Raw genomic sequence first — 288358 nt, 5'->3', positions numbered from 1 at the left:
ACATAATGTTATTGCATACTTGATAGACTATGGTATAGTGTAAATATGACTTTTATATGTAACAGAAAACCAAAAAAAATCATGTGACTCTTTTTATTGCAATATTCACTTTATTGTGGTGGTCTGAAACTGAACCCACAATATCTTCTTCGCATGCCTGTACCATTTTAACGTCAACTATGTGTGAAGTTCTTTCCAAATATTATTTTATTTTACCTAACAATATCCTTGCCAGTATGCATTATTATCACAGGATTATTAAAGATTAAACAACTTTCCTTGGGTCACTCAGATCATACAGTTGAGCTAGGATCAGAACCCAGGTCTGTATATTCTAAAACCCATGTTCTCTTTCTATATCGTGTTCTTTTTAGAAAATATCTGATCCAAAAATATGCTGTTCTCCAAATACAGTAGTCCCTTGGTATCCACTGGAATCAATTCCAGGACACCCCCACCCCATGAATACCAAAATTTGTGGATGCTCAATTTCCTTATATTATGTTGGCAAGGTATTTCCTTATAACCTATGCATATCCTCCCTTATACTTTAAATCATCTCTAGATTACTTACAATACATAATACAAAGTGAATGCTATGTAAATACAATGTTTGATTGTTTGATTGTTTGATTCAACCAACCGCGGATTTTTGATCCACGGTTGGTTGAATCCGAAGATGTGGAACCCATAGACACACGGAGCTGACTGTATGTATTTGACCAGCTCATTACCCACTTTATTTAGTATTATTTTAATATGAAAAGTTAGAGTTCAAGATAATAAACATCATAAGATATAAAGGAAGATTTGTGTACTAGGAAAAGAAAAGCAAATCATTAATATAAAATATACATATAAAATATAAAAGAAAGCATAAATATATATGTATGTATATATTTGAGATAGAACTATGGAAATTAATTAATTAATAATTTAAAGATTTGGAGGTTTAACACATCCCTCTCAGAATGTGATAGATCAAGCAAATAAAGAAAATATAAAATATGTGTAGCATTATCAATAAGTTAGACTAATAAATAGAGAAACATATCCTTTTTGAAAATAAAGCATTCACAAAATTGTACTAGGAAACATGTAAATCCTGAATAAGTTATGCAGAATTGAGTTTATACAATTCATACAGGCTATTTTCTTTGACACTAATGCAACAAAATTAGAAATCGACAAGAAATGATCACCGAAATAACACAGAAACTTAGAAAAAATACTTCAACATAAATCTTAGGTGAGATTGGTTCAAGATGGTGGAGTAGAAGGACATGCTCTCACTCCCTCTTGCAAGAACACCGGAATCACAACTAACTGCTGAACAGTCATTGACAGGTAGACACTGGAACTCACCAAAAAAGATACCTCACATCCAAAGACAAAGGAGAAGCCACAATGAGACAGTAGGAGGGGCGCAATCACAATAAAATCAAATCCAATAACTGCTGGGTGGGTGACTCACAAACTGGACAACACTTACACCACAGAAGTCCACCCACTGGAGTGAAGGTTCTGAGCCCCACGTCAGGCTTCTGAACCTGGGAGTCCGGCAACGGGAGGAGGAATTCCTAGAGAATCAGACTTTGAAGGCTAGCGGGATTTGATTGCAGGACTTCAACAGGACTGGGGGAAACAGAGACTCCACTCTTGGAGGGCACATACAAAGTAGTGTGTGCATCAGGACACAGGGGAAGGAGCAGTGACCCCATACAGACTGAACCAGACCTACCTGCTAGTGTTGGAGGGTCTCCTGCAGAGGCAGGGGGTGGCTGCAGCTCACCGTGAGGACAAGGACACTGGCAGCAGAAGTTCTGGGAAGTACTCCTTGGCGTGAGCCCTCCCAGAGTCTGCCATTAACCCCACCAAAGAGCTGGGTAGGCTCCAGTGTTGGGTCGCCTCAGGCCAAACAACCAACAGGGAGGGAACCAAGCCCCACCCATCAGCAGACAAGTGGATTAAAGTTTTGCTGAGCTCTGCCCACCAGAGCAACATCCAGGTCTACCCACCACCAGTGGCTCCCATCAGGAAACTTGCACAAGCCTCTTAGATAGACTCATCCACCAGAGGGCAGACAGCAGAAGCAAGAAGAACTACAATCCTGCAGCCTGTGGAACAAAAACCACATACACAGAAAGACAGACAACATGAAAAGACAGAGGGCTATGTACCAGATGAAGGAACAAGATAAAACCCTAGAAAAACAACTAAATGAAGTGGAGATAGGCAACCTTCCAGAAAAAGAAGTCCGAATAATGATAGTGAAGATGATCCAGGACCTTGGAAAAAGAATGGAGGCAAAGATCGAGAAGATGCAAGAAATGTTTAACAAAGACCTAGAAGAATTAAAGAACAAACAAACAGAGATGAACAATACAATAACTGAAATGAAAAATACACTAGAAGGAATCAATAACAGAATAACTGAGGCAGAAGAACAGATAGGTGACCTGGAAGACAGAATGGTGGAATTCACTGCTGCAGAACAGAATAAAGAAAAAAGAATGAAAAGAAATGAAGACAGCCTAAGAGACCTCTGGGACAACATTAAATGCAACTACATTCGCATTATAGGGGTCCCAGAAGGAGAAGAGAGAGAGAAAGGACCCGAGAAAATATTTGAAGAGATTATAGACGAAAACTTCCCTAACATGGGAAAGGAAATAGCCACCCAAGTCCAGGAAGCACAGAGAGTCCCATACAGGATAAACCCAAGGAGAAACACACCGAGACACATAGTAATCAAACTGGCAAAAATTACAGACAAAGAAAAATTATTGAAAGCAGCAAGGGAAAAATGACAAATAACATACAAGGGAACTCCCATAAGGTTAACAGCCAGAAGGGAGTGGCATGATATACTTAAAGTGATGAAAGGAAAGAACCTACAACGAAGATTACTCTAACCAGCAAGGACCTCATTCAGATTCAATGGAGAAATCAAAAGCTTTACAGACAAGAAAAAGCTAAGAGAATTCAACACCACCAAACCAGCTCTACAGCAAATGCTAAAGGAACTTCTCTAAGTGGGAAACACAAGAGAAGAAAAGGGCCTACAAACACAAACCCAAAACAATTAAGAAAATGGTTAATAGGAACATACATATCTATAATTACCTTAAACGTGAATGGATTAAATGTTCCAACCAAAAGACACAGGCTTGCTGAATGGATACAAAAACAAGACCCATATATACGCTGTCTACAAGAGACCCACTCCAGACCTAGGGACACATACACACTGAAAATGAGGGGATGGAATAAGATATTCTATGCAAATGGAAATCAAAAGAAAGCTGGAGTAGCAATACTCATAACAGATAAAATAGACTTTAAAATAAAGACTGTTACAAGAGACAAGGAAGGACACTACATAATGATCAAGGGATCAATCCAAGAAGATATAACAATTATAAATATATATGCACCCAACATAGGAGCACTTCAATACATAAGGCAACTGCTAACAGCTATAAAAGAGGAAATCAACAGTAACACAATAATAGTGGGAGACTTTAAAACCTCCCTTACACCAATGGACAGATCATCCAAACAGAAAATTAATAAGGAAACACATGCATTAAATGACACAATAGAGAGATTTAATTGATATTTATAGGACATTCCATTCAAAAACAGCAGATTACACTTTCTTCTCAAGTGTGCACAGAACATTCTCCAGGGTAGATCACATCTTGGGTCACAAATGAAGCCTCAGTAAATTTAGGAAAATTGAAATCATATCAAGCATCTTTTCTGACCACAATGCTATGAGATTAGAAATCAATTACAGGGAAAAAAGCATAAAAAACACAAACATATGGAGCCTAAACAATACTTTACTAAATAACCAAGGGATCACTGGAGAAATCAAAGAGGAAATCAAAAAATACCTAGAGACAAATGACAATGAAAACACGATGATCCAAAACCTATGGGATGTGGCAAAAGCAGTTCTAAGAGGGAAGTTTATAGCTATACAAGCCTACCTGAAGAAACAAGAAAAATCTCAAATAAACAATCTAACCTTACACCTAAAGGAACTAAAGAAAGAAGAACAAACAAAACCTTAAGTTAGCGGAAGGAAAGAAATCATAAAGATCAGAGCAGAAATAAATGAAATAGAAACCAAGAAAACAATAGCAAAGATCAATAAAACTAAAAGCTGGTTCTTTGAGAAAATAAACAAAATTGATAAACCATTGGCCAGAATCACCAAGAAAAAGAGGGAGAGGACTCAAATCAATAAAACTAGAAATGAAAAAGGAAAAGTTACAACAGACACCACAGAAATACAAAACATCCTAAGAGACTACTACAGCAACTCTATGGCAATAAAATGGACAACCTGGAAGAAATGGACACATTCTTAGAAAGGTATAACCTTCCAAGATGGAACCAGGAAGAAACAGAAAATATGAACAGACCAGTCACAAGTAATGAAATTGAAACTGTGATTAAAAATCTTCCAACAAACAAAAGTCCAGGACTGGATGGCTTTACAGGTGGATTCTATCAAACATTTAGAGAAGAGCTAACACCCATCCTTCTCAAACTCTTCCAAAAAATTGTGGAGGAAGGAACATTGCCAACCTCATTCTATGAGGCCACCATCACCCTGATACCAAAACCAGACAAAGACACTACAAAAAAAGAAAATTACAAACCAATATCATTGATGAATGTAGATGCAAAAATCCTCAACAAAATACTAGCAAACAGAATCCAACAACACATTAAAAGGATCATACACCATGATCAAGTGGGATTTACCCCAGGGATGCAAGGATTCTTCAATATACGCAAACCAATCAATGTGATATACCATATTAACAAATTGAAGAATAAAAACCATATGATCATCTCTCAATAGATGCAGAAAAAGCTTTTGACAAAATTCAACACCCATTTATGATAAAAACTCTCCAGAAAGTCGGCATAGAGGGAACCTACCTCAACATAATAAAGGCCATATACAACAAACCCACAGCCAACATCATTCTTTTTTTTTTTTTTTATAAATTTATTTATTTATTTATTTTTGGCTGTGTTGGGTCTTCATTTCTGTGTGAGGGCTCTCCCCAGTTGCGGCGAGCGGGGGCCACTCTTCATCGCGGTGCGTGGGCCTATCACCGTCGCGGCCTCTCCTGTTGCGGAGCACAGGCTCCAGACGCGTAGGCTCAGTAGTTGTGGCTCACGGGCTCAAGTGGCTCCGCGGCATGTGGGATCCTCCCAGACCAGGGCTCGAACCCGTGTCCCCTGCATTGGCAGGCGGATTCCCAACCACTGCACCACCAGGGAAGCCCCCAACATCATTCTTAATGGTGAAAAACTGAAAACATTTCCTCTAAGATCAGGAACAAGACAAGGATGTCCACTCTCACCACTATTATTCAACATAGTTTTGGAAGTCCTAGCCACAGCAATCAGAGAAGAAAAAGAAATAAAAGGAATACAAATCGGAAAAGAAGAATTAAAACTATAACTGTTTGCAGATGACATGATACTATACACAGAGAATCCTAAAGATGCCACCAGAAAACTACTAGAGCTAATCAATGAATTTGGTAAAGTTGCAGGATACAAAATTAATGCACAGAAATCTCTTGCATTCCTATACACTAATGAGGAAAAATCTGAAAGAGAAATTAAGGAAACACTCCCATTTACCATTGCAACAAAAAGAATAAAATACCTAGGAATAAACCTACCTAGGGAGACAAAAGACCTGTATGAAAGAAACTATAAGACACTGATGAAAGAAATTAAAGGTGATACCAACAGATGGAGAGGTATACCATGTTCTTGGTTTGAAAGAATCAATATTGTAAAAATGACTATACTACCCAAAGCAATCTACAGATTCAATGCAATCCCTATCAAATTACCAATGGCATTTTTTACAGAACTAGAGCAAAAAATCTTAAAATTTGTATGGAGACACAAAAGACCCTGAATAGTCAAAGCAGCATTGAGGGAAAAAAATGGAGCTGGAGTAATCAGACTCCCTGACTTCAGACTATACTACAAAGCTACAGTAATCAAGACAATATGGTACTGGCACAAAAACAGAAATCTAGATCAATGGAACAAGATAGAAAGCCCAGAGATAAACCCACGCACCTATGGTCAGCTAATCTATGACAAAGGAGGCAATGATATACAATGGAGAAAAGGCAGTCTCTTCAATAAGTGGTGCTGGGAAAACTGGACAGCTACATGTAAAAGAATGAAATTGGAACACTCTCTAACACCATACACAAAAATAAACTCAAAATGGATTAGAGACCTAAATGTAAGACTGGACACTATAAAACTCTTAGAGGAAAACACAGGAAGAACACTCTTTGACATAAATCACAGCAAGATCTTTTTTGATCCACCTCCTAGAGTAATGGAAATAAAAACAGAAATAAACAAATGGGACCTAATGAAACTTCAAAGCTTTTGCACAGCAAAGGAAACCATAAACAAGACAAAAAGACAACCCTCAAAACGGGAGAGAATATTTGCAAACAAATCAACAGACAAAGGATTAATCTCCAAAATATATAAACAGCTAATGCAGCTCAATATTAAAAAAAAACAAACCCAATCCAAAAATGGGCAGAAGACCTAGATAGACATTTCTCCAAAGAAGACATACAGATGGCCAAGAAGCACATGAAAAGCTGCTCAACATCACTAATTATTAGAGATATGCAAATCAAAACTGCAATGAGGTATCACCTCACACCAGTTAGAATGGGCATCATCAGAAAATCTATAAACAGCAAATGCTGGAGAGGGTGTGGAGAAAAGGGAACCCTCTTGCCCTGTTGGTGGGAATGTAAATTGATACAGCCACTATGGAGAACAGTATAGAGGTTCCTTAAAAAACTAAAAATAGAATTACCATATGACCCAGCAATCCCACTACTGGGCATATACCCAGAGAAAACCATAATTCAAAAAGACACATGCACCCCAATGTTCATTGCAGCACTATTTACAATAGCCAGGTCATGGAAGCAACCTAAATGCCCATCGACAGACAAATGGATAAAGAAGATGTTGTAGATATATACAATGGAATATTACTCAGCCATAAAAAGGAATGAAATTGGGTCATCTGTAGGGATGTGGTTGGATCTAGATCTAGAGACTGTCATACAGAGTGAAGTAAGTCAGAAAGAGAAAAACAAATATTGTATATTAACACATATATGTGGAACCTAGAAAAATGGTACAGATGAACCAGTTTGCAGGGCAGAAATTGAGACACAGATGTAGAGAACAAATGTATGGACACCAAGGGGGAGAAGGCGGCACGGGGTGGGGGGTGGTGGTGGGATGAATTGGGAGATTGGGATTGACATGTATACACTGATGAGTAGAAAATGGATGACTAATAAGAAAAAAATTTAGAAATAAAAATAAATAAATAAATAAACTTGATCAAACATTAAAAAAAAAAGAAAGTTAAGCTTAGGAAAGTTAATTGAGGTACCTTGGGTCACACAGCTGGTTCATGCTGGAGTGGGATTTAAGCACAGGCTTGCCTAAAACCCAGGCTCAGGTTTTTAAACCATTGGAGGTAATAGCTTGCTGCCTCTAACACCATGAACCAAGGCCAACATATAAGAGAGGAGAAAGAAAAGAAGCTCCAGTGGAACAAGAGCAAAGATGAGAAGGGATAGCGTAGCGCTTCTAACAATGTAGGCGAATTACTATCTAATGGAGAAGAGACTGGAGAGATGGGAAAAAGGAAGATCTGACTTAGGTTACTGAAATAACACACTACTTAAATTGATTAAAAGAATCTGCAAACAACAACAAGAGGCAGTGGCAAAAAAAAAAAAAAAAAAAACACTTAGGTTAAAAAGGACATTTCAAGGAAAACATGAAATACAGGGAATTGAAAGAAAAGAAAGCACTGCATATCAAAATTTGTGATAAACAGAAAATGTAAACATTCAAATGTTTTCATCCTAAAATAAGCTTGAAAACAGTAAGCTCAAGCTTCAACACAAAAGCTAGGAAAAGAATAGAGGCAAACCCTCCCAAAAAGCCATTATCTCCCCCACCAAAAAACTAGAAGGAAGAACATAAAAAGGAAATAATACAAATCACTGACATAAGCAACAACAACAAAATGTTAATCAAACTAAAACTGGTTCTCACAAAGATCAGTATGATAAACATCTGATAAGACTGACCAAAAAAATCACTAAAAAGTGTTTTAAATTTAAAAATTAAATAAACCAATGCATAATAAAAATGGGAGATAACTATAAATAGAGTTTTTTTTACCATCACAAAAGAATGTTATAAATGACCATATGTTAATAAATATGAGAGCCCAGGCAAAATGGGACACATTTATGAAAAAATATAAAATGTTATAATTTGCACAAGAAGAAATTTTTAAAATTGAATAGAGCAATAAACAATCTCTACAGACATAAAATGGTTAAAAATTAATTTCCATTCCCGTGTCCAATAGAGCCAAGCCCAGTTAGTTTAAAATGTGAGTTCTATTAAACTTTTAAGAAACAGAAAATCCCTATTTTATACAAGTTGTTGTGGGGGAAAAAAAAGGAAATCTGCCTGATTTATCTTATGAAACTAGTATGAAATGTATTCCAAAACTAAATCTTTATTCCAAAACAAGATGAAAAGAAATGAAGAAGAGAAAATATAGGCCAAACTTCCTTTTTGAAATTAGGTGTAAGGATTCTAAATAGAATATTAGGTAACTAAACCTAATAGGATGTTAAAAATAATTCTAAGAATTCAAGGTTTAACATGAGAAGATTTATCAAGATATTTGGCACATTACTGGAAAAAATGAGGAAGTCATATTATTTTAATAGAGAAAAACGTTCAATAAAGCTTAGCATACATTTATAGTTTTTTTAAAAATATGAAAATAGGAATAGAAAGGAATGTTTTTAACAAGACAAAGCCAACCTACCCAAAAAAGTAGATCAAACAATATAAGTAATAAGGAAGTTTTAGAAATATTTTCATTAAAGTTAAGAATAAGATATGGATAGCCATTATTATTTACTATAAAACATAGAAACAACAGAAGTCCTCACATAATATAACCAGAAAAGGAATCGTAGTTATTTGCAGATGTGTAGCTATTAACTCTACACAGGGCTCCAAGTAAAATCAACAGACATTAGATTTCAGTAATGTTGTCAGATATAAGATCAATTTACAAAAATTTACTTTTATATCCAGGGAATTTAAAATGCTTTCTTTATAGTAAAAAGTTTTAAGTCTATTCAAGGACATAAAAGAAATCCAAGAGTAAAGAATTCAAAGTCACTCTCATACACTGCTGATGTCATTGTAAAATGGTGCAACCCCTTTTCCATTAGTTTGGCAGTTTCAAAAAGTTACACATACATCTACCATATGACCTGGCCGCTCCACTTCTAGTTATTTACCCAAGAGAAATAAAACATATGTCTATACAAAGACTTTATTTGTAAAAACCAAAAACTGAAACAACTCAGGTGTCTTTCAACAGGCGTTTGTTTTTAATCTACACAAATGAGTACTACCCAGCAATAAAAAAGGAATGAACTACTGATACACACAACAAAATGAAGGAATCCCAAAATATGCTCAGTGATTGAACACTTCAAAAAAAAAAAGAGTAGATATTGGACTTCTCTTCCATTTTTATAAAACTCTAGAAAACACAAACTAACCAATAGTGATAGAAGACAAATCAATTATCACCTGGGAGTTGGAGGGGTAGCAGGAAGCAGTGGGAGAGAGTGATTATAATGGGGCGCAAGGAAACTTGGGGGAATGATGGATGTATTTATTTTGATTGGGATGATGATTTATATAAATGACAAAATTATCAAATTGTGTACTTAAAGTATGTGCAGATATTGTAGATCAATCATATCTCAATAAAGCTGTAAAATAAGACATCATAGCTAGTTTTTTTTTCCCCCAGGGGAACGTGACAAAGTGATTCTAAAATTCATGGGAAATTTTTGAAGAAAAAGAAGAGATTCATTCAGCCAGATTATTAAAACACCTTCTGAAGTCATGGTAATAAATACAATATACTACTGGCACAGCAACAGATTAATACAAAATTAAACTCAATAAACAACTTATAAATATGTAATTCAACTTGAGGAATGATGGATGTAGCATCACAAAAAGTGGATGACTCAGTATAGATACTCTTATGAAAGCTAGATGGAGGAAAGTAAAATCGAATCTCTAGTTATTAATGGTGAGCTCCAACCAAATCAAAAAATAAATGTAAAAATTAAAAGCTATGAAGGTAATGGAAAAAACATAGAAAAATGCTTACTTTGGTAAGAAGAAGGTCTCTTAAGACAAAACCTTTGAAAACATGTCATTGGAGGAAAAATCAACGTACTTTACATCAAATTTAAAACAAAGGTAACAAATCTTTAACAGACTGAGAGAAGATACTTGTCCCTTCTAAAATTCACTAGAATTGATTTGTAATATACAAGGAACGTCTACCAGTTAATAAGAAAGCAAGAAATTATTTTAAAATGGCAGAAGAAGTCTAATCTGACTGGCTAACAAATATAAGAACCTCATATTCAATCAGAGAAATTCACATCAGAAACAACAAAATTTATTTCTTCACACCCAACAGATTTGCAAAAGTCCGAAAGTCAATACCTATTGTTGGCAAGAGTATGGGGTACCAAGAAACCTTACGTCATGGTGAAATATAAACTAGAACAGCCATTCAGTTCTCAATGAAATTATCTCTGCAAATGTCCAGTGACTCAACAATCTCATTCCTGGATATACTCCTAAGAAACTCTCACAGATTCATAAGAAGACATTTATGAGGATGTACATATCATACTGTTGTTTGTGGTAACTAGTCGGTAGGAACAACCTCCACATTCATCAGTAGGTGAATTAATAAGTAAAATGCATACTATGAAATACGATGTAGTGGCTAGGAGCACTGAATTCCATATATATACAGCAACACGGGTAGACATTAAAAACATAGCCTTGATTATGAAAAGGAGAGGAAAAATATGTAGAATAACATGATGTATTAATTAAAATGATATACTCCCAGAAAACAGCGTTATATATGTTTCAAGGATGCTTGCATATCCAAGGATATATATGCTAAAGCATCTGTCAAATAGAAAGATGGGACTAAGAGTGGATTTCATGAATGATGGGGGGAAGCTAAGATAATAAAATTAAACAAGAGAAAAGTTGCACACAGACCAATAGCAACGGTGTGCCATGAACTAAGGAGTAAGGTTAGCTCAGTTATCTCTGCATCTGAAGTACAAATAAATAAAATCATTTCTATTCTGGACTGGTGAACATCATATGAATGAGTAGAGTGACTAAAAATAATAGTCCTCACTATTTTTCTTCAGTTAATGTGTTAATTTGGGAAAGCAATATCTAGAAAATAGTCTTTTAAAAAATATTGGTGATTCAGAAAGTCATTCTTAAGAAGTCCCATGAAAGCAGGGACCATGGCTATTTTCTATGACTCTTTTTAACTGCTACTAGCGCAATGACTGGCACATAATAGGTCATCTATAAATATTTGGGAATGAATAAACAGAACAAAAAGAAATGCACCTGAAGTGCTTTATGGGATATGTAATTACAGACACTGAAAGAACTCAGTCTGTTGAACATTGGAACCTGTGATGTTTGAGTCACTTTTCTGCCCCCTGGGAGATTTAAGGAATAGGAGACAGTGTGGATCAAATTCTCTTTGAGATATCTCTTTACTAGACATGGTGGGATTAACTACACACACACACACACACACACTCACACACACACACACACACACACCCCTCTATGCCCCACTGCCCTCTTTTTTGTTTGCTTGTTATTACTGTTGCTTTGGCATTTGTTTGTTTTCTCAAAAGGAGCTTAATCCAGATCTTACTGTGAATGGTCTCATGCAAGTCCCACTTGAGTCTGGAGCATGGTCTACCCAGGATTAATGGTGAGAAGTTGTTCTCTGTGGCACTTCACTGCCTGGAGCCTGGGAAGACCCTGCCTCTGTGCTCTTTGAAACAGAGGCTCAGCCTTATCATTTATTTTGTATCCTCTTAAAGCACTTAACCCAGAGTTCTACACACAGCAGGTGCTCCGAAAACGCTCTTTAACATTTTGAAGCATGAAGAACTGCAGCTGATTTTTACTACATGAACCTGATTCGGACTGCGGAACTACTGTGTCCACTTGACAAACTGCACACTGAAGATCCAATGAGCACAGACAGAGTCCAGCCTACTTCTGGAAGATGGTGCTTGGAAGGACTGCTTTGTCAATTCAACAATGTATATGGACATAAATAAGAAAGGAATACATGCATACTTTAATGAACCAGCAAAGATAAACAGAATGGGCTAGAGAGTCCTAAATGTTTAGAGAATGAAAATCGGAGTTGGAACACCTAGGCTCAAACCAACGGTACGACTTCAAACAGTGTGACCTGGAACAGACCACATCATCTGTCACAAGTTCAGTTTCATCTTTAAAATACATGTACACACTTACACTAGTCATTCACTAGTGAATCATTCACTAGTGATTTTTTTAAAAACATAAAGCAATTTAACACAATGTATAATGTTTAATTAAATTATAGAGCGTATGACCTGATCTGAAGTAGGTCACATCATTTCTCTAAGGCTGTTTCACCTTTAAAATAAGCATATAATATATATATTCATATTCCCTCTCACTGGATTCTTAAAAGTACCATGCAATTTAATATATCTAGTACTTAATTAATGTTATAGAGTTTACAGAGCAGTTTCATATAAATTATTTCATTTTAATCCCGAAAACTTCACTGTGAGGTTCATATTATTATTCCCATTTTTCTATTATTCACTTTCCACTAGATTGTAAGTTCCTGGGAGCCTGGACTTTGTCCTGTGTATCACTGTATCCCCGGAACCTAATGTTCTACCTGAAACATTGTGGGCACTTCCATTAAACAAAAATAAGTAAAAATTAAGGCTCAGAGATATCATGACTTGCTCAACCTGGGACCCATGGGAAGAGCTTTTTTATTGACATATCATAGTACAGAATAATATTATGGTCTAAAGTCTTTACTTCCTAAAGAAAGTAAAACCATCTTATTTATTCCATCCAAAACTGATTTGGGTAATCTACAATCAAACAGCAAGTAGATAATGCTAGAGGCTCTATTAATATTCTTTAATGAAATCACTTTGGGAATTATACAAGGAAACAGTAATGTTTATTCAGAGATTTCTTTTTCCTCTTTAAAATGTATTTGGAACACATAGTTCCCAGGCTTAACAAACGAAGGATATCATTTTTAACAGTGTTTTGAAAGTTTAGAGTATTATTGAAAACAAAAACTCTGGTGTTTCCCTTAGGAGAGAATGAATAGAGAGAAAGTAACAAAATCTGAAAACAGAGGCTGAGTGGGGGAATTTCCTTAAATAAGTAACTGGGAAGCAATAGATCTCATAACAAGCAGGGGAAAATTGCTGAGGGAATTTTAATTTTAAAACTTGCAAACAGCTTATGAATAATCTAAGAGTAACCTGTTTGTAGATAAGACAAAGTTCGTACTTGTTTTGTAAGATGTCTTGAGAATAAAGGAGGAAACCAGAAAAAAGTTAGTGGTTATTGTGCAAACTGAGTAAGAGTGAACACATTATGCCTAAATACTATATCTTAAAAAAAACCTTGCTGTACACTTCCTTTGTGTTTATTTCATCTCTTACCAACTTATCTAATTTGTAAGAACATAGAAACGAGCAGTTAATTTTTCTAAAAAATAACAGGTTCATTCATATTTTTATTTCCCTTCTTAGTTGCCTTAACCAAACTGCAGCAGCTCCTTTGTCCACCTGGTGGAAATGCCTGAAATTGCAGGAATAGTTTTCAGAAATGCAAACCTCTCCAGTACATAAAGGAAACCCAGATGTCCTTTCCTGTGTTCAACAAACAATTATTAGATACTAAAAAAAAATGAGATATTAGAACATAATGATGAATGTCAGTGACAACAAAGTTTTTAAAAGCTTAAAAGTACATCATATACTTGTTAGCAAAGTTTAAATGTAACTGTGAAGTACCTAGCATATATAGCACTCAGTTATTGAATTTAAAATGCTGCAGTCTAATGAATGTTTACTCTGGTTGCACATCTATCAGCACTCTAATTAAAACCATGTGTCTTACAACAGGATTCCAGTTCCTGTGAGACAAATTCAGCCCAATATACATCTCACGAAGATCACTTGTCTAGCCCTGATTGTACTGGGCCAGTTTGAGTACCTGTTGCAACTGAAAGTTGCCAAAAAATAAAAATGAGTAAAACTAAGAGAAAAACAATTACGTGTTCTGATGAGTAACTTAATACAGGATGAGTATTATTCATTTTTCTTGGATACTGCTCAATTTTCTCACTCCTCAGGGGGAAAAGAAAAGCCTAAATTTGCTTTATTTTGCAACAAAATAATCTAAAACACTATGACCTGTGAGCTGAAATGCCTCTTTAAAACCTGTTGAAAACTATGACTTTGCTGACTAGTTCAAAACAGTTGCAAATACATAGTATATAATTTAGGGCACTGAGCAAATTAAAACTATTTTCTAGCCTGCCCAAGGCCACAGAACTTGCTGTAATAGGCTCTGGAGTCAGTTTGCAAGGGAACTAGTAGATACATGAAAGCCTTTTAAAAATACCCATTTTCTTTTGTTTATCTCTATATCACTCAGGGATGCAGAATGAGCCAAGAGCCCATACACTCTGTCTCTTGATTAGGAGGCAAACACTTGATTCAGAGATGTTTTTCTCTCTTTGGACCCAACTCTGGTCTTGAAATAGGATGTGCATGTCTAGGTGTAGACTGCCTCCTGACTAAGGTGATGAAATGACCACACTGGAAATTCATTTCTAAGCCATCTGTTTGAACAGCTCCAGATAAACCCATCCATTATCCATATTAATTCAAAGGTTTTCATTTTTTATTCAAACATTTATTTACCAGGTACCGTATACTTTGTTGGTTTTTGGGATACAAGGAAGATGAAAATTGAGCTCAAAGAACTTACTGTCTAGTGACCGAAAGCCTAAATTTTATTCTTGCTGAGCTTGTGAACAGTGCCTTCACTTCCCTCCAGGACTGCCCTCTGAAGCACACTTTTTAGTTAATAATTTGCTTGGCTTCCAAAGGGTATATAAAACTTAAACCCTTCAGTCAGTGGGAGAAGCTTGCTCAGGGGAAGGATTTCATTCATTCCATCCTATTCCCTGCCCACCTTTATAGAACTAGAACAGAGGGGAGGTGTTATAAGGGAAGCGTGTTGGCACCAGAATAGGGAATAGCATAGAGAAAACTCCATTCAACAAGTCATAAAGGGGAAGAATGGCTTTGCTGAATTTTTCTCCTCTCAGGGCAAAGTGATCCCACTTTAGGAGACAAATCTCTGGGCATACATGCTCTAGGTACCTCAGTACTCAGCAAACTTTTTAACTCTATAAACCACTTCCTTGGAGCTGAAGTAGGTCTCTGGGTAAAAATGATGGATCTTAGCCAGTGGATGAGAAAGAAGGAGAAAAATCAAGAGAAAGGAAGTAGAAAGTAATGAAGTTAAAGAGGAAATGAGAGGGAGGGGTAAAGAAAAGGAAAAAGAGCTCAAGACAAAAGACAATAGAGAGAATTCCAGTTTGGACAAAAAGAAAGAGTTTACATGTGAAAGAATGATGAACTCTTATACTAACACTGACTGCCTTGGATGCACTACTCTGACACCCACATTCAGACCACTACCCTGAGATTTATTCTTTTCATAGTGTTGGCTTGCTTTTATTGAGATAGTCTAAACATAATAGCAATTGTGATGCAAGTAGGGACTTGGAAAGCACTCGAGTTTGCCTTTTCTTCTTGCTCTTAGAACCCATAAGAAGAAGTCTGAGCTAGCCTGCTGGATGATTAGGAAAACATGATCCAATCACTACTGTTGCCTCAACCAACAAAGAGCCAAGTGTCACACATGGGCAGGAGACCGTCCTATATCTACCAGCTGACTTCAGAGGCAGGAGTGAGTTGAGCCGAGATTAGTTAAGCTACCCAGATCAGAAAAGCTGTCAAGCTGACCCACAGAAAATTTTTAAAAATCCATTTGGAAGCATTTATGTATCTTCCCTAAAGCATTCATTGCTGAGGCAATAGGAGTTGGGAAGTGTTATATGGACACAGAAGGCCAATTGTTTTCTGTTATGTCCACAGAGGAAGATCTCTCTTTCAATGGAATATGCAGGAATTTGTCACCTTGGATGAATTCCGGATCCACTCCACCCTAGTTTTTGATTCCACTAAATAAATATATTTTGAAAGGGTAACAAAAACTTTAATAGCTATTTTTAGGAATCTCCTCTCTTTTTTTTTGTGCATTTGGCTCTCAACTTCCTTTGGAACTGCCTTCTACATAATATGCTTCCTATTTGTTACTTAAATGTTCTTGTTTCTTCAAACAAAATGTAAAAGTAAAGGAGTTTGATCAGCAGGGCAAAGTTGCTCTCTGCAAAAGGGCCCAAAACACACAGTCTTGAAATCGGAACCTTCCAAGTCTTTTCCTCCACTGGCCCTGGAGTTAAACATTTTTTGGACCCAGCTGCCTCGGGAGGAATGAGGACTGAAGGAATCAGAGTTGGCAAGAAAAATGTCTCTCCTCTGATGCTTCCAGCTGCACATTCACTAAAGATGGGACATTTGAAGTAAGAGCATAATCTACCTGTCAGAAACACTTTGGTTTTGCTTAAACACCAGGCAAACCGACAACCACTTTTCCCATAACTGAGAAGAATCTCCTAACATGAGAGGCACTTGAAGATGTGTTAAAATTTTTGCAGCTATTAACACATTCCTAAGAAAAATACTGCTGGAGACACAAGAAAGCCAAGGATCACAACCTCCTCTTTCCCATGAAAATGTTCTGTCTGTTTGATTAAAGGAGGATAAACGAAGGGTCTAGGCAAGCTCACCTCACATTTTGTACTACAGTTTGGTTCGCCTTCAGACCAAGTGGCCTAGCTTAGGAAACATACAGTCTGTCTTCACGTCCCTGCATTCCTGGAGTGGAGGATCTCACAAGGAGCCACTTACCTTCAGCGGAAGAGCCCAACATTCCCTGGCAACCTCTGCCGGGGGAGGCGGGAGAGAGAAGGCAGAGCAGAGCCATAAGTGCATGTGTCCTTACACTTATCCCTGTTTCAAGGGATTCAAAGTGAGCCGCAAATTGTCCTAAGAGAACATGACCCTCTGGACCAAGAGAGCTGAGCTCTGACCCCAGCTCTGCAATAACAGTGACTTCGGACAACTCTTTTCTTGTCTCTGAGCTCCAGTGTTCTCTTCTAGTAAACAAAGGGGTTGTTCTAAAGTAGTATTTTTCAAGCTGTGAGTTGTAGCTGTTAGTGGGACATGAAATCAGTTTAGTGGATTGCAACAGGCAATTTTTAGAAAGAAAAGGATAGGATAGGATAGGATAGGATAGGATAAAAAAATTATACTGTATCACATATTGTTTCATTAGACTTTTGTTTCAGTTATTTGGTTGTGTGTGTGTATGTGTTGTTAAATATAGTTCTCACTATGTATTGTGTTCTTTAAAAAGTTTTGACTGTTTTTTGTTGTATGCTAATCTTTATAATTGCATCCTTTTTTAAAAAAAAAACATTTAAAACTTAGTATTCCATGGAGGTCCAAATCTATTGTTTGTTCTTTCTACCACCTCTGCTTCATCGTGGTCTTCCTTCTAGTGTGTTTGGTAATCCTTGCATGTGACTTTATGGCTTGATTGTATTTTGTGGAACTCCTACAGCCCTAATTTGGGGAGACATTCCTTCAGAGAAAGTTTGGTTCTGCCTCAACTGGTCATCAATGAGTACCTATGGCCTGGAACTACTTCAGCCTTTCTAAGCAGTTTTAGCTCAGAGCCAGAGATCCAGTTCAACTTCTCCTCACTGCTATTCCAGTGCTTACTATCCTCACCACAGAGTTGCTGTAGTAACACAGCCTCAGAGGTATAGGGATTCTTCCCTCCAAGCTACTTGCAGGATCTGGTATACTCCCTACTGCTCTGACACCCTGTTGTTCCAATCCCCCTATTGCTTTGGCCCAAGTCCCCACCTCTGCAGTGTTGATCTTAGTCACCCATGCTCAGCCCAGCTCATCAAGTCTTCTGGCTGCCCTGAACCAAGATCAGGGATGCTCATGCCACATGTTTCAGGGAAGGCAGAGAAAGAAGCATACAAATAAAATGCATTAAATTGGGCAAAGGGCAACTCCCTCTGCCTGAAATGGTCTCCTGCCCCAGCTCCATGCCTGACTCTCATCTACTTGGAAGCTTTCAAAACTCAGCTTAAACTTCACTTTTAGAAAGACTTTGATGACCATATTCTATTTGTTCCCCTACCTACACCAGTAGGATTTAGGACTGAATCTTTCCTTGCTCCTAGGTGGTATCCTTTCTGTTTTTGTTTGTCTGTTTGTTTCATTTTTAATTTGTTTTAAAGGAGGAAATGCTCACAAAATTATGGGCAACTATTCCTAAGATTAATAACAAATTTGAAAAACTGCTCCCATATGCAACAAAATTACCAATATCATAAAAAGAAGTAATTGGGAATGTTAACTTCTGACCAATTCATTATTTTACTAAATATACCCTTAATTTATTTCCTACCAAATTGCTTTGGATAGAATCATCACCTACTCTCCTGTGACTCTACTGGATCCCACATGTATTTTAATCATAGCATCTTCAACCTTTTATTTCTGTATTTGTTTCCTAAAATACTAAATTATACATTTCTTGGAGGTAGTCACCATTTACCTCTATTCCCAGCACATAGTAGAATGCTTAGTATTTATTTCTCACTTAATATGATTAAAGTAATGAATGAATTATGTCCAGAATGATCCCTTTCTGTCTAAATAAAGTATACTAACTCTGTAAGAAAATAGTATACATTTTGTACACTCTGCTTATGACATAACTTTGGGTGCATGTATTAATGTTAAGTAATTGCTTATGTACAAAAGGTCTTTGGACTATTGTGAAATGATGATCATGAAGTTTAGAATCGTGATCCTGTGTATAGTTCATAGATTTTACAAAAGAGAGCATCCAAGGAAGAGAAAGCTGGTTTCTCTTCACCCAGATTTGCCCTCTTGAGGATCACAATTCACTTAATTATTTATTATAAAAGTATCTATACCCTGCCAACTCTCAGAACTTGGTGAGATGAATCTAACAGTGACTGGTCAAGTTCTAAAAAGATGAAAATGAATTCTAAAGCTCAGAATTTATAGTATTTCACTTGCTTTGCTAAATCCTCCTTGAATTTATTTGTTGCAAATTTTCTTAATTGAATGCTTTTTTCGGATGGAGGGAAAAGGGAAGGCTGTCGTTTTTCCCAGAATGTACCTCAATAAATGTTTACTGAATTAATTATTATTAATCTTATTCATCTTCTTTCATATTGATTTTTTTGAGCAACTGAATGGAACAATTTAACCTATGCATTCTATTAAAAGCCATTAAAAGCTGAACCTAATAAACAGGACTCTCCAAGTATTGTCTATCACATCCTATAGTGATGGATTTGGATTTCTGATACTGCAAAGACCCTGTATTTGATTTCAACATCTTGATAAGCATGGTTCATGACTTTGTCTGGGTGTATTTCTTTAAAATATGTGTAACTCTTTCTACACTGAAATATCCAACTCATTGAGCAGAGGAAGCTTAATTTCATTATTATTGATCCCATTTTTAAAAATAAGTAAGGTGGTCAAATAAATTTTGAAGTAAAAACTGAAGCCATCTTAGATTATATACTAATGTTAGCAAACATGACAGAACCTTCAGATACAAATCCATTTGGGAAGCAACTGCCAAACATTTTTTCAATTCATTGATTTTCTATTTTGAAAACACAGTTTCCATTTTGATGTTATATAGTGGGGAGTAAAGTGATAAATGGTGACAGATCACCTTTCCTGGGGATTCTCAACTGGATTCAAGGGGAAGGGGTGGGAGATGATGAGGGAGGGGCTCATCAGATTGATCTGTGGAGCTTTTTTTCACAATATACCTGTTGGACCCCAAGAAAATCTGACTATGGGACATGTAAGAGAGATGGCTACCTGTGTGTATGTCTCTACCTCCCATGTTTGAGAGCTGCCTATGTTCAAAATCTAAGCTATCCTGGGTAATACTTATGCACACTCCATATTTTAAAGGCCCTTTGGGAGATTGGGATTGACATATGCACACTACTATATGTAAAATAGATAACTAATAAGGACCTACTGTATAGCACAGGGAACTCTACTCAGTACTCTGTAATGACCTATATGGGAAAGGAATCTAAAAAAGAGTGGATACATGTATAACTGATTCACTTTGCTGTACAGCAGAAATTAACACAACATTGTAAATCAACTATACTACAAAAAAAAAATTTAATATAAATAAAGACCCAAATGAAAATTGATATGCAAAGGAATACCCCTTTACAATGAAGATACAATGGTCTCAGACATAATAGTTTCCATACTGTATATTGTATAGTTGGTATAATGTCAACTTTTCCCCCGACCAACTCTAGTTGGTCAAAAACAGCCTAGATACAGCAGAAACTAACACAACATTGTAAAGCAACCATGCTCTAGTAAAAATTAATTTAAAAAATAGCCTAGAAAACTTGATGGTCATTTTTCATGTCTAATGGCATCCAAACTTCTCCTTTATAGAAATTCTGTTGGTTGGTACATATACTTAAGTTAGTGATGCTGTGTTTACATAATGCTGATTTTGTACAGGCACTCTTCTAACTGCTTTACATATATGAGATGATTTAACCTCACAACATCTCAGTGAAGTAGACACTACTATTATCCTCTTTTTTTTATAAATTTATTTATTTATGTATTTAGTTTTGGTTGTGTTGGGTCTTTGTTGTTGCGTGTGGGCTTTCTCTAGTTGTGGCAATCAGGGGCTACTCTTCATTGCGGTACACGGGCTTCTCATTGTGGTGGCTTCTCTTGTTATGGAGCACGGGCTCTAGGCACGTGGGCTTCAGTAGTTGTGGCACTTGGGCTCAGTAGTTGTGGCTCGTGGGCTCTAGAGCACAGGCTCAGTTGTTTTGGCACACGGGCTTAGTTGCTCTGCGGCATGTGGGATCTTCCCGGACCAGGGATGGAACCCGTGTCCTCTGCATTGGCAGGCAGATTCTCAACCACTACAACCAGGGAAGTCTCTATCTCCTTTTTTACAGATAGAGAAACTCAGAGGAGTTATGGAACCTGTGCAAGGTCTCAAAGCTAGAAAGTGTAAGGACCTGAACGTGCACTTGCAAATTTAGCACAAAGTCCCTTTCATAAGAATGTGATAAAGAAACCAAGTGATTTTTTCTGTACCTATAGAACCCAAAGAACTATCCAAGAATGTCAGATGAAAAACATGATAATTGAGGTCATTTTAAAAACAGGTAAGGAAGTCAAAGCTCAGGAGAATTTAAGTTATGTGGACTATCAACTTTCCTTGATTTTCTTTCTCTTACGGGGTCTTCCATTCTCTATTTATAAGAATAGGAAAGCTGAAAGTATCCATACAAAATTAAAAACAAAATACACATTCCCTGTTGAAAGTTGGGGTGAAATCAGGTATCTTATATCATCATTATTCTTCCCACAGAGCTATTTCAGAATGGGTCCTGAATAATTGCATGTGAATAGCATAGAGTAGTTCAGGAGCCATTAACCTAATTGTAGGTATACTTTAGGATTTTCAGAGATGAAACAATGTATCTCCATACAATTGGACAATAGCTTCCACACACCAGGTAAACCTCTGTCCCACAATAGTTTTATGCAAGAGGAAAGAGGCAGGGTGGGGATGCTTAAGAACAATTCAAATACCATCAAGATATGTTCTCTCTCTCTCTCTCTCTCTCTCTATATATATATATATACATATTTTTTTAGCCAAATATTATCATTATTATTGCTAATGTTATATTGCCTTGCCCCCTTCTTTCCTCACCCAATGTGAACATGAAATGCTTGCCATCAATAGGATTGGCTGGAAAGGAAAGGCTAAACTGATGACACAAAATCGCTCATCTTCATAAGTGTGGACCTATTCTATAGAAGCATCAATGTTGGAATATAAGAGTACAAAAATCACCTTAGAGGCAACATGTGTGACAATGCCTGGTAAACATCCTGTGATGTTGAATTTCTGTATCAGTCAATGTGTATATTCAAGATGACAAAGCTATAAAAGAAAACATGTTTATGGATCTCAGCCACAGATTGATCATGAGGGAGAGAGGAAAGGCAAACACTCTTTAGACAAGACAAAAAGTAATGAAAAAGTACTTCTAGCCTAACAATATTTTGAGGGATTTGAGGTGGGAACTGGATTTCTGATGGACAAGGATTTGGGTCAGTCAAACAATCAACAAGACGTAATCTGGTGAGGTCACTTTGTCCTTCATTCCATTGGAGGCAAAATCGTGTTGATGTATAAATGTGTCTCCTGGCTTCCAACTGTTGTTCTCACTCAGCAGTGAGGTATGAAGCCTGGGAAACCACAGATATTTGGATCTAAGAAGGTATTTTATTTCCCTTCTCCAGGGCTGTAGAGTGGAAAATACACAAGGGTACTTTATCTTAGTCCTGTGAGTTCTCATAGACCTATAGCTCTCTTCCTCTGAGCTTCAAGGTTATTAACTTGATCTGTATGTAATTTTATTATCAAGAGGGCTCCGTGATACACACATCCCGGGCCAGGAAGAAGATGAGTGAATTTCTTCCCTCGTCAAAGGCCACACACCTTATCCTTCTAGCTTTTCAGTGCCAGAAACAAACCACCGTAAAGCAAAGCAGGAACAATCTCTTTGCCTAGTTATTTACCCTCCGTAGGCTTTGTTTGAGTAAGCTTCTCACTGAAAAGGAGAAAAATGGTCCTCAGCCCTCCCAACACACACACACATGTGCACACACGCACACTTCTTCTCCTGAAATCTCCATATCATCTTAATCCCTTCAGGACCTAGTCAATCCCAGTGTCTTCTATGGGGGGGGTGGGGGGAGTGGGCGGAGGGGAGACAGAGCAGTGGATTCAGGGCTTCCCAGCATGGTTTTTATTTTCCTGAATCCATAGAGACTTCTCTCCACAACTTTTTCCCAGCTGTACTTGGAAGCAGTAACAGATCCAGAGACCATTTTAGAACCTCATTTGTATTATCCTGAAACTTAGGAATCCAGTTTCTGTTACAGGGATGTCATCAAAGTTGGTGGGCTCAAAACATGACCTACTTTTTAAAGCCCATCTGTTAGGAGCCTATAGATTTTCTTGGTTTGTTTGTTTCTGACTGTCTACAGAAAGGGCAACAAAAATGTTCTCACTTTCCAAGCCCACCCCCAAATAGCAGTCAACTAAATGAAGGAGATGAATGCCTTCCAAATATGCAGAAGGCCAAAAAAAAATCCAGAAAACAGTGATTTTCCTTAATCTGGAGGGAGAAGGGTGAGGGCAGGAAGTAGTATTCAGTTTAATTTATGCATATCTAGGCTATTTCCCATCAAAAATTCACTCCAGACCAAAGAGCAGTGTTTGAAAGTAGAGCACGAGATCTACCAGTTAGCTTGCCAAGCTTTCACCACCGTGGGGTCATGAGGTTATGGTTCCAGCTAACAGTGAAGTTTCGAACATCAGGGAGCCAAAGAAGGGAGATTTGGGGACTGTAAACTGATGTTAATGAACATAACATAACATAAACCACTAATGCCTTTGGATAGTATCTCTTCGGTGTGTCCTATCAATCGATTTTTACCCTAGGTCGATGGTTAAATGTACACATGTGTGAATACACACACACACACACACACGTGTATGTAATGAAACCTCTAAGTTCCCCAAAGTGAGCATTCCTGGATTCGAATAAAGCTACAAATAAGGAGGGTGAAGAGGAAGGAGGGAGGGAGACAGAGAAGGAGGGGGAAAGCAAGTAGGAAAAACAGGACTTTCATATATAGTGACAATTCAGCTAAATTGTTCATCTCTACCTAAAAGTCAGGTTCCAGATTCTATTAACAATCAATTTTACATCAAGGGCACCCCAACCTAGTTTTAGTTAGTGATTCAGGTGTTCACCATAATATGGTTCAGGATCCTACTTTAGAGTCTTTTGATTAAAGCCCAGCCTATTCACGTTCCTACCTCCGACCTGCAATTCTGTAGCATCTCCCCTCTCTGCAGCTGACCCTACATGCCACTTTACCCTTGCGACTCTTATGCTTAAAGCTGTCAGTGGTTCTGTCTGGCCCCCTGGGAAATGTCCACAGTTCATGGTCTGACATACAAGACCTCTGCATCTTGCTCAGATCTTCCATTTTAAACTTATTTTTAGTGTGCCTTGATTTTGATGTTCACAAAATGTCTCTTCCACCTCTGTGATTATATCTGTTTTAAGTGAGCAGAAGAATAAAAGTGGAAGGGAATAAGAAATCAAAGGTGGCACTTGCGGCACAAAGGAAAGCAAAACTTTTTCAAGTTTTTTCAAGCACGTCAATTTATATCTTATTGGCCTGAAGTCTTCACATAGTCAATAACAGCTGCAAAGGAGTCTGGCAAGGCAAATAATTCCCAAAAGAAAACTGAAGTTCTGATAGTGAGGAAGAAAGACAGAATGGTTACTGGGTAGGCAACTTGCAGTGTCTCCCAAAGAGCCCAAAGCCAATAGTGCAAAGAGGTTACAATATATTTCGGTAACGGAAATTAGACAAATACATCAATCAAGCAGGGATAAGCTCTGCATAGCAGCCTACGAAGTGACATAGGATTTTGTTATAACCAGTCAACTCTAGACAGATGGAATGTAAAGAAAATTCTTACATCCAGATATAAATATTTTTACAATCTTTTTGTTCTCTCTTCTGAATTCTGAGACCAAATCATGAATTGCTAAGAAACAGAAGGTGGTATACCCAATGAGCTAAGTTACCAGAACATTGACTACCCAACTATTCTTTCTAATTAAAAGAAACCTAGTCCAGGAATAAAAATGAATATCAAAATCACTCAGCATTGTAGCAAACAGCTTGAGCTCAGGCACATTGAGGTGATGGATATTTTTGCATTGAGCCAAGCAAAAATTGTATATTTATATAGCATCAGTCTGAAGGAAAAGAATCAGAACGACAGTAAATCAGTTTCTATATGAGAATTTGCATTAAAATGGAAAATAAATGCAAGTGTGGTATTAAAAAAAAAAAGTATCCTCCATCGCTTTCAGATAGGTCAACTCTAGATGTCAGGATGGGCAGAAGCAATTGTTTTTGTGATCTGGCCTGCAAGCTCAAGTGAGTCACATTCTCTAAGAACTCTGGTAGACGATGCTGAAATGTGACCTGGAGGAAAAAAAAATGGAGTTTTTTCATAACCACCTTGAACTATGTGTAAGCATTCCTTAAAGGAACTCTGGAGAAGTCTTTCCTGGGTGTGGCAACAGCAGGAAACCTTCCCATCTTTCTTCCATTCTGTCACCAGTATCTGCTAATTTGGGCTGGGCTTTCTTGCTGGTACTCTTATTTTGGCCTCAGCACTATCTTCTCTTTAAAATATAAGCTCCCAGATGTCAGGGTTTTTTGTTTTGTTTTCATTTCAGCAAGCTTCTAAGCCAACCCCAAAGGTAAGTGTTCAATGCCCAGATCTGAAGAAACGCAGGCACAGCCCAGGGACTCAGCTTCCAAGCTGCACTTTGCGACTGACTCACCGTGTGGGCTTCAGGCAATTCATCTCTTTCCTTCCATTCACTCATCTCTGCAGTGGGAATAATAGCAGCCGTCCTCACTTACAGCGCTGTTTCCTTTGTCATTAAATATTTATTAAGCATCCACATGCGTGACACAAAGTTGGAGCTGTACAGGCTAAACCAGACAGACTCCGTCCCTGGCTTTAAAGAGCTTTCGTGATGCAAAGCACAGGCGGAATCTGAGCACTTAAGTACAGGGCAAGAGTGTGCAGATTTGTGTGAGTGTGTGTGTGTGTGTGTGTGTGTGCACGCACGCGTGCTTGTGCACTAAAGAACAATACCTGGAGCTACATCTCATTGGCCATCTTTCTAACTCCATGTGTTTGCCTTGATTTTAGGTTATCGTTGACCATTAATATATGGAAATATATTTGAATTTCCAAAGCCCTGGAGTTCACAGGAGAGAATAACCAGATTCTGCCTCCTTTTTTATTTGCCCAAAGGGCATTCACAAAGATGTTCCCAGAAGGTATTCACATAGCAAGTTCGCAAGATGACCCTCACGGAAGAATAAGGACAGACATTCACAGCACCAACGAGATTTCTCACGTGTTGGTGTCACCTAAGTGCATATTACCACAAGGGCATTATTCCGTGTGATAGATGTCAACATGAGACTGAACTATAACAGATGTTTCTGCTAAGAAAATACTTTCTCTGGGCAGAAGTGAGCATTTAGAGGAGTGGAAACCAAGAGGGTGCAGAATGGTTGTTACTATGTTAATGTGTCTCCAGCTACGAAGCTGCAGTCCTTCCCATTAACCTTGGGTCCATCTGTCTTAGCAAGAGACAGTCAGTTACACGAGGTACGCTATCATTCTTTTTTTAAGCGAGTAGTTGGAAGCCTTCATCCGGGCCCTAGCTGCGTTTCCCCTGTTTGCTTAATCTAGGCTTCCGCTCTTCCTGAAAGATGAAAGCCTGCCATTTTAGCCTCCATGCCTCCTAATATGTGCGTTAAACCCAGCACCGCCTCATTATTTATTAATGTCAAGTTATGATACTTGAATGGAGGATGGGAGCTGAAGCCGCAATGGTGACAGATGTTCCAACAGATCAGCTTATATAATGAGAAGTTGGGCCAAATCTGAGGAAAGGGGTGTTTTTTAAAAAAACACACTGACTTCAAAGAAATGAGTTGTGGCATCTGTAACATCTAGGGCGCAGCGCCAGCGGAGGCGAGCGGGGCTGCGGCCGGGGGGAGCAGCTCGTGCGCTGATTGGAGTTTGCGGCGGGGCTGGAACAACATCTGGGCTGCAGCACGCCGGCCAGGACGTTTTAAAAGAGCTCCTGTGGTGCCTCAAACTTTGATTTTGCAGAGCTGCCAGGAAAGAAACAGGCTGCGTTCAAGAGCTCGTGTGTTTTGGCTCACACGTTTGTCCTCGGACACTGGGACGGGCAGGTCCGCTGGGGAATCAGGGACGGGCTTGGACCGTCATTCTCTGTCCACTCTGCTTGCTCTGTGGGTCTGTGCCGGGGCCCGGGCAAGTGATCCCTGCAAAGGGTATAAAATGAGAAATACCTCTTGCCAATCCATGAAAATTACACTTATTCTTTCTCAGCAAGAAACTGCTCAAGGGATGCATTTGTGCAGGAACTTGACACCTATAGCTGGTTTTGGATAGTGCGCCAGTTGGAAACGAAATAGGGTATTGTCTGCGTGTGTGTGTAGTGAGGGAATGAAGACCGTGTCCTACAGCTGGGAATTAAGAATATCCATCCATTCCCACAGCATACCTGTATCTATTCCCAGTATCACAATGTTCAAAAAAAACTTTTTCCCTGTCTCCTTTCTAGAATATCCATTTATTCAACACATATTACTGTGAAAACAACCCAGTGTGACATAAAGTACACAGAGTCCTGGACAGGGACAAGACCTGGGGCTGAATCGCAGCCTTGCAGCCCCCCTGCTCTGTGAGCCTCAATCACTGCTCAGATGCTTTGGAAACCCTGACGTTCTCTAACATAGCACAGGTGGGGGGATAGCACGGTGATGAAAAGCATCATTTCTGGAGCCAGAGTCCTTGGGTGCAAATCCTAACTGGGTACAAAACCTACAGGTTGTGTGACCTTGGGCACATTATTTGATCTCTCCTTGATACTCCGTGCACCTCTATAAGATGAGGGTGATAGTAATTGTAATAACAATAACCTATTACAGAGGTTTATTCTTATGACCAAATGTGTTAATACATATGATGCATTTAGAATTTTACTTGGCACGTAGAAAGCCTTATGTAAGTGATTGCTCCTTTAAAACACACATCTGCACGCTCGTGCATGCACACACACATACACACACACGCAAAAGAAAGGTATTATTTCAGAGCTGAAGCCATCAGATGAGAAAATCAAAACTTTCCTTTCTTGTTTCTGCATCCTTCTCTTTTCACCCCTCACTTGGCCCAATTCTATCCTGGATTTCCTGATTCCCTTGTTTTTACAACTTTGTGTGTGTCTTTTAATCAATGTAAGCTTCCTTTGCCAACTTTTTATGCATTATAAATTTTGGAAGCTTTCCATTCCCAAAACACAAGCAGGAGCAGAACCCAAAGGGCATGTTGTACGTATAAATTAGGAATGGAAAAGGAAGCACAGGAGCCTGGAGAGAAGGCAGTAGGTAGAGGAAGGGGCTGGGGCCAAGGAGACTGAAGTTTAAGACTCTCACTTGCTATTCCCTTCTACATTTAAGAACCCTTGATAAAGTGGGCTTTGGAGAGAATCAGACCTGGTATGAGTCTTGTCTTGAATATTCACTAGCTGTGTAACCTTGGTAAATTTTTTAATCTGGTTGAGTCTTAAGTTTCCTCATCTGTAAAATGAGGGTAATGATATTTCCTCCCTCCTAGCACAGTTACATAGGTTATATGATATAAAGTAGTGGAAGGGCTTAAGAGAGTATCTGAAACATAGAAAGTATACAATTAAGAGCAGCTATGACTATTGCCACTGGCTACCCCTTAGTCAGGGAGGAGTGTAGGGAAGGAATTGCCTCCACCAGGAAGAAGGAGGAGAAAGGAAACCTCCCAGGTCTCTGCCTTTCTTCCTTTCAGATACTGTTAAGCAACTGAAAAAGCCTTCTCCTCATGCTTGATAGAAAAGAAATGGGCTAAGGAGAAACCCCAGGCTGTTTGCTCAGGAAAAGAGACTTACCTTTAATAGAATCAACATGAAGACCAAATTTCAAAGAACTTAGGAAGAAAATATTGCTTTTTAAAGGCCAGTGACCTCAGTTCTTTGTGCCTGCAACAAACAAACAAGCAAAAAACCCAAACCAAATAGCCAATAGAGCGGCAGAGCAGGAAGAATTAAAGAATGACTTTAATAGGATCATAATCTTCACGAGCTATTGCATTTGTTCCATTCTCAAAAAGTGACACTCATCAGGGTTGAATGGTTCAGGTTCACATGCTTCAAGGACTTACAGAATCATCCCAGTGTGGAAGCCCATAAATGAGTCACTTTGGGAACAGCACATTTTTCTCTTCTTCCTACAAATTCAGCAACAGCAGAAAGAGATCATAGTCTCTAGAAGCTACAGTGATAATCCTCCTTATCCAACCTATTTTCACTTCAGGAGGAAAGATGGTGTTGAGACCCAGCAGATTTTTCTTGAAGTTTATGATGGGTCAGCTAAACAGACATAAAGTCCAGCTTCCTCTATGATAGCTGCCTTTTCCCCCTTATCTAATGCCAACTCTACTTTTTATTGGATTTCCATTACTTCAGTGTTCCTCATGGAGACTCAGCTCCTGTAACTGTTACAGCTGAGGGTATTTTAGTACTTTAAACATCATTAATTAACTCGCTGCATCGTGCAGGCTGGACACATTTCCATCAAAAGTTATCATCTTGTCCTCCAGCCTTGTCTTGGCATGGTGCCCTCTCAGAAAGCCTGGATTACATCTAAAACCATGTGGCAGAGAGAGAAGCCAAAGATGGGCTATCCTGGGAAGATTCAGGCTGGGAACAAACCTCTACTGTCCAAACAATAGGGAATCAGAATCAGCCACACTCAAAACAGCTCCACTGGCCAGCCCACAAATTTCCACATTTCTCTAAGCAATTTTACTTGCTTCCATACCAACTGCCCCATCGTGACCCCCTCCACTTCTATTATAGGGGCAAATAAATCCAAAATCCAGTTTCAACTATGTTTTCTTTCCAAAATACATACCACTCTAGCATACCAGGTATACCTAACACTTGTCATAGCCAATAATCATTTTCATGGAGTATAAAAGAAATTCCTCTTTTCTGCATCAATCTTCCAATGGTTGTCTTTATGAGAATCTATCCTGAGTCACAGCCATTAGCTACCCATTGGGATAAATAAGCTTGTTTCTATCCTTTTACTGATTAAGTTATGCATGGCTACTACAATGGATATGAGAAAAGAAGTAAAGGGTGTTAACGCTTAGTAAGTACCTATTATGTGTCAGTTCCATTCTGTGACTTCAAGGATCTTACATTCATACTATTAATATAAGGCTAACAAATTCACAGTAATGGCTACTGCTTTTTAAGCCATCACTTACAGTGATCCTGTGTTCTGCTTCTGTGAGTTTCTCTTTTCAGCCTTTACTTCCTAAAGAAAAGATGCCCTTTTAGCTCCAAGTCCCATTCAAGCCCTCCTGGGGATCATAATGCTCATACTTCTCATTTTTCCAATAACTTGGCTATAAGACTGCATATGTTCAAGTGTTTAATAGAATGAAATTAAATTCCCAAATCACAGAGATCTGGCTCTCACTGAAGCTTGAGGATTATGCTGTCCAATATGGTAGCCACTAAACACGTGTGACTATTGAGCACTTGAAATACTGCTCATGTAACTACAGAACTAGATTTTAAATTTTGCTCAATCTTAATTAATTTAAGCTTAAATTTAAAAACAGAAGCAATGTAAAATATTTTTCCATTAAACAAAACTTTAGTTTTGGAAGGGCTGCACTGAAAATTTAGCATCCAAATTGAGATGCACTGTTAGTGTAAAATAGATACTGGCGTTCAAAGACTTAGTCCAAAAAAACCAGAATGTAAAATGTCCCATTAATTGTTTTTACATTAATTACATTTTAAATGATAATATTTAGAATATATTGGGTTAAATAGAATGCTTAATTAAAATTAATTTCATCTGTTGATTTTTTTAATGTGGTCGTTAGAAAATTTAAATATCCACATGTGGCTCATTTTATATTTCTATTGGGTAGTGGTCTTCTGGAAAAGAATTATAAAGAGAATTGAAAGAGGAGTTTCTACACTGAAATGCAGGGGGAGAAAGATAGAGGAGGGAAAAATGAGAAACTATTAATTTAGCCCATCTAACTTTATGATAGGAAAGTAATTTTATTTGAGACAACACCACTGGCTCATAATTCCCTGTAGGGTTAATTTTCCATTCCATCTTCCTAACCAAAACCCTTCACTGGCCACTTCTGAGTGCTGAGATTGTTCTGTGTGACACTGACTAAATGCCTGGACATGACATGTCCCCTCCTCTTATCAAAGTGCTTCAAATGGTATAATAAACACACAGCTTACAGCAATGGCATGAAATGTTTCCCTACAGGGTATCTGTGTGGAGCTTGATTAGATGGAAGGATTACAGGAAAAGTTTGTGTCATAACGATTCTTTAAAGTGAAACCGTAGATCAAAGTTCACCACTGCCAAATATACAACTTGAGAACAAACTCAAGAGCTGCTATTAATCATGGTTTCTGGGGATTTGATGACACAGATTAAACTGCTGTAAAGAATACTGCTGTGCATCACGTTCTTGCAACTGTCATCAACGCTTCTGCCAAGTGTTCACAGAGCAGGAAGAAAAGCTGTTCAGCCTTTGCTGTAGGGGCCTCTCTCACTGAGATTAGTCAAAAATCGGCAGCAGGTTTAAGTTCATGACAACACCTCAAGGGTATCTGCAAAGCCTCTGCTTTCCTAGAAGGAGAGAAAAGTCTTGGACAGATTGAGAGACAAAGTGGAGGTGGAACATAGGGAGACAAGTCAATTGAGATCAGATATCACATTTAATTTCACTTCCATTGAACTTCCAGTCGGATATAAGACTTTCCATAGAGATTCTATAACATGTTTTAAGTAACTTATAGTAGATCATATTTCAAAGATCTGAGGATATATAACTTTTTTTTCACATTTTTAACATCTTCCAAACAGAAATACTTCTTCGAATTGATGGCATCTTATAATCGCTGTAGCCAGGCAGCAGCTACGATGAAATCATTGTTGCCAGCACGCCGTGTGCCCATTCAGTCATACTGGTTTTATTTTAATCACTTTCTTTGAGTTCTTTTTTTTTTAAGAATTTTTTTAAAAAATATTTATTTATTTATTTGGCTGCACCAGGTCTTTGTTGAAGCGTGTGAGATGCTTAGTTGTGGCACACCGGATCTTGCAGTTGCAGCATGCAGGCTCTTAGTTCCGGCATGTGGGATCTAGTTCCCTGTCCAGGGATCGAACCCAGGCCCCCGGCATTGGGAGCACAGAGTCTTAACCACTGGGCCACCAGGGAACTCCCTCTTTGAGTTCTTTGCACTGTTGGTACAACAAGGGCTGAGTTTAACTGCAAAATAAAATGTCTCTAAGAAGATTACATAAGGATACTGTGTTGAAACAAAAGGTTATTGCAGGCCCCCGGGCCGGTTCTGCAGGCACATCAGGCCCTGGACCCTCTCCAACTGCTCATGCCAGAGGTGCAGGAAGGACTAGGCAAAGAGCTTCAAGACCACATCGTCATGGTCAAAGTAGAAGGCCATGGACAGAGAAGAAGATACATTCTTTGTAGGAATGTCATCTCCATGATACATGAAACTTGCCTTGGAGCCTTCCAAAGGAGGTGGACAGGTCTATCTACACCTGCAATTTGGGAGTGACAGCTTATATAATGTTCATTTCAGAGAGTGCAGTGTGGCTGACAGGGTCTTACTGCTCCGGCTGGGTGTCAGGCCTGTGCCTCAGAGGTAAGAGAGCCGAGTACAGGATATTGGTCCACCAGAGACCTCCCGGCTCCACATAATATCAAACTGCAAAAGCTCTCCCAGGGAATCTCCATCTTAACGCTAAGATCCAGCTCCACTCAATGCCCAGCAAGCTACAGTGCTAGACACCCATTGCCAAACCACTAGCAAGACAGGAATACAAACCCACCCATTAGCAGAGAGGCTGCCTAAAATCATAATAAGGTCACAGACACCCCAAAACACACCACTGGACGCAGTCCTGCCAACCAGAAAGAGAAGATCCAGCCTCTTCCACCAGAACACAGGCACAAGTCGCCTCCACCAGGAAGTCTACACAACCCACTGAACCAACCTTACCCACTGGGGGCAGACACCAAAAACAACAGGAACTACGAACCTGCAGCCTGTGAAAAGGAGACCACAAACACAGTAAGTTAAGCAAAATGAGAGGCAGAGAAACATACAGCAGATGAAGGAGCAAGGTAAAAACCCACCAGGCCAAACAAATGAAGAGGAAATAGGCAGTCTACCTGAAAAAGAATTCAGAGTAATGTTAATAAAGTTGACCCAACATCTTGGAAATAAAATGGAGAAAATATAAGAAACGTTTAACAAGGACCTAGAAGGACTAAAGAGCAAACAAACAATGATGAACAACACAATAAAAGAAATTAAAAATTCTCTAGAAGGAATCAATAGCAGAATAACTGAGGCAGAAGAATGGATAAGTGACCTGGAAGATAAAATAGTGGACATAACTACTGCAGAGCAGAATAAAGAAAAAAGAATGAAAAGAATTGAGAACAGTCTCAGAGACCTCTGGGAAAACATTAAATGCACCAACATTTAAATTATAGGGGTCCAAGAAGAAGAAGAGAAAATGAAACGGACTGAGAAAATATTTGAAGAGATTATAGTTGAAAACTTCCCTAATATGGGAAAGGAAATAGCCCATCAAGTCCAGGAAGCGCAGAGAGTCCCATACAGGATTAACCCAAGGAGAAACATGCCAAGACACATATTAATCAAACTATCAAAAATTAAATACAAAGAAAAAATATTAAAAGCAGCAAGGGAAAAGCAACAAATAACATACAAGGGAATCCCCATAAGGTTAACAGCTGATCTTTCAGCAGAAACTCTGCAAGCCAGAAGGGAGTAGCAGGACATATTTAAAGTGATGAAAGGGAAAAACCTACAACCAAGATTACTCTACCAGTAAGGATCTCATTCAGATTCGATGGAGAAATTAAAACCTTTACAGACAAGCAAAAGCTAAGAGAATTCAGCACCACCAAACCAGTTTTACAACAAATGCTAAAGGAACTTCTCTAGGCAAGAAACACAAGAGAAGGAAAACACCTACAATAACAAACCCAAAACATTTAAGAAAATGGGAATAGGAACATACATATCGATAATTACCTTAAATGTAAATGGATTAAATGTTCCCACCAAAAGACACAGACTGGCTGAATGGATACAAAAACAAGACCCGTATATATGCTGTCTACAACAGACCCACTTCAGACCTAGGGACATATACAGACTGAAAGTGAGGGGATGGAAAAAGATATTCTATGCAAATGGAAATCAAAAGAAAGCTGGAGTAGCAATTCTCATATCAGACAAAATAGACTTTAAAATAAAGACTATTACAAGAGACAAAGAAGACATTATATAATGATCAAGGGATCAATCCAAGAAGAAGATATAACAATTGTAGATATTTATGCACCCAACATAGAAGCACCTCAATACATAAGGCAAATGCTGACAGCCATAAAAGGGGAAATCGACAGTAACAAAATCATAGTAGGGGACTTTAACACCTCACTTTCACCAATGGACAGATGATCCAAAATGATAATAAATAAGGAAACACAAGATTTAAATGATACATTAAACAAGGCTGACTTAACTGATATTTATAGGATATTCCATCCAAAAACAACAGAATGCACTTTCTTCTCAAGTGCTCATGGAACTCTCTCCAGGATAGATCATAACTTGGGTCACAAATCAAGCCTTGGTAAATTTAAGAAAATTGAAATCATATCAAGTATCTTTTCCGACAACAACGCTCTGAGACTAGATATCAATTACAGGAAAAAATCTGTAAAAAATACAAACACATGGAGGCTAAACAATACACTACTAAATAACCAAGAGATCACTGAAGAAATCAAAGAGGGAATCAAAAAATACCCAGAAACAAATGACAATGAAAACATGATGGCCCAAAACTTATGGGATGCAGCAAAAGCAGTTCTAAGAGGGAAGTATATACCAATACAATCCTATCTCAGGAAACAAGAGACATCTCAAATAAACAACCTAACCTTACACCTAAAGCAATTAGAGAAAGAAAAACAACCCCCCCCCAAAGTTAGCAGAAGGAAAGAAATCATAAAGATCAGATCAGAAATAAATGAAAAAGAAATGTGGGAAACAACAGCAAGATCAATAAAACTAAAAGCTGGTTCTTTGAGAAGATAAACAAAATTGATAAACCATTAGCCAGACTCATCAAGAAAAAAAGGGAGAAGACTCAAATCAATAGAATTAGAAATGAAAAAGGAGAAGTAACAACTGACACTGCAGAAATACAAAGGATCATGAGAGATTGCTACAAGGAACAATAGGCCAATAAAATGGACAACCTGGAAGAAATGGACAAATTCTGAGAAAAGCACAACCTTCTGATACTGAACCAGGAAGAAATAGAAAATATAGACAGACCAATCACAAGCACTGAAATTGAGACTGATTAAAAATCTTCCAACAAACAAAAGCCCAGGACCATACGGCTTCACAGGCGAATTCTACCATACATTTAGAGAAGAGCTAACACCTACCCTTCTCAAATTCTTCCAAAATATAGCAGAGGGAGTAACACTCCGAAACTCATTCTACAAGGCCACCATCACCCTGATACCAAAAGCAGAAAAAGATGTCACAAAGAATGAAAACTACAGGCCAATATCACTGATGAACATAGATGCAAAAATCCTCAACAAAATATTAGCAAACAGAATCGAAGAGCTCATTAAAAGGATCATACACCCTGATCAAGTGGGGTTTACCCCAGGAGTGCAAGGATTCTTCAATATACACAAATCAATCAACGAGATACACCATATTAACAAATTGAAGGAGTAAAAACATATGATCATCTCAATAGATGCAGAAAAATCTTTCAACAAAATTCAACACCGATTTATGATAAACACCCTCCAGAAAGTAGGCATAGAGGGAACTTACCTCAACATAATAAAGGCCATATATGACAAACCCACAGCCAACAATGTTCTCAATGGTGAAAAACTGAAACCATTTCCACTAAGATCAGGAACAAGACAAGATTGTCCACTCTCACCACTATTATTCAACATAGTTTTGGAAGTTTTAGCCACAGCAGTCAGAGAAGAAAAGAAATAAAAGGAATCCAAATCAGAAACAAAGAAGTAAAGCTATCACTGTTTGCAGATAACATGATACTATACATAGAGAATCCTAAAGACTCTACCAGAAAACTACTAGAGCTAATCAATGAATTTGGTAAAGTAGCAGGATACAAAATTAATGCACAGAAATCTCTTGCATTCCTATACACTAATGAGGAAAAATCTGAAAGAGAAATTAAAGAAACACTCCCATTTACCATTGCAACAAAAAGAATAAAATACTGAGGAATAAACCTACCTAAGGAGACAAAAGACCTGTATGCAGAAAACTATAAGACACTGATGAAAGAAATTAAAGATGATACAAACAGATGGAGAGATATACCATGTTCTTGGATTGGAAGAATCAGCATTGTGAAACTGACTCTACTACCCAAAGCAATCTACAGATTCAATGCAATCCCTATCAAACTACCACTGGCATTTTTCATAGAACTAGAACAAAAACTTCCACAATTTGTATGGAAACACAAAAGACCCCGAATAGTCAAAGCAATCTGGAGAAAGAGAAACGGAGCTGGAGGAATCAGGCTCCTGGACTTCAGACTCTACTACAAAGCTACAGTAATCAAGACAGTATGGTACTGACACAAAAACAGAAATATAGATCAATGGAACAGGATAGAAAGCCCAGAGATAAACCCACACACATATGGTCACCTTATTTTTGATAAAGGAGGCAAGAACATACAATGGAGAAAAGACAGCCTCTTCAATAAGTGCTGCTGGGAAAACTGGACAGCTACATGTAATAGAATGAAAGTAGAACACTCCCTAACACCATACACAAAAATAAACTCAAAATGGATTAAAGACCTAAATGTAAGGCCAGACACTATAAACCTCTTAGAGGAAAACATAGGCAGAACACTCTATGACGTAAATCACAGTAAGATCCATTTTGACCCACCTCCTAGAGAAATGGAAATAAAAACAAAGATAAACAAATGGGACCTAATGAAACTTAAAAGCTTTTGCACAGCAAAGGAAACCATAAACAAGAGAAAAAGACAGCCCTCAGGATGGGAGAAAATATTTGCAAATGAAGCAACTGACCAAAGATTAATCTCTAAAATTTACAAGCAGCTCATGCAACTCATTGTGAAAAAAACAAAAAACCCAGTCCAAAAATGGGCAGAAGACCTAAATAGACATTTCTCCAAAGAAGATACACAGATTGCCAACAAACACATGAAAGAATGCTCAACATCACTAATCATTAGAGAAATGCAAATCAAAACTACAATGAAGTATCACTTCACACAAGTCAGAATGGCCATCATCAAAAAATCTACAAACAATAAATGCTGGAGAGGGTGTGGAGAAAAGGGAACCCTCTTGCACTGTTGGTGGGAATGTAAATTGAAGCAGCCACTATGGAGAACAGTATGGAGGTTCCTTAAAAAACTAAAGATAGAACTACCATATGACCCAGCAATCCCACTACTGGGCATATACCCTGAGAAAACCATAATTCAAAAAGAGTCATGTATCACAATGTTCATTGCAGCTCTATTTACTATAGCCAGGACATGGAAGCATCCTAAGTGTCCATCGACAGATGAATGGATAAAGAAGATGTGGCACATATATACAATGGAATATTACTCAGCCATAAAAAGAAAAGAGTTGAGTTACTTGTAGTGAGGTGGATGGAGTTAGAGTCTGTCATACAGAGTGAAGTAAGTCAGAAAGAGAAAAACAAATACCATATGCTAACACATATACAGAATCTAAAAAAAAAAAAAAAAGGTTCTGAAGAACCTAGGGGCAGGACATGAATAAAGACGCAGAAGTAGAGAGTGGACTTGAGGACGTGGGGAGGGGGAAGGGTAAGCTGGGACAAAGTGAGAGGGTGGCGTGGACTTATATACACTACCACATGTAAAATAGATAACTAGTGGGAAGCAGCCGCATAGCACAGGGAGATTAGCTCGGTGCTTTGTCACCACCTACAGTGGTGGGATAAGGAGGGTGGGAGGGAGATGCAAGAGGGAGGAGATATGGGGGATATATGTGTATGTATAGCTGATTCACTTTGTTATACAGCAGTAACTAACACACCATTGTAAAGCATTTATACTCCAATAAAGATGTTAAGGAAAAAAAAGCTATTATGCTCATAAAAAACATCGAGAGAGAGAGGAAGATGGGGCATAAATTGATATTAGTGAAGTCATCATTGGAGGAATGAGGTCAAGTCCACCTTCTCTTACAAAGCAACATCTAAGTGCTTTATGGAACTCAACAAGCAGAAAAAGCCACCTTCTAGTTTGCTGGAGACATGTACAAAACAATATCCTATTGCATGCCAAACAATGCAGTGGAAGGCAGAAGAAATTGCAAAGCAACAAGAGACTGGTGTGATTGATTCATGTGTTGCCCAGGACGATGGGTAATGCCTTGTGTCAAGTTGAACTGGCATCTTTTTTTCTTCCTTAGTGGTTCAAAAAAATGACGACACATGTTAGATTCCAAAAAATTCAATGTGTAAGTAAATATATAGACAGAAAGTCATGAAGAACTGTGCCCTCAGCCTATTTTGGGCCCCAGTGATACACTGCTAAGAGACATCTTTGTCTTTGGTAAATAATAAGTTGTTCCCTGTTCTCCCTTCTAACGTAGGGAATGCTTGGGTAAATTTATATATTTACTTTTTTAAATGACTGTTTTAAAATATGAATCACTTGATTTTTTATAGGTGAGCAACGTTCAATTACAGAAATGATGAAATTTTCCTGTGCCCTCTTGCCCGTAAACAAAATTAATCTTCCCTTCTTCTTTACTTAAGGTCTAATAGGAATGACCATAGAGATTTGCAAAATAATATTGATAGGCTGTTTTAATTGCCAGGAGAATCAAATGCTTGCTAGTTAGATGACAGATAAGACTCAAACACACGCCATTTGCATTTTTGTATCAGGCTCATTTGTGTATCAGGCTTATGTTTTCAATACCGTACTCTGGCAGTTGCACAGGAAACATTCCCCATTCTTTCTCAGTAAAGCAATTTCACAAATACACTTGGCTCATGGAAATGAGGAACTTGGGAAACCAGTGCCACTCATGTTATATGTGGAGCCGCAGTATAGTGTGTCCTGTACACAAACGTGTGTGTTTTTTTAACCTTAAAACTTAAAATCAAGAATCAAACATTCCTTTCTTCAATCACATTTCTCCTAGTCTATGCTCTCATAGCACCCTGGATGCCCTCTTCATGGAGAACACTTATGCCATAGTGATTTTATATTTATTTGTTATTATTTGATTGTCTGTTTCCTCTGCTAGATCATACAGGCTATGTGCGCAAGGCAGCTGTGTCTTATTCCAATACTTAGTATTCCAATGTCTAGAATGAGACCTGATTCATAAATGATGTTAAATAAATATTTGTTAAAGATTGAAAGAATGAATGCACACATGATTGTGAGATTTATTTTCTAAAAGCTACAAGGATTATTTTTAGTCTTTCTTACCGAATTAGTACAGTGCTATGAATGTACTAGCATTATGCTTTAAAATTTTTTTACTTTAGTAAAATATACATAACATAAAATATACCATTTTAAAGAGTACACTTCTACAGAATTAAAGATATTCACATTGTTGTGTAACTAACACCACCGTCCATCTCCAGAACAATTTCATTTTCCCAAACTGAAACTCTGTATCATTAAACACTTACTCCCCCTTCCTCTCTCCCCCAGTCCATGGCAACCACCACTCTATTTTGTGTCTCTTTGAATTTAACTACCCTAGGTATTTCGTGTAAATGAAATCATACAAGATTTGCCTTTTTGTGCCTGGCTTATTTCACTTAGCATAATGCTTTCAAGGTTCATCCATGTTGTAGCATGTACCAGAATTTCATTCCTTTTAAGGCTGAATAATATTCCATTGTATGTGTAGACCACACCTTGTTTATCTGCTCACTTGTTAATGGACACTGGGATCACTTTTGGCTTTGTGTGAATAATGCTGCTGTGAACATGGCTGTACAAATATTCATTCAAGTCCCTGCTTTCAACTCTTTCGGATATATATTTTCAAGTGAGATAGCTGGATCATATGGGAATTCTATTTTTAATTTTTTAAGGAGCCACCATACCTTTTTCCACAGTGGCTGCACCATTGCCACCTGCAATGCATAAGGGTTCCAATTTCTTTGCATCCTCGCCAACCTGTTCTTTTTTTAAATGATATCCATCCTGTTGGGTATGAAGTAATATCTCATTGTGATTTTCATTTGCATTTCCTAATGATTAGTGACGTTGAGTGTCTTTTCATGTGGTTATTGGACATTTGTATATCTGCTTTGGAGAAATGCCTATTCAAGTCCTTTGCCCATTTTTAAAGTAGGTTGCTTTTTTAATTTGTTGCTGTTGTTGTCAAGTTGTAGGAGTTCTTTATATATTCCAGGTATTAATCCCTTATCAGATATATGATCTGCAAACATTTTCTCCCATGTTTTCACTCTGCTGATAGTGTCCTTTGATCCACAAACGTTTTAATTTTGATGAAGTCCAATTTATCTATTTCATCTTCTGTTGCCTCGCATTATGTTTTGTAACACAGGGATTACTGCGAAAACAAATCTGGGATCAGATGAATTTGAGTTCAAATCCTGATTTTGTTCCTTTCCAGCTGGGTGGCCCTGGCTAGGTCAGACCCTTATTTTGCTTCAGTTTGCTTAGTTATAAAATTGTACTAAATAATACTTGTTAGGATTTTAAAAATTAACACACGTAAAGGAGCTTTGGGATCACAACTCACGTTAAAAGATTTTCAGGCAATGACACCAACCATCATAATATTTAAATTTGAAGCTGCTGCGGTTTTCCCTGAGCCAATACAGCAAGATCAGTGAACTTTGGCATGAGGTCAACTTTTCCATCAAGAAACAAGTTGATACAATTCTTCTCCACTCTATCTTCACTATCTCCACATATTTGCTCCTTTTTTTAAGAGGCGTAGAAAAAATAATTTTCTCAGATGAAGGCTTCACTTCAGAAATAATTTCCCATAGCATTTTGACATTTTGTACACATATTTCCAGGGGGATCATAAGAGGAAAAGCTGACCATTTCATTTTTCCTCTTTTCAATCCCTTGAATTGAAGTAAACTTAAATTAATTACCCAATGTGGCCATTAGACTGCTGTGGCTCTAAGGTCACCTATGTAAGCAAACCCAAATCTAAGCCTGCAAATGCTTCAAGGTTCCAAAATCAAACTCCTAGGGACAGCCAATCAAACAGTCAACTAGGCTAGGCTGTAAGCGAATAGTCAAGCAGTAATTCCCTCTCTTTGCTTTGCTTTGGAGTTTATAAAAGTCTGACCCCAAGCTCCTGTCTCTGGAGTGCTCCTAACCACTTCGGTTTAGCACTGCCAGATTAGAACTGATTTTCGCTCAAATAAACTCTTAAAACACTTAATATGCCTCAGTTTATCTTTTAACAACTCTTAATTTAACCAAGACTTTCCCACTGGCTTTGAGCCAGCTCTGAATCCCTTAGCTACCCATCCAAGGTAGGGGCTGTTCCCGGGAAGCTGGTGAAAAGAGAGAGGAAAGCTGTGCTGAAGGGTTTGTTTCGGGGATTATTCCTGCCAACCAATTGCTTCCTCTGGCAGGAGTTTCAGTCATTCGGAATCAGCAAGGAGCACTTTCTTTCCCTTTTTCTCTTCCCTTCCCTCCCAGTCAGGATTTCCCCTCAGTCTTTATTTTTGCCCCAATCTCCTTCCTTCCATGCTGTCAGACGCTCTTTAGGCATCAGCAAACAGGCTGAACCCCAGTTTGCCACCTGATGGCCCAGTGATTGTGGGCAAGTCCTTAACTTTTGTGAGCTCCAGTTTCCTCACTTATAAATTGAGGATCAAAACATCTCACAGGAGTGTTGTAAAGACTAAATGGAATAATGTATGTGATTATGCAGTATGTTCTATAAAATGCTATGCAAACGCTAGTCATTTTTTAATATCTCATATGAGGAATATTTTGCATTAATTTTTCCCCATCTTCCACTAGGAGGAATTGTCTTCTTAATTCATTTAATGGGGGTAAGGCGAGAGAAAGAATCGCATTCACTAATAAACGATTATCTGGGCTTTAATCAAGGGAAGAGGATGACAGCCTTTCATCCTGTAATTCACCAGTGGGTACTGCACGGAGAGAGTAAGGAGCAGAGCAAGGAGAAAGGGGCCAGGGCGTCCAAGTCTCCTCAGTCAGGAAGAGAACCACTGATACCAGAAACTGTCTTTCCTGCTTCAGAATTAATGACCGCTCTTCCCAAAACAAGCCTTGTCAAAGAGAATTACAATGTGTAAATGCCCCCGAAAGGACTCTCTTGGCTTCTGCCTGATAGAAGGGAAATGACCTGAGGCCTGGCTCATCGCCAAATGACTGTGCAACCAGCCCAGCCATGTGGAGGACAGAGGAGAACTGCATAGGTGCTCAATAAACATGTACATCATGGATGGGTCGCCAGGCAGAGTCTTGTAGCCTACTCAGTTTTCAGTGATGGTACAGTCACCACCTACTGGTAGTAACCCTCCAGAAGTATCCTCCACACAGTGGGGTGAACTGCGTATTGAGGAAGATTTATTCTCTCCATTGCCCATTATCCACAGTTCTCTTAGGACGTGCATTGCTTTCTGTTTCACAGAGTTTTCTAGAGCTTCGCTGTTCGACGTGGTAGCCACTAGCCACGTGTGGTTTCTTTTTTTAACTTAAATTCGAAATAATTAATATTCAATAAAGTTAAAAATTCAGTCCCTGAATCCCACTAGCCTCATTTTGAAGTGCTCAGTAGCCACATGTGGCTACTGTATTGGTTGGTGCAGATAGAGAATATTGTCACTGTTGCAGAAAGCTCTTTTGGACTATTGGAGTATTCTGTTCCAGAATACTCATTCCTCACTTCCACCAGCCTTCCCTGGCCTTTATCAAATAGTGTCTCAGCTTCACGGCTTTTCTTGATCACTTCCTTGTCCCCCGTATAACCTTAGTCACACCCTCCAATGTTCCCACAGCTCTTGGTACTACCTCTATTTTAACATTTACTACATTGTGTCAGGACTCTGTGTTTAACACATGGGACCCTCTGGTGAGGTTCTGAGCACCCCCCCAAAGAGCAAATTCTTCTTGCTAATCACATCTCCAGCAACAGAATCTGGCATGTGGCAAGTGTTCCACAAACACTAAATGCAGGGATGAATTAATGATTGAACCGCATGTAAATAAGCAAACACATGTATTAGGAGGGCAGGGTGTCATTCACAGCCTTCTCCCTGGGGTTCTGACAGATGCATCACACACACAGGAAAATAGAAAAAAAACAGAAACAAAGTACAATTTTATCAATCTGGGCAGATAGCTGGTACCCCCAAAGCACAGCTATGGTAGAAGCTACTTTGTGAACACAGTGGGGCTGCCCGCTTTGTGGATGCTGCCTTCCCCTAGTCTTTGCTTATGTCACCCCCAACCTCTTAGGTAGATCTTACTACTAGAATCTGAAGAAAAACCAAGCCAAGTTCTCTCCTGTATACCAGAGAAATAGGAACAGGCAGAGAGCAAGAAGGGGCATGTGTGCCCCAATATGCAGTGCCTCGCTCATCTAAGCTGTTCACCCCGAAGATGGCACCAGCTTCTAGGTCAACAGTCATTGTTACGCGTTTCCTCACAGCAAAGAAGTTTTTCTCCAAGGTGTCTTGGGTCTCCACCAACAGAGAAAACATTTTTATCCTGACAGAGCGCCCCCTAATCCATGTGAGTTGGAGAGATCTCTAGGTTCTCTTCTGTAATTTTATTTTTTAATCTTACAAAATAGGCGCTTTTTCTAGATGAAATGATATTTATTGTAATATCAACTCACTTGCACAGATGTACAACTAATAACCTACAAGTAACTATGTTAGTAACCTCAATCCCTTTAGAGCCCCTGGGCCCATAGCTCCCAGGATACAATACATCCCTCACCTGTGAAACCTGGACTTCTCTACCCATCTCACTTCAATCAACAACACATCTGTGTCCAGCTGGGTGTCCTAGGATGTAGAAAGCCCCACTTTCCTCCTGTTATTTCTAGACTAGACTCTAGGGATGCCTGCAACATAAACAGTCAGTTCCTGAAACTATAGCTTTGCCTGCTGAAGCTCCCTAGAATGAATGATCTCCATGCTGCATATAATACATTCTCCCCTTAGGAGTATTTCCCCTTTGAATTCAGATAATATCCTAATAGCTTTTGAAGACAGTCATGATAAAATACATAGAATATAGGGAGGAGTATCTTATGTAGGTGTCAGGCACAATGCTAACAGGAAGGAAGGAACGAAGAAACGAAGGAAGAAACAAAGGAAGGAATGAAGGAAGGAATGAAGGAAGGAAAGAAGGGAGAAAGTCTTTCCTTTCCTGTCCTTTTGTGAGGAACTACTGACCTCTGTGTCTCTGCTGATAATGGCAAATTGGCAGCTCACCAAGCAAAACCTCCAGACCTACCAAATTTTAGGTTCCTTTGTAGGCCTACAAAATTTATTCAATTTTTTATTAATTTGTTCACATATTTATTCATGTATCCACTGCTTCATTAATCACTTTTTTATCTTCACTGTATGCTGTGGCAAAAACAAACGAGACACAGCTCTCTCCCTTATGGATGTCCCATTGTAGCTGGGCTGGTTGGCCTATATGAAGAGCATATATTGAGGTATTTTCTTTTAAGAGAGGTACGCATGGAGTGCTGTGGTAACATTCTAGAGGGCAAGTTTATTTCTCCTGGGGAAAGGAATATGGAAAGAATGGAAATTGGGAAAGGCTTCAATGAAGAAAGAGTAAGTAATTCCTTAAAAAATGAGAATGTAGGCTTGAAGGACATTCAGGGCTGAGGGGAAACCATGAAGAAAGACAAGGAAGCTTGAGAGTGTTTAATGTGATTGATGGAGGCTATCACTGAAATTTTCTGAATATCTTGTCTGAAGCTTGTAGTTGAGTCAACATTGTTACCTCAATGAGGTAACAAGAAGGTCAGTTGCTTCTCCACATACAACTCTCTTACTTGACCACTCAGGCCCTTCTAGCTCTAATTTTTATATTTCTGTCTCCCCATCATGCCCTCCCAAGGTAAAATTGAGTCGACAGCAGACATTTAAACATAGGCAATTGCTATTTCCTCTCTTCTCCACACACCAAGGTCATCAAATTCAGAAAAATAAAAAAATGAGCAGAAGCTACAAGGAACCTGCCATGATGTTCATTCATTCCTTAGTCCCTAAAGCCAGGGACTACTGGAACTTTGTAACATTCCTTGATAGAAATGACTTTTGAAATTGTCTTTATCATTGATTAGTAAGAGCTTCTGTTGTTTGAAAAACATACGGTTCAACTAATTTTCCCTTGAAATTCATTTAGGCAAATTAAGAAAAAGAAATCTGCAAATCTCTGCAATCCATTTCACCAAATACCTTTAAGAAAAATACGCAGGAGTTTCCCAAAACCCTAAACAAGTAAGGTTTCCCCTTCCTGTTATTAATAGGGAAATATCTTACTAAAGTTCTGTAAACAGAGCCAAACTGAAACAATTGCGTTTAAATGATGTTAGGGTTTCCAAAGAAAACCACGGAACAAACTCAGAATTAAGGCGATAATGCATCCCTGTTGTACCTTGGCATAGGAGCAAGCATTTTGCAGTGACCATCTGGAATATGTAATATCATAATAAGGGCGAGGGCACCAGTTCACAGAGAAGCCAAGAGGCAACACTTTTTTCCTGCCAACTGTGATATGTTACAGTATGAAGTTTTCTTCTCTAGGAAACCAGCATTTCAACTTTTACAGGGCATTTGAAGACACCAACATTTTTTTTCACTGCAATACCTCAAATGTCTAAAATAATGCCAATGTAGATGCTCAATAAATATTTATTGATTGAATAAATACTGAATGTGCCAGCCTTTTTCTATGGTAATAAAAACGTCATGATGCTTTGGGATCTTTTCACTTTCCTTTTAAGGCACTTAAGGATGTATAATTATTTACCCAAGGACAACATTTCAGGTATGTTGGGAGGAGGTGTAATTTATCAAGTACTATTAAATTTATACACCCGAAAAGCACGCTAAAATGCAGTTCTGTTACTACTACTTCTACTAAGAATGTGAAAAGGCAGATTTTAAAAATTCATCAATATATCTTGGCCCACATAACAAAAGTACAAGCAACAAAAGAAAGAATAGATAAATTGAGTCTCTTCAAAATTAAAAACTTTTGTGAGGCAAAGGACATGAACAATAAAGTTAAAACACAGCCCACCAAATGGGAGAAAATATTTGCAAGAAATATATCTGATGAGAGTTGTATCCAGAATATATAAAGAATTCTTACACCTCAATAATTAAATGACAACCCAATTAAAGATGGGTGACGGATCTGAACAGACATTTCTGTAAAGAAGATATACAGGAAAAGATGCTCAACATCGTCAGTCATCAGGGAAATGAAAATCAAAACCACAATGAGATATCACTCACACCCACTAGGATGGCTATACTCAAAAAGACTGATAATAACAACTGTTAGTAAGGATATGGAAAAATCAGAACCTTCACACATTGCTGGTAAAAATGTGTAATGGTGCAATGACTTGGGAAGACAGTCTGGAAGTTCTACAAAATATTACGACAGGATCCAGCAATTTCATTCCTAGGCATATACTCAACAGAAATGAAAACATATGTCCACACAAAAACATGTACGCCAGTGTTTTTACCAGCATTATTCTTAACAGCCAAAAAATGAAAACAATCCAAATGTCCATCAATGAATGGATAAATAAAACGTAGTGTATACCTACAATGGACAATTATTCAGCAAGAAAATGAAATTAAATACCAATACATGCTACAACATGAATGAACCTTGAAAGCATTATGCTACGTGAAAGAAGCCAGTCACAAATGACCACATATTGTATGATTCCATTTACGTGAGAAGCCCAAAATAGGCAAATCTATAGACAAAAAGTAGATTAGTGGTTGCCTAGGACTTTGGGTTAAAGAAAGAGTAGAGGGAAAAGGGGTGACTTAATGGGCATGGAATTTTCTGCAGGGTGATGAAAATGCTCTATAATTGATTGTGGTGATGGTTGTACAACTCTTATTACACTAAAAACCACTGAATTGTTCACTTTCAACAGGTGAATTGTATGGTTTGTGAATTATATCTCAATAAAGCTGTTATTTAGAAAAATGTCTTTGCTTATTATTAAGTTATTCTAGTGACCTGATTAATATAATTTTAAAAATTTAAAATTATCAAATATTTTAAAATTAATATAGTTTTAAAACATTATTTTAAAATTAATATAATTTTTTAAATGAACAAAGGATTGGTATGTTGATCCAGCCTTGTGTAAACTCAGTGAATTGCAGAGTAATCAACTTTTTTATATTTTTAATCTGAGTCTCAGCATGAATAAAACCCTTCAAAAAGACAAATTCAGGTTTTTTTCTCAGTGAAGATTTAAATGAATTTTGAATGGCTTGGAATGATCTCTAAATATTTTACTAGATGCCATAATTATTTCACTTATTTCCAAAGTGAAACAACTTTATGCCATGCCATTAAGAGCATCATGAAAAGGAAATTTTATTAACATCTTTTTCTGTTCACTATAAAGTAGCAAATACATAATTAAGTGCGGTTTCCTTCAAATACTAATATACAAACGTATGTCTTATATATTATAACTAAATAAAGCACAGTTCCATTTTTTTAAAATTCTAAGTAATCCAATAAATTTAAAATAATCCTGGTGGTGTAATGTTCTTTATAAAGATAGATATATATCTAAAATAGTTTTATAAAAACATACCTTTTGGAAATATATATATCCAAATATATGTACATATCTCCCAAAGATACATTTTTATAAAGCTATTTTCCTACTATCAAGCTGAATATTATTTATGCACTAAGGTCATATGAATTTGAAACTGAAAGGAATAGTACAGATTCTCATCCCAGACACTCCTTTCACATATAAAAAAACAGATCTAAAGTGGTTACGTTTTGTCCAAAATCATGATTGGGAAACCCATTGTTTGAAACTAAGTTCCCTATTCTCAAGGAAGTGATGATCTCACCATAGCAAAATCCCAAAAAAAGAAAATTCACCATTTGAAAATCTATCAGCATGTAGATGGATACTAAGTTTATAAACATCTGTTGGATGTTTCTATACTTGAAAAAATATATACATATATATATTTATTCATTTCCATCACTGATATTGTTTTCAAGTTTTAAGCTCCTAGAAGGCCGTAATCACATATGTCTACTTAACTGTTCACATGTTCAACTTCACCTGCTGTTTATCTGAGCACATATTTTAAGGAATGATGATCAATGAGATTAAAACACAATATGGTAATAATTTAATAAAATGACTTAATTACCAATGGAAGGCTTAAGAAAATCTCCATGCAGATGAGTCAATAAACTCCCCATGAGGAAACCCAGCAGAGTTACACTTTGAAATAAGGATTCTTTACAAACCTGTCTAATTAAAGACAGCACTGGCATAGCATCCACCAACTCTACCGTGACTCCTGAAAGAAACTCATGAAATTAAATAATGGCTGGTGTAATGGTTTTACACCAGGCTTGGTTAGTGATCACTTTTCTTGCACCTTCTCCTTCACATTCATATTTTCCCAGAACTTCCCTACTCCAAAAATTACTCCCTTCTCTTAATCAAACCTCCAGCTATCTCTAAAACTTCTGTTTATCTATTTCATACTAAGGTGTGAGTTGCTAATAGGTTTAAATCTAGGGAGTGAGGTCTCAAGAGGAATTCACATTTTAAAAGTGAGGTGCATTTTGCTCAAAATTCCACTAATATAAAGAGTGAGTGTGATCCTTTGCTATATCAGCAACACTGTGCCCCAACCTTCTCTGGGGGCCACCAAAGTCTCCTGACCCCCTACATTCCAGAAATCAGGGGTCAGCAAGTGGGTGCCCTGCTTGTGAAAAGCTGGTGACCTCTGGGAGGGAGCCTGTATGGAAGCAAGTGTTAATTTTCAAAATGTGACTGGTTGTGATAGCAGCAACCTCACCTCATCACAATGTCCCTTGGAATGTTTTCTGAGTAAGGGGTCTAAAAGTGATCTGTCATCACTGGTCAGTGGTACAAGCAGCTCATTCTTATATCCTTGCCCTTCCCCCCCGGACCCAAAACAAAACATCCCACTCAGCCCTCCTCTTCTCACATTTGAATTTTCATGTGTTCAACATTTGTCAGGTCTTCACCTTCAATGACATGGTCAAGGCACCAAGAAATTATATTTAACACATCAGAAATGAATACCAGGCCCATTTCCCCATGCCTTGTAATCATAAGCTACAAAATTTGTGTTTGGAGTATGCATGTGTGGGCCTATTCTTGGAACAACATTTATAGACACTTCAAATGATTCCCCTCCAAAGCCATAAAAGGGTTTAGTAACACACTTTAATATATAATTTCTTAAGCATTTTTTAATAAAATACAGATATATAATTATAATTATCAATGCCTGTATGTCATTTAATATAATGATAAAAGGCTAGTCTTTGAAGTGACATGATGATTAATATTTACAGTAAAACCTAAAGGAAACAGCATTTGTACAATATTGCCAAATCGAAAAGAAAAGATTAATTAAAAATTCTACTTGTATTGCGGTGTCATCTCAAATCACAAAGAGCAAAAAGGAAAATTCTCTTCTTATTAATGCATATAGGTACAGATCATTACTTTCTATGTTTTCTCCAGATGGAAAACTCTCTTGTTCTCCTTAAATTATACCAAGCACTGAAGCTGGGATGTACTCATAATAAGGACTTTTCCCAAATCTTTATCAAGTTATTAATACCATACATAAACATCTTATGTAGATCTACCTATTGGATATACGTCATGTGCCTTCATGCTAATTTTAAATTTAAAGATCAATACTAATTTGACAAACTGTTAGAGAACCCATGAGGAAATTTATCAGTATATATAAACAGAGTCACATTCTGTACAAATACTGTTTAAATAGTAATCTCCCTCAAGATGTAACAGCCATGTTGTTTTAAAGTAAAGAAGCAAACCAGGAGCTTTGCCCTAGCCCCATCTAACCTAGGGATGGGTTAAAGCCATTCTGTTTAGCACTGAAACACACTGCTTTCACTTGGCAAATATATGAAATGTAGTGAGTCAGTGGACACATGATTTTATCCTCAATAAACATATGGTAATGCTCTTCACCTTGCATTCTTAGCCTTTCCTATTCATCTCATTATGTGCTATCAAAGTTACTACATGCTTCGAAACCCTGTATACATTGTTTTAGGGGTTTTTAAAAAATAATGCTGTTTTCGTTTTTTTTTTTTTCAGTTTCGAGGTTAAAAATGATGCTGAGGTTAAAAGTTTTACAGCTCCTTTATCATAATTGGTATCTTCCTCCTTAGTCTTCCAAGAGGAACTTTATAGTAATGGGCTTTGGCCTTTGCACTGCAACCCCCAAAAGACAGATTGCTGGAGATAACCCCCTGAAATTCCTTACAGCGTTATTTAACACCATGAAGGCCTAGAATCTATCTGTTTTGAGAAAGACTCAGACAAAGGGACAAGGTTCAGGAGGGGGGAAGGTTTCAATTTGTAGGAGTTATGAGACATAAATAAGTAGCATAAATGCCTTTTTCCCTTACTTATAGACCATGGGTCAGGAATCGCAAAGCAAGATGGAAAAAAATCCTGAATTAAAAAAAAAAAAACACTATAAAAACCTAAGGGATAGCTAACAACATTCTTCTTCTTGATTTAAAAAGCTAGACATTTCTCATTGGAATCAAAGAATTTGAGGTGGATTTATTTTCTTTTTGCCATTCCAGTCATATCATATATTCCTCCCCTGGTGAAAACTGGAATTTAAAAATGTCTATAGGACATTCTTTAATAGTCTACTTGATACTAAATAAAATGAGCAAAACATCCAAAATACTGGAAATTTATTCTCTGCAGATGAATAAATACCTCTTACATGTCCAATAGAAAGTGAAAAAATCACAAGCCTTTCCATTTTCCTTAAGAAAGTAATTATTATGGACTATGAATTTTTATAGGACCAAAGTCACCTAATACCTGTGATAAATAAGAGCAAGTAGGAACACAAAAGCTAATCCTTCATGATTACAAATACCTCAGTACTATTACTAAGACTTCTACTGACTTAGGTTCTCACATTGTGCCCAAGAATAACAGAAATCACAAGACTCTGTGTGCTGGTTACTGCTGGTTATCAACCCTCAAGTAGGAAACTGTGTAGAGCATTTTCCTGATAAATTAAGTTATACGTCTTAGTCTGGTTAGTGTCATTGCCAAGTTTTAAGTTTGCTGTTTGGTTTTTTAAAAAGTATGAGAACTTTGGTTAAACATACTACATTTATGCCAATACTCTGTGTAACTGGGGGAAAAATAGAGGGAGGATGTGGTTTTGTAGGCTGCAAAACTCCACATGCCATATACAGTATACATATGTACCAAAGATAATTACAATCTCACCATGAGAAAGTCAAAAAAACTCAGTGAGCCTTCATTTTCTATTATATGTACATTTTACAAGCTACTGATAAGTTTCTTTTCATATTTCTTTCCAGAAAGAAAAGACAAGGAAAACGAAGAAAGAATATACATTAGCCAGATTCCAATGTAGTTTAACTTAAAGGCTTCATCAGACCATATGTGCAGACACTTGAGATGATGAGAGAGTTAAGCTTCCTAGGGTCCTAGAGTCAAAGAAACTCTGCTGACCCCCACTGCTAAGCAGGTGCACTCCTTCCACGGGGGGCAACATCTGCCGATCCGTCATGGTCCCACTCGGTGAGGACCCCAAGAAACTTCCTTGGGAAGAAACAATTTTCTCAGGACTGGCAGCCAGTTTGGGGGATGTGGAGAAGTTATATCCATACAAGGCACAGGGGCTGTGTAACCTGAACGTGTTATAGGAACCCTGGTGTGTCTGGTTAGCAGCAAAGGCGTTGCTGGGGGGTGAAGGCATGATGTACTGGAGCTGGGGGGACATCCCAGAAATCTGCATGGATAAGCTGGTCTGTGGGCAGCTGAAGGTGTCCCCATCCGTGCCGCCCATGGACATGTTCACCGAGGCGCTGCCGCTCACGCCCACGTAGGAGGGAGTCCTGGGCGGGGCGAAGGTCTCGCCCGTCTGATTGGTCAGCCTGTTGTAGGTCTCCGCTAAGGATGTGCTGTACCGGTTGAGGGTTAGGCTGGAGCGAGCGCACGCGGAGTAGTCAGCCGGGGCCAGACTACACAGCTGGCTGGTGTTGGGTCCCAGATGGAAGGCTGGAGACGAGCAAGGGGAGCCGGACAGAAGATGAGGGTGGGTGGCCGCAACGCCATTCCCAGAACCTTGGAGTAAGGTGGAGGAACCTGTATTTCCTGCAGAAGAAATTGAAATGTAAAGAGCATCTTTTCCTTTCAATTGTGTACACAGGAGCTAGACGGACTTGTTACAAGGGGCGGGTACAAAGACGAAAAGGAGATGGTCTCCGCTCTCAGGAATTGTAATTTCATTGAATTCAGACTGAAATATTTTAAACACAGATCTTCTCAATATTTTCAAGGAAACTATCTCCCCAAGGAGTGATTTTTTTTTTCCAGAAGATATTAGGACACTATCACATAGAATTTTCACATTTTCTCCCTCAATTAGCTTTCTCAAAGTTTTCTCATTTTTTAATAATAAACACTACAAATACTGACTTTCCTGGCAACTTTAGAAAATATAAATTTCATCTTACTCTGTATCTTGTTCCAAAAGTTCCATCACCTCACTTCTACCCAACTTTTACTCTTTCTTTCAGCAGAGCTTCCTCTGGAGCAATATATTTTCTTGCAAGAAAAAAGAAGGAATTCAAAGAAAAGAGCCAAATTGGTCAAAGACACATCCTGCCTCAAACAAACTTGCAACTTCCCACTGCAAGCTTGTGTGCATCAATGACTGTACCACTCAGGGCTACTGAAATAAGGCAACGGTCTAGAACTTTATTTTTTTTTTATTGGAGTATAGGTGCTTTCCAATGTTGTGTTAGTTTCTGCTGTACAACGAAGTGAATCAGCTACATGTATACATATCATTTCCAAACAGACAATGGTTTGGTGAATCACATGCTAACACAAGAGCAGAGGTCCAGCAAATAAACAGTCCTGTGAAACAGAGAGGGGGGTTAACCCTGCATCCAATCAATAACAGTGGTGGCGGCTGACTCCCCACTCTGGATTTGCTGACAGATTGATGTTTGCAACTTGATGGAACTTAGGGAGAGAAGAGAATTCCAATGGGCTGGATAGGTTGTAAAACCTTCATTGCTCTAGTGACAGTGTTTTATATAGCTTCTCAAAATAATCTAAAAGCCCAATCTGCCCAATGATAATTATCTAAAACCCAGCAATGCTAAATTCTCAACGGGGTGCTGGGCAGGATCAGGCGTAAAATGCCTGAGTGCAGGAGGGGGCTGCGAGTCCTACCTACCAAGTAGAGAAGGAAGTGTCATCCCTTTCCGTGCTGCTCCCTCTGAGGAAACACCAGCCCTGTGCTTGTAGGAAATACTCAAAGGGGAGCTCAGGGAAGGTTGCCTCAGTGTGCCTGACCTTCTCATCATAAATACAAGAGAACGCTGCCTAGAGGCAATTCTGCTGAAGGAAGAGGAAGCTGGCAAGAAAGGGTGAACCGAGACCAGCATTGGCAATTATCTGTGAAGTATGCCTAGTACCAGCACCAACTAGTCTACCTCTAATTTTAAGAAGAGATTTAGGGTAAAGTAAAGGTTATGAAATATATAAACAGACTAAAACATCCAAGACTTAACCTTTGACCACAACGGCCATTTTCCTGGCCCATCCCCATACCAGACAGAAAAGAGAGGGATCCTATAATGGGAGGATGTTGGTAATGAGGTTGCCATTACAGAGGACAAGCAATGACGTGTGCATTTTTCAGTGCCTGAGCATCTAGGCAGGACCTGGCTATATACATGACCCAGAAGACATTTTTTTTTTTTTTTTCGTTTTTTGTTTTTAAGACTTTTTTTGATGTGGACCATTTTTAAAGTCTTTATTGAATTTGTTACACTATTGCTTCTGTTTTATGTCTTGGCTTTTTGGCCGGGAGGCATGTGGGATCTTAGCTCCCAGATCACGGATCGAACCTGCATCCCCTGCATTGGAAGGTGAAGTCTTAACCACTGGACCACCAGGGAAGTCCCTGACCCAGGAGACTTTGTGATTTACCTTGCTTGGGAATTCCAGGGATATCTTCAAAGGTGAGGGTCCGTAGTGAAGGTCGCCAGAATGCATATGACTCCACAAGGGCTTCCAAACCCATTCTAAATGGAAGGGTCAGGATGGGGGTGAACACAAGAAGCCCAGTTAGGAGCGGTTGGAGTTTGCACCCATAATAAGCAGCTCAGAAAACACCACTGGTGTTGACAGTGGCCCCCCACATTTGCAGGTGAGGAGCTTGGCACAAACAGAAAAAATAATGGTTCAGAGATGAGCTACCGTTCTGTCACCAGGAGCACAAGAGGATGGAAACCACCCAGGATGTCCTGTTAACATTCTCAGAAAACTTAGCTGATCTCAGGGGATAAAAAGCTGTCCCCTTGTACTAGGAAGTTGGGGTGAAGAGAGTCCATCCTAGCTGCCGTGAGTCCAAGGCTTTGCTGTGATCTGGAGCTCATTCTCTCTCCCTGTTACACCACCCCCCTCGGATGCGGAGAGCTCTGCCACAAAACCACGCCCTGTAAAGAGGCATTTCTATCCATCATTCGGTGCCTCAGCAGCCAGCTGAGAAGAGCACTCATCCAAAGAAAACTGACTTCTCTCTCAGAGGCATGATCACCACACCCAGGGCAGCCAGGTGGGCTCTGGGGAAGAGAGGGCAGCCCTGGCTTCTCAGCCCAGCCTGCAGGATGATCACAGCAAGGTGATCTCACAGGGCGCTACAGTATACGGAGCTAGTACCAGCATCAGACATTATTTTAAAGCCCCTACATACACTTAATGAATGGACACTTAGAGAGACAGGATAACTTCATTATGGGCTACTTACATGGATATATGTATATTTTAAAACAAGGGTGACTACTCTGAATACATAATAAATGTATGTATCTCCTACCGTAAGTGATTCAGACATCACTTCCATCCATCAGATAACTAAGTCCTCCAGGTCATAGAAATGAGGCCCTTCACTCAACTAGCACATTCTCAAGGCCTCACCACTATTTCCTCAACCATCTCAGTGCTAAGCAATTTGTTAATCTAGGTAACATTGTGCTTTTCATGAAATATATAGCTCCACTGTAGGAAATGCCTGATTCCTGAGTGCCAAACAGCACACGAACATCTCTTGTGATGGTCAGATACAGTTTTATTTAATACAGATAATCTGTATTTAATGCTGATATTAAAGACAGGGTCTATCTTAATAGCTTAGACTCCACGTGCTACTTTCCCTCCATCCCCAAGTCATGAGCTATGAGCTAAGACTAGAGAAAACTCCCCTCACAGAGTCACACCCCCTATACAACATGGCGAGAGCTCTCTAAAGACCCATGGTAAGTGACCTGTGCGTGCAGATAAAACCATCTTCCCCTGCCTGCCCTGGGCTGCCCTGAGCATGAAGGACAGAGTCTGGCTTCAGATGGAATCAGTGTGCCCCAGAGAGAGGACTGTTTTGTGGTAAGGACACTGGATTAGAGATCAGGAGAACTGGGCTGTGACTACAGCCCACTAACCTTGAGTAAATGTTTGAAGCTCCCTGGACTGCAGTTTCCCACAAAGTGAGGATTGGAATACAAAGCTTTAAACCCTCCCCTAGCTCTAAAGTTGTTTACCACTAAGTCATTTTTTTTCCAAATGAGACATGCTATCTGTGGCTGACTACAAACCAGATCCAAGACCACTCGACTCAGCAATATTTTATGTACATTAAAGTATTGATTGGGGAGAAGTTTGGCAGCCTGGTCAGTCCCAAAGCCCCACATAACCTGCAGGTTTCATTTAATACTCAACTTATGAATGCTGGGTGCTGTTTAGCTGATTACTCTATTTTTAGCTTGTACTAATACTCAATTTTTATGACTTTCTAGAAACAAGCTTTTTTAAGCTAAAGAAGTTAGGACACAGTTTTGTATAAACTGCTTTGTTAAACCACATAGATGAGTTTTCGTAATTGTAGTTTTAAATATTCAGGATACCAAAGTAGTCCTGGAGTGATCTCAAGGGGAATTTACTAAGAGGTAATTCATGAGCATCTATGGGACCTAGAAATTTATTAGCTGTGGAGATGAGAATCAGTGCATTATTTGCTTTAGCAGTGTAAACTTTATGATGCTTCAAATACAAACCCACAGACCAAATTTTTAGGGAGAAGTTATTGATCCTCCCAAATATATAACCCTAAGCTTTAAAGGGATGTTCTGAAGGTGACAGAGCTACATGTGATCTGATTTGGACCTATTGATATTTTTCTTGAAGCTGCTGTTTCACACTGCAAGTTCTAGAAAGGATTTCAGATATTTTGCAGGAAACAGTTATAAAATATTTATTAGCTGAATCTGGACGTTTTTTTAAAAAAGCCTTCATTTTCTCCAGTAATGGAGACTTTTCCCATCTAGTTAAAGAAAAGATAAAAGACACCTCCTGCAGGAGTGTAGCCAAGACGGTAATTTATACAAGATGCTTTTGAACAATTTCCACATTTTATCACCTCGCTAATTTATGCTATCAAATGGCCAAGTTTATTTAGCAAAATGGTTATGTTTTTCCTGAAGTATTTAAAGAGAAGAAATTTTTGTACCTTCCTGAGTAAAACATTTTATAGGGTCAACCCTAAGGCCTAACTGAAGAATGAAACTATTCTCAGCACATAAATTCTCCTTCACGTAACAAATGTCTTGCAGGAGAGCTTTTAAGGGCTGAAGCTACTGATTCCTATAAAATAGGCTGCAGAACCATAAATAGCCAGGAAGGTATAATTTTTAATTAAATTGTTTTATAAAGTTTAAAAAAATCACAAGTCCAAGTTTCTTTCTTGTCCTGCATAATATGTTTATTTCATGTCTAGGGAAAAATAAAAACAGAATGTGTATTAAAAAGCAGTAACAACAGTGCAAGAAAACTGGGGGTATTAAAGAAATATTTTGAATTTTTTCTCATGGGCTTTTTTCTCTATTAATATATGAAAACATATCACCCCTCCCCCAAGTTCTCAGCACCAACGCACCTTCCTGGTCTTACAGATAACTTTTTTTTTTAAGGAAAATAATACATAATTTAGAAATCTTTAAAGCTGACCAAATTCTCTCTTTTCATTATAAGTGTCTTTTGCATTTATCAGTGGAAAATGTTAAAATCAGATTTTTTTAAAACCGGGAATACTGATTCATAGATATTTAGCATTCCAAAATGGGCACTGAAGAGCTTTCCTATGATAAGCAGGAGAAGTCATTTAAATGAGAAAAAAAGTGAAACTATTCATTTCACTAACAAGAAAGCTACATATAAGTTCAACATGTTTTTCCTATACTAAGATATTGTTTAAACATTTGGAGTAAAATAAAAATTTTTAATTTTAACAACCTTTAAAAAGTGTTAAAGCATAATTTATTATTTTTTGCATGTCCATTAAAAACTTTAAAAGGCTTAGACTCAGGCAATAAACAGTAGCAAGCACCATGGATGCCATGCTTATATACTCCTGAAACAGCCAAAGGGAAGAAAAAATTTCTATCAGACCTAGCATTTGACCTCATGGTACCAAACAAGAGACTTAGTGGTTTACTTTCACCAATGCCTCTGAGTTTTTTCACTGATCAAATTTTTAAAAACTAACGTCTTTTCATTGTGCTGACTTATCTAGAATTCTTCCTGAAACCTTGTAATATGTATCCTATCATCTCACTTCTACTTATAGGCTTATCCACTATGACTACTACCCAAAATACACCTTTAAAAATATGTTTAAAGTTATTGCTTCAAAAACGAACTGACAGTAATGTGCAACATGATAAATATAATGAACACTGCTGTATGTTATACAGGAAAGTTATTAAGAGAGGAAATCTTAATTAAGAATTCTCATCACAAGGAAAAAAATTGTTTTTCTATTTCTTTAATTTTGTATCTATATGAGATGATGGATTCACTAAATTCACTAAACTTATTGTCATCATTTCATGATGTGTGTCACATCATTATGCAGTACACCTTAAACTTAGGCATGCTGTATGTCAACTGCATCTCAATAAAAGTGGAAGAAAAAAAAAAAGACTGTGTACAAGCCATGTGACACCCCAATGTCAACAGCAGTGAGGTCTTTGCCAGAGCCATCCTACAGGAGAGCCTGGACTTAGTTCCTGGCTGTATAGTCTCAAGCCTAAATGCTGCCCTCCTGGAGTTTCAGTGAGTTTTAATAAATTTATTCTCTGCTTAAAAAAAAAAAAAAAGAACTGAAAGAAATGCAAGGGTCATAAATAGATAAATACTCTTCTGCTATAACGAAAACCACAAGAAGATTCCATCAAAGTATTTGGCAAGGTAGAAAAGGAGTCATCCCAGGGGCTTCCTTCAGTCACCTTACCAGTGACCACCCCAGTTACTAGATTATTCAACTTTCAGAAACTCCTCTGAAAAACAAAGTTAACCAGGAGCTAATGCAACATAACAAAAGCTAAACAAAGTTTTTCTGCACATGGAAAGAGACATCTAAAATGACAGAATAATCTCAATACAGCAGACAGTGTATAGTAGGAATACCTGCAAATCTTCCTACAGAGTGAAGCCCTGTTATTAGTCAGTCTTGTTGATCTGCCTGCGTTAAGTTAAAGGCTACTCCACTCTCATACATTTTAGCCCTCACATTGCATGGTGTTTAAATGAATCATTGCATATGAAGATGAAATCAAGTCTTTCTGCAAGCATTTGAGTTTATTCTGAGAAAAGGTCTCTGTCTACACTACCTTGCCCAGCTAATCAGCTGAAAGAACTAAAAGTCTGCACTACTGCTTGATTGTTTTCTCTCTACAATTTTAAGCGAAATTGTTCCTAAAATAAGATAATCAGGGATTTTGACCTCATGTAGACACCGCCTATCAATACCAAGTTTTCAAGAAGTATTTCTGGAGTAAAGTGATAAAAAATGTCTCAAATATTTTTTAAAAACACAGTGCTTTTAAAAACATTTAAGTCAAAGTCTTACCCTGAAAGGGCATCTGGAGAACGTTAGTCTATTATTACTATCAACAGTTATTTTAGAAAATCTTGCACCGAACTGTATTGGGATAGAATCATATCAATAAATTCAAAAACTCTTGGCACACAGACTAGGGTGGTCTGCTTTTTGATAAAAAGTAATAGAGTAGAATTCATTATTGTAGCTCTCCCACTTAGTACAAACACCATAAAACACGACACAGAAAAAATAAACAAGTGTGTGGCTGTCAGTAGAGCCAAGACAAATTTGGAAACCAAAGAACATCAGCTGTCTTGGCAGTGAGGAGTAGTCTCATATTCTAGTTGGAAATCTGAGTGAACGAGAGTCTCTGTCCTATTTTGAAGACAGATCAATACATAGTTGTGACATCACTAAGCAAATTCTAAACCAAGAGCAGATGCAGAGAGTATTTTGATTTGGGATATTAAAGCCCCTGGATCTTGAGGGGCAGGTTTCCACAAGGCCCCTTCAGAGGCAGCATGTACTGTACACCCTGAGAACTTCCGTTTTCACCCCAGCATTTCACATCAACATTAACCTTAGAAATGGGCAAAATGCCACACCCAAAATAAGTTACATCCAAGGCTCAATGATATTAGTAAATTTAAATCCTCATCAGAAGTGATTTCAAAACCATGTCAGTAAATTTAACTGTTTACTTTGTAATGGAAAATTCACAATAAAAAATCAAATATATTTATCACAGCCAGAATGTTTTTCACTAAGACTCACCTGTTACGCCCAGAGTCTCGGAAGCCTTTGGCAAAGGGATTCCTATCTATCTTCAGGCGAGTAATCTGCAGAGCAGAAAAAAAAATCACATCAAGTCTTATGATAAATGTCAAGGAAGGTTATTAAAAATGGAAATGATGGAAGAACTGTAAGTAACTCCAAAATTAACTGTCAGAGGATGTACTGTGTTCTTCTTCCCTATTTCTCAGGTATTTTATTATATTAGTAGCAAAGCTACATGAAAATTTCAGAAATCATCTAGACATTCATTTGCTATGAAAAGGACATTCCCCCGCCTCTATTCAAGCTCTGTAATAAAGCTTGCTTTGCTTTTAATATCCCTGGAGAAGGAGATTCTGAATCGTCTGTTGATAATTTGCCCTTTGTTTGACAATCTCTCTAAACTAAAGTTCTTCCCTTTATTAACTCTGTGACATGTATCTGTTTCTCTTGCAGTAGTGGTGATGGGGAACAGCTAATATCCAGCTTCTATTTAACAGCCATTTATACGCTTGAATGTTGTTAACCTTCTTCAGAAATAGGCAATATACATTCCTTTAACTTTGTCTCTCCTTGAATCATCTTTATGGCTCTCATCTCCTCTTTTATCTGTGGAGTCGTGACCTGGTCAGAGCACTACAGTGAATGTCTAACCAGAGGTAACCATGACTTGAAGGTTCTAATGGGATTCAATCTTATATATGTAGAAGAAATAAATAATGGCTTCATTTTAACTACAGTTGTAATTTGTTGACTTACAACCAGATTTTTGCCCAGGAAGACCCCAAGATTTGAGGGAAACATTTTTGCAAGTGGTCTAATTCTCTCCATTCAAAACAACTTTTTTTAGTTATACCATCCTGAAATTGACACTAATAAACAACATCCCATTTGTTTCTTACCAGATCTCCACTTTGCCCAAAGGAGTTAACAGCCTATTTTCTAAAAAGCACATCATGCTTTGTTTTCTGTGTTCCCTGGTTTAGTGGAATCTCCAAAGTTAATGAACATCCTTGTTTCTTATTGTGCCATTTTGGCCAAGGACAAATGAACACTGCTGGACGACACTAAGGCAAAGAAAGGCACCCTTGGAAAGTCGTCTGCAATCCCCCTGTATTATGCTGTGTATGCTCTCAACCATCTGCCAATCAGCCGTGCAACACCTGGGGTAGGTGTACTCCATATGCTACTGTCTCAGTTTGTGGATAAAACTACATTATAAATGAGATAATGTAAGAGTCTGCTAAGTAATTCACCATGTCTGCCACTCTGCCATTGAAAGAATTCTTTATAATTCATTATAGCTCAATTATCTGTTCATTTAAATCATGTTTAAAGAACATTTAATAACTTAAGTGCTCATTTAAAATAGTATTTTAAAAAAGAGTACAGATTTATATAATGGTGCCTTGTCTAAATACAGGTTTATCACAATTACTATTATAATGATTTTTATTACTGACATCACATCTGTTGAGTGCATACCATGTATGCTGTAATATTAGTTTTGTGCATATTATTTTATTGAATTCTCATAGCAACTTAGATGTAGTTATTATCCCAATTTTACGTTTCTCTTATACTGGGTTAAGTTTCCTATGATCATAAGGTTAACTGGCCATAGAACTGGGCTAGCACCCCAGGCTTTAGAGCCCATGCTGGTAGCCACCAAGCATGGGCTGCTTACCAATTTTCCAAAAGTTCTTCAAAATAGCAGCCAGGAAGTTTAAAAAAATGAACATGGTTTTTCATTATCAATTTTCTTTTCTTCTAATTTTTCCATCCTCTTAATTGATTTGTCAACATTTGTGAATTGGTGTTAGTCACCAACGTGTACCAAAAGCCCAGTGTAGCTCGTTTATTGTATCACAGAGGCTAGTAGAAAATACACTTTTAATACAGTTAATTGGGTGTGTTGGAGAGAGACTGATAGATAGACAGGCAGACAGAGAAAAAAGATGAACTGGGTAACAAATGCCTCTGCTCTTTTCTCCCCATGCATTATATATTTTTCCTTTAAAAAGAAACTCATTTTCTACACCTGACATATTTTAAGAATATCTTCCTAATTATCTCCAGCCCTTTTAAAGGTTAATTTCATGTTCCCTCCCAAAAGCCTGTATAGAAGTGTGACAACGTGAGTATGAGAGGACAGGACAGCCTGGGCTGTGGGACAGGTGTCGCCACACGGACGAGAACAGATGAGCCTCTCAGCCCTAAAGGAGGACGCGCAGGACAGGGTCCGAATCTCCTAAGAAGCATTAAAACAACAGAAAACACAACAGAGAGTTTATAAAGCCTAAAATTGTTAACTGAGATGTATATAAATGTAAAGAGAAGTGGAAACCTTGAATAATTCTGCTGACCATTGAAATTTTAAAAAAATCTACCACAGACCACATCAGCCTCAACTCCATCGCTACTTCTTATGAAAACTGGCCAGAATTGCATGGATCAAATAATTGCCTCAATTCAATTCTCCACCAGCTTGACACAGCCTTAAAGAAGTACATACACTTATTCATATAGAAAAGAAGTATTTCACTTCTCAAATTATTTCTAATTTTACGAAAGGATTACTCCATAATCGCTCATCTCTCAGACTATAAGCATATGCATCACCCTCTATCACAATTAAAGCATATCTTGAAAGAAATAGCCCTTTTGTATATATATACTAAAATGACTGCATAGGATAAATGCTTCTGAAATATTTCCCATAATATATGGATGGTAGCTTTAAAATAAAGTGAGCTGTCAAATCCCATGCCCTGTGACACAACTCACTTTCATATCCTACGTGTCTATTTCCTAGTCAATACACATGCTTTCTAATTTTAATTATGACATCAGGATTCAATGTCTCAAAATGGAGAGTAAACCTACACTGCCAGTCATGAGACACACTCTGGTCTAAAGAAATCCTCACTAGAGTAGCTTTACATGGGGAATAATGCATAAATAATTGTTATTACAATACATATATATTCTGGATGTCATACATGGCAAATGCTTTATGAAAATTCATAACATTTAGCTACAGTGAAAAGAAGAGCTAGCTTTCAATCTGTACATGAAATTAAACGTCTAGAAAGATCCCAATTCTGAGAACAGTACCTGCTGATTCTGATAGGCGGTGACAGTGGTGAAAACAGTTTCTGGAAAGGAGAATGCCTTCACTCCCTCCCCAGATGGAACAGGCTTGATGGGAGAAAGATCATCCCCACAGTCTTTACGGATGACATGGACTCGTGGTTGGTATTTGTGCATAGAATGAAGAATAATCTATGTCAAGGAAAGAAAAGCCAAATTTGTCAGCAACTTCTGCCTTGACTAAATATTTAACGTGCAAAACGAATCCCAGTTGGAAATAAAAATATCCAAGGCTCTGAAAGTGCCAATTTAATAACGTATATCAAAATTGGACTGAGACTGCTAGGAAGCTGTTTGCAAAGTGTGCATAAAAATACAAACGAAAAAAAGTAATCACTATTTTGGCAGAACCCTGTGTATAACCGTACGAATGTAACATCAAATTTTCTGTTTCTGAAAACACAAGAATAAATTCATAGGCCTTTTATTTATAATGAGCCTAATGGAACACAGAGCCCAAAACAATAAAACTAAGAATGAGATTGAAATGATTATTTGAATTCTACCACACCCATCCCCTAAAAATAAGTGTCTGCACACCAAGGTTTTCTTCAGAAACATTTTTCCCTTGTTGGTGACCACAACATGTCTATTCAAGGGCAAAGGGATTTTAAGGATACCCCAGGGTGTGACTTATGCGTGGCTCACAAAGTCTCTGGTTTGCCTGGAGAGCCCAGCGTCCGTGCTCCCATCATAACAAGGCTTTCAAAACCCAGATGCCTGGCGATGCAAAAGCTCTCAGACTTAGCTAGGGGAATCTGATGATATGGTTCAACTGCCTTCTGCCCAAAGACTCCACTTCTGAGAATTTATCCTAAGGAAATATTCCAAATCCAGAAAAGCGTTTCATATACAAAGATGTGCAGTGCACCATTTATAACAGTGGAAAAACTATAAACCACTGACATGAGTAGATTGGTTAGGTAAATGAAAGTCCACACAGTGGGATACAGCATTATTCAGCCATTACTAACGCTTTTAGGACATGTTTAACCACATAATGAAACGCTTCTCTTTAAATCTTAAATTAGAATAAAGGATCCAAGTTGGTTTTCAACTTACCATAACTACATAAAAGTAGACAGTAAAAAGGACCCATACAAAGATATGAAGAGTGGTCACAGTTCTGGATGATGGAATTGTGTGTGAATGTTTTCTTCTTCTTTATATGTTTTATGCTGTCAAGCTTGAGGAGGCGGGGTAAAGAAATAGCCCTAACCCTCTATGCCTACTTTCTGGAGATCAGCTCGGTGCTTTGTGACCACCTAGAGGGGTGTGATAGGGAGGGTGGGAGGGAGACGCAAGAGGGAGGGGATATGGGTATATATGTATACATTTAGCTGATTCACTTTGTTATGCAGCAGAAACTAACACAACATTGTAAAGCAATTATACTCCAATAAAGACATTAATAAATAAATAAATAAATGCAATGTGTGATTCTGGATTGGAACCCAGACAGGAAAAAACATTACTAAAAAGACATTATGGTGACAGCTGGAAAATTTTGAATATGGACTGTGTATTAAAAATAGTATATGTCAATGATTAAAAAAAAAAAGAAAGAAATAGACCTATCCAATGGGATTTTCTATTTGCTGCCAGGAATCCAAATTAAGGTATTCACTAATGAGTTTAGTTAATGAATCTATATCTTTCCTGAACTATACAATTTGAATTCAGGTTTTGAGGAGTTAGGAGTTTGGAGAAATGCTTAAACAAAGGTCTGGGGAAAACACAGTGGTTGGTTGACCTGCCTCATGTTTTTCAGGATGTGCACAGTTTAATAAGCCAAATTCAGAATCACTGGTCAGCCCAAACACAAATAGCCCTCTACCTGTAGAGTGTGTTTGCTGCCCCAAAAGGATGTCTTTACACTCTGTTATTAACCAACAGTTTTGGGGGTTTTTAAACCCTAAAATTTTCTTTCTATCAGTGGAGGAAATGCCTGGATAGCAGATCTAATGATGGTACCCACCAGACGTTCTTGATGGAACGACAGCATGAGTCTGAGGAAAGGACAAGAGGGGACAATAGCCTTCATCATCACCCAGGGACACACAATGCAAATCAGCAACCTCTGGAAAAGTCTTTTTCCAGGTTTAAAAAAGGACAGAATTTCAACTAACTCATTCATGGCTCACAAAATCAGTTTAGAGTGTTGCAACTGGAAATTTTTTAAATAAGTAAAATTAGAAAATAAAGCAGAAAAATAGAGTGTGCTGCTTGTAGTAAGGATGGGTACTGTTTTTCAAAACACTGTCTGTTTTCTGTGTGTGTGTGTGTGTGTGTGTGTGTGTGTGTGTATACTAAGTCTAACATGAAATGTATGTCTGGCTGTGAGTCAGGTAAAAAGTATGAAAAAGCAAGATTTAATTCTAATGATTCTAATGATTCGCAAATTCCAGAGCAGACGAAAAATTGGAAAAAGCCACTTTACATTAAACAAACAAAAATAAAGTGCATAGCCAAGAAGACGAGAGTGAACTGGCTTGTAGTGAAGGAAACAAAAATTCATTTGGGTTTCTCTTTACTAGTCTATGAAAAGTGGGTTCTTGTTTTATGAAGTCTTTGTTCTCTCAAGCAGATTTCTCTATATAGCTATATACACTTTAATTTCATTTATTTGTTTATATCCTTACGGAATCTCCAAAATGACTTTAGGTGGGGTATACTGGGGTAGGGGACAGAAATAGCTGAGGCATGCCTATATTTGCACATTAAAGGGTAACTGCCAATAGTAACCTGAAAATTATTCAAGAAAAATAATATACTTTCAATATGATCTATAGGAATGTAATATATCCCTGTAAATTTTAAGAGAACGCTAAACGAGCCCTAGTTATTCTCATAAAATAGCATTATTTGCTTTTTAATGAACTATCAAAGTTATAATGACAAGTGTTCAAGAATATTTTGCTTATTTAATAGAACAAGTAGAACGAGGAGAGCCACTGGCCTTATAAACAAGGAGACCACAATGATAATGCCCATTTCTGAAACTCAAGAAATTATATCTGATCTGCATGTTCCGCGCTCTCTGTTCTGTTCAGATGGAGGATGTTTTTTTCTTTGGGGCATTACCTAGTAGCACAGATAGTCATATAGACCTCTGTCCATAAACACGGGGTGCTTTCCCATGTGAAGGTTCATACAGTTTTTTCCCACATTAAAGATACTAGGTTTGAGTCAAAAGAAGCACGATGTTACGTATTTCTGATCTGATGGGCCTAAAGTGCCTGTAGTTTGACAGATACACCACCTGTCCCTTACAAAACAGCTCAATAGGGAAACACTACCTGCTGACTCTGGAAATTTTCTACATGACCTAAATGCCAGTGTTGGAACAAGTCAAGCAAAGGACCAAGAAGGAGCAGATAACAAAAACCTGGCTCCCTGCATTTTTGGTGATACCAGATGCGGACTTGCTTTCAATGGTAGGGGTCAGGGTAGTTACACAGGGTCGCAAGCTCCATAGCAAAGTGGCCTGGGTTTTGTTTCAAGTGTGACGTTGTGTATGAAGCACTCCTTACAGATATGGACTTTCAAATTCATCAGCTCATTTGAGTCACTCAGAATTCTCTGGTTCCAATATAACCCATGAGAGAACCAAGGCCCAGAGAATAGAAGTTTTTTGCTTATGAACCTTAGACCTCTAAGCCATGGCAAGTTCCTTCCATCAGGGAGATCTAGCAATCTCCCCTGTGACCTCTTGCTTCCCCATCTGATTCTCGAGCAGAAATGGGAAGAGGGTGAGGACAAACTCAGAGCTAGGGTGACTGTATCAGTGAATCCTCAGCAGCTGGAAGAACAGACCCTCCGACAAGTTTCCTGGCTGTGGACGCCTGACTGTGCTTCCTTCCAAAGTACACCAGCACTGTGGGTACAAGTCCTGCCCCGGTTTAAGGTGCACCATTACCTGTTAAATGTCTTCTAATTCTGCAGGGAAATGTTCACCTAAATGTTTCCCTCCAGACAGCAAATTCCAAGTGAAACATGCACATGATGAGAAGGAAATACCCCACCCAAGCATGCTGACCATCTGCCCCCAGGTAACACAAGGACCAGTCTTGGTTTGTATACAATCCAAGACAAAGTTGACTATGGTCTCCCCAAAGGGCAAGTAGGGATTATAAAGTCTTCACAACATACAAGATTAGCTGTGGAGAGTGAAGTAAGTCAGAAAGAGAAAAACAAATACCGTATGTTAACACATATATATGGAATCTAAAAAAAAAAAAAGGTCTGAAGAACCTAGAGGCAGGACAGGAATAAAGACGCAGACGTAGAGAATGGACTTGAGGACACGGGTAGGGGGAAGGGTAAGCTGGGACGAAGTGAGAGAGTGGCATGTACATATATACACTACCAAATGTAAAATAGATAGCTAGTGGGAAGCAGCCGCATAGCACAGGGAGATCAGCTCACTGCTTTGTGACCACCTAGAGGGGTGGGATAGGGAGGGTGGGAGGGAGACACAAGAGGGAGGAGATATGGGGATATATGTATATGTATATCTTTGTCATAAAGCAGAAACTAACACACCATTGTAAAGCAATTATACTCCAATAAAGATGTTAAAAAGACATACATGTGTAGTCCTAAAAATTATAAGATTAATTTTTCTTAACTTTAATAAAAAGTTGACATGCTAAACAGAAAAAAAAAAAAAAAAAGATTAGCTGTGGAGTGGTGGGACGTTTCTACATCTCTAGATTCTCACCGATGTTCCTCTCTAAACAATTCTTGGTGTTTGGAAAGATGAAAAATCACTTTGGGGAAAATCACAATGGCACATAATCTCATGTTTTGTGCAGCCCTAGATCCACTCACAGCCCCGTGACAATTTGTTTCCTCCAATCTCTCTGTGTTTAATAAAAGTCCCAGGTCTACATGGAGTTCTCAAGTCACCATGTTGAACACTTGTACATCTTTAGCGGAATAAAACTGGGAACTGAGAGGACAAAAAGTAGGAAACTAATTTAGAAAGCAAATTAGAAAATTACCTCGCATTTGAATCTACAGCTTGATTGGTTAGAGATTAGTGTCACTTCCTTTAGAATTAGGGGGCGGGGAGGCTCGACTGTATGAGGGCAGAGAGGTGAGAGTCCCTGAGAGGTCTCTGCATCAGGAAAGGGACTGCTGAATTAGTCCCATCACAATGGTACTGCTGTCTTCTCAGACGCTAAATCACATCAGCAATAGAATAAGAAATGACTTCCTAATCTCTAATCTAACCTTATTTAGGGTCATCAACTGAGCAAAGAAACACAACAGACACCTTCTTCACGGAGCCTTCCCAATCTCTCCTGGCTGGAACAATGTGGCAGCTGCACTGCTCTGACATCACGATCACCTGTGTGCCTGTCTTCTCTCCCCATCTAGGCTAGAAGATCACTGAAGGCAGAGACTATGGCTTCTTATCTCTTACTACATTTTACAAAGTCTTCGAAACTTTGTTTTTAAATAAAGAACAGAAAAGAGCATTTTCCCTCCTACCTTCTCCTCTAGTATCAAGCAATAGGTACATTTTTACTATTTGCAAAGGCAATTTCCTTGCTTCCAAAATGCACAGGTACATATTATTCTCTCCCTATTCCCTGCGCACACTAATTACTTTTCTTTATTAAAGTATTACATCCTGTCACAACCTTAAAAGAATTTTACTGGAAGATGACACACTTCTATAGATTTTATCTGTTTTCTGCTATGTTTTTATTTTTTTTAAGAGTGAAATGTTATAATTATTTAGGTATAAACAATTGTGACTCAAGTTGCAATCTATTCTTTTGTATTTTAAACAAATGCTGTGTGATATTTAACGTTATGTGTCAACTTGGCTAGACCATGGTACCTAGATGTTTGGCCAAACACCAGTCCGGATGTCATTGTGAAGGTACTTTTCAGTTGAGATTAACATTTAAATCAGTAGAGTAAAGCAGATACCCCCCATTATGTGGGTGGGCCTTACCCAATCAGTTGAAAGACTTAAGAGAAAAAAGGTGGAGGTCCCCTGAGGAAGAGGAAATTCTGCTTCGAGGCTCAAGCTGCAACATCATCTCTTCCCTGCGTCTTCAGCCTGCCCACCCACCCTGCAAATTTCACACCTACCAGCCGCCACAATTGTGTGAGCCAGTTCCCTAAAATAAATCCCTCCTCTATCTCTATCTCTATTTCTATCTATATCTCTATATATATCTATAATTATATCTATACAGTCTATTGGTTCTGTTTCTCTAGAGAATGCTGTTTTAAATAAAGTCTAGTGAAATTATGAAGTTAAAATCAGATAGATGGATAAATTACTAGATCAATATCTAATTTTGTAGATGTGGTAGATATTAGATATAAAGCCAGTAATTTGATCTGAAAGAATTTGAATTATAGAATGACTATATTTATTTAAAGGAGTTTGTCCCTTATATATGACAGTGTATAGTTTTTAGACCCACTTATCTCTTTAAAAGATATATTCTCAAACTATAGAACTCAGAAAAGCAGGGTATGTTTAAGCTTTGAAAACAAGTAACACTTAGTGCCATTTATTTTTTTTTTATTTTTTTATTTTTTTAAAGATTTATTTATTGATTGATTGATTGCTATGTTGGGTCTTCGTTTCTGTGCTAGGGCTCTCTCCAGTTGCGGCAAGCGGGGGCCACTCTTCATCGTGGTGCGCGGGCCTCTCACTATCGCGGCCTCTCCCGTTGCGGAGCACAGGCTCCAGACGCGCAGGCTCAGCAGTTGTGGCTCACGGGCCTAGCTGCTCCGTGGCACGCGGGATCCTCCCAGACCAGGGCTCGAACCCGTGTCCCCTGCATTAGCAGGCAGACTCTCAACCACTGCGCCACCACGGAAGCCCCCAGTGCCATTTATCTTTAAAATTTTTACTGTAAAAAAAAATTAAAGACCCCTCAATGGATGCACTGGCAAAGTTTCACAGTTGGCTCCCTCAATGAGACAGAAGAAACTAGTGTTCTTTCATTGAAATCAAATGAAAAATAACTGTTACAACCTGACTGTGTATATACAGAAAAAAAAGAAGAGAAGCAAAGTAATGCACTAAAGTACAGGGCATGAAGTTGGATTCAGAAATAAACTGTACACTGTTACTTTTCTGATTCTGGTTTAGAATATGAAAGGCAACAAATAAACAAAAGCACTGGCAGTTTGAGAGAGATGAATGAGTCTTAAAAATCCAGATGCTGCATCTGTACCACAATGAAATTTGTACTTGAATGTCTTCATTAAGGTCAATTTGCTTAAGATATTATCTAGCAACTTACAAATCACATCCTGTCATCACTGTATTACTAGCTTATGACACTTCGCATTTTTGTTTGAAAAGATTGGCCCATAAATATGCTATCTTCATGTCACCCCTTTGAGAAATGAACTAGTTGGTATTCCTTTTATGTACGATATACGCTCTTAAAAAGGCATTTCAATCCTGCTTCAGTCAAAACCCTCTCAAATAACAGAAACCTAATAGAAATGCTAGCACTGAGTGGAAATCAACAAGTATCCAGAGTTACTTATTTATTAAAATAATAAGGGTAGTCTTGCCTAGGAACAATACTGTGTAAAAATTAATAAGGTGTTAAAAATGACTATATTATTGAAATGGCTGGCTTTAGCATATATATCATTTTTCACCAGTTTTAAGACGAAAAGGAATTATTACAACGTATTTGACACCTTAGATGTCATTACAAAACAACTGGGAGCTTGCAAGTGGAACACGCAAACAGCATAAGCCTGGGCCGTCATTGAGAAGCATGAGCTTCTGCAGGAGAAAGAACTGGATGCAGGCAGGACACAATAAATCATTATCACTGTTCACTCAACTGCCAAGAATTCATATTCAGAGTATAATAATTGGCACCTCACGGGATTTCAAACAAATGTTTTGGCTAAAAATGGCTGCCTGAGGTTCTTCCATTCCAATACAAATGCAATATCTAGTTTTCCCTATTAAATGCTTCATAGAATACTCCGGCCACAGGCATAATCTCTGATACAACTATAACCTAGATTTTGCACGGACTGTGCTCAGGCTAGTCAACCAAGAGAGGAATTTCATGATCTTAGAAAAGTTCATTTCCTTCAGGCAGGCACAGTACAGATATGGCCCACGCCACCCAATGGAGGCAAATTAGGGAGGCCATGTACTCACGTGGCCTTGGTCATCCAGTTCGTTGTTGGTGAGCTTCAGCTTGTCGAAACTGATCACTTGTCTCATCCAAGTCTCCCCTGAGGCAGGCGAGTCCGGATGAATGTACACCCGGGGTGGCACAGGGGAATCAGCGTTGCCCGCCACCATCCATTTAGAGCTGTGGTAAACATACCTAGAAGGCAATGACAAGGCTCAGTTTGTGAACTGTTGCTTTCTTGGAATTTCCAACTCAGTAGACTCAGACAAAATGTGTACCCTTTAAAAAGTCTAAAATTCGACGATTTGCTCTTTACATTCAATGCATATAAAATAAGAATTCAAGCACTTTTTTAAAACTCTCTGAAGCAGTGGTAACCTACTGACCACTCAAAGTGGTATGTTAAGGATTTAGTGAAAAATATGCACACTATTCCCACCATAAATGCAAGTATTTTAATTTGGATGAATCACACTTAAACACATTAGACATTCTGTCTGTATTCTGATGTTTTCCATTTTTCATCTGGATGTTCAATTGACATGAAGAAACTATTAAGTTGTCAATCTCCCCTTTAAGGAAATCTCAGAAATACTTGAGAGTTATATCTTAAAGTGTCCCACTTTCTTTATCACTTCCCATTTTATGCTTATGTTCAAACTGATGAGATAGATGGTAGAAAGGCAAGGGGAAATTGTCAGAACTTTCAGTAAATTTATTTTCATAGGGAAAAAAGTTCCATCTATTATCATTTATAATTATTTTTTCTAACTCTATTACACTATAAACTGAGGATATTCCGTTTAATTTTAAAAGTTTGTAAAATCATAAAACATAGGCCTTTATCTCCTATATTTCTCTTTTTTTTGACTATTGTAAGAAAATTCTTTAAATTTTTTTATACCACTAATTAAAATACACATCAAACTTGAAAAATTATGATATATCTAATTAGCATTACCTTTCTAAGAGACAAAACATCTTATTCTATTTGTTTGTGTATGTCAACTATATTGACTCTGTAAAAATAATCATTTAAATAACAATGTTTCAAGTAGTATACAAGATAATAATGTTTAATCTTATATTCAGACCATCATTTATTAATGTTAATTTAAAATACACTAATTCAAAAACTAGAAACTAGTATATTGATGATTGACTTAGAAAAGGGTAGAAAATGAAATTATATACTTGGATGTTTTTCTTCCATTTGTTTTAAAATATGGCATACAATTTAAAGCAACAATTTACAAATAGTCTCAGAGGATTCTACCAGTATATTTGCAAATTTCTTATTAAAATAGCATGAAACATTTTCATAATATCTCCGGTAAGGCTCACTGTTTCAATATGGTCACACATTTCATTCTCTATTGAGTCCAATATGCCTTCTATTCTTTAATTCCTTTTCTTGGGAAAAAATACATTATCACAAAATTAATAAAAACAATTCCCCTTAATTGATATAATGCAATTTCAATAAATAAGCTCCTAAATGCATGGCCTTTTATGAATATTAATTTTACATTCTAATAAATCACAATCACCTTTCATTTCACCAAATACCATTCTTTGATAGCAGAGAATAAGCCAAAAATATTTGTTTCTACCACTGTTGAAAAAGTTGGAAAATAAAATGCAAATCTTAGAAATGCAAGAAAAGCAGCACAATGGATATAGAGCTATTGCCAAAATAAATAGAGTAATATGCTCTGTCAAAACCTTGAAAAGGTATGCATATTGAATAGTTCAAAAATCCACACCCACTAAGAGAATAAATGCTACATGTTACATATTCTTTGTGAAACATTCTCAACACAAATGCTAAAAACAATTTTTTTCTTGAGAAGCAATATAAGTGAAACCAAATTTATGTTTTATAATTTGATGTTTTATAATATGGCATCTTAATACTAATACTTGAAATTTTTCTTGCTTTATGTGGGAATAATAAGGATCAGTTAAGAAAAATAAACCATCCAAAATATATGGAAGAGATTTGGAGAAAGAAATAGAAGACAAACTTAGAAGAAAAAGGAATAATTTCTAAGCTCATTAGAAGTACATTGTCCTCCTAAGCGCAAAACCCAAATTAGAATATGGATTTTAAACCAAGTATATTTAAAGAATAAACTTCAATGTCTTCTAGCTTCTATCATGTAGTAGATAATTTTAGCAAAGCTCCCTAATGAATTATTTAATTAAAATAAGGGATACAACTTATACACAAAACACAAATAATAAAACTGTCCTTTTTATTACCTATATTTTTAGTATCCCATATGTGCCTGTACTAATTAAATCTGTACACTTTTGACACCATAAACCTGTTTCAAAAAAGCGACTCCCTAAATCTTAAAGAGTAATAAAAACCAAATCTGATTTCATTTAAAAACTTACTAAATGCTCTAGCTGTTTATTTAAAAGACAGAAACAAAGAAATTTAAAGAAGCATCTTCCGATTTTCCACTCAGAATTTCCTTTTTTAAATGTTAGCATTTTTTTTTAAACATCTTTATTGGAGTATAATTGCTTTACAATGGTGTGTTAGTTTCTGCTTTATAACAAAGTGAATCAGTTCAGCTCCTCAGGAAAATAAAAAGAATTGCCATTGACGACTATTGATTTGCTTACTTGCAGAAGGAAAAGCAAAGGTTGGTTTGATACTGAAGAAAGTATCTTTTCCAACTTTACTTGATATCTAGATAAATATATTCTCTCAAAATCCAAACACTACAAAACTTTTTAAAAATTACTGTGTTAACTACCAGCCAAAAAAACAACAGTAAGGTAACAAGTTCATTGCCAGCTTAAAGATGTCTTAATATAGTAATGAATTGAGATTTTTTTTTCTAAATTGTAAAAAATCTTCAATAATTTTCTCAAATTAAAGGGAAAAAAGCCTGTGAAGAGTTATGATTTTGTATGTAACACAATAAAGGGAATTTATTTAAATGTCCAAAAATTTGCGAAGAAAATGGAACAATTTGTTAACTATTATGTATATCTACAAACTTGACTCAACCTTTCGTCTCAAAATCCTAATCAAAATGTGAATCAACATTAAAGTCACATTTAGTTTAGCAACACTAAACTGACCCCTTATTAAAATTCCTCAACACTTAAAGACATTTCTGTATCTACTAAAAGCAAAACAAATTTTTTTTTCACATTTATTGCAAGAGAAGGCACCATCTAGACTACTGGAAGTGACAGGGTTTGGATTATGGATCTGATAATTCTACAGGCTTCTGGAAACAAATATCATAATCAGCACAGATTAAATAGGCGTATCCTGTAAAATCCCAGGGTTTTCTTATCCTCTGTACCCATCTGATCACTGTACCTGTATCTTTTGTTGTCCACTGGCACAATATCCATTGCAATGTAATATTGCTGGTGAGGATCTAATCCTGATATCTTCACTCTCATTGCTGGAAACATGCGCCTATGTATAAGGGAGGGGAGGAAAGACGGTTTGGGTTCTGTTTTTGTTTATGATTACGCTTGGAGAATGAATAAGCAAAGAAAACTCTCGAATCTGTATTTTTCACATGGAAAAACTTATAACATTCACTTTGGTAATGTAATTCAAAGAATCTGAACACAGGATGTATCAAAACTGAGTCATTTAAATGTAATTTGTTGTACCCTGTACCTGCATTCCATGTTTACTGAAATGTCAGTATAGCTAAAAGCAAAAAAGAAAAATTGTACACTGAAGAAATAATGGCACAGAAAGCACTTTATTTTTTAAACAAAAATCGGTAAGCAGATAGACTTTAATAATAAAGTGTTCCAAATGGTAGAAATAGAAAATTTGAATTTCTAAAAGTGATAAAATATATTATAATGTGAAATTTTAAAAGGGTTATAAAAAAAAGCACAAGGAGCCAATGTGCCATGCCATAACCAAACAATATGTTCTTTATTGAGACAGGACTTCCTGTCTGCAGCATGGTAAAGGTGAAGTGCAAAAGTTGCTCTAAATTTGAAAGGTATAGTAAAACTTCTTTATTGAAAGCAGAAACTAAACACAGTGTATATTTACCAAATCATTCCTTCCCCCACCATACCCTGAAAATACTTTCTTATTTAACCACACTTACTCAAAACGTTGCTAATTAAAACAAATGAAAATCCACATTTCTCTTGGCTTCCCAGAGATGCATATAAAAGGAGATGCTAAAATAAACGCATCTATCTGTTAAAAAGGGCACAGTAGCAAGGAATACAACAGCAAATTATTGTATATAAAAAAACAAATAAAGCAGTTCTCCTTTAAAAAAAAACAAAAACTTTCATCTAATGATTTATGTCTAGGACCCTTCCGGTTATTCTAATTTTTGCTAATTTAACCTTATAACACAAATTTTAGTACTGTTATTTACCAAAAATGTTTCCTATAACAATAAAGCCATTAAAGACCACTTCCAGAGAAAAGAAAGTCCATTATTCCTAACTAGGCATGAGAACAGTTTAATACGCTGGCTGTTTTAGTGTTATTTCAGTGCACCTGTAAGATAAAGAGTAAAGGTCTTTAACTCCATCCTTTATAAGACAACTGTTGCTTTGTGTTGTTGAAGACTGAATTTGGATCATTAATAAAAAGCTCTGTGAAAATGTAGAAGGTAGCATATGGATTCAATAAAATATGTTTTTGTAATTTCTAATAAGTTTGGATACTTTTATGCTATCCAGGTTTTTGCCATGTGTACTCCCTGAAAGAGTTGTGTGTTCTTTTTAAAGTTTCTTTTAAGGAAGATAGTATTCACCGATTTCACTGCACTAAATGAACTGAAAACTTTAAAACGCAAATATTTCTGTCCCTCCCTCACATTAACATGATCTGTGCAACAAATTAATTTATTTTACTAACTGACGGATGTGCAAATTTCACACTTTCAAAAAAATAGATATAACTTACAAATTTTTTTGGTATTCCTCAGCAAATTTAGGCTAATTTGTTGGATTTCATTTAGAAAAAAAAGTAACCACGTAACTGTGAATCTATAAAAAGAATGGTTTTTTAAAAATCGGGGCAATTGTTTTTGCAGGGATTAAGCATGTATTACTGGTGATTCCACTAATTTTCATCCTAATCTAATATCAAAATAGCATAACACATCACATTCTCATACTGCCAGCAAATCTTTTGATAAAGAACCAACTGGAAGTTTCGGACCTAAAAAAGCAAATGATAGTTTGCTAAAGAGTAAACTGCGTTTTCTTAAAAACGGGGCGGGGGGGATAATCTGTTCCTTAATTTCAGAAACATAACTAAAGCCTAAACAAATGCCTGAACAGATATTAAGTATGATCACGAATCTATAGCTACCCTGCGTGCAGATTATCAACAGTAACCGTTATCGCCTCCGCGGCGACAGTGATTTTCTCCTTAGCATCCAACGAGAGGACGGCCGGGCTGTGCCCCTCGCCGACTGCACTCCGGGTTAGGTAGGCAAAGCCAGTCTCAAAAATGAACCACTACCCGGGGCCTTGTCTGCAGAAACAGCTAACGAGAGACCCCACCGCTCTGGCAGGTCCTTCTTCCCAACCCACCAAGAGGTGGGGTGAGGCCAGAGCCGGGGCCGTTCGCGCCAGCGTGCCCTTTACCTGCCGGCCTTGGTGATGATCATCTCCGTGCCGATCTCGTGAAAGCGCTTCCAGAGCTCAGCTCCCTGCAGATCCACCCGCGGGGCCTGCGGCGACGGCAGCGGGGTCCCGGGCCGGGCCAGGGTGGGCACCGGGGACCCCTTCGGGGAGTCTCCTGGGGATGCCAGTGGGGAAGCGCCCTGCAGGAAGCCGTCCTCACAGCCGCCTGGGCAGCAAAGGGCAGAGAGGGGTAACCGGTGAGGGCTCGAAATGGGAAGCCTGGTGGGGAGATGAACCCCCGAGGGCGGCTGGGGAGAGGAAAAGGACCGCGAGGAAAGGGGAAGCTTTCTTGCCATCCGGCCCTTACAACAAACAGGCCCATGGGTGGGTAAATAGGCGCTCCGCCAGCCAAAGGGACGGACACTCGACGCTCAAGTAGGGCCCTCTCGGCCCCCAAGTCTCAAGTCCCGCAGAGGCGTGCGGCCAGCGTCCACCCCACCCTCCCTGCTTCCGCCCGGTCAAGGCCCCAAAATAAGTTTTGTGCCGCAGCCAGAGTCTGGGATGCATGCCCAGCGGAGGCTGAGATGGGTCCCCGAGTCCAGATCCGCGGTGCAGGCCCCGACACACCCCACGCCATGGAGAGCACGGAGCAAAAACGCCCGGCGCCCCGGCTCTTGGTCCCAAGCGCTTGGGCCTCCCTTCGCAATAGGCGTCCTAGGCGCCTTGCTCCGGGCCCGGCCGGAGGCATCCTCTAGAAAGCTCTTCAAACACCGCTCTCGCCAAACTCCCCGGCCGCCCGGAGCTTCTTAGCAAAGCAGCTAGCGGCAAGAGAAGAGCACGAAAAACAAGCCCACGATCGCCGTCGGCCTTGGCAGCGGGAATCAAGAGAGGAAGGCAAGGGAACCTCTCAGCTACCCCTCGGGAAACCACGTTTGCAAATACGCCACCCTCTTCCTGGTTTGCCCAAACCTTTTAGGCATTCGTTTCGGTTTCGGGGGGATGGGGGTATGCCGTCGCTCCCCCCACTCCCATGCTTTTAAAAGTTAGGAAAGAAAAAAGAGCACCCAGGGGCTGGAAGCCCAAGGGAGGCAGATGCGGAAAGCACAGATCTGCACCGCCGAGCGCCGCAAACTTCAGCTGCTGAGGGCGCGGCGTGAGTGGGCGGCGGCGGCAGCAGCAGCCTGAGAAACCAGGCTGAAAGCGGCATTTTACTGTCTGGAGGGTGACCCGAGTTGCGCGGCGAGAGAGTCCAGGGCAGCGCGAGCTTTGCGCCCTGACACCTAGGCTAGCGCGCTGATGGCTGAGTTGCCCCGGGCGCACAGGGACACCGCGCGCGCGCACGCCCACAACTCGCAGTAGTTCAGGTTCTCCGCGGCGGTACTGGCTCGCGGGACTGGGAGAGGACGTCTAAGGAAGAAGTTAGGCGGGAAGGGGCCGACTCACCCGCGGCTCCGCGGGAGCCGCAGCTCCGCTCCAGGTCTGCGCAGCTCCGGATGGGCCCGGGTGCCGCCCCAGCCGGCGGCGAGAGCGCAGTGCCTTCGTCTCCCTCAGAGGAGCCCTTTTCTCCGGCGCCGCCGCCGCGGCTGCAGCCTCCGTCATCTAAGGCCCCGGCCGCCTCCTCCGCGCCCAGCTTTCGCCTCTTCTTCTGAAGCTGTTGCTGCTTCTCGGCGCCGATCAGTGCCTCCACGGAGAAGGCGTGCGCCTTAAGGCTTAGCATGCTGCACGGCGAGCCCCTCCGCTTCTCGGCCATCCCCGCCGCCCGGCGCCCGCCCCTCGCTCATATACACACGCGCAGGCACACGCACACACTCGCTCTCCTTCCCCCACCAAAATCTGAACGACTCTCGGGGACTCCCGCAGGCCCAGATCTGCCCTCTTCCCCGCCCGGGCAAAAACAAATTTGGCGTTTCCTCTCTCGCGCTTGTGTTGGGATCCCAGGAACCAGCGACGCGCCCGCCAAGTTTCCTTCCCTCGGTCTCTCGCGCGCTCTCTCAGTGATGGACTCTTTCGCTCCCACCCCCTCCACCTCTTCCTGCAGCTCCAAGATCTGCCTCGACTGATGCGCCAGAGAGGACTAACATGGGTAAAAAACACTCTGCGGACACAAATTAGGGATTGTAATTGAAATTTGTTGCCTTGATCTGTCAGCACTTCCAGGCAGGAGAGCGGTGGGAAGAACTTGCTCATTAGTGTCAATAAAGGGGCGGGGGCGGAGTCCGGGGCCCTGTCAATCACCGAGACGGCCAGCCAATCAAGAGGCGCCGACTCCGCTCCGCCCGCGCCCACTTCCTTACAAGGTCGCAAAAAACCTAGAGTGGAAAGCGCCGCCGTCTGGCTTGGAAGTGCCAGCCCGGGCCCTGAACCGGGTCAGTCTCCCTGCCTCCCACAGCCAGTACATCCCGTGAGCCTCCAGCTTTCCCCACCGGGACCTGGAAAGGCTGAGGCTCCTGGCTTTAAACCGAAATGATCACCACATTAGAATATCAAGAATCTTTCAAGAAACCTTAAGTTCCAGTCCCATTCCCTTATCACTTAATATTGCTACAACTCAGAACATTTTGAGGAGTGGGGAGAATTCACAGCCACCAGGCCCGTCTTTTCTCATGGACACATTCCTGCATTTAGTAACACCCACTCTGCGCCGGGAGTGGCACTAGACTTATTTGTTTTACTCCGTGGATTTTTCTTGGGGAGGGAGGGGGAATTCAGGATACGTTTAAATCCTTTATATTTAGGAGAGCAAAATTTTACCCCATTATTGCTCAGTCCTTTATATGAACCAGTCAGAAAAAGCACGCTCTTTCTGGAGCCTCCCATTTCTTTCGAACAATGATCGCTAATTTAAACCTGGTATTTTAATTTTTATGTTTTTAATGGTAAGGACTTAGCTTTAAGACCCCTAAACACTTCGCAGAGTGAAATAAGTTTTAAGATGCAATAAAATTTCCATTGCAGTTCTAGAAAATGTCTCTGTGATTTAACATAACTTCATGTTTGCCCTGTTTTTGCCAGTTAGCTACTTCTTTTCTCAGGCTTTTAAAGAGCCAACATGTTTCTTTAAAACAATTTTTTTTAATACCTCTTTTTAGTTGAATAACACTTAACATGTCTCTGTACAGTTTGTTTTGTAGTTTCAACTCGACTTTTGCTCTGGATTAACAAAAATAATGGATGTGATGCAAATAGAGCAAGTCTCTTTGTAGAATAAAACTCATGATGGACATTACTCTTAAATCTTTGGTATAAAATACACGACAAAGGATTGAGGGTTCTTTTGGTTTGTTTTTTGTTTGTTTTCTCTCCCTCGCTCTGTTTAACCTCCACACTGTTGGCTGCCCCATTATCTCTTACTTCTCTCTTAGTTTCCAGTACAGTGATTCAGGCAGTGGCTTCGCCACTGCGATCTTTTCACCGTAGCTCCAGGGGGAACTCGCGGTTCCTCCAAGGAAACCAGAAGAGCGGGAACCAGAGCAGGCGGTGCTCAGAGGCGTCTCCGCACGCGCCGCCCGGCGGGCCCGGCAGCCTCAGGGTCAAACACGACTCCCCAACAACCTGAGCAGGAGGCCTCTTTTAAAAGATTGAGAACCAGACTCAACCAGGAGGAGGTGTTTTGCATTTGCAAAAAAAGGCTTTGCGAACGGTCTGGAGCTGTCCGGACCTCGGTGGACCTCCAGACTCCGCGGCGTCCTAGGCGGGTAGTATAGCCTTAAAAGTAAGTGCAAACCTGGTTTCTGAAGCCTGCCCGAAGACGGGCGCAAGCCCGGGAGAGCGCAGTGGCCGCCTGGAGGGCTGGGGCAGGGAGTGGGGAGGGGGATGCGGTGGAGGGAGGGCCGCAGACCTGGCAGCAGGCTGCGCACCGAGCTCCGCGCGGCCGGGGCATCTGAAGCCAGCATCCGCAGCCTGCGGGGACCGAGCGCCCCGCTCCACGCCCAGGCTTTCAGTGGCCCCAAGGAGGAGCGACCCGAGGCTCCTCTGAGCTGCCCTTGCGGACTTGGAGAGGTGGAGGCGCTGAGGCCCAAGGGTGGAGTCGCCGGCGCCCTGAGGCCTACTCCGGGGGAACGGCTCTTCTGGAGAAACCCCAGGCCGCCAGGGACGATCGCGGTTTTCCAGACGCGAAGCCTGCTTTGTAGACGGGTGCTTGTCCGTTTACAGGCCCCGCAGCTCAAACTGATTTAGAAGGGACTACACGGGCCTGCAGGGCCCCAAGGCCTCCTATATCCCTACACCGCTTCTTTCTCCTTTACCCCGGGCAGCGAGGGGCGCAGCCCTCGGGACGCGCGGACACCGGGGACTTGGGCCCCACAGACAAGCTGAAAAGCCGGGCCTCACACACATCCACTATGTCAGATAGAACGTGGCCCTTAGAAATAATCCAGATGTGCCCTGGGCGCCCGGGACAGGACCAAGGCTCTGGTCTCCTTAGTCCAAGTCCAGGCTGGCCTTTGGGAACCACAGCGATAGAGCCAAACCGCCGCTCTCCACCTTGGGCTCGCATGGAATCCGGCTCAGACTCCAGGACCCAGCGGGACCAGCTGCCCCCGACTCCACGAAGCAGAAGGTCGCAGACCTCAGCTCACCCCCGACCTTCGCTCCCGAGAGGGGAAGCCGAGCTTCTCCAGGAGCCTGAGGGAAGGAAGGCGGGTTTGGCAGGCTGGCGGAGTCGCGGCCTTCGAAGCGCTGGCGAAGCCACCACCCTAATCGGGCGTTTTCTCAAAAGCGTGGCACGCGCGTGCCAGAGTCGAGCCAGGGCCTTGCACTTTGCCAGTCAAGAGAGCAAAGGAAGCGGGGACAGGGCGCAAACTGGCGGGAGAAAAACTCGACAGGGTGCGCGCGTGCACGTGCCTGTATGTACGTGGATGCGCGTGTGTGCACCTGCGAGGGTGTAAACATGGGTGGGCCTGTGTACCGGGGAGCGTGTGCCTCTCGTCACTTTAAGAGAGAAAATGTCTGTTCCCAGTATGAGCTATGTTAAGGAAACGATTAAAACTGAATTAAACTGTCAGGCCTCTGGCAAGAATAGCACGGCTCTATTTCAAATAAAAGTCATCCAGGGAAGAACGTTATCAGAGTGGGCTTCTCTCAGGAACTTGGGCGGGGAGAGAGGGAAGGACACAAGAGCCTTGCGAATGGTACCTAGTGGAATCTGTGTCCAGCCAGTTAGCAAAACTATCGCGGGAGGGGCGTGGGCGTTGAAAAGCATAGTCAGTTCCTCTTCCTTATTTTTCTCTGTGCATTTTAAAATTGGACAGTTCTGAAAGATTTTTTTAAACGCATTCTGTCGGTTCCCGCTGTGCTTTCTCAGCCTAGAGCCTGTTTACACTATATACAGTGTAATATATATATGTTTGGAGAGAGCTTGCTATTTCCACTTACCTGACGTAGCTACTTGCATTTATAAACAGTTACTTATAAACAGTTACTTATAAACAGTTACTTATAAACAGTATTTATAAACAGTTACTTATTTTTAATTTTAAATTCTAAATTTAAAAATCCTATGCGTTAGGATTTCATTCTCTAGATAGACTTTTTTTTTTCTTTTAAACTTGACGGTGGCCATAAGAGTTTCTAACCCTTACGATTAATTTCCCACACTCAAGACATGACACAGGAGGTGAGCCCTGGCTACAAGAGAGTCTGTTCTTGGCCATTGAATGGGAGTTGCTTCAGGTGGTCCCCAAATTTCCAAACAGGCGGCATCCAGACTTCCATGCGCTAAAAAAAAAAAAAAAAAAGTGTATTATTAGCTAGAAGATTAACCTAGCGAGAAGTACAGAAATAGATGGGAGAGTGGGGGTGAGCAAGGGCCCAATCCTAGCACCAAGGTGGGTACTTATTCGGCTGCCTTAATTTGTAACAATTTGGGAAGAAGGTACAGCCTAATTGGGGGCGTGGACGTCAGAGTCGCGGAGTCACCAGGCAGCACCTTACTCGCTGGCTGGGGCTCCCTCTCTCCTCCCTTCCTTCCCTTACCGTCTTCCACTCTCTTCGTTATCTGCCCTGCTCTTCTTCTCGCCTCTCCCTCTGATCTGGGTTAATAAAAACAATAATTATAACCTGTATAAGTTTACAAAGAGTAATTTACGGGAGTAAATTCAGTCGGCCGGGGGCTGGACCGCTGCGCTCTCGAGGGCTTCCTTCCTGCCGGGTCTCCGGCTGCAGCTGCAAACCCAGGCCCCGTGGAGAAAGCGATCCAGAACCGCGATTCCTCGCGGCTCGCTTCTGTCGTGGATTTGCACACACACACACAGCACTATCCAACATGTTGGCGATTGTTTACCATTCTCCTCCTCCAACAACAAGTCTCTTAAGTATTCTCATCAGCTGAGACCGAGTCTCAATAGCAAAGAAATCGCGCAGCCCACCGAAGTGCTCTTCGGGGCTCCCGAGCGCCCAAACTCAGTTTGGGGTCCGGAGAGATTCCTTTTAGTGCTGGTTTTTCAATCAATGATCGTGTCTCGGTGAGGTTTAGGGGAGGTGCGCTGTTTGGAGAGAGCAAAAGGCGTGTACTCTAATGGTAAGCTTGTCGTCATTACTCCCTCCCTCCCTCCACTTCCAGTTCTCCAGGGAAAGGTAAAGGAAGGGAGAAGTGAGGCCTCTGACCCACCAAGTCGAGGGGCTGTGAGGACGTAATGAACCTGTAATGTATCCGGAAGAAAACTCACTGGGCTGGACGAATGAGCTTCGCCACTCATGTCCAATTTCCAGCAGTATCTGCTCTACCTCCAGACGATGCTGGAATTATTTTTCACCCTGTGCGTGAAAAACCGCCCCCTTCACTTCCTCATTCATTGACCTACACTCCTCTGACGACACTACTACAGTAACGGGGTAGTAACAGAAATGTCCAAGAAGGAAACACTTGTCTCTATCACTAATACCTGATCCAAATATAAGCTGGCTTCAAGGAGGTAATGAAATTAACACCTAGATGTAAATGGATACCCAAAGATGGGTAGATGGTCATTGCTGAATTGCAACAGGTTAATTTGGACATAAATCAAACTGAGGCAATGAATGGGGAAATTAAATAATATTCTCTAAATAGTTAATGGGCATTTTAATAGTTTATGCTTTATAAAATGTTTAAATTGATATTTAAGATATGCAGCTTCATATTCTTTGAATTAAATATTTAATGCTATATTTCCCCATAAACAAAGATTTTCTTGAGTCTGCTGGTTTAATTAAATGAATTGAAAAGGGAACTGAGTGCCTGAGGCTCCAATAACTAGGTAGGATGTTTAGCTTTTTATACAAATTATTACACCCTCTAATTGGCTGTAAATTGGGCCCTGTTGTCCTATTTCACATCTGTAGATACCCCCAGTTATTAAACAGTGAAAATTCTGTGGGCATTTATATAATCTGCTGAAAGTATGAATAAAGAATGTGGCTGAAATTTATTCATATTTTTGTACTGACAGATGAGGCATTTCAGTTTCAGCTGAATGAAAAGACTTTTAACAGATTAATTTAAGGCTAGCACTGGAACTGCACAAAAAGAAGTGAGCTATTGAAAAATAGTATTAAGAATGAACCCTGAATTTAAACACATGGGCAAAAAATTTGAGAACAAGCTTTGACTTTTCTACATTACTTTTGGTTTTGCTTTGTTTTCACTTTTAATTGTGTAAACTTTTCCATCCTTTAACGAGTGTAAGATGAACAATTAAGATAGCTGAAAAATGAAAGAGTTTAAGGTTTTCCCCATTTTGGATATAGAAATATTAAAATTTTTCTCAAATAAAATAATCTTACTGGAATACACTTCCAACCTGGGTTTTCAGGAAGAGCCAAATTAGAATTGTCAAGCAAAAGAACAGTAATAACAAGAGGATCTTTACCAAAACATTTAGAAATTTTGGAAATGTTGCTTGTAAAGAATTCTCAGCACATAAAACACTGCATTTCCAAATTCAGTCTCAAGAAGAAAGAGGGAGAGGAAAAAAGCTATCCAGGCTTTTACATCACAATAGGTGATGTAAATTTTGAATAACTAGCATTTCTAGAAGACTTGTGCTTTTTTCTGTTAACCTTTACTCTTTGGTGCAGGTTCCTTCTCAAATTACATAAAATGTACTTTAAGAAGCACTCACTACCTGCTACAGATGTCCAGGAAAAACTGAATTATGGAAGTCGGAAACATATGGCAGTTGCCTGTTGCAAAAGGAAGGTACATATGAAAGTTATAAATTTCTTTCTTTAAGTCAGCATTGTAAATGCATTTTATAGGGTTCACAGTATGTATTACACCTGTAGATTTAATTTTTGAAAAACACATTTTTAGGAGAAATTTGTGGTTTGGGATTCTAAGAGAAAGAACTCGTCTTGATGTGTTAGAAATAAAGAAAAAACAACAAATAAAAATAAATATGTGGAGAGGCAAACATTTTTCTTTTAATTTCCCAGTTGGTTACACTGAAAAGGACTTCAGACCATCTATTGGCAAAGGATTACTCACAACACAGGAGTTGCCCGTCAGCAGAGCATGCTGCATTTACTGAGTTCCAGCTCTGAAGAAGCAGAGATGTCAACCTGAGCAAAACCAGTTTGGGGTCGATATAAAAAACACCAGATTAAGAATTGGATCACACAAATGTCAAAACCACACCAATATATTTGTTTTTGAGAAAAATTTCCAACTACTTGCTGATCTTTTTCCCCATCAAAATATTAGGTTTAATTTTATTTTATTTAACGCCTTTGAAACGTTTTGTTTGAAGTCGTAATTTAATATTATATATTCGGTATGGATACCAAGCATTATCAACTACCAAGTATCTTCTCTTAAACCTTCAAAGTTATTTGAAAATAATCCCTCCAACTTTCTACCTGAAGCCCCCTTTGGTATCTTTAAATTTAATTTTAATTTGTGGATTTTAAGAGTCACAGCTCTCCTGTTCCATTTTATTTGGAGAAATGTTAGAAGCATGTTATATGAATGATCTTGGTCAAAAAGAAGTTTAAACAAATATATACTTGTTTAATACCCTAAGACTGGGGCAGGTGCCTACATTTAAGGTCGCTGTGGGTTCACGTCAAGAAAACCGTCTTCAGATTCCCCTTGTGGAAGCTAGGGAAACGCTCGTGCCTGATCTCCGCTTTGCTGTGTTAGAATGAAATTTACTTGCTGGGGTGCAGGTTGTGTGAAATAATGCAAAAATAATAGCAGATGCTCTCCACCCTGGCAGAACTTTTATTTGGTTGCGTTTTGAATTCCCCTAAGTGATCAATTGTTGAGTGGTCGCCTGAGTGGGTTTTCTCTTTTCCAGATACTGCCTTACTTAAGGCCAGTCCTGCCCAGGCTTTAGACCATTCGATCTATGTGCGGCGGTAAGATATCGAGCTTTCATTATTGGGGGCTTCCAGACAGGTTGGGGAGAAGAATGCCTGAGGCGCAGAAAAGACTATCAGATTCTTTTCTGCTTATTCACAGAAATTTGGGAACATGGAAAGTGCCGAGAAATTTCTGGTTTCCTTCTCCAAGTCTTAGGTCGTTTCCAGAGCTCCCACCCTGTCCTGCCCAGACGGTTCTCGTTAACATTTACAATTGGAGCTCTTCAAGGGGACCCCCCAAGATAGCATATATTATTTAATAACAAAAACAGCAGTAACGGTAAAAAGAAATAAAGAAATCAGTCCAGTTTCCAGGGGTACCCTAGAAACCCCAAGGCAGATCCGACTGGTAAAACATTTACGAATTCACATTCTCGATGAGGTTCCACGCCTAAAATTAAAATCTAGTCTGGGTGTCTGAAGCTCATTTTGCTTTGGTCAATACCTGCGTTTTCTTTCATTTTGTTTCCGTTCCCTCCTGGGTTTGGTGCCTTTTTTTTTTTTTTTTTTTTTTTTTCCCATTTGCAAAGACAATCTGATTTACAGTTTGACTGAGAGTTGCATTTCTGTTTCGAAGGTGAAACGTCCAAGTCAGTTAGCCAAATTATTCCCCGACGGCTCCAATATTGCGCCAGAGTCCCAGAGTCAGTTATTTTTATGTCTGACTGTATTTCAAATGTGCAGGGTGATAAATAAAACACGCCTCAAGCTGCAAACTATCTCAGTGTGATGAGGAACAATTGACAAAAATTAACTCAGCCAAAGCGTTGGGGTTCTCGCGAGCGGCTGGAGCATAAATCAGTATCCTGGCAGCTTCGGGAAGCAGCGCGCTTGAAGCCGCGCGCCCGCTGCAGCCGCAATTTTCCAGCAGCCGCTGGGCTCGCCTGGCTTGAGTGAGCGAGGCTCGGCCACGGGGATCCGAGCGGGAATCGGATTCCACCCCGAGTTCAGAGTCATCCGAGGAAGGGACATGTTAGGGGAGAAAGGCATGGCCACGCCTAAGCGACTCCGTAATTTATCACTGAGACTTCTCCAGTGGGTTGTGTGCGAGTGAAGTCAAGAGGACTAGGAAGGCAAACTCGGGGTTGGGGGCTTGAGCAGGGAGTAACAACCCCCGACTGTCTCTGGATCCCAGAGGAGCTTCTTTCATTGCTCAAGTCACTTGAAAAGGAGATTCGTCTCAGCTATTAATTAAACCTATTTTACGGAAAATCAAGGAAGGCGCCTGGAAAGCTCTCTGCGCTAGCGCTGTAACTGCTTGGAGTCCGGAGCCCGCCTGCATATTCACTCCCCAGTGCACACTCCGAGTCCTCGCCCCCTTCTCTAGAGCGAGGCGGCTGGCCGCGACACCCAGGAGACATGGGTCAGGCAGGGCGGAAGGTGTTCGGGTCGGTTGCCGCCGGCCCTCGCCACCTGTTGGAGAGACCAAGCCTAAGATCCCGCGCCCTCGGGCGGACTCGCGCTCAGCGGCCACAGGGAGTCAAGGCTGAGGAGCCGCGGGTTTCTGTTGCTAAGAGCAAAGAACAGCCCTCTCGGTGCTAAGTGCACAGTAAGTGCGAAGAATAAATACATCATCTCCCGGGGCGGCTCTCTCGGAAAGGCCTCTCAGCCCCCTGCCGTTCAGAGCCCGCTGAGGGCTATTGATTAGAGCGGGCGCCCGCGCCGCGCCGCGCCGCGCCTGCGCCTCTGCTCGCTGGCTGAGAAGGGCGCGCTGCCCCGGCCACTGCGCACCACCCGCCTGGCGCGGCGCTAGCTCCTCCGAGGGGAACTAATAATAAGGATCATCAAAACCCTCAGAGACGTCCCCAGACCCAGGAGACCGCACAACCACTCTGACGATGTCCCGAACCTCGTCCCACCCTGCCTGGGGAGCCTGAGCTGCGCCGCAGAGCCCGGACACAGCGTGCGCCGCGTGTGCGCATGTGTGCGTGCGTGAGCGTGCGTGTGCGTGCGGATTCGCCGCGGGCCGTCAGTCCCGGTGGCCGCGGGAGATGGGCAGTGTCTGGAGGAGAGGAGAGGAGGCCATTTGAATTAAGACTCTCCTTTTAAAAATGGGTTAAAGAACAAAGTGAGTGAAAACCTAAGCGCCCCCCCTCCCCCTGGAGGAAGCTCTAGTTCCGGGGCTGCGCGGGCCCCGTTTTTCCGGGGGTTAGCGCACGGGAGTTGGTCGCCCACCGCGTCCGCTGTTGAGGTCGGGCGGCCGCATCCCGGGGCACCTGGGCCTCTTCGCGGCTCCTGGACTCCACGGCGCAGGTTTTTTCTCGAGCTCGGCTCGGCAATCCCGGGCCCCTGACCTCTGCAGCCGCGCCGCCCACCGCTTCCTCCCCCGAGGGCGTAAACCCGAATCCACTCCGGCCTCGGGCCTCGGCCTGCGCCATGGCCCGCGGACCGCCCGGCTCTGACGATTCTGGGCTGGGGAGAGGCGGGCTGAGCTCCCCTCCTGACGCGATTCCGCACGCATCTGTTTCGGGACCCTGGCCGTGTCCCGGCCTTAACCTCTTCAGCGTTACAACGGGGATAATAATGCTTGCCGGCTCGCCCGCCAGGTGGTGGCTGGATAATATATTCCGGTGGAGGAGTGAGGAGGGTTGGCAGAGACTGTCAACTGTTACGCTGGGTGGCCGTTCACAGCCCTCCCAGATTGGAGGGTGGAGGGCGGGGGTAGTTCGACCCCGGCCTGCGACCTCCCGGAAGAAAGGGGCTCGTGGTTGTTTAGGTTGCGCAGAGCCCGCCACGCTTCCGGCGGGGGCACGTGGCGCTTTTGGGGACCTTCGCCTCACTGTCCCAAGCTCGGCCTGGGGCGGAGCAGCCTTCTCGGCACCCTGTACTCGGTTCTGCGCGGACCCCACCGTCTCGCCGCGGGCAGCAGCCGTAGGAGACTGCGGAACTTCTTGCCAGATCTGGAGCTGAGCGTCCCCGACTGAACCCAGGCAGAAAGGGAAGCCCTGTAGGTTGTCCTGATCTGCGGACGCAGTTGAGGCGACCCTGAGTCTCGCAGGAAAACCAGTCCCGGAGAAGACATTGGCCTCTGATGGTCAGACCTCCGCGGAGAGTCTCAAAGGAAGAAGTCCCACCAACTCTTCACAAAACTATAAAACCATCTAGAAAAGGAAGCGTCCACATGGATTGAGGGAAACAGTTGAGAATTAAAAGGTAAATAGAAAGAGGAACTTGAAAGGAATATTAATGTACATTTTCTTTGCACCTGAGTTCAGGTTAACCCTCAAACAAAAAAGGACTTAAATTTCTCCAGGCCCTAGGCCTGCTAGCGCGTAGTTCCCAGGCCAGTTCCCGTGACCTGTTACCATTATCAGTGCTCCAGATAGTGGGCGAGGAATGAGCTTCTTTCTCATTGTCATTTTCCATTTATAACTGCAGGGCACGCTACTGATGAACTTTCTTGACTTTTCTCATTAGTGAGGTTCTCTTGGGTTTTTTGTTACTGTTTGTTTTGTTGTTTAGAAAGGCACATTTCGCAAGTTTGTAAGTAGGTCAACTGTTGCAAACTGTCCCATCTTGAATCATATAGCAGAGGAAAAAATGAATACAAAATAACCTGTATATGGGGATAGTGAGCTAAGATGGCTATGGGCTCTCAGTTGCATAGTTATTTCTAAGAAGACTTCATTTGAAAAAATGAAAAACATTTTGGGGCAGTTACAGTTACATTAGTACATGTTGTGGAAATAAGCTTGCAGTTAGAGAAAAATTATTAGAAACAGCTGTGATGTTAATGTTTCAAAACCCAAAGTGCTCAGTATGCTCAGTATCTACTTTTCATAATTTTTTCTTGTGCATCCAAATAGTGCACTCCTCTGTGTGTAATACAAGACACTTGTTTAATAAAGCAAATGATTGTCTGTGTCAGGGAGATTTGGTCCTCTTTCCCTCTCCCAGTCCATATGCAGAGCAGATCAAAGACCTGATTACCTCTGTCTTTCCAAAGGCACCAGATGGTGTCTTGATTTTTTTTTCAGATATTTTAGCAATAGAATTCAAAGGACTAAAGAATGTGTGTGATGCTACAGATGAAAGCTGTACCCAGGTAAATTATTTTTTAAATTAATGTCATGCCTACCTTACCTTATTCCACTAAAGTTTTGAGGAGTCTCTTGAGAATATATATAATGAATAAATATATAAATGGCAAGTAAAGGTTAGAACCAAGTAAAATAGAAATCACAATCCAGGATCAAGATAAGAAGACTATAACTCTGATATGCATGTGGAGTATTACACAGTTATTAAACAGGAACTTTGGATTTGTCTCTGAGCTTCCTAGCAGCAAGAGTAAAGAGCAGAACAAGATCCTTTTAGTGCACAGAGCGAAATCTAATCTGTTCCTTATAGTAAGCAATAGTTCCCTAAAATGATAATGATGATGATAGTAATGATGCTAGCGGCAGCAGCTGTTCCATTTGGGAGATCAACTGCCCTTCCCCTCCCTGCCTCCCAAGTTCCAACACATTCAGATACTCTTCTTGGGTTGTTTTTACTTTGTTGCAGTTAGGCTAAAAGCTGCTTCTCTGCATAGAGACAGTTTAGCATCTGGAAGGAACTTTGGAATCAGAGACATCTGAATTCAGTACTGGCTTTTGCACTTAGGGTTCTGCTGTAACCCTTGGCAAGGCATTTAATCTCTCTCTGTCTCTCTGAGACCCACTTTTCTTTATAAAGTGGAGACAGTTTATCCCATAGGCTTATAGGAGAGGGTTTTCTACATCCTGACACTAAGAAACTCTATGTGTGAGGCTGTTGCTGTTTTTATTTTCCTTCACATAACACAAATGTTAGTTTCCTTTCCCCTTTTCCACAGCTACACAGCATTCAATGGCACTTCTACCTTTGGGTCTCAGAGCAAATGAGAATGCCAGGCTTTAGACTTGAAGACCTGTCAGTACAGTTACATGAGCAAGGTCTCTGAGGTCCTTTACTCTCCCTACTTACCTGTAGTATTTTTCTGGGGAGAGAAGGGGGTATTGGTAAGATGGACCTTGTCTTAAACCAGCAAGTGTAAGAGGGCGTCAGTCCCTGAGGCTGCAGGTCCACAGGTGGGTTCTATACAGCAGCGCCACTCCTAGTCACCAGTGGGGATGGCAGCTGTCTGGATGACCTTGATAATGAGGTGAGTCATGCCATGAATGAGTTCAGGGAGAAGGTAGATAGATGTCTTGAGTATTTTTTTGGAGGGGAAAAGAGCACTACAGTTTTGCAGGTCACTATAGAAAGTCAGTAATCTCGTAAGTATTGAGGATTTGGGGCAGGAGCTAAATAGAAGGTGACCCTCCCCTTTCCCCCTTCCTCCCTCACCCTCCCTCTTACTGTGTAGAGCTTCTAAACTGAGTACTTGCGAAGAATCCAGTAGTGGCTCTAGGTTTTATGGAGACAGGTTCTCTGTCCTGGATCCACCACCTAAGACTGTCCAGGCAGTTGGCCTCCAAGAGGTCCTCTCTTTTTGTCTCTCTTCCCTCTTTCACCTGCTCAGTACCCACTAAACTCTCACCTTTCTCCTGCTAAAGCTTGCAGGTTGATAATGGGTTAAATATCAATCTAGTGTATCTAAGTCTTTATATTTTCCAAGTTAGTTGTATCTTAGAAAAGAATGGAGGTGTATATGTGCATGTGTGACCTGTTCTACAAGATTGTAAGCATCCCAAGGTCAAAAACGTCATGGTGTTTATGCATTGACTGAATTTGGAACAGCAGATCATTTGTTTCAGGTTGAGGTGGCCCCAAGACTAAGATTCCAAGAAGCACACTTGTGCTTGTTGTTTGTGGAGTACAGGCCAAATGATCCAGAATAAATCTCCAGCTTCTCTCCTTAGCAGATGCACAGAATATGGCAGAAGGGAAGCAGGCTTTATGATGGCTTTTTGTGATGGATTTTTTCCCAGCTAATTAGGTGCATAGTGGGTATTGAGCAGTGTGGTGTGCAGCCAGCAGTGGGGCCCACCTGGCCCTGGGAAGGGGTTTAGAGAGGCCTGCCTGTTCCTGTGGCATGGATTTTGTGGCCACGTTTGCCAACTCTCTGAAGCTCTCTCAGGGGAAGGGAAAGAAGGAGTGAGAAGACAGCTATACTCTGTTAAAGTATATGAATCTGAATTCCTCTGCTGGTTTTAATGGATTCCAGAATTAAGGCTGAAGGCAGAACCAGTAGACTGTTTTCTAGAACAATGCTGTGAGAGAAGGATACGGTAAATTCTCACAATAAGGCATTTCCTTGCTTCCTCTATCAGTTGGGTCATTGAGCCTACAACCCAGCCCCTCCCTTCGTCCTCTATGCTTACCTTTAACTGGAGCTCCTCCAAGCAGCCCTTCATGCTGTGGCCCACCCAGAGCCTCAGCCTGGGCCAGCTGGTGCAGCGCTCCTGCATTTCCTCCCTGGAAAACTGGTGCTTCTAGAGCTTCTGCTACTATTGCTTGCTGCCACCAAGTTGCTGAACTTGCCTGTTGCCTTAGTTACTGATACTATCTCCACAGTCACCCCAACTTCCCATCGCTGGGCCTGCATACATGCTTGGGTCTTAGATGTTGGAGGCCCTGCTAAAGTGCTTCCTTCTTGCCTGTGTGGGGTTGGGCTGGGATGGTCCAGATCACTTGTCTTTTCTTCCTGCTGTGGATTCTCCTGGTTCTTCCTTCACTGCCTTCACCCACACAGCCGTAGAAGTGAGCTAATGCACTCTGGCCATTCCTTCTAAAGGTCCCCTCTTTGACTGGCAGGCCCAAAGGTATGGAATGGTACTTCCTGTGCACCTCCTTGTAGCTGCAGGAAGTACCCGTGTACCCACATGTGAAGGCTGGTTGCTGGTCCCCTTCAGGCCAGTTAGGTTTCCTTGAGTTCAGTTGAATGCACATTCATCCCCATCTGTTTATGGTGCATTTATCATATAAGTTTCAGGCTTATTTTAGAAAATTTCAACATTGTAGAAGTTACGTATTAGTCATGGAAAGTAATGCTAACTGCTATATCAAACAATCCTTGAATAACAGTGGAATAACCCAATACTAGTTTACTTCTCACTTAAGAGCCCCGTGTGGGTCAGGTGGCATCTTTCCTCCAGTTGGTGACTCAGGCACCCAGGCTGACTCCTTGTAGCTATGCCATTTGGAACTTGACTTCCAAGTTTGCCATGGAAACAGAAGAATGTATGGGGAAAGCACACCTATTCTTAATGACCTCAGCTTTGAAGTGACACTTATGACCTCTGTTCACACAGGAAAGCAATCCCAAAGCCCCATGTACCTGCAAAGGAATCTGGGGAACATAGTATTTTTTTTCCCAGGAAAATAGAAGTAAATTTGATGATTACCTAGCTTTTTCTCTGTTACAGGTTTTGAAGGGAAACCCCACTCTTTTCTGTATAAGGGAATGTTCAAGGCTAGTATGCTCCAGACTCAAAAGGACAGAGAAAATAGAATGCACTGTTTAATCAGGTATAAAAACTAAGATGAGTACTATAGGCCAATATTTGGTTTTTGCTTTTACGGAGCTGATTCAAGGACAAAGTTCTCTTTGAGGTCAGGGAGAATTACATTCCATGGAATTGAAACAAGGTGTCTGGAGGAAAATGAGGATGTGACGAGCCAAAGGATCTCCACTTATTGTGGAAACAGCTGTATCAGTGTTAAAAGCCCTAAATCCATCTATTACAGATCTCCATAGTGTTTTTATTGCCAGAGTAGTTTCCAGTGACTTGGAACTTGGGAAGGTTTAGCCAACAAGCTATAGTGATATTCCAAAATCCAGGAATTAATCATGTCTTTTCTGGCCTTTTACTTTTAGTCCTAATAGATGCTATCAGCACTCTCCCTTCCTTCTCTGTCTTGGTTAACATTTTATTTGTACCTTTAATGATTTAACAGATGTCAAACTTTGTTATGGGTTTGACAAGGGTTGACGTTGCTAGAACGTCCTTGCCTGGGTCTGGTTCGTTTATGAGGGGATAACAGACCACTGATGTCATTTTCATGTGCTTTGATGGAAGTTTTAGTGTCCCAACTCCCCTGTGGACAGAGTTTTACACTTCTAAAGTGGTTGCAGCCTTCTTGTTAAGTTCTTTTCCCAACACACTCTTGCATTTTACTTTCTCACTGAACAGTATATTGTAATACCATTTAGGATAGTTGGTTCAACACCAGTACGCTCAGATTTTCCAGATGAGAAGTATAGTTAAGAGAAGAAAACTCTAAATCTCCTCTTTTTAAAGAGAGATGATGGACATCGCACATTGATCTGTAGTTCTAGTCTTCGAAGAGACTAGAAAAACCTTTGTGCTGTCTGTTCTTAGAATAGTTGCATTTATTGTTTAAAATAGCCTGACTTATTATTTTCATTCCTGAACTTATGTGTGAGGAGGTCTTAGAAGTCCTGCCAGAACTTTAGAAGCCACTTGATTGGTTAATGCTCACTGGCCAGATTCAAAGCACCTAAGGAAGGCTCTGGCCAAAGAGAGAAGCTAAATGGGGATCCCTTGAGTGCCAGGAGACATATGTCATGAACTATACTGACCGTGGAGAAGACCTGGCCTTTACCTTCAGTAGTTTATAGCTGAATGAACTGTGTGAAAAATCAAAAATAAATTAACTGTATTAGTAGGGCAGGGAAAGCATGGTCAGAGGCAAACCAATGATAATACCTAAAGGAGATGAAGGTGAAAATATTTGGCTGGTATTCTTTTATGCAGAAAGATTTAAAAAAACGCCCAAATAGGAGTCAGGGTCAAGTGAAGGAATAGGACTTGAGAGGTTGTTTCTGGTGCAGATCCTTTAACTTACTGCCTGTATGACTTTGAGGGAAGTTCTTTAACTTTTAGGAGGCTCTGTTTCCTCAACCAAGAAATAGAGTAATGTGGACCCTGGCAAACACATTAACTGATTGTGGATCAGATGAGACAGTATATTTGAAAGTGCTTTTAGAACGGTAAAGTGCTGTGCAGGTAGCTTCCCAGCCCCACGTCCACACACAAACTGTTGTGGCTCTGGGTGGAGGTGATGTGGAGGCGATTGTTTTTTTGGTGTGTTGTTTGGCACCATAAGTACATGTAAAAACAGTGATGTTGGTAGAGACCGTTTTTTCCCCCAAAGTTCACTTCCAGCTGCTAAAATCATTTGCTACGTGAATGGAAACATAAGTACGGTAGTATGTGGCACTTGGTGATGGCTCCAGATCAATTCTTTGACAATCAATTTGCCAAATTACCAATTGCAGGAAACCATCAGGTATATATCTTTTACCAGGGTGGAGATGGTTTGTAAAGAGCCTTTTCACCAGCAGAAGGCAGGGCCAGGGCATACACCTGCAGAAATAGAAAAGGCTGTAAAGTGTGTCTAAAGGAAAGCTCATCCATCCACATTTTAAATGCTGAGTGCTGGAGAATTGCTTCAGCATCTGAAATGTGCATCACATGGGAAATTGATAACTGAGCTGCCCTATCCAGTCATTTGTGAAAACTACTAGTGCGAACAATCACCAAAACTAATCTTTTGAAAAAATTCAACAATAACTCAGTGAATTGGTCATTCAGAAACTTTGTCAGACCAGTAAGGGGTGACCATTGATCACTGATTCAGATGAGAGTGGGTTGGATCTAAATTGCTTTCCCCATCTGTGTGTGTGTGTGTTGAGGAAGGGGGAGCACTGCAGTAGTGGCATTTAGGTAATGGAGATTTTTCAGAGCTCAATGAGAGATAGACTAATAGTTTTCTATAGTTTATTCAGTTTGGAGCAGGATCCAGAATAGTATTGAGGGTAAGGTAGGAGGGGAGGCAAATGCTGGGGTGAAACGGCCCTTGGAACCCAGGTGTACGGGGCCCATCCCATGAACACTGGAGTTCAGACACAGAGAAGCCAATCAGATTTCAGAAGCACCTACAGTGGGTTTAGAGCTGTGGTTAGGGAATGGCTCTGGAGCCCCTCAGGTGGTCAGAGATGTGGGCTGGTGACATTAGTGTCAGCATCTGAGAGCAACAAAGGACCAAAGCAGCCAGTGCTGAGCCAGAGGTCAGGAACCCCAAGTTCTGGCCCCAGTGTTTCCCTTAAATTGATGTAAACCAGTGTTTCATACTCTTTGTGCAGGATTATTTTTTTGAATGTCAACCCATTTTGGATTGACATATGGTCCTGGTGTACGTGACATACACTCAGCTTGTGCCACATGTGACTTACCAGGTGAATTAGATGACACCCAAACTGGTTTACATTCTGTTCAACGAGATGAGTATACTACTGATTGTGGGCTTGCATGTCACAGAAATATCAAATTACTGTAAGTTTTTAAGTGTTTATTTTGTTTTTGATCTTTGTGAACTGATAACAGTTTATGGACTTTCAATGGAGTGCATGGTCTCAAAGTTGTTTTCTATTTTGACACTTTGTAAATGCAGATGTGGGAGGGGCACTAATCTTTCAAATACAGTGATGCTTCCTTTATGGGTCACTATTGGAGAATGAGAATGTGAAACTTAATATAGGTGAATGCTTCAGAAAATAGAAGCTTAAAATACTGGTCAAAAGGAGACTGGTTGTTTTGCAACCTCCATTTCTTCTTCTTCCTTAGTATTAGAACCCATAATCTTTGGTTGGACTCATGACCCTTGGAATAAAAACTACATTTCTCAGCTTCCTTGTAGCAAGGTGTGGTCATTTGCTAAATTCTGGACAGTAGCATATAAGCAGAGGTGGCATGGCAACTTCTGGGAAGCCTGAAAGGGAAAGCCCTGGAATGTGGACATAATTGCTGGGGCTCCAACACTGATATGCTTGGCTGCCTTGGGAGTGCAGGCCCTGTAAAGCACAGCAACAGGACAGGTGGAGCCTCAGCCCCTCTCTCCATGGACTCAGTGTGGCACATTAGCCCCAGCTGCAGTGTCAGACGGATGTGAGAGAAGGAAATTAGGTTCCATAGTTTTCAATGGTGTTTTATTTATTTGCTGAACCCAGTCCTTAACGATACAATTTTAAAATCCTGATGTTTGTATTAATTTAACAGAACACACTTTATTTCCCTAATCCTTAAAACAGAGAGTTCAAAATGTGATTTAATCTCTTTATGATTAACAAGCATCACGACACAGGGCTATGATTATATGTGCCATCATCCAGGAGACCACAACTACTTGTTTATGAGGACTGTGCTTATAAGATTGTTTTCCTTGTCAGCTCTACCACTTCTTACTTTCAGTGTGCCTGCATCTAAAAGTTAGGACTATATTCCTTTAAATTTTTTCTGCTTCCAGATGGCTGCAACATGGAAACCAAAAGTATAAAAATTGGGTTAGATCAATTCCACCTCTGTTTATTAAACACCAACTTACGTGCCAAGCACTGAACTGCATGCCAGGCGTCCGTGTATGAACTAATATAATCCTCAGTCTCAAGTTGTTTAAAATCCAGGGGGGCATTATTAGTGCCATCACAAAATATTCTAGGAGCGTTAAAGAGGAAGCTATTACTTTTGTCTGGTTTGGGAGCAAGGTTGTTAGGAGGGGTGGGAAATGTTCACAGAAAAGGTAACATTGGAGCTGGGTCCTGATGTGGGATGTTACCCGAGGAAGAAGTTGTTGATAAAGTCACTCCACGTAGGGACATAGCTCAGGAGAGCCATAGCAGAGTGACAGTGGGTGCCATATTGGTGAAGTAGCCCAAGGAGGTGGAGGCATGTAGCTGTACAGGGAAGTTGAAGGCCCATTTAGATGGATTTTGAATGGTTTATTTAAGAGTTTGGTCTTTGTGGGCAATTGAGAGACACTGAAGTGTGTTGTTTGTTATTTGTGTGTTTTTAAGCAGGGCAAGGATATGACGAAATATCTAATCTTAGGGAAATAATGTCAGACAACTCTGTGAAAGAAAAATTGAATGGGAAAAAGAATAGAAAAAAAAGGTAGGAACCTACTGCAGTATAATATATACTACGATCTATTGCATTATAGATCAGAACAGGACCCAAGACGTTGGCTACGAGGAAGGCGGATGCTTGTGAGACACGTTTTTAAAGAAGCAAGAAGACTTGCTGGACAAAGGTTGGTTGTATCTATGTATGTGGGATGAAAGAAAGGGAGTCAGTTACAGTTTCAGTGAGCCTGAGGACACTTTTAACTGCGATGAGACTCAAAAGGAAGATTACCTTTAGGGAGGAAGGGGATTTTAATCAATCAGATTGTGTTGAGATAAGATCTAAAGAACATCAAGGTTTAATGTTCTACAGGCATTTACAAATTTTAATTATGTGCTCCCTAGGGGAAGGGCTGTGTTTATCTCTTTTCCTGTGGTATCCCCAACAAACGGTGTTTGACTATGACCACTGCACAGTATCAAATATATATTGAGATAATGACTAAATAATTCAACTGATGGAAAGGTCTAGGGAATAGATAGGTATTTGGAAGTCAGCAGTATATGTGTGATGTTTGGGTCTGTGGGAATTGAAGAAATGAACAATCAAAAGCTTAAAGAGGGGTGAAAAGAGAATTTAGGAACCTTAGGAAATCTCATATAGGAATAAAGAGGAGAGGTAGTGAGGATGTATAAGAATGGGTGATCAGATAACAACATGTTCTAGAAAACAGTACAGTTTTGAGATTGAGACAGTGGTGAATTCTATTAAATGCCGCCACAGAGTAAAGTTTCATGAGGACTAAACTCACTGATTTGGAATTAAGAATGACAGAGACTATTTAGAGAGCAATTTCTGTAGAGTGATGATTCTCAAACTTCAGTGTGCATCAGAATCATCAGGAGGGCTTGTTTGGTAGGTCTGGGATATTTGCATTTTTAACAAGTTGCCAGGTAATTCTACACTGTTGCTGATCCAGGATCATGCTTGAAGAACTACTGCTATAGTACTTCAGAGAGGAAACGATCAGATTATTTGGGGATGAAAGAGACATTCCTAAAGGAAGAATTCCTGGAAAGATGGAAAAAAAAAAAAAAAAAAAACCCACTCTCCTCACTAATTAAGACTTCCTCACCTCCTGGTGGAAAAACAATAGAACAGATTTTTCTTAAATATTTGAAGCTGAAGAACTTTTGTCAAGACATGCAACCTCTTTGAACTTCTGTTTCCTATTCTGTATAAATAGGAGTAATAATAAAACCTACCTCTATGCATTATTCTTAGGAATAAATGAAATATCAGTATTGTGATAGCATTCACCTGTGTTTAGTGCTCAAATAAATAATGTTGAATCTGAGCATATACACTGTTTATCCAAGGCCAAAAAGCCTATACATAAATGCATCTGTTAACAATAAAAACTGCCTCTACAAACTTCCAGCAGTCCTCCAAAATATTTTTTATAATTGGCACTCCAGTGCCATCTATAAATTATAAATTGAGCAAATATAAAAGGCTTGATGACTGTTTTCAGGGACAGTGGAATTTAATACTACATACCACAAAGCTTTTTCCTTCTTTCTCTTTAAATATGTGCTGTTCCAAAATTTCCATCTCCTGAAATATTTTCCTCTGGTCACTTTTAAAAATAAACATTTAGATTAACCAGTCAACATTTCTTTCATTAATGTGATGAGTGAATATAAATCATTAAAACATGTTTGAGGAAAGACTACAAAAATCTATTCAAATAAAAATGTGAATGTTTGCTAAAGAATTTAATAGGAAGCCAAAACAAACTCTGTCAGTATTCTTTATTAAACAAATGAAGTATTCCTTTAAGTCACACTATATTTAAATAATGAATCTACAAGACTAGGTAAACAAACCAGGATTTTGAGAAATAAAATTTAAATATGTCTTACAAATATTCTAATCCAGTAATTATACTTAGGTAGGCAGTAGTTACTGAGTGTGGTGTTTTATGGCTATATAATAATAATATTTTAAGATTGTGTCTGCATATTAAGAAAAGGAAAATATTTATGATAATATCAACTTCATATAATTGTTCTGAACATTAAATTAAATAATATACATAAAATCTTTAGATTACTTGGAAGAGAGTAAACACAATAATAACAACAATAATATACATAATAGCTACCACTATTTTTGTCTGAAATTATGGTCAAGTTGTTACCACATTAGCCTAGTTTAATCAATATCACATTATTATGTAGTATATATTATCATTAGCCTCATTTTACAGATGAGGAAATTAAACCTTAGGAAGTAATATCCCAAGTACCACAGCTAGTAAGTGGTGGAGGCAGTGGTAGAACCCAGGCTCTCTACCTCTAGAGCTCTCCCTCTCCCCTGCGAAGCCACTACTATACAACACCTCCATGTGTTGGTGCATATAGTATTGTGAATCTAATAGCAATGTTGATGAGGGAAAGCATGATACTGAATGTGTATCCAATGCATTTAATTTGAAGGATTTAATTATAAAGCATGCTTGACGTTAACTTGAATGCAGGAAATGTGTCTAAAAGAAGACTGTGATCATGTAGAGAGTTACCAAAACATGCAAATAAAATGCTATACACATTTAGAAAATTACATATCTGATAATGGGCTTGCATCTAGAATAGGTAAAGAACTCTTACTACTCAGTAACAAAAAGACAAATAACCCAATTAAAAACTGAGCAAAGAATATGAATAGACATTTCTCCAAAGAAGTTATATAAATGGCCAAAAAGCACAAGAAACGGTGCTGGATATCATTGGCCATGAGGGAAATGCAAATCAAAAACACGAGGTACCATTTCACACCTACTAGGATGGCTAGAATAAAGAAGTCAGATAATAACAAGTGATGGCGAGGATGTGGAGAAACTGGAACACTCATACACTGCTGGTGGGAATGTAAAATAGTGTGCAACCATTTTGGAAAACAGTCTGGCAGTTCCTTAAATGAGTAAACATAGAGTTACCACATGACCCAGCAATTCCACTTCTAGATATATACCCAAGAGAAATGAAAACATATGCCCATCCAGAAACTTGCATATGAATGTTTATAGCAGCATTATTGATAATAGCCAAAAGGTGGAAACAACCCAATTATTCATCAACTGATGAATAGATAAATAAAATGTTACATATCCATATAATGGAATGTTATTTGGTCATAAAAAGGAATGAAGTATTGATATATGCTACAACATGAATGAACCTTAAAAACATTATGCCAAGTGAAAGAAGCCATACAAAAATCAATGGCATTTCTGTATGGTAACAACAAACTGTCTGAAAAAGAAATAATGAAAACTATCCCACTTGCATAGCATCAAAAACAAGAAAATACTTAAGAATAAATTTAACAAAGGAGGTGAAAGATCCGTAGGCTGAAACTATAAGACTGTGATGAAAGAAACTGAAGAAGACACAAATAAATGGAAAGATATCCCATGTTTATGGATTGGAAGAATTAATATTGCTAAAATGTCCACAATACCCAAAGCCATCTATAGATTCAATGCAATCTCCATCAAAATTCCAATGGCATTTTTCACAGAAATAGAAAAAAACTATCCTAAAATTTGTATGGAACCAGAAAAGACCCCAAAGAGCCAAAGCAATCTTGAGAAAGAAGAACATAGCTGGAGGCATCACATTTCCTGATTTCAAACTATATTACAGAGCTATAGTATTCAAAACAGTATAGTAGTGGCAAAAACAGGCATACAGACAAATGGAACAAAATTAAGAGCCCAGAAATAAACCCTCACATAAACAGTCAACTAATATTTGACAAGAGAGCCAAGAATATCCAATGGAGAAATTAGTCTCTTTAGCAAATGGTGTTGAGAAAACTGGATATTCACTTGCAAAAAAAAAAAAAAAAGAAAAAAATGAAATTGGACCATTTTGATGTTCATAAGAATTACCTGGGGAATTCAACAAAATGCAGATTCTGATTCAGTATTCTTCGGCTGGGCCTCAGATTCTGCATTTCTAACCATCTCCAAGTGATGCCAGTGCTGCTGGTCCATGGACCACATTTTGAGTCGCATCGCTGTAGAATATATAGGATAAAGTAACTGGTGTGAAAAGGGTTGTAGTAACAACTCCTGTGGCATTACAATTATTAAAGCTTTCGCCTCTTGTTAATTGAGCTGAAGTACAGGTGAATGACATGGTATAAGAACATTGTGTCTTCTCTACTTGAACATTATGGGAACAATGATAATCATAAGGATTATGTTGTTGGGTGGCTGCTTTTGACGTCATCAGAAGCCTTGCAAAAAAAATTATAGGCTCTAGACAATTGTTAACCTGTGTCCTGCTGTAAGAGCCAAAGGACCTCACGGCAGCTTCAGAAAAACTTTCATCTCCTGCAGCTGCGAGACTAACTAGGCTGAAATTCAAACATTTGATCTGAGTATAAGGGTGGTAAGTCAGCAAAGAAAACTAAATGTACAGCCTCAATAGTTCTTCTATATCTAACTCATGGCTCTGATAGGGAAAAAGTTAGGATCCTGAAAATTAGAATAAGAACATTTGTGTGCATGAGCCTGAGAATCATTAACCCCCAATTTCTCTTGAATTCTCTGGCCATTAGAAGCAAGTCCTTACTTCTTGCAGACACCTCCCCTTACCTGGAAAGTACTCAATTATATATCTTACTTTAAGTAGGTGCCTCAGAAGATGATGCTTGTTGTCATCAAGGTCTGCCCCTCACCATATTTTATTGCCTCCAGATAATAACCTGGGTCAAGTTTTAGCACAGGCTGAGCAGGGAAGTACAAGCCTGCTTCAAGAAGAAGCACTTACATCGCAAAAGAATTGTAGTTCCAGGATATACACACATATCAGTAGGAACATAGGAATACATTAGGATATTGAGGGGGCTAACTAGGGGTAGGTGCAATATATGAGTAAGAGAGAATTCATTGTCATGGGCATCTCACATGTGACTCAGGACTCAGTATTCTGGAAGTATGTCTGTTTCTGGTCTTAATAATTTGCTGAGATAACTCCTTGAAACTTGGACATAGCAATGGCCTACAGTAAATGGAACTTTCTTGGCAGAGGATTGAAGAAGTAGTCAGAGGGCTCAGTGTAGTGGAAATCTTAGAATAGATGGATTTACTGTGTGGAATACCTATGTTCCGAGAGAGGCAACAGAGAAAACCCCATTCTCTAAAACTGTAAGAAATGCACTGCTGAAGGGGACTCCAAATATCTTTGAGAAGCTTGGCTATGGAACTTGGATCCCCAATATTATTGGGAATGATGGGATTTTATAATAACAGGTGCTGGTGACAGCATTGGCCACCAAAAGTAAGGGGACATAATTACGATAATGGGTAGAAAGACAAGAGTGGCAACAAGTGAGCCTTGATTCAGAGATCTATGGTGATGGCTAATAGAGTACAGATTTCTTAGGGCTAATACAGAGGGGAAGTTGACCTGGGTGTTGATTTGTATATAAAAACACCTGGTACCCAGCAAGCAGAAGGTGAACGTCAGTTTCAGCAGTGGAAAAATCATGGTACTTTACCCTGTTTCCAGATATAGGATAGTTTACAGAGCCAGAGTATATTAAAAAAGAGATCAGTCCTTTTGAAAAAGAACCTGAAATGCCATCTCAAGTACAGTATGGTAGTGGCAAAAACAGACATATAGACCAGTGGGACAGGTCCTTCCCTTAATGGCCCTGTGGTCAAGGTAATTGTCCTCTGTGGAATACCCAGGCTTCTAAAGTACTGTAAAATATGAGGGCTGAGATGATACTAATACTAGGAGACCTGAAATACCATGTTGGTTGTCTGGGTAGAGTGGGGATTTATAGAGGTCAGATAATATATGGACTTTTAGCCCAAGTTTTTTCATCATGAGTCCAGTGGCTTCATAGATCCACCCTATGGTTATACTCCAAATATATACTTAGCAGCTGATAGAATTCTTACATAGAAGGACCCATTGAAAGCCCCTGAAATTAATCCCCTACTCTCCCTGGCCAGGATAAGCATGCCAGAAGGAGTATAACATTCTAAGAGGTATGGAAAATATTAGCAGCGCTATCACACACTTAAAAGATGCTAAGTGGTCTTCATCAGGTCTCCATTAATTTACCTACTAGACCTCCAGAAAACCCAGATGGATCACAACTGATGAATGTGGACTACAGTATATTTAATGTACATGTGTGGTAATGGTAGGGGGCATTAGTAGCTTCACTCTCAGCTGCCATGGCATCAGTAAGACTCTGACACCTAGTATGCAGCTATTAGTTTGGGGGAATGCTTTCCTTTGATCTCTAGCAGCAGGAAGAATCAAAAGCATATCATATAACAGGGATAGCATTATGCCTTCCCTATCTCCTTTCATAGATATCAGACCTGCATTGTACTCTCTCACTGCCTATTCCTGTTCCTTTTCCCTCTATCCATCACAGGCATTTCCCCTAATGAATAACTTATACAAATAATCCCATTTTGGAGGGGAATATTTCTTCAATGATCCAAACTAATATAAGGTGGGAGTAAGATTGATCCTATTTGCCATCATTCCCAGTTGTCCGTTTATGGAATTTCTGATTCCCCTTCCTGTAACGTTAGGCTCTGTCGAGTTATATTCCTTGGTCATAGATGGTGGGGTACTTCCTTCAGGGACAAAGCAAGATCCACTGAACTGGAAGCTGTGATTACCACTTGGCCATTTTGAATTAAGCATCAACCAACACAGTGACCCAACAAAGGCTGAGATAACTAGCCTTAATAACCATGAGGAATTGTATGGGGACTACAAAATTGAGGGTCTAGAAAAACTATGTCTGATGCCCAAGAAAATCACTGGATTGTATATTGGTGCTTCTGTGGCCAGGGTTAAGTGTGAATGGGTAATTGCATCAACCATGGCAAGACAATTTAGGGTTTAGACCCCTTGGGAATGATCATCAGCTTAATTCCACTAAGTTAGTACAATGCTGGCCAAGGGAAAGGGAAGTCTGGAATGAGGTAGACGAGGGAGATTATCCCTATTAACTATGGCTCCAAGAGCAATTGCTGCAGCATCAGTGATTATAGCTTAGATTGATAATCCTGTTGAAGTCTATTTAGGAGATTACAACTGGCCATTAATTTCAAGGATGAGACACCTTTTCTCTCAGGGAGGAAGTGAGGACATCTTGTTCTTGTATAAGATTTGGTTATAGTAAAGGGTGAGAACAGATCTGAGAGGTGCACGGGGTGAATTGTACTAGACCAGTTTGTGCACCAATCCCTATTTGCTCGACATTTTTATCCCCTGGGTCTCTGGTGTCGCTTTCCAGCCTGAGCAGCCACAGTGATGGCTTCCACCGGTTCTGCAGTTCACTTCATCTTCCAATACCATTGGTGGTCTCAGCTTCCCCTGAGGGGTGAGGACTGTTCTGAGATGCAGTTGTTCCCAACAGCCTCTTTGGAAATATCCCACATGGCTGACAACCACCTATGTGTTCTTCAGAGACTGGCCAATCTGGGTAATGCACTACTTAGTATTTGCTTCCTCTTTTTCCCTGCCTTACTTCCCACTTCGTGCCTGGGATTGCACTTGCTAATAGAGCATTAGCACATAACCTGCCTCAGGTTTTGTCTTCCTGGGAACCAGGCTAAGATAGCCATATGTGTACTAGGAAGGCTTTTAAGTTGTATTTTAATTATTTGTTTTCCTGTCTCTCTTCCACTTTAGATTGATATTTCTGTGAGCAAAGATCATGTCTTAAATCAGGGTTCAACAAACTTATTCTGTGAAAGAGCCAGATATTAAATACTTTTTGGCTTTGTAGTCCATATGGTCTCTGCTGCAACTGCTCAGCTCTGCTCCTGTAGAGAGAAGGCAGTCACAGTAAAACATAAATGAAGGAGCATGGCTGTATTCCAATAAAACTTTATTTACAGAAGCAAGCTATAGGCTGGATTTGAACACAGGCCTTGGTTTGCTGACCCCTGCATTAAATTAAAAGCAGCATGATGTGATGGAAAGAGCTAGAGTTGGCAGAAAAATAGATCTGGATTTGATTCCTAGTCCTGCTACTTACTGCTGTGTAATTGTGCAGGTTTATTTCTCTGAGCCTCAACTTTCTCATTTGCTAAAGCGGGCCTTGCAACATTTCACATTTTTGTAATAATTAAATGAGATAATGAGATCATTTTTGCAAAATATTTGACATAGTATAAATGCTCCATGAATCAAAGCAATTGTCTTATTTTATTTTATTTTTTCTGAACAGCACCTGGCATATAACCCAGAACATTTTAGGTATTCAGTAAATGCTGGTTAAAGAAATAAAAGATACAAAATCAGCAAACTGCTTTCTCCTCATGACGGGTTCCCTAAGTAGGCTTTCCTAACATCTTTCCTGTCCTTCGTATAAATGCACTGATTACCTGTGCGTAAGCTGTATACTGTACTTCTAATAGTAAATCACTGAATTGGGATTTTGCCATAAATCAGTCTCATGACTTACAGTTATGTGAGTTTTCCAAAAGTCTGATCACTAGAGAAGATCACTGATGTTCCCGCTTGAAGCTCTGCAGATCAAATGTATTAGAATATAAAGGCTGCCTGAAGCTGTTTCTTCTCCTCCAGATCTTCTCTGAATTTGAGAGAGCCTGGGCTAGTTTTGAGACTTGCAGGGTATAAACCAATAAAGTGCCAAATGGAGTTAAAATCGTGTGGTATATTTTAAATGCTTACATGAAGTAAAGTAGAGCTTTTAACCCTCAAAATAGAATGTATTATATTCCCTTTTGACTGTAAGCTGTCAGAGGTCTGGACATCAGGCCCATCATGACTGTGGGGCTGGGGCAAATGGACCTCGGGGTTCAACTCCTCTGAGCCTGACCCTGCTCAACTCATAAGACGTCTAACTTGTTGGCACTTTAAAGCATTTTTCAACAACTTTTATGCTTCTGAGAAGTAGTTCTACACTTCCATAAAGCGCACCTGGAAATATTGGTGCATTTTGGATAATAGCTCTCATATTTCAAAATTAGACCTGATAACTTACTCAACGTGGGATGAGAAAAACAGACGCTCAGCCAGAAGAAATTCTATAAAATGCAGTTTAGGTTGATATACCTAAAACCATGCATAGGTAATAAGTAGTATCATCCAACTTGGGGGAATATGTTTTGGAACTAAATGCTCTTCTTTTTTCTTAAGTTTAAAGAAATGATATACATAGGAGGCATTAAAAGTATATATATCAGTGGGAGCTTTTTATTGTGGGTTGGTATAAATTATCCTTGGAGTCCTCTAGAACTAAAATACTTTGAAATAATATTTATGAGTGTGCCCATGGCCACAAAATTGTGTCATAAAGACTATTAGGGACCATAGGCGCAGCATTTTGTTGTAGACAAGGGGTTCAGAATGTCTCCCTTGTGACTTTATACAGTTGAACATCCTTCTAGCTATCAGAATTCTATTTCTATTGACTGCTATTTATAGAGCAGTATATTGTGTCAGGCCTCTGCTATGAGCATTCACTTAAGACTCCTTAAGAATGGTTACCTAATAATTATTTGTGGAATGTTTTTGAATGGATACACTATCATATTTTATTCTCACTCTGACCCTGTGAGGTATGTATTATAAAGTCAACTGTGTAGATGAGAAGCTGCAGTCAAGTAACTAGTGGAGTTAAGATTTATTTTGTCATCAACTATGCTGAGATGTCTGGAGGGCCAACTGTATTCATTGTACTATGATCACTTTATATAAGGGTTTTAAGCATCTGTGGATTTTGGTATCTGTAGGGGCTCCCAGAAGGGTGACTAAGTGGGTAGCTTTGATCCAGCTGAACTTAAGTGGTCATGATATTGTTATTCCATAGTCTGTTCTGTATCAGAGACTGGGGAAGACATTGGTTTATGTTGTTTCTAAATCTTAAACCAGTGATGTTTCCCTGGAAACCTGGGCCAAGCCTTCCATGAGCAACTGGGAGGTGTTTAGATTGTATTTTAATTATTTGTTTTTCTGTTTTTCGCTATCCAAGGGCAAAGATCATGTCTTATAATGGGAAGCAGCATGATATGATGAAAAGAACTCAAGTTTTGCAGTTAAACAGACTGTCCCATTTTATGGGCAGTGAACCAGGATTAATAAGATGAAGTGACTTATCCACAGTCACACTGCTGTGAAGTGGTAGAGCCTGGATGAGAATACAAGTTAGTGTAGTTCAACAGCCACCTTCCTCCTTCTTTCCCTCCCACCCCTGAACAATGATGAAGGATGGAACAATGATGGTGCTGTTGTTTGGTCCTAATGTATAGTTGGATCCTTTCTGCACTGGTTAAGACATACATCTGGATTTATTGATGTCTCATATTTTTACACTTCAAACCTGGGCAGACTAAATCAGACAGTGGAAGCAGGTACAAAAGGGTAACCACCATATTCATTGCTGTGTAGAGATGTTTGAAGGTTCAATCACTTATGTTAATTGTGCTGTAATGCATGGCGTTCTATAAGCAGGACACTTGGATCCTGGCTGTAGCTTTGATTGCAGCAGCTCCTTCCAGATGGCAAGAGCAGGCTTGTGTGGCTTGAGAAGTAATACAAGATCTGACCTAAGGTAGTTTCTGAGGTTGAGCTACAACTGACCACGCTGCCGTGTTAGAGCCTTCTTCTCTCTGGCACACAGTAGACATAATTCTGTGGAACCTGGTAAAGTGATGCTTTAAGCGGAGAGTAAAGAACCGTGTTACCTAAAGGGACCTTTGGCAGACTCGGCCCCTCTGTGGAAAGTGAGCCAGGTGCCAGGCTCCGGCCATACCCCCAGTCAATAGTTCTGCTGTTGATAGGTCATCTGACCTTCTGTGGAGAGGACTGTGCCGAGGATTCCATCCAGAATAGACTGAAAGCTGATGTTTCAGTCTGGTTACAGAGCAGTGACTGCACAGACTGGTTCTTGCTGGGTGGTCTGGAGCAGGGTATTGTTCCAGTTCAAAAGGATAAATTGGAAATGTGCCTACATACACATTCATGAAACAGTCTAATGTGTTCTGGAAGAAATCGCTCATAGAGTGCTGCATTCTGAGGAACTGGTACTCAATCCAAACATCAACACAGAATATTTAAATTTATTAAATTATTTATTCTTTCATTCATCAAGTATTTATGGGCTGCCAACTGTGTGCCAAGCACTATTCTAAATCACAGAGGCTCAAAGATGAATGAGATACAATCCCTGCCCTTGAGCTCGCAGCGTAGTGGGGAGACAGATATATTAATGGGCAATGATAAAACAAGGTGAGAGATTATTGGCAAGTATAAAACTTCAGGAGATATTACTGGAGCAGCAAGAAAGGACCTCTAAACTAGCCTGGTGTGTGGATGGGGTTTCAGGGAGACTTCCCGGAAAAGGTAGCTCTTGTGTTGAGTCTTAAAATAGATGCTGTAGTATGCCTGGCAAAATATAGGGTGAATAATAGTCCGTGTACAGGAGCTTGGAGCAGTAAAGCACCAAGCAGCAATGTGCCTTTTTGGAGAATGTTGTGGAGTGTATTGCTGATGGAGCACAGTTAGGATGATTATAATATGTCCAGAAGGTAATCTTCTTTATCTAAAATCATACCCATATTGCTCTCTCTAGTTCTAATTTGATATGATCTATAAGTTTCAATAACTTGAGTGATAAATTAGAGTTCAAATGATGAAATTTGAGTGCCCAATAATCATTACAACAAAATAACAACATGTGCTCTGTTTCTGTGTGAAGATGCCCAAGGCTTAGTGGGAGACATCTAGTTTCTGCAAGGACCAGACTGCCAAATTCAACAGAAATATAACTGGGAACATCATCCCTGTATCTTTTAGGTTTTAATAGTGGCACTAATCTCCACCATCCCTCCTGGTATGTGATATTGTTTTTGGTTTACTGTCTTGGTCTTTGAGACAAGAGCAGTTTCAAAGGTTTCTATTTGGTCTTCCCTACTATGATAGGTCTTACTCCATAAGCTGAGGACCCAATATGGGGGTTACTTTAATTGCTTAACATGTCAATTCCAATTATAAGGTAGAGAATTAAGGAAATGACCACTGGCTAGGCCTCTAAAACTTGTAAGCCAGACTTTAGCCATAACTGCATTTATTACCTGTTGTCTATAAGCCCCCAATCTAGCAGGGGGACCATGATGATGCTTTGGGCCTCTGGGATTCACTGTCAATTCAGACTCTGAATCCAGTAGCCTCGATATGTCTGGGTATTCCCCTTTCCCCAGTATATCCAGTCACCCAAGTATATGCCCATAGATCCCACTGGGGAAGAACAGGGAAAATCATTACAATATGTCCTTATAGCAGTGTTGTAGTGTTCTTCTTTCAGGGGACCCTTTCAAGTGAAGGGATTCTGGATCTGAAAACTGAGCAAGGGATTGGTACTTTTTTTCTGATTGTAGAAGTAAAGCAGCATCCTTGTCGCTCAGTGGTCTATTTTGCCCCTACAGACGCCGCCATGTTATGTTAACCATCTCTGCAATTCCCCGTGCATCAAGACCTCTTGGCTACCCCTCTGGTCTTGCATGTAGTAATTATGGTAACTGGCTTCTGGTGGGTAAGTACCCCCATGTAGCCTCTAGTACTTTGGGGCTGAATGTTATTGAGCTCAGCTCTATGATTGCCTCCCCTACAGTGAGCCCAGCCTACAGAGAAGGGCCACCATGAATATTTACTGTTGCTCACACCCCTCCCACCATTGACATTTTAATGGCCTTAGTGAATGATACGTTCTGTTCTCTAGACTTCACTGTAGAACATAATCTTCTGGCCTTTTAATATATTCATCCCAGCATGTCCACTTCCCTTAGCCTCTTTATTTCCTCCTTTACCATCAGGCAAGGCAACCCAAGCATTTCCATTTCTCTCAGCATTGGCCATAGTTTTTTTAGAAGCCTCTAAGAGCTATTCTAGCAGTGAGTTTGTTGCATCACCTGGGATCCTTACCAAGATATTAAATGTAAATATACTGGCGTGGACAATCAATGTTTGCTCATTTAATCTTATATTCTGGATTATTTGATGTACATTCTGGATACTTGTATCAGTCTAGGTCTAGTCAGGAAATAGAAACTACAGTGTAATATGAACAAGGGATTTTTAATATAAATAATGATTAAACCATATAAGGGATGCAATAACTATAAGGATGCAAAAAGAACTCTAAAGGAACCCCTCGGACTAAGGAAACATACCCGTGAAAGGAACAGCTTGGAAGGGAGGCTCCGTCCCCAAGGCCAGGCTTCAGACCTCACTGTGGTAGGTGTGGTTGCAATTGATGGTTGAGATGTTTGCTGGGTTTCTTGGGTCAGAGTTGGTCTGCCGTTGTCAGGCAGTAGGACGTAACTCTTTGGAGTGTAGGTAAGCTGAAGCTGGTGGGTAGGCATGAAGACGGAGTTGGGGTGCCACTTCCAGTGCGATAGGGCAACTGCAGCGAGGTGGTCACCAGGCCCAGGCAAGGGCTGTGGGGTCACCAGTGGAAGCTGTTCAGGTCCATATACACTCTTGTACACCCGTGAGAACTCCCAGGCAACAACCGTACCACTCCCTATTTCTTCCTAATGAGATAGAGCTATCTTCCTCACAAGTAAAGAAATTCTCACCCTTCCCCCAAATGAGAAGACACACAGTTCCAACAGTCGGAAGGGGCTCTGCAGAACCAGCGTCTTTAGGGGCATCCATCCAGATGGCCTCATGCCATATTTCAGGGACTCAGTTTTTCCCAGCCAGTGTTCTTAGCCTAACAGAGTGAGCATTCAAGCATCTCTGGAGCTCTGACACTCAACTGTCAGATCTCTAGATCTCTACGATGTTGCTCTGCTGTGTCTGCTCTTCTGTTCAGGGGTTAAGGACCTCTTAGTGAGCTACCAAAGATATGCTCTGGCTCTCACACTCAGCTCTTAACCGCCTGTTAATGGCTCAGTTTCTCGTCATCCCTCTGTAGGACATCAAAACAACTTAGAAATAAGTAGTCACCTCCACTGTTCTTATTGTTACTTCACATCTTTCAAATGTCTGGATTGTTTAATCTGCAAAGATATTTCCTTCCACTCAGACATTTTCCCAGGTAACCACTAGTGAATTCTCTAGCACCTGAGCTGCCAACTTGTGTCAGGAACTATCTATGCTCCACTTACCATTCAGGATAGCATCCTTTTTGCCTTACTGTGACGAGTAAGCCAGTCTCATGTTCTTATCTTACCACCTGTTTCTCAGACCACCTCCAGTATCACTTGCATTAGTTCATGCCTACTGAGAAGCAGATGCCAAGATGGAATTAGACATGTAAGAGATTTATTGGGAGAAGGAGCTGGAGAAGGTGGGGAGAGGCTTCAGGCCACACGTAGGTCTGATATCTATGGAATGTGAGAGAGAAAGAAAGTGGATGGGAAAGAGGAGTCTAGTTTTGTATTGTGATGTGATTTCAAGAAAGGTTCATCCAGGCTAATGAAGAGTCCTCAAACAACACCACGTATTAGAGAATCCCCACATCTTGGCAGAACGCCTCTGCCATGCTCAGGCATTGCCTGGGAGTGGCCGGTGGGAAATGTGGCCTTGGTGTGAAAATAGTTCAGAGAGGCAGCAGGGGGAGGAAAGGCACTAGTCAATTATTCTCCCAAAATCAGTAAAGTTGAACAGGCATTTTCATTGCTTGCTTGGGGAGTCTGCACCACAAAGCAAACTTTCCAGCACTCATCAAGGGGGTGGTTGATGGATCAGGGCACTGAGAGCTTGAGGAGACAGCAGCTGTTTGCGTTTGAAGTAGCCTGAGTAGGAGGCATAATAGAGAAGGGACTGAGGCTTGGCAGGGTCAAGGGCTGATGGTATCCTGACTCACCCCAGCAGAGCTAGAGTCAGGCCATGAGCTGCCTCAGACTTTTTTTTTTTTTTTTAAACTCTTTATTGGAGTATAATTGCTTTACAATGGTGTGTTAGTTTCTGCTTTATAACAAAGTGAATCAGCTATACATATACATATGTCCCCATATCGCTTCCCTCTTGCGTCTCCCTCCCTCCCATCCTCCCTATCCCACCCCTCTAGGTGGTCACAAAGCACCGAGCTGATCTCCCTGTGCTATGCGGCTACTTCCCACTAGCTATCTATTTTACGTTTGGTAGTGTATATATGTCCATGCCACTCTCTCACTTTGTCACAGCTTACCCTTCCTTCTCCACTTATCCTCAAGTCCATTCTCTAGTAGGTCTGTGTCTTTATTTCCGTCTTGCCCCTAGGTTCTTCATGACCATTTTTTTTTTTTTTTTAGATTCTATATATATGTGCTAGCATATGGTATTTGTTTCTCTCTTTCTGACTTACTTCACTCTGTATGACAGACTCTAGGTCCATCCATCTCACTACAAATAACTCAATTTCGTTTCTTTTTATGGCTGAGTAATATTCCATTGTATATATGTGCCACATCTTCTTTATCCATTCATCCGATGATGGACACTTAGGTTGCTTCCATGTCCTGGCTATTGTAAATAGAGCTGCTATGAACATTTTGGTACATAACTCTTTTTGAATTATGGTTTTCTCAGGGTATATGCCCAGTAGTGGGATTGCTAGGTCATATGGTAGTTCTGTTTTTAGTTTTTTAAGGAACCTCCATACTGTTCTCTATAGTGGCTGCTTCAATTTACATTCCCACCAACAGTGCAAGAGGGTTCCCTTTTCTCCATAGCCTCTCCGGCATTTATTGTTTGTAGATTTTTTGCTGATGGCCATTCTGACCGGCGTGAGATTATATCTCATTGTAGTTTTGATTTGCATTTCTCTAATGATTAAAGATGTTGAGCATTCTTTCATGCGTTTGTTGGCAATCTGTATATCTTCTTTGGAGAAATGTCTATTTAGGTCTTCTGCCCATTTTTGGATTGGGTTGTTTTTTTGATATGGAGCTGCATGAGCTGCTTGTAAATTTTGGAGATTAATCCTTTGTCAGTTGCTTCATTTGCAAATATTTTCTCCCATTCTGAGGGTTGTCTTTTTGTCTTGTTTATGGTTTCCTTTGCTATGCAAAAGCTTTTAAGTTTCATTAGGTCCCATTTGTTTATTTTTATTTTTATTTCCATTTCTCTAGGGGGTGGATCAAAAAGAATCTTGCTGTGATTTATGTCATAGAGTGTTCTGCCTATGTTTTCCTCTAAGAGTTTGATAGTGTCTGGCCTTACATTTAGGTCTTTAATCCATTTTGAGTTTATTTTGTGTATGATGTTAGGGAGTGTTCTAATTTCATTCTTTTACATGTAGCTGTCCAGTTTTCCCAGCAGCACTTATTGAAGAGGCTGTCTTTTCTCCACTGTATATTCTTGCCTCCTTTATCAAAGATAAGGTGACCATATGTGTGTGGGTTTATCTCTGGGCTTTCTATCCTGTTCCATTGATCTATATTTCTGTTTTTGTGCCAGTACCATACTGTCTTGATTACTGTAGTTTTGTAGTAGAGTCTGAAGTCAGGGAGCCTGATTCCTCCAGCTCCGTTTTTCTTTCTCAAGATTGCTTTGGTTGTTCGGGGTCTTTTGTGTTTCCATACAAATTGTGAACTTTTTTGTTCTAGTTCTGTGAAAAATGCCAGTGGTAGTTTGATAGGGATTGCATTGAATCTGTAGATTGCTTTGGGTAGTAGAGTCATTTTCACAATGTTGATTCGTCCAATCCAAGAACATGGTATATCTCTCCATCTATTTGTATCATCTTTAATTTCTTTCATCAGTGTCTTATAATTTTCTACATAAAGGTCTTTTGTCTCCTTAGGTAGGTTTATTCCTAGATATTTTATTCTTTTTGTTGCAGTGGTAAATGGGAGTGTTTTCTTAATTTCACTTTCAGATTTTTCATCATTAGTGTATAGGAATGCAAGAGATTTCTGTGCATTAATTTTGTATCCTGCTACTTTACCAAATTCCCTTGTGCTTTTAATATTTTTTCTTTGTATTTAATTTTTGATGGTTTGATTAATATGTGTCTTGGCTTGTTTCTCCTTGGATTTATCCTGTATGGGACTCTCTGTGCTTCCTGGACTTGATTAACTCTTTCCTTTCCCATATTAGGGAAGTTTTCAACTATAATCTCTTCAAATATTTTCTCAGTGCCTTTCTTTTTCTCTTCTTCTTCTGAGACCCCTATAATTCGAATGTTGGTGCGTTTAATGTTGTCCCAGAGGTCCCTGAGACTGTCCTCAATTATTTTCATTCTTTTTTCTTTATTCTGCTCTGCAGTAGTTATTTCGCCTATTTTATCTTCCAGGTCACTTATCCGTTCTTTTGCCTCAGTTATTCTGCTATTGATCCCTTCTAGGGATTTTTTGATTTCATTTATCGTGTTGTTTATCTCTGTCTGTTTGCTCTGTAGTTCTTCTAGGTCCTTGTTAAACATTTCTTGTATTTTCTCCATTCTATTTCCAAGATTTTGGATCATCTTTACTACCATTATTCTGAATTTTTTTTCAGGTAGACTGCCTATTTCCTCTTCATTTGTTAGATCTAGTGGGTTTTTGCCTTGCTCCTTCATCTGCTGTGTGTTTCTCTGTGTTCTCATTTTGCTTAACTTACTGTGTTTGGGGTCTCCTTTTTGCAGGCTGCAGGTTCGTAGTTCCCATTGTTTTTGGTGTCTGTCCCCAGTGGCTAAGGTTGGTTCAGTGGGTTGTGTAGGCTTCCTGGTGGAGGGGACTAGTGCCTGTGTTCTGGTGGATGAGGCTGGATGTTGTCTTTCTGGGGGCTGGTCCACATCTGGTGATGTGTTTTGGGGTGTCTGTGGCCTTATTATGGTTTTAGGCCGCCTCTCTGTTAATGGATAGGGTTGTGTTCCTGTCTTGCTAGTTGTTTGGCATAGGGTGTGCAGCACTGTAGCTTGCTGGTTATTGAGTGGAGGTGGGTCTTGGCGTTGAGATGGAGATCTCTGGGAAATTTTCGCCATTTGATATTACATGGAGCTGGGAGGTCTCTTGTGGACCAGTGTCCTGAACTTGGCTCTCCCACCTCAGAGGCACAGCCCTGACGCCTGGCTGGAGCACCAAGAGCCTGTCATCCACACGGCTCAGAATAAAAGGGAGAAGAAAGAAAGAGAGAAAGAGAGAGAGAGAGAGAGAGAAAGAAAGAAAGAAGCAGATAAAATAAAATAAAATAAAGTAAAATAAAATAAGAGAGCAACCAAAACAAAAAACAAATCCACCAATGATAACAAGTGCTAAAAACTATACTAAAAAAAACCCAACAACAACAAAATAACGGAGAGACAGAACCCTAGGACAAATGGTAAAAGCAAAGCTATACAGACAAAATCACACACAGAAGTATACACATACACACTCACAAGGAGAGAAAAAGGGAAAAAAATATGTATATCGTTGCTCCCAAAGTCCACCTCCTCAATGTGGGATGATTCGTTGTGTATTCAGGTATTCCACAGATGCAGGCACATCAAGTTGATTGTAGAGATTTAATCCGCTGCTCCTGAGGCTGCTGGGAGAGATTTCCCTTTCTCTTCTTTGTTTGCACTGCTCCCGGGGTTCAGCTTTGGATTTGGCCCCGCCTCTGTGTGTAGGTCACCTGAGGGCATCTGTTCTTCGCTCAGACAGGATGGGGTTAAAGGAGCAGCTGATTGGGGGGCTCTGGCTCACTCAGGCCAGGGGGAGGGAGGGGTATGGATGAGGGGCGAGCCTGCGGCAGCAGAGGCCATCATGACGTTGCACCAGCCTGAGGCGCGCTGTGCGTTCTCCCGGGGAAGTTGTCCCTGGATCGCGGGACCCTGGCAGTGGTGGGCTGCACAGGCTGCCGGGAGGGGAGGTGTGGAGAGTGATCTATGCTTGCCTACAGGCTTCTTGGTGGCTGTAGCAGCAGCCTTAGCGTCTCATGCCCGTCTCTGGGGTCCACGCTGATAGCCGCGGCTCGCGCCCGTTTCTGGAGCTCCTTTAAGCGGCGCTCTTAATCCCCTCTCCTCGCGCACCAGGAAACAAAGAGGCAAGAAAAAGTCTCTTGCCTCTTCGGCAGCTCCAGACTTTTTCCCGGACTCCCTCCCGGCTAGCTGTGGTGCACTAACCCCTTCAGGCTGTGTTCACGCCGCCAGCCCCAGTCCTCTCCCTGGGATCCGACCTCCGAAGCCGGAGCCTCAGCTCCCAGCCCCCGCCCGCCCCGGCGGCTGAGTGGACACGCCTCTTGGGCTGGTGATTGCTGGTCGGCACCGATCCTCTGTGCGGGAATCTCTCTGCTTTGCCCTCCTCATCCCTGTTGCTGCACTCTCCTCTGTGGCTCCGAAGCTTCCCCCCTCTGCCACCTGCAGTCTCCACCCGCGAAGGGGCTTCCTAGTGTGCGGAAACCTTTCCTCCTTCACAGCTCCCTCCCACTGGTGCAGGTCCCATCCCTATTCTTTTGTCTCTGTTTTTCCTTTTTTCTTTTGCCCTACCCAAGTACGTGGGGAGTTTCTTGCCTTTTGGGAGGTCTGAGGTCTTCTGCCAGCGTTCAGTAGGTGTTCTGTAGGAGTTGTTCCACATGTAGATGTACTTCTGATGTATTTGTGGGGAGGAAGGTGATCTCCGCGTCTTACTCTTCCACCATTTTGAAGCTCCTCCCCCTGCGTCAGACTTTAGTGGTGGTTCAGGAGCCATCAAAGGTGGGTGTGAGGGCCTAGTACCATCAAGGTCTGGGCCTCACCAACGGAGTTGTTACTTTTAAACAGTGATAGAGAAACAGTCAGAAAGGCAGAATGGGGTAAGTAGTTTAAAGTTCAGTGTTTGAAATAAGATATACCTGTGTTTGAGTCTCAGTCTACTTACTAGTAAAATTGGGATAATAATAGTGTTGATCTCAGAGGAATGTGATGATGAGGATCAAGTAAGAAAATCTACGTAAAGCTCTTAGCACCAAACAGGACATGTTGCACTCATTAGATTTCCACTGTAAAAAATATTAAACAGTTAGTCAAAGACTAGCACCATTTCACAACGACACAAGTGAAAGAAACAGGGGAGCGGATACAAGAAAGATAAGCAGGGCGGTCAGAATGTTTCAGTGATCACATTCTGTTGCTAGCAGGTTTCTTTTTGAAATGGACAGCTCAGCATCTCTTGGTCCAAAAGAGTTCTTGGAGCCCAGTGATTGAATTTATAAGGATATAGCAGTGAACAAGCTGATTAAAATCTTTGTGTTAATAGAGCTTACGTTTCAGTGGGAGAAGGCTGTGTGTACCCTTGTTTCTGAAGAAACCCTCTCTGTCTGCATCAGAGGAGCTCTCTGCAAAGACTAAGAGTTCAGCTGGAGCAGGGGGGCTATAGGTGGATTTCAAGAAGGGTAGAGGAGAGAAAAATCCTCTCGCATCCTCCATTGGTTTCTGTATCACAATTTTCTTCCTTCTCTGTAGACAGTATAGTGGTTAAGTGCAGGAGCTCTACCCATATTAACATTTTGCCTTTACTCAACATTGAGTGGTTGTATGTCCTGGGTGTGTTACCGTGCTGCCTATACTTCATTTGCCTCTCCAGATCTGTTCTCCACTCTTCTCCTCCTTGCTCTGTATTTGGGAGGCTGGCCTTTAGAGACTGCATCACCAAGTTCCCCTGTCCTGTGATTTCTAGTTGAGTCAACCAATGTGATATGGTTTAGGAGATCAGAGAGAGGGGAGACAGAGGTCAGGATATTTATTCTCCTAGCCACCTGCCTGCCAGGTCACAGTTTGGCAGTGGCTGTGTCCTTCTATCAAAAGCTGTTGGCTGGTCTTATAGTGTTCCAGCCTGCAATAGTAAGAACTTCCTGATGGGGTTAGCCTCTCACCATTGCTTGCTGGTTTCCCCTAATTTTACCCACAACTTTGTAAATAGTCACTTCATTTAACTCTCTTTCTTTACCCCTTTTGGGGTGACATCTCTTCCCTGCTGGGGTGGATCTCAACAGGTACAATTGTTTCTCATCTCTAAATCTGTTCCCTCACTTATAGAATGGGGATAATAATGGCACCTATATCATAGAAGTTTTGTGATGGTTAAATGAGGTAAAATTCTTAGCATGGTGTCTATAACATAGTAAATGTTCAATGAATGTTAGCTGTCACTCTTGGTACTGTTATCATTATGATTATAATTTTTATTCAGGTCCTGGACATTGGGACCGAGATAAGAATGCTGAGAATTGGGCTTTCATCCAAAACCTCCACTTAAGTCAGGATACTTGGGTCCCATTAGACCCCATTGCATGATAAATCTACTTTGCCAACATACAACTCACAGCAGGATTGTTCTGATCATCATTATTTCTGAGTGCATTTAAAGGCCGAAGGTTAGTGCCATTACCATTTATACTTCCCTTGATGCAAATTAAATTAATTTAGAGAAGGAATTCTCAATCAGTAGCATGAGGTAGAGGAAAAAACCCTCTAAGCACCTCAAAAGACATTACTACAACTTAGAGAAGCAAGACTTATTTCATCCTAAATGCTTTATAATTCCTGAATATATATTACAATGAAAAGAAACCAATACCTAAAAGAAATACTGTAATTTATCCACATTATCTGTGTAATCATTCTAATGGTCTCATTGTGGCTTGGATCAGTTAGTATATTTTGTCATCGAGGAGATAATAGTCTTAATGAGGTTGGGTTGCAGATTTTATCTCCATGTAGTCCTCATAGCACAGAGAAATATTCTACACCATGATTGAAAACTGTACTCATAGTCTGATATTCCAGTTTGTAAATGCATGATGATGATCACAAGAGGAATGAAGAGGAAGTGGGAGAGGGTTTGGTACCTATTAATTTGTAGAAGTGGAAGAAAACTCCAAGCCCATGTTTTTCTGGGAGCGGGTAAATAATATTATTTTCCTATGCAAAAGTCTAAATTTTTGGTATGTGAATAGAGTAAATTGTCATGTAAAGAAAGAACAATGTAACTAATATACAAGTTTTAGTAATACACCCTTAGTGTCTGTATGAGTTTCCTTGAGCTGCCATAACAAATTACCACAAACTGGTTGGATTAAAACAGAAATTTATTCTCTCATAGTTTTGGAGGCTAGAAGTCCAAAATCAAAGTGTTGGCAGGGCCGTACTCTCCCTGAGGGCTCTAGGGGAGGATCCTTCCTTGCCTCTTCCTAGCTTACGGTGGGTGCTGGCAATCCCCGGCTGTCCTTGGCTTGTGTGAGCATCAACTCCAATCTCTGTCTCCTTCTTCACATGACCATCTTCTCTCTGTGCCTATGTCCAGATTTCCTTCTTTTTGTAAGAATACCAGTCATATTGGACATGGGCCCCACTCTAATCCAGTTTGACTTCATTTTCACTTGATTATATCTGCAAAGACCCTATTTCCAAATAAGGTCATATTCACAGGTTTTGGGGGGACATGAATTTGGGGGGAACATTATTCAATCCATTGTAACTACTCAAGGGTTGGTTCATCGCTTTATGACTCTTTTAGGCTTTTTTTCTTCTTCTCCTTTGATACTTGATTCACATCTTTTTAGCCATTTTTCTTTCTTTTTTAAAAAAAATTTGATTGGCTTATCCAGCGGAGAAAGATTTAAGTTACATCATTTTGGTGATTACACAGCAGACAGGCTCTGTTTGTGGGGCAAGGATTTGTCTCACCCCCCTCACTCCCCTTCATGGGGTGTATATTCATATTTTCACTGTCCCTTTGCTACCTGGAGGATTATTTGTTGGTGGGGGAAGGAGATTTCGGTGAATAATGAGCCGTCAGCAGGCTTCTCCATATGGTGTTTTACAGTCCATAGACTCTAATAAAATGCCTGCCAGATAATCCTGTTCTCTGTTGCCCACTCTACAACGTCTTCCTTCCTCATGCTGTCTTTTCTGAAGCTACTCCCTAGAAAACACCTCTGGCAAACAGACTTCCTTTTGCTCTCTCTTAATATATTACTTGAAAGAATCCCACAATTCTCTCCCATTTCCCAGCAAATGTATGTTTTCAATAATTAAACCTGTAGAATTTAAGGATTGTTGGGCAGAGAGGAAACATGGGAACAGAGAGATCTTCTGCTTTTCCAAGCCCTCTCTGCTCAAGCCTCTTCCTCACCCTTCCCCAAGTAGGAAGAGTTGCTAAGCTGACTGTTTAGAGTCCAGGAATATTGACTGGTGGTCTGATGATCAGGGTTACTGTATTCATGCTCATGCACCCATGGGCTTTCTTCTGTGCCCCTCCATGGTGCTGCTGGTGCAGTGAGAAGGCCTGAAGCTGTCTTGTTGCTCCCCTCAAAGTATGCCTGCACTTGTTGGTCATCGCTCTGATTTCTGTCCCATATGACTGGCCAGAGATGGTAAGAGCCTAATATGGGTTAGGAGTAGGGGTAAGAAGTGGCTCCACTTTGTAGTTTAGACTATGCTGCATACACAGCCCAACCGAGTTTTCACCTTCATTTTGCACTGGAGGTAACTGGGCAGGGCTAAGCCAATAAAATCCAAGAAACAACCCCAGCACTTTGCACTTTGCTTCCTTTTACCTGTGTGCGCGCATGTGGCACAGCAGGAACCTCTGAGGAGAGGTGCTTGTTAGAGCAGAATATGTATTTTTTGGATCGTTTAGCCAAATATGTCAACATCCCAGCAACAGTTCTAACAAGTATGTTACAAGCAATGTCTACATAAGAGAACTGGGTTTATTTGCTGGCTTAACTTATTCAGGCCATCCATTAGTTCAAATATTAGGAATTGTCCCCATTGTGGGAGCCCATAGTATGTCCTAGGCAGGTCAGTTCAGAGGTGAAACTATATTAGATTGTTACAGGAAGTATGAAGCATGTACTTCAACAGCAGTTTTGCACTTATTCATGGTGTTGATGTACAACGAAAGAGAATATCATTTCATAGTGGCTCTGACTAATGTGTTACTAGCTGGTCATTAGACCCTAGAGCTTGGATTTCTGTATAATACTTCAGTTTTACAGGACACAACACTCTAGGAATAGTGGTGTTGTTGGAATATTTTTTATTAAACTATTCAGTGACTAGCTTTGAGGTTGTGACAATATTTTAGATCCTAAGTCATTAACTGTATATATATTGGACTCTAGTTCTTTGCCTTATCATAGAGAAAGGTATTATAATTATGAAGGATCTAGTCTATGAAAGGTCTATTGCAGGATCATTAGTTAAAAAAGAATTTGGAAATGTGGCTTATTTCAAGTTAAACCAAAATATATATTAAAACCATTCAGATGCCATTAAAACCAGCAGGACTCTTAACCCTTTTAATGGATTGACTAAAAAAAGCAGAATTTTAAAATCCAGATATATACAATTTTGACACGATAAAATAACTGTTTGATCTATTTCTTAAGAATAAGAGTTTAATATTTTTAAGGAATAATAATTTTACTTATATCCAATTTTAGTCATTTGGTTACCCATTTAACATTTTTATAGTTCCAAAAGAACCCAAGCTGATATAAATAAAGATTATTAGAAATATATAAAAATAAAACTATTAAAAATATTTTGTCACAGCTAGGGTACAATTATTACCTGTATATTAGTATAATCATGGCTGACGGATATGATATAGGTAAAATTTTTCAATAAATTGAGAAGAAAGAAACATGTTTTTGTGGTGTGTTCATTCCAGAACTTGAATGGATTCTAATGGGACAAACTCCTCCTTGTTTTTTCCCACAAGAACATGAATAATTTTTTCTTCCAGTACCATCGATCGGAGATCCTTAGTAATGGCTTATCTCTAAGGCTATCTTTGCTGAAACTGATGTAAAGTTCGTATGTAACTTTTATTTCCAAATGTACATGTATGTCCCATGATGTGTGAAAGATAGCCTTTCTTAATTATAATCTACCTCTTTATGGCATTGTCAATAAACTTTCAGGAAATGGCAGAGTAGCTCCATTTTGAGTCTGAGGAAGCAACATCTATGACCAGAGTCCAAGAGAGTTCACTGGAGGTAAACTAAAGCCCACAAAAATTAAATACTTATCCATGGTGACCCAGAAAATCGTTAGGCTCAAATCCTCTGGCTCCTGAGACAAGCCCTCTTTTTGCTCTCACTTATGATGTTATATGCTTCCCTGATACATGCCTTCTGAATGTACTTCTCAGTGTGTGCTTTGGCATGACTAAATTAATTGAGGCTGTTACCTGGACCTTGAAAGGCACGTTCCACTTTGTGGAGCTACACAGATTCAGATGTAAAATCTGAACTGGGTCCTTAGGACCACATGCTGACTTCAATCCTTTTGGGCAACTTCAACTTAATATCACTGGAAATTCCTTGCACAGATCACGAGTAACGTGTGACCCCCAAGCTCCTCTCAGTTCATTATAATCTTTCATTTCTTCTAGAGCATGTGAACTGGATGGTTTTTTTCCATTTATGCTGCCTTATCTTTTAATCATTTAAAGAAATATTTAATTGTATGAAAATGAAGGTTGCTACTGAAGGAGAAAGAGTATTCAAGGAGTGTTTGCACTGCTTTTTCTTGGCTAACTTGCTCAAGGTGAGTTCACTGCAACGTTACCAACTCACTGCTAATGAGGTTGTCTGAAATCTGCCAGCCTACCCCATTCTTGCTTCAGGTCCTGTGCTACTGAAGTTTTGCTCATGGCATCGGCATTGTTCTTCCTTGTATCCATGACTGGGTCTGTTAAGACCTTTCATACAATAGCCTCAGAACTCTGGTTGCAATTAGAGTTTTGATTAGCTGTCAGTGATGTCATAGCCATGGTTATTTTAAATCCACTGTGCTAAGTGTTTTCCTTTTCTTAATGTACTATAGAAATTCCATTTCTTGACAGCAGTAAGACACTTCAGGCAGTGTGTTTCAGGGCCAATACTGCACTTCTCATGGAGTTAAGACACTTGGCCTTCAGCCTCATGACTTATAACACAATCTGAGTTATGCTATAATCACCCAGATATATACATGGCCTGTTGTGTTTTATTGCTTAAATGGAACCTGTCCCAGTGCCTCATCAACTGACAAGGTGGGAATACAGCCCCAGATGACTGTTCAGATTCCCACCGGGGGTTGCATTTGGTCAGATCTCCTTCAGCCTTTCAGGGGTTGCACTGAAACTGGAGGCCTTTGGTGCATTTACCACAAAACAGAAATCAAACCCTCCAGCATCTCAGGTCTCACTGCCAGACTGCCCAACTTAGGTTGCCAAATATCTCCCCCTCAACACATTTATTGAACTTTAAAACAGCAGAACAGCATTGAATGAAGTCCAGTAATTTTTATAGGATATATTTTAGTCACTAGGCTTTGAAGACTGTTCCAACATTAATTATAAAGTTTCTGTGTCTGGATAACCTATTGTTAACAGTTATTTTGCAAGCGCTAATGGCAAGATGGAGGATTTCCAATAACTTTATTGAGGAAGTGGCAATTAAAATGTTGAGCACTACAGGGTACATACAAAATAAAAATAATCTTGCAAACACGGCACTGTACTTCACGACAAAAATAGAGGTATACTCTATATTTTCAAATAGATATGATGATTTTGCACTTCCACCTCTTTTGGTTGGAGGAGGATCAAGAAGTTTCTTTTTTGTTGGTTTGTTCACTTTTAAAGTCAGCGTGAGATGCCAGTGCTCGGGGCTGGGCTGACATTATTTACCACAACGTCATGAAATGATTTTAAGACAAGTTGTCACCATACTTCTTTCAACAACAAATATCACTAAAATGAGATCATTGGCTTCGTGTGACAATTTATGACTCTGGAAATGCATGAGCTGTCTTTTCTAAAGACCCTCAAAGACCTCATCCAGCATGGTTTTCCCTCCAGAGCTCTCCGGTGTGACCACCCATCTTCTAAACTCACCCTACCACAGTCTTCCAGCAGCTTGGGGTTGTTCACTGGTCAGAATGCTGAGAGCAGCATGGTGGACAGTGGGAGGCAGCAGGCAGGATGGAGGACACTCCAGTACATACGGTGTCAGGGCAAGACATAGAGGGTTGAAGGGACTTGCCCAAGTTCACAAGGCTAGGAACCCGTAGATGGTGCATGTGGGCTCTGGGTCCAGATGTGTGTCATCTTCACCATATTGCTTCCAACCATTTTAAATTCAGAGTGCAAATTATTAATTGCACAGTCAAGACCCCTGGAATCAAAAGAAACTGATTTTCTGTCAACTTGGTGCAATTACATTTCGAAAAGGATTTTAGACCAAGAATACATTTGCTTTCCAACTTTACTTGGCTCACCACTTTCTTTTTTAGCATATCCTGATTGCTGTGTAACTTAGGCCTAGGTTTCCCTTATTAATTTGGTGAAATAATTTTTTACCTGAAGTGTAATCTATATTTTCCACTTTGGTTTAAAGTGGAATGTTTATCCGTATTGGCTAATGATATCAAACCATGCTATAATATCACTGTGTGAAGTTTCCTGCTAAAATATTTTCCTTAAGGTTATGCTTTTCTGGGATCAATATATACTTCCCCAGGTCTTCTTTTGTGGATTATATCTTAAAAACACCTTATCTCTGAAAGATCATAAAAGAGCAGTGGGATCAGGAATTAGCTATTCTTTTCTCATGCAAGAACAATAGTGAGCATAAGAAACTGAAGTTACCAGGAGTTTTCCACCCACTTTGCTAAATCAGAGGTATTTTAAAAGACATTTCTAAGGATCTATACTCAGAAAGGCAATAATTCTCATTAATGGGGTCTCTTCTTTTTTAACCCCTGTATTTGTGGAATTAATTCTTATATTTTCACATTACTTTATTTACTCCTTCTTATGAATCCTAAATATTAAACCAGATTATTAGATTACTCTTTAGCTTTCTTAACTGTTTTGTTTAACAACACATCAGGGGCATATTAATTTCAGTTAAATAATTCATTTCTAGAATTTCATGATCTAGCCTGAAAGCAAATACTTCTTTAGCCTGCCATCCTAGGAGAGGATTTTTCATTTGTTGACTTATTGTTCCTTATGAGAGGATTTATTATTTATTGTTTAGTGAATATCATTGGTTCATATTGGATAAATATATTACCTCTCCACCTTTGCCGCATAGGGGGCAAAACATGCCCATTTTTTCTTTTTATGTTCAGTGTGTTATGATGTCTTCATCTAGTGGATGTTCAAAAAAATGCTCATAAATGTGTGGAAACTGAATATATGTATTTAATCCATGGCATATTTCTTTTCTCTAAGAAACATATTCTTAATTCGTGAGTCACAGAAGCCATGTGTTTAGAAAAGAAATTATTGATTATATATGTGACATTGGAAAAATTTTCTAATTTTCCAAGTGATTTTTGAGACTGATAAACTAACACAACAGAGCACAGAAGAGGGCAAAGCTTCTGGATAAAAGCCAGTATCAGGGGTTGGGATGGTAAACTGTCAGTGAATTTCAGCATAACATTGTCACTCTTCTATTTTGCTAGTATACCTCAAAGAATATTTACAAAATTGATTTTGAAATACAAGGTTTTAAAGCTAGAAATAAAATCTATATGAATAGAATTTGGTTGCAAAGATGATCTTGGAAATTAGTTTTCCTGTTGGTGGTTGGGCCCCCTGGGAGCCAACTAGTGAATTCTTAATCTAAATTATATGTCAGGTCCTGAAACAGTTAACCTCCAAAAAGTGTACAGTTTATCCCCAGGATGGATATAAGTACTCTGCGATTAGATGGGAGTTATTACAAAGAACTTGGAATAACTGTTACCTATATAGGAGTCCCTGGAAAGAGCAGTAATTACCTGTTACTGACACTGTAAGTTTTTATGACTAATACTCCAGAAATTTTTCCTCTTGATTTCATTCCATGTCCTCATGACTCTGTAGCTGTTCTACCAGATATTAAGAACCAAGGTTTGGACTAGACCCAGGGCAGCCAATGAAAGGCAGAATCTTCTAGTGTTTGATGGTTTGGGCTTTGACAACTGATCTGAGGTTAATTGCTATGTCTGCCTTCACATCTTTGTGAATGTGGAAAATCCAGTTGTGTATGACTTTCTTTTACTATATTGCTTTCAGACAGAATGGTAAGACAATTACAGGGACTGAAAAGGCAAACTACATTTTCAGGATGTATTAAAAATATGAGATATCTTTTTTCCCCCCTTTTTTGTGAAAACCACTCTTTATCCCAATAACCCATTTGTTTCATGATCTTGTCCAATTATCTACGAAGAAAATTTTTTAAGGTGCTCCTATTGAAAATATGCCAGCTATGGAAAAGACTTCTAGATGATCAACGAAAGCTTTTCTTCCTCTTCCAGGCCATACAGCCAGATAACATTTTATAAGACTGTATTATACTTAGATGTAGCCAGGTGACTGATGGAATGAGTTAGAAGTGATGTGTAGCATTTCTGAGCCTGGTGTATAAAAACCTCCCCTGATAGATTCTCTAGGCTGTTTTCCTTCACGTGAATTGATTCAAAGGAATGTGGCAACAGCTTTGTGTTAAAGCTGATGGAGCCACAAATGGGAGGAGCCCAGTACCCTGAATCAGTGGCCGGAGGTGAGCCCCATCAAATGAGGAACACTTATCTGGCCATACATGAGTGAGAAATATGTGTTTGAACCGTTATAAGCTTTGGATTTGTTTTTACAGCAGCAAGCATTACCTTAACTAATAATCTGTGTAATTAAAATCTTGTATAGAATTTATTTTCTTTCACAATCTATTACTTATGAATATTAGAAGTGCTGTTGTCAGCTTTTAATGATGCCATTGTACATGAGTGAAACAGTTCACACTGAATAAATGTTTATCTGTTTGACCATATTGTCACTACCCTTATTTTTACTGTTTTCTGCCATCCCTGAATTTACTAATACACGAACAGGCTAGTCCAATTTCATTTTGTCTTTCACTGAGGCCACATATCCCCTCTATCTGCCCCCTGCCTCTGGAATTCTGCCTAAAATGAAACAGCAACAGAAGAGAGGTCAAGAACTTGGAAGGATTCATATGGGAGAAACCAGGTACAGCTTGATTTAATATCAATATTTCATATGTTCAGAGCGTGGAGTTTCAGGCTACAAGATAACAGCCCATCATTTTTATGCCTTTCCATCTGTGAAAAGCTGTTCCTCAAAGCACAGTGTATGAACAACCTAGCAGCTTTTCATTTTAGGCACCATATTTTTGGGGAAAAGAAAAAAGAGATCTTTTGATGCATAACTAAACTCAGAGGATAATTGAAATCTATGGAGTTTTAGGGCCAGACTCATAAAGAATGCAGATTTCCTCCTGAAATATATTGCTGGGGAAAGGTACAGAACACAAATCTTTAACATAATGAAAACTTCACCTCCTGCATATATAAAACAAAGGTTACACCATCTGCTATCTGCCAATGAAGAAACAAGTACTTTATACACGCTTAAGAGATAGTATCAATAGAATAGGAGGAGCTACAGGGATAGAGTAAAAATTTTAAAGAGGGTTTGGCAAGGGAACGGATGAAAAAGCAGAACATAGAGTATTTTTAGGGCAGTGAAAATATTCTGTATGATACTACAATGATGGATACACGTCATTATACATTTGTCCAGGACCATAGAATGCATAACACCAAGAGTGAATCCTAACGTAAACTGTGGACTTCGGTGACTATGATGTGTCAATGTAGATTCATCGGTTGTAACAAATGTACCATCCTGATGGTGAATTTGGTAACAAGGGAGGCTATGCACATGTAGGGGCAGGAGTGTGGATGGGAAATCTCTCTACCTTCCTCTTAATTTTCCTATAAATGTAAAACTGCTCTTTTAAAAGCCCTGAAAAGTTTTATAGGAAGTCAAATATATAATGCATTTAAATTTATAGGGTGAGGTTTTGTTTAAAAGGTATGAATAATAATAATAGTAATAATAATGATACAGATAAATCCCATGAAAAGCATTTTATAGCAAAGCATAAAATAAAAGTGGATTCATATTTTCTTATCTTTAGCAGAACTCCCGACATAATGAAAGACAGTAGAAGAATCCAGGACTTCTCTCCCTTCCTGTCTTCCTATCGCTCCTGTGATAGGAGTGAAACCACCAATGCGAACCTTGGACCAGGCTTTTCAGGTACCATCCCAGGTCAGGAACTTGTTAGGCAGGTACCTCGCTTTCCATTAAGGCAGGCAACCGTACCCACAACCTTTGAAACCCTGGGGAACACTGTGGCAACAAAAAGACCGATTAGTCTGAGGACAGTTCTTACAGTTCCAAGCTCAAAGATGGAGATTGTTGCCCCTTTTAGTGTACTTTTGCAATAACATTTTTCCATGGGAAAGGTCTCTCTTTGTGAAGTCAATGTGAATAATTCACCTATTTCATGATTCACATAGGAGCGACTTTTCCGAAAAGTAGCACTTTTGTTGAGTTGCACCTAAATCATAACAACATAAAAATTCTAACAAGAGTACATGTTTAACAGAATCATCTTTCTTTCATCACGTCTCTTCTGTCACATCTCTCACTGTATGAATTGTAAGCTACTTCAGTATGTTATTCAAGTGAATCATAGATTATCCTTTTTTAAATACTTCTTACATGTAAGGAGATATATCTCTGAGATATTTTTTAAGTCACCATTCACTCATTCAACTTTAATCAAAGACTTACTATGTTCTAGGCTACAGCTGCAGTAAAGCCTCAAGGAATAAATAAGCAAAAAAACCACAAACAAATACATAAATCAAAGCAGCTAACAGTTATTAGATGCCATGAAATGGTGTGAAGTCTTGAATACCCATCATTTCATTTAATCCTCACAATCACCCTATAAAGCAGGTATTAATAGGATCCGTGTTTGCTACATGGGCAAACTGAGGTTCAGAGTGGTTAAGTCACCCACCCAACCTGGTAAAGGGCAGAGCCCTGGTTGGTTCTACTCTAGAATGTGTGCTCTTAACCTCCACACAATGTCTTCCATCGTCTTTACTCTAGGATACTACTAAAAACTCTATTGGAGGGTACAAATGTGCTAGCAAGTAATTTTGGTTTTTGTTTGTTTGTTTTGTTATTAACATTTTTATTCAATTTATTTAAACTAAAAACATAACCAGGTCACCTATTTCTCCCACCCCCTACCCTTCGCTTCTTGCAACCGCCAACCTGTTCTCCATACCTATAAGCTTTTCATTTTGTTTTGTTTTTAGATTCCACATATAAGAGAGATCATATAATCATATGGTATTCATCTTTCTCTGTCTACTTTTTTCATTTAGCATGATGTCCTCAAGGTCCAGCCACATTGTCATGAATGGTGAGATTTCATTCTTTTTTATGGTTGAATAATAGTCCACTGTATAGTTAAACTAAAATTCCTTTTATTTGTGCATCGTTTTTATTGAAGTATAGTTGATATACAATATTATATGTCACAGGTGTACAATATAGTAATTCACAATTTTTAAATATTATACTCCATTTATAATTATTATTATAAAATATTGGCTATATTCCTTGTGTTGTACTATATAACCTCGTAGCTTATGTAGCTTCTTTTATACATAATAGTTTGTACCTCTTAATTCCCTACCCCTATATTGCCTCTCCCCCCTTCCCACTGCCCACCGATAACCACTAGTTTTTTCTCTATATCTGTGTCTGTTTCTTGTTATATTCACTAGTTTGTTTTATTTTTTAGATTCCACATATAACTGGTATACAGTATTTGTCTTTCTCTGTCTGACTTCACTTAGTGTTATGCCCTCCAAGTCTATCAGTGTTATTGCAAATGGCAAAATTTCATTCATTTTTATGGCTGAGTAGTATTCTATTTTATATAGATATAGATACATGTATTCCATTGTGTATATATACATACAACATCTTCCTTATCCATTCATCTGTTGATAGACATTTAGGTTGCTTCCATATCTTGGCAATGGTAAATAATGCTGCTATGAACACTGGGGTGCATGTATCTTTTCGAATTAGTGTTTTCATTTTTTTTCTGGATATATACCTAAAATGTCTTTATCCATTCATCCATTGATGGACACTTAGGTTGTTTCTATATCTTGGCTACTGTAAATAATTCTGCAGTGAACATGGGCATGAGTGTATCTTTTTGAATTAGTGTTTTTGTTTCTTCAGATAAATACCCAGAAGTGGAATTGCTAGATCATATGGTAGTTCTAATTTTAATTTTTTGAGCAACCTCCATACTGTTTTCCACTGTGGTTGTACCAATTTATATTTTTGGTGGAGTCTTTGGTGGGGTTTTCTGTGTATAATATCATGTCATCTGCAAATAGTGACAATTTTTACTTCTTCCCTTCTAATTTGGATGTTATTTATTTATTTTTCTTGCCTAATTGCTCTGGCTAGGACTTCCAATACTATGTTGAATAAAAGTGGTGAGAGTGGACATCTTTGTCTTGTTTCTGATCTTAGAGGAGAAGCTTTCAGCTTTTCACTTTGAGTATTATGTTAGCTATGGGTTTATCATATATGGCCTTTATTATGTTGAAGTATGTTCCCTCGATTTCATAAGTGAATGTTGAATTTGGTCAAGTACTTTTTCTGCATCTATTGAGATGATCATATGATTTTTATCTTTCATTTTGTTAATGTGGTGTATCACATTGACTGATTTGTGGATGTTGAACCATCCCTGCATCCCTGGAATAAATCCCACTTGATCACGGTATATGATACTTTTAATGTATTGTTGAATTCAGTTTGCTAATATTTTGTTGCGTCTTTTTGCATCTATGTTCAAATTATTCTGTGTTCATCTAGATTGTTCAAATCAAGCAAGTAATTTGAATGCATCAAGAATGTACAATGTGGGACTTCCCTGGAAGTCCAGTGGTTAAGACTCCACACTTCCACTGCAGGGGGCACAGGTTCAATCCCTGGTTGGGGAACTAAGATCCCATATGCCACATGGTGTGGCCAAGAACCCTCCAAAAACCTAAAAAACAACAAGCAAACAACAACAACAAAAAAGAATGTACAATGTAATACTGGAGCACAGCAGAGGGAGAGAATAACTTGTGCTGCAGAAGTGAGAAAAAAAGATATTATTATATTGGGGTTGCTGGATAAAGAATGAAGGACAGACATTGCAAGCAGAGGGGAATTGTTTTCAGACCACAAAAGGCATGGTATTGTGCACTAGTGATGGGATTCAGTGTGGAGGTTATAATGAAAAGTAGGCAGAGGCCAGATTGTTAAGAAGTCTAAATGTGCAATATGTTGAAGAGTTCCTTAAACAGAGATATTAAATGGATTTTTTTCCCCCAAACAAAGCTGTTTGTAATGCAGTGAATGGACAGAAACAGTGATGGTTGGGCAGAATGATGACCTTTGTACCGTCATTTATTTATTTATTTTGTTTCTGAAGATATTGTTTCGGAAGAAAGAATGAGATTTATGTCTTGTGGAAGGAGTTGTATATAAATAAAAGAGAATGACATCTTCCATGTATTAAGAGCCTACTGTGAGCTAGTTGCTGTTTGAAACTTTGCATATGTTATTTTACTTAATCCTCAAAAATAGTTTTGCAGTTTTGCTGCATTTGTATTCTGTTGATAGATGTCTATGGAAAAAATCCCCATTTTATTGATGAGGACTTGGAGGCTCTTAGAGTTTAAAACACTTGTCCAAGGTAATTCAATTCTAAGTAGCCAAAGAATGAGTTCTAATTACATTCTGAACAAGGAAATTAGATGATATTTGCAACCTTTCAAATGGCTTTATTGAGATGTATAAATTCTGGTATGTCTGGTTTTTAGAAAGTCTAAATACTTTTTCAGTCACACTTAATATTTGGTCAGTGTTGATCAGGATGGATTTTTAATCTTCTCATTTTTAAAAATAATCTTGCAATTAGAGTATATTCATATTACCCTGCACTCTAAGGGAAAATACCAATGACAAACACAGAACAACTCTCTTAGCTTAATAGCAACCTACATAGCAAATCTAAAGAGATTGTGTAGTACTATCACACAAACACATTTTTGATATTGATTTCTGGAACCATGCACTGTCTGCTTGCCATTCTCTTCAGTGGGAGTTCAGGGAGCATCCAGCCAAACTAAAATAGATTTTGTAGAATCAGATTGATTTTTTTTGGTATTTGCCCTCAGTGTAGCATCATTTCTCATATACTTGAGGCTGACCTAAGTTTGGGAAATTTGCCAATCAATTGTTCAGACTTCTTTCTTTATTTTATAACCCATAGGATACTATTGACCAACACAGGAAAACATCTGTTGTAAAGAAAGCCAAAAGCTACTAAGAACTTAATAATAGATGGTCACCTTGTCCTTTTTATAGGCACTCCAGAGTTGAATGTTAAATTCAATCAGTCCAGTTATCTTTAATTAATTACACTCTTCTGGAGGTTGATGCCTCACTTTGTCCAAAATTTTACAAGGTAAACAGGGTAATTTGCCTAACAATTCCAGGATTTGGAATAGAGCTGGAGAGAGGCGTGTTAACAGATACAGCACGAGTCTTTTTCACTCCTTCGCAGAAGGTTGAAGTTCAGCCAGAGGTCTTGTTTAATAGGAGTTTTTAGAGGATATTTAGTGAGGTCCCTATTGGAATGTTATCTGTATCAAAAACAACCGTACATCATTTGGTAATCATGGGCAAGTTTCAACTTGGGAAAGACCTTGTGTTGATTAGCTTTATGTAAAATGGAGAGGTCCCAATTTTGAGGATGCCAACATACTTCTATCCTATCAAATCCCTCATGTCAGGCGGGATTATCTGGTGGAGGAGTGGAGGTAGGGGAAAGGGAGAGAAGCTCTGGAGCCATCCCTGGACACCAGGAGGTTTTCACACATCCTTCTTGGCTAGGATATAATATGAAGGGCTGGGCTTCATGGTCTCCAGAGTCTCTTAAAGCTTACAACACTCTGCTCCTAAGCTCTGTCACTTGCTCTCTCTGTGTGAACGCTGGCCAGCGAATGAATGGCCAGCGAGAGTTCCCAACAGGGCCATCTGCTGCTGTTGTCATTGAAGGCAAGGCTGAATTCTTCAGCTCCTTACATTCGAATGCAGCTGTACCACTCCTGACAGCTGATGGAAGCTCAGGAGGCAGCTCACCTGCTGTGCAGAAATGGCCCGACCACCCAAGCTGGGCTGCAGCTCTTCATTTTTATTATTTTAGTTTATATAGCAAATCTGCTCTGGCCTGCTAATTCAGGGGCTTTCAAACATTTGGAGACACAACCCACAGTAAAACACAAGAATACATTTGATACATACCTAAACACTAACACACAACTTTTACAATATTTTCACAAAATAACATTTTGCCTTATTCCATACGATGCCCTCTGATATTTTCATCTTTGATATCGTAACCCATGACAGATTATGACCTACAGTTTGACAAGCATTGTTCACACTATTTTAACTGGATTAGGCATATGTTTTTATTTCATTTTCTCTTCTCAAAGAGAATGTAAACCCTCTAAGAGCAAGAACATTGCACAAGCACGTCCTTGTATTAAATATGGCAAATAAATACAAATTCATGATAGAAACTAGAGGCATTTCCTTATTGTCTGTATTACTGCAGCACTACAAAAAGCTAACCTGCACCATCTTGAGGATCCTTTCGTGTCATCCATATCCTAGAATCATACCTGAAATTCACAGACTTAGAGCACTTTCACCCAGAAGTCAGGTTTTATTTCCAGGAAATAGGCAGTAACGAAGTTTCTCACCATTCCTAGCATTCACTCTCATTCCTGCTCAGTCATATTTATTGAACTTTAGCTTACAGCAATTTTCCCAGGGTTAGGCATTTATTACATATAAATTTTCTATTAAAAAAACTTAATTTGTGTACATACTTTGTTGACTGAATTGTATATATCTTTTTTTCATGCTTTTCAGAACTAAATATATTTTTTTTTAATTTTTTTTTTTATAGAGACTGCAGCTTTTAAATTTATTTTATTTTTATTTATTTATGGCTGTGTTGGGTCTTCGTCTCAGTGCGATGGCTTTCTCCAGTTGCGGCAAGCAGGGGCCACCTTTCATCACGGTGCGCGGGCCTCTCACTATCGCGGCCTCTCCTGTTGCAGAGCACAGGCTCCAGACACGCAGGCTCAGTAATTGTGGCTCACGGGCCCAGCCGCTCCGCGGCATGTGGGATCCTCCCAGACCAGGGCTCGAACCCATGTCCCCTGCATTGGCAGGCAGACTTTCAACCACTGTGCCACCAGGGAAGCCCCCAGAACTAAATATATTTTTAAAGGAAACCTAAAACATTCACTTGTTTTTAATGATGATTATGATTGTTGGTGTGTACTTTTATGGTACAGTTATATAAATTCAGTAGTTTCAAAGCAACCTCCCAATATTTTTTCATAAATCTTAACTATGAGTTTCTCAAGAGTTTTATACACAGGTAACAAAGGGCTCAGCATGTTTAAATTCCTTGCACAATGTCAAACTAGGCATAGGAGAAAAATATCCAGGATTTCAGACTTCTAATAAAATTCTTTAAATAAATAAGCCTATTTTATATTAAGGTGCTTGATAAGGACTTGAATTAAATATATTATAATTTAAGCTTTACAGTGTTCTGAGAGTGTGACTGGCTATACTGTGTTATTAAGGAGAGAAAATACACAGCATCCCTTCATAGACTGTTCCACAGCCACAGACTGTATTTTTGTTTTCTTAATTCACCATTCACCCATCATTCATTCATTCTTTCATTAGGTTGTCCACAAACTTATGTCAAGTGTTGACAATGTTGGTTGGCACTTGGCAAAAAAAAAAAAAAATTGGTTAAAGGCAACTAAAGATATACAAGACATGGTCTTGGTCCTTAAGGAACTTAAAAGTCTACAAAGTCATAAATCACTATGATAACAACTGCCAGTTGGTGGTACAGCCATTACCTGTGCCATGTGTGTCAAGAATTCAAATAACCAACTTAATAAAGTCAAATGGTTGTGGAAAAGACTAGGAAGATTCTGAAACCACTTTGAAAAAAACAAAGAACCTTTGAAGGGAAAAGTCCAACAACCTTCCAAACAGAACCATTAGTCTATAGGAATTTATTTTCTCTACTATAGATGATGACTACACAAGATGTATACTGAACATTACTAGGAAGAATATGGGAAGCGTATGATAAGAATGGAGAACTTGGGTGAATAACATACTAGAAGCCTTCATGTAAGAATGGAAATCCTTTGTCTTGAAGTAGTTGTTAAATATCCATGAATTTTTGTTTTAATAAAAGTCAGGAAATGCAGACAATAGTCTTGTCACAATTAATCTTACTGTAAGTCTCCATGAGAGGAATGTATGTTAAATCTTTATTGACAGATGGCTTTGACCAATGAGAATGCATAGATATTGAAAGGAATTTGGAGAGAGGGACATTGGGAAACACAAGAGAAAACTGGATCCCAGTTCAGTTGACAGATTCTAATGACATCAACTGTGGAGAAGCAAATGCTGAGAAACAAGAGCTTCTGGAGGAGTACACTCAATAGGTTCAACCATTAAAACAAACTTCATTCTACTAATTGCTCTTAAGGCATAGAAAACAAGAAGACAGAGGCCTTCTGGGATCTCATGCAAAGTTGTCATCTGCTCTCTCTGGCGCTATCTCAGTATGACAGTGAGAAGAGAGAAACAGAAAACAGTCACGCAGATACTGCTAGAAGGATGCTTACCCAGCTAGAAGACTAATTCACTGGGAGTTCAAATAGCTCACCCAACGTAGTATGCTAAATCAAGTCCCACATGGGGAAATGGAACCTGGCTATCCGATGTCCTTATAATGTGCAATTCTGTCTTTTTTTGTTGGAAGAAACTCATGAAATCCAATTGCAAGTCTTAGAAATGATTTATTTTAGCTTAAAGCTTAATATCAATACCATGGAGAGTTATTAAAGAACGACCACCTTCCAAAGAAATAAATAGATAACTCAAAAACTAAATTCAAATGCCTAAACAATTTTTAAAAATCAAATTTTGTAGTAATAAAAAATAACAAGAAGCTATTCTTTAGTTTAACAGTATTATTATCATCATTAACAGCCAGTTTGAATGGAGATTCAGGGACATGGGTGTTCAAACTTGCTGATTTCTGGATAAGTTGATAACCTGTATCTAAATAAAAATGTTTATTCCCTTTCTTTTAGCAGTTCTGCTTCTAAGAATTTATTTAGTCCAAGAATGTGACCATAGATGTGCTCAAACATTGATCTATAAGGGTGTAGGATGGCTTATAATGGAAATAATACAAAAAGGGAACAGAACAAATGTCACTTATTAAGGGGCTGATTTGGCCTATCCTGGTACCTTTACACGCTGAATACCAGCCCACTGCCTCCACCTTAGACCCAAGATACTCCCCACTTTATGTCACCATCATCTCTTAACTGAACTACTGCAATATATCCTAGCTGGTCTTGAGATCTTCACACTTGTCCTCCTCCAGTACATTCTTCAATAGCAGCGACACTGATCTTAAACTATAAATCAGATCATGTCATTCCACTGCTGAAAACCATCCAAGGGCTTTCCACTGTGCTTGAAATAAAATCTAAACCGATACCACCACTTCAAAGTCCCTGCATGAAATGGCCCCAGTTACTCTTGTTTGTGTGTATGCATCCTTTGTTGTTTGTTTTATGTTGAATTATAATTTATAAGATATAAGTGTATAATGTGATGAGTTTTGACAAATGTATTTACCCATGTAACACACACCCCTATCAGGATATAAAACATTTCCTTCACCCCAGAAAAATACCCTTCTCGGTTAATCCCTGCCCTACTCCCTAACTTAGGGACTACTGTTATGATTTCTATCATCAAAAATGAGTTTTGCCTGTTCCAGGATTTCATATAAATGGAAGCACATGGTATCATCTCTTCTGTGTCTGGTTCCTTTTACTCCACACAGTGATTTTTTAGATCATCTATGGTATTGCCCATAACAGGATTCCGTTTTATTGCTGAGTAGTAGTTCATTGTATACCCCAGGTATTAATCTCCTGCCTACCTTTAACTGCATTTTATGATACTCTTCTCTGTACTCACTAAACTCCAGCCACACTGATCTTTGATTGGTTCCTTGGACAAGCTACTTTTGAATCCTCAGGGTCTTTGCATCTGGTGTTCCCTCTGCATGGAATGCACTTCCTTCATTCTTTGCATGGCTGGTTTCTTCTCATTATTTTAGGTCTCAGCTGAAATTCCACCCCCTAGAGAAACCCTCTCTGACTAGGCTATATAAAGCACCTCCACAGAAGTTCTCTCTGTTACTCTTACTCTTTTCTTTCTGTTATAACACTGATCACAATTTGCAATTCTTTTATTTATTTTCCTGTTAACTTGTTCTATGCCTTCCTTTCCAGAATACAAGTTCCCTGAAGGCATATAAAATGCCTCTTATTCATTGATTTATCCCCAGCACCTAGTGGAGTGTTGGCATATAAAAGATGTTCAATCAATTTTGGGTAAGATTAACGCGATTCAAATAAATAATTACCTAAATGTGAATCATTATTTGAATAGCCATTAAAATATCCTTGAGGAAAAATATATAACGTCATAGAATATTTAGGTTAGAAGGCAGTTCAGTAGGTAGATTACGTAGCAGTATACATGGTATAAACTCATTTTTGTGAAAAGTAAAAATTACATATGTCTGTGTATAATTAACATATTGTTGAGTGGCATAATTTTTATCTTCTTCCTCACATTTCTTTTTTTGATGTGGACCATTTTTGAAGTCTTTAGTGAATTTGTTACAATATTGCTTCTGTTTTATGTTTTGGTTTTTTGGCCACGAGGCATGTGGGATTCTTGCTCCCTGACCAGGTATGGAACCTGCCCCTCCTGTATTAGAAGGCGAGGTCTTAACCACTGGACTGCCAGGGAAGTCCCCCTCACACTTCTTGTATTTTCCAAATTCTGTGCAGTGAATGTTAATAATTTTAATACTTGAAATTAATAATTTATTTTTAATCAGTGCCTCCATCTGGAGCCCAGTGCCATGCTGACATCCATGTCTTCCCGTGCCTAGATGGCATCAGGCAGGCATAGGCTGAGCCCAAATTAGAGGGAGTTCATTCTGTGTATTTTGTGGTGGTATCAGGTGGTCTTTTAAGAATCAGAGAAGTCAGGAAGTGGCTCCAAGTAAAATCTCTTCTTCTATTACCAAGCTTTTGTGTAAAAGGCCAGCTAGTAAATATTTTAAGTTTTCTGGGACATTTGGCCACTGATGCAACTACTCAATTCTGCCTTAATGTGAAAGCAGCAAAATATAATCAAATGGGCATGGCTGTGTTCCAATAAAGCTTTATTTACAAAAACAGGTGGTAAGCTGGATTTGGCCCAAGGGTCTGCTTTTCTGACACCCTGATTAGTGTAACATCTCAAATTTTATTTCCTCATTTTTTTTTTCCTGACTATTTAGTGGAGTCAAACCATCTGGCTTTACTATTTGCAGGCAGTGTGCTCTGTTGAGCATGTTATTTAACCGCTGTAAGCTTCCATCTTCATGCCTGTAAAACAAGGATAATAGAAGCTTTTTGACAATTAGATAAAATCATCCATGTAAAGGCACCCAGCCCAGGGTCTGGCATAAGTGCTCGTTCTAGTTATCCTCTGTTTGCCCCACATCCATTCTCCATCCTGCTCTGCCTGGTGCCCGCAAGACTGGCCCCTGCAAGTGGCATCACCGTGTCCTTCTTGCTGGCTGGCTGCCAGTTGAGTTCACCCAGTAGCCCAATAGGAGACACTGGCCAGAGGCGACAGGGTGGGAAGAAAAAGCGGGTTTGAGGTATTTCTTCCTCTCTCCCTAGCTATTTCAGCACTGCCCCTCTGTCAGCAGCTGGGTGTCTCCCCAAGTGTATTCTGTCTTCAGCTGACACCCTGACTAAAACACTGCTTTTGTGTTAGGTGTGATGAGGATAATAGTAACTAATGATCATGGTGTCATTGTTGTAGTTATCAAGTGTTTTGAAAATTTTCAGGTCTAGGTTTTGAATTTTCTGTTTTTCAGTATACTATCCATTGTCCTGCTTCTATATCTTTCCAATGTAATTTCCATCAGCTAATGCTGTGACATGTGGTAATTGGTTATGGTGGCTAGGAGGTCACCTAGGGAGGTCAACTAATTTATTGTCTTGCTTCAAGTGTGAAACAGAAGGACAGACAGGAATCTACACCACTGTGCCTTTCATCCCCTTCATGTAGGGAGAATTTAAATATGGTAGTATAATAAGCCCATGATAAATTTTCCAATAGTATGGAAATCACTCAGCACATAGAACAATGTATACATTCTCATGTCATTCTTCTTCCAAGTGGTGGACAGGAATAGGGTTATGGACAAGGACAGCGTAACAAAAGCATGATAACTCAAGACAGAGCTGGGAGTCCCAGACCAGGTATTTAGAGAAGTAGTCTCAGGTCCATGGCAGACAAGTATGACAACCCTCCAATAGACTGGGCCCTGGTATAGGGGCTCTGAGCTAGGATCACCCAGTAGCCCTCTCCCTGCCACCTTCCTGAAGCTGAAACTGAGCTGACTACCATTCTGGTTCCTTGGGGCTATTCATATTTGAGCTCTCCTAATTAGCTCCAAATATTTGGATTAGGTGTATTAGCACTGTGCTCCTTCCATTTTCCAAAAGAAGCCTAAGAGAAACTGTAATTTTACCACTCTCCATTTTAAATAACAAAGTACAGAACTGAGCTGAATTTGACTTTCATTTCAATTACAGTGTTGAATATATCTGCAAACTGACCAGAAGGTCTCAAAAAAACATTGTATTTTGTCATTTATAAAATGAAACTTTAAGTGATCATTTTTGTGTACACACACACACACACACACACACACATGCAAATATATATAATACATATGTATTTACTTTGCCAGCTGAGTTTTCTAAGAAATGATTTTCCTTTACCCTGAGATACTTCCAACCTTTTTGCATTAAAGTAGTCTTTCTTTTGAAATTAAAATAGTGAGGATAATAACAGCATGTGCCAGGCATGGTGCTAGGTGCTTTGTCTGCATTTAGCAGGTAATTTATGTGTAATTCTCAGGAGAAGCCTAGGAAGTGAGTACAGCTGTCATCACCAATGTAAAGAGACTAAAACTGAGGCACAGAGTAGTTAAGCATCTTCTTCAAGGTCTGGATACAAAGTAGATAGTCTGACTCTACAGCCTAAACTTTGTTTCTTTTTTTTTTTTAACATCTTTATTGGAGTATAATTGCTTTACAATGGTGTGTTAGTTTCTGCTTTATAACAAAGTGAATCAGTTATACATATACATATGTTCCCATATCTCTTCCCTCTTGCATCTCCCTCCCTCCCACCCTCCCTATCCCACCCCTCTAGGTGGTCCCAAAGCACCGAGCTGATCACCCTGTGCTATGCGGCTGCTTCCCACTGGCTATCTGTTTTACGTTTGGTAGTGTATATATGTCCATGCCACTCTCTCACTTTGTCACAGCTTACCCTTCCCCCTCCCCATATCCTCAAGTCCATTCTCTGGTAGGTCTGTGTCTTTATTCCCGTCTTGCCCCTAGGTTCTTCATGACCTTTTTTTTCCCCTTAGATTCCATATATATGTGTTAGCATACGGTATTTGTTTTTCTCTTTCTGACTTACTTCACTCTTTATGACAAATTCTAGGTCCATCCACCTCACTACAAATAACTCAATTTCATTTCTTTTTATGGCTGAGTAATACTCCATTGTATATATGTGCCACATCTTCTTTATCCATTCATCTGTTGACGGACACTTAGGTTGCTTCCATGTCCTGGCTATAGTAAATAGTGCTGAAATGAACATTGGAGTACATGACACTTTTTGAATTATGGTTTTCTCAGGGTATATGCCCAGTAGTGGGATTGCTAGGTCGTATGGTAGTTCTGTTTTTAGTTTTTTAACGAAGCTCTATACTGTTCTCCATAGTGGCTGTATCAATTTACATTCCCACCAACAGTGCAAGAAGGTTCCCTTTTCTCCACACCCTCTCGAGCATTTATTGTTTGTAGATTTTTTGATGATGGCCATTCTGACCGGTGTGAGATGATATCTCATTGTAGTTTTGATTTGCATTTCTCTAATGATTAATGATGTTGAGCATTCTTTCATGTGTTTGTCGGCAATCTGTATATCTTCTTTGGAGAAATGTCTATTTAGGTCTTCTGCCCATTTTTGGATTGGGTTGTTTGTTTTTTTGATATTGAGCTGCATGAGTTGCTTGTATGTTTTGGAGATTAATGCTTTGTCAGTTGCTTCATTTGCAAATATTTTCTCCCATTCTGAGGGTTGTCTTTTGGTCTTGTTTATGGTTTCCTTTGCTGTGCAAAAGCTTTTAAGTTTCATTAGGTCCCATTTGTTTATTTTTGTTTTTATTTCCATTTCTCTAAAAGGTGGGTCAAAAAGGATCTTGCTATGATTTATATCATAGAGTGTTCTGCCTATGTTTTCCTCTAAGAGTTTGATAGTGTCTGGCCTTACATTTAGGTCTTTAATCCATTTTTAGTTTATTTTTGTGTATGGTGTTAGGGAGTGTTCTAATTTCATTCTATTACATGTAGCTGTCCAGTTTTCCCAGCACCACTTATTGAAGAGGCTGTCTTTTCTCCACTGTATATTCTTGCCTCCTTTATCAAAGATAAGGTGACCATATGTGTGTGGGTTTATCTCTGGGCTTTCTATCCTGTTCCATTGATCTATATTTCTGTTTTTGTGCCAGTACCATACTGTCTTGATTACTGTAGCTTTGTAGTATAGTCTGAAGTCAGGGCGCCTGATTCCTCCAGCTCCGTTTTTCTTTCTCAAGATTGCTTTGGCTATTCGGGGTCCTTTGTGCTTCCATACAAATTGTGAAATTTTTTGTTCTAGTTCTGTGAAAAATGCCAGTGGTAGTTTGATAGGGATTGCATTGAATCTGTAGATTACTTTGGGTAATATAGTCAATTTCACAATGTTGATTCTTCCAATCCAAGAACATGGTATATCTCTCTATCTGTTTTTATCGTCTTTAATTTCTTTCATCAGTGTCTTATAGTTTTCTGCATACAGGTCTTTTGTCTCCTTAGGTAGGTTTTTTCCTAGATATTTTATTCTTTTTGTTGCAATGGTAAATGGGAGTGTTTTCTTAATTTCAATTTCAGCTTTTTCATCATTAGTGTATAGGAATGCAAGAGATTTCTGTGCATTAATTTTGTATCCTTTTACTTTACCAAATTCATTGATTAGCTCTAGTAGTTTTCTGGTAGCATCTTTAGGATTCTCTATGTATAGTATCATGTCATCTGCAAAGAGTGACAGCTTTACTTCTTTTCCAATTTGGATTCCTTTTATTTCTTTTTCTTCTCTGATTGCTGTGGCTAACACTTCCAAAACTATGTTGAATAATAGTGGTGATAGTGGGCAACCTTGTCTTCGTCCTGATCTTAGTGGAAATGGTTTCAGTTTTCCACCATTGAGGACGAAGCTGGCTTTGGGTTTGTCATATATGGCCTTTATTACGTTGAGGAAAGTTCCCTCTATGCCTACTTTCTGGAGACTTTTTATCATAAATGGGTGTTGAATTATGTCAAAAGCTTTCTCTGCATCTATTGAGATGATCACATGGTTTTTCTCCTTCAATTTGTTAATATGGTGTATAACATTGATTGATTTGCATATATTGAAGAATCCTTGCATTCCTGGGATAAACCCTACTTGATCATGATGTAGGATCCTTTTAATGTGCTGTTGGATTCTGTTTGTTAGTATTTTGTGGAGGATTTTTGCATCTATGTTCGTCAGTGATATTGGCCTGTGGTTTTCTTTCTTTGTGACATCTTTGTCTGGTTTTGATATCAGAGTGATGGTGGCCTCGTAGAATGAGTTTGGGAATGTTCCTCCCTCTGCTATATTTTGGAAGAATTTGAGAAGGATAGGTGTTAGCTCTTCTCTAAATGTTTGATAGAATTCGCCTGTAAAGCCATCTGGTCCTGGGCTTTTGTTTGTTGGAAGATTTTTAATCACAGTTTCAATTTCAGTGCTTGTGATTGGTCTGTTCATATTTTCTATTTCTTCCTGGGTCAGTCTCGGAAGGTTCTGCATTTCTAAGAATTTGTCCATTTCTTCCAGGTTGTCCATTTTACTGGCATATAGTTGCTTGTAGTAATCTCTCATGATTGTTTGTATTTCTGCAGTGTCAGTTGTTACTTCTCCTTTTTCATTTCTAATTCTATTGATTTGAGTCTTCTCCCTTTTTTCCTTGATAAGTCTGGCTAATGGTTTATCAAATTTGTTTATCTTCTCTAAAAACCAGCTTTTAGTTTTATTGATCTTTGCTCTTCTTTCCTTCATTTCTTTTTCATTTATTTCTGATCTGATCTTTATGATTTCTTTCCTTCTGCTAACTTTGGGGGTTTTTTGTTCTTCTTTCTCTAATTGCTTTAGGTGTAAGGTTAGGTTGTTTATTTGAGATGTTTCTTGTTTCTTAAGGTAGGCTTGTATAGCTATAAACTTCCCTCTTAGAACAGCTTTTGCTGCATCCCATAGGTTTTGAGTCGTTGTGTTTTCATTGTCATTTGTTTCTAGGTATTTTTTTATTTTCTCTTTGATTTCTTCAGTTATCTTTTGGTTATTAAGTAGTGTGTTGTTTAGCCTCCATGTGTTTGTATTTCTTACAGATTTTTTCCGGTAATTGATATCTACTCTCATAGCGTTGTAGTCAGAAAAGATACTTGATACGATTTCAATTTTCTTAAATTTACCAAGGCTTGATTTGTGACCCAAGATATGATCTATCCTGGAGAATGTTCCATGAGCACTTGAGAAGAATGTGTATTCTGTTGTTTTTGGCTGGAATGTCCTATAAATATCAATTAAGTCCATCTTGTTTAATGTATCTTTTAAAGCTTGTGTTTCCTTATTTATTTTCATTTTGGATGATCTTTCCATTGGTGAAAGTGGGGTGTTAAAGTCCCCTACTATGATTGTGTTACTGTCGATTTCCCCTTTTATGGCTGTTAGCATTTGCCTTATGTATTGAGGTGCTCCTATGTTGGGTGCATAAATATTTACAATTGTTATATCTTCTTCTTGGATTGATCGCTCGATCATTATGTAGTGTCCTTCTTTGTCTCTTGTAATAGTCTTTATTTTAAAGTCTATTTTGTCTGATATGAGAATTGCTGCTCCAGCTTTCTTTGGATTTCCATCTGCATGGAATATCTTTTTCCAACCCCTCACTTTCAGTGTGTATGTGTCCCTAGGTCTGAAGTGGGTCTCTTGTAGACAGCATATATATGGGTCTTGTTTTTGTATACATTCAGCCAGTCTGTGTCTTTTGGATGGAGCGTTTAGTCCATTTACATTTAAGATGATTATCGATATGTATGTTCCTATTACCATTTTCTTAATTGTTTTGGGTTTATTATTGTAGGCCTTTTCCTTCTCTTGTGTTTCCTGCCTAGAGAAGCTCCTTTAGCATTTGTTGTAAAGCTGGTTTGGTGGTGCTGAATTCTCTTAGCTTTTGCTTGTCTGTAAAGCTTTTAATTTCTCCATCAAATCTTAATGAGATCCTTGCTGGGTAGAGTAATCTTGGTTGTAGGTTTTTCTCTTTCATCGCTTTAAATATGTCCTGCCACTCCCTTCTGGCTTGCAGAGTTTCTGCTGAAGGATCTGCTGTTAACCTTATGAGGATTCCCTTATGTGTTACTTGTTGTTTTTCCCTTGCTGCTTTTAATATTTGTTCTTTGTATTTAATTTTTGATAGTTTGATTAATATGTGTCTTAGCGTGTCTTTCCTTGGATTTATCCTGTATGGGACTCTCTGTGCTTCCTGGACTTGATTAACTATTTCCTTTCCCATATTAGGGAAGTTTTCAACTATAATCTCTTCAAATATTTTCTCAGTCCCTTTCTTTTTCTCTTCTTCTTTTGGGACCCCTATAATTTGAATGTTGCTGCATTTAATGTTGTCCCAGAGGTCTCTGAGACTGTCTTCAATTCTTTTCATTCTTTTTTCTTTATTCTGCTCTGTGGTAGTTATTTCCACTATTTTATTTTCCAGGTCACTTATCCGTTCTTCTGCCTCAGTTATTCTGCTGTTGATCCCTTCTAGGGAATTTTTAATTTCATTTATCATGTTGTTCATCTCTGTTTGTTTGCTCTTTAGTTCTTCTAGGTCCTTGTTAAACGTTTCTTGTAGTTTTCTCCATTCTATTTCCAAGATTTTGGATCATCTTTACTATCATTATTCTGAATTCTTTTTCAGGTAGAATGCCTGTTTCCTCTTCATTTGTTAGATCTGATGGGTTTTTGCCTTGCTCCTTCTTCTGCTGTGTGTTTCTCTGTGTTCTTATTTTGCTTAACTTACTGTGTTTGGGGTCTCCTTTTTGCAGGCTGCACATTCGTAGTTTCTGTTGTTTTTGGTGTCTGTCCCCAGTGGCTAAGGTTGGTTCAGTGGGTTGTGTAGGCTTCCTGGTGGAGGGGACTAGTGCCTGTGTTCTGGTGGATGAGGCTGGATGTTGTCTTTCTGGTGGGCTGGTCCACGTCTGGTGGTGTGTTTTGGGGTGTCTGTGACCTTATTATGATTTTAGGCAGCCTCTGTGCTAATGGATGGGGTTGTGTTCCTGTCTTGCTAGTTGTTTGGCATAGGGTGTCCTGCACTATAGCTTGCTGGTCGTTGAGTGGAGCTGGGTCTTGGCGTTGAGATGGAGATCTCTGGGAGATTTTCGCCATTTGATATTACGTGGAGCCGGAAGGTCTGTTGTGGACCAGTGTCCTGAACTTGGCTCTCCCACCTCAGTGGCACAGCCCTGATGCCTGGCTGTAGCACCAAGAGCCTTTTGGGAGGTCTGAGGTCTTCTGCCAGCGTTCAGTAGGTGTTCTGTAGGAGTTGTTCCACATGTAGATGTATTTCTGATGTATTTGTGGGGAGGAAGGTGATCTCTGCATCTTACTCTTCCGCCATCTTGAAGCTCCTCCCCCTAAACTTTGTTTTCTGATAGTAGATTGCAGTTACTTTTTGTCAATGCTTTTAGTTTGGAAAACTTTACCTGTCTTGAAATTCCAGCACGTGGGAACCACTAGACTCTCCTTTTTGTTGGCCATATCTGCTCCTGTGTTGCACATAAGCCTGATAGAAGGGGATAGTGTGGGCTGACTTAAGGAGCCCCGTCTGAACCACTGCATTTCCCGAGGGGTCAGCACAGTGAAGGACTGCATAGGCAGGTGAGAGTGACATGACCACAGAGCTGTCCACAACGTCATTGACCACAGGAACAAAAGGGCCAAGGAGAGGCATTGCAGTTCTCGTGACACCACAGTGGGGTGTTATTTCATTGGTGCTATCGCCACCCCCATAGCAAAGAACACCACCCTCACCATAAGAAAGCAAACCTTCCTGAAGCAGCACATTCTGAGAAAATATGGCTGCAATCCAGGAAGCTGTTTCCAGAAACCACGCCACGCTGAGAGCCCTCACCCCAGCTGGAAAGTCTGGTTATTGTTTGGATCAGCTTGTAAGGTCCCCATGGGACTCCCCTGCTCTCTATGATAGTAGCAATAGAACACAGGCTCTGGGAAGCAGGGTCTCTCGTGCTGCTACACCCCTTACCTAACATCGGGGCAATGTATTCTTGACAGGCATGATGGTGTGAGTATGAAAGTTGAGTTGTCTCAATTGGTCTCAATTGTATGCTCCAGAAATTTACCCTAAGAGAGTAAAGGTATTCTAGCTGAAGCTTTTCCTAGAGTCAGGGCTTGAGGGGAATTTGGAAGCCATCTACTCCATCCTGCCAGTACCAGAAGTACACTAAACCACAAATAAATAAACTGAAAACCAAGCAGAATATTGGTTCTCCAGTTACACAGAAACATGAATCATCAAACCAGTGTGTGTGGTGTATGTGTGTGTGTATGTGTGTGTGCATGTATGTGTGTGTGTTTGTGTGTGTAAGGTGTCAGAAAATCTTTCTATTCAGTCATCATCCACATGGGTCACCAAAAGGTCAAATCTATACATACGCAAATGCCTACAAGGTATATATGTGAGGACAGTTCTTTGGTTTCCAGTTCTGTGCTCTCTCCTGGGGATATACCTCTCTTTATTCAAATCTAGCCATGCTGTTTTTCTTGCTACACCAACAATGCACTGCTCAAACTGTTCTTTAGTGTTTGCTTTTAGTCCACACCAATAATGTATTGCTTGAAGTTGTTCTTTTTTTTTTTTTTTAAATTTTTTACATTTTTTTTTTCCCCTAGCTTATGTATTTATTTATTTATTTTTATATTTATTTTTGACTGTGTTGGGCCTTCGTTTCTGTGCGAGGGCTTTCTCCAGTTGCGGCAAGCAGGGGCCACTCCTCATCGCGGTGCGTGGGCCTCCCACCATCGTGGCCTCTCTTGTTGCGGAGCACAGGCTCCAGACACGCAGGCTCAGCAACTGTGGCCCACGGGCCCAGTTGCTCCGCGGCATGTGGCATCCTCCCAGACCAGGGCTCGAACCCGTGTCCCCTGCATTAGCAGGCAGATTCTCAACCACTGCGCCACCAGGGAAGCCCCTTGAAGTTGTTCTTTAATGTGTCTTTATTATTAATAGTAGCTACGATTGACCAAGCTCCTGCTGTGTGCCAGCCATCATTCCAAGGAATTTACACATATTATCACGTTAATTTATTATAACAATTCCATGATGCAGGAACTATGTTCCCATTTTATAGATAAAGAAATGAAGAACTGAAAATTTGTAACTTCCCTAAGGTCAGGGCATCAGGAGCAGAGTTGGGATTTAAACTAAGAAGGTTTTTCTGGCTCCAAGATTCACTCTCTTTCCATACACCAAGGCTCCCTCTTTTCAAGCAGGTGTTCTCCAATATGTGTGTAATTATTACACTTCTGCTTGCTACACAGCAGCTCTGGAGGTATCTTGCCACCTCCCTGCCCCACAGTCCTGTTCAGCGTGGGGACCTAGTCACAGGACCAAGCCGGGATGCTTGTTGCTCAGCAGAATTGATAAAGATTCTAGCTGCAAGGCCTTACATATCTGGTTCTGCCAGCTAGTGATAAATAGGTGTTAACAAAATTTATTTTTAAAGTTGCTTAAAGAAACAAGTTTTCTCACTTTGCAACCATAGAGAAAGTTAGTTGGTAGAATTTTAGTTTGAGAACTCCTGTGTCACAAGGAGAGCATCTTGATTTTGGTGCTTTAGTTTTCTGTCAGTTCCCTATTGGGCAGTCTGCTCTTATGGTAGAGAGTTGGGCTCCAGATCTGTAAAATCTAAGGAAAATTTGGATAAGTGGAGGGTTTCACTGAGTCGGGTTGATCTTGGCCTTCTTCCAGGCACAAAATGGATTTCCTAAAATGGCCCACACTTCTGGTCATAGAGCAAGTAACCTGGATAAGAGGCTTGAGAATTTTTGATGATGCTTATGTCATGCTTAAATGGAAGATTTTACTTTAAGTTTGGAAATATAACCTAAAAGCAGATTTCATGATGCCTCTTGAAATTTATTTCAACAGACATCTATTGAGCATGTACTATGTGTCAGACCTGTTGTAGGTGCTGGAGATAAAGCAGTGAACAAGCTGATAAAAGTCCCTGTGCTCATGGAGATTATGTCTTGCTGCAGGAAGACGGGCAATAAACAAATAAGTAAAACATACATCAGATGGTATAAATACTAGGGAGAAAAGTAAAACAGCAAAGGCTGGTGAGGGGTGATGGGGTGGGAAGGATATTACAATTTTTATTAGGGCGATCAGGGAAGGCTTCACTGAGAGAGTGACATTTGAGCAAAGACATGCAAAAGCTGGAAGAGTGGCCATGTGGATATTGGAGGGAAGGGTATTCCAGATAGAGGGACAAACCTCAAGGCCCAGAGAGGGTGCCAGGCATGTTGGAGAGTTGGCAGGGCAACAAGCATGGACAAAGAGAGCAGTGAGAGAGTAATAGGTGAGAGAGGCAGTGGGCACAAATGGCCTTGTGAGCCGTGGTATAAACTTTGGCTTTCGCTCTGTATTGAACAAGACACTGGAGGGTTTTAAATAGAGAAAGTAGTTCCAAATTAACAAGATTTTCTGGCTGTGGTGTTGAGAATAGATATTATTGGGAAGAGCTGCTAATATTAGTGTATTCATTTTCTATGCTGTGTAACATATTACCACAAAGTTAGCCGCTTAAAAAATATGTATTTCTGATCTCACAGTTTCTTTGAGTCAGGGGTGTGGGCACAGCTTACTTAGCTGGGTCCCCTGCAGGCAGGAGTCATGATATCAGCCAGGGCTGAGGCCTCATCTGGAGGCTCGATTGGGGAAGGGTCCACTTGCAAGCTCCCTCAGGTTGTTGACAGAGTTCATTCTTTTGCAGCTATAGGATTCATATAGATGTCTTCTTCAAAACTAGCCATGGTGAGAAAAAAGAGGGAGAGAAAGATTGTGAGAGAGAGAAAGGGAGAGATCCAGACTCTAGAGCAAGTCTGTTAGCAATATAGAGTCTTATGTAACAGAACAGGATTGTGGAGTGACATCCCAGTACTTTGCCAAAATGCATTGGTTACAAGTGAGCCATGGGCCCCATCTACACTCAAGGGAGGGAGAAGATTACACAAAGGTATGGGTACCAGGAGGTGGGGGAGCATGGAAGCTACCTTCCAGTCTGTCAGCCACAGTTAAGAAAAAACAATTAGGAGGCTCTTCCAACAATCCAGGCAGGAACTGTAAGACTCAGACTGGAATAAGTAAAGAATCCATTATATAAGATTTATTGGTTCCTTTGGTGCTGATGATGGCTTGGACTGGACATGACGAATTTGGAAACGATAAACCAGAGAACTTCATTACCTTCTCTGGGCATCCTTTGGTCTCACTCAATCTCCCCTGTCTTACCTGGTGCTTCACCATCAGGTCTATAATGGCCTTGCCTGAATGATAATGCCCATCAGAGTTCTCCACGCCATCCTGTCTGAGCCAGAACCTACACTGCCCCAATCCCCCTTCCATCTCAGAACCACTCCCAGCAGCCATTTGGGGCCAAGTATTCCTATGCAGCAGAGGTCAGGGCCCAGTGTGGGGCTCTGGAACTACTTGCTGAGTCTGATGGTAGGCCTTCTCTACTCATGATAACCTTCTCTGTGTGGCCTTGAGTCAGAGCTCACCCATCTTCAGGGTCTCCTCCTCCTGGTGCCACCTCCCCTATGCCTGGATACCTGTTCAGAGTTATTGTCTTAATGCCCTCCTCCTATAACTGGCATCTTCCTTAACCTCTTCAGGCAAGTTTCTTTCTGGTTTCCTGTACTATATTCCAAGGATTCTCAAACTAGGGTCATACCACCACCCCACCTTAGGATCTGATTTCCTTCCCTAAGTTCCATCTGGTGTTCCTGCCTGTACCTCGGAGGATTGACAGCTTCCTGTTCATGTTTCCCAGAGTGTGGCATTGTGGCCTCTTGCTGCCTCTCAGACCAGCTCCTCTAGCCTGTCCAAGACTCTTCTTCACAAGTGTTTTTACACTAAGAGTAAAACTGACTCATTGTTGGTAAACAGCAAGATAACCACACAACGAAAGTTGCCCCTTGAGGGTCCAGACTCAAGGTTTAGTGAGATACTATTGCAGAGTTGATAAATGAAATTAAGAGTCCTTTCCTGTTTTTTATGTTTTCTGAGTCCACCATGATGCAAAATCACATCACTCTTCCACATTTTGGCCTCAAGTTCCGTTGTAAATCTGAGGGTGCTTATTTTATAGGGTCACTCAATAGCTCAACACAAAAGCTTTGGGCTAAGATTTCTGGTCGAGGTGTAAAGTAACCTGAACATCTCTGTCCCTGCCTCAATCACGGCCAGAATTGTTATGAAGCCATCTGGCTTTTTTCCTGAAGCTTTGTGTCTTTCACATAAAACAAGTGGTGATTTTTGCACCTCTGGAATTTGGTGGCATTTCTGCGGTGTTCTCTTTGTTGAGGAAATATGCATGACTCTATTCATTTAGCACTTTTGGTCAAGAACTTTCAATTACTCTGCCAGCAAGTCTGTCAGGTCAGCTTGCCATCTCTCCTCTTCCATTTGTCTTCCCCAATTCTCCACACCTTTAAAATTTCTTGGAAATATATTTTTATTAGTCTGTAGACTTAATTGCTTCATGCCCCCACACACCCAGCCTAGAATCTCTGCATAGAGACTGCTCTATCTCATAAAAGCTTCCCACAAACTATAACTCCTTATCTTCTATAGTCAAGAAAATCTCTCTGACCCCACTCCTTTATATTCCCCAGCTCCTCAATCTGTTATCTCCAATCACCAATCAAATGATTGTTTAATATTTCCCATAAACATACAAGACTCAATAGAAACCACTGTGCCAAAACCACCAAAAGTGTATGTCCTGAAGAATTCACATTCTGATGTCACTCTGGTTGTTGTCAACACATCAGAGCCATAGTATCATGTTGGTGCCACAGAAGAGTGCAGTCTAGGAGGGTAGCATTACTTCTAGAAATTTTAGAAAAGACCATTTAGTCAGAATTTGGATCCTTCATAGAACAGTCTGCACTAAGCAGAACCGCCCCTGACACACTGCAGCTCCCCTTTAAGTCAGTGAGAGCCTCTGGGTTCTGTGAGTCATCCTACCCCAGGTTTTTAAGGCTTAGATAGAGTTTTGATAAAAGACAGTCTAAGTTGTTGCAGCTAATTCACTTAACCCTTCCTTTGGAAACATATCACCCCAGAGTTTTCTAGTTCCTGTCATAAAGACTTCCTAATGAAGCGTATAGAAGTCCTGCTGGATGTATAACTAGGCATTCAAATAGTACTGGATGATACAAGAAAAATGTTATAATTGCCTCTTTAAGGAGTTGGAAGGAAATGAGTAAACTAAAGGATATCGACTTTCTAGTCTGTCAGACTGACATTTGAGTCACAGCTTACAGTGGGCAAGTTTCTTATTTTCTCTGAATCTTAGTTACCATTTCTGTAAAATGGGGATGATAATACACCACCTACGATTCTTCATAGAATTAAATGTGCAAAAATACCCTGCGGAGTCCAGGCATCTTATAAGCATTTCCCACTTGTGAAGTGGAGATGATGCTTATACAGAATCCACCTGCAAGGTTGCTTATGCGAGCACTTCACATTTGAGAACAGCTAACAAGCTCGTCTCATTGGCCTTTCCCTGTGAACAACACAGATTCAGAATTTGTCCTGCTGTCCTCCTGCCTCACCCAACCTTGGCTAAAGGAAGTGCAATAAAGCAATAATGCTTTAGATCACCTTCTAGCATGTTCACAAAATATGGAACCATGCAGGAACCAGAAGATTCTTAAATCTGCTGGGTACTCATATGGAGGCACCAAAGAGATTTCACAAAAATAAAATGTACAGTATAGCTCAGAAGCCACCAATATGGTCAGACCAGACTCTTTATTCATCTTTTTATGTGAGAAGAACCTTACAGGTGATGTCCAGGATGGCAGGGGAGGATTTCAGAGCTGGACACTTCAGATTTTCTGGACCATGCCAGCCTTCTCAGTTTCTTCTTCTATACCTTCGTGTGGTGGGAAGCCTAGTCTCTGGGTGTCAGAAAGGAGTGTGTTTGTGTGTGAGTATGTATGGGGCTGGCACTGTATTTTATTTAAGAGTAAGATTTAAGAGTATACTAATTTTTTATTGCTGTGTATCCTATTAAATACATCAGCACTCCATATTTTCTACACTATTATACTTTCTTATGTTATCTTGAAATTACAATCTAGAGAACTTGATTTGTGCCCTATGTATAATATCTTTACGTCATTGAATATTGTACAGCTCCATGAGCAATTTCCCAAATTTCTGTTTTTCTGTTGTTGATTTTATTTTAACCAAGAGGTAAACAAGCAATCTTAAAAAAAATTCAGAATTGTATGTGGGTATCACTTCGATATATAAGTTTTTTTTTTAATTTATTGTATTAACATCTTTATTGCAGTATGATTGGTTTACAATGTTGTGTTAGTTTCTGCTGTATAACAAAGTGAATCAGCTATATGTATACATATATCCCCATATCCCCTCCCCCTTGCATCTCCCTTCCACCTTCCCTATCCCACCCACCTAGGTGGTCACAAAGCAATGAGCTGATCTCCCTGTGCTATGCAGCTATCTGTCTGTTTTACATTTGGTAGTATATATATGTTGATGCTACTCTCTCACTTCATCCCAGCTTATCTTTCCCCCTCCCCATGTCCTCAAGTCCATTCTCTACGTCTGTATCTTTACTCCTGTCCTACTCTACATTCATCAGAATCTTTTCTTTTTTTTTTAAGTCCATGTCCATGTGTTAGCATACGTTATTTTTTTTTCTCTTTCTGACTTACTTCACTCTGTATGATAGACTCTAGGTCCATCCACCTGAGTACAAATAACTCAATTTCATTTCTTTTTATGGCTGAGTAATATTCCATTGTATATATGTGCCACATCTTCTTTATCCATTCATCTGTCGATGGACGCTTAGGTTGCTACCACGTCCTGGCTATTGTAAATAGTGCTGAAATGAACATTGGAGTACATGACACTTTTTGAATTATGGTTTTCTCAGGGTATATGCCCAGTAGTGGGATTGCTGGGTCATATGGTAGTTCTGTTTTTAGTTTTTTAAGGAACCTCCATACTGTTCTCCATAGTGGCTGTATCAATTTACATTCCCACCAGCAGTGCAAGAGGGTTCCCTTTTCCCCACACCCTCTCGAGCATTTATTGTTTGTAGATCTTTTGATGATGGCCATTCTGACCGGTGGGAGGTGATATCTCATTGTAGTTTTGAGTTGCATTTCTCTAATGATTAGTGATGTTGAGCATCCTTTCATATGTTTGTTGGCAATCTGTATGTCTTCTTTGGAGAAATGTCTATTTAGGTCTTCTGCCCATTTTTTGGATTGGGTTGTTTGTTTTTATGATATTGAGCTGCATGAGTTGCTTGTATGTTTTGGAGGTTAATCCTTTGTCAGTTGCTTCATTTGCAAATATTTTCTCCCATTCTGAGGGTTGTCTTTTCGTCTTGTTTATGGTTTCCTTTGCTGTGCAAAAGCTTTTAAGTTTCATTAGGTCCCATTTGTTTATTTTTATTTTTATTTCCATTTCTCTAGGAGTTGGGTCAAAAAGGATCTTGCTGTGATTTATGTCATAGAGTGTTCTGCCTATGTTTTCCTCTAAGAGTTTGATAGTGTCTGGCCTTACATTTAGGTCTTTAATCCATTTTGAGTTTATTTTTGGGTGTGGTTTTAGGGAGTGTTCTAATTTCATTGTTTTACATGTAGCTGTCCAGTTTTCCCAGCAGCACTTATTGAAGAGGCTGTCTTTTCTCCACTGTATATTCTTGCCTCCTTTATCAAAAATAAGGTGACCATATGTGTGTGGGTTTATCTCTGGGCTTTCTATCCTGTTGCATTGATCTGTATTTGTTTTTGTGCCAGTACCATAGTGTCTTGATTACTGTAGCTTTGTAGTATAGTCTGAAGTCAGGGCGCCTGATTCCTCCAGCTCCATTTTACTTTCTCAAGATTGCTTTGGCTATTCAGGGTCTTTTGTGTTTCCATAAAATGGAGAAATTTTTTGTTCTGCTTCTGTGAAAAATGCCATTGGTAGTTTGATAGGGATTGCATTGAATCTGTAGATTACTTTGGGTAGTATAGTCAGTTTCACAATGTTGATTCTTCCAATCCAAGAACATGGTATATCTCTCCATCTGTTTGTATCATCTTTAATTTCTTTCATCAGTGTCTTATAGTTTTCTGCATACAGGTCTTTTGTCTCCCTAGGTAGGTTTATTCCTAGGTATTTTATTCTTTTTATTGCAATGGTAAATGGGAGTGTTTCCTTAATTTCTCTTTCAGCTTTTTCATCATTAGTGTATAGGAATGCAAGAGATTTCTGTGCATTAATTTTGTATCCTTTTACTTTACCAAATTCATTGATTAGCTCTACTAGTTTTCTGGTAGCATCTTTAGGATTCTCTATGTATAGTATCATGTCATCTGCAAAGAGTGACAGCTTTACTTCTTCTTTTCCAATTTGGATTCCTTTTATTTCTTTTTCTTCTCTGATTGCTGTGTCTAAAACTTCCAAAACTATATTGAATAATAGTGGTGAGAGTGGGCCCCCTTGTCTTGTTCCTGATCTTAGAGGAAAAGGTTTCAGTTTTTCACCATTGAGAGTGATGTTGGCTGTGGGTTTGTCATATATGGCCTTCATTATTTTGAGGTGGGTTCCCTCTTTGCCTACTTTCTGGAGAGTTTTTATTATAACTGGGTGTTGAATTTTGTCAAAACGTTTTTCCGCATCTATTGAGATAATCATATGGTTTTTATCCTTCAATTTGTTAGTATGGTATATCACACTGATTTGCGTATATTGAAGAATCCTTGCATTCCTGGGATAAACCCCACTTGATCATGATGTAGGATCCTTTTAATGTGCTGTTGGATTCTGTTTGTTAGTATTTTGTTGAGGATTTTTGCATCTATGTTCATCAGTGATATTGGCCTGTGGTTTTCTTTCTTTGTGACATCTTTGTCTGGTTTTGGTATCAGGGTGATGGTGGCCTCGTAGAATGAGTTTGGGAGTGTTCCTCCCTCTTTTATATTTTGGAAGAGTTTGAGAATGATAGGTGTTAGCTCTTCTCTACATGTTTGATAGAATTCGCCTCTGAAGCCATCTGATCCTGAGGTTTTGTTTGTTGGAAGATGGTTAATCACAGTCTCAATTTCAGTGATTGTTATTGGCCTGTTTATATTTTCTATTTCTTCCTGGGTCAATCTCAGAAGGTTGTGCTTTTCTAAGAATTTGTCCATTTCTTCCAGGTTGTCCATTTTACTGGCATATGGTTGCTTGTAGTAATCTCTCATGATCCTTTGTATTTCTGCAGTGTCAGTTGTTACTTCTCCTTTTTCATTTCTAATTCTATTGATTTGAGTCTTCTCCCTTTTTTCTTGATGAGTCTGGCTAATGGTTTATCAATTTTGTTTATCTTCTCAAAGAACCATCTTCTAGTTTTATTGATCTTTGCTATTGTTTCCTTCATTTCTTTTTCATTTATTTCTGATCTGATCTTTATGATTTCTTTCCTTCTGCTAACTTTGGGTTTTTTTTGTTCTTCTTTCTCTAATTGCTTCAAGTGTAAGGTTAGGTTGTTTATTTGAGATGTCTCTTGTTTCCTGAGATAGGATTGTATTGGTATAAACTTCCCTCTTAGAACTGCTTTTGTTGCATCCCATAGGGTTTGGGTCATCGTGTTTTCATTGTCATTTGTTTCTAGGTATATTTTTAATTTCCTGTTCGATTTCTTCATTGATCTCTTGCTTATTAAGTAGTGTATTTTTTAGCCTCCGTGTGTTTGTATTCTTTACAGATTTTTTCCTGTAATTGATATCTAGTCTCATAGTGTTGTGGTCAGAAAAGATACTTGATACGATTTCAATTTTCTTAAATTTACCAAGGCTTGATTTGTGACCCAAAATAGGATCTATCCAGGAGGAAGTTCCATGAGCCCTTGAGAAGAACGTGTATTCTGTTGTTTTTGGCTGGAATGTCCTATAAATATCAATTAAGTCCATCTTGTTTAATGTATCATTTAAAGCTTGTGTTTCCTTACTTATTTTCATTTTGGATGATCTTTCCATTGGTGAAAGTGGGGTGTTAAAGTCCCCTACTATCATTTTGTTACTGTTGATTTCCCCTTTTATGGCTGTTAGCATTTGCCTTATGTACTGAGGTTCTCCTATGTTGGGTGCATAAATATTTACAATTGTTATATCTTCTTCTTGGATTGATCCCTTGATCATTATGTAGTGTCCTTCTTTGTCTCTTATAATAGTCTTTATTTTAAAGTCTTTTTGTCTGATATGAGTGTTGCTACTCCAGCTCTTTTTTGATTTCCATTTGCATGGAATACCTTTTTCCATCCCCTCACTTTCAGTCTCTATGTGTCCCTAGGTCTGAAGTGGGTCTCTTTTAGGCAGCATATATACGGGTCGTTTTTGTATCCGTTCAGCCATCTATGTCTTTTGGTTGCAGCATTTAATCCATTTACATTTAAGGTAATTATTGATATGTATGTTCCTATTACCATTTTCTTTATTATTTTGGGTTTGTTTTTGTAGATATTTTCCTTCTCTTGTGTTTCCTGCCTAGAGAAGTTCCTTTAGCATTTGTTGTAAAGCTGGTTTGGTAGTGCTGAATTCTCTTAAATTTTGCTTGGCTATAAAGGTTTTAATTTCTCTGTCAAATCTGAATGAGATCGTTACTGGGTAGAGTAATCTTGGTTGTGAGTTTTCCCTTTCATCACTTTAAATATGTCCTGCCACTCCCTTCTGGCTTACAGAGTTTCTGCTGAAAGATCAGCTGTTAAACTTATGGGGATTCCCTTGTATGTTATTTGTTGCTTTTCCCTTGCTGCTTTTAATATTTGTTCTTTGTATTTAATTTTTGATAGTTTGATTAATATATGTCTTGGCATGTCTCTCCTTGGATTTATCCTGTTTGGGACTCTCTGTACTTCCTGGACTTGATTCACTATTTCCTTACCCATATTAGGGAAGTTTTCAACTATAACCTCTTCAAATATTTTCTCAGTCCCTTTCTTTTTCTCTTCTTCTTCTGGGACCCCTATAATTCGAATGTTGGTGCATTTAATATTGTCCCAGAGGTCTTAGAGACTCTCCTCAATTCTTTTCATTCTTTTTTCTTTATTCTGCTCTGTGGTAGTTATTTCCACTATTTTATCTTCCAGGTCACTTATCCGTTCTTCTGCCTCAGTTATTCTGCTATTGATTCCTTCTAGAGAATTTTTAATTTCATTTACTGTGTTGTTCATCATTGTTTGTTTGCTCTTTAGTTCTTCTGGGTCCTTGTTAAATGTTTCTTGTATTTTCTCCATTCTATTTCCAAGATTTTTTATTATCTTTACTATCAATTCTCTGAATTCTTTTTCAGGTAGAGTGCCTATTTCCTCTTCATTTATTTGGTCTGGAGGGTTTTTACCTTGCTCCTTCATCTGCTATGTGTTTCTCTGCCTCTCATTTTACTTAACTTAATTTGTTTGGGGTCTCCTTTCTGCAGGTTGCAGGTTCGTAGTTTCCATTGTTTTTGGTGTCGGCCCCCAGTGGGTAAGGTTGGTTCAGTGGGTTGTGTAGGCTTCCTGGTGGAGGGGACTTGTGCCTGTATTCTGGTGGATGAGGCTGGATCTTCTCTTTCTGGTGGACAGGACCGCGTCCAGTGGTGTGTTTTGGGGTGTCTGTGACCTTATTATGATTTTAGGCAGCCTCTCTGCTAATGGGTGGGGTTGTGTTCCTGTCTTGCTAGTTGTTTTGCATAGGGTGTCCAGCACTGTAGCTTGCTGGTCGTTGAGTGGAGCTGGATCTTAGCATTGAGATGGAGATCTCTGGGAGATCTTTCGCCGTTTGATATTTGGTGGAGCCAGGAGGTCTCTGGTGGACCAATGTCCTGAACTCGGCTCTGCCACCTTAGAGGCACAGGCCTGACACCAGGCCAGAGCACCAAGACCCTGTCAGCCACATGGATGAGAAGAAAAGGGAGAAAAAAAGTAAGACAGAAAAAAATAAAATAGAATAGTTATTAAAATAAAATTAAAAAATAATTATTAAAAATAAAAAATTGAAAAGTAATTTAAAAAAAAAGAAAAAAGAAGAGAAAGAAAGAAGAGAGCAACCAAACCAAAAAACAAATCCCCCAATGATAACCGGTACTAAAAACTATACTGAAAAAAAAAAAAGTAAAAAAGGAACAGGCAGAGCCCTAGCACATATGGTAAAAGCAAAGCTATACAGACAAAATGACACAAAGAAGCATACACATGCACACTCACAAAAAGAGAAAAAGGAAAAATATATATATGTCGTTGCTCCCGATGTACACCACCTCAATTTTGGGATGATTCCTTGTCTATTCAGGTATTCCACAGATGCAGGATACGTCTATTTGATTGTGGAGATTTAATCCGCTGCTCCTGAGGCTGCTGGGGGAGATTTCCCTTTCTCTTCTTTGCTCGCACAGCTCCTGGGGTTCAGCTTTGGATTTGGCCCCGCCTCTGCGTGTAGGTCACCTGAGGGCGTCTGGTCCTGCCCAGACAGGACGGGGTTAAAGCAGCGGCTGATTAGGGGGCTCTGGTTCGCTCAGGCCAGGGGGAGGGAGGGCTATGGATGCGGGGTGAGCCCGCGGCAGCAGAGGCCGGCATGAGGTTGCATCAGACTGAGGCACACCGTGCATTCTCCCGGGGAAGTTGTCCCTGGATCACGGGACCCTGGCAGTGGCGGACTGCACAGGCTCCCAGGATGGGAGGTATGGAGAGTGACCTGTGCTCGCACACAGGCTTCTTGGTGGCTGCACAGCACCCTTCGCGTCTCTTGCCCGTCTCTGGGGTCCGTGCTGATAGCCGCGGCTCTGTGCCCGTATCTGGGGCTCATTTAGTCCGTGCTCTGAATCCCCTCTCCTCACGCACCCCGAAACAATGGTCTCTTACTTCTTAGGCAGGTCCAGACCTTTTCCCGGACTCCCACCCAGCCAGCTGTGGCACACTAGCCCCTTCAGACTGTGACCACACAGCCAACCCCAGTCCTCTCCCTGGGATCCGACCTCTGAAGCCCGAGCCTCAGCTCCCAGCCCCTGCCCGCCCTGGCAGGTGAGCAGACAAGCCTCTCGGGCTGGTGAGTGCTGGTCAGCACCGATCCTCTGTGCGGGAACCTCTCTGCTTTGCCCTCTGCACCCCTGTTGCTGCGCTCTCCTCCGTGGCTCCGAAGCTTCCAACCCCCCACCCCTGTCTCTGCCAGTGAAGGGCCTTCCTAGTGTGTGGAAACCTTTCCTCCTTCACAGCTCCCTCCCAGAGATGCAGGTCCCATCCCTGTTCTTTTGTCTCTGTTTTTTCTTTTTTCTTCTGCCCTACCCAGGTATGTGGGGAGTTTCTTGCCTTTTGGGAGGTCTGAGGTCTTCTGCCACCGTTCAGTAGGTGTTCTGTAGGAGTTTTTCCACATGTAGATGTATTTCTGATGTATTTGTGGGGAGGAAGGTGATCTCCACGTCTTACTCCTCTGCCATTTTAAAGGTCCCTTATAAGTATTTTTTAACGGGTTATTTTAGGGTTGCTATCAACTGGGTGGTCTTTTTATTATATTTTCTTTTCCAAAGTTAGTTGGCTATAAATTCACTTTAAAAAATCTTACTGTGTATCTAGCCTTAGCATAGGAAAAGAAAACAAAAACCAATCTGCTATCTGATATGACATTATCATTATTAAGTTTCATTAGTAGTCAGAGTCTACCCATATCTAAAACTTAGAAGTTCTGTTGTCACTTTGAAATCATTTCCTATGATGGAAAATTTGCTATCAGAAAGAGAGAGCTTTAACTTGATCCTCTGTCTTACTGTTAAGCATCTAAATGATATTGAAATTTTAGATGACCGTGAGGTATAAGGCAAATTCCATGAAATTTGTCACAACTTCAGAAATTAAATGATGTAATATTTTGGGCAGTTTTAACTGATGATGTATACTTTTTGGCAGTAATAAAGGTATTTACTATCTCTGTTTTAAAGGATGTGTGTCATTAAAATTGATAGTTTTATTTACTTATTGAGTTACAGATGACACCTATTTTTGGTTGCAGTGAACGTGGACCCAAATGACAGCCAAGTGTAGGCAGCTTATCAGTCTGTGCCACCACCGATAGTTTCCTCTCGATGATAATCCTGCAAAATCTAGTGAAAACCTGGTTTCTTGGTGTTGGAGGGTCAGAAATGTTAGAGTTGAGGGAAAAACAAATCCACTAGGTGAAGGAACTTTACTAGGAATCTCAAACCTAGTACCATGGCTTGGGGAGGGGAGGATCATGATTTTAAAATAACTGAATATTTAAAAAAGGATTTTAGGAATAAAAGCTTAGAGTAGATGTGTGACCATTCTAAGTTTAGCCTAAAAATAAATAGCTAAAGGAATAAGAAAAAGAGAATCACAGAAAGATGCCATTATAAATTGATCCTAAATTCATCGCTAGGATCACCCTGGAACCAATGTCTTACACATCCTCCCTTTTTAAATCCTCCTTGAGAGCAAGTCACAAAACTCCCTGCAATAGTGAGTGACTATTACTGTCAGAAAGTTCTTCCTTATATCTAACTTCATTTCTCATGATGCCTGTTAAAAATCTTTTCTCTCGTATAGTTTTCACTGGAAAAAAAATCAGCTAGATTCCAACATCCACAGGATAAGGAGAAAGTACTGAAGAGAAAAAAAGAGTTTAAATGATGTTGAGAGTACATTTCTAGAAGTGGTAGACTTATTCAAAACATTCTTGGTAGTGTCCTTGGTAACTGATTTAGACCATAGAATTTAGTCCCATTTCTTTTTTTTAATGTGGTAGAATTTCTTTTATTGAAGTATAGTTGATTTATAATATATCAGTTTCAGGTGTACAACATGGTGATTCAATATTTTTATAGATTCTAATCTATTTAAAGTTACTATAAAATATTGGCTATATTCCCTGTGCTGTGCAATATATCCTTGTTGCTTATTTATTTTATACATAGTAGTTTGTATCTCTTAATCCCCTACCCCAATTTTGGCCCTCCTCCTTCTCTCTCCCCACTGGTAACACTAGTTTGATCTCTGTATCTTTGAGTCTATTTCTGTTTGTTATATTCATTCCTTTGTTTTACTTTTTAGATTCCACATGTAAGTGATATCATACAGTATTTGTCTTTCTCTGACTTATTTCACTAAGCATAATACACTCTATGTCCATCCACCTTGTTGCAAATGACAGAATCTTATTCTTTTTTATGGCTGAGTAATATTTCATTGTACAATATATACCACATCTTCTTTATCCATTCATGTTAATGGATACTTAGGTGGCCTCCATATTGTGGATATTGTAAATAATGCTGCTATGAATATTGGGGTCCATGTATCTTTTCAAGTTAGTGTTTTCATTTTCTTCAGATATATACCTAGGAGTGGAATTGCTGGATCATATGGTAGCTCTAATTTTAGTTTTTTGAGGAAACTCCGTAGAGTTTCCTACAGTGGCTGCACCAATTTACATTCCCACCAACAGTGTACTAGGATGCCCTTTTCTCCATATTTTTTTAGATGATAGCCATTGTGACAGGTGTGAGGTGGTTTTGATTTGCATTTCTCTAATAATTAACTATGTTGAGCATCTTTTCATGTGCCTGTTGGCCATCTGTATATCTTTTTTGGAAAAATGTATATTCAGGTCTTCTGCCCAATTTTTTTAATCCAGTTTTTTAAATATTGAGTTGTATGAACTGTTTATGTATTTTGGATATTAACCCCTTATCAGTCATAACATTTGCAAATATTTTCTTCTATTTCATAGGTTGTCTTTTCATTTTTTGATGATTTCCCTTCTTGTGCAAAAGCTTTCAAGTATAATTAGGTCCCATTTTTTTATTTCGCTTTTGTTTGCCTTAGGAGACAGATCCAAAAACATATTGCTATAATTTTTGTCAAAGGGTGTTCTGTCTGTGTTCTCTTCTAGGAGTTTTATGGTTTCAGGTCTTACATTTAGGTGTTTAATCCATTATGAGTTTATTTTTGTATATGGTGTGAGAAAATGTTCTAATTTTATTCTTTTACACATAGCTGTCCAGTTTTCCCAGCACTGCTTATTGAAGAGACTGTCTTTTCATCATTGTACAATATATTCTTGTCTCTTTTGTCATAGATTAATTGACCATAAGTGCATGGGTTTATTTCTGGGCTCTCTATTCTGTTCCATTGATCCATATGTCTGTTTTTGTGTAAGTACTATACTGTTTGCAGTATACTGTTTGATTACTATAGATTTTATAGTCTGGAGTCAGGGAGCATGATACCTCCAGGTTTGTTCTTTTTTCTCAAGATTACGTTGGCTATTGGTCTTTTGTGGTTCCATGTAAATTTTAGGATTATTTGTTCTAGCTCTGCGAAAAATGTCATGGGTATTTTGGTAGGGATTTTGTTAAATCTGCAGATTGCTTTGGGTAGTATGGACATTTTAACAAGATTATTTCTTCCAGTCCATGAACATGAGATATGTTTCCACTTCTTTGTATCACCTTCAGTTTCCTCCATCAATGTTTTATAGTTTTCAGAGTATAGGTCTTTCACTTGCTTGGTTATGTTTATTCCTAGGTTTTCTAAAATTATTTTTGATGCAATTTTAAACAAAATTGTTTTCTTAATTTTCCTTTCTGTATACTAATCTTGTATCCTGCAACTTTACTGAATTCATTTATTAGTTCTAATAGTTTTTGGTGGGGACTTCAGGGTTTTCTATATACAGTATCATGTCATCTGCATATAGTGACAGTTTTATTTCTTCCAATTTGGATGTTTTTTATTTATTTCTCTTGTCTGATTATTGTGGCTATAACTTCCAATACTATGTTAAATAGAAATTGTGGGAGTGGGCATCCTTGTCTTGTTCCTGATTTTAGAGGAAAGGCTTTCAGATTTTCACCACTGAGTATGATGTTAGCTGTGGGCTTGTCATAAATGACCTTTATTATGTTAAGATATGTTCCCTCTATACCAATGTTGATGAGAATTTTTATCATGAATGGATGTTGAATTTTGTCAAATGCTTTTTCTGTGCCTATTGAGGTGATCGTGTGATATTTATGCTTCCTTTTGTTAATGTGGTATTATCACATTGATTGATTTATGGATATTGAACCATCTTTGGGTCCCTGGAATAAATCCCAATTGATCATGGCCTAATACATGCTCGATCCTGGGGAACATTCCATGTGCACTTGAAAAGACTTTGTATTCTGCTGCTTTTGGATGGAATGTCTTGTCGATATCTACTAAGTCCCAATTGATCTAGTGTGTCATTTAAGACCAATGTTTTCTTATTGATTTTCTGTCTAGATGATCTGTCCATTGATGTAAAAATAGTAGGGTGTTAAAATCCCCTGCTATTATTGTATTATTGTCAGTTCCTCCCTTTGTGTCTATTAACATTTACTTTTTATATTTAGGTGCTCCTGTATTAGATGCATATATGTTAACAAGTGTTATATCCTCTTCTTGTATTGATCCCTTTATCATTATACAATGTCTTTCTTTTTTCTTATAGCCTTTGTTTAAAAGTCTATTTTGTCTGATATGAGTATTGCTACCCCCTCTTTCTTGTCATTTCCATTTGCATGAAATATCTTTTTCCATCCCCTTACTCTCAGACTGTGTGTGTCTTTAACTCTGAAGTGAGTCTCTTGTAAGCAGCATGGTGTTTTTTTTTGTCCAATCAGCCACCCTATGTCTTTTGGCTGGAGAGTATTCAGTCATTCATTATTCAGACATTTAAAGTAATTATGGATAGGTATGTACTTGATGCCATTTTGTTACTTGTTTTCTGGCTGTTTTTGTAGTTCTTCTCTGTTCTTTTCTTCCTCTTTTAGTTTCTTACCTTGTAGTTTATGATTTTCTTTAGTAGTATGCTTGTGTTCCTTCCTATTTTTTGTTTACCTATTGTAGGTTTTGGACTTGTGGTTACCATGGAGTTTATATATGTAGAACTATGGCTATATCTACTTGTTTTAAACAGGTAGTCCTTTAAGTTCTAACACATTCTAAAAAGATCTACATTTTTTACTCCCCTCCCCTGTAATTTGTGTTTTTGATGTCATGTTTTACATTGTCATGTTTATTGTAGTTATAGTTGATTTTACAATTTTTTGTCTCTTTATCGTCCTCATAGCTTATTTAAGTTGTTGATCCATAGCCTTAACTATATATTTGCCATTAGTTAGGGGTGTTTTTTCCTTTCCTATAGATTCTTACTTCTTGATGTAGTCTTTTCTTTTCCACTTAGAGAAGACCCGTTAACTTTTCTTTTAGGGTATGTTTAGTATTGATTAACTCTTCATTTTTGCTTTTCTGCAAAGTTCTTCATCTCTCTTTTAATTCTAAATGACAATCTTGCTGGATAGAGTATCCTAGGTTGTAGATTTTTTCCTTTCAGCACTTTAAATATATGACACCACTCCCTTCTGGCCTGCAAAGTTTCTGCATAGAAATCAGCTGATAGCCTTATGAAGGCTCCCTTGCATATGACTCTTCGTTTTTCTCTTGCTGCCTTTAGAATCCTCTCTTTATCTTTAACTTTTGCTATTTCAATTATAATATGTCTTGGTGTGGGTCTGCTTGGGTTCATCTTACTTGGGACCCTCTGTCCTTCCTGTACCTGGATATCTGTTTCCTTGTTCATGTTTGGGAAGTTTTCAGTCATGATTTCATCAAATATATTTTTGACACCTTCCTGTCCCTCTTCTCCTTCTGGGACCCCTATAATATTAATGTTGGTACGCTTGATGTTGTTCAAGAGTTCCCTTAAACTGTTCTCAGTTTTCAAAATTTGTTTTTCTTTTTGCTCTTCTGTTTGGGTGATTTCCATTATTCTATCTTCGAAATCACTTACGTGTTCCTCTGTATCACCTACTCTGCTGTTAATTCCTTCTAGTGCGCTCTTCATTTCAATGATTTTATTCCTCAGTTCTGACTGGTTCTTTTTTATATTTTCTAGTTCCTTGTTAAAATTATCACTGTGTTCATCTAATCTTCTCTCTAATTCAGTTAGCATTCTTATTACTAATGCTTTGAACACTTAATCTGGCAAATTTCTGTTTCATTAGTTTTGTTTAGGAGGTTTCTCTTGTTCTTTCACTTGAAACGAATTCCTCTGTCTTCTCATTTCGCTTAATTTTCTCTGTCTCTCTGAAATTAGGGGAAACGGTTACATATTCCAGTCTTAAAGGGGTGTCCTTGTGTGGGACCATCTCTATATAGTTTGTGTGTGCCCAGTGGCTTTGATGGGGGAGCTGGATCTGACATGAGCAGGAGTCATGTCTTTCCCCAGTGTGTGCTTACAGCTATTCACTTTGGCAGGAGTTGGGACTGGAGATGGAGGGGCTAGAACCAGCGCCATGTTTGAACTGGGGTTTTTCCTCTGCTCAGTGGCCAACACCACCCTATTAGGAGTGGGAGTGGGTCCCAAGTTGGTGGAGCAGAAGCCCTGAGGTTTGGGTCTGAGTTGGTTCTGTTCCCTCTAAGGATGTGCTTTCCTGCCTTTCAGCACCAGCATCCTCACCCCAGAGGGGAGCAGTGTTGGAACAATAGCAGCTGGAATGGGCTCTTGGTTTGGATTGGGGCTTGGACTGTGGTGGTTCCAGTTCCAATCAGAGTTCTGGACCATTTCTGATGAACTGCCTCACTAAGTGCCAGTAATGGCTGCCCCCGCCCCCTTCAGATGCTCTTCTGGGACCAAACCGGCTCCATTCCTTACAACTGAGTGCTCCCCTCAGCTCCGGCAGCCCTTGCCCTAGTGTGGAGCTGTGTCACAGAGCAACAGGGGCTGGAGTGGGTGCTCGTTTCAGGCTGGGGCACACGCCGGAATGGTGAGAGGAAACTGGCCAGAGTCCTTTGAAGTTGCAATCTGCTTTCTCTAGCTTGTTTCAGGAGTAAGCAAATGTGTGTGTGGTCTTCACAAGCAGAGTCTAGGTTTTTTACAGCTCTCCTGTTAGTCCTACTGGTTTTCTAACCAGCTAAGGAGACTCATTTTCCTGGTGTCAGACCCCAGGGCTGGAGCCCCCAGTATGTGGCTTAAACCACTCACTCCCTAGAGTGGCTCTCTAAGCCCATGTAATCCCCCTCTTCTTCTGTGTCCCCTCCCAGGGGCAAAAGTCCTGACCTGCTCACTTCTCTTCCCTTCCTACCTGATTATATGTGGATCTTTCTTACAGGCTTGCTTGTACAAGTGTCTTTCTGCCCGTCTCTAGTTAGTTTTCAGTGAGAATCTCCACATGTAGGTATATTTTTGATGTGTTCAAGGGGAGAGATGAGCTACACGTCCTCCAACACCATCTTGATCTGAATTCTTTAGTCCTATGTCTCAAGACATAACTGGGTGTCTGACTATCACTTTGTGTACTTGTGTATAAGCCAGCTACTTCGAAGGCTGTGCATTAAGTGATACCTTCAAAGAATCCATTCAATCAATATGAACTTTTATGTATTTAATACCAATAACAAAATGAGAATGTCCAGCTGAAAACATGCAATTACTCTCATGCCCAACCCCCCACTATAAAAGAAATATGGAGTAAGCATGTGCTAACAGGGGGGGCTTGGGGTACATAAAAGTACCGAACTTTCCTTAACTGTGGGAAATAACATAAATCAGGGGGAAAAAATACTTATGTGTGGCATTGGGGTCCTGTGTTCTGGAGTGGCCTGGTCTATATGCTTACATTATACATGGATAAATGCTTCACATCTGCTACTACCTCATTGGCATAGTCAGAAGAGGAACAGTACTGTCTGTAAAGTGTTTTAGTTCCCTCAGAAAACACCACATAAACATATGGTAATATACTATTACCATTATATAGAACAGAGGCCAAAAGCCTCTTGCCAAAGTGATTCTCTAAAATTTTACACCTATTTCATGCATTAAAAAAGAAATATGTAGCAAACGCTTTCATGTATTTTACGATTAGTTCATCAGATTTGCATCTGTGGGGACAGAAAGCCAAAAAGCCTGTGTCTCTAAGGACCCTTCCTCTGCCCCTATGCCTGCCTCCTCTTCCAGCATTGTCTTTAAAAGATCTGGTCTCATAGGTCCTCAGAAGTAAAATAAAACTCAAACTCAATAACTTGCATTTGTATTGGTCTTTTAAGTTCACAAAATGTTTTTATATAATCTCATTTGATTCTCACAACTACTCTATGGGGCTAGCAAGGCAGGGAATAATAATCCCATTTTACAATTGTGGAAACTGAGACTGAGAGAAGAAAAGCTTTATGACTTGTTTCAAATTATCCAGCTATTAACTAGTAGAGCCTGTGACTTGAACCCAAGTCATCTGACTCAATTCAATACTGCTTTTTTCACTCTGCCCCAGCTGCCTGTGGGAGACTGAACTCTAACATGATGCCTAATGACCTAAATAATCTCCTCTTCCAAAGTGTTCGTGAAACCTGTAAATATAATGAGACAGCACTCCTCGATCACATTAATTTATATACAAAAGGAGTTTTGCAATTGTAATTAAGGCCCCAGATCAGTTGACCTTAAGATAAGGAGATTGCCTGGGTGTGGCTGACCTAACCATAGGAGCCCTTAAAATATGGGTCTAGAGGTCAGAGATGGAGGAAGTCAGAGAGATTCAAAGCATATGAAGGATTCAATGCGAGGGCGATTCTCTGTTGCTGGCTTTGAAGTTTGGGAGGCCTCCGTGGCAAGGACTCCCTGCAGCCTCTGGGAGCTGGGGGTGACCCTGCTGACAGCCAGCAAGAAAATGGGAACTTCAGCCTTAGAACTGCAAGAAACTGAATTTGACCAATAGCCTAAATGAGCTTGGAAGCAAATTCTTCTCCAGAGCCTCTAGATGAGAACTCAGGCTGGCTAACAATGATTTTAGCCTTGAGATACTGTGAACAGAGAACCTGGTCACACCATGCTGAACTTTCAAACTGCAGAACCGTGACATAATAAATGGTGTGGTTTTAAGTTGCCAAATTTGTGATAATTTGCTCTGCAGCAATAGACAAATAATAAACTGCCACTCATAAATATTTATTGAGTGCTCATTACATGAAAGACAGTAGTTTTTATTTCAGAGATGCTTTATTTTGTGCCTGTGTCTAAGAGGGTTAGTTTTAAAAAAGAAATCTGTAGACTTGTGGTAACATTAGTATTTCTCCTTACCTGTGGGAACATAGAGAATTCCAATCCTTATCTTCTTGAAGGTAAGCATGACTATGTCCCTTATTCTGACCAATGAAATGGAGGGAAGTGACACATGTCTCTTCCAGGACAATGGCTCCCCAGTTCTCCCTATTCTTTTTCCCTCTTGCAGCAAACCCTGAAGCTCTGGATAAGAAGGGAGTTTCCCTTGGGACTTCCCCAGTGGTCCAGGGGGTAAGACTCCGTGCTCCCAATACATGGGGCCCGGGTTTGATCCCTGGTCGGGGAACTAGATCCTGCAGGCACGCTGCAACTAAGAGTCCGCATGCCGCAACTAAAGATCCCACATGCCGCAACAAAGACCCGGCACAGGCAAAATAAATAAATAAATATTTTTTTAAAAAGAGAAGGGAGTTTCCCATGATGGGGGGCACCTGTCAACCTGGGTCTAGGGAGCAGAGCCTTCCACCCATCTGCTTTGGGTGTATAGTGTAAGCAAGGTATACACCTTTATTGCTTTCAGTCTCTGAGAGTGTTGGGTAGTTTGTTTGCACAACATAACCTGACTTATCCTGACACATTTGCCTTGAACATCCTGGAGCAGCATATAGTACTGAGTTTCATAAACACCGATTGCCGTCCTGCTACAATAGCGAGGAAAGCCGGGTGATCTGTTCCTGGGACATTTGGCTGAACATTTTTTGGATAAAAAACATTATTTACCACCATTTTTCCCTCCATGTAATTGAGGAGTGGGGAAAGGGAGATGGAGGAAGTAGCGTAAGACTGAGAAGATAAGGAATACAGGAAACAGCATGTGATTTTCTGACTGAGCAACAATTACTGAGTGGCTACAACTAAGCTTTGTGAGTGCCCCAAATGTCGGTGCAGACAGGCCCACTTTCCGCAAGACTTTGATGACCACAGTCAGTCATTAGTGTACCAATGAGTTGAAGTGAAGAAATTGTGTACTTTAAGTACTTAAGGTGTTCTGTTCTCTAGGTTTGCTGGAACAAACTACCCTAACTCAGGAGAAGGAAATCAAGACTGTGAGCAAATTTTAAGGGGTTTCCACATTTCATGTTTCTCTGTGTCGTTTCTGTAGATGACCTAGAGGGTAGATCTAGATGGCGGCTAAGTTAAAAAGCAAGTTTTATATTCAGAACAAAGTCACTAACAAACGTAACAACAAGTCTTACTATTTTGTTTGCAATGAACTATGCTTATAATCATTCATCAGCTATCTTTTTCAAAAAGCAACATTAGATAAAACATTTCCTTCCTGTCATGATAGTCATTAAGGTTTAGAATTTTAAGTGAGCCAAGTTGAAAAAGTTGGTCTCTTTAACCATACACAACAAACTTCTTTTGAAAATAAATTTGAGGGGGGGGTAAAGTCCATATAACTGCTAACAAGTGGAGGTCAAAGTGAGCATCTGTTGAAAACATTATTTCAAGAAGTTTTGATACAAAGCAGGAAAACTCTATGTAATGTTTAAGCTCTTGGTTTCCAGGCACATCCCATCATCACTATTTTTCCGTTTATTCGCTAATGAGATTAATCAACTCTGTAAGGAGTTTCTTCCATCCATTTGTGAAGTTTTTCAAGTAGATTTTCTCAAACTAAACTAAAGCTAGAGGATTTCTTTAGAACTTCAGAAGATTTCTGGAGATCAAAACCAAAGTGAACTTTTTCGTTTTTTAGAAGATAATTTCAAAAATGTGGTTTGATTTTCCTCATTTCTTTGCAATTCTTTTTTTAAGTATATTTTAAGGTAATTCTAAAGGAATTAAAAGTTGAATGTCCTTCAAGATCACCCCTCTGTCTCTCTCTCCCTCTCTCTCCTATATTATCAAGTCAGCATCTTGGCATCTGGAATAGAAGATATGACTTCCATGGTATAACAAATGGGTGTAGATTGTGAATTCTGAAGACACCCCTAACTCTCACTGCAGTGACAATTTGGAGTTAGGAATGAGCTTTACCAAAGCTTTCTTGTGTCCTGCCTAGGTAGGGGGAGATGGTACCTTGGGAGGATGAAGCAAGGCTGGACTACATAAAACTACTATCTGGTACCTCCTGAAATTTTCCATTCTTCCCCCACTGCCATATTCAGCTTCTTCATCAGCATGTAATTTCTAACTAACAGATGGTTTTTCTTTAAATGAGCAAATTTTCTCTTCAGAAAGTACATGCAACAACTAATTCCAATCTGGCCCTGAAACAAGAGTGTCATGGAAGGCATAAAAGGGCCAAGTTTTCAAGTACGACTTTTTTCCTTTCCCCCCCACGCAAAAAACACACACATTTAGTATTTCTTTATTTAAAGACATGCCCGCCCACAAACATCTGAGAAACATCTGTAGACAAAATGCCAAAATGCATAGTCGAATTTTGACTTACACCTCACCACCCACCAAGACCCCTGTCAACTCACAATAAACACCTTTCTAGCATCTGCCCCAGAGAAAGAAACGCCACATTACCCAAAGGTCAGAGCAAACAGATGTCACTTATTGCAGACCCTAATCGTATCCATATCCAACCTTAGGAGGCCTGTGGTGAAAGCCGACTTCTGGAGTCGGGGTTCCTCCAGTTAGAGACGCTCACCCAAGTTAGAGACTCCCTCCCTCTCACTAGAGCCAGGGGGCCTTAGGAGTGGCTGTCTCTAGGGGCCACCCCTGCACCCCACTCACAGAGCCCATGACTGAACATGGGGGTTAGGGAAGCAGTGGGAAATTCTTCATGGTTGGCCAGCATCTGAGCAGTCCTCCTGCTTCTCATTCTGTCAGACAGACCTGGAATATTTTTCAAGAACATCTCCTGCCTCAACCTTCCTGATTCACTGTGGAAGACTTGAAACTGCTCTTCTCTGTTCTCATAGCCCTTTGTGCACATCTCTGTACCTCCTTTTATAGCCCTCATCATAGTGAATAGCATCACCTTACATCTCTGAGCCCCATGAGACTGAATTTCAGTTGGAGGAAAGAAGAGGGAAGGAAGGAAGGAAGGGGAGAGAGAAGAAAGAAAGAAAGAAAGAGAGAGAAAAAGAAAGAAAGAAAGAAAGAAAGGAAGGAAGGAACAGGGGGGTGGGATATGGGATTTACAAAAGGAGGTTTAATGACAAGACAATGTTGGCCATGCAGTTTGGTGGGGGGTTTTTGTTTTGTTTTGTTCTTGTCTTTATAAACTGATAAAGCATAATACTCAATTCAGTAACTGTATGTTCAGTATCTATAATAAAGATTCTTAGAAAGATAAATGTGTGGATATTTTCTGCTTGTTCCTGCAGACCTACCCTTTACCTTTCTCCTATCTTCTCCTCCCATTTCAGTCCTGGTGGCGGGGTGGGGGGAGGCAGGTCCAGTTCATTCAAGGAGAAATACAGTGAGAATCATAAATAATCTAGAATTTAGAAGATACAGAGGTGTAAATCTCATGATATAAGCCTATACATGTGAAGGATTCTTTCTCATGACTGCAAATAAGTTTGGGAAGGGTTGATAGTTGAATGTGATATAAAAATAAAAGCAAAAAAAATGAGGACTCTAGCTCACTTTCCATAACAGTATTCAGTCCCTGCCTGCCTCGCACAGACACATACATTATATACCTACAGCCTGAAGATTCAGCCTTATCCAGTTCTTGAGACAATCCTACCATGTCTGTCCGTGTATTAGGAGCTCCATCCCCTCAGCGACTGAGCTCTGGATGCAGTTATGCTGTCATAAGCCTCGTATTTAGTGATCCTGGAGTGGCTCCATATGCTCCCTGAAATCTTCTCTCCATCCTCATGACTGAGCATCTGTTTTCCATGTGTTTGTGTCCCAGTTTTTTCCCCTCTTGAACTGGAACCCTATTCTGACCCTTAGACCATAGTTGGGAGCCTTCTAGCCAAGTCTTGCCAACTTACCTCCATGGAGACTGAACTCTGCTCGCTGGCTGAACTGTGCTCCGACAACAGCCATCACTCTACTTGTTATCTGTGTCTGCCAGGGTCTCATTGTATATTACTGGAAATTCTCGCCAAAACCATTCAAGGTAGATAACATTGTCCTCTTTTGCAGATAAACCACAACTCAGAATTAGAGATATCTAATGCCTTAACTACAGCTAAACAGCTACAAAGTAGAAGAGGCAGGTGCCTCTGATTCCAGAATTTATGACCTTCCAACCCCTCGTCTCTGGAACTTTGACACTATTCATCCACCATCCTTAAAGACCCCATCCTCCAGAGATGCCACCACACAGGACACTCAGATATCAATGCCAGACCAGATTGGACATGGATTTGGACAGCTGTGGAAGAGGCAGCCTTTGCTCCACTGTCCCAACTCCACCCAGAACCGCCTTACTCTCCTTGCATACATTAAGAGTTAGTTATAAATTTTTTATGACAATCCTACAAAGCTTTAGCATCATCTCAAAGGCTTCTTTAAATACTTTTTTCTCATATGAGAAAACACATGCACAGAAATGTAGGCTTTTAGGGATGTTTTTTCATACAAACATAACTACCCTGAAACCTCATCACATGGATGTTGATTCTTAAAGGAGTCCCATTTCATTCTCAATCACTAGAATTTACAGAAGTGAAATTTAATATCCCTAAGAGTTTGAAAATTCTACAGACTTGTAAGTGACTCTTGTTTGCTCTGAACTGAATTATTCCATTTAGGTATACTGAGTCTTCTTGCTTTTCTTTCCTCTTGCCTTCTGAATTTTTCGAATAAAATCTATCAAATAAAAATGGTTACTGAACATTTCTGTGTACGTGTTACTGGTCTACAGTATATCTATTTTTTGAATATCCATTAGTGGATGGATTTTATATCTTTATGATTCTAAACCAGGTTCTTGAGATGTTGTTGATAACCTAGAAAAATACGAGAGGCCCTTTCTAAATGATGATTTTTTTTAAAAAAGTTGATGACTCTTAAAAGAGTCTCCTTATTTGTTCAGATCTTTCCAGATTCCTATTTAAAAGTTATTTAAATAACTTTTATTAATAAACATTTGCCAGTATATGTATCAGTAGCTATCTTGCCCTTCTGTATAAGCTTCTCCAGGTCTTTTCAGTATGAAGAAAGACCTGTGTTATAATGTACAGGTAATATATAGGCAAAGCAATGCCAGCTGCTGTAACAAAGCCCCAAATGTATAATGGTTCAAATACAATAGAAGTTTATTTCTCATTCACGTAAATTCCAAAATAGATGTGTCTGATTAGCAGATGACACTTTTGTCAAGCAACAAAGCAGAGACCCAGCGCCTTCCTTCCTGTGCTCCCGTCATATTTACCATATCCAAGGTGTCTATGCATATTTGCCTCAAGCCCATGGAAGGAAAAATAGCATAAAGTAGCGTTCTGCATGGAGGATTTTATGGGCCAGTCCTGAAATGGTACACATCATTTCTATTTACATCCAGTATGTGGAACTTGGTCACATGACCAAATCTAACTACAAGGGACTACAAGGGGTCCAGGAAGAAGAGGAAATGAATTTAGTGAGCCCACAGTGTGTGTTTAGAGTCAGGCAGATCTGGGTTCAAATTCTAGTTCTACAAAGAATTCTTTTTTTTTTTTCCTTTTTAAATTTTATTTATTTATTTATTTATTTATTTATTTATTTATTTATGGCTGTGTTGGGTCTTCGTTTCTGTGCGAGTGCCCTCTCTAGTTGCGGCAAGTGGGGGCCACTCTTCATCGCGGTGCGCGGGCCTCTCACTATCGCAGCCTCTCCTGTTGTGGAGCACAGGCTCCAGACACGCAGGCCCAGCAATTGTGGCTCACGGGCCTAGTCGTTCCGCGGCATGTGGGATCTTCCCAGACCAGGGCTCGAACCCGTGTCCCCTGCACTGGCAGGCAGACTCTCAACCACTGCGCCACCAGAGAAGCGCCTACAAAGAATTCTTACGTGAGTTTCCATGTCTCAATTTCCTTGCCTTTTAAGGGATAATAAAGCTGATTTCAGCAATTGTTGTTAAGCATAAAGGGAATAATAAATATACAATGATTAACACATAGTATTGTTAGTTGAATCCGAAAGGCCAAGATATATTTTGTTTTATGGTTATACAGATTTGCATAATTTTAGATTTTACCTGGTCCCTAGCAAGTTTTGCGATGTTAAAATGCCCTCCTTGATATTTTGAATTTTCAGCAATATTTTACAAATGCACTCATGTTACCTAGCAACCTAATTGAACATGAAATAAATACAATAAATTGGTAACATCTCATCTAATGATTATCCATGTTTTAAGTTACTCCTACTAAAATTTTGCAGATTACACTGAAAAAATAGATTTTTTTTCCATTTCACCATATTTAGTTTGGTGAATTGATACAATTTGGTGGAAATAAAAATAATGGCTACAATTGAATTCAACCATAATGATGGCTTTCAAATCCTGTGACCACAGCAGTGGGATAAACTCTTAAAATTCTCTTCAAAGTTCAAAAGGTTGACAGTCTTAAGTGTTAAACCTTCATTCATAATCCAGGTTCATAAAAGCATTTGCCATTTCAAAATCAGAAGTCACCCGATAACCAAAACTTTAGAATAAATGGAAAGAATGATCAGGGTTATTTTTTGATAGGTTGTGCAAATCACATGCATTTACCTCCTTTTGATTCCCCAGATAAATTTTTTTTTTATCCTCTGTTATTTCTTTTTCTTTTTTCTTTTCTTTCTTTCCTCTTTTTTTTTTCTTTTGTACCAGCAGCAATGGGATTTCTGCCAGAACTGAACTCAGCCGCTTCCCTGGGAATGTTGTCCAGTTGCTAATTTCACTACCGGAACTGTGTTCCCTCGCGTTCTGGCCTATTTCCATGCATGCCTCCACTGGAATAAAGGGTCTGACAGTTCTGTGGATAATGGTAAACATATGTAGCCAATGATGTGCAATTCTTTTAGAGCCAGAAAGCATTAGTAGGTATTTCAGTTGCTGGCAACAAAAAAATCAGTGTAAGGCACTTCAAACACCAGAACCCAAAGAAAACTACACATCAATGATTTTAATGCACAGCAAAGTTCTTCTTTCATTCTTTCTTTTTTAAATCATTGACTAATTAAAAATGAAAGTCAGACTATTATGACAGCCTAATTCCAAACTTTAAAACTACAGGGGAAAAGGTTGGGTTTAGGGGGAAAGAGAACATTACAACTTGTTTATTTTGGATACTATTCCGATTTCAAGTTAGGCCTTTTGATTCTTTAAGTGTACAAGAGAACTTCGACTTTCCCCAATACACAAGGGAAAAATTACATATTGTGATGTCATTGCCTTGTGGATTTCTCATACCACCAAGCACATTAGTCACACTGTCAATGTCTAGGAGATAGAAAAGAAAAAGGAAAAAAACATATTATCTTCATATGAGAATCAGTAATGATTTCTCTTTGGAAGCATTTCTTCAAAATTGTTTCCCAAATTCCAGTGGAATCTAAGAGAGCTATTAAAAAATATGTAACAACATTTCCAACAGGTCAGTTTGTAGTACTATATTACCAGCTTAATAAAAACATTAGCATGTAATGATAAATAAGAATACAATGAAGGATACTTTGGATAGTGTCTTATTGCCTGTATAACTTTGACCCAGTTAACGGTTTTATTATTCTATATTGTGTGTTGATGATTGCAGGGAGACATTTTTATCCAAATATACTGAAAAGTGATAATCCTCCAGGGTTCTTGTCTACGGTGTTAAACTGATAGAGGTGTCCCCAGGCTCCCAACTGTTTGCTCTTGCCAATCCAGCATTGCAGCTGCCTCCTCATTTGCCTGGAAAACCATCTGCCATCCCTTACTCGCTGCTTTGTTTCCTGCCCTCTGGCTGATTAGAATTCCTTCCAATATAATGGAGGACCTGCCTGGTTGAATGTCTTTAAGATATAGTAGAACTGTTCAATGCTAAGTAGGAGCTTCTCTACCTAAACTCAGAGCAAATGACCCAGAATTGGTTCCAAAGAGAGGAACCAATTGCAGAGACCCAATGTAGAGAAAATCAGAGATATTGATTAGACCAAGAAGAATTCTACTTGACAGCATTTGAATCCAATATCAAGATATTCAGTTGGCTCAATTCCCCAGAGGCTGTCTAATGAATTGTAAAGAGAGAGAGACGGACACAAACCTATTCAAACCTCTTGATACAATGATGTAAGTGAGCCAAAGCAAGTAGGACCATTTGAAATCCTTTCAAATCAGTTAGTTACTCTGGATGCACGAGCACTTGGACCATTTCTCAATTGCCCAGTGTTTACTTAGATGCGGGTTTCTCGACCTTGGCATTATTGACATCCAGGGCTAGATAATTCTTTATTGTTGGGGGAGAATGGCTGTCCTGTGCATCACAGGATGTTTACCAGCATCCCTGGCCTCTTCCCACTAGATGACAGTAGTGCCTCCACCCTACTTGTAACAACCAAAAATATCTCCAGACATTGTTATTTGTCCCTGGAAGAAGGGGAGCAAAATTGGCCCTGGCTGAGAACATCTGAGTTAGACAAATCTGTGCCTGGAGTTTTTGAGATGAGTGCCCAGGCACTGGCCTTTAGCTTAAGCAACAGTGTTCCAAGCTGTGGGGCTGGTGGTCAGAATGCTTGACTGTTGGGAAAAGAGACAGGGGTTGTGAGCTGTATAAATGGGGCCACTTAAGAAACAAACAAGCAAACACACACTCCACAAACTGTTTCACTTACCCTTTGTGACCCCCGTGAAAATGAATAGTTTGCCCCAGAGTTGAAACATTCTGATCATAATAAGCCCATGAATTTAATTATTACACACTACATGTCTATAGAGTTATAGGTACATTCATACATACAGGTATAGGCAAACAGATACAAATAGCTCCCAAAACACTTTCTCAGACAGAACCTTAAGCAATTCTCTCAACTACCTGTAAGGTAAAATGGTCAAGGGTTCTGGTTACTCTCATTTCATGGTTGAGGAAACTAAATTTCAGAGAGTTTACGTGATTTTTTCTAGATTATACAAGAAGTGTTCGTATCAAATCCAGGGTTTCTATTGCTCTGACTTCTTTTAAAAACAAAGGTTAAATAGTGACAGGTGGCATATGCTTATACCATAAAAATATCTAGTTATGTATCCCATAAACAGAAAGATTAAGTGTCTCCTTCCCTGTGATACAGGGAGAAATTCCAGTACATGTTGGCTAAGATGACCCCTGAATTTGGGGCTCCATGGCGTTCATATTGGATATTTATCAGTGGGGCTACAGCAGCCCGTTCGCACCAGGAATAAATAAAATAATCTTTAATTCTCTCTCCTTTAACATCCAGAACTTGGATCTAGTTCGAAGGAAAGGAGTGATTTTCTCAACTGTGACAATGCTTTAAACAACTTCTTGAATTCATTTAGCTGCCACTGCCACTGATCCTATTGTTTTGTTTTTTACATCATCAGATTTTGATCAAAGGGGTCACAAAAATTAGAAATATAAAGAGCAGAGCATGCTGTGCGTCAGCTGCCAGTAGAGAACAGATTAAACAAACGCCAGGGTTTATCACAGGCCTGGGACTACCCAAGCCAGCAGTTTCAAATACAGCAAACCCTTAAATAATTTCAAATCCTTTTTTTATTATCCTTTACAAAAATAAAGTTGGATGCATACTAGATTCATAAGCATTCTCTGAGACACAGACAATCAAGGGAAGAACCCATATCATGCCAGATCAAATGCTGTTTCTCAAAATTAAATGTACAATAAATATAAACAACAAATAAGGAATGAACTTTTTCATGAGTTCTGAAATGATTCTGCTGGTGTCACACTCTACCTTGATAATTAAGCAGTGTCATGTCATCTCATGTGTAAAGGTGTTTAAAACAATTTTTGTACAACTAATACATGTTCTTTTTTTCTTTTGAAAACACGATACAGAGAAGAAACTAGAAACCATCAATAATCTTCACCTATAATATACACTGCTAATTTGGGGATATTTTATTCTAGTATTTTCACTGTGTATTACCATATATAGTTAATTTTAAAATCATGTACTATCTGATATATACAAAAAACATATAAGCCACGAGGCACAGTTATAAAATGACACCCCTGACTTACAACTCAAACTAGGAACTAGAGCATTATCAGTAACTTGCACCTTCCCTTGGGTTCCTCCTCTACAGTCTCCCTGCTTTGCTCTCTAGTCCCAACCCAGAAGCAACCTCTATTCCAGGGATTCTCATTTGGGGGCAACTTTATCTCCTGTGGGACATTCCACAATGTCTGGACACATTTTTGGTGGTCACAACTGGGATGGAGGTTGCAACTGGCATCTAGTGGATAGGGACCAAGGATGCTGCTAAACATCCAATAATGCATAGTACAATCTCCCACCACCAAGAGTTATCTGCTTCCAGTGCCAATAGTGCCAAGGCTGAGAAGCTCTCTTCTATTCTGTGTGTTCGACTTATCATGACTGTGCTTAAAACAATAGTTTTGTCATACATATGATCTCCTAAATAATATGTAATTTACTTTTGCTGGTCTTGGAATTCTATAAAGATATTATCATGCTGCATGTAGTATTCTGTGACCTCCTTTTTTTCTCAATAGTTTGTTTTAGTAGTCGTTTATCATTTTGTCCATTTATTTTTACTGGTGTATATTATTTCATTGTGTGAATATACCCCAATGTAGTTTTAATTCCATTGTCAATGAATATTTTGTTTGTTTACTGTTCTTTTTGTTGTTCTGGGGTTTTTTTTTTTTTTGCTAATACGAACAGTGCTTCTAAGAACATTTTGTACAAGTCTACTGGTGCACATATGCAAGAATTTCTGTGAAGTGTATATATAGAATTAAAATTGCTAGGTTGTAGGGGATGTGCGCCTTAAGTTTAAAAGATAATTCAAATTTCAGTGTGACTGTACCAATTTGTATTCTTACCAGCAAGATATAAGATTTTGCCTTGATCCACCTTTTCTCCAATTTCGGTATGTTGGCTAACTTTTGCCAATCTAGTGAGTATGAAAGATAAATCAATGTGGTCTTAATTTGCATCTCCTGAATTACTAGCAAGATTGAGCATTTTTATGTGTTTATTCACCATTTGTGTTTCTTTTTCTCTGAGGATCTTGCTTTTCTCTGAAGTTTGTTAGTGTTCTCAATCTTATTTGTTAGATGAAAAAGCCTTCCCCATCAGTTTGTGACATTTCCTTTATTACATAATATGTCTTCTACATACTAGAGTCTGTTTTAAAGTTATCCATTTTGTCTCATTGATCTGTCAATTCTTTGCCAATACCATATGGTTTTAATCACCAGAGTTCCATATTACATTTTATTCTATGGTAGTGTGAGTCTGACTTCAATATTTCCTTTGTTCAAGATTTTATAAGCCATTCTCATACCTCTACTTTTATGAGCTAGTTCAATATTAGAATCATTTCAATAAGCTAAAATTTTAAAAATAAATTTTGATTAGTAAATGAGTAATTTATCTTTAATATTTAGTGTCATTCAGAAACATGACATGTCTTTCTCTTCTTTCATATCTTTTGAATTACTGTTATGGTTTACTTCAGAAAAGTTACTTCTGTGGTTCACTTCAAAAAAAAAGTCACACTTTCTTGTTAGTATTTTGTCTAGTTATTTTATGTTTTAGGTTACTATTGTGAATGGAATTCTCTAACTGGCTATTGCTTATATAAAGAAAAGTTATTTTGGATATTTATCTTGAACTTCATCATCATGCTGAAGTGTCTTTCTTATTTTAAGAATTTTTAGTTGTGTCTTTTTAGTTCTGACAGAATTTCACATCCACATAATAATTTTTCCCTTCTCTTTAGGCGTGCGTGATGTTTCTCTGTATCGTCTTACTGTGTTAACCAAAACCTGAAAACCAATTGTACTAATAGTAATAGTGAGCAGGATCTTGTTTGTTTGGAGATTCTCGGAGTGTGACTTTGGAGGCACACTACTACTTCACCATTAAGTATGGCTGTAGGTTTAATACAGTTAATTTTTCTCATGCTGATATTTCTAGCCCAGTCCTAGTTGTCTAATTAGGAATGTATGCAGAACATGATTACTTTTTCAACATAAGTGATACTGATAAATTTCAGAAAGTTAAATGTCTCAACAACTCTACAATGGGTCAAGTAAGACAGAATATTTAAGATACCATGTGGCAAAAGCAAATATGTATATTTTCAACCATTGTAAAGACACGTGGATTGCTCTGGAAACTACTTGCTGTGCTTGCATGCTCCACTTTTCTAGCTTAGCTCTAACACGTCCTCATGACTTTTCAATATTGACTTTGGCTAGCCAACACCCGCTCCCTCTTCTTCCAATCCTACCTCTCAGTTCCTTGACTGTATTTGCTGTGGTCCAGGACTAATCCTGCATACTCATGGTTTCAGAAATCCTCATCTAGAAGCAGCAGGATGCAATAGTTCAAAACAACTCAAAGAGAGATCAAAACTGTTATTATTTCTATAACATTGTTTCAATTTGAAGTGCTCAATCTATCTGGTTCGGTTAATCTGCCATTTACTACCATTTTAGAAAATAAGATAAAATATAAACTCAGGTTTTCCTATTGTGCCCTTTTATATCATTATTATTACTTAATACAATAAATTAATAGTATTTATTATATGTAAGGTTATTATATATAATACTCTGCTTGTACGTCCTGGTTAAGTCTCATTCCATGCAACAATCTTATACCTATCAGAAACTGAATTACAGAAAAAAAAAATTGCTCATATTATGTTAGATACATTTAGTGAGTTGCTAATATCTATCCTGTGATAATTCCTCTTCATTTAAGGAGTCATTATTTTTAGACAAGAAATAATTTTCTTTGCAACATCCTTACTACATAAAGTCTCATTTTCTATGTCTAATGGGTCTCTAACTTTCTTCCTTAAATGAGGGAAGAAATTTCCAGCCTAGAAATTTACTGTTATCTGATGCTAGCTTTATTCAACTTTTCTCCTGTTCCTAGAACTCAGCTTTTGTTTGTTCATCCATTTAAAATTTCTAATAGCCTCAGACCATGAACTAGATGTTCAAAAATGACATTTTCATTTTGCATTTTAGCAAGTGACATTTAAAAGAAAATTTCCCCTTGTTTACAATCTTCTACCCACCCCCAACAAAAATTCTTACCATCTATGCTCATTTCTTGTCTCTCTCTCCCTCTGTCTCTCTCTCTCTCTCTCACACACACACACACACACACACACCTGCATGTGCACAACTAAATGTTGTCAAGTCTTGTTGATCAGTGATTCCAAGTTGCTGAGAGGGCAGTTAAGAGGATGGCACATAAGCAGTGTGAGGAAGGCTTTGGGGTAGGATGGCTGATTGCAAATCCTGGCTCCTACACTTACAGTGTTTCTTTCACTCTGTTTCATTTTTGTAAAATATTTATAAATGGGGCCTTGATTTTATATTATAATAACAGTCCCTTCAAATAATTTTTGCGAGGACTAAGTAAGTGGAATTATGTGAAATACTCAAAACATTGATCAGTGTGGCAAATGCTTAAGTGTGGTTTGTTTGTGTTATAACTTCATACCAAACAAATTGGCTTTGAAGAAAAGGAGGGCAAGGATAATTTCATCCTTCAAATGTCTTTAAGACAAGTGCAAGAGACTGAAACATAATCAAGCATATATCCTAACTGTGCCAGAAATAAAGTGTTAACAGAAACAATCTTTTGAAACCGTGATTGCAAATGGTTACATATGCCTATGCCCAGTAAAACAGGCAGCAGGTACGGAAAGAGTTACAGTGTACTGAATAAATACCTAGGAGTGAAGTTGGTAGGTGACAGGATAAACGTGAATTTAACCTTCCAATCCTTCTCCAAAGTGGTCATACTACTTTACACCTCCACCAGCCGCAGATGAGAGTTCTGGTTATACAATACCCTCAGCAATATTTGGTTTTGCCAGTCTTTGAAAAATATTTTAACCATTCTCATGAGCATGACATGGTACTTATTAAAGGAATTGAAATTGTAATTAAAAACTTTAAAACTCCGAACTCAGATGGTTTCACTGGTAAACTACCAAGCGTAGGAGGAACTCTTACAGGTTTAGGGAAATAGGGGGTAGGAGAACACTTTCTGGGGTGGGGTGGGATCTAAGAATCTGTTGCTCAAGGACTTCACCCACACTTCTCTCCCTCACTCCCAGGCCAGAGATTCCTGGCTCCACCGATTCCTGAGAACTGGACTTTGGTCCATTGGCGGGGTGCTGATGGGGGCTGGGGGAGGGTGTTAGTTAGTTACAATTAGGCTCCCCAGTGGGAACTTAGGACTCAGTTTTCTTGGATGAGCTACTTAGTCCCTTCTCATCCTTCAGCTTTTCCAGCTTTCTAAATTTTGTTGCTGCCATCTCATCTCCTGTTTTCCCGTCTGTCTGAATTTGTCTTTAAAAGAAATCCCTTTCACTGCTGTTTTCACTGGGGCTGAGGGAAGGAGTGAAGTTAGATGGTGGTCCCGCAAAGTTTTCTGCGGCCTCTCTCAAGTTCCACTCCATGGAGGGATTCTGATCTCTGGTGAGGAAGGCGGTGGAGCACAGGGGCTTTGACTCCGGCGGCCCTGGAGGAAGAATGGGTTGGATTCGTCACTGACCACTTGTTAGGGATTTGGGGTGAGTTACTTTTCTCGCCTACTGCATGTAGTTAGGAGGATTAAGTAACACATGTATCACACCCAGAACAACGTCCGGAACGTAGTGAGGTTTTCATAGATATGAGACGTCACTACTTACTACTCATAGGAGGGCGTGAGAAGGTGAGTTTCCTTTGAAGGGTTAACAGGGGTAGTGGTGAATGTCACCCAAGGGAGTTTTTAAAAACTGTTTACAGGTTTGTGTATGCGAATATATATTGCAACTTTTGCTTATTATTTCTATTTGTGTTTTTTTGATCCAAGTTTATCTTTGTGTCATGTATAAGATTCAGCAAACAGTTATCACAAGACTTGCTTATTCTATTTGTGCTTATTTCATCCAGGTTTAAGTTGGTCTTTATACCACTTCTAAGTAAATATTTAGCAAACTATTTAATGGTCTAAAAAAATATTTCAAGGGTCTTGTTTAGCTTGAAGAGAACATAGTGCTACTGATTTGCTTACTGTAGCACAGCAATCCTATAGAAACAGATAAATGAAATTTGTATTCATTAAAACAGAGACAGCAGTAAATATCGGTTAGTGTCAACAGGGAGAAATTCTTTAAACCATTTTTTCAGTAATAGAAAACAGCTTTCTTTTATTTGTTAGTTAGTGATATGGTAATTATATTCCTACAGTGTAATAGGCAGTGTACTCACATGCATACATAATTTGAGGTTGAATTTACATAACTCCTAAATATCCTAAAATAGGAGAAAGTATTAACACATTGACTAATTAAACTTCTATTTATTTAGTGTTTTGAACTAAACCTAGCTGCCTATTTTAGGTAGCTGTGGCAAATGTCACATCTTACTGTATGTGTGAGTGTGTGTGTGTTGGACGGGGGGTTCAGCAAATAAGATGTAGTGTGGCATGGACTAAAGTGAGCTGCCAGGTGAGAGGGATATGGGTGGTTGGGGAGGAACTGGGCAGTATTACCCTTGGGTTCAGGTATAGGAAGAAGAGGTCCAGGGTCAAGAACCACGTGTCAGCAGGTGAGTAGCCAGATCTGAGCAAGCAATGTACAAGAACCATTAAGCTGAAAGTAGGCTTAAAGGACTGACAAAGAGAGGGAAACTGGGAACTGTGTGGGGACAAGGAGGACAAAAGCGTGTTTAGCTCTGTTCACATGTGTTCTCAATAGTGGCCTGGCTCTACGGTTGTGCTTCTGCCCATCTGGAAAGGGGAGCATGGCATCTAGTAGCAGAAACCTGATGTCACCCATATTGCCACATATAGTTATGTGTTCTTCTAGATGATGGTCATTCATGTGTGGCCACGAGAGGAAACTAGGAGAGGGTCAGGAAAACAAAATGTATTATACTCACAGGCCCTAGAGACAGGAGGCAGGCCAGACAACACGACATGTGGAAGCACCAGTGTCGTCAGGAGGTTAAATGGACCAAGGTGAGGGGAGCGTCTAGGCCATGGCCTTTATTGGAGTTTCTTTGAGAAGGACAAGGCAATCAGTTTAGGATTGGCTAGCTCGAATAATTTTGGCAGACCCTAAGTGATGGGCGTGGTCCCTGGTTGCCTGGCACCTAACCCTGGGATGATTTTTTTTTTTTTTAACATCGTTATTGGAGTATAATTGCTTTACAATGGTGTGTTAGTTTCTGCTTTATAACAAAGTGAATCAGTTATACATATGTTCCCATATCTCTTCCCTCTTGCGTCTCCCTCCCTCCCACCCTCCCTATCCCACCCCTCTAGGTGGTCCCAAAGCACCGAGCTGATCTCCCTGTGCTATGCGGCTACTTCCCACTAGCTATCTATTTTACATTTGGTAGTGTATATATGTCCATGCCACTCTCTCACCCTGTCACATCTTACCCCTCCCCCTCCCCATGTCCTCAAGTCCATTCTCTAGTAGGTCTGTGTCTTTATTCCCGTCTTGCCACTAGGTTCTTCATGACCTTTTTTTTGTTTGTTTCCTTAGATTCCATATATATGTGTTAGCATACTGTATTTGTTTTTCTCTTTCTGACTTACTTCACTCTGTATGACAGACTCTAACTCCATCCACCTCACTACAAATACCTCCATTTTGTTTCTTTTTATGGCTGAGTAATATTCCATTGTATATATGTGCCACATCTTCTTTATCCTTTCATCTGATGATGGACACTTAGGTTGCTTCCATGTCCTGGCTATTGTAAATAGAGCTGCTATGAACATTTTGGTACATGACTCTTTTTGAATTATGGTTTTTCTCAGGGTATATGCCCAGTAGTGGGATTGCTGGGTCATATGGTAGTTCTGTTTTTAGTTTTTTAAGGAACCTCCATACTGTTCTCCATAGTGGCTGTATCAATTTACATTCCCACCAACAGTGCAGGAGTGTTCCCTTTTCTCCACACCCTCTCCAGCATTTATTGTTTCTAGATTTTTTGATGATGGCCATTCTGACCGGTGTGAGATGATATCTCATTGTAGTTTTGATTTGCATTTCTCTAATGATTAATGATGTTGAGCATTCTTTCATGTGTCTGTTGGCAATCTGTATATCTTCTTTGGAGAAATGTCTGTTTAGGTCTTCTGCCCATTTTTGGATTGGGTTGTTTGTTTTTTTGATATTGAGCTGCATGAGCTGCTTGTAAATCTTGGAGATTAATCCTTTGTCAGTTGCTTCATTTGCAAATACTTTCTCCCATTCTGAGGGTTGTCTTTTGGTCTTGTTTATGGTTTCCTTTGCTGTGCAAAAGCTTTTAAGTTTCATTAGGTTCCATTTGTTTATTTTTATTTTTATTTCCATTTCTCTAGGAGTTGGGTCAAAAAGGATCTTGCTGTGATTTATGTCATAGAGTGTTCTGCCTATGTTTTCCTCTAAGAGTTTGATAATGTCTGGCCTTACATTTAGGTCTTTAATCCATTTTTAGTTTATTTTTGTGTATGGTGTTAGGGAGTGTTCTAATTTCATTCTATTACATGTAGCTGTCCAGTTTTCCCAGCACCACTTATTGAAGAGGCTGTCTTTTCTCCACTGTATATGCTTGCCTTCTTTATCAAAGATAAGGTGACCATATGTGCGTGGGTTTATCTCTGGGCTTTCTATCCTGTTCCATTGATCTATGTTTCTGTTTTTGTGCCAGTACCAAACTATCTTGATTGCTGTAGCTTTGTAGTATAGTCTGAAGTCGGGGAGCCTGATTCCTCCAGCTCCATTTTTCGTTCTCAAGATTGCTTTGGCTATTCAGGGTCCTTTGTGCTTCCATACAAATTGTGAGATTTTTTGTTCTAGTTCTGTGAAAAATGCCAGTGGTAGTTTGATAGGGATTGCATTGAATCTGTAGATTGCTTTGGGTAGTAGAGTCATTTTCACAATGTTGATTCTTCCAATCCAAGAACATGGTATATCTCTCCATCTATTTGTATCATCTTTAATTTCTTTCATCAGTGTCTTATAATTTTCTGCATACAGGTCTTTTGTCTCCTTAGGTAGGTTTTTTCCTAGACATTTTCTTCTTTTTGTTGCAATGGTAAACAGGAGTGTTTTCTTAATTTCACTTTCAGATTTTTCATCATTAGTGTATAGAAATGCAAGAGATTTCTGTGCATTAATTTTGTATCCTGCTACTTTACCAAATTCATTGATTAGCTCTAGTAGTTTTCTGGTAGCATCTTTAGGATTCTCTATGTATAGTATCATGTCATCTGCAAACACTGACAGCTTTACTTCTTCTTTTCCGATTTGGATTCCTTTTATTTCTTTTTCTTCTCTGATTGCTGTGGCTAACACTTCCAAAACTATGTTGAATAATAGTGGTGAGAGTGGGCAACCTTGTCTTGTTCCTGATCTTAGTGGAAATGGTTTCAGTTTTTCACCATTGAGAACAATGTTGGCTGTGGGTTTGTCATATATGGCCTTTATTATATTGAGGAAAGTTCCCTGTATGCCTACTTTCTGCAGGGCTTTTATCATAAATAGGTGTTGAATTTTGTCAAAAGCTTTCTCTGCATCTATTGAGATGATCATATGGTTTTTCTCCTTCAGTTTGTTAATATGATGTATCACGTTGATTTATTTGCGTATACTGAAGAATCCTTGCATTCCTGGAATAAACCCTGGGATGCTGAAGGCAGAGGAATATTGCCTCCAAGGATGCTTGGGCCACATAAAGGAGGTGTGGCTCTGGATTGGTCAGTTTGTACGTGAAATGCACGCTCCCAGCTGGGCTCCTAGCTATTTCTAAGAATTGAGGCTAGCCCCAGGAGGGGAGTCTCTCCCCAGCCAGGTTTTTCAGGTATCAAAACATCATAATATACAAAAAATAAAAATATAAACAATACATGTGTTAACTCACTAATTAACACAGGATTATTCCCTTGCAAGAGAATTACATGAGTAAATGTAATGATTGCTGTCCTCAACTAAAGAAATTAACTCCTGTTCTATCAAGATTTAGGGCATCTATATAGTTATAAAAGGCACAGCTGGTTACAAACTTGCTTATATATCACCTCATTTTATCACTGTTTACTCATGTGTAAAATGGACTGATGACCATAAAATGTTATAAGATTACTTTCTTAGGAGATTTGGTCATTACCATTTTTGTAAGCTTCAAGCTGGTATTTCCTGCCTCACCTCTCTAGAGATTATAGGGTGCTTTATATGTTCATCCTTTACTAAATTTTTTTTCAAAACTCCAAATATTCCAGTCTTATAAAATGTGTTTATTTTTCTAAAGAAAAATAAATTGGCTAGGAAACAAATTAACTCTATAATAAATAACTTCTATTTTTATAAAGATTTGTACCCCAGAGCTACTCTTGCATTCTATATGTGCAACTTGGATTTGACTTTCAGTAAAACTTTACCAAAACTAAGAAAGCATATGAACACAATCCCTAGACGATGAGTCTGCACCCAGAGCCCAAGGTGCAGATGGGGTAGGATTGCTGGAGTCCCCTTAGACAGACAGTCTGTGACTGGGCTCCACAGTTAAGAACACACAGCTGGCCAAGTGCATGCAACAAATCCCTGGTGTGATTAAAGCAAAGTAGACGTGACAAATTCAGTTTGAATCTCATTGGGTTTTTGTTTTTGTTTTTGTTTTTGGTTGTATCCCTTTTAGCAAAATATGTAAAAACCCTTTGGTGTCCATGAAATGTCTTTTGTTTTCCATATCCTGTGACCATTCACCAACTCTTTTCTCCAAAACTCAGCGTTCAAATGTTGAAAAGGTTAACATTCAAGTGATGAAATCCATGGCATATTTCTCAGTACTCACTGAACTACTTTTAGTATAATCAAATGCAGGGACCCCAGTTGTTCCATAATCCTTCGCCCCAGATTCTGGCTCTGCCAACCTCTGCCCAACTGACTCGCCTGGGGAGAAAACATCACGGCTAGTACTCCTGAACATGATTGCATTTATTAATAGAAATTAAAAGTAACTGCCATTTCTTGAGGGCCCATGATGTGCCTGGAGTTTTATTTTCATCATCTCTCCCTCTCCCAATAACCCTATTAGGTAGGTAACAAGAATGTTAATTACATGCATCACCCTTTTAGCAAGCACTGTACTAAAACTTCTAAATACATAATCGCAATATAACCTCACAAGGAGCTCATGAATTATTGTCTCCATTATACTAATGTTGAAACTGAAGTTTGGAGAGGTTAAGTAACTTGCCCATGGTCACAGCTTGTGGTCTAGCACAGCCAGGACTCAAATCCAGAGCAGTTGACTCGAGGCCTCAGTTGTTTCCAAAATAGCATTCTGGGTCATCTGGATCTGTCCTCCCATGAATAGGTAGAGCCACAGACCAGAGTTCCCTGCTAGGGCCTAAATACCACGCACACAAACACACACAAATACACACACACACTATGTGTGTGTGCTCTTAAACCTACTTCTAAAATAAAGGTTGTCCCTGTAGAAGCCAGTGCTTCCACACTTTTGAGTATGAACAACATCCCTTCCAGCTCCAGCTGAAGCCAAGCCATCCTCTTCCCAGCAGTGCTTCTACTGTTACCTTTGGAAGGAAATCCAACAGGTTGGCCACCAGATCCCGGGTTGTGCCTGGAGCCATGTGAAAGGTTTTGCACATTAAAAGCAAAACTGGCAAACCTAGGCTTTTTGACAGCTTTGTGGAGTGTGTGAAAAAAAAATCGTATTTCTCTGGCACAGTTTTATGAGTTTTTGTCTTCAGCAAGAGGGAAACTTTGCCTTTGAAAATGGTAAAAGGGTCATGCAAATGACCTCAGCACTGGCAACCTGATTTGAGATCCAACGAATTCTGAAACTGAAAAATTTCACCAAAATTCTCAAATTCTCAGTGCAACTGCGGAATAGCTTTCCTTTGCATCCAGGGACCCTCCCCTCAACCCCTTTGCTCTATCACCTGCAACTGGCAGGGCCCAGAAAGCCCAGGTCCAGAGATCTCCATCAAATGCCACTGAAAAGAGTAACTGACCATGATTAATTACCACACAGGGCAGGATATTTGCAAGGATTCTTCCAGAAGGCACATTTTTACAAAAAGATTATTTGACTGGACTGAAAACATAAATGTAAGAGCCTGGTGGAGGCTCGTGAGAAAGAAGCCCTCTCTACAAATCTACTGTCACGGAGCTAACAAGAGGATGGGAAGGCAGAAAGTCTACCCCTCGAGGTATCCAGTCTCTTCCCATCATTTCAAACAGGCAGTTCACCACACAGCTAACCTAGCGTGAGCCTCGGGGCCCCTCCCTGCACATCACTGGGGAGAGTCCTGCCACGCGATTGCATGATTATGTCTTTTGAGTTTGTCAGCCCTTTGCAATTTTAAAATTTGCTGCATGTCCTCATGTGGTCTTTCCTCTACGTGCGCACAAGTCTGTGTCTTAATCTCCTCTTACAGGGACTCCAGTCATATCAGGTGAGAGCCCACCAAATGACCTCGTTTTAACTTCATTACCTCTGAAAGGCCCTATCTCTAAATACAGTCACATTCTGAGGTGCTCGGGGTTAGGACTTCAACATATGAAATTTGGAGGGAGACAGTTCAGCCCGTAACCCTCCACCCTCTCGTTTGCCATAAATCACGTAGTTCTCACATGCAGATATGTTCACCCCAGCCCAAAAGTCTTAACCCATTCACAAATCAACTCTAGGTCCCCAATTCTCATTTGTCTCGTCACTATCACTTCCGTTTTGCCTTTTGGGATGTTGAAATTCTGGGCAAAAGGCTTTATTACTCCTAGCACCCAGACACCTAAGCCTGGAGCTGCCCTTAGCTGCTGGCATAACATAGGAAGAGGTGGGCTCAGACGCTGAGCAGTTAAAAGAACAGCTCACTGTTGACTAGTTCAACTCAACATTTGAAGTTGACACGATTATATTTTCCTCTAATAATTTAATTGGCCTTGTATAGGACTCTATGCCAGCCCCAGAAGGCTGATTTCACAAGCTGGGTCATTACTTAGCCCCTTCCCTACATCAGCAGGAATCTTAGACATGCCAGTTCATTTTCCACCAGAGGATCTCCACATGCCCAAGGACCCTGAGGGTCCTTCATGTTTATCCAGCTTAGTTTCTACTTCCAACATTGCTACTTTTAATGTCCAACACCCCAAACCCACAAACTACCCCCAAAAGAGACTTACTGGTGAGGCAATTAAAATGGCAAATCTCACTTTGAGTTGGCTGGATGAGTCGCCGAAAAGTGGCGGGGTGCGGATCCTGATGTTTCCATATTTCTGTATTTTATCTCCCGTAGGAGAGACCTGAGGGGTGTGTGTGTGTGTGTGTGTGTGTGTGTGTGTGTGTGTGTGTCCGTGTGTGTGTGGCAGCAAATGGATATGGTAAGAGAATAGAAAATTGTGAGGGGGTAGAATAAAGGTAGAAAAACAAGACTTAACTCTAGGATTTGTAGGTGATGGTGAAGGCTACAAACACATATTTATACACACACACACATATACACATTTGCTGCTGAAAGGCAAAACAACTGCAAACAAACAAACAAAACTCAAAATCCTTCACTTTACATGTCATAGACCCACGATGACTCGTGAATCCTAAGGAATAAAATTGGAACCCATGGTTGCTGTTAGGCTATTTTTCTTCTTCAGGTACATAGTGGGTACTAGGGCCTTATTAGTCGGCTCATTCATTCAACAAACATGTACTGAGCAACAGTCACCTGTCAAGAACCTTCCTAAGTGCCAGGGATTCAAAGATGAGTAACAACGTAATGCGGCTACAACAATGTAACAGGCTCCATCTCAGGCCACTCACCTCCTGCTGTGTGGCCCCGTCTGCAGGCCCGGGGTTGGGGACTCCTGGTTCAGGGCACAGGAAGGACAGAGTGCACCCTGGATGGGGGGGAATCAGGAAAATGGGGTGACTTAGTGCTGGATGCTGGAGCGGGGATTCTGGAGAGAACAGCCAAGGGGATGGTCTTAATGCAGGGAGGCTGTGTTCAAAGATGCCAAGTCATAGGAGGGAAGTTAGGGAAGAAGCAACTCAGGCTTGTAGAGTGGAAGTTGAGTACAGAGGAAACCTGGACTCAAAATCCTTCGAGGTTTAAGCTTTCCCTTTCATTTTTGTCATTTTTCTAAAGGGAATGAAAAGCCTTTGGGTTAACCTAAGAATGGTTCACCCTAAATATAAGATCAGTGGCCACAAACAACTTGGGGACTATTTCTGACAGAAATGCATTTGAAAGGAAGTTCTTCCGGGAAATTTATATTTTGGGTGTGGCTTATTTCACCAACTGGAGGTGAATAAACTTCGATACAGACTGTGTCTATATCTGTTTATGCTTAGAAAACAATTTACAGTGCTGATGCCAACTACAGTCAGCAGTCTGCAATCTTTTATTCCATCTAGGTAATTTAGGTAACGTGTAGAGTAGGTGCATAGGAAATATAGACTAGGGAGGCCCCCAAAGCAGGATACGGCACCAAGGGTATTTGTGGATGCCCCTTACACCAGTGCGTATTTTTAGTATCCTGTATCCAGCATCACTTCAGCAGCAGAGTTCTGGGTAGTCAGGTATGATGAGTAGTCTAGATTTTGGAGTATGGGCTGAAAAGAGTTCCATAAAGCCACCCAAGGCCTAGCACATGGTCTAGCTGGGACTTAATAAATGTGTTGAGTGAATGAATGAATTCCAGGTACCCACATACATCTTTAGACAGACAGTGAAGTGATTTCACTAAAGCTCTTTTCTGGACATTCAGTTAAATTCAAGTGCTGATTTTATCTAAGAATGGTCTTATTAATCATATTTGTCCATTGCCATTTTGAATCGATAGAGTTCAGGAATAAAATAGAATGATTCTTGAAGGCCCTTCTCACCACATCAGAGCCAATCTCCTTGCGTTTAGAGTTGGATTTTTCTTTGGCCCTACCCAGCACACGTGTTCTAGGCAGTTTCTTTCTCTTCTCCTGCAGAGAACATGTCAATTCCATCTCCGTGCCTGGAATGCCCTCCCTGCCTCTTTCTCAGTATCTAAAGCCTACCCATTCCTGCAGGCCAGGATCAGTTCCAACTGCCTGGGTGCATCTGCTTCCCTTCCCGCTAGTGGCATCCAAATATACTTTCTCCTGCTTCTGGCTTCTTGGTGGCCAGATCAGTCTTCCCACTAGAGCGTGATACTGTTTAAAGTGGGCAGAAACTTTCCAGGCGATACACAGTTGAGGATGACTTTAAGGAACCCAATTTCCAGATCCTCAACTTCCATGTCTACTCTTTCGTAGCACTGATCTGCGTGAGAACTCACCTAGGATTAAGGTGTTCCCTTTTAGCAATCAGCCTTCTCTCAGTTTACAAAGAAAGACACACCTCTCACTCAACTGAAATCTTACAAAATTGTAAAAATCTTCACAGTGCCAAGCAAAGAAAATATTCAAAATATTGATGTCAGTGCTAAGAAAGTGATTGATTATAATGACTGACTTGTAAGTCTGGTGGTTTTCAATTTTTTCCTTTCAGTAAAGTTGCAAAAGGACCTAATTGAGTTTAGATCATTAAAGCATTTTAATACTAGATCACTCTAGATGTATAATACTGAAAGAAAAAATTTTTTAAAAAACCATGGCCATATTGCTTACATAAATAAGCTCCTTCTTCGTCTTATGATTTATGCAAAAAAGTGTTTCTTGGTGCTTAAATCTATAAAACCAAAACCTTGGAATAAAATTGATGTTGAATTTTATCTAATTTGGCAATGACTAATTGAAAAGGAGTAACTAAATGAAAAAAGAGCTCCATGTGTTTCATTAAATGATGCATGTCTAATAAATGTTCATTTTTATGTTTATAAAAAATTGAGTGTATATTAATGTTGCTTTTGATCAGCCGTGTGCTAATTATAATAATAATCCAATATAGAATAAATGGTTTAATATTTAGAGCCTCATGTCATATAATACAAAAATATTTAAATTTAAATTTATATACACATTTTTGTTGCAAAGAAATATCGGATCCTCAACAGAAGACACTTAATCCTGAAAATATACTCCAGTAGGATGGGATTCTACAGGGGAAGTAGGATGGAAATACAGGTCAAAGGAGGGGGAAAAAAACAATGTAAAATTTCCAACTTGTTTGTGTATTTTTTACAACTTTTTTGAGGTATAATTTGCATATCGTAAAATGTACCCGTTGTAACAGTGCAACTGTGCGGTTTTTAGTAAATGTATACAGTAGTGCAGCATTCCCACATTCCCACTTCGGACCATCTCCATTATCCCAGAAATACCCTTGAGCCCACTGGCAGTCAATCTGCATATTCTAAAAATAGAAAACAATGGGTATCAAATAGCTATGTTATTTAGATTTCACTGAATACATTTAAAAGAGTGAAAATGTTGATATTTACAATGCACTGGAGATTGTATCTGATGTATCTGTATAAAACTATAATAAACAATTTCAGATATCAACCTAAGAATAAGAGAAGGGAGCTCCTAGCTAATAAAAAAATGTAAGGGTTACCCAAGCACAAATGACTGAAAACCAATAGCCTACCTCTTATCATTGATCATTAATTATATAATAGTTTACTCTGTAGTGTTTTCTTTCTATTTTATTTGATAAAATAGATAAAAGTCTGGTCAATTCTGTACTTGTTTGGTTGGTTGATTGAAGTAGTTTATTATATTACTGACTTTGATCCAAACCGGGGGATTCAAAATGCCTTTTTCTTTCAAAAAAGATGCTGTACCCTAGTCTGTATCACGGGAAGAGCAATAAACTACTTCTTCCTCATTTAGAATGACACAGGACAGATTTTCTAAGTCAGAGGACAATGTCATTATATTCTTGGGTGACAGCTAATGTCATGTTTATGCTCTGAATCTTTGGCAATATTTCTGTTGACTTAGGCCCCCTGGGATTCTCTTGGGCTTTCTTTTTTTTGTCCCTTCATTTTTCTTTTGATCTGGTTATTCTGGTGGTAACAATTTTCATTCAATAAAACTCTTAGACTTTACTGCCACGAGGTAAACAATATACATTTACATTTTGTAGATGCAGTAAGACTCCAAATCTCATTTTTAAATTAAGTTCCATAAAAATGTTTTGTATATATATATATATATATATATATATATATATATATATATATACACACACACATACATATATTCTCATGGATATATATGTATGTCTAAAAAATAGATTTTAAAGGATAATCTTGGACTCCATCCTCACATATAACCTTCTCTAAGACCAGGAAAGGATACACTATTTTTTTTTTAAATCAGGAATAAAACTTGCTTCTAATGCATAAAAATAAAAGGTGGGTTTGTTTTATTTCTCATTGACTTGCATACTCCATATTCTTAATAAAAAAAATAGAAAAGTCCCTCAATTACTAGAGATTAAAGTGTAAGGGTCTACATCAGCATGATAAAGGTTTCTAACTGTGATTAAGGTTCCAATCTCATGACATGTGAAATAACCTATGTAATTATATTCCCCTTAGTGCTACAGAAAAGTCCAAGTGACTGTAATACATGCTAACTTAATCTTAGCCACAGAAAATGTGTTTCTAATTTTGAAATTCGGCAATTTTTCAATAAAAGTTGTTGCACTTCGTCTGATCTATTCTCAAAATACGGAAGTGCTTGAAGCCCGACCACCTGCAATAACAGATTACTGCTCTCTAAAATATTACCATACACCTACAATGTGGAGGCACAAAGCTTTGCTAAAAAAGATCTTTGTTGTTTTTTCTAAAAGAAAGAAGTGATCCCAAAGTAAAGCTGGTTTTCAGCAGCCTCTCTGCTCCCAAATGTGACTGGCATCAAAGTCTAATGAAAACCTGTTTGCGGACACTGGATCCATTCCAAGGTACACCATTGGCATATTCTAGACCCCTTGGGACATGACTCATATAAAAAACACAGGGCTGTCATCGGACGGCTGGTGGCTCAAATAAATCAAATTTACTTTGAAAACTGAGGCATACCAAAATTTTATTAGGTGAAACTTGGGCATTTCTTATAGCCAACTTGCACATATATATTTTTATTACTTACAGCAGTTAAAAGGTATGCTACCAATCATATGCAAAACAAGAAAAGATTGCAGAGTACATTTTTTACTGGGTGGTAATAGGAACTACCTTTTTTTTTTTTTAAAAAAAAAGCAATTCCAAATAATAAGTTAATAATAGGTGGCATCAAAGAATTCAGCTCAGTGTTTATGTAATTCATAAGCCCTCTGGTGCATATTTCTCCATTGCACCTCTATTTAGCAGACCCCATCACTAGTCTTAAAAACTGACTTTTACCCCAAAGTGATTTCTTGCTCACTAAAACTATCAACTGTACCACACTTCATGGGATGATGACAGATAGTGTTTATAATGTGCATTTATGAGAAACAGACATGAACATACTCAAGTTCTTGATGATCTAAAAAGGATTAAACTTTAAGCTTCAAAGACCTACTACTGCTTATACTCTAACCCGCACACTAAGTCAGTTTCAAATTCCGGATTAGGAAAGTTCAGTCTTCTCTTTAGTTAACTTTTAGAAATTTCTTTATTTTTAAGTCTAATATGTTAGACCTTTTAAATATGTTGATCGGTCATCAAAGGCATAGCAGAAAACAGGCCCTTGCCCAGTGAATAGCATATTTGCAAATTAATATTCACTTTTTAATGCCACATCTGTCACATTTCAAAAGTGGTGGCAGCTTATTTTCCTTCAGTGGCAACTCCTTCAAGAGTCTTACATGGTGAGGCATGTACTATTGTGTATATGTTTTAGTACACACACAAATTTTACCGGATAGTACATAGATTTCAATTGTCTTTGTCAATAGAGTTAAATATTTTGTCATATTGTAATTGGCCAGTCGTATCTCTTTTGACTGTTGCCTGCTTATGGTCTTTAGCTCATTTTTGGTTTTTTCTGTTGGTGTGTTTGTCTGACCTTACTGATTGGCAATTGCTCTTAGAATATTAACCCTTTGTCAAAGATGTGGCAAATCTTTTTCCCAGCTTCATAATTTGCCTTTAATTTTATTTGTTTTTTTTTTCCCTAAACAAAATTTTAAAATAAATGATAAAGTCAAAGCTAGTAATCTGTTCAGAGGAAGAAGACTATTCAGGTTGAGGGAGAAAAAAAGAAACAAACACAGGCAGCCGGGAGTGAGGCCAGTTCCTGCACGGCTGCTCTCAGCCACTGTTGTCTTCTCTTCCCATCACATTCCTGTCCTTCCAAAACCCTGAATTGAGCTCACTCCCGTAAAATACGCCTTACTGCGTCATTTGGCATGGATGGACTTACTGTCCTGTATTGCTCCTAGGATAATTCTTGTAATCATTCATGAATTCTCAACCAGATTGTAAGCAATTTGAGGACAGAAACACTTTGCTATATTTCTTTCCTAATTTTCGTACTTCTAGCACCATGCTCCGCAGGTAATAAGCCTTGAACAATTACTTGTTCATTGATTACAGATGTGTTTCCTCCCTTGCATTCTACGGCCAAATGACTCCATTTTTCCTTTCTCGAATATTTTGTGGAGGCTAAGTTTATGTATGAAAATCACTGAGCCATTTTAAATGAAGTGATTTCTGTTCTGACAAATTACTAGTCAAAGCTCTATTCAGAGTAAGTGACTTCCTTAAGTGATGGGTAAATTCAGTCAAAATAGTTGATTTGAGCCTTTGAGTTGACCCAGCTTGCTCTCAGTCAGTAAGAACACACTGTAACACATAGAAAGTTGGGTTTCCCTGGATGCCTCCACTGCTTGCCAGTGAATTGTGGGGAATTCCTAGAATGATACTAAAATAGAGAAACTACACTGGTGGTATAGCTGGTGGTCTTTCCTAGAATGATACTAAAACACAGAAGCTATTCAAGAATATATGTAAAAATATTTCTAGGAGATCTTTTAAAAATATGTATGATAATATAATTTTAATAGATTATTGTTTTAGTTTTGGGGTAAAACCCATTCTTTAAGACCAGTGATGGGGCCTGCTAAATGGAGGTGCAATGGAGAAATTTGCACCATAGGGCTTGTGAATTACGAAAACACTGGGTTGCATTCTTTGACATCACCTATTACTAACTTATTTGAAGTTCCTTTAAAAAAAAAGGTTCAATTAAAGCCATGCAAGCTAAGCCCATAAAGGAATGCAATTTTTACCAACCTAATTGCCAAAGAATGATTAAAAATTATAACACTTGAGGTTGTTAAAGATTGAGAGGTGGAAACATTTGTTCACAGATACTGGGAGGATAAATTGTATCAATTTTGGAAGGCACTTTGGCAATATGTATTAAAAGTCTTAAAATATATACTAATCTTTGGCCCAGAAGTTCTATTTGTAGGACATTTTCTTAAAGGAATAATTATGGATGTGTTCAAAGGCTTAAAGATAAGAAGGATTACAGCATTGTTTAAGACAACAAAAACTTGGAAATGATGCAAAGATCCAATAACAGAAGATAAAATAAAGTTTAAAATTAATGATAACTTATTAAATAATATTAGTGATATGGAAATATGTCCTGTACACTAAGATACAAAGTAGCTTACAAACACTATATGGAATACATTTCATATTTTAGTAAGTGTATACAGAAAATAAATTAGAGATACATTAATATGTAACCAGTGTAATAGTAATTCTCTGGGTGCTGGGAATACAGGTTACTTTTCTTTATTTCAGTGTTTTTTTAATTAAAAAAATATATATATACTATTTTTTGTTATTTAAAGAAGTCTATTCATAAAACAAGCTGCAAAAAAGAGTTTGAGGCTAAAGTGGGTTGTACACATTTAAGGTGGTTTTCTTAGCCTGCAGTACCAATGGTTGCTATGGATCGCTTAGAAATTCTTCTGGATTTTCTAAAAATATGCATTTCTAACAGGGATTTATGATAATGTCCTTTTCTTTTCACCGTAGCTTCAGCAAGAGGCTGAATAATAATGTTATAGAGTTTAATAATGTTATAGAGTTCTGTTAATTTACTTTTTAAACCATCTTTTGCAATTTCTTTTTTAAAGGGCTGCATTTAAATTTGTTTCATCAAGGTGACAGCTAGCAGCTTAATTTTTGAAACTTCAAGTAATAGATATAAAAGTGAAACATTTAAAATATGTATAATTGTACAAAATTTTATCGGTGTTTATTGATAGATTTAAGAAACCTTTTCCTAAAATGCTCTTGTGTGTGGAGAGAAATGGGATCAGGAAGAAATTTGCTTCATGTTCTTCCTGTATGACTTATCTCAGGAGAATTTAAGGGGCAACACAAATCAAAATCTCCAAGTTCTAACCAGGCTTTGCTTCATGGCTTTAAAGACAACTCATTCTTGACTGTCTTAACTAACGGAAGAAATAGTGGGGATGATCACACTCAATAAATAACCAAAAGCTTTCGATTATTGTCTTTGCAACAAATGATACAATTTTTCAACAAATATTATACCAAATATAATTGCCATTGATTATTGAAAGGATGAGTTTCATAGAAATGAGACACATAGAAACATCTGAGGAAGCTGGTTTAAATTTTAAATAATTGCAGAGAGAAACAAGATAGACTATGGATTTAAAAAGTTAGTTGTGCCATGTTTCTTTGCCAGTTTGGCTCCAAATTCTATCTTGAAACATAAGGATATGATTAACTTGCAGAAATTATTTCTTCTGGAAAAGTGTAAGTTTATTCTCACCCATACTCTGAAAATGGAAACGTTTCCCAGACTGTTCCAGTGTGATAGTTTTTCTTTAGGTCGAATCAGACCTTTGGGCCAAAGCCCTTTATCAACCGGTCAACGGGAAAGCTTTTCTCAGTCATGAAAAATGATTTTTTTTTTCTTTATAAACATTCCTGAGAAAGGGGGAAGTTTTCTTCAGGTTTAATTTATAAGTTAGAGGGGCATTTCTTCCATGAATAGAATGATTTTGTTCCCATATTTGAAAAAATAACATGGATAGTGTCTGAGGTTTTGATGAAGGGACTGAGGAAGAATAACCTGAGTTGTGCTTCTGCAGGTGACGGAACCCAGCGGTGATAGAAATGCGATCCTTTGCGGAGGGAGTTCTCTTTTGTAAACTGGACTCTATGTCAAGTGATTCCAAATCCCCATCTGACCTTGTCACCAACCTGACCCTATTCCAACTCATTAGGCAAGCAAAACTGGTGGCCATGTGGAGCAAAGTACCTTCGTGGTCAGATACGAGAGCTAGACAGTAGGAGCATTTTACTCTGTAACCTGAGTTGCAACCACAATCCTCTGAAAACCTCCCACAGTCTCCTTTTCAGATAGTTCTCCTGCAATTATCTTTGCCCCTCCTTCCCCAGCTGCTTTCCCCTCCTCATTAAAGATATAAGAGCAGCTAACTGGAGAGGTGCTCATCTGGCTGAAGTTTTCTTAGTTTTGTAAAAGACAGTGTGGCATACTCATGCTCCCAAGCCTTACAGATAAGACTAGAATGTCATTAGCAGAAGTAAAGTGAGAACGGTGGGGAGAACACTGCACCAGGACTCAGGACACCTACATTCTTACATCTCTCTCTCTCATCCATGAGGCTTGTCGTTAAAATAGTCATTTGGTGAAACTTCTTTGTGCCTCATTTCCTTCTCTGAAAGAAATGAGGAGTTATGCTACTTAGGTCCTTTCCAGCTTTCATGGTCTGTGAATCTAAATCTTTTACAAACTATCCTTAAAAATGATTTTTATTTCCCTTCTTCAATAAGACAAACCTTTTTTTCAGTCCAGTGATATCAAAGGATTACAGCCTGATTTGCCACGAAACTTCTCAACAAGTCTGATCATACAAATATTCTTGGAGATTATTTTAGGAAGCCTATATGCTAGTACTTTTGACTGCAGGAAGGGAAACAAAGTTTCTCCGAAGGTAAGTGTGTGTTTATTTTATTTTATCTTGTATTATTTTACTTTTATTTTATTTTATTTATTTTATTTTATTTTATTTTATTTTATTTTCCAGGGGGCTCATATGATAGAACAAAGTACAATATTAAGTGGTGAACTCATTTATAAACATCCTAATAAAGTAAAAAAACCCTGAAACCATAAATATAGCATCATTACTGCAAAACAATACAAACTTGCTCCATCTACTTGGCTTTCCTACTCCTTATAATAAGCAACTAATTAGATATGATTGTGCAAGTCAAAAATGTTATTTGCAACCATTGTATTTATATGTATTCAAAATCAGTATTAAATATCAGGAATAAAACAATTATTAATTTCTAGAGTGCACTTTTTACCTTCTTCATAGAAGATTGTTGAGCATTTTGATGGTGATTCAGAATGTACCTTTAATGACTGACTACTTCACACGTTTTCCTGCACTTGATACATATAAAACTGGTTTGCATGCAAACTCTGATCTCTTTTTGAATTTTGTAATAGAGAATTGTCACTGTCATTAAATATATTCACACTTATTTTGAGAATAAAGGAGTTGCTGTTCTCTCTCTAAATGTTAACATTATTGTTATTAAACTTATGGAATACCAGATATTTTCTCCAAAAAAGAAGGAGGTGACTTTACCCTCTTATGGCTTCTGAGAAACCCCAGTCACTTTAAATACCATCTTCTTGACAGATAAACTGCCTCAAATGTGGTGAGTTGTATTAATAAAATATATCAACATTTGAATAGGTTTTATAAACACATTTGTTTTGATTCAGTAAGTATTGGTAAAGCTCCTTTTACGAAAAAGATTATTTCAGGGACCATGTGACATACATAAAGCAATACATTAAGGGTTCTACCTTGGTATAGCAAAAATATATAGTTGGAGATAAACCAAGGAAACCAAAACAGCTATAGCAGAGTTCAATAAATGGCAAAATACATTGTTCTATGAAGCAAAGAAAAAGTATGATGCCTGGGTGGTTGATCAGATGGGACTTCCTGAAAGAAGTTATTTGAAATTAACTGTTAGTACATCCCTTCAGAGATTGCTATGGGGACAAAGTATTCCAAGTGGCTCTAGCCTGGCTAGGTAAGGACATGTTAGGATCACTGAAATTGGCCCAAGTTCTCCTGATGTTAGTACCTCCACTTAGAACTAGCTCCCCATATCACTTGCTAGTTATTGGTTGCACTCTTCCTACAAGGATTCTAACAAAGGCCACTGAGCTTAACTGTGTAGAATGCAGAAGTGGAGGAACAAGAAGCCAGATTAGAAAGGCAAACTGGACCCACGCTGTGGAGGGTCCTGAATGCCACACTGAGTGTGGAGCTGGCTCTAGGGACAACCAGAAGCCATTCAACCTTCTGGGCAGAGTTGCCCCATAATCAGATTTCACACCAAACTGCTAGCTGTGCATAGGATGGCTTGGCCCAGGGAGTGTCCTTGGATTCAGAAACAACGTGGAAGTTTTTGAATACTTGACCCTGGGTGATGGCAGTGAGAAGAGGGAAGGAAGTGGAGTGGTTAAAGAAACAAACAAGGAGAAAATTGGTAATCTCAATTATGTAAGAAATAATTCTCCTCAATTATTTAATACCATGATGGTTCCCAAAAGGGATTTTAGAATTTTCTACTTACGAAAAATAGAACCAACAAAATTCTCTGTAGCTCAGGGTAACTAAGCAGAAGGTCAAGGAAGGGATAAAGTAATTTTGTTAATTTTCTTAATTCTCTTTTTAAAAATATTTTCATTAGCTTTTGGTGTTAATTGGCTGAGACCTGATTTTTAAGTGGATTTCACAATGAATTATTTTCTGCTTTTAGAAATTTAGAAAAAAAACCCAGTGTTTAAAAAAATAATCATTAAAAGTAATTCTATCAAATCAATTTTTAAGGGGACTGTAAAATTTACAGCTTCAGAAAATCAAACTCAAAAATATTTTGTCGTATTAGAGTAAAGTGCTATTTGTACTTTTTAATTTTTAGAATTTTAATTATTGAATTAAATAGAAATGAATGTTTCACTACTTGAAATTGACTCAGTTTTCGTGTGATATTTTAAAAATTTCCTGAAAATGTAGACAACCTAAAAATGCATTTGGAAAAAAAATTAAACATGAATCATAAAGGCCTAGAGTCAAGAACTTTATATTTAAATAGGATTACTTTTTACAGGTATTTATTTTCATAGCAAATATACAACAAAGTACATATATCTTCATATGTATACAAGACAAACCTAGTAGTCCAAATAAAAAGTGTAAGTTACAAAGTCAATAATAAAATGATTATTTCAGATACAGATTCATATGCTTTCATAAGTTTTCTCTTTCTCAGCATAAATGTCTTTTTTATATAGAAAAATTATCAAATGAAATAATGATGCCAATTAAACAAAACACTGACATCTCACAATAAAAGAGTCATTAGACACAGAAAACAATTTGAACTTTTTAAGGTACAAAATAAGAAACATGATTTTTACAAAGAGATTAATTCTAAAAATGGCAGCATGTTGAAATCAAAAAACCTCCTTCCGAGGTGGCATAATTAACAACCAAAGTCAAACTTTCTCACATTATCACAGAATTGTTCTTTTCACCATACGGCATGAGACATATTCGTACATCAAGTGGAGCTAGCTGGAAAAGAAATCCAAAAGGGCCTATTTTTAAATAATAATATTTGTAGATTCATTGATAACATGTCAGGTGACAGAGAAAACATTGACCCAGAAGATTATAAGTCAAAAAAAGTTTTCATTGCTGAGTAATAGTAATAATGCTTGTCAGAGCCCTAAAGAAAAATACTTGGGAGAACCATATTTACTCTGCAAGAAAATTTCCTAACAAATTACTGGAGTTGCAACAGTCATTAGAAATAAGTAATATGGGCTTCCCTGGTGGCGCAGTGGTTAAGAATCTGCCTGCCAATGCAGGGGACACGGGTTCGAGCCCTGTTCCAGGAAGATCCCACATGCCGCGGAGCAACTAAGCCCGTGCGCCACAAGTACTGAGCCTGTGCTCTAGAGCCTGCGAGCCACAACTGCTGAAGCCCGCGTGCCTAGAGCCCGTGCTCCGCAACAAGAGAAGCCACCGCCACGAGAAGCCCGTGCACCACAACAGAGTAGCCCCCGCTCGCCGCAACTAGAGAAAGCACATGCAGCAACGAAGACCCAACACAGCCAAAAAACAAACAAACAAATAAATAAATAAAATAAATCTATATTAAAAAAAAAAAGAAAGAAGTAATATATTATGGTAGCACCGCAAGAAGGCTTTACATCAAGAATTCCTTCTGAACCTCCAGAGACTAAGTAATATATTGTCTTATTTATACAGGTGCTCTCAGATATAAATGTCAGTCTATAGATCTGAATTACACATTATCAAAATGATAATCTAATAAAATCCAAGCAGCCACAGTCCTATCTATTTTCAGATTTTTGCAAAAAATACCATCAGAATACCACTTTCTGCTGGTTCATATTTAATTGCATTGGCTGTCCAAAGAAAGAGTTTTGTCAACAGTTTATAAACTAAAAGAGAAATTGAAAAAAAATTGGACATTTTTCACTTTGCAGATATGCTGAAGTATAGGTTTTGGCTTCAAAATAGCTTATTTGATGGAAATTTGCAAAGGTTATGGAAAATGTATTAATATGTAATGACAAAGCAAAAATTTCAACTTTAGTAAATTGAGATTAAAATAATTTGCAAGGGATGTGTAGTCAATACAATAATTTGCGTATTTACAAAAACTTATTAAGACCAAGTAACATTTGTGTATTGTTGAGTAAAATCTTCATCAGTATTTGAAATACTTGATTTTTAAAAATACCGATTGGATTTGAAATTTGTTTTTGTATAACAAGAAATTCAAATATTATATTTATCAATGAAGGAAAAGGAAGAGTTGTTATATCATTGATATACCATTGATGTTTAAAGAGTTTGCATTGTTTGAATTGTGCTAAATGGTATGAAGGAGTCTGTCAAAAGGAGAAAAAGTAATAAATATGTTTTTGCTATTTGCTACCTCCTACTCCTGTGAGCAAAGTTTCTCACAGATGATTTCTATCAAGAATGTGAAAAGATCATCATTAAAGAAATCTTGATTAGGATGTATGTGTGGCCAGCAAGCCATAAAACTGTATCATAAAATGCTATTATGCTAAAGCAAGCTCCAATTTCTCATTTTAAAATGTGAAAAGATTTTATTTGGAAATTGTATACAAACTCAGCATGTAATATTCTCCCTAGCATTTGTGGTTTGCTTTTCTTAGCATATCTATATCAGGTAAAGAAAATACCATATTTTTTTTGTATATAAGTGCCAAGTGCCATATAGAAACCTCCAGAATCCTCCCCAGTTTACTCTGATGTGCTGTACAAATACAATCGTTTTATATGTGACTTGATATGAAAAAGCTTGGGAATAACTGCCCTAGGGGAATGAATTTAACTGATTGTTAGACAAAGTACAGTAGAGCAATGAAAAGACCAAGATAACCCAAAAGTCAAAAATATTACCAAGGAGAAAAGTGTGACTTGACATTAGCTCACATGTGACTTTAGCTCAAGTTGTTTCTTAGGAGATTTAAAGGAGCGTGTGGTCTCCTCAGACATCAGATTGTAAAGACACTCCAGAAAGCAGCACACCCATCCTCTGCCACATTTCCCTAATGGGGCTCCCAATGCGCTAATGGTGGTAACCTGTATGGGCATTAGTTGTGGTTTCTTATAAAGACCACGTATAGAAGTTGTCTGAAGTTGTAGTCAATGACTGAATCTTACAGAACTTGAGAGAGTTTGGTATTTGGGAAAATCGCTTCAAAGCTTCACTCTTCTGGCGACTATCTGGGAACAGGAAGGGAAGAAGCATGAATATACTCTTAAAATAACGTACATCAATAAATCAACATTTATACTAAATTCTTTAACTGAGTGGTGATACAGATCAGAATTTCTGTTAACTGTGGAGACACAAAGAATCTTTTAAAAAATATGCTATTTTAAAATCCCATCCAGGAATTGGTCTGAAGTTTTAAATATGTATTCCAATAACTCATATTTCTTAGGACTTCTGTACTTTTTATCTCATCTACTATTTGAGGATTTTCCAGGTTCAATATTGTGTGCATCAAATTACCCCATATTCTTCTATGTTTCAGAGAGTCTGAAGAGACAAAATAAAATACTTTCCTTTTGATCTAAAATGGCATTTCCTATTTAAGAACAAAAAACCACAAGAAAGTTTTAAGGCTCCTACAACTAATATATTCAAAACCTGTGCAGCTTAAGACTGAACATAAAAAAAAAACACTGAACACGATTTCCAATGAAAGGTTTCCAAACCTACTGGAAAAGGCTGCGTCAAGAGGAATGCCTGTGTGCTTACAAATAACAGCAAAACTCTGGACTGCGAATAATAACCTAAGAGTTATTGAAGGCATGAGAATAACTTGTAAAAAGCAATTGTAAAGCATTTTGTAAAATATTACTGCCATTCAAATGTTAAATGATGACAACAGAAACTCTTCAGGGACTGGTAAAAAGCAAACACTGTTGGAAGAGGAACTATAAGGAAAAAGGAAAGAAAACAGAGTGGATATAAAGACCTCATAAATTTAGGAGAGAAAAAAAGACAATTGTGAGTGACAAACGGAGAAGGCTTACCAATTTTATGTCCTGTTCCATCAAAATAAATAGCACATTTTTAATTTCAGGGGACTTGAAGCCAAATGGGAGAGTCAAAGTTAATCTCTTAAATGTTTATAGAGACATTTTTCACACATATAAGCAAATATAGAAGAAATATATATTAAGTGATTCTACTATTTTATAAGACTTATAGTACAATTGAATTCTTTTTAGGGAAACAAAGTAGGAAGGATGCATCATTTCTGCATTGTACTAATAAACAATGGAGCAGTCTATATGAAAGATAGAAAGACAAGATGTTCAGCAATCTTCCTTACTCACTCCTCAAAATCAAGGTCTTTGGAAAAGAGCCTTGATAATCATCTTGTTTCCTAAGAACCAAACCTTCATATAATTATTATTATTATTATTAATTAATAACAATAAATACCCAACAGTACATTTAATTCTTCTACTTTTCTTTTGTAGTGGCAAAATCGATGTCATGGGGAACGCTTTTTGAAACTGGTATATTTAACTAAAATGAAGAAAAAAGAAGGGGTCCTTATGTAAATCAAATACAGGTTTTTCCAGTTCTGCAGAAAGGATTCCTTATTCTTTGCCCTATTTGGCACTTGTATGTTCTTAATTATTGCTGTTTGGCCTCTTAGAAAGAGAAAGTGGGATAAAACGTGAATCACACTAGAATGTTTTCTGACTTAACAATAATGAATAGCCTTTTTTTTCTTTTTTAAAGATTAAAATAATAGGATTAGGGTCAAAAGATTAACTTGATTATCTGTTTCACGGGTGTGTTTTTATCCATTTTACAGTGGTCATCTCCAGGAAGCAAGACTTACCGCCCATAGCTAAAGAAGACCAGTTTCTGGAGAAACAAGGTTTGTTCTGTGTTTATGTTGCATATTCCATTTCTTCATGTTTTATAGAGCTCACTTTTGTTTCCTCTGTAAGGCCTGGGTTATCTTGTTTAGATTTTATATTGTCTATATTGAAGGGTGACTGCTGAATCCTCATTTCTCATATGCTGTGAAGAAAAGGTGAGAAGAAACAGGAGAGGGTATGAAAGAAGCAGAAGAGGGTAAGAGAGAGAAAGAGAGAGAAAAGAATCAAAGAGATTTCCTCCTACGCGGTCTGCCCCTGAAGGAAACATCTGCCTGAATGCTTTACTCTGGGAATGACCTGTTCACATAGTCCAAACTTAGAGGGAAGAAATACAAACTTTCTGAAAATTGAGAAACAAAAGTGAATGGATAATATTATTTTGCTTCTTCAACATTATGTAAATGTTATAGCTAGAAAAACACATGTGCATATATTTAGGCAGAATTTATAAAGATCAGGGTTCAAATTTCGAGAAATGTGTACTAACTGAAAAGCCACCAATCCACATTGGGGAGCCATGTGGAAGAGGCAGGGACAAAGTAGAACAAGGGGAGCATGATGTTTCAGCATCTTTGTCCAGTGGAGTCAATTTGTTTGACTCAGCGTGGGTTTAATCTCAGCCAGTGTTCCTGGACTTACTATTGCAAAGCTTTGTAGAATTCTAAGCGAAGTCCTGCCTTCGTACTCATGGTCCCTTTCTGGCCCTGAAGTTACTCATCTCTAGAGTGAGCTCTGAGGCTCTGAAGCTTGAACACCGCTGCTCACGAAGGCCCTGCCTAACCCTGCCTTGTGACAGGACTCTGGGACCTGAGGAGTTTCTCTGGAGCAAAAGCCATACCTTCCCTTGGCAGGTGCTTCAGTGTTTAACGATCAATGGCCCTTTCATCTGGATGACTGTTTTTTATAACAGAAAAATATGAATCTGATTTCTTTGAGGAGATAAAATGGATCCTTCTGATGAATGACTACTAAGGAGAGCATGGATTCACAAGTTAGGGAGATTCATGATGAACAGAAAGGGGCCAAATAAATGCCAGATTAGCAAAGGAGATTTATACATCAGAGGGGACTTCAGGCTGGCTTGAGGCCAGGTAATGGGGGCAGTGACCACAAAAGAGTTTAACTCACATCACAAGATGTCAATGCCTCCTGAATTCCAGCTATCAAAAAAAGATGACTTTATTTGACAATAGACAAATTAAAGGGGAAAGGGGGATGGGTAACAAATTATTGTCCAAAATAACCAAACATCTTTGTTGAATCAAAGGAAAACCATTTCAAAAGCCCCTGACTGAGCCCACTAAAGCTCTCCAGAGGAGAGGCTACCCTGGTCACCTTAGAAATCTGCTTTAAACCTTACGGTTTAAGTTTAATTTATTATTGGGTTGGCCAAAAAGTTCGTTTGGGTTCTTCCAAAATAAGGTGGCATGAAAAACCCGAACGAACTTTTTGGCCAACCCAATATATCCAAACCCACCTCCTCTGCTATCTTTTATCTTGCCATTCTTGATGAAGACAGAACTGCTGGTTCACCAAACCTTTCGTGACAACACATCTTACCCAGAACCACCAAATCAGACATTTGTCTAAAAAAATATTGTCTTAGTTCCCAGTTTTACAAAAACAATAGTATTTCAGGAGACAGTGGCCTCTTTAAACTAGGAAATTAGTTTATTTCTTCCACAGTGATTTATTGAACCAAGCATATTCATTCAAGGAGGCTACTCACTGGTCTCAGATATCACAAATCCTGGGGGCACCTAAGCTTAAACATTGGTGCTCAAAGAGTAGACCACCCCTTCTGTTCTCAATGAGCTGGCATTCTCTCCTGCTTTTGAAGATTTTAAAAACACAACAGTAGCTGTTGGTTTCTTTAACTTCCAGGTAAAGAAAGTGGGAACTGAAACCAAAGGGTCAGAAGAGTCTACAAATAGGGGATGAGTGTATTGCTGGAGGAGGAGGATGGCCAGTGAGTTCATACGAGGTTGAAAGGAAACATTGGGGCTAAATTGATAATAAAGTTAATCTTTCAATTCACTTTTTATTTTTCAAGTTAATAGGACTGATATATGGAAACAATCTAACAAAGTTGTAAGAGTAATCCATTTGTTTTTTATTTATTAACCCAACCCGCTCTTTGTGTCACCCAGAAATTTATGACCCAGACTTGACACCCAAGGAACTTATACTCTTGTTGGGGAGACTGGACTTAGGCTTGAGATACAATGAAAGAGGATTCCAGAGATGGAATTTAATCAAACAAGTGCTGATGACATTGTTTTATTGTGTGTGATCTCCCTGTGCTTTCTTATCCAGAAAGGAACTCCTTCAGCATTTCCTCTTAGATCAAAATTTATATGCCCAGAAGTATTTTTGAGACGCTTGTGTTCTTCTTTTCATTTCCATCACACTTAGACTATACTGATTTACACTAATACAGTCCAGTGTAAATGAGTGCTCCCTTGTGTTCCATCAGAGACCTTCCATACCCATAATTGCTGTTAGTATGCATTGAACAAGTACTACGTGCAAGGTACTGTCCTGAAAAATGCGCATCTAATTGCAATCCTGTCATTTAGGTATTAGGATCATTCCCATTTTGTAGACAGAAGATTTGAGGCAATTTAGTCATCTGTTCAAGTTCACAAAGCAAGTAAGTGGTAGAGCTGGGAATCTAATCTAGACAGACTACTTCCCAAGCCCATTAGTTTAATCACAACACTGTATTGTTGACTTTTGTGTAATGATGTTTAGGTTAGTCATTTGAAATGATTTGTACAGAATAAAGGAGATTGATACGGAATGAGCTTTACCATATCTGATTGATTATTTCAACTCAAGTGTCAATTAGGTGCCAAGCATTGGATCAGACACTGGGGATTCGGAAAAGAACCAAATCCAGTCACTGTGCTCATGAATCTCAAAGTGTGGTAGGATCCTCCCAGCTGGAAGGAGAGCGTTAAGGAGTGTAGGTGCAGCACTGTAGGATAGGAAGGGTTGCAGCAGTGAACTCTTCAAATGCCCAACAACGAAGTGTCTGAATGGGCATCTGTCTCAGAAACTACAACCCAAGGAAAAGTGGAACAGCCTTCTTCCCCTGCAAGTAGACATACTAAATCTTGAAAAAATGTAGGCACTCCTGGCAAATTAGAACTACCCATCTGTCTATGAGCTTGCTAATCATTCCAAAGCTAAAATATAACCTCTCAAGAATGTCTCGGATTTATTCACAGGCCAATTTGGTGAGTCATAAAAAAGAAGCAGCATCTGTATTCAGTCAACCTAGTTGGAATTCACTGAAAGTCTGAAAATACTAGGAAAACTTTCTATCAATGATGAACAATCATGCTCAACATAATAAAAACTCATTACAAAGGAACTGGGGGGGGGGGGGATGGGAATAAGAAAGGAAGGTGAAGATTAAAGCCAAACCAAAATATGGATGGATTGTTGCAAGATTAAGAGGATCTTTGTATTAGAAGTAAAGAAAATTAGTGCAAGTTTGTCCACGGAAAGACAGTGAAAACAAAATTGTCCCTTATGTCAGCCAATTTTGGATTTTCTATTATTTATTACCACTTGGTGATTTATAACAAGAGAAAGGCAATGGAGAAATTGAGAATCATTAGAATGTAATGATGAGTTTCAAAGTCAGCCCCTAATGAAAAGCAGAAATTTTAGAAAATAAAAAAACCCAAATCATATTTGTTTAAAATCTGTAATGACTTCTTTTGAAGTCCACTGAGCTACAGTATGTGCTTACATTGGCTGTTGAGTTATGATTTAAATTTATGCTGTATTTAGGAGGTTAATATTTGTTGACTTATATGGAAAAAATTTAATTGTGGAAAGTTGAGGAAAGAAAAAATGAAAACAATATAGTACTCATTAAAGTTTACTGTATTGTTTTATAAGAAAAGAAATAGGCGCATATTCATATATTCAACTTGGGTAAAATATATGTGAGCAAAATACACTAAAATGTTAAGAGAGTTATCTCTGCAATGTGTCAATAACTGCAGGCATTCTTTTTCTTTTTTCTTTGTACTTCACCTGACTTTTCAGAGTTTGTACAATGAGCTAGTACCACTTTTATAATTATAAAAACGTCATGTTATTTTAAAATAGACTTGCATCCATGTTCTAGAAGGAATAGATTATATGATGGTAAATTGAACACCTATTAGAATACAAGTGATTAGCAGTATATAACCAGAGTTTACAAAAAACAAATCAAACTATACAAGCTTAATAACTTCTTTTTGGCTTGAACTGTAAGATTCAGCAGATGTTATATTGGAATTTTAGTAAAGGACATAATATGGTCTCCTGAGATTTACTGACAAAAAGAATTTATTTTCTGTTAGGAACAGAGAAGCTGCACTTAGCTGGAAAACAGGGCTGAAATTCTGTAAACAAAAGGAAATAATGACATGATCCAGGGAAGGTGCTAATGAAAGCTGTAGCATCAATCAACAGAAGCCTTAGGGTTAAAGGCAGAGCGTAGGTAGCTCATGGGGTATCTAAGGAAGAAAAAGGCACTGGTGGGAAGTAGAAATGGGAATGATAGGAGGAAAAAAAAGCTAATAATTACGTATCTACTTTGTGCAAAGTATGGCACCAGGCTCTTCTCTCCAATTAACAGGAGAGGAAATTAAGAATAACGGAAGCCATTAAATAGGAATACTGATGGATACGTTGACTTATTTCTTTGGTTAAATGTGATCTGAAGAGTAAAACCTATTATTAGTTGGAATCTAATTAACAGGAAAAAACACATAGAAATTAGTGGGCTAAACATTAACAGAAGTGTACTAGGTGATGTGAAAGGAAAAACTCTTTTTTTTTTTTTTTTAGCATAGGCGCCTCATATTACACTTAATAACAAAGACACAAGGACAGTTAGCCCCTCTCTCTGCAAGTATGGTGATATTCCCGGGGCTTTGTATCTCATTACGAGAGATTTATTCTAGTAAAGAGAGTAAGGTCCATAACAACACTAAAGCAATGCACATGGAGAGCCCGACTAAATGATAATTTGGATGAGTCATAACATATATGAAAAGCATAAGCACTTGGGGAAGATGATGTGGCCTGATCTAAACAGGATAAGTAGGATAAGTGGGATAAAAGTATGGGAAAAAAATAGGTCAAATATCAATAAAAAACTTTTCAATAGTGGGAACTATCAAAACCAGAAGACTTGTTCCCAAAGGAAATTCATGATTGTGGAAGATTTAATACTTGAGTGAGTAAACATGAAAGAATAACTAATCGAGAACAGTTCTAAATTTTATGCTTCTATAGATTCATTTGTAAATAAACTATGAACAATGAGGCCTCATTTATTCATCAGCATCAGGGAACACATTGTTCCAGAGAAGTCAGTTCCCCAGATACTGCAAGCCTCACAACAGGAACAGATTTTTCTTTAATTTCAACCTCTCCAGTGGAGATTTATTTAAACGGAATGACTCAGATCCTTGGCTTCTTAAATATTCCAATCCAGAATTAGGATATGAGATGCCAGAAGTGTGTATGGAAAGGTCTCTGGAACACAGGGTCAGGACAACCAGAGATCCAGTCTTGGTTCACAGAAAGGTGATCTGGAGGTCTTTTACCAGTCTGGTCCTTAATTTCATGTATATATATATTTGTAAATAAAAGCACAGGAGAAGATGATCTTTAAAATTTCTTCATCTAAATTCTCTAATTCTGAACATCTGCTACCTAATTGCACTATACAGGCAGACCTCACTTTCTTGTGCTTCGCGGATTTGTGTTTTCCACAAATTGAAGGTTTGTGGCAACACTGCTTCCATTTTTCCAGCAGCATATGCGCACTTCATGTCTCTGTGTCACATTTTGATAATTCCTGCAATATTTCAAACCTTTTCATTATTATTGTATTTGTTATCGTAATCTGTGATCAGTGATCTTTGATGTTACTATTTTGACACTTTTTAGCAATACCGTATGTTTTAATTAAGATACGTACGTTTTTTAGACATAACGCTATTGCACACTTGATAGGCTACAGGATAGCATAAATGTAACTTTTATACACACTGGGAAACCAAAAAATTCATGTGACTCACTTTATTGTGAGGTTCACTTTATTGCAGTGGTCTGGGACTGAACCTGCAGTATCTCCAAGGTATGCCTGTAATATTTGTCTCTACATTAAATATTTTAGACACTCTTTTCTGCTAGTGGGCCTTAGCTAAGGCTTTATATAAGGTGCTACACTCCATCAATGAATAAAAGGCATGTGCTTGATAGTAACTCTTTTCCTTGGTACTCCAAAGCTTCTCACATGGTTTTTAAAATTATTTTCAGGTTCACAGGTAGATACCGAAAATTGAGGCTGCTGGAAGTCTGATTACCAGGTACATGGGTCGAGACTGTATTCCTGTTTGGGGAGGGTCAAGTCAGAGATGAGAATAACTGTTGTTATTCTAACTGTCACTTCTAAGCAGAAGTTTTCAGAGTCAGCCTACTGTTTGCCATGCCCACTTTTTGCTTCTGTCACAATGACTGCACTGCCCCACACAGAGGTGGCTCCTTCAACTGAGGCCTCTCTCCTGGCTTGCAGATGGCTGCCTTCTCAGTCGTGTCCTCACATGGTCTTCCCTGTGTGTGTGTGTGTGTGTATGTATCCCTGATGTCTCTCTGTGTGTACAAATTTCCTCTTCTTTTAAAGACACCAGTCAGATTGGATTAGAGCCCCCCCGAGGGCCTCATTTCAACCTCCGTAATGGCCCTGTCTCCAAATGCAGTCACATTCTGAAATACTGGGAATTAGGCCTTCAACATATAAATCTGGGGGACACAATTCAGCCCATAACATGACTAGAGTCTTGACTTGCTATGAAAAGGAGTTCTAGGCAGAGGAAGCCGAGGTAGCAGAGACAGTGGAGAAGGATCACTCTATACAGCTGTGTATAGAATGAATAGAGGCAGAAAATATGAAAATGGAGCAAGAAGTAGGGCTTTTGGGTTTATTCTGTAGAATCATTGCTCTTCGGTTTTGTAGTAGAATCACTTGGGACTTTTAAAAAATGCCATCATCCCAATCCTGTTCACAACCGGTTCTCTCTGAATCTGTAGGAGTGATATTTTAAAAATATCTCACTAGGCGATGTTAACATGCAACCACATGTAGAAGCCACTGCTATAGAAAGTTGAGATCTAGGAGCCTAATGAGATGAGATTTGCGTTTAGGAAGCTCCCTCTGACTGCAATGAGAAAAATGGGCTGGAAGACCGTGAGGCTGGGGGTAGAGAGGTCAGCTTGGAGGGACTGTTGTAAGAGATGGTGGGGTTTGAACAACACACAGTGATGGGAATGGATAAGGGACAATATGAGACGTGAATAAGATAGGAGAGAAAGAACTTGATTCCTGTTTTAATGTGGGGAATGAGAAAACCAAGAGATTTGTGAAGACTCTTGCATTTTTGGCTTGAGTTAGTGAGTGGAGAGAAATTGAGTTTATTAGTAACAACAAAAATGTAAGAGGAAGATAACATTTTAGGGCAGTGACAACAGGCTCAATTTTGGATTTCGTGGGCTTGAGTTTCTTGTGATGAAGTTCATGGGGCACTGGTATATAGGAGAGAAAGCTGAGCTAAAGGCAGAGAGTTTGGGGTCATCAGTATATGAATCATAGTTGAAGCCATTGGAGTGTGGAAATGGCCTGCGAGAGAGGAGGGCTGAAGACTGCCCCCTGGAACAATAAATGCATAAAGAAGACTGGGAAGACAAACCAGGTTGACCAGGGGATGTCAGTGACAAAGAAACCAAGAAAGAAATTAGTGGAGGCAAATGCCATGGAAAGATGAAGAAATATCAGGAATGACAAGAGTCCATTGGATTTGTTAATCAAGAGGGGATTAGTGATCTTTTGCTCCATGATTTTAGTGAAACCTAGTCTTCATTAAAAGACTAGGGGGGGCTAGTCTTAATTGAAAACTGATGAATTTGTGTTGTGTTGGAGTAGATTGAATGAGTATAAAATATTCTTTGGTGGAGGAGCATGCAGAGTCAGAGTGTGGGTAGACTGTTAGAAAAGTTGCAGCCAAAGTAAGAGCGGTCATGAAGATGTAATAAGAATAAGGGAGTGAAAGGGACGAAGGCATTGAAGGTTTTACTTGGACACTGATATAATAAAGTTTAAGATTTCAGAGTGGGGTGAGCTCTAGGCAATGATTATATTAAAAAAAAAATCTTGGGAATGAGCTGCTAAAAGAGAGTGGAAGAGGTCAGTGAATTTTGAAGATAAGTTATTGAATTGATCAACCACACAGAGTCATTGTGATAAAAGGACAATTTGGGCTAGGGGCAGCAGAAGACTAAGAATCAGGTGCTAATGTCATCTAAGGAGATGCAGATAATATTAATGGTTAGGGGTGAGGTAGAGGCGGGCCCAGGTTACTGTGTGTGCCTAACCTGACCAAAGATGAGGGCTGGAGGGGAGGTCCTGGAAGTCCAAGGTAATGTAATAGTGATCAGCCAGGTGCAGACAGGGTGATGGGCTTTCAGGATGAAAACAAACAACAGCAACAAAAAGGCAGGCACAAATACATTCAGAGACTGGACTCTCATGTACCTGAGAGCAGCCTTGAGTTGCTACAGTGAGCAGGTGGAAAATGCAGGTGGAGAGCTGGAAAACGGTAAGGTTTTACAGGGCCTTATAGGCTAAGCCAAGATTTTAGTTTTTCACCTGAGATCATGGGGGACCATTGCCTGGTTCAAGCAGGAAGGTGACATGGTCAGGTCTGAGTTATAAAAAGCTCTTCTGGGGACCATGTGGAGGATGTATTGTTAGGAGTCAGGTTATGGAGACCAGTTTAGGAACAAATTGTACAAATTCATATAGAGTCTAGAAAAAAACAGGAGTGGTGGAGCTGGGAAGAGGCAACAGCTTTAGCAGCCAAAATGTAATTGACTTGGTTATGTGGAGAGAGAGGTCGAGACAGAAGCCAAGCTTCCTCTTATGTCTGTCATTATCAACTCTGTATACTTAGGTAAGAAATCTTACTCAGAGAACAGACAGACATGGAACTTACACTTGAGTACCAAACTAGAACGTAGAAGGGCTCAAGGGTAAGATGGGATGAAGTGAGAGAGTGGCATGGACATATATACACTACCAAACGTAAAATAGATAGCTAGTGGGAAGCAGCCACATAGCACAGAGAGATCAGCTTGGTGCTTTGTGACCACCTAGAGGGGTGGGATAGGGAGGGTGGGAGGGAGATGCAAGAGGGAGGAGATATGGGGATGTATGTATATGTATAGCTGATTCACTTTGTTATAAAGCAGAAACTAACACACCATTGTAAAGCAATTATACTCCAATAAAGATGTTAAAAAAAAAAAAAGAAAAATATGGAGAGAAGGGAGGAAAAGGAAGAGGAGATGAAGAAGTCCTTGTTCTCAAGAAACACATGCTGTATATAACTGTCTGGATTTGATGCCCTATATTCTGATATATATAGTAAAATGTGACATTATTTTTAAAAGTCTCTGTCTTTCAGATATTCTTCAAATTTCATAAATCAGTTTAAAGTAAGTGCTTAGATAATCTTTGGCTGACAAATTTCAGTGATTAATTTATCCCTGCCATTATCACTTGCATTGCTGTTGTTTACTATGAAGTTAGTCAAATGGAAATATAATCATAAACAATAGGAAAACCAGAATAAAATGTTTTATAGAGTTTGTTTTTAAGGGCTTAACTTACACTGAGGAAACCAAAAAGCTGAGTGTGATCTATTGGTATTGTTAATAATCCTGATTCTGTCGCTACTTGAGGAAATAAAACATAGAGTATCTGATTGATTTCATGAAAGATTAAGCACAACCCAAGTGTTGACCAGGACATTGATCAGGCTTGAAGGGAATTTATTCAACTGTGTAAAATAATAAAGGAGATAGGAAATATGTAAAATTAATGATTTTTTATGTAGGCTTCCTTAGAAATACAGAAATCTATTACTGAAAAAATATGACTGCGACTTGCAAATTCTTTACAGGAGGAAAGCAATTTGAAACAGAGTCCTTCTTTTAGGACTGCAGATATTCCGACTCAGAAATAAAACTGAAACTTTAGCAAAATATTATTTGTTTGAGGAAATTTTCTCCCTTCTTCACTAGAGCCCTTTCCACACATTAAAACTATGAAGGATCATTTCTAATAATCTGGGAAATTTACATAGTATTCGTACATCTTTTTTAAAGTATGGATTCATGGTACTTTAGATGCCTCGTGAAGTGATGGGTTCCTGTATTGGAGATGTTCCTACAAAGGCCAGAGCTCCAGGTAGCACAAGCATCATATGGGAGACTCACAAGCTGGGCTGCAAATTAGGGCAGAAGGATCTTCAAGGTAATTTTTATCATTAAAAAACTTACTTATTATTTCATACTTTCTAATTTCTCAGTATTTTTTGATCCAGCATGTACCTCATAATATTTTTGAAAACGGAAAGCAATCAGACTTGGCAACTATAACATGGATGAAGCTACCAAACACTGTTTAGTGAAAGAAGCCAGACAAAAAGGAATGAATACTGTATGATTCCATTTATATGAAGCCCAAACTGGGCAAAACTAATCTAAACTGTTAGCAATTGGAAAGTGGTTGCTTGAGGTGGAAATTTACTGGAATGGGCCACATGGGAATGTTTTATAGGGTACTGGGAATGTTCTATAACTTGTTTTGGGTGGTGGTTACACAGGTGGATACAATTGTCCAATTGTCTTCAAACTGGAAACAAATTCCCTAAATGTTATTGTACGTAAATTATGCCTAATTCTAAAAAATAAGTGGTCAGAGACTCACCTTTGGGTGAGAGACACACACAGACTGAAAGTAAGGAGATGGAAAAAGATATTTCATGCAAATGGAAATGACGAGAAAGTGAGGGTAGCAATACTCATATCAGAAAAAGTAGACTTTAAAACAGAAGCCGTAAAGAAAGACAAAGAAGAGCATTATATAATGATAAAGGGATCAATAGAAGAAGAGGATATTACACTCATTGACATATACACACCCAATATTGGAGCACCTAAATATATCAAGCAAATACTAACAGACATAAAAGGAGAAATTGATAATAATACAATAATAGTAGGAGACTTTAACACCCCACTGACATCAGTGGAGAGACCATCCAGATAGAAGAATCAGTAAGGCAACAGAGGTCCTAAATAACACAGTAAACCAGTTTGACTAAATTGATATCTACAGGACACTACATCCAAAAAAAACCCAGAACACACATTCTTTTCAAGGGACATGGAACATTCTCTAGGTTAGACCACATACTAGGTCACAAATCAAGCCTCAACAAATTTAAGAGGATAGAAATTATTTCATGCATCTCTTCTGACCATAACAGTATGAAACTAGAAATCAACTACAAAAAGAAAAATGGGGGAAAAGAGAACATATGGAGACTAAACAACATGCTACTAAAAAAAACCAATGGGTCACTGATGCAATCAAAGAAGAAATCAAAAAATACCTTGAGACAACTTCACAGATGTCTATGGGAGGCAGCAAAAGCAGTTCTAAGAGAGAAGTTCATAGCGATACAGGCCTTCCTCAAGAAATAAGAAAAATTTGAAATAAACAACCTAACCTACCACCTAAAAGAATTAGAAAAAGAAGAACAAACAAAGCCCAAAATCAGCAGAAGATGGAAACACAAAAGACCCCGAATAGCCAAAGCAACCTTGAGAACGAAAAATGGAGCTGGGGGAATCAGGCTCCCTGACTTCAGACTATATTACAAAGCTACAGTAATCAAGACAGTTTGGTACTGGCACAAAAACAGAAATACAGATCAATGGAACAGGATAGAAAGCCCAGAGATAAACCCACGCACATATGGTCACCTTATCTTTGATAAAGGAGGCAAGCATATACAGTGGAGAAAAGACAGCCTCTTCAATAAGTGGTGCTGGGAAAATTGGACAGATACATGTAAAAGTATGAAATTAGAACACTCCCTGACACCATGCACAAAAATAAACTCAAAATGGATTAAAGACCTAAGTGTAAGGCCAGACACTATCAAACTCTTAGAGGAAAACATAGGCAGAACACTCTATGACATAAATCACAGCAAGATCCTTTTTGACCCAGCTCCTAGAGAAATGGAAATAAGAACACAAATAAACAAATGGGACCCAATGAAACTTAAAAGCTTTTGCACAGCAAAGGAAACCATAAACAAGACCAAAAGACAACCATCAGAATGGGAGAAAATATTTGCAAATGAAGCAACTGACAAAGGATTAATCTCCAAGATTTACAAGCAGCTCATGCAGCTCAATAACGAAAAAACAAACAACCCAATCCAAAAATGGGCAGAAGACCTAAATAGACATTTCTCCAAAGAAGATAATACAGATTGCCAACAGACACATGAAAGAATGCTCAACATCATTAATCATTAGAGAAATGCAAATCAAAACTACAATGAGATATCATCTCACACCGGTCAGAATGGCCATCATCAAAAAATCTAGAAACAATAAATGCTGGGGAGGGTGTGGAGAAAAGGGAACCCTCTTGCACTGTTGGTGGGAATGTAAATTGATACAGCCACTATGGAAAACAGTATGGAGGTTCCTTAAAAAACTACAAATAGAACTACCATACGACCCAGCAATCCCACTACTGGGCATATACCCTGAGAAAACCATAGTTCAAAAAGAGTCATGTACCAAAATGTTCATTGTAGCTCTATTTACAATAGCCAGGACATGGAAGCAACCTAAATGTCCATCGACAGATGAATGGATAAAGAAGATGTGGCACATATATACAATGGAATATTACTCAGCCATAAAAAGAAATGAAATGGAGGTATTTGTAATGAGGTGGATGGAGTTAGAGTCTGTCATACAGAGTGAAGTAAGTCAGAAAGAGAAAAACAAATACAGTATGCTAACACATATATATGGAATCTAAGGGAAAAAAAAAAAAAAAAGGCCATGAAGAACCTAGTGGCAAGACGGGAATAAAGACACAGACCTACTAGAGAATGGACTTGAGGATATGGGGAGGGGGAGGGGTGAGATGTGACAGGGTGAGAGAGTGTCATGGACATATATACACTACCAAATGTAAAATAGATAGCTAGTGGGAAGCAGCCGCATAGCACAGGGAGAACAGCTCGGTGCTTTGTGACCACCTAGAGGGGTGGGATGGGGAGGATGGGAGGGAGGGAGATGCAAGAGGGAAGAGATATGGGAACATATGTATATGTATAACTGATTCACTTTGTTATAAAGCAGAAACCAACACACCATTGTAAAGCAATTATACTTCAATAAAGATGTTTAAAAAAAAAATCAGCAGAAGGAAGGCAATAATAAAGGTAAGAAAGAAAATAATTTAATAGAGATAAAAAACAATAGAAAAGATCAATAAAGTCAAGACCTGTTTTTTTGAAACGATAAACAAAATTGGCAGACCTCCAGCCAGGCTCACCAAGAAGAAAAGAGAGAGGACCCAAATAAACAAACTAAGAAATCAAAGAGGAGAAATAATAACCAATACCATATAAATACAAAAAATTATAAGAGAATATTATGAACAGTTATATGACAACAGATTGGACAACCTGGAAGAAATGGACAAGTTTCTAGAAACATACAGACTGCCAAGACTGAGTCAAAAAGAAACAGATAATTTGAACAAACTGATCAATAGGCAGGAAATAGAATATGTAATTTAAAAAACTCTCTGCAAACAGAAGTCCAGGACCAGATGGCTTCACTGGGGAATTCTATCAAACATATAAAGAAGAAATTATACCTTGCTTCTCAAACTACTCCAAAAATTTGAAGAGGAGAGACCACTCCAAAATTCATTCTATGAGGTCACCATCACCCTGATACCAAAAGTAGACAAAGACACTACAAAAAAAGAAAATTACAAGCCTATATCTTTGGTGAATATAGATGCAGAAGTCCTCAACAAAATATTAGCAAACTGAATCCAACAATATATAAAAAGGATCATACACCATGATCAAGTTGGATTTATTCCAGGGTCACAATGATGATTCAACATATGCAAATCAATGTGACATACCACATTAACGAAAGGAAAGACAAAAACCACATTATCATCTCAATAGATGCAGAAAAAGCATTTGACAAAATTCAACACCCATTCATGATAAAAAAAACTCCCACCAAAGTGGGTATAGAGGGAATATATCTCAACATAATAAAAGCTATGTACAACAAACCCACAGCCAACATAATACTCAACAGTGAAAAGCTTCCTGCTAAATTCAGGAACAAGACAAGGATGCCCACTCTCACCACTCCTAATCATTGGAAGTCTTAGCCACAGCAATCAGACAATAAAAAGAAATAAAAGGTATCCAAATTGGAAGGTAAGTGGTAAAACTCTCACTATTTGCAGATGACATGATACTCTATAAAGAGAACCCTAAAGTCTCCACACAAACACTATTAGAACTAATAAATGAATTCAATAAAGTTGCAGGATACAGGATTAATGTATGGAAATCTGTTGCTTTTCTTTAATAACGAACTATCAGAAAGGGAAATTAAGAGAGCAATCCTGAGAAAAAAAGAAGAAAGCTGGAGGTATAACCCTCCCAGACCTCAGACTATACACAAAGCTACAGTAATCAAAACAGCATGGCATTGGCACAAAAACAGACATATAGATAAGGGGAACAGAATAGAGAGCTCAGAAATGAACCTATGCACCTATGGTCAATTAATCTACAGCAAGAGAGGTAAGACTATACAATGGAGAAAACACAGTCTCTTCAAGAAATGGTGTTGGGAAAGCTGGGCAACTACATGTAAAAAAAAAAAAAAAAATGAAATTAGAACCTTTCGTCACACCATGTACAAAATAAACTCAAAATGGATTAAAGACCTAAATGTAGGACATGACACCATGAAACTCCTAGATGAGAACATAGGCAAAATGTTCTTGGACATAAATCATAGCAATATTATCTTAGATCAGTCTCCCAAGACAAAAGAAATAAAAGCAAAAATAAACAAATGAGACAATCAAACTTAAAAGCTTTTGCATAGCAAAGGAAGCCACCAATAAAACAAAAAGACATTATACAGAATGGGAGAAAATATTTGAAAAAAATACAAATAACAAGGGGGTAATATCCAAAATATAAAAACAGCTCATACAACTCAATGTCAAAAAAACAAGCAACCCAATCATAAAATGGGCAGAAAACCTAAATGACATTTCTCCAAAGAAGACATACAGATGGCCAACAGGCACATGAAAAGATGCTCAACACTGCTAATATTAGAGAAATGCAAATCAAAACCACAATGAGGTATCACCTCATACCTGTCAGAATGGCTGTCTACAAAAATTCTACAAATAATAAATGCTGGAGAGGGTGTGGAGAAAAGGGAACCCTTGTACACTGCCACTGAGAATGAAAACTGGTACAGCTGCTATGGAAAACAGTACGGAGGTTTCTTAAAAAACTAAAAATGGAGCTACAATATGATCCAGCAATTCCACTCCAGGATATATATCTGGAAAAAAATGAAAACTCTTAATTTGAAAAGATACATGCACCCCAATGTTCATAGCAGCACTATTTATAATATCAAAGACACGGAGGCAACCCAAGTGCCCATGAACAGATGAATGGATATAGAAGACGTGGTATATGTATATACAATGGAATATTACTCAGCCAGAAAAAAGAATGAAATTTGCCATTTGCAGCAACATGGATGAACCCAGAGAACATTATGCTTAGTGAAATAATTCAGACAGAGAAAGACAAATACTATGTGATATCACTTATAATTATACAAATGAATGTATATAAAAAATAGAAACAGACTCACAGACATAGAAAACAAACTTACGGTTGCCAAGGTGGAAAGGGAGAGTGGGAGGGACAAATTAGGAGTATGGAATTAACAGATACAAACTATTATACATAAAATAGATAAGCAATAAGGATTTACTGTATAGCACAGGAAATTATACTCAGTATCTTATAATAACCTATAATGGAATATAATATACAAAAAAAAAAAAAGCTGAATCACTATGCTGTACAGCTGAAACTAACACAATATTGTAAATCAACTATACTTCAAATTAAAAAAAATATGCTCATAAAAAATCATCAATCTTAAAACATCTTTAAAATATTTTATCTCAGGTTAACATACAGCATAGGATCAAAGCAGGTTAGACATAACACATAAATGCCTATTTTCTAAAATTCTAAAGTTATTTGCTAAAATTATTTTTTTTCTTATATACAAGTTTTATATCCAAAATCCAGGAACATATAACTGCTGACTACCCATTGATATAAATACAAAAAAATTAGGAAAGGGTTTATTTTTTGGTATCTAGCCTTTATATCAGCTTGCGTACTCAGGAGATATTTTTTATGCTGTGAGAATCATCTATTTTTACTTTGAAGGAATCTCTCTTGTCAATTTGCAAATCCTAAGCGTGCACATAAGCAAAATACTGGTTCCTCCCTGATAGGCCCAGTGTCAATCCAGGGCAGAGAGTTTCTTTGTTACTGGTATTTTTGTAACAAGAAAAGAGTAACAGCCAAAGAGAAATAGGCATTGAGGTAATGGGACAGAGTTTTTCAGGTGCTTCCTAATCCAGAATGTATTCTAATTCCATCCAGAATCAAAGAGGTACAGGAAACTCTTCCTGGCACAGTGCGGATGAAAGATCATTTCACAGAGCACAGGGGAGAGGGTGATGGGATGCTTGTAACGCCTGCACTGGATCCATTGCCTGTACTCAGTGATAGCAACTGGCCACCAAAATAGAAATGACAAAACTGCCGAGCAGAACCCTGTGTATTTGTGGTAGAAGGCCTATTCTTTAAACCCTGAACATGAAGAAATTGCAGTCCAAGAGACTTTCTGTATAATCAGAAACAATTCTGCCACCAGATGGAGCACAGAATGGACCAGAGTGGGATACACAGGTGCACAGCACATATAGAAGACCCAAAGGTGGGACAATCGAAGAATGCAAAGGTATAAATTAGGGCAGACAGGAAATTAGCTTCTAACTAAGAACTTTACCCTAGGTTTTCATAGAACAGTTGGTCATTAACACCAGACTAACACCATAGTTTACACCTGAAGACTATTTGTTACTATACATAATTTATTCCATAGGTGGAACATCATTCTCTTGCTTAATTATTTTCTTATCCTTGTAATATGCCTTGAACTAATATAACCACTATAGCAACAATCAGGAAGATGACCTGCTTTGATAGTAATTTGCGTTTACTATTTTGGAGCCCCAAGTCAGAATCCCTTAAATTAGAATATAGGACAAAACCAGACCATGTGAGGCTCTATTAATAGCAGTATGTTTGTTCAATATGTTTTTGACTTTCTGAGCAGAGGCATAAGGATACTGAAAGCTAAGTTCCTAAACATTTCCACCAGCAGATTTTTGACCATTTTTATATTCTTACCTTTGTCAATAAAGTAAACGTACTTCATAAATGCATGATTGTCATTTTCCTCACTAACACCTAATGTTGTTTTGCTAAATATGCATCTATAAATGACTGTTTATATTAGCCCTTAAGTATATGTAAAGACTCATACAGGACTACCTGTCTTTCCAAGTAGAGGCTAACAGTCTTGAATTAAATCAGGACAGTGTAAACAGGATGGCATATAAAGTGTGAGCCAATATACGGAGGACAAAATATGTATGAAGGATAACTGATTAATAAAACATGGCTGGCCTTGATTTCGTTTATAAGAAACTTAAGACATTTATCAACATCTGTCTGAACACAGCTCCAGTCTCTTGGACTCTTTTGTGGATAAGCTGATTAATAAAAGATGATGCCTCAGGAAGGAAGCTTAGATCTTTGTAAGCAATGACAAAGGAAAAGGCAGGGCTGAATCTACATATGAAAGGAAATTGTGAAAGTAAACTAGTTTGCCACTAAGTGCCTGGCTGCCACTCCCCTATAACATTCCATTTCCCTCATATTGTCTCAAGTCTGGGGAAATGGGAAGGAATTTCAAAAATTAAGTGTGGGATTAATTTACAAGACAGATTATAGGTTTTTTTGTGCTTTTTTTTTTTTTTTTTTTTTTTAACTCTGAAATATAATCTGGTTCCCTTGTGGCTTCCCCCTCTTGGTGTTCTTAACTTTGCAGCTTTCCATGTTTGTTTTTCATTTGTATCCTTGATCTTTTAGGCTTTCCTTTCCTCTTGGCTAGAATAAAGCACCAGGACTGAACAAGTGCCTCCCTTTACCAGCTGGCAGACTGTTGCCCAATAAATGTTGCCCTTAGGAAACCATCAGTGCCCTGTGTTCCATCTTCCAGTCAGCCATTCCTCGAATCATCTCCCGTCCAGCACATGTAATTCACATCTGGTCACTTTGGGATTTCTTCATTCAACATCCATGACCCCGGACTTGGAGGTCAAACAGAATAGTAAATGCAGTAATGCCTGGAAATAAACATCTCTGCCAAAACATCGCATTATCTCCTAAATGTCCAGGGAAAATCACTGCATAACACAAAAGAGGAAGGGGTCTAAAATTTTAGAAGAAGGTACTGTGGGTTACAGAGGGAATTAGAATCACCACATTTTTTAATGCTCTCTATGAAAATAAATGCCTTCCTCAATACTTAAGCACAAAAAGTAAAGTTACATGATCAGCACATTTCATTAATAATGGTCAAATAATAAACTTGAGAAAATTATAAACTCTTTTGATCTCATGTCGTTATAGGACATCAAAGCACTGGTTGCTCTGACAGTAGACTTCAGTGTCTGCAACTCAGTTTTATGGCTGTGTCTAGAGTCTAGGTTGGATATTCAGAGTCCAAACAGATAATCTGAAGAGGAAAAGTGGAGGAGATGGGGGTTAATGCTGAGGGTGGGTCCACTGAAGACTTGGTGGTCATACATCACCTGGGCCATTTATATTCATCTACCTAACTGGATAGTCCCACAATTACAACTCTTCTTTGTGCTGTATAAAATTACTTGTGTCAAATTAACTGTATATCAGTAAAAACAGAAGCAAAGGACTGGAAGAACACAAAGAAAAATATTCTGATCTACTGTTAGCAACAGAGGTCTGAGAACATTTTGATGTTCTGCTGATCAGGTTGTAGGACTTATCCCCCAACACCAAAGACTATGATTTATATATACAACTTTCATTTATATATAAATTTAAAAGACATGAAGAAGAAGCAGCCAAAAATCTCACCAGGGGGATTATAGAAATCACTGTTGCAAAACTGATTTATAAATCAATCTAAGGAGTCAAACAACCCCAGAGCAAGAGGGGGGCCGGAAGCCTGGCTGCCAGTGTCCGCTGTGGGGAGTTTTTGCTATTTTTGATATCCTTATTCCCTAGTTAACTGCAAGTTGTCCAAGAATTCTTTTTCTAAGACTGTTTCTGTAATCTAAAACAGTCCTTCACACAAATCAGTAACTTGCCATGCCAATCCTGAGAACATGATAAATATTAAACAATTAAAACTAAATAAATGATTTGTTTAGCCATTTGAGTGTGTGTGTATATGCATGTGTATGCACTTGTATATGTGTATACAGTCCATATGTATATATGTGCATGTATATATACTCATATATTTGAGAGAGAAACTACAATGATAGTTCATATGTATGTTACCTGAAATTAACAGTGTTCTGTGAAAGTTGTGAAGGAGCCTGTATACTCTTGCTTTTTCTTTTGCAGGGGTGTGTGTGTGTTCTTGTTTGAGCAGTTGCTGACAGGAGCTGGGGAACTGAGACTGATAAAGCTGCAGGAGGGCTGTGCAGGCATAACCTTTACTTCAAGCAGGAAAACCACCATAAAAAAAAAGAATTGGGCCGGGCTGGGCAAAGCTGGAAGCAGGACTGTCCGGGAATGTCAGACATGTGGTATTATTTAAGGCTGAATCCCCCAGGGCTGGGAATGGTACTGCTGTTGGGATAGTGTGCTCTGCAGCGATCGCCCTGGTGGGGAATGGGGTCGGAGCTGAGACCGCACTCTTGTGGGTGAGAGGTCAGATTTCCCCCGAAGGGAGGGGTGTTTGCGCTCCCAGGCGTCGTGGGAAGAGTCGGATCCTGGGTCAGGAAATAGGGACTCAGAAAAGTCTTAAACAGCGTATTCCTTGCAGACCGAGATGGGTCCCCTCTGTGTCTGTCAGTGTTGTTCGTGCTGGATCAGAAACAATAGTGAACATTCTGTGATTCTGACGGATGCTCAATTCCAGGGCTCCTGCCCACAAACTGCGCACGGCGAACACCTAATTCACTTGCTGCTTTGCTTATTCCCGAAGGTCTGTGAGGGGTCCTGCAGCATGTCTGGCTTCCTCAAGGTATCTAGGGGGTAGTGGGTGGACAAGCATTAACTTGGGAATGACTTGGGTTCAAGTTCTCCAGAAACCACTTATTTGCATTTCTTCACCAAACCACTACTGTGCCCTCCATCTATTCACTGGTAAAAGGGAAAAAAACAATACTTGTCTTCTCTATTTTCCAAGGATCTGGTGAGGATGAAATAAAAGAAAGAATGTGAAAGTGATCCATAAACCATGAAGCATTATTTATTCCCATACACTCCTGCCTCAGGCCGTTTGCACTAGCGGTTGCTCTGCCTGGAATCCTCTTATATCCTAATGGTTGTACCCTTACTTTCTTCAAGTGTCTGCCAACTGTCACTTCATCAGAGAGCACTTCTCTGGCTGCTTTGTATAAAATAGTGATCTTCCTGACTCCACTGCTTTTGACACTTGTCCTAACCCTGCTTTATTTTTCTCCAGAGCCCTTGCCACCATCTGACATATATATTTTGTATATTCTTCAATTGACTCCATAAAGAGGAGGATTTGGGGCTGTTTATTCACTGCTATCTCCCTAGGGTCTAGAACAGTGCCTGACACATAGTAAGCACTTAATATTGTTGAATGAATGAATGAAATGATTCATTGTAAGATATTATTAGAGTTGCCCAAGTCTCCACAATATAAATATACCCCAAAGTTACAGAGGAATCATTTCCCATCACTCTTGTCCAAATGCTGCTGCATTGTACAAACTACTGAGAGGCCTGGGATGAAACTCAGAATTGTCTCCAAGCTCTTAGATGTTTTCCCTGGCCTGGCTCATTTTGAAGTATGACTGTGAAAGCCTCAAATTTATGTGTGGCTTTTTCCTCTGTTCTTCAAGCCATTAGACCTCAAGAACAAAAATTGCATCGGCAAATGACTACACAAGGCTCCCTATGAACAGAGGTCTCCTGCAGGTCTAATAAAAAGATAACAGAAACTCTATAGATTTCTCATATGTAGAATAGGGATTATCGTACCTCTTCCCAGTGTTGTCTTGATGATAGTCTATGATCTTGTAAGTTGTCTGGTAGAAGAGGCACAACAGGGAGAATTCTTGGAAAATAATAATTCCCTTTCCTTTCTGCTTCAGCTTAATTTCTGCTCTCCCATTGAATTTCTATACTGAGCAAAATCAGTGAGTTCTCTCCCCAGGCTCTGACTCTTCTGATGATTTGAAAGCTCCTATGTTTCTTTAGATGAGCTTAGTCATTATCATTAGTGTATTCTTCATTTCAATTAAAAAAATAAACAATTGTTTTTAAAAAAAGGAAAAAAGATAACAGAAGCAAAGCGTATTCAATTTCTCTTTTCCTGGTGTGTTTCCTTTAGACTTGTTGCCTGAGTTTCTCTGTCTTTCTCCGGATTTCTCTGAGAATCCTGTCTGCTCTGGATGGCTTTTCTAATACAATGCAGTGTTTGCAGAGTGTATTTATTCTTCAGCACAACATTCTGAGCCTTCTTAAACTTGGTTTTCTAGAGAGTTGAAAGGCATTGGCCTCCTGCTCTGATGCTTGTCACCTCTCCGATCCTGTCAGCCTCCCCTCCACCCACACGGGTCTCCTGGAACATACCAAGCCCGATCCCATCTCGGGGCCTTTGTTGTGGAACTCTCTCCCTGCAGACATATGCTTAGCTCACTCACTTCTTTCAATTGTTTGCTCAAATTCCACCTGCACAATGGGGCCAATGTTGACCACCTTACTTAACTTTGCAAACACCCCCCTCCTCTTGCCTCACAGCCACTTCCCCAGTACCAGCCTTCCTCATCCTCCTAAACCCTTTTTTCCATCTTCTCTTTTTTTTTCCATAGCATTTATTATCTTCTAATTCATTATATAATTTACTTTTTATTTGCATGTATTGTTTGTTGTCTGACTCCCTCCTTCTAGAACATTAGCTCCATGAGAGTAGAGATTGCTTTTGTTTTTTGTTTTTTGTTTTTCTCATTTCTGTACTCCAAGGATCAAGGGCAGGACTAGGCCCAGGGAAAACAGTCAATAAATAGTGTTGAAGAAACGAATTGACATTAAAGATGAGTGAGGTGATTTGCATATTGCTGGCTTTCCTTGTCCTGACTAGTAATTGTAGGCTTTCTGAAATCCTAATTCTTTGTAAAATGTATGGCATCTAATTTGCTTCTCTTCCCTTCATAGAAACATGATGCTACTGAACAATACTTCAATTCCAGGAGCATGAACTGGAAACCTCCTAGGAATCAGGCAGTCCTACATAGTCCCTGACTTTAAGAACACAGACAGAAATGTAAGCAAATAAATTATAATTCAGTATCATAAGAACAATAGTGGAAGCATACTCAAAATAAAGAGACAGCCCAGGGGGAAGAGATCTGGAATCTTCACGTGGGATGGGAGAAGGTTATCAAGGAAGCCTTCCCAGAAGAGGTGCTGTTAGAGCTGAACAGGGGTTTCTCAAGATGGATCAGACTTGGAAATAGACAAGCAAAGTAAGGAAGGTCATTCCAGGCAGAGGGAACAGCATGAATGAAGCCATCAAGCAGTGTGGTACCTATGGGGATCTATAAGTTCAGTATTGCTGTTCCACAAAATGCAAGATAATTGGTTCCTTTTGGGAAAATAACAATAACGATAGCCTATACACAGGGTGCTTTCCACGTGCCAGGCAGCGTTCTAAGTCTTTATACGTTAGCACGTTCAATCTTCCCAGCAATCCTGGAACATAGGCACTATTATTGTTCCTATTTTGTAGATGGAAAAACTGAGGCACAGAGAGATTACTATATAAGATGATAATACTGCGCAGGTTCTAAGGAAATAGGATATATTTTTTCTTTTTATTAAATCATTTTTTGTTTTCTTTTTTTTTGAATTTTTGCATTTTATATATTTTTTTATACAGCAGGTTCTTATTAGTTATCCATTTTATACATATTAGTATATATATGTCAATCCCAATCTCCCCATTTTTTATTTTCTTAAAGCAACTATTTTAAAAAGTCTGGTCTAGCTGTCCAGGACTGATATACTCAGAGGAGAGCAAGAAAGAGTAATTGGTGATTAAAGGAAGAGAGAGTTTTTTTTTTTTAAATCTTTGAAAATAGTGTCATTTAAAGTAAAACAATTGTGGTAGTGATGTTGTCTTAGTTCCTTAAGGATTTTTAGTGCACATAAATAGAAAGGATAAATATTTCTTATGTGACTAGTAAGCAAAAAAGAGTATGAAAAGTGGAAATAAGTATGTATGCTTTTTAATACTTTACAGAAAGTTATATTAAAACTTTATAAAGGCCCACTGGATATTTATTTTCCCTCCTCCAGTAACAGTCTTAAATAAATATAATTACTTTTGGACAATAAAGTGCTTCAACGTCGTATACTGAAAACCAATAAAAAATACCAGTCACTTGGAGGAGGTCCTGTTTGGAGGCTGACCTGGCCCTTACACAGCAGAGTCAGAAGGTGAAAGGTTAAAAGTGCATACTTGATCTTAGACTGAACATAAAGTGTAAACTCCGGGTTTGTTTTTTTTTTTTAAGCCAAAAGTAGCTTTATTTCCTTCTCTCTTTTTTTTTTTTAAAGTTAATTAGCCACTAATGTGGACAGTCTCAAGGATCCAAGTCAATTAGGACACTTCGTATGTAACTTTTCCAAGCTGAAGCCGCATGCCCTTTGCATTTATAGCTGATGTACTCTGGATAAAATCTCTTTGCAAGGAACAATAAAAGGCTGAATGATGGAGACCATGAGCTTAAGGTTGATGTCATAAAAGAAGTTCTCAATATTTTGGCACTTCCCTTCTGATGTGAAGTGTGTTATTCTCATTTGGCAGGCGATGGCCAAGTGGAATAAGAGAAGCGTGTGCTAAGCCACTGCGGCTCTAAAGTGACAGCAAAAGGCATTTGCTGCATTTCCCATTTGGATTCTGCAGCCCCTTTGATTCACACCTATTTTTTTCAGATTAGATCTCTGCCATTTTATTTATATATGTCACTACCACATTCAATTCACACATTATAACCTGCCACACAATGTAGCTTTTCTTATCCTTATAGATACAAATGACAGTATTTGACCGTCTTATCTTTAGAATTATTTAGTATCTACCAACAATCAGGATCATTTCTTTTCTTACACTTTATTGAAGTATGATTGACATGAAAAGTTGTACAAATGAACTTATTTACAAAACAGAAATAGAGGCATAGATGTACAAAACAAACTTATGGTTACCAAGGGGGAAGCGGGGGGGTAGGGATGAATTGGGAGATTGGGATTGACATATATACACTACTGTATATAAAATAGATAACTAATAAGAACCTACTGTATAGCAGGGTGAACTCTACTCAGTACTCTGTAATGACCTATATGGGAAAAGAATCTAAAAAAGAGTAGGTATATGTTTATGTATAACTGATTCACTTAGCTGTGAATCAGTTGTGTGTTAACAAAATCAGCTGTTTGTTGTATTAGCAGAAACTAACACAACACTGTAAATCAACTATACTCCAATAAAAGTTAATTTTAAAAGTAAATAAAGGACTTCCCTGGTGGTGCAGTGGTTGAGAATCTGCCTGCCAATGCAGAGGACACGGGTTCGAGCCCTGGTCTGGGAAGATCCCACATGCCGCGGAGCAACTAGGCCCATGAGCCACAACTACTGAGCCTGCGCGTCTGGAGCCTGTGCTCTGCAACAAGAGAGGCTGCGATAGTGAGAGGCCCGCGCACCGCGATTAAGAGTGGCCCCCACTTGCCGCAACTGGAGAAGGCACTCGCACAGAAACGAAGACCCAACACAGCCATAAATAAATAAAATAAATAAATAAAATTAAAAAAAAAATGTGGCTACCAGAAAATTTTTTTTAAAAAGTAAAATAACCTATGTGGGGCTTCCCTGGTGGCGCAGTGGTTGAGAATCTGCCTGCCAATGCAGGGGACACGGGTTCGAGCCCTGGTCCGGGAAGATCCCACGTGCCGCGGAGCAACTAGGCCCGTGAGCCACAACTACTGAGCCTGCGCGTCTGGAGCCTGTGCTCCGCAACAAGAGAGGCCACGATAGTGAGAGGCCCGCGCACCGCGATGAAGAGTGGCCCCCACTTGCCGCAACTGGAGAAAGCCCTAGCACAGAAACGAAGACCCAACATAACAATCAATCAATCAATCAATCAATCAATCTTTAAAAAAAAAAAAAATAACCTATGTGGTGTTCTAACTCTCCAAAAAAAAAAAAAAAGAAAAAGAAAAGTTATACATACTTAATGTGCACAACCTAATGAGTTTGGAAATAAGTATACACCCATGAAACCATCACCACAATCTATGCTATACACGTCACCTCCAAAAGTTTACTCCTGTCCTCTTTATTAATTATTATTATTATTTAGTGATAAGACAATTAACATAAGATCTACTCTCTTAGCAAATTTTAAAGTATACAATATGGTATTGTTAACTATACACTCGATGCTGTACAGTAGATCTCTAGGACCTTATTCATCTTGTATAACTGAAACTTGCTGCTTTTTGACTAATACCTCCCCTCTCCGCTCTCCCAACCCCTGGTAACCACAGGATCTTTTCGTAATGAGCGCTTGCTGCTCTATTTTTACTACTACCAACATTTCCATTTAAAGGGGGAGACAAGCTTCTCTTATAGCACAGAGTACTACATTTCTAAGTTTAATTTATATTTACGAATATAGATTTACATATACATGTGTATTTTGAGAGCTATTTCAGAGGAAGAGTTGACAAGTATTAATGAATAATTGGACATGGGAGGTGAGCGAAAGGGAGAATTCGAGAACAGTCCTGAGGTTTCTGGCTTGAGCAAATCTGTGAATGGTGATGCCTTTCAAAGCCCAAATGGAACAGGGCCCATTTGAATACACTGGGCTTGAGGTGTCTGTGGGATGTCCAGGTGGAGAGGGCCAGTGGGTGGTTGGATGTTTGGCTTTGAAGCTCAGGATGGGTTTGGGGTGAAGATAAGGCACAGGGGTCGTCAGCATCAAGGAGGCAATGGAAGCCAAAGATGTAGGTAAGCTCATCAATCAGAACAAGTAGCAATTGAAGAGGAGACAACATCCCAAGGAAGCCCAATGTTTGAGGAGCTCTAGTGGAAGAGAAGTCACAGATGGACTGAGAAGGAGCATCCAGAGGGGACACGAGGACAATAAGGAGTACGGGGCCCTAGAAGCAAAAGAAAGCCCACATTTCAAGGAGCCAAGGGGGCTCAACAGCCACGGGGTCACAAAAGATCATAACTGCAAAGTCACCTCTGGAGTTAGCAGTGATGACATAAGCGACCTTGATAGGATCACTTGCAGTTGATAAGTTGGGGATCATCCCATTATAATAATAGAAACAATCATCTTAAATTGATGACATGGATCTTTAGAAATTTGCAAAGAACATTTACACGCCTCATTTCATGCTCATAATACTCTTGTTAGTTAGATGTGACTGCTTCCATTACATAAATGAGGAGAGAATTAGAAAGTCAAGTAATTATATAATAATAAAATAATAATAATAAAAATGGTCTTTCTAAAACATTTACTATGTGCAAAACATTGTGCTAAACATTTACTTTGCAAAAAAAAGATTGCAATGTAGATTTTATTAACTCAATTTAAGGAAGGTCCAGAGAAATGAGGTAACTTTTCCAGGCTCACACAGCTAGGAAATGGCAGAATGGGGCTTTGAACTCAGATCTGTGGGGTGCTGAAGTCCAAATTCTTTCCACTATTAAAGACTGCCTCACCAGCTGTTCAGGTTTTCAGGCAAATATCACTTTAAAAATTTGTCTTGAAAATCAATATGTATTCTTGAAAACGTTGACAGAAATCCAATTTTGCAAACTGAATTATTTCCCTTCTTGTTTATGTTATAATTTAAAAGATGTGTCTTCCATGGGAGGAAAATTCACTTTAAACATAGTATTTGGCTGCACAGAAATCATACATTGAAGGTAAAATGTTAACCTCTGTAATAAAGTATTAACCACAGAATTCTATAATGCAATACTATACTGAAGACAGTGCTGGATTCCATAAATAGAGAGGAGCCCCTTGAGGTAAGGAAGGAAAGAATGCTGCCCTGTTGGAGAAACTTCTGAGGGAAAATTTGCTTCCAAGATGGTGGCTCAGACAAACCTTCTATATCTTTTTCTTCCACTTGACAAATATCTGACATTTTTTGTTTTAGTAGTGAAACTGCAAGTGCCTAGCATTCAGTTTCTACCACATTAATGATAAAACATGAACTATATTTTAGATTTTAGAAACAAATATATATATTGTATATATATGATTTTTTTCTTCTAATAAACTAATCAGTTGGTGAGAAATTAAAGCTAAGTTTGGACCTATGTTGTGTGTGTATGTGATTCATTCCATAATTCTTCAACTTTTCTGTATGTTTTTTAAATTTTCCTAATAAAATGTTATTTTAAAAAAAATTAAAAGGAGGAAAAGGAAAAACACCAAAGCACCAGGAATGTAATAAGCTCTAGATCCAAGAAAGAAAGTTTACTCTATGAATATAGCTGAATTGTCTCCCCAAAGTACTCAACTGTTTTCATTTCAACTATTAATATTGAGTTATTTTATGAGAAAGTTTAGATCCAGATAGAACTAAAATAGAGCTGATTTCTGTCCACTAATTTGTCTCCATAACAAAGTTACCAAAGCTTTCACATTTCTCTCGTTTTATTTCCATTTCCAGGAAATCATGAAAAGTATGGCACTGGTTCATAGAAGTTTTAGAATATAAATTGAATTTATAGTTAGTAAATGAGTTATGATATAAGCTAATTATAAAGCAAACTGACTTTATAATTTTATTTTTAATCAGGAAGTAAGGTAATCTTATGACCTAAAGTTTGGAGAAAAGAGAAAAAAAATAAAATCCTCCTCCTTAAATACAATGGTTATAATTTTTATATATATTTTTCTGGTCTTTTATTTCGTAAAGATGCTTTTAAATAGTTGCAAACGTACAGGTTTAGACCCTGCTTTTTTCACTTAGTGTTATATATTAAGTGTTTTTCTATGTCAACATATTTAACATATTAAAGGTTGCATAACCCTTTACTATTATAAACAGTGCTGTGATGAATCTTCAACTGTATGGCTTGTTTTACATTTTGGATTAGATTGCTGGAAGTGGAATTACTGGGTCAAAGAGCAAGAAATTTTAATAGCTCTGTGTATTAATAAATTGCTTTCCAAAAGTGTTGTACTAATTTATATTGTAAATGTAATGTAGAAAGTCATCTTTGCCAGCATTGAGTATTATAACTTCTCAAAGTTTGCAAATGATTGTCCCTTATTGTTTGCATTTGTATTTCTATAAAATATTTTAAAACAGGCTCCTTCTGCCTACCATGTGAGTTGACAAGCAGGAAGTATGACAGTCAGTGGATTTCATGATCCTTCTGGTTATAATTAAGTGTTTCCCTATTGCCTACCACAGCAAATTCAAATTCCGACCTCTTGTCTTCAAAGTCCTGGACCAATCCTCCACCTCCTCTCCTGTCTTGACAGCTCCCTCCCAATGTGTCTCAAAGTTCGCTGAGAAGGATCACCTGGGCTCCTTGGTAAACACACACATGAAGGCTCTGAGCCCCACTGGATGCCCCTGAGTTTGGACCTCTGGGGTGGGGAACCCGTATATTACCCTCTGCATTTGTTTCTTCATGAATCTCCTCGGCTTCCTTTCTTTTATAGACTTTTATGCCAGGAATAGTCAGATTAAATTCAAAACTCATTTAGGAGACTATTTTCCCTAGGAAGTCTGCATAGATTAGGCAAGAAACGAATTCAATATTAGTACTAAAGTGATGAAATATAGCTAAAAGTGAATGATGATGGTCTTTGCCATCTGCAAACATACTTCGTTCTTAACTATGAAAGAAGTAGAGCTATTCCAGTGGGGGACCCAGGTGGCTATATGCTCCTGATCTAAGCAGATTGACTCACCCCCTAGAGTGAGAAACAGAAAAGTCCATGTGAAGAGAGGGTTAGATATGCTGGAGACCATTGGGGAGGGTGGGGTGGGGTGGAGTGTGAGGGTCAGCCTTTGAGAAAGTCAAGGCAGCTTGAATGGGAAAGTAGGGACTTACCAGGTCTAGGAGGGTCCCCAATTCTTCAGATCATGGTAGGGAAATATTTTCTTCATTTCTGTTGTTATGACTATTTCAGTCTCAGGCTGATGAAGCCAACAAAAAGACGTGCCATGTAGCATAATAATTATAATATTCACGATGTCACAGATAATATTTTTAAGTACGCATAGTGTGCCTGGCATGGTGCTAAGTTCCTTTCGTCAGGTATGATTTCATTTTAACCCTCGTGCCACCACCTCGCGCACGAGGTAGGCACTGATATGATCCTTCCCGTGTTACAGAATAATAAATGATCCTGAAGTCACCTCACAAACATCCAAATATCTTGGACCTTTGTTGGCTGTTTTCTTATATAGGATTGTAAATTCCCCAAGGTTGTCAACCATGTCTTCCATGTCTTCAAGTACTCACAGGAGGCAGGGCTGGAGATAGAACCCAATCAGGTAGCTGCTCAACATATGAATTGAACTATAATGAAAGAAAAAGAATGATTAAAAGATCTCTTGGAATTTTCTATTAAAAGATTTTTCTTAACAAATTACAAAATGGGTTTCTTCAAAAACCACCATAATCATTTGGGCCTTCCTTCTGCCACCTCCTCCCACCCCTTGCCCAGCAAACCCTTGGAAGTTCCTTTTCCTTTTGGGTCCAGGTTAAAACCGAGCAATTCAAATTATCAACCACTAGGCTTTTATTTTTCCAGACAATTGGCAAAGGCCTCAGAGTCAGTAAACAATATTGTTTCTATTCCCTTGAAGTAAGCACATATTTTAAAATGCAAACTTGGATGCATTTTACGTAGGTCAAATCTTGGTCAAAATGATTGAATGGCTTGATTCCCACCTCTCATGTTGATGAGTGGAGGCCCATCATTGAGCTAAAACATCACACATGCTCAGGTCTTAGAAGGCCCCCAGGAGGCCCAAGTCGGTGTCGGCACAACACATTTTTTTCAGCTTGAATTACGTGTTTGGGCTTAGATTCGTATTTCCTATTAAAGCTACTGGAGGAGAGCAAATGAGTAAGAACTCTGACAAACCCACTTCACCCCAGCTGGGTGCTGGCAGCCCTTCTCCAGCTCCCATAGACAAAGCATGGCTCTCTCCACCTCCCACCCGCCAAGGCAGAACAGCGCTCTGTGCCTGCTGTTCAAAGCCTCCATTTCGCAGGTCCAAAATCAGGCTATGGAATAAAACTAGGAAGGTTTTCATGGCTCTGCTATGTATGTCAGAAACTCGGGTAAAAGACTAAGACAGCCCACACTTACATCCATTCCTAAAGGCTTGAAGGCATCACCGACTCGAAAGGCAGCCAGGGAGACCCTGTCCAGGGTTTGATGCTGATCCTCTTCCTCCTCACTGGACCAGGATGCCAAATGAAGGCTTAAAACACAAAGGAGCCTGGGTTTCCTTCCGTGGACCACAAAAAAGACCTGTGCCTTAAAAGAAAATGTAAGCGAAGCAAGAGGAAGTTTTAGCCCAGCAAGATGACGTAAAGGCTCCTTTTTCCAGCTCCCAGGAAACCCTGTAAAGGTATGAGAGAGGCTCCCTCCTATGCATTTCTTAAAAGTTGCTGTTCTCCCAGATTATCCCTCTTAGAGCTTGAAACTGAAATGTCTTCCCCCGATGATGACATGACATTGAGCTTCTATTTCTAAAGAAATCCAAAGTGAGCTTGTTACGAATCAGGGTACGATGCTTAGGTAACGCTGCTGACTTTTCCTGCCAAGTCTACCTTAAACCGTATTTTAAGGGCAATTGATTCTAAAGGCATTGATAATGATAAAGAAAAAAGAAAAAGCTATTTTTTAATTGCAAAAGAGGTCCATTATTTTGGGAGCTAGTCAAGTTCTTGGAAGACTTACACCTATGCACCTAGGAGCGGCTGTGACTCCTTCTACTTGGCTCTCTCCTTGTTCCTCCTGGCTCCTTATCAATCTTTATCCACTCCCAGTTTGCGGTTGTTTTATCCCCAGCTAAGAAACGATGCACTTCCATATGCCACACTCCCCAACCCCAGCTCTGACCTTAGAAATGACCCAAAGTTGATCTTGATACTCTGCATACAACCGATGAGAGAAAGTGGCTTTCTAGAGATTGGAATATCCATAGTAGAATGAGACAACAGTGCCAGAAAAGTTGAATCCTATGTACAAATCTGTCAGCGTGTCCCCTGTAGCACCACGCTGGCAATGCAGTGTTCGAAGGGCATCTGTCAGCAACTGCTAGAAATGCTTTTCAAACCTCCTGTAAATTTCAATAAGAGAAAAATAAACTAATGAACTCCGAACATTAATTTTAATTTAAAAATTTGTTTCTACTTCATTGTTTTGCTCCGTTTTATTTCGTTGAATTTTGGTGTGGAAAGGACATTAAGAGGACAACTGATGTCCTCTTCCACTTTGTGAACGAGGAAACCAAGCCACCAAGCACTGTCTTATGGTGGCCACAGAACTTATTCATGTCAGAGTTACAACTTGAAGGCCCAATGCTTTGCTAATTTCTATTTTTTATTTTTTAAACAACACCAGAATAGGAGTAAAAGAGAGCTTTTACTCCTATTACAAAACATGATATGTTTAATTTTTAAGATAAATTTATATTTCTGAGTTTTGTATTTCTAAGCCCCCTTTTCCCCCAGATATCTTTTTTCTTCAACATTTTTCTCTGTCTCCTAATACTCTTGGTATCTTCAGCCTTTTAATTTTTCTGATTTTTCCCCCTGCATTTGATCTTTAATCCCCTTGGTCCTCCCTCGCTCTCTCTCTCTCATCAACTTCTATAATCCATTTGTGTACATCATTTTCCTTCCTCAACATTTTCTTATATCTCATTCCTATTTTCTCTTTATTCTTTTTAAACTTCTTTCCGGAACCTCTACCTCTCCCCCTGCATTCCTTTTCATCTTGTTTTTATCTGTATTCCTTCCTTCTTGAATGCTGTTCTATTAGACCATTTTTAACCCTTTCTTCATTTTTTATCTCCTCCTTTTTTCTCCTGTTTCAACATGACCTCTTTGTTTCACTGCCCTTTCCACACAGCAATGAAGGATATGTGACCGAGTTTGTGTGTGTGTGTGTGTGTGTGTGTGTGTGTGTGTGCGCGCGCATGCACGCGTGCACACATGCATTTAGAATTACTTGGGGAAGGGGTGGAGAAAAGGGGAGAAGAGATTGAGGGAGACACCAAAGAATGTGTTCATAGAAGGAGAAATGCTTTGCTTATTCTCTCCCTGGGGACGTTAATCAGAGAGTTTCGTTTCTAATGCCCGTTTAATAAATACAAGTTATGTACATATGTTTCCTATATAAAAGTATCCTGAATCAGTACTGTATGTGTGAAATGTTTCAATTTTCCTAAAACATTCTAAAACTTATTCCAGATCCATTGTACAAATAGTTAAGGAGGAACGGGATTGCTTTCTGAGTTTCATTTGGACCTATTTCAAGTGTAATAAACACATGTTAAGATTATGTTTTGAACATCACAGAAATGTTTACCAACTATTTTGAGACAACTATAAAATTACCATGGTAGCATTGAGTAAAGTTACTTGCTACTTTCTATACAAGAAAAATCTAGATATTTAAGCATAGTATTACTTAAAAAATTAATTTTTTCTGGGCTCTAGACCTTGAGTGAATTTGGTTAATGTATATTATTTAAGAGTACTGCTTTTTAACAAAAGAAATTTGTTTTATTAATCAGAGTACAGTAATAAACATGACTGTGTGTGTGCGCCTTAAGGATTGATGTCTTAAATATTTATAAAGGTTTATCCTATCTATACCATTAGGCACAAAATGTTTTCCTTTGTTCCATAATCACAGTTCCTTACCCAGCTCCATGACTGAGTAATTCAGAGTTGGAAATGAGCCCATGTATAACTGCATACGTCTAAGAATCAAATCTTAACAATGACTGAGGACAATCATGGCACAAAAAGAACTTAAATCAGAAATAATTCAGATAACTCTCGTTCATTTCTTAAGTCTGAAAATTATAAAGCATCCTTAAATACTAATGAATAAAAAAATAAATACATGAACAATAGTAATTACCTTATAATTACAAGACCTCTGCTTAAAATCTTGTAAAAGGATCTTTCCTCACAGACTGCTTTTCGGTCATCTTATATTGGTGAGTTTGCCTGGTGTTCTCCCAGATGACCTGGGTTCAACATCTGCTCCGAGGAAAGATTCTCCTGGCTCAGTAATTAAAATGCAATGATCTTATTACAGTTGGAAAAATGATTTATTCATCTTTATTATACATTGATTTTTGGCATGGCAGAAAACAGGGGAGAGATATTACATGTAATTCCATGGGGCCGGAGATGGGTCTAATATTACCTAATATCTTCAGAACTGACCAGATCAAATTAGACAGTAATCCAGAGTTAGAGAGGCTGACTCACACTTTGAAGAGACGGAACACCGCAGAGGCCATTGAGCACTTGATGAATCAGTGGGATCAGATGGCTTGAAGGAGGGACACTGTTACATACACCTGGAGAGCAGGAATAAAATATATGAATGGTGGGGGAGAAATCAACAGAAACTGACAAAGAAGAAAGATCATCAATGAAATGACACATATGCAAAAAGAACAGAACTGACCTGAAATGCAAAAATAGAATGACCATGTGAGGGAACTATTCTTTCTCTTCTTAGACACAACTGTCTAAGGAGAGACACTATTGTTAAATCATAGTTTGGAAAACTAAACAGTCTGATTTTCTCCTGGCAGAAAGAATATGGGAATGCTGTGCCGCGTTTAATTCATCATTATTCTTTATTAATGAATGAATTTGCTTCTCAATTCCCCACTTTCTTCTAATGCCAAATTCTAAATTAATGCATTTAATTGCCACCCCATCTTAACCTTTTACCTGTATGTAATCAGGTGTATTTATTTTCTAAAATGATTCAGTATTTTTGACCATGGTCTGAAAGTCTATCTTAGTGTTAATGGTACAGAAAATAACATGGCAACAGATTAACAATGTTTTTAATACAAAGGACAATAATACATATAAGAAAAGATGACATTAAAAACTCAGCGATAACTGGGTAGACTGTTTACTTTCATTAAAATGCCTTGAGTCTGTCTGAAAAAAATCAGCTATAATAAATACTTATTAGGTAAATGGAAAAGTCTGTCTCTATAAAATGTTGTGACTCATCATTCTGTTAATCCTAGTTATTCATAATTTTTCTGTTTAAAATAAAATCACATAGAATAAGTCACTAAGTTTTCTCTTTTTGAGAATCATTTTGCATATCCTAGGTTTTTTGCTTTTCATACAAATTTTAGAAATAACATCAGTTTCTATAAGAAATTCTGCTGGGGCTTTTTATTGGAAGCATCACCAATTTAAGTGATAGTTTTACAATAATGAACCTTCTGACCCACCAGTATGGTGCAGGTCTTGGGCATATTTTGTTGAATATATCCCTAAGTATTTAATATTGTCGATGCTGTTATAATTGTTATTTTTTAAATCTCAATTTTCAATTATTTATTGCTAATACATACAAATACAATTGATTGTGTATGTTGACCTGTTACCCTGTGGCTTTGATAAACTCATTTAATTCTAGAATATTTATGGATTCCTAAGCATTTTCTATATGGACCATTATGTCATCTGCAAATAAAGATAGTTTTATGTTCTCCTTTCCCAAAATAAAGGAGAAAAGTTGACATTGATCATTTTAAAAAATTGATTGGAGAATGACATTCTTGACAGACACAGTGTTTACATGTTTAAAAAACAACTCTATTTATAATGGGGAATTTTTGGAGAATAATGACTGGAAGAAAAACTATCCATCTTTGTTTAATGATGAAGTTTTAAAATTTTTCCTGTGGAATGGTTTTGTGTCTTAGAAAACCACAATGGCTTCTGCTGCTAACAGCTTAAACATGGGGAGAACAGTGTGTTAAGAAAAAAATAAAAATAGGTCCACTTGTTCTTGGAGATTTATAAATCATGAAAACAAGGTTATAACAATTAAGGAAAATATAAGAGGGAAAAAGTCAAGACACAGAAAGACTGAAAAAGAATGTGAGGAGTTGCCTTTGGAAATCAATATATCAATAACTTATTATCTGAAAGAATTTCTTGGTTCTTTCCAGAAATACAGGTCTTATGAAACCAAAACCGAATTCATCAACTTCCCCTCCAAAACCAGGGTTTTTTTGTTTTTTTGTTTTTTCTATTTCTCCATTCTCTTTCATCGGAACCACATTTCCCAGTATCCCAAGTGGAAACCAGTTAGTTATCTTTGGTCCCTTCTTCTCCTTCGCTTTTGACATTCTACCCAAGCGCCAAGCCCCAAGCCCCATGCATTCTGCCTAAAAATTCTCCCGGCACCCACTGCCTCCCATTTTCCCTTCATGCGGGGCATGGCCGCCTACTCTCCATTCCTCCCAGGGTCATCCGAATGTCAATTACTTATCCCACGGGCAGAGGGGCAGAGCGTGCCTCGCACAGTTGCTGGTCAATGGCTCATTCCTTCTCTTTCGCCTCCTCACCTTCTCCAGTTCATGTTAGACCAAGAACCAGGAACACATTCTGCAAACGACTCAAGGACACCATGCCTGTGCTAAACGTCCCACTCCAGGCCCAAGCAGGCTGGTGCTCCCGGCCGGGGTCCCTCTGTCTCTCATGCTACTCTGCCTGCTCACTCCCAAGACCTGCAGTCCCTGGCTCGCCCCTCTTGGGAGGCAGCCCCCAGAACCCCAGCGTTCCCTCCCTGACTCCCCCTCCTCCTCTGGGTTTCTTCATCCATTCCCATCAGTACCTTTCCTGTTGGCATTTAAATTTCCACTGCTATGTATAACTTTAGAAGTTTCATGGGTATAAGTCGGAGACTACGAGGTAACCATAATCCTTTCCATCTCCCAAAGCATCTAGCAGGGCTCATTAAATGCTTATTGAGTGAATAAGTCAGGAAATCAGTAAACACAGTCTCTTTAACACACATCAGGCCTTTTTTTTTTCTAGGCTTTTGGTATTCGCCAAATCAGGATCCTATTACAATGAAAGGATTTAATTTTTTATTTGCCAAGGCAGGATTCTATTAAAATTAAAGAAACAATTTATGGTTTCAGATTTTTTTGGAGGAGGAAAAAAGGCTTTTGTAACATTTTCAGATAATAAATGACAATGATAATTGTTGACTACTGATCACTATGTGTCAGTCACAGTAAGTGTATCAGTTTATTTAATCTTTACAACATTCCTGTAAAAGATTCATAGTACTCTCACTTTGCAGGTAAATAAACTAAGGATCAGAGAGGGGAAGCAACTTGCCTAGTGTCACACAGCTAGCCTGTTTCAGGACTAGAATTTAGATTTAGGTAAATCTGGCTCTGTCTTCGTCAGACCAGGTTACCTTAACAAAATACCACAGGCTGAGTAGTGTAAACAACAGAAATTTATTATCTCACAGTTCTGGAGGCTGGAAGTCTAAGATTTAGGTATCAGCATGGTAGGGTGCTGTTGAGATCTCTCTCTTTGGCTTACAGACAACCCCCTTCTCTCTGTGTCCTCATCTGTGTCCTCATGTTCCTATTTTATTTTATTTTATTTATTTGTTTATTTTTGGCTGTGTTGGGTCTTCGTTGCTGCGCATGGGCTTTTCTCTAGTTGCAGCGAGCGAGGGCTACTCTTTGTTGTGGTGCACGGGCTTCTCATTGCAGTGGCTTCTCCTGTTGCAGAGCACAGGCTCCAGGCGCTCGGGCTTCTGTAGCTGTGGCTCACGGGCTCTAGAGCACAGACTCAGTAGTTGCGGCACATGGGCTTAGTTGCTCAACAGCATGTGGGATCTTCCCAGACCAGGGCTCGAACCCGTGTCCCCTGCATTGGCAGGCGGATTCTTAACCACTGCGCCACCAGGGAAGCCCTCATATTCCTCTTCTTATAAGGCTACCAATCCTATCAGATTAGGACCCCAATTTATGACTTCATTTAACCTTAATTACTTCTTAAAAAGCTCTATCTCCAAATACAATCACATTATGGGCTAGAGCTCCCATATAGGCATTTGGAAGGGACATAAACATTCAGTACATAATAGGCTCTAAAGAGATGTGGGGATATGGATTGGGCATTACAAAATGAAATCCAAGAAACTGGCTCCCAGAGATAGATGGTCCCAACCACCAATTCCTCACAACTTTCAAACTCCCAGACTTAGCTTCCAGTAATTCAGCATGCCAGGTCACACTAATACCCCAATCCTACCTTCTCAACAGCCAAGGGATTTCAATTTTTAAAAACAGAGTAACAACTCTTAAAATTTTCCAGCCTGTACTGTTCCGGATTTCATGCAGATTTCAGGATGTGAATTTAGGGGATATGTTTGACATTGAGGGACATAGTTAGGTGAGGCTGCACAGAGGCTGGGATGCCCGTGTTCTGTGGGTGGTGACAACACACACCCACCAGCGCTGGCTGGACTCTGCTCTGGTGATACAAAGGCAGTGGAGAAGCAACCCATAAGGATGTATCTAGTTCTAGGTGGCTCCACTCATAAAACTCCAAAATGCGCAAGCAGAGAAATTTTCTGTAAGGCAGGTGAAAGTTGAACTCCTTGGCTGCTGGAATGGGCATCAGGCTTCCCAGGAAAACAAATCCAGTGTTCAGATTCTTCATGAAAACAGTACTGGCATTTCTACCTTAAGAGAACTGATACCCTGTGCCAAGCAGGATCCAGACATTTCTGCATGTCTCCCTTCCCGTGCGGTCATCTCTCAATGATTATTGATATTTCAGAAAAGAGAGGCATTTCGGCAATTTCTGTTTTCATTAAAAACACATCTCACAAATAGTTTTGTCCTTATAAAATTTCTCTTCTTTATTTCATCATCATTTTTGTTTTTAAACTTTTCCTACTGTAATTTCTTTGGCTGTTGTGAGGCTTTGGTTTACTTATTTCTTTATCATCATCTTTACTCGGGTGGAAATCACTTACAGTGGTGGTGTTTTCCTAGTGTGTTTGCCTCCAAATTCTCTTCTCTCTGCTTCTCTCTAAGACCCTTTCCTGCCCTGCTGCTCTGCATGAAATCTAACAGTATGAACCCAGCATAAAGGTTTTATCCTGACAACTTTTTCCTGTTGATTTTTTTTTTAAGTGGATTATAGAGAGGCAAAAGGTAAATCTCTTTCCCTCTGTGAGAAGTGGCATGGACATTATTTGATCTAAATTGGAGGATGCTGTAATTCTTCTTCTATAGTGATTAATTCAGTCCATCCAGAGAAAATGGGGAGGTGATGTTTCCCAAGCGTGCATTACTTAAATATTCACAGTAAAAATAATTGTATAAAAATGACATTAAAATGCTACCTGATAGTTAAGAAAGTACATCTGAAGTTGAAATTACCAAAACTTGTACCCTGCTCCAATTTTTGTAATGGGTAAGATTACTGAGACTCATAAATGAACTGATAACAAGAAGTTCACAGGTATTATATGAAAATGGATGTATTATGCATTTTCCACTGTTTTATTGCTGACTGAGCAGGACTCTGAGAGGCAGCCTCTTTATACTAAGACCTCCCCACGAATGTCACACATTCTTACACGTGACTATTATCTCTGCCAGGAAACTCTTCTTCACCAGCTTAAAATCCTCTTGAAATAACATCTGTTCACTTGGTTTTATTTCCAACTTCTATGGCAATGGAGAACAGCTAGTCATGAAGAAGGAAAACTTCTATTTTCCTACATTCCAGACTAACCCAGAAGTCCTTTTACACTGTCACCCTAGAAGAGCTACAGTACGCTTATCCTTCAATAGTCTTTTTGTGTCTGCTGAGCTACTTTCCAAGTTCAATTAAAGTAGTGATTTCAGACTTGTATACAGTTCCGGTTTTTTCTCTGTAAAGCCTCCTTGAGGACAAGGACTATTTTGACATCCTTATGGTGCACAAAGAAGTGGTTTAAACCTAGGAGAAACAAATATATGTGGAGTGTATGTATTTAATTTAACACTGGTTGTACAGCGCTCACCGGGTGCTTTACAAATATTAACTCCATTAAATCTTATAACAACTCAATGGCATAAATATTATTTTCATCTCCATTCCACAGATGAGGAAATCAAGGTGCAGAGAGGTTAAGAAATCAGCCAAAGGTCACATAAGTTATAAATACCTGAGCCAGGATTCAAACTTTAAAATAAGGAAGTTGCAGACAACAGAGCAGCGTATAAGTTCTTTAAGTATATTATGTTTCCTTGCATGCATTGTGCACCAAGTGTATAATTTAGATATTATTTAATTTTTTAAATTACTAATTTTGACATCTGCAATAATCTGTAAGCACTTAGCTTTGTTGTTTCAAACCCTGATATAGATGAGGCCAGAGTCAACTTTACTATGACCAAATCAGACACAGAAAAATAGACAAAGCAGCTATCTATTGTACCAATTAAATAATGGGTATGACTTGTTTATCATTACATTTTGTAATTATAGCATTTTTGGTATCAAAATGAGTTTACAAGATGGAATATTAAAAAAGTATACATGCAGGCTTCCCTGGTGGTGCAGTGGTTGAGAATCTGCCTGCCAATGCAGGGGACACGGGTTCGAGCCCTGGTCTGGGAAGATCCCACATGCCGCGGAGCAACTAGGCCCGTGAGCCACAACTACTGAGCCTGCGCGTCTGGAGCCTGTGCTCCGCAACGGAAGAGGCCGCGATAGTGAGAGGCCCGCGCACCGCGATGAGGAGTGGCCCCCGCTTGCCGCAACTGGGGAAAGCCCTCTCACAGAAACGAAGACCCAACACAGCCATAAATAAATAAATAATTTAAAAAAAAAGAAGTATACATGCAAAAAAAAAAGAGAGAGAGAGCTATCTGCGTGCTGGACCACCCTCTATGTAATCCCTCTCTGAGTGAGTAAATAGACGAAGGCATGTATAGGCCATCCTCTGATAAATTGTTCATAATATTGTACCTGCTTTGATAACAGTAGTTACTCATTGTGAATTTGTTGTGACAAATTGTTTTCTGCCCTAACTATACTGAATCAAGTGTTGCCCATTTTCTGCTTACAATGTGTACTCTTAACAATTCTTGCTTTCAATCTCTCACTCCCTTTTCCTTCTACACTGATTCTCTTTCACATCCAGTTAATTTCAGGGACTTGGCACTCCTTTTCCAGTTTATCACAGTCGTAATATATTTTGGTGTTATATTTTTTTTTACCAGATGCTACTTTCTAAAATTACATCATCTGCCACTTTAACAATGCACACACAATTTCACCATCCAAGTGAATGACAAAAATTCTTCTTCAGGGAATATCAATCAGGCTAATTGTTGGCTGTGTCATGCAGTTTTCTACTTGGAGAGGAGATTAGGACATTAGTGTTGTGCCCTTTAAAAATAAACACCTTCCCAATGCGCGTATTCCACAGGTAATATTTCTAGGATTCAAAGCCCACCTTCTAGGAATTTATCTAACTACAAAAATTCCTATATAGCAGGGAGAATATTATTATAGCAACATAAGTGTGACTAAGAAATATTATATTTCTTTATTTTTTAAAAAATTAACTAATATGAGGTCCCCATCTGGCCCATTTTTTATTGAAAATCTGTATAGCACAGGGAGCTCAGCTTGGCGCTCTGTGACCACCTAGATGGGTGGTGATGGGGGCGGTGGGTGGGAGGGAGGCTCAAGAGGGAGGGGATATATGATGTATACATACAGCTGATTCACTTCATTGTACAGCAGCGACTAACACAACATTGTAAAGCAATTATACTCCAATAAAAAAATCCTCTATTTCCAAAAAATAAAATAAAACAAAAAATAAAATCTGTACTCTTAAAGATTCTTGCTTTCAATCTCTCACTCCCTTTTTCTTCTACACTGATTCTCTTTCACATCCAGTTAATTTCAGGGACTTGGCACTCCTTTTCCAGTTTATCACCATTGTAATGTATTTTGATGTTATATTTGGGAATATAAGCTAGTGGGAAGTTAAGTCTTGGTCACTGTTGGGGCTCCTTCCTCTTCCTTGATAGTCTCATGAGAATCTGGAGGCTTAAGTGGTACCCAGCAGATAGGGGAGGTTGCCTAGTCTTTACTCCATTGTCATCATGGATATCCTCAGCCGTCCATGCCTGTACGCTCCCCTGCAGTCCAGGGGCAGTTTGCTGATGGGCTACGTGTAGAGCACAGAAATGTTTGCCGAGGCTGTTCCTTGGTCCACGCAGGGGATCCAGCCTCCCTAGGTGTGCCTGGCTTTTCCCTCTGAGGTTCTGCCACTTCCCCAGAGACTGATCAGGGTCAAATACGCCCACTAGTTGAAGTATCTGCACACCTTTCTACCTTTCCCAAGCTGGGGAATAATGTCTTCTTCTTTCCTGTCTTCCTATCCTTGGGCACATCCCTCCCTTGCCTTCTAGAAACATTCTGTTTCTTCTATGAGTTCAGGTGTTTACAAAAGACAGGGAGAGCCCAAGACTGTAGGCATAGTTGCTCTTAGCAACCAAACTTTCTTTGGACAAAGGGCTGGGGGAGGGAAAATATAGGTAGGAAAAGAACTAAATTACCATCTGAATCAATTATTCTGACATACTTGGTGATAAAGTTCTTGCTGTTAGCTTGCTTCTGCCTTTAAGCCAAGGAGAAAAGACATGTTTGCCATGCAGAGATATCAACATGTGATCTTGCTAGGTGAGCACTATCCACAAAAGCCTAAGAAATTCAGAGGGCAGGGGTTCAGGTACACAGAACTCCTCTCTGGGACTAGCTAGAAAGAGATCTGGCTTATGGGAAAACTTGTTCAGGGAAAAAAATGCGACAGGTTTGAACCAGGAAAGTAAAAGTGTTCAGCCATTTCATTAACGACTCATGGCAGGAAAAAGCAGTAGGAAGGCAGGGGGTGAAAAATCAGACATCATCTCAAAATTGGTGCTTTTGTCCATGCTTAGGGGTAGAAAAGGAAGTAACACTAAAGTGTAATGAAAGTACGTAGGTGTAGTCTCTGTATGGTAAGAGTTGGTGTGTTGGCTGTGCTGCTTTACAGTATAAGCTCCAGGTGGGAAACATCTAGTAGATGCTAATCCACGAAGCTGTCCAGCCTTGGCCTTGAACCATGAAAAGAAGCGGTAACATTTTAATTCCTCAAACTAACTGGTACCCAGCTTTTTATCACACCACTAATCACCCCACTAAATTGGATGTTCTTACTTATCCTTACCCACTTAAAAATGGAACAATCTTAATCCAGGAGGAAAGGGGTGGTGGTTTGGAGGTGGGTATGTTGTATGACACACCATGATGGGGGTTCTGTAGGAAGGGGAGACCTAGAGCTACCTGGTGAGAGAGGGTATTTTTATGGGATATACAAAATCCAGTACTGTGATCTGAAAGAAACAGTAATGGGATGTTGAGGTTACTTTTTCCATCAAAGTTTTCAAGGACTTCAAGCCAATTTCTGTGAAAAATAAGGTATAGATTTTTGTTGTCTACTTCCTTCACCTAAAAGGTTAGTGAAAAGACACATGTAGCATTACTGCTATATTCCATTAAATTTAAGTTGTCATTATTCTATGTTCCACTAAAGAGAAAAATTACCATCAGTTAAACTGACACACTATTTTCTTACCATTTAACAATTGTATATTATTGAAAACTATTTTGAGACTCATTTGAGGTATAGATTTCATTATATATCATACTTTTCGGTTCCTGTGTTTTTCTATGTGCATACTAAAACTTCAGTGCCAATTCATGGAGTAATCTTTTTGAAGACATTTTAAAAAACAACTAAACTCAACCTTTTTTAGCATCACCCATACACATAACTCCAGGAAATGATAACAACATGAACAGCTATGACCAAGTATGAACACGCACAGGCTGAGCAATTATGTCAAAACCACAGCCTGATTAACAGCGACTGTAAGGTGCATCCTAGTTAAAAAGGTGAAAAGTTTGCATCTCACAATCAGTGAAATACAGCATTTGGGGATGAATAAAGCTTCCCTTTGCAGACAGTTTGGGTGTGTTTGCATAACTCTCCATTTTTCCCCTAAGGATATGCTGCCCTTTGAATAAGATCTTGTGCCAGACCTTCATGTTTAAGATGATGCTATCATCCATCATGAACTTGGAGTTGCTTTTCTAGTTGGGGGAGTGCAATAGTGATTCATGGACACTCTATGCTCAGCCCCCTTGCCTAGAAATGACCTTGGCTCAGTAAGTGTATTTTATTCCACACAATTCCAAATGCAGAATTTGGATGTGTCCTTGAAACCTGAGAAACCTTTACCCAGCTCCACACCTAAGTTACAATCTGAAGATGAAGTTGGCTCCTTGACTTAAGATTTCTGATCCGATCTTGCAAGCAGTTCTTAAAAGCTTCCATAGTTTGGATATCTAAAAGGAGCCAAGTTTGGAGGTGGGGTTTAAATGCTAAGGAGAGCCTAATTGGTATCAATCAAAAACATAGAAATTTGGTTATTTCCAAGAGGAATCAAAGAGAGAGAAGGTACAGAAGAGACAGAGGTATTCTGTGAGGTGGCACAGTCAGTGGGAAAGTCCTAATGATGTGACAGCTAAGAGGTTTTGGGGAACAAGAATACCGATTATTCAATATTAATATAAAACACTCCATTTGTCCAAACTCTCCATACCACCTGCTACGCACACAAAGATCTCATAAAGGGGATGTGTGTGATACGGAAAAGAAAACCAAACACTGTCTAGTTTCCATAGTTAAGAAAACCTAGTACCTAATAGTATGAAGGAAAATCCCTAACCTGAATTGATTCCATGGAACCAAGAGCTCAGAGTCAAGAGTGAGCATGAAAACAAAAGTCTCTTACATAGTCTCAACTATCCTGGGGAAGGCCTTACAGATTCCCTCTAAGTCATAGAATGAAGGTGTACAAAGAAAACTACATTCATTCTTTTCCTTAGTTTACATGCCAGCTTGTCCCCAGGTGGCATCTGGGTTCCACGCAGTACAGCTCTGATGCCTGGCCAGGGGAGGCAGGTGAACAGGTGAACAGTGAACAGGTGAGGAAGGCAAAGGAAGGCAACGGGTCTGAGCCCAACCAAGAAGTCGGCTACCAAGGACTTACACGGGTCTGAGGGTCTTGTTGCTCCTCGGGACAAGGAAGAGTGAAAAACAGAGGACTCAGATGGTAAAAATAAAAAGAATGTGTGTTGTTAGAAAAATAATCACATCCTGGATAGCTACCCTCTTAGTATTCTCTTTGTAGGCTCCAGCCTCTTGGCCCCTGGCCTCTGGGTTACCCTACCTTCACTTCTTTCTTCCAGTTTTACTCAGTCGACCATAGATGCTCTGCGGGCACCAGATCAGATCGTGGGGTGACCTGGCCAACATTTGATACAACACTTGGGCTTCCTTTCAAGGTATCTCACTCTGTGTTTTAATCAAGGATCCCCTCTTATTTTCCCTAGAGCAGGACCTTTCACTGGATCTTGGCCATTGTCTTTCTTCCTGAAGCATCTGGCTGTAATCCTCCATTTTCATGATCAACAAAGCTAACTTGTGACCAGAGTTATGAGTCCCCTCACTGCCAGTTCTCGATAGCCTCCAGCAAAGAACGCCAAAGCAGCCTGCCACCAGCTACCTGCCCAGGTAATGCTGGAGCTGAGCCATTCAGGCTCCAAAGGATACTACTCTTTGCTAGAGAACTAAGTGAGCACCGAGGAAAACAAACAGACAGAAACAAGGGTAAGTCCCACACCTGCTCTAGTCAGGAGCACTCGGGAGCATGTCCTAGAGGAGCCTAAAAGGGCTCCCTGGGTAAGACTAGCTCCTCATCAATAGACGGGAGTCATGAAAACAAAAATGCTCAGGGGAGAAAGTGAACCTGGTGTAGGGAGAAGCATAACCAAGCCTCGTTCCCATTCACACCATCCTCCAGCCACTTCTTAACCTTTTTGAGCAGGCATCCTAAGGCAATTTTTGAGCACAGGCTTCATATATAAATATTTACTTGTTTATCATATATGTGTGTGAGTGTGCGTGAGACAGAGAGATGAAAGACATGGGGGTTAATATAGCATGAAGAAAATAATAAACATTAAAATATCTTGATAATCATGATGGCTTCATACTTTAAGCTAATGTCTCAAGACACAATGTACGCTCATGGCAGGGATCACCATTAATGTGAACGCCTATAAATCCACATTTCAGATAGTCTTCTTGGTAATTTTACATTTCTTCACCTTCCTGTCAGATCTGATTAGCTAATTGGTTCTTTGCTTTCCTTCCTGAAAGGACTGATGCAGAACTGGAGCAGGGTACTAAGCATGGGGTAAGGGACGGCTCTGCTGTCTTCTTGTGGTCTGCTTGCATATTGCATTATGATGGCATTCATCTTACCGTTTCTTCCCAAGAATCTTTTTCAGCCTCTTGACCATTCTGTGAGAATTGGTTGGGTTCAAACTTTATAGTAAAAGTGCACACCTGCCTTCCCTAGGAAACCCTGCTCACAGCAGCATGGCACACTGAGCCGGGAAGCAATGCCAGTACATGCACTAAACACTAACAGTGCTTCATTACTTTCCTCATTTTTAGATTAAAACAACAGATGAGTAGCGGTCCTAACACCTTCTTCCTGCACCCCTCTGGATTGTTTGTTTAACCCACTGGCATGTTACATCCGAATTTGGAGACTACCATCTAAACGACTGAATTAATCTAATATGTAAACATTTGAGGAGTTGAAAAAAACTCAAGTTTAAGAGTTGGACCCATTTTTTTTTACTCTCGATTTAGTGCAAATGTGAGGCAGGGTGGGGTGGATTTTTGGGGGGAAAAAAACTAAAATTATGCCCTTATATATTTTTAAATCTTTAAAAATGTACTATTAAATCATTCCAGTCATTCTGTGATGCCAGCTTTAGACTGAAGACAATGAAAACTCTTCCAAAAGGAACAAAACAATAATTGCTAGCTGCACACAACGAGGCAGTCAGTGGCTATGTGATCCATCATAAATCCCGAGAGCCAGAAAATGTGCCTGATGTTGGATAATGATGATGAAGTGTATCCAAGAACATAAATAAAATGGACTGTGTTATTTTAAGGGAAAGACTGTCATTCCCTCCTCTCAAAAGTAGGAAAAATTATATTTCTTAATATAGTGAAACATTCAGAAACCTTCCAGTTTACATAACCACTCAGATAATAGGCTGGACGACTTCTCACCTGTGACCATACACCTCCTTACTCCTAATATCTTGATTCATATTAGAATAAAGATACTCCCTCTCTAAAGAGTGCACTGCTAAGATAGAGCATTATAAATATAATATTTTTATTAAAGTTCAAGTCAGATTCCTTTTACTTGTTGGCTTCTATGGAAGGCTGAAAACCACTACTCTGATGACCCAGAGTGACAACTTCAGGTAGTTATAGTATAGCCCTTTCCTGAAAGCAGAAATTCACTACTTCTGTTCAGCTCTGAATCTTTGTACAATTCCATGAAGACTTCCTTAGCTGGATGAAACCTTCATAAATAAGACATTTTCCCATATACTTCATGTGTCAAGTTTTGGCTGGGACTTCATAAGGCAAGGGCTCCATGGTGTTACTTTATCAGGTCCCTCAACCTCTGAGTCGCAATGATTGTATGTTTGCTAATAGCACATTCCTTAAGTCAAGAATGAGAATGGATTCCCACTGCCCAAAACATACCCCTCCTGGTTGTGTAAGGAGGAAAGAGAAAAGGGCAGAGTGAGAATAACCAGTTTGAGACTCCCTCAGAAAATAATACATGTTAATAGTAATCACACTGCCACCCACATTCAGTTGGCCAGGACTCATTCGTGTGAATACAACCTAATTGCAATGGAAGCTGTTAAATGCAACCTTCCCCTATGTCTAGAAAAGGGACTGTGTAGTGGACGCAGCATGGTCTCGGTCAAGTATGTCATAGATCCTCGACCACAAGAGTAATCAGAGGATGCACATCCAAACAACAGTAAGAAACCATTTCCTCTCATCAGATTGTCAAGAATTAGACAGTCAAATAATACAAAGGTGAATGAAAATAGGAACCACCACAGACCACTGGTGGACGCCTGCACTCATTCCGGCAGAGACTCTCAGAGCAATAAGTGCACGTGAATACGCACGTATCCTAGGACCCAGCGATTCTATTCTTGAGCACATGCCCTGTGATAACTTTCACGCAGATGCCCATGGAGACTTGTATAAAGATGTTCTCCACTGAGTTATGGATGAAAATCATGGCAATCAAAAACTCCATCAATAAGGAAATGAATAAGTGGAGCTTGTTTTCAATCAACAGAATACTATGCAGTGATCAGAAGCACTGATAAATATAAATTTTCCTTTTACTCTTTTTATTTTGCACTATAGAAAACAACAACAGCCAGTAACATATTGCTTTTCTTCACATTCATATGAAGAAATAACCTACAGACAAAAAGAAGTAGTACCACATTGTGAAACCTGCAAATTCCAGAAGTGGACAGCTTGAAGAGCACACCTGGGGGCGGGGAAGAAAATAAATGTCACAAGAGACAAGACGTGCATTTAAAAGATGGCAAGCTGGGGAAATGACCATTGTCAATGCCACTGACCCAGATTGTAGGTGCCCTTTTTCTCCTGGCATCCACGGCCACCACCTCAAAGGGATGGTTTTTCATCTGAAGAACTCTTTTCAAATGACACAAGAGTTGCTTTGAGGAGCAATGCAAAGATGTAGATATTTTTGAGATATTTATATAGATAAATAGATCTCAAAAACATAAGTGAAAGAAGTAAAACTGAATGAGATTTGTAGCAAATATTCTTTATGTAAATTTTTTAAAACATAACATACTATGCTGTTCAAGGATACACATTTTACAGAAATAAATGGAATTTGCAAGGACATACACAAGAATGGGTGCTTATGAGGTTGGAGGGGAATAGGATGAGGACAGAAAATAATATAATCCAAAAAAAGAGAAGGACATGCACGATTCAATACGTATTAGTGTGGCACCAGCTGAAGAATCTGATCAACCAAATTCTGGTCCTCTGGGGCGTGGCTCCATCCCCTCTATGTAAGCACCCCGGGAACCCCGGGAGAAATTTGGATTAGGGGTAATATTTTATGATCCTTTCTTCTACTTCTGAATCACATTTAAATCACATGTGTTTGGCCTTAGCTTCCTCACATTCTTTGAATACGATTCTGATAATAGTTCAAGAAGCAGGAGAGCTGAGGGGACCACCGGCTCACCTGGTCCGATCTTCATTTCAGAGATAAGGAAACTGAGACAACAAGCAGTCAGGGAATCTTCAAGACCTCCTTTCAGTTTCTTGGCTTCTCTTTATATGTGAATTTTGCTTAAATTCATTTGAAGAATTTGTTTCCTTTTCTAAATACTATCTTTCCTCTCTGCAGGGTTGCTCCAAATTCAGAAAAACAAACAAACAAACAAACATACAAAACCAGGGGGCTGAAGAGGATTCAAACCAAAACTATTTTAAGTGTAAGAATCTAGGCAGATAATAAAAACATGTTTTTCAACTCATTTCAATTGTGCGCATCTGCATTTATTTGTTCTCAGATTTTGTACATTCTGTGGGTGGTAGCCCAGAAAAGAACACACGGAGACATTTGCTTGGGGACTGTACCACGTAAAGAGCATTACCACGGTGGACAGGAATGTGCAAGCCAAAACCCAACGCAGGTCAGAATCCAGATCCACAGTCAAGTTGATGCCCTGGAAGGGTCCATGGCTTGCCTGTATCCTTTCCCTGTTGAAGGTCACGTGCTTCTTCACAGATGCAAAGATCTTTAGTAATACTTTCAATTAACTACTGCTCTGTGTCCTGGTTACAATCATGTACTGCCAAGTTACTGTTTGGGCAACAGTTAATTATCAGCTGTCTCTACTAGCTCACGGTAAACATATTACAGTGTTTCATCACTCATGTTTTATTTAATTTCACTTGTCATCAAGGTCCTTGATTGGAGCTCGGTGATTTCGTCGAAGAGAGGTGATTTCTATTCCCGTTGAAAACTGCTTGTCATTCACTTCATGCCCTGCTCCCAAGGCAAGGATGCTCCTCTCTCCCCCATGGGGCCAGGTCTGGCGCTCCCTCTGGCAACTCCGAGAAGGAGCTGGGGCCATGGATTGTAATTGCGATGGGATGGCAAGAGGCTAAATGAGAGACACATGGCGTTGCGGGTGGTATCATCTGTCTTCAGTTTATAATGACATTTCCAGTGTGGATACTAACAAGAAGACCCCAGGACCACTGCCCAAACTTCATATGTGAAGAATTAGTGAGCTCCCACATAGGTTTTGTGAACAATGAAGAAAACTTTAATGATGAGATACAGTTTTTCATGGAGATGTTTGTGCTGTGCCGGATGCTCTGGCGATGATACAGAGCCCCCATCTTCAACACACAGAAACACATGCGAGCACATACACACACTGAGACGCGCCGGCTGATTTTCTCAGCGCACTGATCGCAAGCCTCCGGGTCAGCCCCGTAGTGAAGCCAGTGGAATAACCTGGAATCAGCCCCAGCTCTGACGCTCAGGTGAGTGGAGAGGTGTAAGAACGATCCTCCGCTGTGAAATGTGTCAGGCAGACAAACGCACCCCTGCATGCCCCGTTCCTCTCTAACATGAACAAGGCACAAGCAAAATACGCTTCCTCCAAAGGAAAACCACCCCCTCCAATGCCCACCAGGTCGTAGCCTGTGGGCTGGGTTCCCAGCCAGACAGGGCAGAGTTTACCCCTAACTGTAGAAGGAGCTCAGAAAGGAACTTCCCATCCAAAGAACTTGCCTGACCCATGAGGTTCTTCAGTACAATTTGAGGGCTTCCATTTTTGGTGGCAGCCAGTAAATAAATAAATAAAAATAAACAATGGGACACGAATGTCATAAAGTCAGTAAGTATAGCATGTCCTTAAAACATTTATTTGCCCCAAATCTCTACATCTATTATTTTCCCCCCTCTCAAATATTAGACATCAATAGCCAGCGTTATTTGGAGCTGATTCTAATTTTCTAAGAGTATTGGAAACAAACCTTAGCTACTTAGCCCAGGATTATCTGTTTTTGTACATAAGAGAGAAAGAAAGAACTCCAGTTGCAAAACAGTTAATAAGAGGACTTCTTGTTATTAAAGAAACAACACATTAATAATAACCCTGTCTTTCATTTGTAAATGTATAATTTTGTAATGAATAATCTATAAAATAAATGATCATATTGATCAGCAAGGGCCACCAGTCATTCTAGGTGCCCTGAGCAACTATTAGTACCAGGCAAAGCTGGGAAAGGAAAAGGAGGTGCGTTAGACATGGCTCTTGCCCCTGAGAAGCTCACAGCGTACTTTAGGAGCAGATGCACACAGAAATATTGGCATAGTAACAAAAGCACCATAAATGGCAAAATGATCAGAGGACTACAGAAGCCCAGACAAGGGAATATAGAGTCTCATGTAAGTATATACATGTCCCAAATATGTGTGTTAGAATAATTGCCAAAACTTAGTGGAAGAAGCATAGTTTTTATAATCAAATTCTTTTTTATCTCTTAGTAAATGGCTTTGAGCAAATAGTTTGGGTGAGTAGTCAACGTGAATGTGGACACTGGCATTGATCATAAATTTCATGAGGGCAAGAATGAGGCAGTTTTAACCGCTGCAAGCGCTCTGAGCATCTGCTGAAGCTGTGCTATCAGAGTTGTGGCATTTACTAGCAGTGTGCCCTGGGCAAGCCATGTGGGGGCGAAGGGTCTGAGACTTCTCATCAGGTGCTCTCCAAGGACTCTCACAGCTCTAAGGATGCTGTGACACGCATAGAAGCACTTGCCTCCAGGGACCTCCCTCACAAGGAAAGGCTGAACAGGCTCCAAGCACCCAAAGGCCCCTCCCTTACGTTTGTCCTTTCACATCTGTCACTCTCTCCCTTTGGTCTAGAGGTCGGTTCTTACCACAGCTGGCATTCCATAAGTGAATGTCCAAGACTGGAAACACACCCTGAAGCACCATTTTCCACAAACTGTTCCTTGAAACACAGGTGATCCCTTGAAAAAAGATCAAATAAGACTAGGAGATGCAACAGCCACTCACAGGCACACTAACGTATTAAAGGACTGGAGAAATTCTTCTGCAACACCCGCCCCCCCTTTTCTTAACATATTTTTTCCTAATCCATAATATCACTTAGAGATGATGGTCCATACATATTAAGATAGATCCAGGTGATTCTCAGAGAAATCCTGATTCTCGGGCAAGGTTCATAAAATTCAATAAGGTATAAGGATGTGACAGGTTACTCTCGGGACCACTTCTAAAGAATAAGAAGGATGTGTTTGCAAAAATAGCCCCAATTCTTCACTCTGCCCTGAATCCAAACTCGTTACAATGTGGCTTTCCAGCTCCTCCTATTTAAAGGGTAGAGTCTACTTCCCCACCTTTGGAGACTGGAATAGCTTTATGACTTGCTCTGGCCAATTAAACAGAGGAGAAGGGACCTAGTACCAATTGCAAGCCTAGGCTTTAAAAAAAACTTGCATGCCATCGCAGGCTTCCTTGGAAACCTGTCACCACTCTTCAAATGACCCTGGGCTAGCCTTCTGGGTGATGAAAGATAAGGTGGCCCAGTCACCACCATCACTCCAACCAAGAGCCAGCCAATCACTGGTCATGTAAATGAGACCATCCTAGACTGAGCCAATCCCCACTGAGGTACCAGCTGACCACAGATGACTGAGTAAGCCCTGCTTCCTGGGTCACTTGAACTGGCCCAGGTCAGTGGAATGACCCAGCTGATTCACGAACTTGTGAGCGTTAAAAAATGGTAGTGGTTTTAAACCATTATTTTGAGGTGCTCCACTACATAGCAATTCAATAATTGATACACAAGGTGAAACCCCTGTTTACTCCCATGGACAAAAATGGAACGCTGAAAAACATAGGATGATGATACATTATAATATACCACTGAAGCAGAGAAGGAAAACTGGTTCTAACAAAAGTTATAAGCATTTCCAAGGCAGGGGTTAGGTCTTATTCACCTTTGTATCCCTTATACCAAACACAATGCTGTGCACATAGAGTGATCAATAAATGATTTTGAGGAATAAGGGCTTGGTAAATTGTCAGTGTACCTGACAGCCAACTCTATACCAGGAGCAGTGAATTATGTATCACAGTTTGAGAAAGAATATAAAAAAGAAGCATACCTAAAAACAAGGAGAAATGATACTGATGGCAGACAGTTGGAAATTTATAGTTTTCCTGATCTGAACTCCTGTTTCTCATGCTCCTGGGATTATAGGCAGGCGGCCCTTGCAGCGTTTGCACCCCGGGATTAACATCTGTGCAAATGTGGCAAAAGAAAAAGGCACAGTGGATGAATTCCTGAATTGTTCTCCCTGACATTCACAGATATGTTTTCTTGGATGATTCCAGTTCACAGGTGCACTGGCCACACACTAATTGAAAGAATTATTTTCTTAACATTCAGTGTCATCTGCAAAGGCTTTTGTGAAGAGCAGAATTGTTTCAACCAGCTGCTAGGAGCTGTTTTTATTAATTTTTTAAAAAATCAAACAATGCCAAAGCAGGGGATGTTTGTAATATTCCCACCCCTTCACATTCTTTCGGGGGAAATCAGTGAAAGACAACAACCTACAGCTCCATGAGGCTAAGACCTTTGAAGACCAAAGAGTTGGGTTCTGTAAACAGCAACAACAAAAATGTGTCCTTTTTCTTTCTATTTTTATCCTCACCCCATGATAGACTGTCTGCATACGCCGTGTCTGGGGGACGCCTTCTGGCATTTGTGGAGCCCAGAGCAGGTCCATCAGGAGCCGGTGCACTCGTTCTGCCTGATAGACTTAATCCCATATTTCCATCGTGTTTGCTCCCTTAAACTAGAGAAGATGCCTCAAGTTCAATGACTTCTGCTCTCTGCGTGGCTGCCAGATCCACCTCCAAGAGACTGGCCCTAATATCTGAAAAAAATCTCCTTATGGAGTCAAATCTCCAATGTATAAGAATTCCCAAATTTTCCCAAAGGCAAACAAACTGTAAATGTTTCTAAGTCTAAATGTCACTGCAGCATTAGACCACTTTCTTCTAATTATTTGCTTCCCCTCCCTTTTTGATTTTAAGTTCCTGAAGGTGGCAAGTTAAAAAAAAAAAAAAAAAAAGGAAAACATCCAAGAAAGAAATGAGTGAGAAACTAAAGGAAAAAGCATGCATGCTGTCACTCGCATCACACGGGGAAACCAGCAGTGACCTAGAACAGGATTGTGACAATCAAGGTTGAAAGTGATAGACAGTCCTTTTAAGTAATGAAATAAGACACAGATCAAGATAAAATATTATTTTATAAGGCAGAATTGGGCTCTTTGACTACTTGGAATCTTTGGAAATACTTCTTTTAGGTCAAAATAGATGCTCTGTTGTAATAACCTATAATGGAAAAGAATCTGAAAAGGAATATATATATATATATATATATATATATACATATAAAACTGAATCACTTTGCTGTACACCTGAAAATAACACAACATTGTAAATCAACTATGCTTCGATAAAAAGTTGTTTGTTTTGAAAAAAAAAAAAAAAAATAGGTGCTCTGAGAGGAGTTTTGCACACACTTCCATCAGATTACGGTATCATTACAACATGCAACAGAAAATGTTAGCGTTATCCTCACAACATAACGTATTCATTCTGGAGCATGATTTCCTTACCTTTAAATTTTTTTTCTTTTTTTCACATTACAATCAGCAGCAAATTAAATGCAAATACCTAGAGAAATGAACCACTTGCGCTACAAATTTACACACACCAAATCAGAAAAAGAGAAAGTTAGAGCCCTCTGGCCGACTGTAAATCCCCAGACTTCTAAATATGTACACTCAGTGCATTAAAGAGCAACTTAACCTTGCTTGGAGGACTTTGACTTTTGCAATTCCCAACATATGTTTATTCTTCAAACTAAAAATTGCATTTCCATTGGGTTTAATATTAATATGCCAGTTTCTGCTAGTGCTTAAGCTACTTGTTAGAAACAAGTCTGGCACTTTAAAAAAATTACCTCAAGCTTTTTAGATAGCTGGAATCCCACATAGAAGAAATGTCATCAAAGGAGAATGCCAAATTGTAGTTAAGTACCAGACTGTTTTAAAAGACAAAACATAAAGAAGCAATCACATATTCAAAGTCACATGGGGACAAACTCCGCCATCAAATGCCAATGGGTTTTGCCATCACTTATAGACACGTCTCCTGGCAGGCAATGTTTGCAGTGAAGTTATTGCAAAGTGTGACATTTTCTCAAATTTAATGCATCACCCAAAGTCACCACCCCCACTGTACCACATCCACCAAGCTTCACGTCATCCTTTCCCAGATGTTGGATGTATTAGATTAAATGGGGAAATGGTACACTTCCACTTTTTAACATTTCTTTGTAATTGCTTCACCTAACGCAGCTCTCAATCACCCTCGTCCTTACTGATCTTCTCAGACCAGAAACAGATGTGCAGTGTCATTGTATACTCACCACTTAATGATTAAAAACAAGGGAACTGAATAGGGCAGGACGGGGTTGAAAGTCACCATGTAGATATTGGGTTTCCCTCTGAATTCAGAGGAACTGTGCTGAAAACCCACAGAGGGAAGGTAGAATTAGAGTGAGAATCAAAGCCGCCTTTTGCCGAAGTTACTCGTATAACAAGAGAACCCAAAAGATGTCTTTAGTTCTCCCAACACCCCCTGCTATGTATTCTTCATTTAAAAATACTTTATAAGGACTACACTCCAAGAGCCACTTATTCACATACAAGGAAATGAGGAAGATTCCATCGACCGAAGAGGAGTAGGTGTAGTTTACGGGTCAACCTGAACGGTACAGAATATTTTACTCAGTAGTTAAAACTCTCATGCTGAAAGATTCAATTACTTTGGAGAGGAAGCCACCCTCTTGTCCTGTCACGTGGAAGCTAAAGCCACAGGAGATCTGGGACCCGATGGGCTGGCCGCAGGTGATCCAGATGTGCACATCTGCTGCAGCTGCCCCCTCCCCCGGGCCATGGCTGGGCTGCAGTCCCTCACTGGGGAAAGCCAGCACCACGGGGAGGCAGAAGAACAAGGTAAAATGACACTTGGAGGGTTTTCTGAGTTATGATGCTAGTCTTTGAAATTCCCAAGCGTTGTGAAGGGTCTTCAAAGGGATTCTCAGCGCCAGGATTTAGTGCTCTGGGCAGCCACCCAGGTACCACAAAATCCCCATGTGTGCACGTCTCCTTTGTTACCCGTGTACAGGCTCCCTCCTTGACGTCAAAGCCATGTTTGCTCAGCTTGTAGAAAATGTGTTCTTCGCCGGCCACATTCTTCCCTTTTCTGAGTCAGTGAGGCTTCCACAGAGCTATGGCACTGAAGCTGCTCCCGCCATAGGTGGGTCGGGGAGGGAGGACAGTTGTTTCTGTGTCGAGCCATATGCTAACCAGACAGGGCTTGTTTGCCTAAGAACCCTTGTGTTTATTCTTGTTTCTGTTTGTTTTTGGCATCTCACCAGCATTGTAGTAAAACGTCTGTCTCTTAGCTTTGTGAATGGAAGACTTGTGTAAGAGGGGCCTCCTCCCTATTCCTTGGCCCCTCAGTGGAGAATTGTTCTAAGAATGGTACTGGACCTGGTTTAGCCCAGCATGTGGCCAACTTCTCTCTCTATCTTGAAGAAGAATAAATGTAGCATTGGTGGAAGATGGTCGCTTACTGCTATTGTGCAAGAGATGGTGATTGTCATTGGCTCTTCTGAGGTATAAAACATCTGAACACTTGCCAAAGTTTTGATTGAACTGTAGTCCGAGGCGTTTAAAAAAAAAAAAAAAGCAAAAATCAGCTTGATTATTCAATGAACTTATTTTAACTATTTTGGAGACTTAGTCATTTACAGCTACGCCAAGTGGGATGGCAAAACCTTCATCATCTCCTTTGAAGGTATTGGTCTTAGCTTAGAGCCTAGAAAGAAGGATTTGTGACCAATCGCCTGGTCTGTTCCATGTAATTTATTGGTAAGAATGGGGAAAGGGCATAATATTTGTTACATGTCTCTGACGTGACAGACTTTCAGCATGTACTATCTGACTTTAAGTCTACCAGATAGTTAGTCCCATTTTACAGCTGGGAGACTGAGGTAGAGAGAGCTTATAGAACTCATTCAAATTCACGTAACTGATAACTGATGAGATCAGAACTTAATCCTGTGCCAGAATGACGTCAGAATGCTGAAAAAAAGGCTCTGATATTATATTCTTGACATTAAGACCTGATAACTTCATGGCTGGCTCCAGGGTGCTGCTGTCATGACAACAGATGTCAATGGAAAGCAGAGAGTAGTGGAAGCTTCTGATGATCCCCCCTACTATCCCACCCAGTGGCCTGCCCACCTTGTCACCGCACCCCACCCCTCCTACTCCTCAACATTTATTTCTCATATTGCAAAAGGGTCTACTCCACACCAGCTACTCTTCAAGGCCCTTGGTTTCAATGGTAAATGGTCTCCCTCAGAGAGGAACTTACATCCTAGTAACATTTTCTCCTCACCTCTAGGATAGAGGTAACTCAAAATGCACTTATTTTCGGAACTGAGGCTTTAAAGAAACTCTGCACTCATTGACATAGGCTCACACTTTTCTACCTAGCTCAGCCATTCTCAATTTGGAGCCCCTGAAAATAGGGGCATCTATAAGCTGTTTAGTTATCTGAATGTTATTCTTTGAGAGTTATTAAAATATTTAATCAGGGGAATTCCCTGGTGGTCCAGTGGTTAGAACTCTGCACTCTCACTGCTGAGGGCACGGGCTCGATCCCTGGTTGGGGAACTAAGATACCGAAAGCCCTGCGGTGTGGCCAAAAATAAAAATAAATAAAATAAAATAAAATATTGAATCAGATTAAATGGAAATCATACCTTTACTTGAGAAATATGTCACAGGCTAATTCAAGCAACAAAGTCCTTTGTGCTTTTACTGAAATTACAGTGAAATAGGCTTTTGACTCATTAAAATGGGAAAACTATTAGTTTATAAAATAGTGTATAGGGCAGGGGGGATAGCACTGGTGATATCAAGGGAGGAGCTAATAAAATAACTTTACGGTGGCAAAAAATTGAATACTATTGACCCATTGCTTCAATTCAACACTGACAGGAAGGCATTTTAGAAATTATACATCATACTTTGAAAACAGGAGATGAAAGTGATTAACTCAAGATTACCTCAAATAGTTGCCAGCCTAAGGAACAGACCCCAGATCTTCTGATTCCAAGCCCATGATAACTTCTAGGACATGCTAATTCAATCAACGTGTGCGTGGAACGCCTGCTTTCTAGAAAATTATTTGAAGTTCTGGGAATGTGGTTACATTTCTAACACTTCTGCAATTAGATGAGCATGTATTATACTCCAGGTTTTTAAAGATAAATAGTAAAATGCCAAGAGAAACAAAACTCATCAAATTAATTGTATATTGCAGGAAAATGTGTGTATCTAGACCACCTATGCACTTGGTTGGCCACAGAACTTAGACAGTGGATAGGTAGAAACACAGCCCCAAAGAGATTTGTCAATGAGTAGTTAAGAAGTAGCAACAACATCTCACTTTCAACTAAAATTACCACCCACAAATAATTTATAACTTCAAACACAGTTTATTTGGTGTCCCATCTTCCCCGTCCATAACTCCCATATTGAAGGGTAGGATCTCATGTAGGGTCTGCTACATGGAATTTTCACCACATTTTTGATGAAGGAAGAGTGCCAAAACACCATAAAGAAAATTGGGTCCATGGGCCAAAACAGCAATTATAGCTAAATGAAACACAAAAATTGACGGGTGAATACTTTATTCAGTTCAGCTGTTAAGTCTTAATGCAAAGAAATAGCTTTCCACAAATCTGTAATGGACACCAATTTAATCTCCTCCGTTATTAGCTTTCGAAACTCTTATCATGATGTATTTTGGCAGCCAACCAAACCCAGGATGTTCAGCTTAATAGATTTAACCTGAATTTTAAGGGTTTCCCCTCTTCTGCCATTCAAAGCATACAATTAAACCTCTTGGTGAACTGCCGATAACATTTCTCTAAGCTAAATTTGCTTTTGGATACAAAAGACACATTCCTGAAGACTGACATAACATTGCCACTGGGCCAAAAGGCAAACGTGCTGTGGAACTTTTTTTCAAATGACAAAGTATATTGTTTCAGGATTATACGCAGAAACGGCACTATATCACTAACCAGATATCAGGCTGCTGGGGCTGAAATAACATCCTTCGTGGCCAGAGGGGGTGTGTAGTTAACAGGCATGTCTCTATGAGACCAGTTGTCTGGACATCAGCATACACAAACTCTATCATTGTAGATGGTACAGTGAGAAATAGAACTCGAATGAAAAGGGTACAAGCTAAACACGTGCTATCAAAGCTACCTTCTGACAGTTACAGAGAAATAGTAACACTGCCTGGACCAATACCAGCCTGAAATATTGGATCAAACAAAGCAATGCATTCATTCAACAAGTGCTTACTGATTATCTAAACTGCATCTGGCTCTGTATCAGGAGTAGAGATAGAGTGATCTTACTGAGTTTATAATCCGCTGGATTACAGGCACATTAATCAACAACTCATGCAAATGAACATTGAACTGCACCTGGGATAAGAAAATAAGAACTCTGAAGAGGACGCATGGTTGATAACTTAGTGTACTTCAGCTGTGTTAGCTTGGATACACTGCTTAATTTCCCTGAGCTTCTTTTTCTTATTTTTTTTCATTTTTTAACTGAAGTATAGTTGATTTACAATATTTCAGGTATACAGCAAAGTGATTCAGTTATATATATATTTTTTTTTTCAGAGTCTTTTCCATTATAGGCTATTACAAGATGCTGAATATAGGTCCCTGTACTATACAGTAAGTCCTTGTTGTTTATATATTTTATATATAGTCCTGTGTATCTATTAATCCTAAACTCTTAATTTATCCCTCCCTGCCCTTTCCCCTTTGGTAATTGTAAATTTGTTTTCTATGTCTGTGAGTCTATTTCTGTTTTGTAAATAAGTTCATTTGTACTATTTTTTTAGGTTCCACATATAAGTGATATCAAATGATATTTGTCTTTGTCTGACTTACTTAGTATGATAATCTCTAGGTCCATCCATGTTGCTGCAAATGGCATTATTTCATTCTTTTTTATGGCTGAGTAATATTCCATTGTGTGTGTGTGTGTGTGTGTGTGTGTGTGTATATATATATATATATATACACACACACACACACACACACACATTGTGTACATATATATGCATACCACATCTTCTTTATCCATTCATCTATTGATGGACATTTAGGAGAACAGTATGGAGGTTCCTTAAAAAACTAAAAATATAGTTACCATACGATCCAGCAATCCCACTCCTGGGCACATATCTGGAGAACTCTAATTTGAAGATACATGCACCCCAATATTCATAGAAGCACTAATTGCAATGGCCAAGACATGGAAGCAACCTAAATGTCCATTGACAGATGAACCTTGTACTTATTTTTTTAAATTGAAGTATAGTTGATTTACAATGTTGTGTTACTTTTTCTTACTTTTAAATGAGGTTAATGATGGTCCCTGTCTCAGAGGGTTGTTATGGGGGATTATATGAGATGATCAATGTAAGTGTTCATAACAGTGCCTGTCCTATAGGATGCTCTCAGTAAATGCTAGCTATTATGATTGCCACTCACTGTTATTTTCATTACTATTAGTAAAGGGGGTCAGAAAAGCCTTCCCTGGGGAAATGAGTACTGGCTGGGGGTTCTTAGGATTAGTGGGAATTAACATAGTAAGGAAGAAAGGGATGAGACTTCTAGATGGGGGACCAGCAGGTTCACATGCCCGGTGGAAGCATGGCATGGAGGAAGAACCCAGAGCAAGCTGGCATGGAAATACTGAGAAGATGGAAAATGAGGCTGGAGAGGTGGACAGTACTGAATATCTTTGTGGTTGTATTTAGCTTACCTCAAATATTTATTGTGGATTTGTAAAAACACAAAAAATGGTGTTTCCATTAAAGTAGAAATCCTAATTTTACAATACTTTGCAGAGCAAACATAGCATAATTCTGTTCCAGTAACATTATAGTGGACCATGTATTTAGTTAATCTTTTTTATCCATCTTCCAACCATTCAACATTTACTGAATATCTACTGTGGGTGGAGCACGGAGTCCGTGCTGAAATTACAAAGGTGAATCAAGCACCTTCACTTTCATGGTGAGGGAACTAGAAATATGAACAAATAAAATAACTCCTCAAATTACTAAAAGAGAAGAACCAATGTCTACAAGGACAGAGGAAGTATCCACTGATTGTGTGGAGAACAGGGGGGAACATTAAGGAAGAGATCTGGAGACTTGAAGAATAAATAGAAGGGGAAAAAAGAGAAAGGAGGGGAGCAGGTCATGCAGAGGACACAGCGCAGGAGTGAGGCCAGGGAGGGCAGGCAAAGCGATGCAGGGAGAAGCCGCAGGGAGATGCGCAGGGACAGCTGGGGAAGTCTCGGGATGCGGGCTTTGTATGATTTTATTCGTTGGGAACCTGGAACCAAAAGATTGGAGCGGAAGCCTCATCACTGGGACAAACCGGGATCCTTCCATTTTCGGACTGCGAGGTCCTTGTGGTAAAGCAGTGTGAAGCACCAGCACATACCATGCTTTGGAACTGCTTTTTACTCTGTTTGACCATCCAATCAGCTTCTTTCCAAGCTGAGGCAGAAGGTCAGAGAAGGACAGAATTTTATCCCAGAGTTGTCACCTAGAGTGAGACTCGGAATCACTGCAGGTTGATAGTGCAAACCTGAAGGCAGGAAATGTGTAGCCTTAAAAATCGTGTCTTTGACGAGTATTTTATATCACCAAATTCTCACTGTATAATGCTAACTGAACAAAAACAGGAGACAAGAGCCATACGTAAGTGAGAGACTCCAATTTGGTTGCGAACGTGGGGTGTATGAAAGAAACGTTCAAAGAAAAAACACCAAAATGTTCAAGGGTATTATCTATGAGATTATGAGTGATATTATTTACTTTGGGTGATTTCCCAAATTTTCTTCAAAAAAATATATTGATTTTATAGTCAGAATAATAACGTGTTAATTGAAAGTCATATTAAATGAACATCATCAATAGTCAAGCTAACATGGAGAGAATGTAATAAGGAAACCCTGGACCCACCAGCATACGACCCTTTGACACCAATTATTTAATAGCTTGTAAATAACTCTAATTCAAGCCGCCAGTTCACCCCTCAACGTTATGTCAAATATAAGGCAGATGATTAAGGGAGATAGAAACAATAAAGCTTAATTCGAAGATAACTTACATAAAGCACCTACTAGAGGGTCAACACACCATAAATGATAGATTTAGCCCTTTTCCCTGAAACTTAGACTTTATCTCTCACAGAGGAGCAGACACTAGTGGCAAAAGAGTGAAACAACTTAGCCATGAGAGGCCTAAAGGAATACGGAGCCTTCCTACTGAGTACAGAACAAGAAAAGGTACCTTACAAATAAGCCCTGAGGCAAAATACAAGCATGTCAATTATGGCCAGTTGCAGATTATAGAGCACTGAGGCAAAAGGGATTTATGTGGCCAAGAATGGGCATGTGGGTATGTCTAAATCCCCAGCCTATGGCCTGATTGTTAATCCTTGAATATAACATGTAGCATCATGCTCCCCTGAATACCTTGTAAACCCAATTGTGCACAAATTATCATTGTTATTTTTAAGAGGTGAGTCATTTGGGATAAAAGAAGAAAGAAGTCCAAACCAAAAAAAAAAAAAAAAAAAAGAAAGAAAGATAGGAAGGAAGGAGAAAGGGAAGGAGGGAGGGAGGGAAGGAAGAAGGAAAGAAAGGAAAAACTTGAGCACATATAATTGCAACCATTTATTCAAGACTGGGAACATGAACTGGAAAAAATTGGATACCCCATCTTCTTTATCCATTCATCTACTGATGGGCACTTAGGTTGCTTCCATATCTTGGCTATTGTAAATAATGCTGCAATGAACATAAGGGTGCATATATCTTTCCTAATTAGTGTTTTTGTTTTCTTCAAAATATCCAGGAGTGGTATTTCTAGATCATATGCCAGTGCTATTTCTAATTTTTGAGGAACCTCTATACTGTCTTCCATAGCGGCTGCACCAATTTACATTCTGACCAATAGTGCACGAGGGTTCCCTTTGCTCCACATCCTTGCCAACACTTGTTATGTGTTGTCTTTTTGATAACAGTCACTCTGACAGGCGTGAGGTGATATCTCATTGTGGTTTTGATTTACATTTCTCTGATGATTAGTGATGTGGAGTATCTCTTCATGTGCCTGTTGGCCATCTGTATGTCTTCCTTGGAAAAATGTCTATTCAGATCCTCTGCCCATTTTTTAATTGGGTTGTTTGTTTTTTTGATGTCGAGTTGTATGTGGTCTTTGTATATTTTGGATATTAACTCCTTATCAGATATGTCATTTACAAATATCGTCTTCCATTCAGTAGGTGGCCTTTTTGTTTTGCTGATAGTTTCCTTTGCTGTGCAAAAGGTTTTTAGTTTGATGTAGTCCCATTTGTTTATTTTTACTTTTGTTTCTCTTGCCTGAGGAGACATATCCAAAAAAATATTATGAAGACCAATGTCAAAGAGCATACTGTCTATGTTTTCTTCAAGAAGTTTTATGGTTTCAGTTCTTACATTTAAGTCTTTAATACATTTTGAATTTTGATGTGATAGAAAGTGAAGGTAGGGAGAGAGCAAGGATGTGGAAAGACACACAGAGATAGAGTAGGGAAGCAGCTCGAGGTCCACACCAAGCTTCCAACACTGAAGGAAGTCTCCTCTCCAGGAAACGAGGCAGGATTGATGGCCACAGAAATCACTGCCCAGTTTTGGCATCCAGATGTTACATGTCTGTGGAAGTACATCTACTTTCAAGAGAGAAGGTTACTTTACCAGTATTTTTTCCTTCTGCATCTCTCCAAGTGGAATTTAGACAATATTACTTGTACCTTTTCTCCTCACAGACCCAAACTGACTCAGATGAAGGAAGCATCCAGAACAGCACTATCAATGAGAGCTGTGATTCAGGTTAATCAAATGCATTTTGGGGTAGCAGAAGGCAGGTGGATGTTATTGCTTCCCAGGGGATTTTTTCCCTTGATTCTGTTTTATGTAGCAGAGTCTATTTCCGCTTAATCTCTCTGTCTTTTTCTGACTATCTTCTTCCCACGCATCACATTCTATCTGGTATCTAAAGAGTCTACATGTTGTAGTCCACACACTGAAAATAAGAAATAAACTAAGAATACATGAGGCATCAACACAGAGCCTGCAAACTTAACCAGACTGTCCAATAAACTCCATATTAAAAACTAGAGCATAAAAGATTGGATTCTTCATCAGATTTTCCTCTTCTGAAAGTTTACCCGATACACTGGAACATTCATTCTGAGAAATGAGAATCAGAGCATTTGGAATACAATTTTTTCTCTCCTTGTTCCAGTTCTCATCTTCATTTGATCTTTCATGAATGAATACTTTTAGTATTCTTGTACTTTCTTTGACGAATTATTGAGAATTATCTGATGAATTATTGCTTCCTTTTTCTAGCCTTATAGCCAATCAAGGGTTCTTAGCAAAAGTGAATCATTGCAGATTTGTGTTTGAGATCCCTTCAATCCATTCAGCTCTGAAGAACAGATCCAAGGGGTAAGGTTGGGAACAGGAAGTCCAGGTAACAGGCTGTGGTGGCCCAGGTAAAAGGTGTTGAGTCACTGAGCCAGGACAGTAGAGTAGGGATGGGGAAGCTAGGAAAGATTTTAAAAATTAGATTGAGTGGTTGAATATGTGCTTAAAAGAGACAGGGAATTTGGAGGAAGAGCAGATTTGGGAGCAGAAATAAAGATTTCATTCTCAAACAAGTTGAGTTTGCGGTCCTTGTGTATGAATCGGATGAAAAGGTCCAGTAGAGAGCTGTACAAACATGAAATTCATGGAGAAATCCCTGGAGTTATAGACTAAGGCATCAGCAGCCTGCAGGTGACCGGAATGATGAGAGTAGTTGAGATAACTCAAGGGGAGTTTGCAGTGTAAGCAAGTATTAGCGCAAGGACAGAACTCTTAGCAAAAAGATTTAACGGGGAGAGGAGAGCAAAGTGCCTGTGCCTGATAATGTGCCGGAGACCGTGTATTCACATTCAGGACTAGTCTCACCCTTCTGAGCTCTTCCTTGTATGGCAGGGGCTGAGAGCCTAGAAAATATATCTCTCCAATTCCCTTGACAGGAATGTTTCCATTCAACTCTGTAAATAGAAGGTGCTTACATGAGAATTCGAAGGCAGGAGAGAAGAAGATGTGACTCCCTGAAGGCTTGTGCTTGAGCTTGGTGGCCTTGAATGTTTAACAGAAGCTTCTGGGCATCTTCCTGAAATCATCCCTTCAGTGCTGCAAGCAGCAGAGTTTTGGGCTGTATTTTACTATGATTTTGTGGAGCTAACAGCAGCTTCCTTAAACTTCACTCCCTGAAGCAAAAGCTTCTAATTTCCCATTTTCAAGCTCTTCTTACCCACAGTTATATGGGTGATTAATCTACGATAAAGGAGCCAAGAAAATAAATGGGGAAAAGAAAGCCTCTTCAACAAATAGTGTTGGGAAAACTGGACAGCTACATGCAAAAGAATCAAACTTGACTACTCTCTCATACCATGCACAAAAATAAATTCAAAATGTATTAAAGACTTAAATGTAAGAACTGAAACCATAAAACTTCTTGAAGAAAACATAGACAGTATGCTCTTTGACATTGGTCTTCATAATATTTTTTTGGATATGTCTCCTCAGGCAAGAGAAACAAAAGCAAAAATAAACAAATGGGACTACATCAAACTAAAAACCTTTTGCACAGCAAAGGAAACTATCAGCAAAACAAAAAGGCCACCTACTGAATGGAAGACGATATCTGCAAATGATATATCTGATAAGGAGTTAATATCCAAAATATACAAAGACCACATACAACTCGACATCAAAAAACAAACAACCCAATTAAAAAATGGGCAGAGGATCTGAATAGACATTTTTCCAAGGAAGACATACAGATGGCCAACAAGCACATGAAGAGATACTCCACATCACTGATCATCAGAGAAATGCAAATCAAAACCACAATGAGAAATCACCTCACGCCTGTCAGAGTGGCTGTTATCAAAAAGACAACACATAACAAGTGTTGGCAAGGATGTGGAGCAAAGGGAACCCTCGTGCACTATTGGTCAGAATGTAAATTGGTGCAGCTGCTATGGAAGACAGTATAGAGGTTCCTCAAAAAATTAAAAATAGCACTGGCATATGATCTAGAAATACCACTCCTGGATATTTATCAGAAGAAAACAAAAACACTAATTAGGAAAGATATATGCACCCTTATGTTCATTGCAGCATTATTTACAATAGCCAAGATATGGAAGCAACCTAAGTGCCCATCAGTAGATGAATGGATAAAGAAGATGGGGTATGTGTGTGTGTATATATATATATATACACTAACACACCACACTGGGATATATATACTATATATACACACACCCCCCCCCACACACAATGGAATGCTACTCAGCCATAAAAAATATGAAATCTTGCCATTTGTGACGACATGGATAGACCTAGAGGATATTATGCTAAATGAAACAAGTTAGACAGAGAAAGACAAATACCATAAGAGTTCACTTATATGTGGAACCTAAAAAACAAAACAAGGCAGCTGCTCACCCGCATCAGCCCGCTGTCGCCTGATAGTGAACTCCCACTCAATAAATCCTCACTGTGCTTTCTCTGAAACAACAACAAAAAAAAACAAAAACCAAAAATACAAATGAACAAACATAGCAAAACAGAAACAGAGTCATAGATACAGAAAACAAACTGGTGACTGCCAGAGGGGAGGGTGTGGGAGAGGAGAGAAATAGGTGAAGGAGATTAAGAGGTACACAATTCCAGTTGCAAAATAAATGAGTCACGGGTATGAAATGTACAGTGTGGGGAATATAGTCAATGACTATGTAGTATCTTTGTATGGTGACATATCATAAGTAGACATATCATGGTGATCATTTTAATGCATAGAAACATGCAATTGCTATGTTGTGTAACAGGAACTAACAATGTTGTAGGTCAATTATATTTCAAACAAACTCATGGAAAAAAGAGATCAGATCTGTGGTTATCAGAGGCTGGGGGTGGGGGAGGAAGGGAGGGGGAATTGGATGATGGCAGTCAAAAGGTACAAACTTCCTGTTATAAGTACTAAGGATGTAATGTACATGATAAGGCTAACACTGCCGTAGGTTATATATGAAAGTTAATGTTAAGAGAGTAAACCCTAAGAGTTCTCATCACAAGAAAAAATTTTTTCTATTTTTTTAATTTAGTTCCTATATGAGATGATGGATGGTCACTGAAATTATTGTGATCATCACTTCATGGTGTATGTAAATCAAATCATTATGCTGGATACCTTAAATTTACACAGTGCTGTATACCAATTATATCTCAATAAAACTGTAAGAAAAAAAATCTCTTCCTTAAAATACAATAGGGTCTGTCTTCATGAACAAACCTTTATTAATATAGAAAGTATGGTGTCATAGAGGTGTAACGACAGCAGGTTGAGAGTGAGTGATACATGAAAAAAGTAGAGACAGGGAGCATAGACAAACTTTTAGGGGGAAAACCCTTATGAGGAGAGGCAACATATTAGATGGCAGCTGAAAGGGGAGATGGGGCAAAATATTGAAGTGAGTGTGTGTGTGTGTGTGTGTGTGTATGTGTTATGAGATAGACCTGAGCAGGTTTATACACTAAGGCAAGAGCCAGTAGAAAGGGGCTTCCCTGGTGGTGCAGTGGTTGAGAGCCTGCCTGCTAATGCAGGGGACACGGGTTCGGGCCCTGGTCTGGGAAGATCCCACATGCCGCGGAGCAACTAGGCCCATGAGCCACAATTACTGAGCCTGCGCGTCTGGAGCCTGTGGTCCGCAACAAGAGAGGCCACGATAGTGAAGAGTGGCCCCCGCTCGCCGCAACTGGAGAAGGTCCTTGCACAGAAACGAAGACCCAACACAGCCAAGAATAAAAATATAAAAAAAAAAAAAAAAAAAAAGGAGCCAGTAGAAAGGAAGAAGGTGAAGACATATGAAATAGTAACCATGACTGATAAAGTCAGATCCTGGACCAGATGGAAGGAGTCAGGGCTACTGATGGATAGGTTGGCCATGAACAGGAGGAGGGGGAATCTATTCTTCTAAGACCATGGCAAGAAAGAGGACGTGAACTGGGAAGTTGAAAAGGGTCTACTTGTCTTGATGAAGTAGGTTCCCAGTGCAGAGGACATGTCGGTTTGGCCGCCCAGCCTCCATGCCCCCTTCTTTTGGTAACCAAAGCCTGACTTCTCTTGGAGAACCACCCATTCCATTCTCCACCCTGTGACTCTGGAGTGGAGCACGTGATTGCGTCCTCAGCCAATCAGGGCACCACATTTTCTGTCTATAGTGACTGGTCTAGGCATGGGTTACAATTGGAGCTAACAGGATGTGATGGGACATTGGCTGAGGCTTCTGGTTAAGAGGCAGGTAAACTTTCCCACAGGGCTTCAAGCAGAGATGATCTGAGTTATCTTGTTTCCCTGGTGGGAAAAGACGCTCTGAGAATAGAGTTAAACCAGAAGGAATGGAGCTGAGAGAGAGTGAGAAAAATCAGCTCTTGCTGATAGAGGTCAAGGCTCTGCTCTGAGCTTCATTTGAAGCTAGATCTTTTCCTGGACTTTTCAATTAGTTTAACCAGTCAATTCCACTTTTGCTTAAGCCAGCTTGAGCTGAGTTTTCTCTCATTTGCTGAAAAGAGTCCTAAACCATAGAATGAAGTTGTCTGCTGAAAGTGAAGGCGGTGGGGCATATTTTAAAAAAATAAAAAGCAGAATGATAGCATAAACAGCAAAGGGAAGGATCTTACCAATAATCACCCAGTTAGGCGATAAAACACAGTTCAGTTTGGCTGAACTCAACCATGCTAAAGTCAAGCCCAAGTCAATAATTTGGCTTTTTAATGTTCTCTGTGGCAACTAAAAGAACTGATCTTTTTCATCACTTGCAATTGCCTTTGTGAAGTATGGACCGCCTTTGACTGGGTTCATGTGATGCCTAACATCTGGATAAAAATTGAAAAATGTGATGTCAACCATGTGGTCTGTCAAACACAATTACAAACCCCTGGGTAGTTAGAAAATATCTAATAATTGTTTCAGATTTCATCTGAATCATGTGCACACAGAATTTGTGACTCCAAACTTTCACAGTTAAGGAACATAATCTCTGCAGCCACCATTCCTCTGTTTTACAAGTCAGCCCCCAGCCCAAATGTGATGTCAGCTTTTCCAGTATTTCCCGTGTAGCGTTTCCTCAATACAAATACATGAAATTTTCAGCTCCATGAGTATTGGAGTCTTATGTCTTATAGTTTAATTGTGTGGCGCATACACTGCAGTAGAATGTAGGCTATTCCAGTTGGAAGGTGAATGACGATTTGGAAAGGCAAAACCAAACCTTTAATTTTACCAAGAATGAAACTGATGTGCAGTTCAAGACAGTTAAGAGGCTTGTGCAGAGTCCCATTTCTAGCTAGTGGCTAAGCTGAGGCTTGAACCCATGACTTACGGCTACTGCCACTGCTCCATGCTGCCTCTTCCTGCATAACCTGGAAATTTAGGTTATATTATGATGTTGCAGTCAAGGGCACTTTGTGACTATGAACATTTTTACAGCTACCCGAAATAGTGTCAGTCATCCCTTAAATGCTTCCTTCTAAACATCTAAAAAAGTGCAGGCTTCAGAAATCTAAAACGTTTCTCTACATTATTAAATACCTTAGCATCATAGCTATCATCCCTGCCTATACACAGTTCCTGAGATTTATTGTTCAAATACTTAATGATAACTCGTGTGGCTACTACATTTAAAGGGACTTGTACGTGAATTAGCTCATCTATGTGATTCTTTTTTTATGTTTCTGGAACAATTTTATATTTGCTATTACCTTGTGGAATGGAATGTAATATAACAAACACATTCATGCAATATGATCTCATTTGCAATAGGCAGGGCAGGGTTATCTTTACTTTATATAAATATATAAAGAGGAGAGCTTAAATCCCTGTCTTTTGAAGTAAGTCTCTTACTTCAGAGAGCGATCTGAGATTCAATGTCATTTGTTCAAGCCGTAGGGAGATTATGACCCTATGACTTCTTGCTTATTAATTCATTCCATTGGAGTTGTAATACCACCAATTATTCCATAACAAAATTTCCATTACTTCACTATGTTTAATCATTATCATCAAATGGATTCACATAAACATGGTTCTGAGCTAAAAATTATACAAACAAGCTACATAATTTATTCTGAATCAATTTCAGAAAAATATGTTTTATCATTTTCCTCATGTTTTAGAGGCAGAATCAAGATTATGAGTTAAGACTTAAAAAAGAGGGGAGTTTGGCTCAAAAAGCCGAAAGAAATGAACAAAAAATTTGGTAATTTAAGCAATCAGTATCTATTTTGCTTTTTTTAAGTCAGGAAAGATAAAAGTGAGGTCAAGAATTTAGAAGAACACGAGCTTTTAAAAATGGTAGCATTCAGGGATCTCACAGTTGTTTTTAGCTGCAAGGAATAATATTCACAGTAACTATCAAGCACCCAACCAATTAACCAACAAACATTCACCACACACAGTAAATATAGGACACTCAGAAGTGTGAGACATGGCTCTGGATTCTAAGAAGCTTATGATGCCATAGGGATGATAAGTCAGGGAAACAATTAGTGGAAAATATCATATATCATCTACTGAAGTGATAAATTCTTCTTCTTCTCCCTCATGCTCTGGTCTATGCCTAATAATCGGATTAGGACTTTGCCTGAAGCTTCTTGGGGTCAGTGCCAGCTTGTATGAAGGAACATAAGCTTTTTGTTCCTATTGTTCAAACCTGAAGTCAGTAAACTGATGATGATAAAATGACTCTTCATTCTGAGGACTTGGCTTTTACAAAGTAGATAGATACATAGTCATTATTATCTCATCAAAATAATTCAGAAACCCTATAATCTTGGTAACAAAAATGTTTCTCTCCATTTTATAAAGAAGCTCAGGCTGAGAGAGAAGACCTCTCTTGATGTGTTCAGTAATGCCTAGATAACTGTGGCACAGTGAAATTTAATTTAGTTATAGTTCAAATTTAATTCCAAGAGCATTCAACCTAAAAGTCAGGAGAACTGGGTAAAGTCCAACTTCACCACTTATTAGCTGTGTCATAAGAAGCATGTTACTTTCAGTCTCTCTGGACACAATTTCAAAAAGAGCTGCCTATATTGGTAAAATTAGGTTTAGTTCTGAGTTCTAGGAAACCAAAAATAAGAGTGACTTTAAAAAAATAGGGGGCTTCCCTGGTGGCGCAGTGGTTGAGGGTCTGCCTGCCGGTGCAGGGGACACGGGTTCGAGCCCTGGTCTGGGAGGATCCCACATGCCGCGGAGCAACTAGGCCCGTGAGCCACAATTACTGAGCCTGCGCGTCTGGAGCCTGTGCTCCGCAACAGGAGAGGCCGCGATAATGAGGGGCCCGCGCACCGCAATGAAGAGTGGCCCCCGCTTGCCGCAACTGGAGAAAGCCCTCACACAGAAACGAAGACCCAACACAGCCATAAATAAATAAATAAATAAATAAATAAACCCAAAGTTAAAAAAAAAAAAAATAGAAGTCTATTTCCTTTACTCATAAAAGGTGTCTGGAGGTGGGCAATCCAGGGTACCCCCATGAATCAGGGTTCCAGTCTCCTTTTACATTGTTGCTCTGTCATTTTTCACCATGAGATTTCTACCTCAGGGTTCAATATAGTTGCTCAAACTCCAACCATCACATCTGTATTCCAGCCAACAAGAGGAAGGGTGTACCACTTCCCATTCATGCACTTCCTGTGAGCTGCACACAACACTTCCATTTTTGTCGGTCAGAAGCTTGTTACATTCACATCTACTACAAGGCAGACTGGGAAATCGATCTTTATTCTGGAATGTCATGGTCTTAGCTGCAAGTCAGGAGTTCTACTACAAAGGCAAAAGGAGGGGATAGGATTTGGAAATCAATGCCAGGCTGCTATACTGTCCTGTCAACGTCATGGCTAAAATGTTCACTTGAGACATTATATGTAGAAGTGTATTCCTTATTCTATAACATAAGGCAGTTTCCTGATATTTCCAATGAATCTGACTTCAAGTGTAAAGCGACAGTTACTGTTTCCTCACATAGCACTATTCTTGGGTGTTTCAGATGAATCCAATATAGATGTGACCACCATGAGAATGTACTTGCAGCCCCCCCATCACTGGGAGCCTCTGTAATCAACCACATGCCACACCCCCCGCAGCTGCTCCCAGCCAACGAGGGCTGGGGCAGAATTGCAAAGACAGTTTCATTCCTGAGAGACCCAGGACGCCTCTGACAGCTGATTTTGGCTCAAAGACTCTGGACAGTTTTGCTGAAACTTCCTTAGACGGCACAGCAGTCCAAGATGCTTCGCCCAACCTTTCTCCTGTCTTCACTCGGGATCAGGGATCAGCCTTGACCATGGTCTCCCAGCCCTCTCCCTATTTTCTCTATTTTCTCTCACACAGACCACTTCCCTTAATAAAATCCTTGCATGTTTAATTCTGTCTTTACGTCCTCCTTTTGGAGGACCTGGATGAACAAAACATAATATTTTGTAAAAAAAAAAAAAATAGAACTCATGGAATTTCTTGATTTAGAAGTCTTTTTGGCAACACTAAGCTTGTGCTAAGTAAGCACATCTTCAAGATCATGTTTTATGTCCACATTAATCTCCAAAAAGTTCAAGTTCTCCTCTTAGATTACTTTTAATTGTAACAGGTACTAAATACTTTGTATCATTATTTCTTTTTAGATACAATGGCAACATTTTACTGGGCTTACAACTATAGAATTGGCTTAAGTACCCCATACCAATATTTTTAATACCCAAGATAACATACATATACATTTAAGGACTCTATTACTAAAGGCGCTTTAGATTTAAACTTTTTGTTCATTCATTTAAGCAACATTAAATATTGTGCACCTACTACGGTGCTGGGTACACAGTTAAAACACTGAGAGACAGAGGTGAGTAAAATAGATCTGCCCTCTGAGCTTGATGCTTTGTGACGACCTAGAGGGTGGGAGGGAGGCTCAAGAGGGAGGGAATATGGGGATATATGTATACATATAGCTGATTCACTTTGGTATACAGCAGAAACTAACACAACATTGTGAAGAAATTATACTCCAATAAAGATATTAAAAAAAAAAATAAAAAAAAGAAGAAAAAAAAAATAGATCTGTGCTCAGGGGCTCTGTCATCTAGTCATGGAGGACCAATCCTAACAACCAACCATCAAGACCTCTTAACCACACCCTTCCTTCATCAGTGGGAATCATGACAGAGGAAGGACCACAGGCTGACCCCAGAGAGGCCGCCTTGCCAACAGATCGCAGCTGTACTTCCCAAGTTACTCATAGATGTCCATCTACACACGGAGTAAGATAACCATGGAGTAACTCAGAAAACCACGGAGAACAGCTGCAAAATGGAAACAATACACGCCTACACTTCTTTCTTCAAATGCTTCAAATCAGCCATGTGGAAAGAGAACTAGAGAGAGCAAAGGGTCGGGGAAGAACTACGAAGCTGGCAGTCAGATCCAGGATGGCAGAGAACAACCTGCCCATCAGTGGCTGACACAACATGAAGTTTAGAGAGACCCATTAGACATCCCCCAACGCCTGAGGAAAGCACTGGAAAAAAGAAGGTCCCAGGAGAAAACGTGGAGGAAAAAGCAGGCTTGCTTTTGTTGTTGTTGTTATTTTTACAGTTCCCCAGAATCAGTCTAGCCTGTCTGGGGTGCTGTCCTCCACTTTTTTTTGCCAGCTCTTACAATGGCAATAAGTAGAGCTGTTAGATTCCACGGAGCTCGTGGACTCAAAATTTATTTTGTAAAAAAATGTAAAACATTTAGAAGTAAGTTCAAACTAGCTAGTTTCAATTATTTCTGAATAAATTATATTTTATACTGAATATCAAATATAATCATTTTATGAGCAAAACAAGTTGCTGACTGCATTACATATTTTACTGTTCTCCAAGTACTAAAGTGACTTTAGCTCTGGAAAACATTCCTAAAATATATATATTACCTCTGTTTCAGATTTTGCCAAAATGTCTTTTCTTTCCCAGCTTAATTCTTTTTACAGAAATTCTATTCTTTCCTACAGGATCACGTATGGAAAAAGCGAGGAGTCGTGAATGGCAGGGGTCCAAGGGGTCAGTAAAAGTCAAGGAGACTAAGCAGAATTCTGAGAAGCCCTGATGTTTCTTGAGCGGAGTTTGTCATATACCTGTTCTGTGGCTTCCCTCAACTCCTAGGATGGGTCTCGATGCCCAAATCCTTTTGAATTGGATGGAGGATGGACGGTTGAGTGGAAAAGAACTAGGAAAGGAACAGAGAGAGGTCAGAGAGGGATGAGGCCATCTCAGAGCACTTAGTATTGGACAGAAAAAAAAAAAGAGCCCTGGACCCTTGGAATCCAATGACCTCAAAGCAGTCAAGAAAATATACAGCAGATTGTCTTTGTCTTCAAAAATAAACAGCTGGAGGAGGTAAACACCTGAACTAATGAAAACTGGTATCTTATGGCCTTCTCTAAGGAAATGCAAACAGCTTGCATACGTTCATGGTAGACACAGATGTACAGAAACCCCTGAGGGCTGCTATGGCAACAGTGAAGGTGGGGCGAGAGGCAGGTGGGCACGCACACCCTGGGACCCTCCACCTCACAAGTCCTTTGTCTTCTCTGAGAAGCAGTGTTCCCTTAGACGAGGGCTCGTGTGGTCCTGGCCCCAGGTTTCAGTTTGGCTTTACTTAGTTAGCATCTGCCTTGGGATTGGAAGGGAAACTCTTGGAATTCTGAGGCAGGCTGAATTCTGGCAGGTGCTGCACAGCTGGGCTGGGAAGCTGAGGCATGTAAAGGCTGGGAGGCTGAGAGCTCTCTCCAGGGTGTAATGAGGCAGGACACGGAGTGCACCTTGGACATCACCTTCTTCCTCGGGCTGGCCAGAGGAAACTGCTTTTTTCTCAAACTTGAGCAATTTGTGCATTCCTCCTAGAGTTTCTCTTAATCAGCTTGCGTTCATTGTTGGTGAGCTTGTCCTTTCTCTCTTAAAAGACCACATGCCTCCTGGAGGTGGCAGTGTTCATGTGTATGCTTCCCCGGGGGCCTTGCTGACAGCGGGTGCTCATCACATGGCTGCCGAAATGAGTCAATGGATGACAGACAAGTGGAAAGCTCACAGCAACATCTACATCCACTGCCTCTACCTCCCCATCATAAACTTTCTCCTCCTGGGTTTTTTATTTCTCTCTCGCTCTCCCTCTCTTCTGAAATCTCCCTTGGAAAAGTTAGAAGACAGTCCCAGACAGCTAAATCGAATAGCTTCTCATCTTCTGTCCTCCTTTTGCATCTCTTCGATCTACACCATGGCCTTCCTTCATTGTTTTAGGGATCTCTCACTCTTTGGGGTTCTGTTGCCTCCCTCTGAGATCACTCATCCTCAGTCTTCTTTGCCTTTTCCTCCTTTAGCATTAGCTAACAGCCATCCACAAAACACAGCCTTCATTCATTTGATAACATTCTATTGAGTGTCCAGGATGGGCCAGGTACTGCATTCATGGCTTTGAGGAGGGAATTGGCTCGTCTGAATTCAGGTACCACCTCTGGGAGAATGTGCTGGGCCTGGGACACCAAGAGGGGATCAGCTCTCCTTGCACAGTGAGTAATGCTGGCAAGCAGATGGGACCCCCACTGTGGTTCAAGAAACAGGACAGCTTGGTCCTCTAACCTTTCTGAATCACGGACTTCCAGCTTCTGTCTTCGTTGTCCCCCCTTAACTGCCCCTCCCCTGATGGATATTGTACATCATCACCCACCTACAGGCCGTTCCTCTTACAAAAAAGCACCACTCTCCAGTCCCTTTCCTCACTTTCTAAGTTAAATTCCATTTGAAGACATTCCACTGCAGTGAAAACCTCTTCACAACAAGTAAGTGATGTCCAAATCCCCAAATATTGCTAAAATAACCCTTTCCTCTGATGATATTTTCTGATTCTCACTGAAAATTTGCTTTGCAGTTTTTCAAACCACTTCCTCTGTAATTCATTCTCAATTCGGTACAACAAGCATCGCAGACATCTCCCGTAGGAAAGTCTGTGTGCAAAAAACAAATAACACCACCCCTGAGTCTCTGCCCTAGAGATGCTCCCTCTTTGGCAGAAGCAACAAGACCAAGTTTAGAGAAAGAAGTCAGTTCTTCTGCCCAACATTTCTACCTGCCTCCAGGGTAGATACTCCCCACTGAGTAGCCAAATCCTTCCTAAAAGAGTTGGAAAATCTCTCCCCAACTATGCAATTTCCAGATGCAGCCCCGATGCGAAGCAGCACCCATGTGGACAGGATCCAAACTGCTGGACCCTTTGACTCCAAAGTCAAGCTCTGTTCTCCACTGATGGCTCTAAAGCCTGGTGCTGATCCTTCCCAGCAGACCAAGAAAGCACTGGAGGACCTCCTGTGTGCCCGACTTCCAGCCAACCGGAAGCTTTCCAGGTTGCGGGACACCTCGACTGATGGGTGGTGAAGAGGAACGAACAGAGATGGAGCCCGGCAGCATTCTGGGGTCCGCGAAGAGCACCTCCGACTCTTTCTCAAATGGCTTGAATTTGGCAAATCCCAAAACACTCTTTGCCAAGAACTTTTTTGCCTTAATTTCTTACACCCATGTGAATTTCAAAGGAAATTTGGTCCGTATGTTTCTGATTCATTTACACTTAACTCATCGCAAAGTTGTTGTGAAATAGCCATTTGATGTCCAAGAAGCCTTTAGAAGTCCTTTCCTTCGCCTTTTCTCCCTTGCCAATGTTAAAACAATTCCACTCCAGAATCTCTGTAAGTTGGATCGACACTCAGAACTGAAAGAGAACTCTTGTCTTGATAAAACATTCTTGTCAGCACGTAGACGATTTAAACCCATGGGAAACAGAATTCCCTGAAGCTTCTGAAACTTCCTCCAATTCAGGGCTTGCTTTCCCTTTTCTGAACTCATGTTAGATGAAAAGCAGGAATGCTGGGGTGTAAACAGACATGGCACCAGGTCTCACCCTCAACCGCAGCAGAAATGCCATGGGGAACAGTTGCCCCAACCTTCGCTAACAGTTGTTCCGGCTCCCAGTCTTCGGGAGAGCTGCCATCATGCTCCTGCCGTATGACCTTTTCAAGACACAAGAGCCTTTGATGTTTCCAAACTCACCCACCAGGATCCAACATGCAATGTAGCCCAGCCATCAGCTACAGAAGGCCCAGACTAAAATAAGTCTTCGCTTACCTCATACATAATATAACCCTAACATAAGCCAAATTCAAACTGATAGAACTTAGGAGGAAAGGCTGTATCGGAACTGTGGTTTCCAGCTGGTCCTTTGGTGTGGACACTGTGGTGTGGGTTTTAGTATCGAACACTAGAAAGGAGATGCGTGGGGTTAGGATGGGTCTTTTGTGCTTGCTCAAGGGTCTGTACACACGAGTGATCTCGGAAACCTCACGCATCCTGGGGAAAGTAGGTACTGCCCGCCCGTCTGGAGGGGAACGTGATGAGGGTTCGTCCTGGGTACCTCTTGGCAAGGCATGCACGCAGGCCCGAGTGCCGCCCCAGCATCCTCCTCATCTTCCTTCCTGCCAGCCCTCTCCCGCAGAACAAAGACTCTTCAGATCCCAGGACGTCAAGACTGGGTCACGGCAGGAGGAGAAATCCCTCCCAAACAATCCCCTCCTTCACCTCTGTGCTCCCCACCTCCATCGTTTTTTGTTTCCTGCTTACTCTGCAATCATTTTCTTAAGCATTTTTCAACAATATTTGCATTTAATCATCTGGAAAAATATCCTTTCTTGCAGCCTCCGAGCTCTTTCAAATACCCGTTCATGAATCTAAACAGAACTTGAACCATTTCACCCAACCCCCTCTTGGGCTCAGTAAAGTTGCCATGTTTTTTTCCCCCTTATTTTAAATTGTGCAAACAATTAGACACTTTGAAAACGGCATACATCAAGTCGGGCAAGTCAGGTTTTAATTACTTTAAAACATTTATAATCCCTGCTGTCAGAATCAGCCTTCTCCCTTTGGGCATGTAAAATTCTAGCACTGTTGTGATATCTTTCGCGTTTGACCTAAATATCTATTTACTTTACTGACTCAGTATAAGGCCTGATAGGTCAAAAATTAGGCATGGGTGGTTAATAAGTAAATACCTGCTACAAGATGCCAGAGTTAAGAGGAATTATAAAATTAAATGCATCTTTAGAGGTTTGTAACTAAGTTCACATTTGTATTTAAATACCAAGTAATCTTCCAATTTTTATGCATAGTTTTCAGTCACTGTAACGAAAACATGATGTCGCCCTCATGCTGTGAGCCCGGTGCTTGGCTTCCTTGTTTACACTCACAGCTATAAACACAGTCTTATCCAGGCTAGCTTGGAAGCAAATTTCCCATTGTTTTCTGCATTCACCATGTAGAGAGATTTCTAGCATTTTTCTTCATATTCTCATTCTTTATGCACTGGCCCCTAAGTGCCTTAACTTTGCAGGGTCTGACCACACCTCCACCTACCAGCATTCCACCGCAGATTTATGGTCTCTTCATTTTTAACCCCTCTCAGATTTCAAAAGTTGTAAATAGAAAATTGTGCCAAGGGTATTTATTAAAAGTCATTTCTATGCTGATGCCTTTGCTTTAGTGCTAGTCCATAATCTAGGCATATTTCCTGCTGCTTAAAACCCATCTATCTTTCCAGAAAGAGCTCAGCTAGCCCCAACTTCACCAGAGCCACCCTTGGCAACTAACTCCAAGGAGAGGGATTTTTAGATAGAATTTTCAACTCTCTTCATGGACCAAAAAGAAAAGGACCCTATGTCAATGCGATGGCTGGGAAGAGTGGTAAACTGGGCTTCACTAAATTGATCAACAGAAAGTTGAAAAGGGGTGTAGAAGAACAGAGGTAAAGGAAAGAAGAGAGAAATAGATGATGATCAGAAAGAATTCAAAGAAAAGGAGAGAAAAAATATTGAAAAGCAAATACCAGCAAAAGACCATTAAATGTATTAAATTGAAATAGGGCAAACAAATGTGAATGTGGAGAGAAAATAATTAAATTCAGAGTGACTTTGCCTGTGTAGAAACATGGACTGCAGAAATAAAATTCTCCAAATGCACATTTTTATTACCAACAAATACATACCTTGTATTATGGAATTAAATTCAGCGCGTGTGCGTACATACACACACACACACGCTCTTGATTTGCTGCTCTTCTAAACCAGATGCAGTCAACAAGTGTGCCCTAACGGTGAAGAGACTAGCCCCACGTATCCCCTTCCCACACCCGCAAACTCCAGGTCAGGGGTGGTCTCCCACCTCCTTGGTACCAGCTGGGATCAGAGCACGGCATTAAGTCACCAATCACCACCGCCACGAAAACCTCAACCATCACTTTGCAAACATCACTAAGAGAGTGGGCCTCACTCTGGTCTCTCAGCAGCATCCAGCAGTCAAGAAGGCACAGTGTTCCGGAATCCACAGCCTATCTCTGCACAAGGCTCTTCCTAGGAAGTTCTCAAGCACTCAGTCTGGATTTACATAAAATGTAAAAGCCCCTGCCCCTTTGTTGCATGGCCATATTTCACCCAGATGGGGTCCCCTGTTAGGGATCATATG

General features: G+C 39.3%; 1 protein-coding gene and 2 long non-coding RNA genes across 4 annotated transcripts; 1 reads left to right on the top strand and 2 right to left on the bottom strand.

Moving 5' to 3' along the window:
• Positions 1–52093: 52093 nt before the first annotated feature.
• On the bottom strand, positions 52094–79358 carry TBX18 (T-box transcription factor 18). Its single transcript, XM_059942069.1, has 8 exons — positions 78733–79358; positions 77311–77515; positions 75041–75142; positions 71715–71886; positions 63506–63673; positions 60389–60453; positions 54670–54764; positions 52094–52818 (listed from the first exon to the last, which is right to left on the bottom strand). Exons 1-8 carry the CDS (start codon positions 79037–79039, stop codon positions 52094–52096), a joined length of 1839 nt encoding a protein of 612 aa, XP_059798052.1. The 5' UTR covers positions 79040–79358.
• A 9243-nt stretch (positions 79359–88601) lies between these two features.
• Positions 88602–232002, top strand: LOC132376400 (uncharacterized). Of its 2 annotated transcripts, none has more exons than XR_009506288.1 (10): positions 88602–89781; positions 98557–98646; positions 129413–129531; positions 130677–130714; positions 202054–202197; positions 208707–208772; positions 215116–215165; positions 219040–219166; positions 225766–225852; positions 231363–232002. It is a non-coding gene; the product is annotated as an uncharacterized LOC132376400 (long non-coding RNA). The 2 variants fall into 2 exon arrangements; XR_009506287.1 differs by having other exon boundaries at positions 129410–129531.
• Positions 208715–239742, bottom strand: LOC132376146 (uncharacterized). Its single transcript, XR_009506223.1, has 3 exons — positions 239582–239742; positions 238312–238782; positions 208715–208918 (listed from the first exon to the last, which is right to left on the bottom strand). It is a non-coding gene; the product is annotated as an uncharacterized LOC132376146 (long non-coding RNA).
• Positions 239743–288358: the final 48616 nt, after the last annotated feature.

Source organism: Balaenoptera ricei, chromosome 12, assembly GCF_028023285.1.
Source record: "Balaenoptera ricei isolate mBalRic1 chromosome 12, mBalRic1.hap2, whole genome shotgun sequence".
NCBI lineage: Eukaryota > Metazoa > Chordata > Mammalia > Artiodactyla > Balaenopteridae > Balaenoptera > Balaenoptera ricei.
This window is presented reverse-complemented; position numbering and strand designations above follow the sequence as displayed.

Coding starts and splice junctions, on each gene's coding strand:
- TBX18 (XM_059942069.1), bottom strand. CDS start 79,039: ATGGCCGAGAAGCGGAGGGGCTCGCCGTGCAGCATGCTAAGCCTTAAG. Junction 63,674..71,714: donor AACTGGATGACCAAGGCCAC/GTGAGTACATGG, acceptor TCCTTGACATAG/ATTATTCTTCATTCTATGCA. Junction 60,454..63,505: donor CCGCCTATCAGAATCAGCAG/GTACTGTTCTCA, acceptor TCTGCTCTGCAG/ATTACTCGCCTGAAGATAGA.